Raw genomic sequence first — 263,106 nt, 5'->3', positions numbered from 1 at the left:
AATTATGAAAATAAACTTTTCACAAAGATATACCACAGATTTACACAACCCAAGAATGCTAATCTCTGCAACATAAAAATCTGTCTCTTACAAGGGAAACCCAAAATTTGATTAGATCATCTCAAATCTGTTACTGTACACATGGCTGCATTCACCCAACTAATCACTTGAACACCAGCCAAGAAAGACTTCCAGTAAATCTGAGCTGTAATGCTATTCAATAGAAACCAGAACAATTATATCACTCATGAGAGTGGAGGGAGGATACATGACCAGTTGGTGGGTTTGAGTGGCCTGTTGGATCCTTGCCCAGAACTGAAAGATCATTCTCCTAAAAGCTTTCTTTTGTCTGTGGGAATCATAGAACACCAATCAATAGTTTGAGAGCTTGGTTGGATTACCATAATAGAGCAGGCATGACTGTAACCAGCCAATGTACATGAAATTGGGATACAATTAGACAAATCAGAGTGCTGCCTGGTGGTGCCGGGTGAGATGACATTACAGGAAATGTGTGAACTTTCTGCTAATTTGTTCCTACTGCTGATAACTGGATTTCTGGAATGTAAAAATACAGTAGTCAGATATGCAGGGCAAGGCTTCTTATCTAATCATTGACCAGGAGACTTCCTACTTGTTGAACTCAGTAAAAGTGACACATTGAAGACTACAACTCCAACCTATGAAAGCAATTTAGTATTAGACAAATTTGTTTGGATCCAATGGTTGGAAAGGGTACAATTACATGCTCTATTGACCACAAGACCAAGAGGCCTTTATTATTGCAATGATGTCAATTGAATTTGGTGGTTTGTTATATGGAGCTGTGCTGTCCCCTTGTGGTCAGCATAATGACATTAAAGAGATGGCCTATTCTGAAAACAAATACTGTCAAAAGATAAACACCTCTAAGTTTGTTTTCTATTCCAATAATCAGAAGATACAAGAGTGCATCTGTCTTCTTCATTTTTTCAGAATTTTATAATAAAATACACTATGATCACATTGCTGATGGTATACCGCAAATGATCATATTTATTGATTATGTCCCTTTCACAAAAAAAAGGCATAGGATATTGGAATGAAATCTTTAAATCAGATCACTATTGCTTTAACTTTTTAACATTTCAGCAAACAACAAATGTGTAGGACACATACAATTAAAATGATTGAATACATACATACAGATTTCACATGTCCCCTCATGTTATTTTCAAAATAGACATCACACGTTAAAACCGACTTACAATACATCAAAATAACAATAATAATATGATAAATTCCTTTTTACCTTCTGACACCAAACACATGTAAATGTCTGAAACACATCACACCTCATCACATGAAAATAAATCACCTTTACACATCCAACTTCATATCAAAATATCATCTGTATTTATTCCACATCTGGGATACAAATTACACTTTCCCTCACAAATGTCATGCAATTATCATAGAAATCACTTACATTAAGGTTATAGTAGCAGCACCATAATAATGACTATTGTAGAAGTTAAGTAGAATTGATTGTATAAAGAGGTTAGGTAGCATCAAGAAGTTCTGTGATTGTATTTTAAGGCCAAGCTCACTAGCTTATTGGTTGTTACAACTCGATTGTAAGTATAATAGATACAACATAAAGATTCACAGGTTGTACATTATCATTTTGATATCTTATAAAATTGTCCAACTTCCTGAGCGGTTATTTACAATACAGTATTAAGAACAGTGCTTAAGTTCTGTGGCACTTCTGGGGAGTGCTGTACTTCGTATTTCTCAACTAAATTGATACACTTACTTTCCTTGCACTTCACAAAACATTGTTGGCTTTATAAATTTTAGAAAAAAATGACATTGAATATATACCGTAGAGTCCTCTGCTCTTGTCCTTCTAGACCTGTCTGCTGCCTTTGATACTGTGAACCATCAGATCCTCCTCTCCACCCTCTCCGAGCTGGGCATCTCCGGCGCGGCTCACTCTTGGATTGCGTCCTACCTGACCGGTCGCTCCTACCAAGTGGCGTGGTGAGAAGCTGTCTCCGCACCACGTGCTCTCACCACTGGTGTCCCCCAGGGCTCAGTTCTAGGCCCTCTCCTATTCTCCCTATACACCAAGTCACTTGGCTCTGTCATATCCTCACATGGCCTCTCCTATCATTGCTACGCTGATGACACACAACTAATCTTCTCCTTTCCCCCTTCTGATAACCAGGTGGCGAATCGCATCTCTGCATGTCTGGCAGACATATCAGTATGGATGACGGATCACCACCTCAAGCTGAACCTTGGCAAGACGGAGCTGCTCTTCCTCCCGGGGAAGGACTGCCTGTTCCATGATCTCGCCATCACGGTTGACAACTCCGTTGTGTCCTCCTCCCAGAGTGCGAAGAGCCTTGGCGTGACCCTGGACAACACCCTGTCGTTCTCCGCTAACATCAAGGCGGTGACCCGATCCTGCAGGTTCATGCTCTACAACATTCGGAGAGTACGACCCTGCCTTACACAGGAAGCGGCACAGGTCCTAATCCAGGCACTTGTCATCTCCTGTCTGGATTACTGCAACTCGCTGTTGGCTGGGCTCCCTGCCTGTGCCATTAATCCCCTACAACTCATCCAGAATGCCGCAGCCCGTCTGGTGTTCAACCTTCCCAAGTTCTCTCACGTCACCCTGCTCCTCCGCACACTCCACTGGCTTCCAGTTGAAGCTCGCATCTGCTACAAGACCATGGTGCTTGCCTAAGGAGCTGTGAGGGGAACGGCACCTCCGTACCTTCAGGCTCTGATCAGTCCCTACACCCAAACGAGGGCATTGCGTTCATCCACCTCTGGCCTGCTGGCTCCCCTACCTCTGCGGAAGCATAGTTCCCGCTCAGCCCAGTCAAAACTGTTTGCTGCTCTGGCACCCCAATGGTGGAACAAGCTCCCTCACGACGCCAGGACAGCGGAGTCACTCACCACCTTCCGGAGACATTTGAAACCCCACCTCTTTAAGGAATACCTGGGATAGGATAAAGTAATCATTCTACCCCCCCTTACCCCAACCCAAACCCCAACCCAAAAACAAAACAAAACAAAAAAAAACATTGTAAAGTGGTGATCCCACTGGCTATAAGGTGAATGCACCTATTTGTAAGTCGCTCTGGATAAGAGCGTCTGCTAAATGACGTAAATGTAAACGTAAATGAGTACCAGTCAAAGGTTTGGACACACCTACTCATTCAAGGGCTTTTCTTTATTTTTACTATTTTCTACATTGTAGAATAATAGTGAAGACATCAAAACTATGAAATAACACATATGGAATCATGTAGTAACCAAAAAAATTGTTAAACGGCAGGTAGCTTAGTGGTTAAGAGCGTTGTGCCAGTAACCGAAAGGTCGCTGGTTCTAATCCCTGAGCCGAATAGGTGAAAAATCTGTTGATGTGCCTTAATTGCTCCTGTAAGTCGCTCTGGATAAGAGTGTCTGCTAAATGACTGAAATGTAAACAAATCTAAATATATTTGAGATTCTTCAAAGTAGCCACCCTTTGCTTTGATGACAGCTTTGCACACTCTTGGCATTCTCTCAACCAGCTTCATGAGGTAGTCACCTGGAATGCATTTCAATTAACAGGTGTGCCTTCTTTAAAGTTAATTTGTGGAATTTCTTTCACTCTTAATGCATTTGAGCCAATCAGTTGTGTTGACAAGGTAAGGGGGGTATACAGAAGATAGCCCCATTTTTATGTATAATACATTTGCAATACATTTGCAAACATTACTAAAAACCTGTTTTCACTTTGTCATTGTAGGGTATTGTGTGTAGATTGATGAGGATTTGTATTTATTGAATAAATTTTGGAATAAGGCTGTAACGTAACAAAATGGTAACAAAATGTGGAAAAACTCAAGGGGTCTGAATACTTTCCGAATGCACTGTAGCTGAAAGGTACAAAATAGTTACAATGAGTAAATAACAATAGACATTTAAAAACAGTTTTAGCAGTTAATAGCCCCGTTTTGTACCTGTAGATTGGGGTACACCATTGCAATGATGTTGCCAATGGTGTCTCTGGGGTAGTCCATATTCTCTGAGACTCTGAACACATCCAATGTACAGGGGGGGAACTCCAAGCCTACACAATACAAACAACACAACACATTGTCCTCACTTGCACTGAAGTAACTTTCTTGCACACAAATAAAAGAATCCTCAACAGATGAAAAATATCAATAATTATGTAGCCTATGTACAGTATGTATGGCTGATGTTATTTTGTAAAGAAGTTTGACTAATTGTGTGCATTACTTTTTATTTCCTCATCGATTAATCCTCATCTCCATCTGTATTGGCAAATTGATCAATCATATACAAAAAGGCCCGTAGTTCAAATTGTTGCTTTGGAGGGTCTCACACACAGTTTAATTTCTCAGAGCAGAAAACACAATTCAGAACCAAGGCACATGGTATTCATCAGGCCCAACGTGGCCCCTGGAGCCAGGCCCCTGGACACCAGATTACAAAACCCTGCTGGCTCCTAATCACATGGAAATTAACCAACTTCCAACAAGTGTGCCATTCTGCAGCCTAGCGGGTCTAGTAAGGGGAACAAATGAGCAGACAGCAGACTCAATTCAATCTTGGCACCTACTGCTTGTTTACAGAAAATGGGGAGGTAAGATTGTTGCAGTGGTTGCAGTTTTGAGGTATCATGCAGCTTTTAAACATGTATATTTGTATTTGTTTTCAAGCATAATTGTACATACAAGTTGCATGATACCTCAACGTTGAAGGAACTGTAAGGTGTTCTTATGAAACAGCTGAAGAGCAAGGATGCTTTAAATCATTTCTGGGTAATAATTAAGTACCTCACTGTGATTGATTACGATTAAAATGGTCAAAAAGAGACAAATAGCTTCTTAGCGAAGAGCAATTTCTCAAGCATGAATTTTGCTAGGACTGTCTGGGAGTGGTCTGAGCGAGGATGGGAAACTGAAAACTAGCTGTTATTGGCAGAGAGGTTTGGAACTCTCTTTCTTATTGGTCTGTTAACTACACTGAACAAAAATATAAACGCAACATGTAAAGTGTTGGTCCCTTGTCTCATGAGCTGAAATAAAAGATCCCAGAAATGTTTCATATGCGCAAAAAGCATATTTCTCTAAAATGTTGTGCACAAATGTGTTTACATCCCTAGTGAGCCTTTATCCTTTGCCAAGATAATCCATCCACCTGACAGGTGTGACAAATCAAGAAGCTGATTAAACAGCATGATCATTACACAGGTGCACCTTGTGCTGGGGACAATAAAAGGCCACTCTAAAATGTGCAGTTTTGTCACACATCACAATGCCACAGACGTCTCAAGTTTTGAGGGAGCGTGCAATTGGCGTGCTGACTGCAGGAATGTCCACCAGAGCTGTTGCCAGATAATTTAATGTTAATTTCTCTTCCATAAGCCGCCTCCAACGTCGTTTGAGAGAATTTGGCAATACGTCCAACTGGCCTCACAACCACAGACTACATGTATGGCGTCGTGTGGGCGAGCGGTTTGCTGATGTCATCGTTGTGAACAGAGTGCCCCATGGTGGCAGTGGGGTTATGGTATGGGCAGGCATAAGCTACGGACAATGAACACAATTGTATTTTATCGATGGCAATTTGAATGCACAGATATACCGTGACGAGATTCTGAGGCCCATTGTCGTGCCATTCATCCGCTGCCATCACCTTATGTTTCAGCATGACAATGCACGGCCCCATATCGCAAGGATCTGTAAACAATTCCTGGAAGCTGAAAATGTCCCAGTTCTTTCATGGCTTGCATACTCACCAGACATGTCACCCATTGAGCAAGTTTGGGATGTTCTGGATTGACGTGTATGACAGCGTGTTCCAGTTCCCGCCTACATCCAGCAACTTTGTACAGCCATTGAAGAGGAGTGGGACAACATTCCACAGGCCTCAATCAACAGCCTGATCAACTCTATGCAAAGGAGATGTGTCGCACTACATGGGGAAAATAGTGGTCACACCATATACTGACTGGTTTTCTGATTGACGCCCCTACCTTTTTTTAAAGGCATCTGTATCAAAACTGGTAAACTGTATCTGTGACCAACAGATGCATATCTGTATTCCCAGTCATGTGAAATCCATAGATTAGGGCGTTATTTATTTATTTCAAATGACTGATTTCCTTATATGAACTCTAAGTCAGTAAAATCTTTTGAAATTGTTGCATGTTGTGTTTATATTTTGGTTCAGTATAATTTACTGCCTGGTGATGTCACCAGGCAGGCCAAAACGCCATCCCACCAAAACAGGCTGAAATTTCAGGCGGTCTTTTAAAACAGCTCTTACATTAAAGAGCATTATCATATTTTTTCACAATTTCACAGTATTATTCCAACCATTATTTCCAAGTGTGGAAATTTAAAACACAGGAAAATCCTTGAAATATATCCTTTAAATATCACTTATTCTGGTGTTGACTTCTTTAAGGACAAATTCAATCAATTTAAACTTTGCTTATTTTTGACTAGTTTAATTAAATGGAAAGTGTCATAGTATTACCGGATTAAAATTAATATTACATTACATTACATTACATAATGTTACCAGAGAAAAAAAGTGAAAAGGCCACCAATGCGGTACATTCACATTTTACATTTTAGTCATTTAGCAGACCAGTACAACATCTTAACATGCGCTAGAGTGAAATAATACTTGTCTTAAGCTACAGTATTTGCCAGAAAATTTTCCAAGGGCATTAAGACTGGACTTTGAACTCACTGATGGGGTGATTGGCCAGGAGACATAGGATGAGCAGTAGAGGGCGTTGCAGGAGCAGATGTGACAGTACCCCCCCTCTACGGGCGCCACCTGGCACCTGACCAGGCTTATCTGGGTGTGAGGTATAGAAATCCCGTAAGAGGGAGGGGTCCAGAATGTGACGGCGGGGCACCCAGTAGCGCTCCTCAGGCCCGTATCCCTCCCAGTCCACCAGGTACTGTCAGCCAAGACCCTGACGGCGCACGTCCAGAAGCCGCCGGACGGTACAGGCAGGATTGTCATCGATGAGCCGAGGGGGTGGAGGAGCTGCTGCAGGAGGAGACAGGGGACTGGAGCAGACAGGTTTAATCAGGGATATGTGGACGGTAGGATGTATCCTGACAGAAGCTGGGAGTTTCAGGCGCCCGCAGAAGGGTTAATGACACGGTCAATTTCAAAGGGACCAATTAATCGGGGGTTTATTCAATGCCACCTTCAATGGCAGGTCCTCTGATGAGAGCCATACCTTTTGACCTGGGGTGTAGACTGGAGCTGAGGCCCGGCAACGGTTGGCTTGGGACTGGGTCCTGTCGGAGGCATGAAGAAGGACAGCCCGGTTCTTCCTCCAGGTACGGTGACAACGGCGCAGATGGTCCTGGACAGAGGGAACCGCAACCTCAACCTCTTGGGCGGGGAACAAGAGGGGTTGGTAACCCAGAGCACACTCGAAGGGTGACATACATGATGAGGCGTTGGTGAGGGTGTTGTGGGCATATTCAACCCAGGGTAGCTGAGCACTCCAGGAGGAAGGGTTAGCAGAAGTCACGCAGAGTAGGGCAGTCTCCATCTCTTGGTTGGCCCGTTCGGTCTGGCCGTTGGTCTGGGGGTGATATCCAGAAGAAAGACTGAAATTGATACCAAGAGCTGAACAGAAGGATCACCATACCTGGGAGGTAAACTGGGGTCCTCTGTCGGAAACAATGTCAGTGGGGATGCCATGGAGACGAAACACATGGGATACTAACTGGTCCACAGTCTCCCTGGAGGACGGGAGCTTGGAGAGGGGAATGAAGTGAGCCATTTTGGAAAACTTGTCAATAATGGTGAGGATGACAGAGTTACCATTAGATGGGGGAAGGCCAGTGACGAAGTCCAGAGCTATGTGTGACCAGGGGCAACTGGGTATGGGAAGAGGGTGGAGCAGACCGGAAGTGGGTTTGGTGGAGGTTTTGTTCCGGGCACAAACCGAACAGGCTGAGACAAACTCCCGGACATCTCTCTCCATGGTGGGCCACCAAAAGCGCTGACGCAGGAAGGTGAGGGTCCGGTTCATACCAGGGTGACAGGTGAGGTGGGTAGAAAGGCCACACTGAAGAACATCAGAGCGAACACAATCTGGGACAAACAGAGCATTACTAGGACCATTACCCGGGTCAGGCTGGTTCTGCTGAGCCTGGCGGATACGCGACTCGATCTCCCAGGTGACGGCGGCAACGATGCAGGTGGATGGCACAATGGCTTCTGGCTCGGTACCAGTTTTGTCGGTGGTGAACTGGCAAGAGAGGACATCAGGCTTGGTATTCTTCGAACCGGGGCGATAAGTGAGTGTGAAATTGAATCTACCGAAGAACAAGGCCCACCTGGCTTGCCGGGAGTTCAGACGTTTGGCGGTCTGGATGTAGGACAAGTTTTTATGGTCAGTCCACACAGTGAAGGGGGTTACAGAACCCTCCAGCCAGTGACGCCATTCCTCCAGGGCCAGCTTAACTGCCAGGAGTTCCCGGTTTCCTATGTCAAAATTCCTCTCTACAGGTGAGAGCTTACGGGAAAAGAATGCACATGGGTGGACCTTCTGATCAGAGGGGGAACTTTGAGACAGAACAGCACCTACCCCGGTGTGAGGCGTCCACCTCCACGATGAACTGGAGTTCTGGGTCAGGCTGAGTAAGGACTGGAGCAGAGGTGAAGCGATGCTTGAGTTCCAGGAATGCTGCCTCTGCCGCAGGAGTCCAGTGGAACGGAGTGGAGGTGGAGGTGAGAGTGGTGAGAGGTGCTGCCAGACGGCTGTAGTGGCGGATGAAACGTCTGTAAAAATGTGCAAACCCCAGGAAACGCTGTAGCTGCTTCAGGTTGGAGGGCGCAGGCCACTCTGTGACTGCCATGACCTTGGAGGTGTCCATACGTAACTGTCCCTGTGCAATAATATAACCCAGGAAAGACACTGTGGCAGCATGGAACTCACATTTTTCAGCTTTAATAAAAAGCTTATTCTCCAACAGCCGTTGAAGAACTTGGCGTATGTGTTGCTGGTGAGCCTCAGGATCCTTGGAAAAACCAGGATGTCATCTAAATCGTCAAAAACGAAGCATCCAATCACATCCCTTAGCACGTCATTGACTAGGTTCTGGAAAACAGCAGGGGCGTTAGTAAGACCAAAAGGCATGACCAAATACTCAAAGTGACCAAGTGGTGTGTTGAACGCAGTCTTCCAATCGTCCCCCTCTCTTATGTGGACAAGGTGGTAGGTATTCCGGAGGTCGAGTTTGGTAAACACTGTGGCACCATGGAGGGGGGCAAAAGCAGAGCTGATGAGTGGCAAGGGGTACTTGTTCTTAACAGTGATATTATTCAGCCCACGGAAGTCTATGCACGGCCTCAGTGACCCATCCTTCTTCACAAAGAAAAACCCAGCACCCACCCGGGAGGAAGATGGCTTGATAAGTCCTGCAGCCAGAGAATCCTGGATGTACCTCTCCATAGCCTCTTGCTCGGGACGAGAGAGGTTAAACAACCGGCTACTGGGGAGAGGAGCTCCAGGCTGGAGGTCAATGGCGCAGTCGTACGGCCGATGAGGCGGCAGCAACAGGGCGTGGTGCTTGCTGAACACAGGAGCTAGATCATGATACTCGGGAGGAACTGATGACAGGTCCGGAGGTTCTGGAATGAACTGGGGCACAGACAAGGCAGGGGGAAGGGCAGAATGTAAACAATTAGAGGGACAAAATGAACTCCAAGTGGTTACCTTTCCGGCGGTCCAGTCAATCTGTGGGTTGTGTAGCTTTAACCATGGATGGTCAAGAACCAGGGGAGAGTAAGGACAGTCGATTATGTGGAAACTGATACCACTCCTCTTCAATGGCAGTGTGAAGTTGCTGGATATTGGCGGGAACTGGAACACTCTGTCGTACACGTCGATCCAGAGCATCCCAAACATGCTCAATGGGTGACGAGTCTGGTGAGTATGTAGGCTATGGAAGAACTGAGGCATTATCAGCTTCCAGGAATTGTGTACAGATCCTTGCGACATGGGGCTGTGCATTATCATGCTGAAACATGAGGTGATGGCGCCGGATGAATGGCACGACAACGGGCCTCAGGATCTCGTCACGATATCTCTGTGCATTCAAATTGCCATCAATAAAATGGAATTATGTTCATTGTCCATAGTTTATGCCTGCCCATACCATAACCCCACCGCCACCATGGGACACTCTTTTCACAACATTGACATCAGCAAACTGCTCGCCCACACAACGTCTGCCATCTGCCAGGTACATTTGAAACCAGAATTCATCCATGGAGAGCCCATTTCTCCAGCGTGCCAGTGGCCATCGAAGGTGAGCAATTGCCCACTGAAGTCGGTTACGACGCCGAACTGCAGTCAGGTCAAGACCCTGGTGAGGATGACAAGCATGCAGATGAGCTTCCCTGAGACGGTTTCTGACAGTTTGTACAGAAATTCTTCGGTTGTGCAAACCCACAGTTTCATCAGCTGTCCGGGTGGCTGGTCTCAGACGATCCCACAGGTGAAGAAGCCGGATGTGGGGATCCTGGACTGGCGTGGTTACACGTGGTCTGCGGTTGTGAGGCCGGTTGGACATAATACCAAATTCTCTAAAACGATGTTGGAGGTGGCTTATGGTAGAGAAATGTACATTTAAATCTCTGGCAACAGCTCTGGTGGATATTCCTGCAGTCAGCATGCCAATTGCACGCTCCCTCACAACTTGAGACATCTGTGGTATCGTGTTGTGTGACAAAACTGCACATTTTAGAGTGGCCTTTTATTGCCCCCAGCACAATGTGCACCTGTCTAATGATCATACTGTTTAATCCGCTTCTTGATATGCCACACCTGTCAGGTGGATGGATTATCTTGGCAAAGGAGAAATGCTCACTAACAGGGATGTAAACAAATTTTTGCACAAAATATGAGAGAAATTGTCACATCTGCTCCTGCAACGCCCTCTACTGCTCATCTTGTGTCTCCTTTGACCTGCCGCCACTCCCCCAGTACTCTCTCCCTCTCCCTCTTTCTCTCTCTGTGTGTGTGTGTGTGTGTGTGTGATTGTGTGGTCGGAGACAGGTGTGCTGGAGTCAGAGCAGATCCCCACCAGCTGCAACCTGTTCCAAATACTCAGTCCTGCCACTTCCACACTGCCAGATCGTGATCTCTGCTCAGTCAGTCTACGGTTCTAGCCTTTGTTACTACAGTAATCCCTCGTTTATCGCGGGGGTTACGTTCCGAAAATGACCCGCGATAAGTGAAATCCGCGAAATAGAAAACTTTTTTTTTTTTACAATTAGCAACTATTACATGTATACAAATACAGTGACTCACGTGTAGGCCGTTTCACTGCTCTTCAGACTGGGCCGCTGCATCCTGACTGCGCTCTGCAGTGTTCTCTTCTTCTGAAGCCCGCGGTGCAGGTGTGTTTGTTCGGGAGAAGAACATAGTGATAGGCAGCTGTTGTCGCTCTTTTTTCTTCTTTGCAAAAAGATCCTTGTACACCGACATGCCACCATCGATTACGTTGGAGAACTGTAACGAACGGCTCATCAAAGGGTCCCATTCCTCAGCTACTCGCTTAAGTTCAGTGGCCATTCGCACCATGGTTGCTAAGCAACCAAGCGTTAGTCCTTCCTCCTCATCTCTCGTGTCCTCTTCTCCCTCTTCTCTTTCATCGTCGCTTTGTGGCTTTGTCATTTCTGCCAGCTCTGCATCGGTCAGCGGCTGTGCGTCTCCATCAATCAGGGCGTTTATGTCATCCGGACTCATGTCATTAAAGCCGTCTCCTCCAATCTGTTTAGCCAGATTCACAGCTGTTTCTACGGCAGAGTGGTGGACCTCGTCAAGCGAGCCTCCGGTTGCGTTTTTGCACTGCCTCTGGCCATAGTTTTTTCCAGCAGGCCTTCAGAGTTTCCGTTTTCATTTCCTGAATGGCCCTCTGAATGTTTTGGAGACACGATGCGATGGTGTATCCACGCCAGTAGTCCTTCAGTGAGAAATCTTGATCCGAGTCCATAGCGTCAACAAGATGTTGCAGGGTGTTGCGCGTATAGAGAGCCTTGAAAGCACGGATGACTCCTTGGTCCATGGGCTGAATCAGGGATGTAGTGTTTGGCGGCAGAAATTCGATTTGCACACCATCATATGCCAAATCATTACCGTGACCTCCGGCGTTGTCAAGGAGCAGAAGCACTTTAAAGTCCAGTCCCTTTCCTCTCAAATAACACTTGACCTCCGGGATGAAACAGTTTTTGAACCAATCCAGATTGAGCGCTTTTGTCATCCAAGCCTTTGCATTGTACATCCAGTAAACAGGCAAATCATCCTTATTTTTGTTTTTCAGCGCCCTGGGATTTTTAGACCTGTAAATCAGCCCCGGTTTAATCATGAAACCTGCGGCATTTCCGCACATAGCCAGGGTCAAACGGTCTTTGTGAACTTTAAATCCTGGGGCTTTGGCTTCTTCCTGCATGATGAAGGTGCGGGAGGGCATTCGTTTCCAAAATAAGGCAGTCTCATCCATGTTAAAAACTTGTTCGGGCTTATATCCCCCCTCCTCAATGATCGCCTTGAATTTATTGTTCACGAAGGCTTCTGCCTCAGCGGTATCCGCAGACGCCATCTCACCGTGCAGACAAACATTTTTAAGTCCAAAGCGTTTCTTAAACTTTTCAAACCAGCCCTTGCTTGCATTAAATGCGCTTGGCACTTTGTCAGCAGCACTTGCTGGGGGCCTGGCATCCTCTCCCACTGTGTCAGCAGCACTTGCTGAGGGCCCGGCATCCTCTCCCTCTTCCCCGTCACTGACAGCAAAGTTTTCATACAGCATTCTCGCTTTTGTGCAGATAACGTTTGTATCCAGGGTTATGTTTTTTTCCTGCAGTCATTAGTCCACAGAGCTAATGCCGTCTCCATCCGTACCATGGTCTTGTTGCGGACAGTTACAACCCTTTTTGCATTCGTATTAAAATTGACTGCTGCTGTCGTCCTTATGTTTTTTTCCTCCTTCTTTATGTAACGAACGGAAGATTCATTGATTCCGTAATGGCGAGCAACGGCTGCATAGCTTTTACCTTCCCTTAGCATGTCCAGAAGTTTAACTTTATCTGAGATAGGTAGCATCTTCCGCCCGTTTGGGCCCATCCGGCAGGTGCTTTTGTCGGTCCAGGCCGTTTCGTCGACATTATGGGTTTAGGAGATGTTCGAAATTACAAGATAATTTGGCCAACTTAATGTAAATTTGCCAAGCTGTTTTATGTACGTACACATAACTGCACGAGACGACAAAATGATAGCACAATTCGTAGCATGTTTTGATACAAGAAGCGGGAGTGAGTTTTTAGCGAATCAGAATGCAGAGCACAATGCACCAAAAAAAAAAAAATGCATTATGAAAATCCGCGAAATAGCGAATCCGCGATAAGTGAACCGCGAAGTGGCGAGGGATCACTGTATTCAGATCCTGTTGTGCCTGAGTTCCTTGCCTGACGCTGTTTTCCTCTCCGCTACAGTTCTGTCCGCTCTGACTCTGGTCCCTGTTTCCAGTCCCACGTCTCGTCATCCTGCTACTCTGTCCTGGATTCCCCACTCTACTACTCCCTTGGATTCCCCTCCGGACCTGCTCACCCTGTCTCAACCCCCCTCGCTCCAGCCGCAGCCTCCGCACCTGGTTTCCAGCAGTTTCCCCTGACCTGCACTCCATCTCCCCCTGTGTCTCAATAATAATATTATAATAATAATATGCCATTTAGCAGATGCTTTTATCCCAGTCTTCTCGTCTGAGTCTGCTCTTGGGTTCCCCTGTTCCACTCCGCGTAACAGAAATAAGCTTTTTGTGCGTATGGAACATTTCTGGGAACTTTTATTTCAGCTCATGAAACATGGGACCAACACTTTACATGTTGCGTTTATATTTTTGTTCAGTGTAGTTTTGGAAACCAAGGAAAGAGTTTGTTTGACACAAGGGAGGTGTTGTGTTTTCTTTGTGCTCTGTTTCTTTGTCTTGGTGGTGGAGTCTTTGCTTACAGATGAAGACTTTCTGCATTGCTTTGCAGCTTCAGATAATGGATAACGCCAAGTTTGTCTATTTTTCATTTTCAGAAATGGCGTTAAAAGGTAATTTTCCTGTAAGAAATAAATGTTTTGATGAATGCACTGCCTGACATTAAATGCCAAATAATTTCCTCGTAATAAGACTAGATAGGTGTTTACATCTGTAAACGCTCCCCAGGAAGGGAAATGAGTACTTTTTCAGGCCATGCTTCTCTGCTTTCCACTTGGGATGTTTCACTCTAGGTAAGACCTGCTGCTTCCTTTGGGGAGTGGCAGGTCCCCTCTCTCCTCCTCTGATTCTATGAGACATATGAACTCTCCTTTGAGTGACATCTTCTCACAGACCTCACTGCCTCGGACACTGGAGCTTGAGTTATGAACAGGCTGTCTGTCCCCTGGATCACTGCTGAAACATGAATATGGGTGAGCAAAGGCATGCATTGCAATATTCACACTTTTTCAATTTCTCTGACATTGTTGTAATAAGCTAGCTATAGGAATATATTCTAAAAGCTTTACACATTTATTTAGAAGCATTGCTGAGGGCACAGCTGTCACGCCCTGGCTCTGGGGACACTGTTATGTTGAGCCAGGGTGTGTAGATCAATGTGTTTTGTTTCTATGGGTGCTATTTCTATGTTGGCCAGAGTGGCTCCCAATCAGAGGCAACGAGTGTCAGGTGTTGCTGGTTGTCTCTGATTGGGAGCCATATTTAAACAGTCTGTTTTTCATTCGTGTTTGTGGGATTTTGTTTCTAGTTTGGTTTGTGTTAGACCGTGAACTGTCACGTTATCGTTTTGTTTATTTTGTCAATATATCGCCTAATAAAGAGTATGTTTGCCTGCAACGCTGCGCCTTGGTCCTCATCTGTTCCTGACGATCGTGACAGAAAATCCCACCAGAACTGGACCAAGCAGCGAGTCGAGGAGCCATCGCCAGGGAAATCCCTAGCAGATCTCCGTGGCAGCCTCGACTGGGTCAAGCCGAGTGAAGAGCAGAGAGGGTGGACATGGGAACAGTGGAGGAAGAGTCTCGACTGGGTCAAGCCTAATGAAGAGCAGAATGGCTGGAGTTGGAGGCAGAAGAGCGAGAGTTGGGCGAGAACTATAGAGGCCTGGCCCACGGGGAGGAGAGACCCCCAGAAATTTTTTAGGGGGGGGCTCACGCCGGGGACGACGGGGCAGCAGGAGGCCGCGATGGAGCGGTCCAGCGGGTGTGCAAGGGAGGCCGCCAGGTTAAGGGGGCCACTGGTCACAGAGGAGAGGGAAGGTGTGGAGGCACGGCGAGAGGTACTGGTGTGTGTTACCAGTCCGGTCCGGCCCGTTCCTGATCCCTGCATAGGGCCAGTGATGTGTGTCCCCAGTCCGGCACGGCCTGTGCCCGTTCCCCACGCCAAGCCAGTGGTGTGCGTCGTCAGTCCGGCACGGCCCGTGCCTGTTCCCCACACCAAGCCAGTGGTGTGCGTCGCCAGCCCGGTCCGGCCCGCTCCTGCTCCCCACACCAAGCCAGTGGTGTGCGTCGCCAGTCCGGTCCGGCCTGTTCCTGCTCCCCGCACCAAGTCAGTGGTGCGCTTCGTCAGCCCGGCTCGGCCCATTCCTGCTCCCCGCACCAAGTCAGTGGTGCGTTTCGTCAGCCCGGTTCGGCCCGCTCCTGCTTCCCGCACCAAGTCAGTGGTGCGCTTCGTCAGCCCGGCTCGGCCCGTTCCTGCTCCCCGCACCAAGTCAGTGGTGCGTTTCGTCAGCCCGGTTCGGCCCGCTCCTGCTCCCCGCACCAAGTCAGGGGTGCGTTTCGTCAGCCCGGCTCGGGCCGTTCCTGCTCCCCACACCAAGCCAGTGGTGTGCGTCGTCAGTCCGGCACAGCCCGTGCCTGTTCCACTGGTGCCTGGTTCAGCACGGGTCAGCTGCTTCACGCCGGAGCTAGCGCAATCCGCTCCACCAGTGTGCAGTCCAGCTCCGGCCAGCGGGGCCAGACCGGACCAGGGTACTTTTGGGGGGGTTGGAGAGGAGCGGGGATCAGGCCCGAGCCGGATCCACCGCCTAGGCGGAGTGCCCACCCGGTCCCTCCCCTGTGAGTATTTGGTTGACGCGGTCGGAGTCCGCGCCTTTAGGGGGGGGTACTGTCACGCCCTGGCTCTGGGGACACTGTTATGTTGAGCCAGGGTGTGTAGATCAATGTGTTTTGTTTCTATGGGTGCTATTTCTATGTTGGCCAGAGTGGCTCCCAATCAGAGGCAACGAGTGTCAGGTGTTGCTGGTTGTCTCTGATTGGGAGCCATATTTAAACAGTCTGTTTTTCATTCGTGTTTGTGGGATTTTGTTTCTAGTTTGGTTTGTGTTAGACCGTGAACTGTCACGTTATCGTTTTGTTTATTTTGTCAATATATCGCCTAATAAAGAGTATGTTTGCCTGCAACGCTGCGCCTTGGTCCTCATCTGTTCCTGACGATCGTGACAACAGCACTGACTTAACCAATTTATCAGGCGTCATTTTTCCATGTGTGCTTACCTGTCTGCTGAAGACTCTATGCCATGGTCTGTGACGACGGGATAGGATAACACATTTTTCTGTCCACAGAGAGCAGCATCAAAATACTGTGAGATTGTTTTGATGATATCAGGATCGGGGGTCTCCAGAATAATCTGGGATGAATTATCATCTGATGCTGGTTCATAATTGCCTTCTGAGTCCAACAGCAAGCTTTTATTTTTTTTGTCATGTCATCCTGCTTGCAGATCACTGACAGAAGCCATGAGATATTTAAAAAAGGTATCTCTTGTATCTCTTCAACCTGTACACACAGCACATGCGGGTATGTTTGGTTGTCACTAGTTACCACAGCCACAAAGTCGAAATTGGCTATATCATAAATATTCATGAAAACAAAAATGTGCTTTTTGGTCTTAATTTAAGGTTAGGTTAGGCATAAGGTTAGCAGTGTGGTTAAGGTTAGGTTTAAAATCACATTTTAATGCTGTAATATGTAACTTTTTGGGCAACCCTACAAAGTTTACATAGAAATGTGAGTTATAGATCTGTCATTCTCATTGAAAGCAAGTCTAAGAAGCTGTAGATCTGTTCTATGTGCGCTTTTTCTTTGCTTCCCATTCTTACGTTTAGTTTTTGCGTTTTTTAAGTTCGGTTTTGTACACCACCTTCAAACAGCTGAAAATCCAATATTTTTGGTTATGGAAAACTTATTTCACAGCGGTTTAGATGGTACAATGATTCTCTACACTATACTTGCTTGTTTTGCCAAATAAACTGAAATCAAGCGAATTATTAGAATATTTGCAACCAGGAAATGTGTAACTTTTTCTGCATAGTGCACCATTAAGAAATTGTAGAAATAGGCGGGGTTTATGACGTTGTGGCTGTGGTAAGTAGTGATGACAGGCAGTGTTGCCAACTTAGCGACTTTGTCGCTATATTTAGCGAGTATTCAGACCCCTCTAGCGACACATTTTCAAAAGATTGACTAGCGACAAATCTAGCGACTTTTTCTGGTGTTATTGGAGACTTTTGGAGACTCTGACATGAAAGCACGTATCATTCTTACTCTTCTCAACAAGCAGCGGGTGCTGCCGTGGGCCCCGCCCCCTCAACAAGCAGCGGGTGCTGCCGTGGGCCCCTTCCCCGTCCCAAAGCACTCACAGGTGGCCCAGTCCTCGCGCAGCAGTCCCTCCCAGCTGCAGTCAGAGCAGGAGATGTTCACCCCTCAGCGTCCAGACTGAAAATGAATCGCGCATGCGGGAAGCCGCCGCTGGCTGATCCCGCCCTGGCTTACATTCAGGGCGGGATGTAAATGTAAAATGTTCTTTGTCTAAAATAGATCACTGCATTTGACTCACACAGCCTCAGTCACTTACTCACCTCATCCACTGTGTGTGTGCCTCTCTGTGACATAAGCTAAACATCTAGCTGGCTAGCTCATCATGTCTCAGTCTAAACTGTACACTCAAAAATACAGAAAGGAGTGGGAATCAAACCCTGAATTCAAAGGCTGGTTGAAGCCGTTTATTGGAGATGATACACAGTCATACTGCCTGTATTGTAAGGCTGATTTCTACGCCAAACAACTCAAAAACATACTCAAAAGGCAAAGCCTAATAACAGTCCACCCAAAACAAGCTGCCATTTATGGTAAAAAAAATTGACTCTGCAAAAAAGGCTGAGGCCACCATGGCATTCGCTATCGCTGAACACTGTTCCGTGCTGGCATGTGATCACATTGGAGAAGCATGTAGAGCTGCTTTCTTACTTGGCACTAGAGACTTATAACTGGTTTTCAGTGTCTCCAAAGCGCAGGGAGGCCTACAAGGCCATATATGAGACCATCAACTGTGGGGAGAAACCTTTACAGATAACCAAGGTGTGTGCCACACGTTGGCTCTCCATTGAACCCGCGGTTTCACGCATTTTGGACCAGTGGGAGGAGCTTAGGCTGCATTTCACAGTCACCATGTCCAGTGAACACTGCTACATGGCTGAGGTTTTATACTTCATGTACAGTGATCCTCAAAACATATTGTATCTGACTTTTTTGAAGTCAGTGCTGGGTGAGATACAGTTGGCCATCAAGGCTTTTGAGGGAGAGCAAATAGATCCTCTTAAGCTACTTGACAGCTTGGTTAGACTGATCAAGTCTGTGAGCAGCAGGGTGCTGAATCCACTGGCAAATGTTGATGTGCTCAAAGGGCCAACAGATGGATACATTAGTCCCAAACCGTACCTTGGTTACCTTTTAGAGTCAAAGGCAGCTGAGCTCCACCTTGCGCCTGAGGATGAAAACAATGTCCAAAAGCGGTGTAGCCTTCACCATCTCTCTCAATAATGAGTTGAGGGTGAGACTGCCGGACAACATCGAAGCATTGCAGTACATGTCAGTTTTCAATGTGGAGGAAACTCTAAAGCACAATAAGAGCCCTGGAGAAATATAAAAAATTGCCAAGCTCCTTGGCTACTCCCCTGCAGCGATAGACAAGATTGTCCTGTAATGGTGTGCCATCCATCTCAGTAAATGGAATGAGACAAAAAACACACTGGGCTTCTGGAGTGAGATTTGGAAGTTCAGGGATGCAGCTGATATCAACCTGTTTCAAGAGCTTGCCATGGCTGCTGTGTCTGTGTTGTCCTTGCCACACTCGAATGCTGAAGTCGAGAGAGTATTCAGCCAGATGAGTGTGGTAAAAAGCAAACTTAGAAATCGGATGTCCTTGCAGACCCTTAACTCCATCCTGTACATTCGATATGGACTGAAGCTGTCTGGTGAGGCTTGCTATAAGCACCAGCTGCCTGATAATGTTTTGCAGCTTTTTGGTACATCAGCTGCTTACTCATTTAAGTCAGCTCCCTCAGATGCTGAACCTTCCATAGAGAGTCTTGACCAAAATGACGATGACCCACTCTTTCTGTGAGCCAGCACAGCCTGTGTGTGTGTGGAGGGGGGTCTGAAAAACAACAACAATTAAACTAGGGCCAGACTAGTTACCATCATTTTCTCACATTGCCATTGACTGTTTTTTCTATTCTCTCTTTTTGGTCCATTTAGATTGTTAATGTAGATTTTGTATACAATTTTTTTATTTTTATGTTATGGTTAAAAATGTTCATGTTTTACTGTGACTTGTTGAAGGCTCCTAAGTGGACCATAAGGTTAAAAACCAAACCAAACTTAAGAAAACTAAACAAAAAAACAAAAAATAAAAAAAACTAAGTAACTCCGCCAGAGTGTCTCTTTTGGGTCACTTTTGCCGGTCCCAAGCCCGGATAAAGGAGGAGGGTTGGAATTGTGACATAAAAAAACCAGAGAATTGACAGAAGAAAGTTCATTTGTAGTTCTAAACATATTTAGGGTGTTTTTAACTTACTTTTTGTCTCTCCCACGACGTTATTCCTCTCTCCTACAGCATCCATCACAATTACATGCACATGGCAAATTATGCAAATTAGGTGATGACGTCATTTAGAGACTTTTAGGACAGCCAATAGCTACTTTCCTGACAGGCATGTTTGGACAAATTCACTATAGTGATCTTATTAAATTAGTAGAGGGGCTATGTCATAAACCCTCAAAGTTCTATAATGGGGCCAAAATGGCAGCCATCTTGGTCAGGGAGAAATCCAAAACCAGTCTAATTGGAATGAATGGCAGTAGAGGCGGCATCGGTAAAAATCTAATCAAACTTTATTTGTCATATGCACCGAATACAACAGGTGTAGACCTTACCGTGAAATGCTTACTTACAAGCCCTTAACCAACAATGCAGTTCAAGAAATAAACTAAAGTAAAAAATAAAATAAAAAGTAACACAATAAAATAACAATAACGAGGCTATATACAGGGGGTACCGGTACCGAGTCAATGTGAGGGGTACAGGTTAGTCGAGGTAATTTGTACATGTAGGTAGGGGTAAAGTGACTATGCATAGATAATAAACAGCGAGTAGGGGGGTGTCAATGTAAATAGTCCGGGTGGCCATTTGATTAAGTGATGATTGATAGGTGCTTTTACTTACGCAGGAAAATAAAAGTAAGGCATGTGATGTATCAGAAATTGTGTAATGGAATTATAATCAACCTAAAATATTGTCATATAATTATAAATACAGTTTATATGGGCTTGACACAAATTTTCTGTATAAATAGCCTCTAAAATATATGTCAAGAGTCCATAAATGTCTCAGATTTTGTTTTCTTGGAAAGCTGTGAGTGCTATTATATGATACCATATCAGTACTTGTTGCATTTACAACTTGTCTAAGTCCTATCATCAACTGATTTGAGCAAGTGTTTGGCTGTGGATTGACTGCATTGTTTGAATGGAATATTGGCAGTTAATTAGAAAAATGTATGGAATCATTCTTGTAAAACTGGCTGGCTAGCTAGCTAACACACCTACAGTGCAGATAAATTATTCACATTCATTGTTTTACACAATATCTTATCACAGCACTGGCAACTCATGGTTGACCAACTCCCTGACCAACATGGCTGACATTTGGACCATCATAAGGTTCATGGCCGTTCTAGTATTCTCCTATCTTTATAAATGCACACAGTCAACCATTTTTATTTATTTGTATTATTATTAACAACAAATCAATGCAAAAAGTACATGGGGGAATACAAGTATATATAAAGAATATACAAAGGACAATTGGGCTAGGGGGTACAATATCACATTACACAAGGACCTTATGGGGCACACACTTATAATTCGAACAGCTTTTTTGTTGGTAGAGTATTTAATTGTCTTAAACTATAGTTCAATTTGCGCACTGTCAACCAGGAATTGAGAAGAGCAGACGTCGTTACGTCACGTCAGAGAATATTAGTTGGCCAACCAAGAGTTTTCTAGGAGTTCTTCGGCACGCTGAACAATCAGGTGATCTTCAGTCGCTCGAGGCTTGTGATACTTACAGGATACAGAATGGCAGACATGAGAAAGACTGAAAAGTTCCAGTTACATGTCCCGAAATTGGAGGAATTATGTGAAGGTAAAACATATTTGGGAAATTGCGACCTAGTGTTATGCATGGATTTGCTGAACACTTGATTTAAAATTATATTTAACTGTCTGGTTCATATCTTCCTTTCCTCCACTTGCGACTACAGTGTTGCAGAGAGGGCTGAAGAACAATTTTGCTGACGCGCAAGTTTGTGTTGTCGACTGTCCAGACCTCACTCAAGACCCGTTTAAGTTTCCCGTCAAGGGTAACACATTGCAACTTCTTGCAACATTGTATCGTTTTGCATTTTCTTAATTTTTATGCAGTGATACTTTGTTACCATCTCTTTTACCTATCGACAGGGTTGTGTGGAAAACCTCGCATTACAGATGTGGGGGGAGTGCCATATTTGGTCCCCCTGGTCAAAGTGGACAAGGTACAGTGAATGAAAGCCATAGCGATAAACTAATGTGAGATAAATGCTATAACAATTGGTCCAATATAAATTCTTATTTCTCTCAAGGAGTACAACATGAACACTGTGTCAAAGGAATTGGAGCTACCTGGAGCATTTATTATTGGTGCAGGAGCTGTATCCTCCAAAAATGTTGGAATGAATGCAGAGGTTTGTTAGCTGTCAAAATTATCTTCCCATTGTCTTGATATATTAATGGAGTGTTTTGTCAGACTTATTATGATTACAAGAATAGAAAGACTTCCTAAAGCTGACAATTTCGATTACAAACGTTGGGAGGATAGGATACATTATGGCAGAGTGGTTAGGTTAAATGCGCAAGAGACATTTCAGTTGAATGCATTCAGTTGTGCAACTGACTAGGTGTCCCCTTTTCCCTTTAAATTAGACATGACTTAGTTGAAGATGTTTGTTTTATTAATCAATAAGTTGAGTCTTATCTCATTTTGATTATCATCACCCCAGATGATGCCTCTGGTGCTCACTGAAGCTGAGGGAAGGCCTGCAGTGAATAGCAGCTGGTTTTCCTCCATCAATCCAGCTGATGACCAGTGTCTACTGGAGAAATACAGCGATAAATTCTCAGACTGTGACTTTGGACTGCTGGCGAACTTGTATGCATGTGAGGGAAAGTCTGGAAAGGTAAGACATGGATGGTTTGGATGGTAAGAGAATGGTGCGTGTGATTAAAACTATATTGATGTTTTTGATTTTTGGAATTATAACTATTATAACTATAATGCTCGTAACAAGTTAAAAACCAAGTGAGATTTTAGGTCTGAGTATCATTTAAATTATGCTTAATCATTGTGTATTACTCATTATTTGTCTTCCTTTTGAATAATACCCTCATCTGGTTATGCATTTGCATAAACAAAGTGCCCTTTAGATTCATGATTTAAATCATGTTTTAAACAGACTAAGACCTCCCTGTCTGTGTTTGCTCCAAAGGTTTACTTTAGGTCAACAAATATTAACAGGAGAAAAGGGACTCTGAACTGGTTGTGTAATCAGTGCTGAAAATGTAGTTTTTCTCCTTGTCACTGTCAGGTCATAGAGGTGAGAGCCAAAAGGAGAATAGGAGAAGAGAGCCTTGTGGGTGCTCTGAGGAAGACCATGGAGGAGCACTACCCTGATAAAAGCCTGGCTCTGGGGGGCACCTTCCTCATCCAGAAAGGGAAGGCCAAGATACATATCATGGTAAAAACATAAAATATGCAGATATTTGTGTTGACAGGATTCTGTGACATGGTGTTGTGGTTCCAAGGCTCAATGCATGCTTATCGCTTAAAGGGGCAATCTGAAGTTGAAAAAACAACAAAGCAGACTCCCTGCCACTGTTTTGGTAAAAAGCAGAGGGACGGGGCTGGAGAAATGTAACCACTCTCAATTCTTAGACATAGATTTGGATGCAAGGACTGACCATCCATGATATCAAAATTATAGTTTTAACCATGTTTTGAGGCTACACAGTGTGTTTACATGTACTTTGTTTACAAACATCATATATTTTGGGTTCTGATGGGGTACGACAGTTGACCTAAGCACATGAGGCATTTATAAGTTATATTCTTCAAGAGTCAATGGGTACATACAGTGCATTCAGAAAGTATTCAGACCCCTTCCTTTTTTCCACATTTTGTTACTTTACAGCCTTATTCTAAAATGGATTAAATAAATAAAAATCTCATAAATCTACACACAATATCCCATAATGCCAAAGTGAAAACAAGTTTAGACATTTTTGCAAATGTATAAAAAATTAAAAATAAAACTGTATTTACATAACTATTCAGACCCTTTGCTATGAGACTCGAAATTGAGCTCAGGTGCATCCTGTTTCCATTGATCGTCCTTGAGATGTTTCTGCAACTTGATTGGAGTCCATTGGTGGTAAATTCAATTGATTGGACATGATTTGGAAAGGCACACACCTGTCTATATAAGGTCCCACAGTTGACAGTGCATGTCAGAGCAAAAGCCATGAGGTTGAAGGAATTATTCGTAGAGCTCAGAGACAGGATTGTGTCGAGGCACAGATCTGGGGAAGGGTACCAAAAAATGTCTGCAGCATTAAAGGTCCCCAAGAACACAGTGGCCTCCATCATTCTTAAATGGAAGTTTGGAACCACCGAGACCTTTCCTAGATCTGGCCGCCTGGTTAAACTGAGCAATCGGGGGAGAAGGGCCTTGGACAGGGAGGTGACCAAGAACCCGATTGTCACTCTGACAGAGCTGCAGAGTTCCTCTGTGGAGATGGGAGAAGCTTCCAGAAGGACAACCATCTCTGCAGCACTCCACCAATCAGGCCTTTATGGTAGAGTGGCCAGACGGAAGCCACTCCTCAGTAAAAGGCACATGACAGCCCGCTTGGAGTTTGCCAAAAGGCACCTAAAGGACTCTGACCATGAGAAACAAGATTCTCTGGTCTGATGAAACCAAGATTGAACTCTTTAGCCTGAATGCCAAGCGTCACGTATGGAGGAAACCTGGAACCATTCCTACGGTGAAGCATGGTGGTGGCAGCATCATGTTGTGGGGATGTTTTTCAGGGACTGGGAGACTAGTCAGTATCGAGGGAAAGATGAACGAGCAAAGTACAAAGATATCCTTGATGAAAACCTGCTCCGGAGTGCTCAGGACCTCAGACTGGGGCGAAGGTTCACCTTCCAACGGGACAACAACCCTAAGCACACAGCCAAGACAACGCAGGAGTGACTTCGGCACAAGTGTCTGAATGTCCTTGAGTGGCCCAGCCAGAGCCCGGGCTTGAACATGATCGAACATCTCTGGAGAGACCTGAAAATAGCTGCAGCGACGCTCCCCATCCAACCTGACAGAGTTTGAGAAGATCTGCAGAGAAGAATGGGAGAAACTCCCCAAATACAAGTGTACCAAGCTTGTACATTTTACATTTTAGTCATTTAGCAGACGCTCTTATCCAGAGCGGCTTACAGTTAGTGAGTGCATACATTATTTTCTATTTTTTCATACTGGCCCCCTGTGGGAATCGAACCCACAACCCTGGCGTTGCAAACGCCATGCTCTACCAACTGAGCTACATCCCTGCCGGCCATTCCCTCCCCTACCCTGGACGACGCTGGGCCAATTGTGCGCCGTCCCATGGGTCTCCCGGTCGCGGCCGGGAGTGTCATACCCAAGAAGACTTGAGGATGTAATCGCTGCCAAAGGTGCTTCAACAAAGTACTGAGTAAAGGGTCTGAATACTTATGTAAATGTGATATTTCCGTTTTCTATTTTTAATACATTTGCAAAAAAATCAAAAAATTAGTTTTTGCTTTGTCATTATGGGGTATTGTGTGTAGATTGATGAGGGGAAAAAAGGCTGTAACGTAACAAAATGTGGAAAAAGTCAAGGGGTCTGAATGCTTTCCGAATGCACTGTATCATTAATTTATATGTCCAAAAAGGATGTAGCAACTGCAGTTGCCCCTTTAACTTATCTAATTGCCATGACTTAAAATGTTTGTCGTCAAACCACAGCAAAGGACACCAACAGTGTCAGAACTTATGTAGCCCTTTTTACTGAGGCCTCAAAGAGAGCATTACCAAATCCCATGTGTTGTCTTTCTGGTGACCCTGTGCATAGCCAAGGGAGTTCTCAGCCTGCCCACTCAACTCCAACGATGATGTGAACAAGTGGCTGAAACATTTTGAGGTCAGCGCCCCACTGATCTGCCAGTCTGTGATGGTCTCCAGAGACCCCGTAAGTATAGACTTAATCTACTATCCCTAACGTGACTTTTTGTTTTCGCTTTTTGCACTTTTTACTAACTGGCTTTTTTTGCTATTCAGGGTTTAGACCTACGTTTGGAGCACACTCACTGCTTCAGCCACCATGGAGAGGGTGGTCACTACTACATAGACACCACTCCTGACACTGTGGAATACCTGGGTTACTTCATGCCTGCCGAGTTCGTCTACCGCATTGACCGACCCAGTGAGACCCACAAAGTTGGGCAAGACTGAAACATGACAAGAGACTTGACAGTCAAATCAATGTTAGAAACTCTGACCTTTTGATCTGGATTATCTAACTGAATCAATTATTAATGATCATCTACAATCTATCTTACATTATGCATTTTTCAAAAGGCCTTTGATTTGATGATTTTTCAACAAAGTCCACATTTGTTTTAGTCAAGACAATATTGTGCAATTAAAACTCAACGTTTTCAATAACTCAGAAACATTTCAAGAATCGTGTGATAAACATGCATTTGATTCAAATAATTGTAACATTTCATTATGTTGTACTTTTGGGAATAAACACAGTGTGTGAAAATGAATGAAAAAATAACTGTAATGAAAGATAAATACACATTTCATTTAGTCATTTTTGTTTTTTCTGGATAATAAAATAGATTTTTGAACAACTTACTTTGCAAATGTGCGATAATATGGTACAAAATGCGCAAGGAGGCCAGGGGAAAGGCAGCCTTGCTGTGTGCCTTTCTCCAGCCCATCAAACTCGATGCAAGCACTGGCTGCTTTCGAGTGCATCAAAACAACTGCAGGCGACTGCTGACTGACTGATCTACAAATCACCTTGCATCATAAATAACACTCATTATTATTTGTAGATCAGTCAGTCAGTCACAATTTACCCATGATACATTGCTGTTTTGATCCTCTCAAACACGGCCACTGACGTGACATGCGCATGTTTGTTTCTACCTTATACTGCCAGGTAACGGATGCCGAAAGGTAGGCAGAGAGCTTTGCTGCCTTTCATGGTTGTCACTAGTTACCACAACCACAAAGTAAAAAGTGGCTATATCATAAATATTAATGAACATTTCTTCATTTAAGGTTAGCAGTGTGATTAAGGTTAGGTTTATAATCAGATTTTGAGAAGAAATTGTAGAAATAGGCGGGATTTAGCCACAATTAGGACTTTGTGGTAGTGGTAACTAGTGATGACTGCCTATCATGTGTCAATGGCCGTGTTCGAGAGCATCAAAACTGTGATGTATCATGGGTAAATTCTGACTGACTGACTGATCTATAAATAATAATGAGTAGTTATTTATGATGCAAGGTGATTTGTAGATCCGTCAGTCGGCAGTCGCCTGCAGTCGTTTTGATGCTCCCGAACGCAGCCAATATGTCCCATTCATTTTCATTGCACTCAAATAATAAATGTGCATGCGTATTGCTGTGAAAAAAGTAATGGGATAGGCAGAGCTCGCTCCTGCCTGTGGACATCACACGTCATCTGCCGCCTGTTGGCGGTTACATTTGTTTTACTGCTAGCTAAAGAAAGTAAGCTGATCGGGATGGCTAACAAATTGCATCTGAAACAGTTTTCAAAGTTGGATTTTCTAGCGAAACAGAGAGTGATACAGGATAGAAGACCAACACCTGAGCTTAGGGACCTACATCAAATAAAAGGGACCGAAAATAACATGATCATTTCAGTCTGAGTGGTATAAAAGGAAAGACTGGCTATGTGGAACTATTACTTGCCTTTGCTGAATTTTCTTTACAGTTAGCAACCCATTTAGAGAACGCCACCTTGTTTGCTTCTTGCTCATGGCCTATAGTGGAATTTTCAATGAAACTGACACGCTCTTCCGTGTTCTGCAGAACAAAGTGATGGATATGGGTTTCTGCCTTACCCGTGTCAGCGACACAATGAAATCACTGGAACAGCAGCGACAAGATTTTGATAGTTTCTATGAGCGATTCGAGCAGAACTGCAATGAACTGGGCCTGGAAAGAAAGCGAAACTTGTAGTAAACAGCCGATCAAAGTAGAGAGGGGGCGAATATACTACAACATACTGGACAATATTAATGTTCAGATGAGAGGCAAGTTTGATGCGCGACCCACGTGACTACACAGCGAGCTGTGACTCAAGTGAAGGGGCGCGTTCGATCAGATCACTTTTGTCAAGACGTTGACCAATGTTGGTCACCGCCTTTCAAAGTGTGTTGCATTATGGCTACAACAATTGTCCGACTTGGGACTACATGTCGACTGCTGCATGACCTTTACAAGAACCATGTGATCAAGGGTCATGAAATTTCTGCAGTTGCCCCTCACCAACTGCAACTTGAAGTCGGAACCAAAGCACTGTGGGAGACAAACTTCTGTTTTTTTTGGAAGCAAAAGGCACTACATGCTCATAAATGGTTGATGGCGCCACCTATCATTGGTATTATCAATGCATGTTTACTGTTTTGGGTGGATGACTATTTAGAGCTTAAATACATCTTTATCCTTACATCCTTAAATACGTATTTATCTAATCTAATTACATAGGCCTGCATGTGATCCACATTTCTAACATAAATAAATTAAATATACTACTTGCAACAATATAGCTAATGTATTTATCTAGATGTTACTGTAATGTTGTGTCCCATGTTATAGCCTACAATTAGTCTTGTCTGTAATATTGTTGTCACCAAACAAATTCAAATCTGTTAATTGTCTATTAAATGTGAATAACATTGTATACATATTGTAGGCTACACATGGGTTATTGTAGGGAATTTCTACACTGGCAATATTAGAGGCTGTCTGGGAAACCGGACCTTAATGAGCAAGTACCCCAGACACCAGTCGTGGGGTCAATACCAAGTGCATTTGAATGCTTGGCATATTGCTTGGCATATTGTTTACCCAGTAACTTATGTGAACTGATGTACATGTATAGTCTAATCATTTTCTGTACAGTGAGTGTTTTGTCCTTCATGTGATTTAATCCAATTCTGTTCTTTACATGCTTACTGACAAAAACAACATAAAGGTTGAGAATTAAAGAAATACACTGCAGGCTGTAATGATGCTGACATGCAATCAATTACCATACAGTAAGAATCTTTGTGGACTCCATTTAATCACATCTGTTACAATTCTACAGTGCATTCTGAAACATTTTGTTACGTTACAGCCTTATTCTAAAATTGATTAAATTGTTATCCCCCCTCATCAATCTACACACAATACCCCATAATGACGAAACAAAAACAATTTTTTAGACATTTTTGCAAATGTATAAAAAATAAAAAACTGAAATATCACAATTACATAATTATTCAGACCCTGTCGTGGAAATTCTTACACAGGGACACTCGAAGTCAATCTTAAATGAATCATTGTTTATTAACAGTTAACTGGAGAGGTTCCAACAAACTTGATGCACCATAGTGAACGACTGTCATGAGCTCTACCGGGGCAGTCCCGTTAGTTCCCTTATATACAGACAAGTTGTATTTGCATGATTTAGCTTATTCATTCATAATTAATTCATCATTAATGTTTGCTTCATTCACGTGACCGACCAATACTGGGTTATGCATGTGACAGACCAATACCTCACGAGGCTTCTTCTCTCTAAGCTGAGATATCTTTCGTTCTCAAAACAAGGGTCTGGGCGTACTGCAAATTGCAGATACTGATAGTGAGGGTTCGTTTAATCAGTCACTTGCATGAACACAGAAAACGGTTATTAGAAAAGCACAAACATAGAAAAACAGAAATTGGTAAATAGAAAAGCACCAACATAACAGTTTCCATCACAACCCTTTACTCAGTACTTTGTTGAAGTACCTTTGGCAGTGATTACAGGCTCGATTATTCTTGGGTATGACGCTACAGCTTGGCACACCTGTATTTGGGGAGTTTCTCTCATTCTTCTCTGCAGATCCTCTCAAGCTATGTCAGGTTGGATGGGAAGCGTCGCTGCACAGCTATTTTCAGGTCTCTCCAGAGATGTTCGATTGGGTTCAAGTCCGGACTCTGGCTGGACCACTCAAGGACATTGGGTTCAAGTCTGGGCTCTGGCTGGACCAATCGAACATCTCTGGAGAGACCTGAAAATAGCTGTACAGCGACGCTCCCCATCCAACCTGACAGAGCTTGAGAGGATCGAGCCTGTAATCACTGCCAAAGGTACTTCAACAAAGTACTGAGTAAAGGCTCCCGAGTGGCGCAGTGGTCTAAGGCACTGCATCTCAGTGCTTGAGGCGTCACTACAGACTCCCTGGTTCGATTCCAGGCTGTATCACAACTGGCCGTGATTGGGAGTCCCATAGGGCGGCGCACAATTGGCCCAGCGTCATCCGGGTAAAATAAAAATCAGAGACTTGTCCCAAAGCCACTCCTTCGTTGTCTTGGCTGTGTGCTTAGGGTTGTTGTCCTGTTGGAAGGTGAACCTTTGACCCAGTCTGTGGTCCTGAGCGCTCTGGAGCAGGTTTTCATCAAGGATCTCTCTGTACTTTGCTCCGTTCATCTTTCCCTCGATCCTGACTAGTTTCCCAGTCCCTGCCGCTGAAAAACATCCCCACAGCATGATGCTGCCACCACAATGCTTCACCGTAGGGATGGTGCCAGGTTTCCTCCAGACGTGACGCTTGGCATTCAGGCCAAAGAGTTCAATCTTGGTTTCATCAGACCAGAGAATCTTGTTTCCATGGTCTGAGAGTCTTTACGTGCCTTTTGGCAAACTCCAAGCTGGCTGTCATGTGCCTTTTACTGAGCAGTGGCTTCCGTCTGGCCACTCTACCATAAAGGCCTGATTGGTGGAGTGCTGCAGAGATGGTTGTCCTTCTGGAAGCTTCTCCCACCTCCACAGAGGAACTCTGGAGCTCTGTCAGGTTCTTGGTCACCTCCCTGACCAAGGCCCTTCTCCTCCGATTGCTGTTTGGCCGGGCGGACAGATCTAGGAAGAGTCTTGGTGGTTCCAAACTTCTTCCATTTAATAATGATGGAGGCCACTGTGTTCTTGGGGACCTTCAATGCTGCAGACATTTTTTGGTACCCTTCCCCAGATCTGTGCCTCGACACAATCCTGTTTCGGAGCACTATGGACAATTCCTTCGACCTCATGGCTTGGTTTTTGCTCTGACATGCACTGTCAACTATGGGACCTTATATAGACACGTGTGTGCCTTTCCAAATCATGTCCAATCAGTTGAATTGACCACAGGTGGACTCCAATCAAGTTGTAGAAACATCTCAAGGATGATAAATGGAAACAGGATGCACCTGAGCTCAATATCGAGTCTCATAGCAAAGGGTCTGAATACTTATGTAAATAAGGTATCTGTTTTTATTTTTAATACATTTGCACACAAAAAAAATGTAATTATGTTTTTATTATGTAGATTGATGAGGAAATTGATGTATTTAATCCATTTTAGAATAAGGCTGTAACTTAACAAAATGTGGAAAAAGTCAAGGGGTCTGAATACTTTCACTGCACTGTATCCCGAAAGCATAATTGTGTACTTACTACATGCACATGCTAAAAGAAAGAAATTAGGTGGGTAGATAACTCGCTCATCAACTCATCCTTGACCGCTGGCTATGTCCCTTCCAAGTTCATCAATGAGCTTGACGCGTTGATAAGTTCCTTTCCTGAGGATGGCTCACTCCTCACAGTTCTGGGTGACTTCAACCTCCCTACGTCTACCTTTGACTAATTTCTCTCTGCCTCCTTCTTTCCACTTGTTATGGGAATTATTTAACAAACTATTTCAGTGTCTCTGTACGTCTCCCAAAAGGTTGTAAGTCTTTTGGGATTTAAGTGACGGACAGAGTCCCGGTCTGCATAGTCAGAGATTTATTCATTGAGAATTCTGCCATCACAATTTCAGAGTCCATCTTTTATACTCATACGTCATACAAAAAAATCCCTCCCCTCTGTAGACGGGCTGTAGTTTTCCACTCTAAAACTGCTCTCCTGACCATCAGTTCACACACACACACACATATACACACATACATACACACACACACACACACACACACATGCATACACACAATTTCTTATCATAGCCTACTCCCTGCATTACTCAGTTATTGCCGTTCTCACAATATTCTGCACCATGTTTTCATAACAGTTTCTCCCCTCCCTAAATTGGGAGGCCTCTTTATCTTGGTTTCTCAGTTGTCTGTAGACAGTTCTCCTTGTCCTTTGTCTGGCCTAACTCTTACTCACAATGCTGAGTCTTTACTGGTCCTACACTCACACATTTCTAACACATTACACACAGTTTCAGGGTGTAATAATTAGTCATTAATAATTAATCTATCACCACTCCTCTCCTCTTTTGACCTCACCCTCTCACCGTCCCCCACTACTCACAAGGCAGGCAATACGCTTGACCTCATCTTTACTAGATGCTGTTCTTCTACTAATCTCACTGCAACTCCCCTCCATGTCTCCGACCACTACTTTGTATCCTTTTCTCTCTCGCTCTCCTCCAACACTACTTACTCTGCCCCTACTCAGATGGTAATGCGCCGTCGTAACCTTCACTCTCTCTCTCCCGCTACTCTCTCCTCTTCCATCCTATCATCTCTTCCCTCTGCTCAATCCTTCTCCCTCCAGTCTCCTGATTCTGCCTCCTCAACCTTCCTCTCCTCCCTTTCTGCATCCTTTGACTCTCTATGTCCCCTATCCTCCCGGCCGGCTCGGTCCTCCCCTCCTGCTCCGTGGCTTGACTACTCATTGCGAGCTCACAGAACATGGCTCCGGGCAGCCGAGCGGAAATGGACGAAAACTAGACTCCCTGCGGACCTGGCATCTTTTCACTCCCTCCTCTCTACATTTTCTTCATCTGTTTCTGCTGCTAAAGCCACTTTCTACCACTCTAAATTTCAAGCCTCTGCCTCTAACCCTAGGAAGCTCTTTGCCACCTTCTCCTCCCTGCTGAATCCTCCTCCCCCTCCCCCCCTCCCCCTCCTCCCTCTCTGTGGATGACTTCGTCAACCATTTCGAAAAGAAGGTTGACGACATCCGATCCTCGTTTGTTAAGTCAAATGACACTGCTGGTCCTGCTCACACTGCCCTACCCTATGCTTTGACTTATTTCTCCCCTCTCTCTCCAGATGAAATCTTGCGACTTGTGACGGCCGGCCGCCCAACAACCTGCCCGCTTGACCCTATCCCCTCCCCTCCTCTCTTCTCCAGACCATCTCCGGTGACCTTCTCCCTTACCTCACCTCGCTCATCAACTCATCCTTGACCGCTGGCTATGTCCCTTCCGTCTTCAAGAGAGCGAGAGTTGCACCCCTTCTCAAAAAACCTACACTCGATCCCTCCGATGTCAACAACTACAGACCAGTATCCCTTCTTTCTTATCTCTCCAAAACTCTTGAGCGTGCCATCTTTAGCCAACTCTCTTGCTATCTCTCTCTCAGAATGACCTTCTTGATCCAAACCAGTCAGGTTTCAAGACTGGTCATTCAACTGAGACTGCTCTTCTCTGTGTCACGGAGGCTCTCCGCACTGCTAAAGCTAACTCTCTCTCCTCTGCTCTTGTCCTTCTAGACCTGTCTGCTGCCTTTGATACTGTGAACCATCAGATCCTCCTCTCCACCCTCTCCGAGTTGGGCATCTCCAGCGCGGCTCACTCTTGGATTGCGTCCTACCTGACTGGTCGCTCCTACCAAGTGGCGTGGCGAGAATCTGTCTCCGCACCACGTGCTCTCACCACTGGTGTCCCCCAGGGCTCAGTTCTAGGCCCTCTCCTATTCTCGCTATACACCAAGTCACTTGGCTCTGTCATATCCTCACATGGCCTCTCCTATCATTGCTACGCAGACGACACACAACTAATCTTCTCCTTTCCCCCTTCTGATAATCAGGTGGCGAATCGCATCTCTGCATGTCTGGCAGACATATCAGTGTGGATGACGGATCACCATCTCAAGCTGAACCTCGGCAAGACGGAGCTGCTCTTCCTCCCGGGGAAGGACTGCCCGCTCCATGATCTCGCCATCACGGTTGACAACTCCATTGTATCCTCCTCCCAGAGTGCGAAGAGCCTTGGCGTGACCCTGGACAACACCCTGTCGTTCTCCGCTAACATCAAAGCGGTGACCCGATCCTGCAGGTTCATGCTCTACAACATTCGGAGAGTACGACCCTGCCTTACACAGGAAGCGGCACAGGTCCTAATCCAGGCACTTGTCATCTCCCGTCTGGATTACTGTAACTCGCTGTTGGCTGGGCTCCCTGCCTGTGCCATTAAACCCATACAACTCATCCAGAATGCCGCAGCCCGTCTGGTGTTCAACCTTCCCAAGTTCTCTCACGTCAACCCACTCCTCCGCACACTCCACTGGCTTCCAGTTGAAGCTTGCATCTGCTACAAGACCATGGTGCATGCCTACGGAGCTGTGAGGGGAACGGCACCTCCGTACCTTCAGGCTCTGATCAGTCCCTACACCCAAACGAGGGCATTGCGTTCATCCACCTCTGGCCTGCTGGCCCCCCTACCTCTGCGGAAGCACAGTTCCCGCTCAGCCCAGTCAAAACTGTTCGCTGCTCTGGCACCCCAATGGTGGAACAAGCTCCCTCACGACGCAAGAACAGCGGGATAGGATCAAGTAATCCTTCTACCCCCCCCTTACCCCACCCCAAAGAAAGAAAAAAAACATATTGTAAAGTGGTTATCCCACTGGCTATAAGGTGAATGCACCAATTTGTAAGTCGCTCTGGATAAGAGCGTCTGCTAAATGACGTAAATGTAAAAATGTAGTAAAGTATTTATAAACAAAAATTCAGATCTCTTAAAAGTTTCGTTAATTTTTTTCTATTATCTATGCAATAGGCCATGATTGATTTTGGCCCAATAGGCCTGGCATATTCCCACTTTCAAGGAGCTTTCCATTTAGAAAAATAAAAAAACTACTCTGCATCTCTGCCCAGCATGGCAAGTGGCCAAATGAGTGTTTATCATCCCCAGTGGCTCTGCAAGTACGGAGAGGATATTCTCCATTCTCCATTGCATGAGCCTGAAGCCACAGACTGGCCAAAGTCGTGGTTCTAAAAATGAATTCACAGCCACTGTAGACTGAGCCTAATAAGGCATTTTTCGTTTAATTTGTATTTAATTCTAAGTAAGTCACAGCCTATATGAGCAATATATATACTATACTGATGTAATACCTACAATGAAATGTTGTTTAAATGCTGAGCACCTTATGTCCCTACCAGCCTATTGTGTCGTGCTCGCAAATGCTTCACAATGTATTTCTTTGTAGGCTATAGGCTTGAAATAATATAGCCTAAATAATTAATTTTCGTTCCTTCTTAGGCTCCCTGTCTGGCTCCTGACTCTTTACCGCAATAGCCGTTTACTTTCCAAACAGTTTTTCTGAGATTGTATTTTTTAATATTGCGATATGCCTTCCTGTGTCTCTCTGCTTTTCACTGACAGTTGCAACTCAACAATCATCTATTTGGTGTTTGCAGCGCACGCTTCCCAAATTGCGGGCCCTTCCGACTATAGGCTATGTGATTTAAAACAATCCACAGTAAATAAATAAATAAAGAAGCTAATGATCCTCTGTGGCCAAATCATGCTTTCTGGTGTAGTAGCCTATTTTGCAGGGGTGCAACGTTCACTGGGGATGGGGATCATGTCCCCCCCACATTCTAAAATTGCATTTTTGTCCCCCACAGTTTTATCATTGCAATGTGATACAAAAAGTGGAAAAGGTGTGCTTTAGGAACGTGCGGACGCCTCTGAGCGGTTGGGTAAACCATCTGGATTTAGGACTCACCCCATAGCGGGCTGACAGGCTGTGTGAAGGCAAACTTCTGGAAGGCTGGCTGGACCAGTACGGGAGAGTTGAGCATAGTTCAGTGTGTATGTGTTGCACTCTTTGACCAAGTTGTAAAAGCAAGCAGAGCAGAAACTGGCTACTATTTAGTTGACTGATGTACAGTGGGGAAAAAAAGTATTTAGTCAGCCACCAATTGTGCAAGTTCTCCCACTTAAAAAGATGAGAGAGGCCTGTAATTTTCATCATAGGTACACGTCAACTATGACAGACAAATTGAGGAAAGAAAATCCAGAAAATCACATTGTAGGATTTTTAATGAATTTATTTGCAAATTATGCTGGAAAATAAGTATTTGGTCACCTACAAACAAGCAAGATTTCTGGCTCTCACAGACCTGTAACTTCTTCTTTAAGAGGCTCCTCTGTCCTCCACTCGTTACCTGTATTAATGGCACCTGTTTGAACTTGTTATCAGTATAAAAGACACCTGTCCACAACCTCAAACAGTCACACTCCAAACTCCACTATGGCCAAGACCAAAGAGCTGTCAAAGGACACCAGAAACTAAATTGTAGACCTGCACCAGGCTGGGAAGACTGAATCTGCAATTATTAGGAAATGGAAGACATACAAGACCACTGATAATCTCCCTCGATCTGGGGCTCCACGCAAGATCTCACCCCGTGGGGTCAAAATGATCACAAGAACGGTGAGCAAAAATCCCAGAACCACACGGGGGGACCTAGTGAATGACCTGCAGAGAGCTGGGACCAAAGTAACAAAGCCTACCATCAGTAACACACTACGCCGCCAGGGACTCAAATCCTGCAGTGCCAGACGTGTCCCCCTGCTTAAGCCAGTACATGTCCAGGCCCGTCTGAAGTTTACTAGAGTGCATTTGGATGATCCAGAAGAGGATTGGGAGAATGTCATATGGTCAGATGAAACCAAAATAGAACTTTTTGGTAAAAACTCAACTCGTCGTGTTTGGAGGACAAAGAATGCTGAGTTGCATCCAAAGAACACCATACCTACTGTGAAGCATGGGGGTGGAAACATCATGCTTTGGGGCTGTTTTTCTGCAAAGGGACCAGGACGACTGATCCGTGTAAAGGAAAGAATGAATGGGGCCATGTATCGTGAGATTTTGAGTGAAAACCTCCTTCCATCAGCAAGGGCATTGAAGATGAAACGTGACTGGGTCTTTCAGCATGACAATGATCCCAAACACACCGCCCGGGCAACGAAGGAGTGGCTTCGTAAGAAGCATTTCAAGGTCCTGGAGTGGCCTAGCCAGTCTCCAGATCTCAACCCCATAGAAAATCTTTGGAGGGAGTTGAAAGTCCGTGTTGCCCAGCGACAGCCCCCAAACATCACTGCTCTAGAGGAGATCTGCATGGAGGAATGGGCCAAAATACCAGCAACAGTGTGTGAAAACCTTGTGAAGACTTACAGAAAACGTTTGACCTGTGTCATTGCCAACAAAGGGTATATAACAAAGTATTGAGAAACTTTTGTTATTGACCAAATACTTATTTTCCACCATAATTTGCAAATAAATTCATTAAAAATCCTACAATGTGATATTCTGGAATTTATTTCTCTCATTTTGTCTGTCATAGTTGATGTGTACCTATGATGAAAATGATAGGCCTCTCTCATCTTTTTAAGTGGGAGAACTTGCACAATTGGTGGCTGACTAAATACATTTTTTCCCCACTGTAGCTGGCAAGGTAACTGCTGTTTAACTTAACAGAAAAAAACTAAACTAGTGTTTATTCACAGTGCTGAGCTAGTATTGTAACTGACATGTAACATTAGCTAATGTTTCATCCCCTCTCAACTGAGGTTACTTAATAAGCTAGGCTAGCTAGTAGCTACCACAGCCAGGTCAGCCTCTAGTTATCTGTCAAATAGCGACATGAGGTGGCTATTATTACTATCTAACAGCTGTTATTTGTATGGAAATGTTTTGTAGGCTTTGTTTTGTCCCGTTTCAGAAGTAAATTAACTTGGTTAGCGTTCGCCTGTTGATGTACCTTTAGAGAGAGAGCTGGCCAAAATCAAATCAAATGTTATTTGACTCATGAATACAACAGGTGTAGACCTTACAGTGAAATGCTTACTTACAAGCCCTTAACCAACAATGCAGTTTTGAGAAAAATAAGTGTCAAGTAAAAATAGATAAGTAAAAAATAAAAATAAAAAGAAAAAACAAATAATTAAAGAGCAGCAGTAGAATAACAGTAGCGAGGCTATACCCAGGGTGTACCGGTACAGAGTCAATGTGCGGGGGCACAGGTTAGTCGAGGTAATTGAGGTAATATGTACATGTAGGTAGAGTTAAAGTGACTATGCATAGATAATAAACACAGAGTGGTAGCAGCGTGGGGGGGTGACAATGCAAATAGTCCGGGTAGCCATTTGATTAGATGTTCAGGAGTCTTATGGCTTGGGGGTAGAAGCTGTTAAGAAGCCTTTTGGACCTAGACCTGGCGCTCCGGTACTGCTTGCCGTGCGGTAGCAGAGAGAACAGTCTATGACTAGGGTGGCTGGAGTCTTTGACAATTGTTAGGGCTTTACTCTGACACCGCCTGGTATAGAGGTCCTGGATGGCAGGAAGCTTGGCCCCAGTGATGTACTGGGCCGTACGCACTACCCTCTGTAGTGCCTTACGGTCGGAGGCCGAGCAGTTGCCATACCAGGCAGTGATGCAACCAGTCAGGATGCTCTCGATGGTGCAGCTGTGGAACTTTTTGAGGATCTGAGGACCCATGCCAAATCTTTTCAGTCTCCTGAGGGGGAATAGGCTTTGTCGTGCCCTCTTCACGACTGTCTTGATGTGTTTGGACTATGATAGTTTGTTGGTGATGTGGACACCAAGGAACTTGAAGCTCTCAACCTGCTCCACTACAGCTCCGTCGATGAGAATGGGGGTGTGCTCGGTCGTCCTTTTCCTGTAGTCCACAATCATCTCCTTTGTCTTCATCACATTGATGGAGAGGCACCACACGGCCAGGTCTCTGACCTCCTCCCTATAGGCTGTCTCATTGTTGTCGGTGATCAGGCCTACCACTGTTGTGTCGTCGGCAAAGTTAATGATGGTGTTGGAGTCATGCCTGGCCATGCAGTCATGGGTGAACAGGGAGTACAGGAGGGGACTGAGCACACAACCCTGAGGGGCCCCCGTGTTGAGGATCAGCGTGGCAGATGTGTTGTTACCTACCCTTACCACCTGGGGGTGGCCCGTCAGGAAGTGGAGTGCAATAGAGATTGCATCATCTGTGGATCTGTTGGAGTGGTATGCAAATTGGAGTGGGTCTAGGGTTTCTGGGATAATGGTGTTGATGTGAGCCATGACCAGCCTTTCAAAGCACTTCATGGCTACAGACGTGAGTGCTACGGGTCTGTAGTCATTTAGGCAGGTTACCTTAGTGTTCTTGGGCACAGGGACTATGGTGGTCTGCTTGAAACATGTTGGTATTACTGACTCAGTTAGGGACAGGTTGAAAATGTCAGTGAAGACACTTGCAAGTTGGTCAGCGCATGCTCAGAGTACATGTTCTGGTAATCTGTCTGGCCCTGCGGCCTTGTGAATGTTGACCTGTTTAAAGGTCTTACTCACATCGGCTACAGAGAGCGTGATCACACAGTCGTCCGGAACAGCTGATGCTCTCATGCATGCTTCAGTGTTGCTTGCCTCGAAGCGAGCATAGAAGTAATTTAGCTCATCTGGTAGGCTCGTGTCACTGGGCAGCTCGCGGCTGTGCTTCCCTTTGTAGTCTGTAATAGTTTGCAAGCCCTGCCACATCCGACGAGCGTCGGAGCCGGTGTAGTACGATTCAATCTTAGTCCTGTATTGACGCTTTGCCTGTTTGATGGTTCGTCTGAGGGCATAGCGGGATTTCTTATAAGCGTCCGGGTTAGAGTCATGCTCCTTGAAAGCGGCAGCTCTACCCTTTAGCTCAGTGCGGATGTTGCCTGTAATGGCTTCTGGTTGGGGTACGTACGGTCACTGTGGGGACGACGTCATCGATGCACTTATTGATGAAGCCAGTGACTGATGTGGTGTACTCCTTAATGCCATCGGAAGAATCCCAGAACATATTCCAGTCTGTGCTAGCAAATCAGTCCTGTAGCTTAGCATCTGTGTCATCTGACCACTTCTTTATTGACCGAGTCACTGGTGCTTCCTGCTTTAGTTTTTGCTTGTAAGCAGGAATCAGGAGGATAGAATTATGGTCAGATTTGCCAAATGGAGGGCGAGGAAGAGCTTTGTACGCGTCTCTGTGTGTGGAGTAAAGGTGGTCTAGATTTTTTCCCCCTCTGTTTGCACATTTAACATGCTGGTAGATATTAGGTAAAACAGATTTAAGTTTCCCTGCATTAAAATCCCCGGCCACTAGGAGTGCCACCTCTGGATGAGTGTTTTCCTGTTTGCGTATGGCCTTATACAGCTCATTGAGTGCGGTCTTAGTGCCAGCATCGGTTTGTGGTGGTAAATAGACAGCTACGAAAAATATAGATGAAAAATCTCTTGGTAAATAGTGTGGTCTACAGCTTATCCTGAGATTCTCTTCCTCAGGCGAGCAAAACCTAGAGACTTCCTTAATATTAGATTTTGTGCACCAGCTGTTGTTTACAAATATACACAGACCGCCACCCCTTGTGTTACCGGAGGCGGCTGTTCTATTTTGCCGATGCAGCATAAACCCCGCCAGCTATATGTTATCCATGTCGTCGTTCATCCACGACTCAGTGAAACATAAGATATCACAGTTTTTTATGTCCCGTTGGTAGGATATTCATCATCGTAGCTTGTCTATTTTGTTATCCAATGAATGTACATTTGCTAATAGGACTGATGGTAGAGGCAGATTACCCACTCGCCGTCAGATCTTTACAAGGCACTTCCCTACTTTTCACACTGACACAGTAATAAACAGCTCTAACGTTACAGGCTTCACAGCAATTTTGCACCCTATAGGCAATATCAAATGTGCAAAAATGTGGTTAAATTACCAGAGATTCTCACATGGCCCTTACAGTGGGGGAAAAAAGTATTTAGTCAGCCACCAATTGTGCAAGTTCTCCCACTTAAAAAGATGAGAGAGGCCTGTCATTTTCATCATAGGTACACGTCAACTATGACAGACAAAATGAGATTTTTTTTCTCCAGAAAATCACATTGTAGGATTTTTTATGAATTTATTTGCAAATTATGGTGGAAAATAAGTATTTGGTCAATAACAAAAGTTTCTCAATACTTTGTTATATACCCTTTGTTGGCAATGACACAGGTCAAACGTTTTCTGTAAGTCTTCACAAGGTTTTCACACACTGTTGCTGGTATTTTGGCCCATTCCTCCATGCAGATCTCCTCTAGAGCAGTGATGTTTTGGGGCTGTCGCTGGGCAACACAGACTTTCAACTCCCTCCAAAGATTTTCTATGGGGTTGAGATCTTGAGACTGGCTAGGCCACTCCAGGACCTTGAAATGCTTCTTACGAAGCCACTCCTTCGTTGCTCGGGCGGTGTATTTGGGATCATTGTCATGCTGAAAGACCCAGCCACGTTTCATCTTCAATGCCCTTGCTGATGGAAGGAGGTTTTCACTCAAAATCTCACGATACATGGCCCCATTCATTCTTTCCTTTACACGGATCAGTCGTCCTGGTCCCTTTGCAGAAAAACAGCCCCAAAGCATGATGTTTCCACCCCCATGCTTCACAGTAGGTATGGTGTTCTTTGGATGCAACTCAGCATTCTTTGTCCTCCAAACACGATCGAGTTGAGTTTTTACCAAAAAGTTCTATTTTGGTTTCATCTGACCATATGACATTCTCCCAATCCTCTTCTGGATCATCCAAATGCACTCTAGTAAACTTCAGACGGGCCTGGACATGTACTGGCTTAAGCAGGGGGACACGTCTGGCACTGCAGGATTTGAGTCCCTGGCGGCGTAGTGTGTTACTGATGGTAGGCTTTGTTACTTTGGTCCCAGCTCTCTGCAGGTCATTCACTAGGTCCCCCCGTGTGGTTCTGGGATTTTTGCTCACCTTTCTTGTGATAATTTTGACCCCAAGGGGTGAGATCTTGCGTGGAGCCCCAGATCGAGGGAGATTATCAGTGGTCTTGTATGTCTTCCATTTCCTAATAATTGCTCCCACAGTTGATTTCTTCAAACCAAGCTGCTTACCTATTGCAGATTCAGTCTTCCCAGCCTGGTGCAGGTCTACAATGTTGTTTCTGGTGTCCTTTGACAGCTCTTTGGTCTTGGCCATAGTGGAGTTTGGAGTGTGACTGTTTGAGGTTGTGGACAGGTGTCTTTTATACTGATAACAAGTTCAAACAGGTGCCATTAATACAGGTAACGAGTGGAGGACAGAGGAGCCTCTTAAAGAAGAAGTTACAGGTCTGTGAGAGCCAGAAATCTTGCTTGTTTGTAGGTGACCAAATACTTATTTTCCACCATAATTTGCAAATAAATTCATTAAAAATCCTACAATCTGATTTTCTGGATTTTTCTTCTTCTCAATTTGTCTGTCATAGTTGACGTGTACCTATGATGAAAATTACAGGCCTCTCTCATCTTTTTAAGTGGGAGAACTTGCACAATTGGTGGCTGACTAAATACTGTATATTGTATTACTGGGCTATATCAGCCAATATGCTAGATGTAGTTTGAAGAGAGCAGAGTTGGAGAGACTTGCACTTTCTCTTGAGCTATTTTTATAACCTACCTTTTAGGAGTGGAAGTTTTTCAGACAGAGAAATATGGGTGATCAATATTTAGGCCTATTTCTAGGCAATGTAGTAAACTATAGCCTAATCATAGGCCTATTTAGGAAGCACATTTCCTTGGAAAGATAACTGCCCCGTACTATAACCTACTCTATTTAATTGAGACCACATGCACACCTGATCTCGCAGGTATGGCTACTGGAAGCAGCAAGAATGATGACAGCAACACTTGCTACGTTTTGCATAGGCCTATAGGATATAGCCTACCTTTTAGGAGGACGATTTGCAGGCAGAGACAAATAAATGGGCAATCAATACTTATTGAAAATGAAATGGCGCAATGCTCGCTCACCATAGTAGCCTAACCTACAGTGGGGAGAACAAGTATTTGATACACTGCTGATTTTGAAGGTTTTCCTACTTACAAAGCATGTAGAGGTCTGTAATTTTTATCATAGGTACACTTCAACTGTGAGAGACGGAATCTAAAACAAAAATCCAGAAAATCACATTGTATGATTTTTAAGTAATTAATTTGCATTTTATTGCATGACATAAGTATTTGATCACCTACCAACCAGTAAGAATTCCGGCTCTCACAAACCTGTTAGTTTTTCTTTAAGAAGCCCTCCTGTTCTCCACTCATTCCCTGTATTAACTGCACCTGTTTGAACTCGTTACCTGTATAAAAGACACCTGTCCACACACTCAATCAAACAGACTCCAACCTCTCCACAATGCCCAAGACCAGAGAGCTGTGTAAGGACATCAGGGATAAAATTGTAGACCTGCACAAGGCTGGGATGGGCTACAGGACAATATGCAAGCAGCTTGGTGAGAAGGCAACAACTGTTGGTGCAATTATTAGAAAATGGAAGAAGTTCAAGATGACGGTCAATCACCCTCGGTCTGGGGCTCCATGCAAGATCTCACCTCGTGGGGCATCAATGATCATGAGGAAGGTGAGGGATCAGCCCAGAACTACACGGCAGGACCTGGTCAATGACCTGAAGAGAGCTGGGACCACATGCTCAAAGAAAACCATTAGTAACACACTACGCCGTCATGGATTAAAATCCTGCAGCGCACGCAAGGTCCCCCTGCTCAAGCCAGCGCATGTCCAGGCCCGTCTGAAGTTTGCCAATGACCATCTGGATGATCCAGAGGAGGAATGGGAGAAGGTCATGTGGTCTGATGAGACATAAATAGAGCTTTTTGGTCTAAACTCCACTCGCCGTGTTTGGAGGAAGAAGAAGGATGAGTACAACCCCAAGAACACCATCCCAACCATGAAGCATGGAGGTGGAAACATCATTCTTTGGGGATGCTTTTCTGCAAAGGGGACAGGACGACTGCACCGTATTGAGGGGAGGATGGATGGGGCCATGTATCGCGAGATCTTGGCCAAGAACCTCCTTCCCTCAGTAAGAGCATTGAAGATGGGTCGTGGCTGGGTCTTCCAGCATGACAACGACCCGAAACACACAGCCAGGGCAACTAAGGAGTGGCTCCGTAAGAAGCATCTCAAGATCCTTGAGTGGCCTAGCCAGTCTCCAGACCTGAACCCAATAGAAAATCTTTGGAGGGAGCTGAAAGTCCGTATTTCCCAGCGACAGCCCCGAAACCTGAAGGATCTGGAGAAGGTCTGTATGGAGGAGTGGGCCAAAATCCCTGCTGCAGTGTGTGCAAACCTGGTCAAGACCTACAGGAAACGTATGATCTCTGTAATTGCAAACAAAGGTTTCTGTACCAAATATTAAGTTCTGCTTTTCTGATGTATCAAAGACTTGTGTCATGCAATAAAATGCAAATGAATTACTTAAAAATCATACAATGTGATTTTCTGGATTTTTGTTTTAGATTCCGTCTCTCACAGTTGAAGTGTACCTATGATAAAAATTACAGACCTCTACATGCTTTGTAAGTAGGGAAACCTGCAAAATCGGCAGTGTATCAAATACTTGTTCTTCCCACTGTATGTGGGCGTTGTGCCTTTTACTTTTCAATGATTATTACATTTTTTGATTGTACTTCAACTTACGTTGGTTGAGCGCCCTCCACTTCTTTCCATTATCAATATTTATTTACAGACACTGTTGTAAACTACAGTCTAATCATATTTAAGTTAATTTCATATTCTAGTTAACTGCCACGTGATTCTCCGCCCATTTAGGCAGCCTACTCTATTTCAATGAGACCACACATACTAGGCGCACTTGAACTCTCATGCCCAACTAGGAGAGGTAGGCATAATAAAGCACATAATAAAAAATATGTGCTTTAAGCACAATAGGTAGGCTAACACATTCAAAGCAGAAAGCTTCCAAATAATCTGTGGGACAACAAAAATATTTTCATCCCAAAGTCGTCTGTCTGACCGCTCGCTCCCGCTGGCAACATGAAAAATGCAGACCGGGCCGCAATGATCCTGCAGGCATCCCACGGGAATGTAGCCCTCTAGTGCAGTCAGTACACAACACTATGCTCATCATGTCTTAGCAGGATCAGATGGTGACAGAGGTCCTAGTAGGGTGACAGCCAGGGATGACCAGTCTACGGAGCTCAGGTGAATCTTGCAGTATATTGTCACACCAGCCTTTGCTTTGGCTCCCCCCCGTCCAGCTCAGGTGTTGGGCGTCGCCAGCCTTCTAGCTGCTGCCGAAACTACTGCTGGCAAACGCCCTTCACTCATCAACCCCGGACTTGTCTCGTCATCATTACACACACCTGGTTCCAATCCCCACTCTATCACTGTATATATACTCCCTCTGCCATTTGTCTTTGTCAGTCATTGTAAATGTTACTCTATTTCCTGATTACTTTATATTTTGCACTTTGGGTTCGCCCTGTGCCTTTTGTTTATGAAGATATATTTTGAGTACAACAGCGTTTGGGTTTCGTCCCACTTTGATCTATGGTGCTTAAATAAATTCAGTAGTTCTAAACCTGTGACTGCCTCCTGCCTACTCCTTTCTACACCAGTGACAGAATGATCAACCCAAGAAAACAGGAAGCAGCAGGACATCCCGACCTCTCCGCTGTAGGAGCGAAGCTCCACCACCACGACTCGTGCCTGGAGCGCCTCGGGACTGCCATGGACAAGGTTTTCCGAGCCGTACGCCAACTGCAGGCTACACCACCACCTTCCCAGCTCCCCGCGGTCGTTCCAGCCACCCCACCACCATCTACATCACCCGGTCCGATCAGCAACGTCCACCTGCCCCTCCCGGAGCGGTTTGACGGCACCCCAGCTCACTGTAGGGGGTTTCTCCTGCAGTGTGACCTCCACCTTGCCCGTCATGCCGGGATGGCCTCCTACAGGGATAAGGTGGCCTTGGTGATCTCGGTGCTGACAGGCCGGGCTCTGGAGTGGCCGCACGCCGTCTGGGAGAGGGACGGTCCAGAAGTGCAGTCCTATGAGCGCTTCACACAACTATTCCTTGCCGTCTTCGACCACCCAACAGTGGGCCGAGAGGGAGGTGAGCGTCTACTCCATCTATGCCAGGGGTCCAGGACAGCGTCCGAGTACGCTCTGGATTTCCAGACGGTGGCTGCGTCCACTGGCTGGAACGACCAGGCCCTGTTGACGGTTTTCCGCAGCGGGCTACAGGTGGACGTCCAGACCGAGCTGGCCTGGCTCATCGCCATGGCCATCCGCCTGGATAATCTCCTGCGTGCCCGTCTTCGCCCATCCCGGGGGTTCGGGTCTCTCCCAGGAACCTCCAGCGAGACTGAGCCCATGGAGGTGGGCACGACGCACCTTCCCCCTGCGGAACGTCAATGCAGCCGTCAACATGGTCTCTGCTCCTACTGCGGGGAGTCGGACCACCCCTGGAACACCTGTCCCAGAAGGAGAACCAGGCGAGGAAGCAACAGGCTGAGGTGCGCTCCTGCACCTACCCAGGTAGGCGTGGACGTGCCTTGCTCCTCTCTGTCCACCCAGCCCATCCTCCTCCCTGTCACCTTCCCTGACTATCCTGGTCCCCCACTGAGTCCTGCCTTAGTGGACTCAGGTGCTACAGGCAATTTCCTAGACCGGTCAGTGGCCTTATCATTACACATTCCTCTAGTCCCTTTACAACCCCCTATCCCAGTCCATGCCCTAGACAACCGTCCCCTAGGAACCAGACTGGTGCGCCAGACCACGATTCCCATTTCCCTCACAGTTAATCACAACCACCATGAATGCATCACTTTCCTCATCTTAGACTCTCCTGCACACCCCGTAGTTTTAGGTTTCCCCTCGCTACAGTTGCATAACCCGAGTAGATTGGGGACAGAGAGGAGGTTGTTGGGTTGGTCGCAGGAGTGTCAGGGTAGGTGTCTCTCTGTATCAATCTGTGCCACCTCCGTGGAAAGTCCGGACCAGGCCACCCACGTCCCTATCCCAGAGGAATACCGGGACCTACAGGTGCCCTTTTCGAAGACTCGTGCCACGTGCCTGCCCCCTCATCGCCCATGGGACTGCACTATTGACCTACTGCCTGGTTCTACCCTCTCCTACCGGCCGGGATCAAAGAACGTTAAGGCCGATGCGTTGTCCCAGGTGCATGACACTGAGGATCATAGGGAGAAAGTTACACCCATTATTCCCCTGTCCCGCATTGTGGCTCCTATCGTGTGGAATGTGGACGCGGACATCCGTTTGAGCCCTGCGACAGGAGCCCTCACCTGCCCAATGTCCCGAGGGACGTATCTACGTGACCTCTGATGTGCGGGACCGTCTCCTCGCCTGGGCACACACAGGACATGTATCGGGGCACCCGGGTATAGCCCCTCCTATCGACTGTCTCTCCGCCAAGTACTGGTGGCCCACCTTGGCCCGGGACATCCGGGTTTACGTCTCTTCCTGCGCCACCTGCGCAGAGAGCAAGACACCTCCCCTATGGCAAACTCCACCCGCTGCCGGTTCCACAACGATCCTGGTCCCATCTCTCCATGGACTTTGTCACAGACCTTCCCCCCTCGGAGGGGCACATCACCATCCTGGTCGCTGTGGACCGGTTTTCCAAAGCCTGTCGTTCGATTCCTCTGCCTAGTCTCCCTATAGCCCTGCAGACCGCGGAGGCTCTCTTCTCTCACGTCTTCCGGCACTACAGGATCCCGGAGGACATTGTGTCTGACCGTGGTCCTCAGTTCACCTCCTCAGAAGGCCTTCATGGAACGACTGGGGGTCACGGTCAGCCTCACCTCTGGGTATCATCCCCAATCTAATGGGTAGGTGGAAAGGGTAAATCAGGAACTGGGTAGGTACCTTTGTAGTTACTGTCAGGACCGGCTGGGGGAGTGGGCTGCATTTCTGCCTTGGGCAGAATACGCACAAAACTCCCTCCATCACTCCTCCACTAACCTCACACCCTTTCAGTGTGTTCTAGGCTATCAGCCGGCCCTAGCACCCTGGCACCGGAGTTAGATCAAGGCTCCTGCGGTGGGTTCCGGCGTGCTGAGGAGGTATGGAACACAGCACACACCCATCTCCAGCGCGATGTCCTCCGGCAGAAGGCGCAGGCTGATCGTCACCGCAGTGTGGCCCCGGTCTTTCACCCTGGTGACAGAGTCTGGCTTTCTACAAAGGACCTGCCCCTTTGCCTGCCCTGCCGGAAGCTGAGCCCGCGGTTTGTGGGGCCGTTCAAAGTCCTGAGGAGAGTCAATGAGGTGACATACAGATTACGTTGAGGGGGCCCCGGCGTACTCCGTCCACAGCCTGTTGGACTCACGGCACCGTGGGGGGCTTCTCCAGTACCAGCAGTGCTGGGTTCCGGTGTGGGATGTCCTGGATCGTTCTCTCATTTGGGACTTCCAAAGGCGTCGTCCCGACCGACCCGCACCGTGTCTCCGGGGTCGTCCCCAAGGTTGGGGCGCCGGGGCTGGGCTAGCTGCTGCCGAACCTACTGCTGGCAAACGCCCTTCACTCATCAACCCCGGACTTGTCTCGTCATCATTACACACACCTGGTTCCAATTCCCACTATCACTGTATATATACTCCCTCTGCCATTTGTCTTTGTCGGTCATTGTAAATGTTACTACTATTTCCTGAATACTTTATATTTTGCACTTTGGGTTCGCCCTGTGCCTTTTGTTTATGAAGATATATTTTGAGTACAACAGCATTTGGGTTTTGACCCGCTTTGATCTATGGTGCTTAAATAGATTCAGTAGTTCTAAACCTGCGACTGCCTCCTGCCTACTCCTCTCTACACCAGTGACATATATTAACTATATCAGTGAATGATACAAAGTTCCATTTTGAATTGATGGCTAGATCTACAGTAGCTACAGGACAGCATCTTAAGCTTAAACCTACAGTCTGGGATATGGGAATAATGGTCATTTCAATAATTGAAACATTGATTCTACTCTCGGATAATATAATGTATAAATGTTAACCAAGGTAATTATTTGTCATGCCTCATCTTATGAGGATCAGATGGTGACAGGGGTCTCAGCAGGGTCAGGCAACCAGGGAAGACCAGTCTGTGACGGACGTGAGGTGAATTTTTGCAGATACAACACTTTATTTTCCCTGTGCAGCAAACACTGGACAAGCCAGATGCTATTTTAAGGCAGTCTGACAAACCTCAAGTTGATTTCCAAACTGTATCAAGGCTTTTCCCAATGACACAAAAATATGAGGAAGACCTGGTAGAAGCTATTGATGATAAATGGATACAGATATGTTTGAATGCCCAGTCATGTTCATATCATCTCAGACATAAATTACTGCAGTTTAAGACCATCCATAGAACATACTATATGCAAGTGAAACTTAATTACATGCACTCAGAAATGTCATTCCTCTGCTGGAGGTGTAAAACACAAAAGGGGACATATTTGCATATGTTATTGTCTTGTGAAGGCTGGCTGAATTCTGGCAAAGAGTATATGTTCTTTTATCTCAGCATGTCTAAAGATTCTCAATTCTCCCCGTTTTTGTTTGCTTGGAAATGTTGATACTGGAGACTGTTATCTGAAGAAACTGTGTAACTAAGCATTTATAGCTGCTCAGAAATGCATTGCCATTAATTGCAAGGTTGGTTATCCTCCCACAATGTCAAGTTATGTACAGTGAGGGAAAAAAGTATTAGATCCCCTGCTGATTTTGTACATTTGTCCACTGACAAAGACATGATCAGTCTATAATTTTAATGGTAGGTTTATTTGAACAGTGAGAGACAGAATAACAACAAAAAAATCCAGAAAAACGCATGTCAAAATTGTTATGAATTGATTTGCATTTTAATGAGGGAAATAAGTATTTGACCTCTCTGCAAAACATGACTTAGTACTTGGTGGCAAAACCCTTGTTGGCAATCACAGAGGTCAGACGTTTCTTGTAGTTGGCCACCAGGTTTGCACACATCTCAGGAGGGATTTTGTCCAACTCCTCTTTGCAGATCTTCTCCAAGTCATTAAGGTTTCGAGGCTGACGTTTGGCAACTCCAACCTTCAGCTCCCTCCACAGATTTTCTATGGGATTAAGGTCTGGAGACTGGCTAGGCCACTCCAGGACCTTAATGTGCTTCTTCTTGAGCCACTCCTTTGTTGCCTTGGCCGTGTGTTTTGGGTCATTGTCATGCTGGAATACCCATCCACGACCCATTTTCAATGCCCTGGCTGAGGGAAGGAGGTTCTCACCCAAGATTTGACGGTACATGGCCCCGTCCATCATCCCTTTGATGTGGTGAAGTTGTCCTGTCCCCTTAGCAGAAAAACACCCCCAAAGCATAATGTTTCCACCTCCATGTTTGACGGTGGGGATGGTGTTCTTGGGGTCATAGGCAGCATTCCTCCTCCTCCAAACACGGCGAGTTGAGTTGATGCCAAAGAGCTCGATTTTGGTCTCATCTGACCACAACACTTTCACCCAGTTCTCCTCTGAATCATTCAGATGTTCATTGGCAAACTTCAGACAGGCCTGTATATGTGCTTTCTTGAGCAGGGGGACCTTGCTGGCACTGCAGGATTTCAGTCCTTCACGGCGTAGTGTGTTATCAATTGTTTTCTTGGTGACTATGGTCCCAGCTGCCTTGAGATCATTGACAAGATCCTCCCGTGTAGTTCTGGGCTGATTCCTCACCGTTCTCATGATCATTTCAACTCCACGAGGTGAGATCTTGCATGGAGCCCCAGGCTGAGGAAGATTGACAGTTCTTTTGTGTTTCTTCCATTTGCGAATAATCGCACCAACTGTTATCACCTTCTCACCAAGCTGCTTGGCGATGGTCTTGTAGCCCATTCCAGCCTTGTGTAGGTCTACAATCTTGTCCCTGACATCATTGGAGAGTAATATAGTAATAGTAATATGCCATTTAGCAGACGCTTTTATCCAAAGCGACTTACAGTCATGCGTGCATAATTTTTTTTTTTTGTGTATGGGTGGTCCCGGGGATCGAACCCACTACCTTGGCGTTACAAGCGCCGTGCTCTACCAGCTGAGCTACAGAGGACCACATCTGAGAGCTCTTTGGTCTTGGCCATGGTGGAGAGTTTGGAATCTGATTGATTGATTGCTTCTGTGGACAGATGTCTTTTATACAGGTAACAAACTGAGATTAGGAGCACTCCCTTTAAGAGTGTGCTCCTAATCTCAGCTCGTTACCTGTATAAAAGACACCTGGGAGCCAGAAATCTTTCTGATTGAGAGGGGGTCAAATACTTATTTCCCTCATTAAAATGCAAATCAATTCATAACATTTTTGACATGCGTTTTTCTGGATTGTTATGTTGTTATTCTGTCTCTCACTGTTCAAAAAACCTAACATTAAAATTATAGACTGATCATTTCTTTGTCAGTGGGCAAACGTACAAAATCAGCAGGGGATCAAATACTTTTTTCCCTCACTGTATCACTAGATTTGATTTATTACAAGATTAACGGTATACTGGGCAACTTTCATAAGGTCTGGATGCCTTATACGGAATACAGTATAACTAAAGGAGTCAAATCAAATTGTATTTGCCACATGCGCCGAATACAACAGGTGTAGATCTTACAGTGAAATGCTTACTTACAAGCCCTTAACCAACAACGCAGTTTTAAGTTTTAGGGTCCCCTGTAGCTCAGTTGGTAGAGCATGGCGCTTGCAACGCCAGGGTTGTGGATTCGTTTCCCACGGGGGGCCAGTAAGAAAATGTATGCACTCACTAACTGTAAGTCGCTCTGGATAAGAGCGTCTGCTAAATGACAAAAATGTAAAATTTAAGAAAAATAGAAAGAAAAAAAAAGTTGAGGTAATTGATGTAATATGTACATGTGGGTAGAGTTAAAGTGACTATGCATAGATAATAAACAGAGAGTAGCAGCAGCGTAAAGGAGGGGAGGGGGGGTGGACAACGCAAATAGTCTGGGTAGCCATGATTAGCTGTCCAGGAGTCTTATGGCTTGGGGGTAGAATCTGTTAAGAAGCCTTTTGGACCTAGACTTGGCACTCCGATACCGCTTGCCGTGCGGTAGCAAAGAGAACAGTCTATGACTAGGGTGGCTGGAGTCTTTGACAATTTTTAGGGCCTTACTCTGACACCGCCTGGTATAGAGGTCCTGGATGGCAGGAAGCTTGGCCCCAGTGATGTACTGGGCCGTACGCACTACCCTCTGTAGGCCGAGCAGTTACCATACCAGGCAGTGATGCAACCAGTCCGGATGCTCTCGATGGTGCAGCTGTAGAACTTTTTGAGGATCTGAGGACCCATGCCAAATCTTTTCAGTCTCTTGAGGGGGAATAGGCTTTGTCGTGCCCTCTTCACGACTGTCTTGGTGTGTTTGGACAATGATAGTTTGTTGGTGATGTGGACACCAAGGAACTTGAAGCTCTCAATCTGTTCCACTACAGCCCCGTCGATGAGAATGGGGGCGTTCTCCGTCCTCTTTTTTTCCCTGTAGTCCACAATCATCTCCTTTGTCTTGATCACGTTGAGGGAGAGGTTGTTATCCTGGCACCACACGGCCAGGTCTCTGACCTCCTCCCTATAGGCTGTCTCATCGTTGTCGTGATCAGGCCTACCACTGTTGTGTCATCTGCAAACTTAATGATGGTGTTGGAGTTGTGCCTGGCCATGCAGTCATGGGTGAACAGGGAGTACACAGGAGGGAACTGAGCACGCACCCCTGAGGAGACCCTGTGTTGAGGATCAGCGTGGCAGTTGTGTTGTTACCTACCCTTACCACCTGGGGGCGGCCCGTCAGGAAGTCCAGGATCCAGTTGCAGAGGGAGTGTTTAGTCCCAGGGTCCTTAGCTTAGTGATGAGCTTTGAGGGCACTATGGTGTTGAACGCTGAGCTGTAGTCAATGAATAGCATTCTCACGTAGGTGTTCCTTTTGTCCAGGTGGGAAAGGGCAGTGTGTAGTGCAATAGAGATTGCATCATCTGTGGATCTGTTGGGGCGGTATGCAAATTGTGTCTAGGGTTTCTGAGATAATGGTGTTGATGTGAGCCATGACCAGGCTTTCAAAGCACTTCATGGCTACAGATGTGAGTGCTACGGTCAGTAGTCATTTAGGCAGGTTATCTTAGTGTTCTTGGGCACAGGGACTATGGTGGTCTGCTTGAAACATGTTGGTATTACAGACATGTTGAAAATGTCAGTGAAGACACTTACCAGTTGGTCAGTGCATGCTCGGAGTACACGTCCTGGTAATCTGTCAGGCCCTGCGGCCTTGTGAATGTTGACTGGTTTAAAAGTCTTACTCACTTCAGCTACGGAGAGCGTGATCACATAGTCATCTGGAACAGCTGATGCTCTCATGCATGCTTCAGTGTTGCTTGCCTCGAAGCGAGCATAGAAGTGATTTAGCTCGTCTGGTAGGCTCGTGTCACTGGGCAGCTCGCGGCTGTGCTTCCCTTTGTAGTCTGTAATAGTTTGCAAGCCCTGCCACATCCGACAAGTGTCGGAGCCGGTGTATTGAGTCTGTATTGAAAACATGCACACATCAGGGGAGATACCTGTCCCATGTAGCTCAGTTGGTAGAGCATGGCATTTGCATGCCAGGGTTGTGGGTTCGATTCCCACGGGGGGCCAGTATGGAAAAAAAAAAAAAAAAAAAAAAAAAAATATGCACTCACTAACTCTAAGTCGCTCTGGATAAGAGCGTCTGCTAAATGACTAAGATGTAAATGTAATACCTATTTAGGCAATCCCTAGCTGCTGGGCTGCTCAGTCCTGGCCCTGGGGGTCTGCCGTCCTGTGGGTTGTCACTCTGGCCTTGGCCTAACACACACCGAAACCAAAAATGAATGTTTCACTAAGATCCTAAAGGTGAGTGGGGTGTGTTGGGTTGGGGCACTGCAGGGTGGTAGACCCCTAGGGACAGGACGGGGCGACCCAGCTATATTGTGTGCAAGTAAAAATAGCTCTACAGTACTATTAGTGTTATGAGATTAATTATATGAAGGATTTGCTGTTAATGTATATTTGAGGTGCATGTGTTTTATAAAAAAATTAAAATAAATACCCTTTGCTTGGGAATTTAAAAAATGAAGAGGTGTGAACTGGGAAGGAAATTGTGTTGGGAGAGAGTTGAGTTATTGACTAGACTGGTGGGGGTCGGGCGTGCAGGCGGCTCGGGCTGGCTGGTCGGTCTGGCTGAAATTTGATAATTAATCTAATCAAATCAAATGTTATTTATCACATACACGTGTTAAGCAGATGTTATTGCGGGTGTAGCAAAATGCTTGTGTTTCTAGCTCCGACAGTGCAGTAATATCTAACAAGTAATATCTAACAATTTCACAACATATACCTAATACACACAAATCTAAGTAAGGAATGGAATTTAAGAATATATACAAGCAATGACAGAGCGGCATGGACTAAGATACAGTATAATATTATAGAATAGAATACAGTATATACATATGAGATGAGTAGTGCAAGTAATGTAAACATTATTAAAGTGACTAGTGTTCCATTTCTTAAAGTGGCCAGTGATTTCAATAGGCAGCAGCAGCCTCTAATGTGCTAGTGATGGCTATTTAACAGTCTGATGGCCTTGAGATAGAAGCTGTTTTTCATTCTCTTGGCCCCAGCTTTGATGCACCTGTACTGACCTCGCCTTCTGGATGATAGCAGGGTGAACAGGCAGTGGCTCAGGTGGTTGATATCCTTGATTATCTTTTTGGCCTTCCTGTGACATCGGGTGCTGTAGGTGTCCTGGAGGGCGGGAAGTTTGCCCCCGTTAATGCGTTCGGCAGACCGCACCACCCTCTGGAGAGCCCTGCGGTTGCGAGAGGTTTAGTTGCCGTACCAGGCGGTGATACAGCCCAACAGGATGCTCTCAATTGTGCATCTGTAAAAGTTTGTGAGGGTTTTAGGTGCCAAGCCACATTTCTTCAGCCTCCTGAGGTTGAAGAGGCTCTGTTGTGCCTTCTTCACCACACTGTCTGCGTGGGTGGACCTTTTCAGTTTGATAATAAAGACAATCAAATGTCTTAGTATTTTTTCAAGAGTTGTTCATTTGTTAGGCTATTGTTTAAAGGTGCAACACAATATTTATGATTGAATTACCTTTGATCTAGTAACACTGATCTCTTTCCTAGCTTGATGACTGTGGGCATTTTTGCATACTTTTTGTTCTAAATAGAGACGGCATATTAGATTGTGTAAAGATGCAGGAAATGAGCTTTAAATGCCCCAAAAAAATCTGTGGGAGGACCCCCAGACCCCCTGCCAGGGTATGTCCCCCCCCACTTCTAAAACCAAAGTTGCGCCCCTGCTATTTAGAATGATTGTATTTATTTCTGTATAGACAGGAGTAAGCTAATTTGGCTATAGGCCTATAATTTTGGCAATTTCATTTACTTTAGGGAAAGCATTACTCCCCCTAGCATTATGGACACGCTGGCTATGCCTTTTAATGTGGCATAAACACAACCAGTTGTGATGTTTTCATCTGATTGTCAAACAATTACTTAACAAAGGCGATCCAGTAGGCTACCTGCGCACATTCGTCCACTCACAAAATAATTTTAGCATCCAAACCCCAACAGTGCACTGTGCACCTGCAATTTGATGAATGGAAAGAGATGTTACAAAACACCTACGTGTATTTTAATGACGTTCTGCGATTGTCATTAGGCCTACACTTGTAGCCTGAATTGACGCATCCACTGTTGTCCACGCACGCTTCGGTCTCCGCCACTCACCTCACCTCCACCCTGTCCACCAACATCTCGCCCACTCATCTCAGGCTTGACAAAATGTAAGTGTTCTCTTAATTTGGAGTTTATGCCACCCGGTTTCCAGTCAATTGGCAAATGTTGCATGTGGCTGACATGCAGTAATGTTAAATAATGGTGTAATAGCCGATAGGTTTTTGGGAATGTTATTTTAATTGTGATAGGCTCACTTTTTACCGGTATAGCATACCCCAACTATTTATTTTGCCAGGACGCCGTACCGGACCGTACCACCTTACTTTCACCCCTGATAATATCTCCCTTGTGGCTATTGCCCTCTACTGTCACTAGCAAACAATTAAAGATTCCCACAATGCTGCTGCAGCATCAGTCCGGAAGTGAGACGTATATTGACAATATGGCCACTGATTTCAGAAGAGGGACATGTTTGATTTAACAGTCCAGTCGGTTGCAAACAAACCCATTACAATCGTCTAGATTCGATGCATGTGAATGAAGGGACTCGGGAATCCACAGGATGTTGTCATTGAGCTGAGGATACATTCAGAGCGTGAAAATCGTCATGTCGTTTTTCAGGAGGAAAGGTAAGGAAGTATGCTAGCCGAGCCAGCTAGCGCAAGCCGAAGGGTGTAAAGAAGAGGCTCGCCCGAGGGGTTGAGGAATGCGCGATGGCTAATAACTGAGATGAGAATGCGCTTGACAGGTCTGTGTCAAGTCAAGGCCTTAGACAAATATCCGTTGGATAATTGAGGAAATACATTTGTTTAAAATCTGAAGAAATAGAACTAGCAGCCACATGATCTCAAATCTGTGTTAGCAAGCTAACGTTTGCTAATGCAGCTTTCCTTCTCAATAACTTTGGCCACTTAAGTAGCTAGCTGATGTTCAGAGCTAACTAGCATCCATGATCGATCTCAATTCATTCTTGGACAATGCAGACTAGGTTGGGTATTATCTATATAATAATTAACTAACCACAACGTCGCCTTGAACTTGGTGATTTGCTAGCTAATAATGTCGCGCTAATGTTTCTTTGCCATGGATAGCCAATATTGGACTAAAGGAGCCTAACTCCTTAGTCCAAGGACCTTACATGTTCTGGTTAAAGCAATATAGTGTGCAACTGCAGCCCACAATTCAGGGCATTCCTGTATTTGCAGGAACACCGCCCCTCGAGCATCCCATTGGTTCCTGTATGAACGCCCCACCCCCTCGAGCATGACATATTCATGCTTGTGACACTTTTGAATGTGGGTCAAAAGGGAAATAAAAGTATTATCTGAGCTTTTTTTGCCCCTCCAGGAGTCATCCTTGCCTGCTAGCGGGACAGTGGACAGTGTCCTTCGCTCCCGCCTGCCCTCACCGTCATTAACAGAACTGCGGGTAAACGGTACCCGACAGGCGGGGGTGAAGGACACTGTCTACTGGTCGCCCCTGCTAGCACAGCGGGCGGGAGGTGGGGGTGACACCATGTGCTAGCTAGCTTGTTAGCGACACCGTATGCTAGTTTGTTAGTATGCTAGCACACGGTGTCACCCCCGCCTCCTGTATACCGTTCGCCACGCTAGCACAGCAGGCGGGAGGCTGGGGCGACACCGTGTGTTAGCTAGCTTGCTAGTTAGGGACACAGTGTGCTAGCTAACATGCTAGTTAGCTAGCTAGTACACTGTCGCCCCCGCCTGCTGTGTATCGGACTAGCTGGCAAAGCTAGCACACAGTGTATGTAGGAACGAAGGACACTGTCTACCGGTGTACGGCTAGCTAGCTACCATTGTCGCCCCTGCCCCTTCTTCTGTGGGGTTTATTGGCGGCTGGCATCAAACGTTATTGTGCATTAATGCCAAATACTGTACTGGAGCGCCCCTGCTTCCCGCCTGTCCTTGCTTAAAAATGGACCAATATAAGTATAAAGAGGGGCTCCTGCAGATGCAGGAATGCCCACATGCAGGAATGGCTTGTTTTAAAGGGCGATTTGGCTCTGGAAGCCAAAAGAGCCAAATACTCCATCTAAACATGAATCGATTCTCAATTGTGGTACGTTTCTAGAAACATAAATCCCTCTACTTTCATATCACATAAAAATAATTTCACAAATACAAAATGCACACTTACTGTACACTGTTTTAAGCAACAGTATTTTTCAGTGACAACACTTTGTGGTGTCAGTCTTCCGTTTACACACAGGTGTTCGGAGACGCAGATAGCTAATTAGCACTGGTAGTCCACTCTGTTTTCAATAAACAAGCGCTGTAAGATGGAAATGTGGTTGTGTAGGAACCCTAACCCTATAAGGGTGTGTATCAATTTAAACTGATTTCTCACCGATATGAAAGATGATGTCCATATGCTTTCAAAACTGTACTGCAAGCAATGTGTGCAGTGTTGCCAACTCCTCAGTAAGGAAAGTAGCTATTGGCTGTCCTAAAAGTCGCTAGAAGTCACAAAATGACGTCATCACCTAATTTGCATAATTGGCCATGTGCATGTAATTGTGATGGATGCTGTAGGAGAGAGGAATAACATAGTGGGAGAGACAAAGTGAGGAAAAAACACCCTACATTTACATCCCGCCCTCAATGTAAGCCAGGGCGGGATCAGCCAGCGGCGGCTTCCCGCATGCGCGATTCATTTGCAGTCTGGACGCGGAGGGGTGAACATCTCCTGCGCTGACTGCAGCTGGGAGGGACTGCTGCGCGAGGACTGGGCTGCCTGTGAGTGATTTGGGACGAGGGTAACAAAGCACCTGCTGCTCGTTGAGAAGAGTAAGAACGATACGTGCTTTCACGTCAGAGTCTCCAATAACATCAGAAAAAGTCGCTAGATTTGTCGCTAGTCGCTTTTTTGAAAATGTCACTAGAGGGGTCTGAGAACTCGCTAAATATAGCGACAAAGTCGCTAAATTGGCAACACTGAATGCGTGTTAATGTTCAGACCGAGTGCCGCGGCTCTTAACAAAACTCCCCCATACAGAAGACGCCTTCGTCCAGTGACTTATGTGTCATGGAACTGAGAGTCATGATCAAGGGCTATGCCATGGATAGCTCACCATACAAGTAGCCTAGGCTAGACATTCTTCATTGTCATTGGCATGTTGGAACATCTGGGGTGGGAATAGCAGGACTTAATGATGCACCTTACTGCAACTTACCTTTCAAGGTGCATTAAAGATGTACTATGCAGAAATCGCTCCGCCATTTCCTGGTTGCTAAAATTCTAATAGCTCGCCTAATTTCAGTTTGTGACAAAACAAGCAACTATAGGGTAGAGAATCATTATACCAACTAAACCGCTGTGAAATATATTTTCCATAACCAAAAATATTGTATTTTCAGCTATTTGAAGCTGGTGTACTAAACCGAAAGTAAAAGATGCAAAAACAAAACTTAAGACCGGGAGGCATAGAAAAAGCATACATAGAACAGATCTACTGCTTCTTAGACTTGCTTTCAATGAGTGACAGATTTCTATGTGAATATGGTCGGGTCGCCCAAAAAGTTACATATTGCAGCTTTAAGGGATTAATTTAAGCTAATTGTGTTAAATGTCTCTAGGCTGCTCAGTATTTACCTTGGAATTGTGGTCTGAAGAGAATCAAGCAAATATTATTGCATGTACAGTACCAGTCAAATGTTTGGACACACCTACTCATTCAAGGGTTTTTCTTTATTTTTTACTATTTTCTACATTGTAGATTAATAGTGAAGACATTAAAACTATGAAATAACACAAATGGAATCATGTAGTAACCAAAAAAGTGTTAAACAAATCAATGACCCAACACACCTCCAGGCTGTGTAAGGGCTATTTTACCAAGAAGGAGAGTGATGGAGTGCTGCATCAGATGACCTGGCCTCCACAATCCCCCGACCTCAACCCAATTGAGATGGTTAGAGATGGGTCGGAAGGCAGAGTCAAGGAAAAGAAGCCAACAAGTGCTCAGCATATGTGGGAACTCCTTCAAGACTGTTGGAAAAGCATTCCAGGTGAAGCTGGTTGAGAGAATGCCAAGACTGTGCAAAGCTGTCATCAAGGCAAAGGGTGGCTATTTGAAGAATCTCAAAAATAAAATATATATTGATTTGTTTAACACTTTTTTTTGTTACTACATGATTCCATATGTGTTATTTCATAGTTTTGATGTCTTCGCTATTATTCTACAATGTAAAAATAAAGAAAAACCCTTGAATGAGTAGGTGTGTCCAAACTTTTGACTGGTAGTGTACATCAGTAGGCCAAACTATAGACCTCGATTCCTGGGCTAGTAAAACACACACTTGTCTTGACAGCTACTGTAAAGTATTAGGCCTACAGTGCTGCAAACCATGGATAATATGAAATTTATGGCGCTAACAATCATATGCAGAGACCAATTTATATACCAAATGAAATTATAAATGCTCACCATATGATTCCTCTAATGAAAAAGAGGTTTCCATCCTTCCCCCTGAGGGGCTGGTCTGTGTAGGGCAGGCTTATCTGCTGACCCACTCCTCTACTGCACTGACAGCTGAAAGAGCCTCAGAAAGACTCCTTGTGTCATGCGCAAAAGGTTCAGTTTCACCACACTATTGTAACCAGGTGTATTCTGTTACTTTATGTAACAGGAGGAGGATTTAAATGGGTAGAAAAACAGGACTTTGCGTCCAGACGGTTCACTATGGTGATGAGGGTATTTTGCAGTAACAGCATGACATGAAGTGGGGAAAATGCCTCTGCTGTGACACTCAAGCTGATAGACCAAAGCCACTGCAGTCAATAAACACGCCTTGTAAGATGGCAGCCATGCTTCAATGTAAAGAATAACTATGTTGTATTCCTATTAGGAGCCACACACAAGTAGCTTGTGTCTCTCCCCGTATCTTATCTGTGCATGACAGTGAGGATCTGTGCATGAGTGTTTGCTAAACAGACGTGTTAAATTGCGTCAATTCAAATCTGGTATAGGAACAAAAAGAGGTCAATACACGTCTTCTAAAATAGACTAGTATTTTAATTAATGCAAACACTTGAATGGTAAATATGATGTTCGTATATACGGGCCCACTGAAACACCACGCAGGGCAGACAGAGAACTGAGCTATTGTTATAAGTTCTTCTTTAAATACTCTGACAAAGAGAGTTCCCGCTCCCTGCTGGGCCTGTCAGAATAGAGGCTGGGTGTGGTTTAAACTTACCCAACCTATCGTTGGCGCTCAGGCTGGTCCCAGACCCTTCGCGCTTCACTGTTGCCGGGCATTAGTTGTTATCTTTACAACTTGTCTCGAGTCAGCAACCTCAGACATAGTTTGTTCTTCTTCATTGTAGCAGTACACATGTCCTTGAGCAGTTTAACAAAGAGGCAGTGTGTGTGTGAGTCACAAGCCTATCTCAGCCTACCCCCTAACGGTTCCTCACATTAATCACAGCTTGTTATGTTAAACAATCTATATCAGTACAGCACAAACCTATTATGTTTAATCATTAATGTATTCTTTCTAAGCCAGGCATCACATCTAGTTGTAAGAGAATAGATCCCAACACATGGTTATCACAGTCAGAGGCGTATCTGTTTCCCGACCAGGCCTAGACCGTTATGTAACTGAATAGTTAAGTTAGTGCTTTTTCAGTGACACTGCATCATCCCTATTGCTTTACCCTACAATGACACCAGGCCCACTATTCCAGTCGCTGATCTCCCCCTGCAATGTGAATCAAATGTTAGACTGCTCTAATTACAGTGCTATGTAATTCCTTTTTGACCCACAGCAAAAGGAAAGGAACCTGAGCGACCAGTTGATGCTAAAGTCAATAGAGGTGGGTACCACACTACTTCTTCCCTGAAATGATGAATTTCAGTGATCTGCTGCTGCTGCCTGACGTTTCATTTTTGAGAAGACCTGAAAATAGAGGAAGCCCCTTGTTGGATGTTCTTTGAAAGCAGTCAAGTGCCTCTTTAGTTACAGTGTTCTGTTTACTCACACTTTTTTGTGGGTACCGGTATTTCCCTCTGAGCTTTCCCTTTTGAATCATTCTTCCTAATTGTATTTGTATTTATCTCTGTAAATATTCAGAGAGAATGTATTGATTTAGGTAATAAGATGCATGCACTGAGTTTAGAAAACATTAAGAACACCTGCTCTTTCCATGACATAGACTGACCAGGTGAATCCAGGTGAAAGCTATGATCCCTTATTGATGTCACTTGTTAAATCCACTTCAATCAGTGTAGCTGAAGGGGAGGAGACAGGTAAAGTAGGATTTATAAGCCCTGAGACAATTGAGACATGGATTGTGTATGTGTGCCATTCAGAGGGTGAATGGGAAAGACACAAAATTGAAGTGTCTTTGAATGGGGTATGGTAGTAGGTGCCTGGTGCACCGGTTTGTGTCAAGAACTGTAATGCTGCTGTGTTCTTCACGCGCAACAGTTTCCCGTGTGTATCAAGAATGGTCCACAAAGAACATCCCAAAGAACATCCAGCCAACTTGACACAACTGTGGGAAGCATTGGAGTCGACATGGGCCAGCATCCCTGTGGAACGCTTTCGAAACCTTGTAGAGTCAATTCAATATTAGGAAGGTGTTCCTAATGTTTGGTATACTCAGTGTACAGTGAGGGAAAAAAGTGTTTGATCCCCTGCTGATTTTGTACGTTTGCCCACTGACAAAGACATGATCAGTCTATAATTTTAATGGTAGGTTTATTTGAACAGTGAGAGACAGAATAACAACAACAAAATCCAGAAAAACGCATGTCAAAAATGTTATAAATTGATTTGCATTTTAATGAGGTAAATAAGTATTTAACCCCTCGGCAAAACATGACTTAGTACTTGGTGGCAAAACCCTTGTTGGCAATCACAGAGGTCAGACGTTTCTTGTAGTTGGCCACCAGGTTTGCACACATCTCAGGAGGAATTTTGTTCCAATCCTCTTTGCAGATCTTCTCCAAGTCATTAAGGTTTGGAAGCTGACGTTTGGCAACTCGAACCTTCAGCTCCCTCCACAGATTTTCTATGGGATTAAGGTCTGGAGACTGGCTAGGCCACTCCAGGTCCTTAATGTGCTTCTTCTTGAGCCACTCCTTTGTTGCCTTGGCCGTGTGTTTTGGGTCATTGTCATTATGGAATACCCATCCACGACCCATTTTCACCCAATATTTGACAGTACATTGCCCCGTCCATCGTCCCTTTGATGCGGTGAAGTTGTCCTGTCCCCTTAGCAGAAAAACACCCCCAAAGCATAATGTTTCCACCTCCATGTTTGACGGTGGGGATGGTGTTCTTGGGGTCATAGGCAGCATTCCTCCTCCTCCAAACACAGCGAGTTGAGTTGATGCCAAAGAGCTCGATTTTGGTCTCATCTGACCACAATACTTTCACCCAGTTCTCCTCTGAATCATTCAGATGTTCATTGGGAAACTTCAGACGGGCATGTATATGTGCTTTCTTGAGCAGGGGGACCTTGCGGGCGCTGCAGGATTTCAGTCCTTTACGGCGTAGTGTGTTACCAATTGTTTTCTTGGTGACTATTACATTTACATTTTTGTCATTTAGCAGACGCTCTTATCCAGAGCGACTTACAGTTAGTGAGTGCATACATTATTATTTGTATTTATTTTTCATACTGGCCTCCCGTGGGAATCGAACCCACAACCCTGGCGTTGTAAACGCCATGCTCTACAAACTGAACTACATCCCTGCCGGCCATTCTCTCCCCTACCCTGGGCCAATTGAGCGCCGCCCCATGGGTCTCCCGGTCGCGGCCGGCTACGACAGAGCCTGGATTCGAACCAGGATCTCTAGTGGCACAGCTAGCACTGTGATGCAGTGCCTTAGATCACTGCGCCACTCGGGAGACTATGGTCCCAGCTGCCTTGAGATCATTGACAAGATCCTCCCGTGTAGTTCTGGGCTGATTCCTCACCGTTCTCATGATCATTGCAACTCCACGAGGTGAGATCTTGCATGGAGCCCCAGGCCGAGGGAGATTGACAGGTCTTTTGTTTCTTCCATTTGCGAATAATCGCACCAACTGTTGTCACCTTCTCACCAAGCTGCTTGGCGATGGTCTTGTAGCCCATTCCAGCCTTGTGTAGGTCTACAATTTTGTCCCTGACATCCTTGGAGAGCTCTTTGGTCTTGGCCATGGTGGAGAGTTTGGAATCTGATTGATTGCTTCTGTGGACAGGTGTCTTTTATACAGGTAACAAGCTGAGATTAGGAGCACTCCCTTTAAGAGTGTGCTCCTAATCTCAGCTCGTTAACTGTATAAAAGACACCTGGGAGAAAGAAATCTTTCTGATTTGAGAGGGGGTCAAATACTTATTTCCCTCATTAAAATGCAAATCAATTTATAAAATGTTTGACATGTGTTTTTCTGGATTTTTCTTGTCTCTCACTGTTCAAATAAACCTACCATTAAAATTATAGACTGATCATGTCTTTGTCAGTGGGCAAACGTACAAAATCAGCAGGGGATCAAATACTTTTTTCCCTCACTGTATATCAGGCAGTAATTGTATCCGAAGTTGAGACTTTAAAGTGTTGGGTTTAAGAGTTGTTAGCAGTGAAGCAGTGACCTTTTTAGTAAGTTTAAACTCCCACTCTCCACACCCCAGTGTTAAAAAAAAAAAAAAAAAGGTCACAGCACCCTCTGTTCTTTAACTGGACACATTCATGTACTGGATCACTACAGACTTCAGTTAAAGTGTCGTTTTTCAGGCCCTTAACATAGGTTGTTGATGTTGTGAGTTTCTGTCATCTAGAAAGTTAAGCCTACATTGAATGTATTGATCAAAGGCATTAAGATACCTCTTTTTTTTTTTTTCAAACATCCTCCTCTCCTCCTCCCCTGTAGCCCCAGCCCCGGTAGCCCCAGCGAGCCCCCAGTCCCCATCTCTGAGCCTCTGGAACCACCATGCCATCCTGGAGGCAGCGGGGCCCAGCCATGTGGCTATCAATGCCATCTCTGCCAACATGGACTCCTTCGCCCGCGGACGCACAGCAATCCTCAAGAAACAGCCCATCCACATGGAGGCTGCACACTTTGGGGATCTGGGTATGTACCTCCAGTCCTCCACTGATTTGTCTTTGTTTTCAGGGCCCGTATTAACAAGCGTTTCAGAGTAGGAGTGCTGATCTAGGATTAGGTCATCCCTCTTATTCATTATGATTGAAAAGGCAAAACTGGTGATTTAGAGTGATTTGAATGGATGAGCTCTTATACTTTAAGTTCTCTCCTTTTGACTGGATCGTGTGTGCCCATCTTTGAGTGAGTTGATACAATGTGATAATGGTGGCTAGTGGACATGGTGCTGGTGTGTTTAACTGCCAACGGGCAAGGCTAATCCTGCGAAGCACTCGCTCCAGCTTCATGCATGGGTTAGCCTTTTGACCAACCAGCACGCTACCAGAAAGCTTTTTAGTATGATGCGTAAGTATGGCCCAGAGTTTTTCCTGAGTGAACACATGGCCTGGTAAAACTCCTGGTCCTACTTATAATTAGTGTGTGGTACTGAGAAGCATGCTGTGCCCTAAGTATGATACATACGAACTCCCTAAATCTTCTTCCCTCTGAAGATGTAGGCTATTTAAATCAAGCATTTCATTAGTGGGTGGATATCAGGTGCTAGTTTTTATAGTGCTACAGCAGCCATCTACACCAGTATTGTTTATGATAATGGTGAGTGACAACACCTGCTGGGACAGATCCTTTAGTTACCGGTGACGGTGAGTCAGAGGGAGGGGGTGGTAGAACCAGTGGTGCATCATTGAGCCCTGGCTTGGGAATGCAGTAGAGTAGGGTGACTATACTACAGTGCATTCTGAAAGTATTCAGACCCCTTGACCTTTTCCACATTTCGTTACGTTACAGCCTTATTCTAAAATGGATTAAATTTAAAAAAATGTCCTTCTCAATCTACACACAATACCCCATAATGACTAAGGGCAACATAACATTTTTGGGGTGTGCAAATTTATTAAAAATAAAATACAAATAAATACAAATACAAGTATTCAGACCCTTTGCTATGACACTCGAAATTGAGCTCAGGAGCATCCTGTTTCTATTGATCATCCTTGAGATGTTTCTACAACTTGTTTGGAGTCCATCTGTTGTAAATTCAATTGATTGGACATGATTTGTGCTAAATGACTAAAATGTAAATTTGTAAAGGTGCACACCAGTTTATATAAGGTCCCACAGTTGACAGTGCATGTCAGAGCAAAAATCAAGCCATGAGGTCGAAGGAATTGTCCGTAGAGCTCCGAAACAGGATTGTATCTCGGCACAGCTATGGGGAAGGGTACCAAAACATTTCTGCAGCATTGAAGGTCCCCAACAACACAGTAGCCACTATCATTCTTAAATGGAAGTAGTTTGGAACCACCAAGACTCTTCCTAGAGCTGGCCGCCCAGCCAAACTGAGCAATCGGGGGAGAAGGGCCTTGGTCAGGGAGGTGACCAAGAACCCGATGGTCACTCTGATAGAGCTCCAGAGTTCCTCTGTGGAAATAGGAGAACCTTCCAGAAGGACAACCATCTCTGCAGCACTCCAGATGGAACCCACTCCTCAGTAAAAGGCACAAGACAGCCCGCTTGGAGTTTGCCAAAAGGCACCTAAAGGACTCTGACCATGAGAAACAAGATTCTCTGGTCTGATGAAACCAAGATTTAATGCTAAGCGTCACGTCTGGCGGGAACCTGGCACCATCCCTATGGTGAAGCGTGGCGGCAGCAGCATTCTGTGGGGATGTTTTTCAGCGGCAGGGACTGGGAGACTAGTCAGGATCAAGGGAAAGATGAACGGAGCAAAGTACAGAGAGATCGTTGATGAAAACCTGCTCCAGAGCGCTCAGGACCTCAGACTGGGGCAAAGGTTCACCTTCCAACAGGACTACAACCCTTTGCACACAGCCAAGACAACGCAGGAGTGGCTTCGGGACAAGTCTCTGAATGTCCTTGAGTGGTCCAGCCAGAGCCCAGACTTGAACCCAATCGAACATCTCTGGAGAGACCTGAAAATAGCTGTGCAGCGACGCTCCCCATCCAACCTGACAGAGCGTGAGAGGATTTGCAGAGAAGAATGGGAGAAACTCCCCAAATACAGGTGTGCCAAGCTTGTAGCGTCACGCCCAAGAAGACTTGAGGCTGTAATTGCTGCCAAAGGCTCACTGTTTAGTGCTCCTACTTTAGTCCATTGTGTAATGGAGGCCTCCAGCCAAGCTTCAGTCATTCATTGATATCGCCTCTCTGATCATGTGACCCAGGAACTGTGCCGTAGTTGAATAGGTTTTTTAAATAGATTTTTTTATAAGTATTCTCTTTTGTTATTAATGATTGTGTATGGTGTTAGTGGTTTTATTCAGAATGCTGTGGTTGTTTAGGCCGGGTTACTTTTAAAGACTTTGTGAGAACTGCTGATGTAAAAAGGGCTTTATAATGATTTGATGGTTTGATTAATTGGTTGATTGTGTCTTTCAGGGCGGTCCAGTGTTATCATACTGTATGGTTGTGTAGTGGTTTTATTCAGTGTTGTGTGTTTCAGGGCGCTCTAGTGTGAACTACCTGGCCTCTGAGACGCGTTCGCGCCTGTCTAAGACTGTGGATCAGATTCTGCGGGACAATGTGGCCATGCCATACTACATCCAGTTCCAGGAGGCCCGCGGGGCTGACCACCTGGTCCGCTTCTGGCTGGAGGCCGAGAGCTTTCGCTCCACCAGCTGGTCTCGGGTCCGGGCCCACAGCCTCAACTCCGTCAAACACAGCTCCCTGGCCGAGCCCGCCTCCACCCCAGTCTCCCCCGACCCCTCCTCCCCTTCAGACATGGACCTACCCTCCATCCCCAGGCCTACCTCCTCACACCCCCTTACCCCCAGCCCTCAGGACACTAACAGTAACAGTACTGAAGGCCCCACGGCGCAGCTCGTCCACAGGGACTCCTTCAGCTCTGTGGTGGACCAGAGGCCTGGCACCCCCAGCAGGGCAGACACCCCCACTAGACAGTCCTCTTACATTACAGGGACCTCCTTCAAGCTGCAGTCCACCAACGCCCTCAAGGAGCTCTCAGACAAGCTCATGAAGAGTATGTTTGACTGGTCGTAATTGTAAATAAGAATCTGTTCATAATTTACTTGTATAGATAAAGGTTAAGTAAGTAGCCTGGAGTCTCTTAGAGCTGACTGGTGGTGCATGTTTCAGAGAGACGCTATGGCTGTACTTACAATCCTTTTGTGTGTTGGGCTTGTCTTTATCATAATTTATCTATAGGCCTGCATAACACACTGACTAGAGAAGGCTAGTATATTCGCTATATTTGTTCTTATCTCCACCGTGTGAAACAACTGGCTGTCAGAATAACAACGTTAATATGTTTTAATTGCACATTGGAGGTAACAATATTTGAGTTGTACACAGTTTATGACACGTGTGACTGACTGTTAAACGTCTTCTCCTCCTCTGTTGTAGGTATAGAGAGAGATGCAGTGAACATCTTCACCAAGTACATCTCTCCAGACGCTACTAGGCCCGTCCCCATAACAGAACAGCTCAGAAACGACATAGTCGGTAAGAAATGAGTCCTGATTGCCACTTATTTGCCATTAGTATGAGACTTTGACTGTAAGACACTGCAGTCACTGTATGAGTACTGAATCAGACTGTATGAGTATTGTATCAGAACTTTGTGAGTACTGTATGCATTCCTATGAATGTTAGACCTAGTACGAATGTTGCAACCAACGTTAAAGATCAAATCAGCCGTAATCATCTCAGTATATTTAACTAGGTTTCAGGATAACTATTTTGTGGATGATTAATAATCAGTTGTGTGATTTGTGACCGTTTTTGTCCTTTTCTCCATTTTGCCAGCTAAAATCTGTGGGGAGGATGGAATGGTGGACCCAAACTGCTTCGTCATTGCACAGTCTGTTGTCTTCTCCATCATGGAACAACAGTATGTTTTTTTTGTTTTTCCAATCTTCCTGTTCTAGTATCCATTGAAAGATTGATTATTTATCATATGAGTTAATGTTAAAGTGCCAGTGTTTTTCTTTAAGGGTCTCATGATTTTTCTCCTAGGATTAAAGTTTTACCGCTGTTCTGTTATACACTAATCCACTCCTATATCATAAATGTAAATGTGACCATATATAATCTATATTTCCCAGGCACTTTAGTGAATTCTTGCGCAGCCATCATTTCTGTAAATACCAGATCGAAGTGTTGACCAGTGGCTCTGTGTTCCTGGCAGACATCTTGTTCTGTGAGTCGGCCCTCTTCTACTTCTCTGAGGTAAGAGCAACAGCTGGACCCCACAATTTATGTTACTGTTGTTCACTATTAAATATACACAACCACAGTTTATCAACTTCATTCATAGGTGTTTTACTCATTAGTGGTACTGGTGTTATTTGTTTCTATTCTGTTCTTCTCTATTATATTCTACATTAGTGTCATATGGTAGGTGTTAATAGAAGTGTCATTGGTGATAAAGCTAATATGGTGTCTGTCTGTGTGTCTCACCAGTACATGGAGAAGGAGGACGCTGTGAATGTCCTGCAGTTCTGGCTGGCAGCAGATAACTTCCAGGACCAGCTGGCTGCTAAGGCTGGCCAGTACGACGGCCTGGAGGCCCAGAACGACGCCATGATCCTTTACGACAAGTAACGGCTCACACACATCGCACCGAATAGGGATCTAGCGTTCGTCTGCCGATCGTTCAGCGCGCTGTGTTTTAGGGACCACCCGCTATAGACGTCTGACTTACGACATTTTCACGCTATTCTACATGTAAAATCGATGCACTCTCGGTTCGCAAATTTCGGCCGGCACTCTGTTCAGAGGTATTAAGTACTCTAGGCCCGCAAACGCTATTAATAATAATAAATAATATGCCATTTAGCAGACGCTTTTATCCAAAGCGACTTACAGTCATGCGTGCATACATTTCTTGTGTATGGGTGGTCTCGGGGATCGAACCCACTACCCTGGCGTTACAAGCGCCATGCTCTACCAACTGAGCTACAGAGGACCGCTATTGGTGTGCCTAAGACATCTGTCTCTTTAAACTATATTTGTCTTAACACTATCTTTGCCTCAACACTATCTTTGCCTCAACACTATCTTTGCCTCAACACTATCTTTGCCTCAACACTATCTTTGCCTCAACACTATCTTTGCCTCAACACTATCTTTGTCTTTACACTATCTTTGAAAAGGAACAGTTTGGAGTTTATAGGGTAATTATTAGACCAAAGGTGAGAACACAACAGTTCACCTGACACAAGACTGAATCCAAACAGTACACTGTTGATTTTATGTGCATTTTAAATGTATTGTACTTTTCGTCACATTTGTTGATAATGAAATCTGAAAATACTCTGGATACATTCAGTAACATAAGAATATTCCTGGAAAACGTGGGGTAGGTGCAACGTAAGACAAACAAAGGGTTTGAGTGAGAGGTCAAACTGGTGTCTCCAAGTGGCCATACCTCTCCAAAGTTTGCACAGTTCCTAAATCATTTCAATGCACTTTTATGACTCAAAGTAGAGTCTTCAACTATAAGGTGATTTTTTTCTTTTTTGCTCTCCTAGCTGTGCCGTTGAGGAACTAGAGCAAGCACACTTGTAGTTGTTTTGTTTGGAACATAAACCTGCATCCCCACCATCACACAATTACTGTTGTTGTTTACGCTATCCAAAAATGGTCCATTATAAATCAGGTGGGCATCATTTGAAAGCCTGTTCTATTGCTAGCATGACTAGCTAAGTTATAAAATACTATATTACAGTGTTAGGCTTTCACAATGTAAGTCAGAGAAACAGATAATAATTTTGTTGCACATAGAAAGGAGTAATGAGTGCATTTAGGTGCGTGTGCCGTGGCGAAGTTTCTTCACAATATACAAACAGGCTCATTCTGTTCAGAACAACCCAGGGTATGACAACATTTCATCTTGTAACTGTACATAAACATTGACACTATACGGCATGAGGTTTATGATATGGAAATGTCAAGTGCACATTTGGACTTAAAGGTGTTTGGCTTGCTTGTATGACATCAAAGTGGTAGTTATTATAATCCTCAACGTCTCATCTTTCAAAATACATAGTCCTCTTAATTTACAGAATTTCCCTCACTAAGACAACAAACAATTCTCAAAAGTTGCCCAGTGAGCGAGAGGTATTGGGGCAACTTCTTGTTCAGAATGGCTGTCAGTCAAAACCCATACAGTGCTGTGAAGCACAGAGCCAAAGTTCTGACATCATGTATAGCAAAACTTTGACAGCCACTGCGTTCCAATGTAGGTGTTTATCAGTGCCCAAATCTGCAATTTTCAACCCGTATATGGGTACGAGTGTAAAGGGCTACCACCTCCACATTACATTTACATTTTAGTCATTTAGCAGACGCTCTTATCCAGAGCGTCTTACAGTTAGTGAGTGCATACATTTTTCATACTGGCCCCCGTGGGAAACGAACCCACAACCCTGGCGTTGCAAGCGCCATGCTCTACCAACTGAGCTACAGGGGACATTACTCAGCCTGGCTTGTTTATTTGGGCACCAGTTTAATAATGATCTCATCTGTTTCCTCCCCAGGTATTTCTCACTCCAAGCCACCAACCCGCTGGGTTTCGATGACTCTGTACGGATGGAGATAGAGTCTAATATCTGCCGGGAGGGAGGGCCTTTACCTTACTGCTTCACCACTCCTCTCAGACAGGCGTGGACCACCATGGAAAAGGTGAGAGGTCGTAGGTCACCCAGTTACCTGGGTCAAATACATTATGTGAATATATAGGAAACACACAGGGGTCACTCACCACTGTAAAATCCACTGGAATTCAGCTAGAAAAACTAAACAAAAATTACATTTAAGTCATTACATGTCGTAATTATTTACCTTTAGATTGAAACCATGAGGCTTAGATGACCAGTTTGGGGTTATTGAAGGTAGGGGTACCAGAGCCATAGATATGTTTCAGTGGTACGATGTTGCCAAAGGCTAGGATGATGATGAAACACTTCGTCAGGCTCTGGAAAAAACGGAAGACCTTTGTGACAGAAAGGCATGACCCACTTGCATTTTAAAGTTTAGCTTTGCTAATATGAAGTTCATGTCATTTTTCTTCCCGCAGGTCTACATGCCAGGCTTCCTGTCGAGTAATCTTTACTACAAATATCTGAGTGACCTTATCAACTCTGTCCGAGCGGATGAGTTTGTGCTCGCCAGCGCTTCTGGTCAAGGCGTGGCCTCGGACGGTGACCGCAGCACCAATGCCACTGAGGGGTCTCAAGCCCAGGTAGATAACCCCACACCTAACCTGCTCACAGCCTGTACTTTCTCTTTACCTCTACTGGCATTTTTCTCTTCTCATCAGATATTTAGAGAAGTTTGTCTAAGTACACTCAAATCAATTATGTTCAACAGCAGTAGCACTCATACCTTTGTTCAATAGTCTGTGGGTATTAATTTGTTTACAAAACGTAAATATATTCATTAATGGATTGATATTCCCTCTAGTTCTGCTCTAAATGTGCAAATTATTTTATATTTTTTCGTTTACAGCAAGGTGCCAAAAAGGAGGCAGCAATAAAAATCCTGAAAAACTTTGACGAGGCGATAACAGTGGACATAGCCAGCTTGGACCCAGAGTCCCTCTACCAGCGCCCCTACGCTGGGTGAGTCTCTGCATAGCAGCCTCAGGCCTTCTTAGTTATATATTCTCACCACTCCAAGTACAGTCACCTCAAATGGCTCTGTAAACGACATTACTATTTCAAATATTTGATTTGGTGTTTTCATGTTTCTCTACTGGACAAAATGAGTGAAAATTGTTTTTATAATTGTGCAAAATTTCCCCCATAGCTACCCATCAACTGTCCTGAATTTACTACTGTAATTTTCCCAAGAGAGTTCTTTGATGCTAGCTAAGTAGGCCAGTATGTAATGACCATTGATGTGTGACTAAACCGCTCCAAATACATATTTTCAAAGACTACCATGTAGTCCTCAGTGTGACATGGCAGATTTGTAGGTCATCCCCATTACATTACAATCAGCTCTGATAGAAGTCTAATGGCCCAACACAGGCTCATGTAGGAGATGTGTGTGGCCTTAGGCAGCCCGGGTAGTGTCCTAGTTGCAGTAAGAGATTAGCTTGGTCCCAGATCTGTTTGTGCTGGGACCAAATGACATTGACTATTAGGAGTTGGCTATACAGCACAAACTGATCTGGGACCAGGCTTGTAACAGGGTTTCTGTCTCCATAAACATCCTATATGTATGACTTCATTGGCTATGTCCCCTCACTGTTCAGAAGAATGACGTTTGGGAAAGTCAACGAGCTGGGCCAGTTTATCAGGGAGGCCGAACCAGAACCGGATGTGAAGAAATCCAAAGGTAACAGACAAACACTACGTAGCAATTCTATATAGGCTATACAGTGCCTTCAGCAAGTATTCATAACCCTTGACTTATTCTACATTCTGTTGTGTTACAGCCTGAATTCAAAATGTATTAAATATTTTTTTCTCACCCATCAACACACAATAAAATACTCCATAATGACCAAGTGAAAACATGTTTTTAGAAATGTTTGCAAATGTATTGAAAATGAAATACAGAAATATCTAATTTACGTAAGTATTCATATCCCTTTGCTATGACACTCAACTTGATTGGAGTCCACCTGTGGCCAATTCAATTCTTTGGACATGATTTAGAAAGAAACACACCTGTCTATATAAGGTTCCACAGTTGACAGTGAATGTCAGAGCAGAAACTATACCATGAAGTCCAAGGAACTGTCCATAGATCTCCGAGATAGAATTGTGATGAGGGATATATCTGGGGAAGGGTATAAAACAATTTCTAGAGTGTTGAAAGTTTCCAAGAGCACAGTGGTCTCCATGATTGGGAAATGGAAAAATATGGAACTACCCAGACTCTGCCTAGAGCTGGCCGTCCGACCAAATTGAGCAACCGGGCAAGAAGACCTTGGTCAGGGAGGTGACCAAGAACCCAAAGACCACTCTGACAGAACTACAGAGTTCCTTGGCTGAGCTGGGAGAACCTGCCAGACGGACAACAGTCTCTACAGCACTTCACCAATCTAGGCTTTATGGGAGAGTGACCAGACAGAAGCCACTCCTGAGAAAAAGGCACATGACAGCTCACCTGGAGTTTGCAAAAAGGCACGTGAAAGACTGAGAGCATAAGGCAAAATATTATGTGGTCTGATGAGACAAAAATGTAACTCTTTGGCCTGAATGCAAAGTGCTATGTCTGGAGAAAACCAGGCACAGCTCATCACCCTACCGTGAAGTATGGTGGAGGCAGTATCATGCTATGGGGATATTTTTCAGTGGCAGGGACTGGGAGACTGGTAAGGATAGAGGGAACAATGAATGGAGCCAAATACAGGCAAATCCTTGATGAGAACCTGCTTCAGATTGCAAACGACCTTAGACAGTGAAGAGGTGACTCCGGGATGCTGACCTTCTAGGCAGAGTTGCAAAGAAAAAGCCATATCTCAGACTGGCCAATAAAAATAAAATAAGATGAGTCTGAGATATGGCTTTTTCTTTGCAACTCTGCCTAGAAGGTCAGCATCCCAGAGTCGCCTCTTCACTGTTGACGTTGAGACTGGTGTTTTGCGGTTACTATTTAATGAAGCTGCCAGTTGAGGACCTGTGAGGCGTCTGTTTCTCAAACTAGACACTCTAATGTATTTGTCCTCTTGCTCACTTGTGCACCGGGGGCCTCCCACTCCTCTTTCTATTCTGGTTAGAGCCAGTTTGCGCTGTTCTGTGAAGGGAGTAGTACACAGCGTTGTACGAGATCTTCAGTTTCTTGGCAATTTCTCGCATTGAATAGCCTTCATTTCTCAGAACAAGAATGGACTGACGAGTTTCAGAAGAAAGTTATTTGTTTCTGGCCATTTTGAGCCTGTAATCGAACCCACAATTGCTGATGCTCCAGATACTCAACTAGTCTCAAGAAGGCCAGTTTTATTGCTTATTTAATCAGCACAACAGTTTTCAGCTATGCTAACATAATTGCAAAAGGGTTTTCTAATGATCAATTAGCCTTTTAAAATGATAAACTTGGATTAGCAAACACAACGTGCCATTGGAACACAGGACTGATGGTTGCTGATAATGGTCCTCTGTACGCCTATGAAGATATTCCATTAAAAATCAGCCGTTTCCAGCTACAATAGCCATTTACAACATTAACAATGTCTACACTGTATTTCTGATCAATTCGATGTTATTTTAATGGACATTTCTAAGTGACCCCAAACCTTTGAACAGAAGTGTGTATGTATATATATATATATATATATATACAGTGGGGAAAAAAAGTATTTAGTCAGCCACCAATTGTGCAAGTTCTCCCACTTAAAAAGATGAGAGAGGCCTGTCATTTTCATCATAGGTACACGTCAACTATGACAGACAAAATTAGAAAAGAAATTCCAGAAAATCACATTGTAGGATTTTTAATGAATTTATTGGCATATGATGGTGGAAAATAAGTATTTGGTCAATAACAAAAGTTTCTCAATACTTTGTTATATACCCTTTGTTGGCAATGACACAGGTCAAACGTTTTCTGTAAGTCTTCACAAGGTTTTCACACACTGTTGCTGGTATTTTGGCCCATTCCTCCATGCAGATCTCCTCTAGAGCAGTGATGTTTTGGGGCTGTCGCTGGGCAACACAGACTTTCAACTCCCTCCAAAGATTTTCTATGGGGTTGAGATCTGGAGACTGGCTAGGCCACTCCAGGACCTTGAAATGCTTCTTACGAAGCCACTCCTTCGTTGCCCGGGCGGTGTGTTTGGGATCATTGTCATGCTGAAAGACCCAGCCACGTTTCATCTTCAATGCCCTTGCTGATGGAAGGAGGGTTTCACTCAAAATCTCACGATACATGGCCCCATTCATTCTTTCCTTTACACGGATCAGTCGTCCTGGTCCCTTTGCAGAAAAACAGACCCAAAGCATGATGTTTCCAACCCCATGCTTCACAGTAGGTATGGTGTTCTTTGGATGCAACTCAGCATTCTTTGTCCTCCAAACATGACGAGTTGAGTTTTTACCAAAAAGTTATATTTTGGTTTCATCTGACCATATGACATTCTCCCAATCCTCTTCTGGATCATCCAAATGCACTTCAGACGGGCCTGGACATGTACTGGCTTAAGCAGGGGGACACGTCTCGCACTACAGGATTTGAGTCCCTGGCGGCGTAGTGTGTTACTGATGGTTGGCTTTGTTACTTTGGTCCCAGCTCTCAGCAGGTCATTCACTAGGTCCCCCCGTGTGGTTCTGGGATTTTTGCTCACCGTTCTTGTGATCATTTTGACCCCACGGGGTGAGATCTTGCATGGAGCCCCAGATCGAGGGAGATTATCAGTGGTCTTGTATGTCTTCCATTTCCTAATAATTGCTCCCACAGTTGATTTCTTCAAACCAAGCTGCTTACCTGTTGCAGATTCAGTCTTCCCAGCCTGGTGCAGGTCTACAATTTTGTTTTTGGTGTCCTTTGAAAGCTCTTTGGTCTTGGCCATTGTGAAGTTTGGAGTGTGACTGTTTGAGGTTGTGGACAGGTGTCTTTTATACTGATAACAAGTTCAAACAGGTGCCATTAATACAGGTAACGAGTGGAGGACAGAGGAGCCTCTTAAAGAAGAAGTTACAGGTCTGTGAGAGCCAGAAATCTTGCTTGTTTGTAGGTGACCAAATACTTATTTTCCACCATAATTTGCAAATAAATTCATTAAAAATCCTACAATGGGATTTTCTGGATTTTTTTTTCTCAATTTGTCTGTCATAGTTGACGTGTACCTATGATGAAAATTACAGGCCTCTCTCATCTTTTTAAGTGGGAGAACTTGCACAATTGGTGGCTGACTAAATACTTTTTTGCCCCACTGTATATATATTATTTCCTAATATTGAGTTGCCCCCCCCCTTGATACACACGGAAACTGTTGAGCGTGAAAAACCCATTAGCGTTGCAGTTCTTGACACAAACCGGTGCGCCTGGCACCTACTACAATACCCTGTTCAAAGGCACTTAAGTATTTTGCCTTGCCCATTCAGCCTCTGAATGCTTATTTAACCTGTCTCCTCCCCTTCATCTACACTGATTGAAGTGGATTTAACAAGTGACATCAAAAAGCGATCATAGCTTTCACCTGGTCAGTCTGTGTCATGGAAAGAGCAGGTGTCCTTAATGTTTTGTACACTCAGTGTATATACAGTGAGGGAAAAAAGTATTTGATCCCCTGCTGATTTTGTATGTTTGCCCACTGATAAAGAAATTATCAGTCTATAATTTTAATGGTAGGTTTATTTGAACAATGAGAGACAGAATAACAACAACAAAATCCAGAAAAACACATGTCAAAAATGTTATAAATTGATTTGCATTTTAATGAGGGAAATAAGTATTTGACCCCCTCTCAGAGAGATTTCTGGCTCCCAGGTGTCTTTTATACAGTTAACGAGCTGAGATTAGGAGCACACTCTTAAAGGGAGTGCTCCTAATCTCAGTTTGTTACCTGTATAAAAGACACCTGTCCACAGAAGCAATCAATCAAGCAGATTCCAAACTCTCCACCATGGCCAAGACCAAAGAGCTCTCCAAGGATGTCAGGGACAAGATTGTAGACCTACACAAGGCTGGAATGGGCTACAAGACCAATCGCCAAGCAGCTTGGTGAGAAGGTTACAACAGTTGGTGTGATTATTCGCAAATGGAAGAAACACAAAAGAACGGTCAATCTCCCTCGGCCTGGGGCTCCATGCAAGATCTCACCTCGTGGAGTTGCAATGATCATGAGAACGGTGAGGAATCAGCCCAGAACTACACGGGAGGATCTTGTCAATGATCTCAAGGCAGCTGGGACCATAGTCACCAAGAAAACAATCGGTAACACACTACGCCGTGAAGGACTGAAATCCTGCAGCGCCCGTAAGGTCCCCCTGCTCAAGAAAGCACATATACAGGCCCGTCTGAAGTTTGCCAATGAACATCTGAATGATTCAGAGAACTGGGTGAAAGTGTTGTGGTCAGATGAGACCAAAATCGAGCTCTTTGGCATCAACTCAACTCGCCGTGTTTGGAGGTGGAGGAATGCTGCCTATGACCCCAAGAACACCATCCTCACCGTCAAACATGGAGGTGGAAACATTATGCTTTGGGGGTGCTTTTCTGCTAAGGGGACAGGACAACTTCACCGCATCAAAGGGACGATGGACGGGGCCATGTACTGTCAAATCTTGGGTGAGAACCTCCTTCCCTCAGCCAGGGCATTGAAAATGGGTCGTGGATGGGTATTCCAGCATGCCAATGACCCAAAACACACGGCCAAGGCAACAAAGGAGTGGCTCAAGAAGTAGCACATTAAGGTCCTGGAGTGGCCTAGCCAGTCTCCAGACCTTAATCCCATAGAAAATCTGTGGAGGGAGCTGAAGGTTCGAGTTGCCTAACGTCAGCCTCGAAACCTTAATGACTTGGAGAAGATCTGCAAAGAGGAATGGGACAAAATCCCTCCTGAGATGTGTGCAAACCTGGTGGCCAACTACAAGAAACGTCTGACCTCTGTGATTGCCAACAAGGGTTTTGCCACCAAGTACTAAGTCATGTTTTGCAGAGGGGTCAAATACTTATTTCCCTCATTAAAATGCAAATCAATTTATAACATTTTTGACATGCTTTTTTCTGGATTTTTTTGTTGTTATTCTGTCTCTCACTGTTCAAAAAAACCTACCATTTAAAATTATAGACTGATCATGTCTTTGTCAGTGGGCAAACGTACAAAATCAGCAGGGGATCAAATACTTTTTTCCCTCACTGTATGTCTGTCCCTGTCCTGTCTGTCTCTCTCTCACTCTTAGCTCTTTCTCTCTACTGTTCATTGTTGCTTGTATGGGTTTAGTGCCATGTCACTCAGGCATGAATGGTGGGGGTATTGCCTTCTATTCTTATCCTAACCCCAACCAGAAAGTGGGTTGAAAAATGTGAGGCACCCCAAATACAACCCAAGGTGCTTCTAGATCTTATAAAAGACTACACAGTATAACATTAATCTATTATTTAGGATTTCTTAGAAGAGAACATTCTCTGATCCATATAAGTCCTGGACTAAACATTTTTTTACTAGATTTCATGGCTCAAATCACAAACCAGCTATTCCAGGCCTTGGTTTCCACCAAATGCATACATCGCATTCTAAGATAATTCTGTTCTGTGATATATTTTTCATGTATCTCATATGTCCAGTAGCTTACAGAGGAGCAATAGATAAGAGGCTCGTCCTCTGACTATTGCCCTATTTCTCTCTCTCTTCTCCTCTCACAGGTTCCATGCTCTCTCTAGCCATGAAGAAACTTGTTCAAGGCAACTCTGATGAGGTGTGTAAACCAACAAAACAAACTCCTCTTGTGTTGAATCTGTTTGAACTAACAAACAATAGGATTGATGAACACTTTGAATCGTAACGTGTGTGTTTAGGCCCAGGAGGAGATGGCCTGGAAGATCGCTAAGATGATCGTCAATGACGTCGTACACCAGGCGCACCACGACAGTCCTGGCAAATCCACCAAGGTAAGTCAGTCTGCCTCAATCTACAACATGGTGGACCCTTGATAAGTACACTGCACATCGGATAAGTACAAACTCTGTTTTAGTGCATTGCAGACAATTCACCAGGCCCAATTTCAATGACTGCCTTGTAATTGTTCCGGATATCTGTATGCTCTGGTTACCTATTCATGACAGTTCAAAGCCATTGCATTTGTCTGGCACTGTAGTCAACTATATATAATAACTCCTGACCCGTGACAAGTTTACTGTTGTTTGATGATGCCTCCCGAGTGGCGCAGTGGTCTAAGGCACTGCATCGCAGTGCTAGCTGAGCCACTAGAGATCCTGGTTCGAATCCAGGCTCTGTCGTAGCCGGCCGCGACCGGGAGACCCATGGGGCGGCGCACAATTGGCCCAGCGTCGTCCAGGGTAGGGGAGGGAATGGCCGGCAGGGATGTAGGTCAGTTGGTAGAGCATGGCGTTTGCAACACCAGGGTTGTGGGTTCGATTCCCACGGGGGGGGTATACAAAATAAATAATGTATGCACTCACTAACTGTAAGTCGCTCTGGATAAGAGCGTCTGCTAAATGACTAAAATGTAAATGATTGTCCATGTTTCATTGTCAATCTCTCTCCCCAGTTATGAGCCTCCTGTGGAGAACCAAATGATTGTCACTCCCCTTGTCCTTCACCCTATCCAGACAGACTGACAGACAAACGCATCACCTAGTCCAGTGATTAACTGTACTCTGGATTTACCTTACGATGAAACGCATCAATGGAGATCGAAGAACAAAGGCATTCCATGATCTCCTGCATCAACTTGTACCGGTGTTTGTGTCTGTGCGTGTGTGAGTATATGTGCGTGAGCGAAAAACTTGAAGTATATCATCCATCCATCCTTCCAACTGGTCGTAACACTTTGAAGGCATCTATGAACAAATGATGAGGAAAAAGTAAAACAAAGAGCACCAGAGGACCAGACTTCCTTCCAGAACAAATTCCCTAGGGAAGGAGAGCTGGCAAACGACAAACTATGACACAAAATGGTGCTGAACGGGAGCTGTCAGAAGAAGCAGCACTTCAGAAAGCATCGGTACTGCCGTGGTCACCTCTGTTACCATGCCATCCAAGAGGGGGCCTGCAGGGACCTGAAGCATCCTTCACAAAGCGATCACTAAGATGATTAGGTTGTCCACTCCCCTCTCTTGATTCCTGCACATTGTCTCTCCTTACACCACCACCACCACCCATTGCCCTTATGCCCATTCCTTATTTCTGGTTTTTTAATGAAATCTCTTTGAAAGGGTTCAGAGTGACTCTTACAATTTTAACAGATGGAATTCATCAGTTGGTGCTTTGTACAGTTTTTATTTGCGACTTTTATTTGGGCCCTCCTGGAGTATTGTCAGTGGGGTGGGTTACTATGATGATATGATGAGTCGGGTTGAGTTGTCCTGCCCTCCTGGCTGTGCCCTAATGTACTGTAGAGGGCTGGTCAGACATGTTACAGTCAAACTGGAATGGACCATATTGATTTCCCGGTCTAGCTTAACCGCCTGTAGCTCTAGCGCTGGCCCCTTGTCCATATCATTACAGAGCATAGACAAATGCATAAATACTCCTTATTGTGGACTGAGGAAGTGCTACAGTTGCAATGAAAGAACAACTCCATGCCACTCCATATAATTTTATACATATGTAGAGTTCTCTTTAACCCCTATATATTCATGTTAGTTATTTTTTATGGTGATTGTTGACGTTTTCTTTTTTTGTATGTACTGTCAAAAGCAATGTCTAAGCAAATATCAATGACAAATGTTCCATTGGAAAGTCTTTGAATATAATGTTAATATTGTTATGATTTGAACCTCATTGAGATGGGTGGAAAAGGACCAGAAAGACTCTTGGTACTATGTACCACTAATATTGTTTTTGTGACATATGTGTACTTAATCTATAATATATTTAAATTGTGTTGGATTTATATACTGTGTGTGTGTGGTATGTATGTATGTATGTATGTTTTTTATTTTTATTTAGCAGAGTACTAGAAGGAACAGAAGTGCTGCCACTGATGGAAAATGATAGAATTCCTCTTTGCACGAAATGCAGTCTTGTCTGCCACCAAACATAGGGATGTATTTGGCTCCATATCAGTCATCATTAGCTTGTTGGCTGGTCTTAGTTTGTGGCAAACACGTTCTTAATTGCACTTGGGTATTTAACCTCTAGCATTGCCAGATAATGATGCAACCTGTAATTCAGCAAATTAGTGCTCATCCCAGTGCAGTGTTTCAAATGTGTGGTTGGCTTTTGAATAAGTTCAGAGAGATGCTGCAGTTTTATGCATCAAAATTATGTTTTATCCCCATTTTATGTTGTACAGTATGAAAGACTGTTGTAAATATTTTATGGCTATAGTACAATAACTTTTCTGCCTATATTGTAGCTAAAGTAGGTTTAAAACAACAAAATTCGATTTATCTTGTTGCAATGCCGTTTAACCAGTGGGGGGCAATGTGGACTGTATTGTAACGTTAATGAGCAAGATAAATGTTTATCTAACTACGAATGATCAGCAATAATCAAGTATGTAATATTCAGTGATTTTGATTTTGTTTAAACGAAGAAAAAAAAGACGTATTTTCCAATAATTAAGTACTGTATTATACTGTACATATTCTTTCCTCTTGTTTCCAATAGACAATTGCAGTAAAATATGGGCACATTTGCTTATTTTTGGTAATGTGTAATCGTGATGGTTTAATATCACTTTCATTTAAAATTGATATCCTAAGCAACATGAGGACACAAGGGAAGGTTTACAACATTTCTCATGATGGGGATACGCCCACTTGGGTATTCTCAGCGCGCAATAACGCGCGCGCCAATGTGGAGACTTTTGTTGTATTGCCTACTGGTTATCACGCTTAACAAAAACCACGGCTTCTCCTGCTGAGCAAAAAGCGCGGCGACTCAAATACCGGACCTATAAAGAGAAAGTGCAACACTAACCATATGTTTCCTTTTTCATCTCGTGCGTAAAATTCGATTTAAGATCATTTTTGATAGTTCCAGACGGCGACCATCTACGGACTGACAGTTGCGTATCTGTGTCTCGGCTGCGTGTGACAAACATATCTAATGTCCTGCGGTGACTCACATTTCTATGTTCTCAAGTATAGTCGCGGATAGCCTATTTAAAGTAGACATTACTTCTTGTTGAGGTGGCAGCTTGTTTACCTAGACGTGCTCATGTTTGACTCTTTTATGAAATCCCGAGCCGATGTTTAGGTCACTGGAATATCCCTTTAAATAATCATCTTTACGGATAAGAAATTGTTAACTATTTCTGTTGGTGTAATATTTGTTGGGGGAGAGCTTCAGCTGATCTCTTCGGGGTGTGTGAGCTCCAAATGCATTCATTGCTGGATCGGAAGAAGAAAGAAGCCGGGGTTGGGATCGATCTGTCTCCGAGCTACTCGTTGCCCCAAGCTGCGAGGATGTTCAGCTGTGTGGGCTGCTTTTGGGTCCTCCTGTCCTCTGCTCTGGTAGCTATCTGTAGTTTCAGTTTTATATCTCCTGCGTGGATTGTCAAGGACCATCTGAAAAACAAGGACTCGGTGAGCTTCGGTTTACTTTGGCACTGCTCGGAGTCCCTGGACCATATGTACAGATGCTACACCTTCGGAGGACTCGGAAAATTCGCGGAGATCCCGTCCAGCTCGTGGCAGGTATGGAATTCACTGACCATACATGCAATAGGCTTCTTGAATGGATGTGTTATGGTAACAATTTAGTAAATAGTGTTGCATACAATCGTAACACTGTTTATTACATTGCTATTACATCTCAATTACATCCAAAATCCTCAGTGGAATACATGTTCATGATGTATGTGATGTGCACAATCAATGATACACCTTTGCCTTATAAGGCCGTTCATAATTGAGGGAGGACTTGAAGTAGATTCATGACAGCTCCTGCATCGCTGTCTTGAGTGTTTTCAGTGACATTAGTGTTGTGGATGATGGACATGGCAGCATGCACAATCAATAAGATTGAACTAAAGTCATTAGGTGTTGTTTAAAGCTGATAAGGTCAACCGGTTTTATTGAATTAGTTATGTTAGGATGAAAGGTCCAGGCTCCTTGCCCCACTCAGGTGAGAACTTGACAAAGCTGAGGTTGTGGATTAAAAGAATGCTTAGGGATTTTGGCAATGAGGCCCCTTTGAAGTAAGTTTCTAACTAGTGTTAGCGCAACGGCTAACTAGCGTTAGCCCAATGACTGCTTGTCTATGCTAGCAAATAAACTCCTGAGTGGCGCAGTGGTCTAAGGCACTGCATCGCAGTGCAAACTGTGCCACTAGAGATCCTGGTTCGAATCCAGGCTCTGTCGCAGCCGGCCGCGACCGGGAGACCCATGGGGCGGCGCACAATTGGCCCAGCGTCGTCCAGGGTAGGGGAGGGAATGGCCGGCAGGGATGTAGCTCAGTTGATAGAGCATGGCGTTTGCAACGCCGGGTTGTGGGTTCGTTTCCCACGGGGGGCCAGTATAAAAAAAAAAAAATTGTTCACTAACTCTGGATAAGAGCGTCTGCTAAATGACTAAAATGTAAATGTAAATACCCATAGACTTCCAGTTATTGTGCTAATGCTGGTTATCATTGGCTCGCAAAACTACCTCTAACTTCCTTCATACTGGACACAGACACATAAAAATGGTATCCACGAGTTCATCTGATTCTGGGGATGATAAAGGGCCTCATTGCCAAAATCCCGAAGTATCCCATTAACCTTCCTCAACAACATGGATGGAGAGGGGTCTTGTGCCATCAGTGTTTACCCAGACGGGTTAATGTGGGCAAGTGTTTGGCACCATATCTGGCCAATATTTGGGTTTCTGTTCTGCCACTATTAGGTACTACTTTACTAAACAGAGGAAGTACAGTACACTCAGGGAGGGGTAGCTATGATCGTGATGAACCATAATACTGGCAATAAGGACCTTGTCATTTCTTATGTTACTTATCACTATTTATTATGAGCTAAGGTGTTTGTTGGCGCTAAGGGGGACTGGGCCAGGGTTAGCATGGCTGTTGAGTGAGAATACATTATTGTGTGACTAATGTGCTCTCACATCACATATTCTTCCACCTACAGTCAGTAGGCTTGTTTCTTTATCTCATAGGATAAATGGTCACAGAACTACTGCCATGCGTAGACCCAGAAACTGCAGGCTTCATTACTGGATACAATTTCCTAGGATTTCAGTTTTTCCTATTCAGAATATGAATGCTTTGATTTGACAAAGCATAGCGTAGTGCTTTATTTAATACTGTCATTAATGGGTCACAAACTGTGAGGGCGATAGAGGCTCTCGCTCCTCTTGTTAAAGAGCTTATGCCAATCTTAATTTAACTTAACAGTTATGCACTTTTGAAAACGCTTCAACAATCATAAACCTTCAGTCTATAAACACCCAAAATCTGTCAGAAAAAGCATTATTATTCAACATTTTAAAGTCCATTCAATGCAGAAGAAGGGCATGTACTAAGAAAAGACTGGGGTACATTAATGACAGCGAGCTATGGGACCATGTGTCAAATGAAATCAACAAGAGATTTCACTGAGGCTGGCTAAGTGACTATGTTGGATAAGTCCCCGGCAAATTGAATTAGTGATTATGTAAGTTATCTCATTTGCAACTCTGAGACTGGGGCAGCCAGAAGAATGGGGCCCCCCAGGAGTCCAGTTGCATCGCTCCAGCATTCCTGTAGAGCTGTCCAGTGCTTCTTTTCATTCTAGATTAGAAAGAGCAGACTAGACCTCCTACCATGCTGTAAAACCCCCTAGCTGCAATACCCCACCAGCTACCTCAGGATTTATGATTATGTATGAGGAGGAGAAATTAACATTTGAAAGGGAGATAGATACACTATATATACAAAAGTATCCACATGTATGTGGACACCTCTTCAAATGAGTGGCTTCGGCTATTTCAGCCACACACAAACATTGTCAGTAGAATGGCCCGTACTGAAGAGCTCAGTGACTTTCAACGTGGCACCGTCATAGAATGCCACCTTTCCAACAAGTCAGTTCGTCAAATTTCAGCTCTAGCAGGGCAGAGATTTGACGAACTGACTTGTTGGAAAAGTGGCATCCTATGACGGTGCCACGTTGAAAGTCACTGAGCTCTACAGTATGTGCCATTCTACTGACAATGTTGGTCTATGGAGATTGCATGGCTGTGTGCTCAATTTTATACACCTGTCAGCAACAGATGTGGCTGAAATAGCCGAATCCACACATTTTAAGGTGTGTCCACATACTTGTAGTGTACATACACACCCCAACACACACACACACTTTTTTGCACCAACTCTCCTGCACTGACTCTATGCACACACATTGGACTATACCCACACACTCACGCATACTTACACCCCAACACACACACTACATACGCCCATACACACACAACATGTGCACACATGCATATTGACGCCACACACACACACTCACACTCACACACACTCACCACATACACTGCTTCTACTGTCTATCTATCCTGTTGCCTAGCCACTTTACCCCTACGGTATGTACATAGCTACCTCAATTACCTCGTAGCCCTGCAGATCGACTCGGTACTGGTACTCCCTGTATACAGCCATGTTATTTGTTACTCGTTATTGTTATTCATTATTCACTGTGTATTTATTTTTTAATCTTTATTTTTAACCTTTATTTTTAACATTGTTGGAAAAGGACCTATAAGTAAGCATTTCACTGTTAGTTTACACCTGTTGTTAACTAAGCATGTGACAAATAACATTTGATTTGATTTTGATTTGATCTTCCCTTTATTTTGACTCATTTCTGAGGAGTCTCACCTGTTCTGTCTTCCTGCCAGGCAGTAATACCCAGGGAGGTGTTGACTGAGTGAAGTACTTCTTGTACATGGATGCATCTGTGATCAAGGTGGCCCACGCATCACAGCATCCCAGCATCATGCCCCCATGGCCATTAATAAAGGTTAAGCGGCCATTAACGTTTCATCAGGCACATGTTACGGCCCCCGCTTCACCCCCGCCAGGCAGACACCCATCATTGGTGTGCAGATTATTCCACTGATGCTCTTGCCCTCCATAAAAATAAAAAGAACTCCACCTCTTGCTCACACACACAAATATACATACACATACTGTGCGTATGCATGTACGCACATACCTTGCGTATGTACACACTAACTGCCCCCCCCCCCCCAAACACACACAGACACACACACTACCACCCAAAATCACTACCTCCTGTTCCCCTCTGACAAAAAAAGGAATAAGGCCCCCTATCTCAGAAAGCCATGAGTCCAGCAATGAGGGGCCCTGTGTGTGTGTGTATTTGTGTGCACGCGCTAAGAGCTCCCACAGAGCCCAGTAGAGGGGACTGAACGACGGAGGAGAAGGAGGAGGGCTGCGGCTCTCTCAAACTCCCTCTGTGCCTGGTCTAGATGTGCTCTTGTTAGCGTGGTGAATTTCTGTTCTCCCTCCATGTTTTAAAGCCCTGGTTGGTCTGCTCTGCCATCCCAGAGATATGCTAGGCTGCAGCCCTGACTGGCAGGCCTGATAGTGTCTGCTGATGTGGCAGCTCTGCTGCTAGGGAGGAATGAGTATGTTTAACATATGGGTTAAAAATACATTTGCATATGTACAGATGTAAGACCTGATCTCTTAGAATAGAACATAGATGTGATTCAATAGAATTATACAACAATTATACACTATCACAGTATTTTTTTTTGTTTTATTTAACCAGGTAAGCCAGTTGAGAACAAGTTCTCATTTACAACTGTGACCTGGCCAAGATAAAGCAAAGCAGTGTGATAAAAACAACAACAACACAGAGTTACATATGGGATAAACAAAACGTACAGTCAATAACACAATAGAAAATATATATACAGTGTGTGCAAATGTAGTAATGGAGGTAAGGCAATAAATAGGCCATAGTGCAAAATAATTACAATTTAGTATTAACACTAGAGTGATAGATGTGCAGAAGGAGTGTTGTATGGCATTGAAGCTCATTTGGAGGTTTGTTAACACAGTGTCCAATGAAGGGCCAGATGTATACAAAATGGTGTCGTCTGCGTAGAGGTGGATCTGAGAGTCACCAGCAGCAAGAGCGACATCATTGATATACACAGAGAATAGAGTCAACCCCCGAGAATTGAACCCTGTGGCACCCCTATAGAGACTGCCAGAGGTCCAGACAACAGGCCCTCCGATTTGACACATTGAACTCTATCTGAGAAGTAGTTGGTGAACCAGGCGAGGCAGTCATTTGAGAAACCAAGGCAATATGAGCAGTCAATATAATACATTTCATTAACAGAATAGTTTGCTATGGTTTTACCATACGCAAAATAACAGAAGGGATCATCTGAATCAATCCTCTGATTCTCTCAGGTTATTTCTCCTTATCATAACACTGACTGGGTTGTGTTTTTGTTATCATCCCTCAGAGCAGCCTGAGCCTGCCTGCGTGTCCCCGGGCTGCAGGCAGAGGTTGCCAGATGAGTGTGTACAGTCAGTCCAGGTGTTAGCGGTTGCCAGGTTGGAGGAGGTGTTAGCCAGGGACTTGTACTGTGACCTGCTGCTAGGGAAAGTGTGAAGGAGGAGGAGGTGGTGGTGCTCGCCTCAACTGCCAGAAGAATTGAGAGTTAACAGCTTAATATGCTTCCAGCAGCTGAGGGCTGGTATTATCTGGGCTGTACACTGGCACTACTGGATTAACCTGGCCATGTAGCACGCTGGATAACAGCTCTGTCTTGACACATCCAACTGCTGTGTGAATGGTGTGTGTGTGTGTGTGGTGTGTGTGTGTGTGTGTGTACACCTACAAAGATTGTCATGGTTGCGATGTAGATGAGTCATGGCCAGCCTCCAGAAACAGTGATTGGAAAATGTGGAAGTCAATCCTCATCTTTTGTTTGTCTCTTCAGAAAATGGCAGGTTGACAAGCTTGAGAGTCTCACGGTTCAGAGGGACCGGTTGTCTAGCAATCAAATTAATGCACAACACAATCATTTCCTCAGACTCCCATACATAGCTGCCAAAACGATGAGTCACACATTGTCCTTTCAGACATCTTGTTTTAAATACTTAATCTGAGTCTGTAAAAACACTTCATTCCTTATAACAGTATATAAACCCCCCCAAAGCTTCAAAATGCAATTTTGACTTTCAGACTCCATAGTGACAGAACAGAACTGTCTCTGAGTGGAAGTGGAATGCTCTTCAAATAGAACTGACTGAACTTTTAGAGGGTGGTAGACAGTCCAGGCAATTCCCATTTTCTTTTTGCTCTGTACCTACAGTACATTTTTACATTTTACATTTTACTCATTTAGCAGACGATCTTATCCACAGTGACTTACAGTGAGTGCATACATTTTCATACTTTTTTCATACTGTACAGTACCAGTCAAAAGTTTGGACACACCTACTCATTCAAGGTTTTTTCTTTATTTTTACTATCTTTTACATTGTAGAATAATAGTGAAGACATCAAAACTATGAAATAACACATATGGAATCATGTAGTAACCAAACAAGTGTTAAACAAATCAAAATATATTTTATATTTGAGATTCTTCAAATAGCCACCCTTTGCCTTGATGACAGCTTTGCACACTCTCATTCTCTCAACCAGCTTCATGAGGTAGTCACCTGGATTGCATTTCAATTAACAGGTGTGCCTTTTTAAAAGTGCATTTATGGTGGATGTGTGTGTTGGCCTCTACTCTGTATCTCCCCCGTTCTGGAACCTATCCCCGTTTTGAGAGAGGAGATTAGAAGCGTGGCGGTTTGCAGGTCGGGCCGAGCCAAGAGCCAAGGTCCCAGAAGGGCCCACATATTACAATGGCACGGGAGTCAAAGGATTCCCTGTCACTCCCCGAGATATACACCAGTTATGTCCATGCACTTTCAGAATGAAGAGTTGCAAAGTCTCTCCAAATCGAAAGCACTCACTGTGTCTGTCCCTCCCTGGTGCAGGCTGAGGTTGAGGTTTTCCTCCCTGTAGATGTACTGTTAGCGCTCACTGTTTCAGTAGGAGAAGGCCTCCAATTCATGGCTAATGGGATAGCTAGCTCTGAGCTGTGCTGAAAGCTATTTGTCCAGGAATGTGTATCTCTACTATAGATTATGTTATGTGGCCTAATGTAAGTGTCTCGTATCTCTGTGGCCCATGGGGACAGGGCTGCCTTGGTGTGGAACAGCAGTGAGAGACAAAAGCAGACTGCCCCATTACAAAAAACGGCAGAGAGATTTATCTGTGTGGATTCTCCTGACCTGATTCTATTTCTATCTCTCTGTCTTAGACAGAGAGAAATCACAGGATGCCTACTCACACGCATGCACACACATACGCGTGCACACACACACACACACATAGCTATGTCTTATTATACTTGTGAGGACTTTTTGGGGACCAACAATTGATTCCCATTCAAAATCCTATTTTCCCTGACCCTTACCTTAACCTTAACCCTAAACCTAACCCCTAACCCTAAAATAGCCTTTTTACATTTACATTTTAGTCATTTAGCAGACGCTCTTATCCAGAGCTACTTACAGTTAGTGAGTGTATACATTTTTCTTTTTTTTTTTTTACAAGTGAAAACCGGCAAAATGTTCTCACTTCTCCGAATTTTTGTTGGTTTACTATTCTTATGAGGACTTTTGGTACTCACAAATATAGTAAAACATGTCCAAACACTAAAGCATAACTGTGATCAGAAGCAACATAGTGATGTGATTGATAGTGGCTGTCCATGTCAATGCTTATACAGTAATTAGGAGTCCAGGGAATGCTAGTCAGGGGTGCTGAGACAGGACCCAGGGGCTAGAGAGAGGAGGATGAAGAGGAGGAGGGTAACATGGAGGAACGAAAGTGAATTTGGATGAGAGAGAAGAAGGAAGTGAGTTTGATGAAAGGGAGAGAGGGAGAAAGACAGGGAGTATTTGGTATGTTATTAGGATCCCCATTAGCTGTTGTGATAGCAGCAGCTGCTCTTCCTGGGGTCCACACAAAACATGAAACAGCTCAAGGTCAGAACTACATACATTTTAAATGTCAGACATAGCCTACATATCAGTACATACACAAAATTCTAGGTCAAATAGGGGAAAGGCTTTGTGCCGTGAGGTGTTGCTTTATCTGTTTTTTGTCTTTCTTTTAATTAGTTGGATTTATAAAAACAAAACAAACAGAAACAACACAAAAATAACACAGCCACCACACCCGATACACACCACAACATGCCCACACCTGTCCATGAGCGCACAAAAACGCACAGTAGCCTCCCCTTTCAATACACATATACAGTGCATTCGGAAAGTATTCAGACCACTTGACTTTTTCCACATTTTGTTACGTTACAGCCTTATTCTAAAATTGATTTAAAACATTTTAATGTCCACATCAATCTAAACAAAATACCCCATAATTACAAAGCGAAAACAGGTTTTTACAAATGTATTAAAAATAAAAAACAGATATTTACGTAAGTATTCAGACCCTTTGCTATGAGACTCGAAATTGAGCTCAGGTGCATCCTGTTTCCATTGATCATCCTTGAGATGTTTCTACAACTTGATTGGAGTCCACCTGTGGTAAATTCAATTGATTGGACATGATTTGGAAAGGCACACACCTGTCTGTATAAGGTCCCACAGTTGACAGTGCATGTCAGAGCAACAACCAAGCCATGAGGTTGAAGGAATTGTCCATAGAGCTCAGAGACAGGATTGTGTCAAGGCACAGATCTGGGGAAGGGTACCAAAGGTCCCCAAGAACACAGTGGCCTCCATCATTCATAAATGGAAGAAGTTTGGAACCACCAAGACTCTTTCTAGAGCTGGCCGCCCGGCCAAACTGAGCAATCGGGGGAGAATGGCCTTGGTCCGGGAGGTGACCAAGAACCCGATGGCCACTCTGACAGAGCTCCAGAGTTCCTCTGTGAAGATGGGAGAACCTTCCAGAAGGATAACCATCTCTGCAATACTCCACCAATCAGGTCTTTATGGTAGAGTAGCCAGACGGAAGCCACTCCTCAGTGAAAGGCACATGATAGCCCGCTTGGAGTTTGCCAAAAGGCACCTAAAGGATTCAGACCATGAGAAACAAGATTCTCTGGCCTGATGAAACCAAGATTGAACTCTTTGGCCTGAATGCCAAGCGTCACGTCTGGAGGAAACCTGGCACCATCCCTATGGTAAAGCATGGTGGTGGCAGCATCATGCTGTGGGGATGTTTTTCAGCGGCAGGGACTGGGAGACTAGTCAAGATCAAGGGAAAGATGACCGGAGCAAGGTACAGAGCGATCCTTGATGAAAACCTGCTCCAGAGCGCTCAGGACCTCAGACTAGGGCGAAGGTTCACCTTCCAACAGGACAACGACCCTAAGCACACAGCCAATACAATGCAGGAGTGGCTTCGGGACAAGTCTCTGAATGTCCTTGAGTGGCCCAGCCAGAGCCCGGACCTAAACCCAATCGAACATCTCTGGAGAGACCTGAAAATAGCTGTGCAGTGACGCTCCCCATCCAACCTGACAGAGTGTAAGAGCATCTACGGAGAAGAATGGGAGAAACTCCCCAAATACAGGTGTGGCAAGCCTGTAGCGTCTTACCCAAGAAGACTCAAGGCTGTAATCGCTGCCAAAGGTGCTTCAACAAAGTACTGAGTAAAGGGCCTGAATACTTATGTAAATGTGATATTTCCGTTTTTTTATTTTTTATAAATGTGCAAGATTTTCTAAAAACCTGTTTTTGCTTTGTCATTATGGGGTATTGTGTGTAGATTGATGAGGGAAAAAAACAATTGAATCAATTTTTAGAATAAGGCTGTAACGTAACAAAATGTGGAAAATGTCAAGGGGTCTGAATACTTTCTGAATGCACTGTACATTTCAAATTCAAACACTTATGTATGTAAATTACCATATTTTATCAAACGTCTTTTTTTTTGCTTAATTTGATCAAACACAGACTCTAATGGAATGTAACTACATAGTTCAGCCCTCCAGCTCATTATTGATGGTGAGTATGTGTCACGATCGTCTAAGGAGGAGGACCAAGGCGCAGCGTTGAATGCGTACATATTTATTAATAGAATGATCACACGATCAAAACAACGGACGATAACGTGATGTCTACGGTTTAACACAAACCAAACAAGAACAAGAAACCACAAACACAAAGTGAAAGACAGACAGTTAAATATGGCTCCCAATCAGAGACAACCAGCTGACACTCGTTGCCTCTGATTGGGAGTCACTCAGGCCAACATAGAAATACAAACTAGACCCACAACCTACAACACAAAACATAGAAACTAACACCCTGGCTCAACATACGAGAGTCCCCCGAGCCAGGGCGTGACAGGGTGGGCACTCCGCCTAGGCGGCGGATCCGGCTCCGGGCATGATCCCCACTCGCTCTCTAACCCCCCAAAGTACCCCTGGTCCGGTCTGGCCCTGCTGACCGGAGCTGGACTGCACACTGGTGGAGCGGATTGCTCTAGCTCCGGCGTGAAGCAGCTGACCCGTGCCGAACCAGGCACCAGTGGAACAGGCACGGGCTGTGACTGGCCGGACTGACGACGCACACCACTGGCTTGGTGTGGGGAGCAGGGACGGCCCGAGCCGGGCTGACGAAACGCACCCCTGACTTGGTGCGGGGAGCAGGAGAGGGCCAAACCGGGCTGACGAAACGCCCCACTGACTTGGTGCGGGGAGCAGGAACGGGCCGAACCGGGCTGACGAAACGCACCACTGACTTGGTGCGGGGAGCAGGAATGGGCCGGACTGGGCTGGCGACGCGCACCACAGACTTGGTGCGGGGAGCAGGAATGGGCCGGACTGGGCTGGCGACGCGCACCACAGACTTGGTGCGGAGAGCAGGAACGGGCCGGACCGTACTGGGAACACACACCACTGGCCCTACGTGGGGATCAGGAACAGGCCGGACCGGACTGGCAACACACGCCAGTACCTCTCGCCGTGCCTCTACATCTTCCACCCCCTCTTCGACCAGTGGCCCCCGTAACCTGGCGGCCTCCTCTGCCAATCCGCTGGGCCGCTCTGCCGCGGTCTCCTGCTGGCCTGTCGTCCACGGCGTTAGCCCCCCCCTAAAAATTTTCTGGGCTTCACTCCTACCCGTGGCCAAGGTCTCCATGTCCCTCGCCAGCCGTTCGCCCTTCTGCCACAATGTCAAGCCCTTCTCTTCCTCACTCGGCTTGACCCAGTCGAGGAGGCGAAGGAGATCTGTTAGGGATCTCCCTGGCGATGGCTCCTGGACACGCTGCTTGGTCACATCTTGGTGGTTTCTTCTGTCGTGTGTTTGCTGGTAGGATTTACTTGTTCGCTCGGTTGAGCTTTACTCCACTGTGTTGGAGCGTTTTACGCACCTGTGTAGTGCGCCTTTTGTTTTGTCGCCTACGTGCGTAGTTTCGCCTTCGGGCAAGTTTGTTCTATTTTCCTTGTTGGAGATTACACTAAAGTCTTTTGGACTATACTTCGGTGTCCTGCGCTTGATTCCACCACTACACCCACCTACAGCATTACTGACAGTATGATGCTTTCCAATTGACAGCTATCATTTTTTTTTGCAGCAATTAGACCTAAGTTACAAAATGTTATTGGATATTGGACACCAATATTTACATTTCTCAACAGTCATAATTGTGGAGATGGATGGATATAAATTCCTAGATAGCAAATATATTATCCCAAAATGGTGTCAGTTTGTCACAGGACCACAGCGTATGTAGTATAATAATATAATATGCCATTTAGCAGACACTTTTATCCAAAGCGACTTAGTCATGTGTGCATACATTTTTACGTAGGGTAGGGTTCCTTTTAGTTTTTTTGCATCTCCAACAGAGATATGACATTTCTGGGTGCATTACATGCGTTCTGGCAGGAGTGTAGTAAATCCTATGGATTATCTTGAATTGCAATAATTTATCAAATCAAATTTTATTTGTCACATGCTTTGTAAACAACAGGTGTAGATTAACAGTGAAATGCTTGCTTGCGGGCCCTTCCCAATAATGCAGAGAGAAATGATCAATAATAGAAAAATAATAACACAAGGAATAAATACACAATGAGTAACGATAACTTGGCTATATACACGGGGTACCAATACCGAGTCGATGTGCAGGGGTACGAGGTAATTGAGGTTGATATGTATATACAGTGAGGGAAAAAAGTATTTGATCCCCTGCTGATTTTGTACGTTTGCCCACTGACAAAGACATGATCAGTCTATAATTTTTATGGTAGGTTTATTTGAACAGTGAGAGACAGAATAACAACAAAACAATCCAGAAAAACGCATGTCAAAAATGTTATAAATTGATTTGCATTTTAATGAGGGAAATAAGTATTTGACCCCTCTGCAAAACACGACTTAGTACTTGGTGGCAAAACCCTTGTTGGCAAATCACAGAGGTCAGATGTTTCTTTTAGTTGGCCACCAGGTTTGCACACATCTCAGGAGGGATTTTGTCCCACTCCTCTTTGCAGATCTTCTCCAAGTCATTAAGGTTTCGAGGCTGACGTTTGGCAACTCGAAGCTTCAACTCCCTCCACAGATTTTCTATGGGATTAAGGTCTGGAGACTGGCTAGGCCACTCCAGGACCTTAATGTGCCTCTTCTTGAGCCACTCCTTTGTTGCCTTGGCCGTGTGTTTTGGGTCATTGTCATGCTGGAATACCCATCCACGACCCATTTTCAATGCCATGGCTGAGGGAAGGAGGTTCTCACCCAAGATTTGACGGTACATGGCCCTGTCCATCGTCCCTTTCATGCGGTGAAGTTGTCCTGTCCCCTTAGCAGAAAAACACCCTCAAAGCATAATGTTTCCACCTCCATGTTTGACGGTGGGGATGGTGTTCTTGGGGTCATAGGCAGCATTCCTCCTCCTCCAAACACGGCGAGTTGAGTTAATGCCAAAGAGCTCGATTTTGGTCTCATCTGACCACAACACTTTCACCCAGTTCTCCTCTCAATCATTCAGATGTTCATTGGCAAACTTCAGACGGGCCTGTATATGTGCTTTCTTGAGCAGGGGGACCTTGTGGGCGCTGCAGGATTTCAGTCCTTCACAGCGTAGTGTGTTATCAATTGTTTTCTTGGTGACTATGGTCCCAGCTGCCTTGAGATCATTGACAAGATCCTCCCGTGTAGTTCTGGGCTGATTCCTCACCGTTCTCTTGATCATTCAACTCCACGAGGTGAGATCTTGCATGGAGCCCCAGGCCGAGGGAGATTGACAGTTCTTTTGTGTTTCTTCCATTTGCGAATAATCGCACCAACTGTTGTCACCTTCTCACCAAGCTGCTTGGCGATGGTCTTGTAGCCCATTCCAGCGTTCTGTAGGTCTACAATCTTGTCTCTGACATCCTTGGAGAGCTCTTTGGTCTTGGCCATGGTGGAGTGTTTGGAATCTGATTGATTGATTGCTTCTATGGACAGGTGTCTTTTATACAGGTAACAAGCTGTGATTAGGAGCACTCCCTTTAAGAGTGTGCTCCTAATCTCAGCTCGTTACCTGTATAAAAGACACCTGGGAGCCAGAAATCTTTCTGATTGAGAGGGGGTCAAATACTTGTTTCCCTCATTAAAATGCAAATCAATTTATAACATTTTTGACATGCGTTTTTCTGGATTTTTTTGTTGTTATTCTGTCTCTCACTGTTCAAATAAACCTACCATTAAAATTATAGACTGATCATTTCTTTGTCAGTGGGCAAACGTACAAAATCAGCAGAGGATCAAATACTTTTTTCCCTCACTGTATGTGACCGACCGGCTCGATTCGGTCTTATGTAACAAAATGTGAAATTGTGTTTTTTACGTTGGATAAAAAGAGAGACTCAGAGCTAGAAAATGGTATATCATACACTACAGTTGAAGAACAATGGGAAAGTAATTCTGCTTTGAAAGTTGATCAACTTGTAATCCCACTTTTGAGAAAATGGCCCTTGAATGTTTTGGTAAACCTACTGGAGAGCTCTTCTTTGTCTACACACATTCAGCATCGTTCACACCCTCTTAAGCCTTAGCCCCACCCATCTCCTTACAATAAGGAAAAACTCCAGGCAAAAATACAACTAGTTAAGTGGATGGGTCACTTGTCTAGGCATGTACACATGTTCATGAAATAAAATAGATGGCCGTAATCACCCCCAGAGACACCTGGCTAACTTGATGTCATTTTGTTTAGACATGTGGCCAGCTAGCTAGCTAAACAATTAACCATAATCCCAACCCATAGCTACAGTACAAATAGTACAAAAAGCCTTAGCCCTACCCATCTTTTTAAGGATTCACATGTGAGGCCATGTGCTAAACAGAGTGAGTACAGTAATGTACTAAACTACCAAAGATTTCAAGACTAATGGCTGGTTTATGCTATGTCTATTGAGATGTCTCTAGACAGTTGTCGCAGTGACATCATGAACATTCTATTGTCGTCCGACATCAAATTTATCGTTGTCATTTTGAAAAAGTATAAACACAAACACTACAGGCTACATGACATCAGCAGCCTGGTGGCCCAAAATAGCATAACTGGTGTATTTTAACACTAATAAACCCATCCGTTTAAAAATAAATTGGGTTAAGGGGGGGCGCTAGTGAGCAAGCCATGGAGTAGGTCACGTTTTTCCGAGCTACTGCTGAAATTGCATTTATTTAATAATTGCTTTGACCCAAAAAGAACTAGGAAACACAACCTTTGCTTTACTTTGTTCAACTTTTATTTTTGTTTTAATGCATAAATGGAGCATAACTTGCGTCATGGAGTCACTGACAAAATAGAAAACACTAGGCCCAAGACGATGAGCTCGAGTTCAACAAGTGGGAGTAGCGGCTCCTCCCCTCGGCTTGGCAAACAAATTAACACTTAGGATTTGAAGGCCGAGATTCTTGCTGCCCTCAGAGCGGACATTTGATCAATACTCAAGTCGGAACTCAAGGAGGTGCTCAGTGAGGACTTTAATTTTATTAAGTCGGCGTTACAAGCAGTCAAGAATGAACTCGCAAAGCATACAGCAATGGTTCGTACTGAACTGGATACAGTAAAGAAAACCGTCTCCGACATGGTAAAAGGCTTGTCAACATGCTCAGATGACATGACTATGCTACAAACCACGGTTAATAAGCTAGAAACTGATGTGACTAGCCTTAAGGAACAATGCATACATTTACAAGGTCATATGCGAAGATCCAATATCAGGATCATGGGGGTGGCTGAGGACCCGGGCTCAAGTTCTACTTCATCGGTGTTAAAGTTATTGAAGGAAGCCCTCAAAATGGATAAAGACGTCCTTGTAGACCGCTTACATCGGCGCTCTCAAATAAGAAAGCCTGGCGGAAAACCTTGCTTCATTGTGGCTAAACTACACTACTATTAGGATTGTATTGATGTTCTTTGGCATGCCAGAGAATTTGGCACACTTCGATGCAACGGAGCACCCATCTCTATCTTCCCAGACTATGCCCCCAGCGTTGCTCGTGACTGTGCTGCTTTCAACGATGTCAACAGTCTGCTCAGTGGACGGACCAATGTTAGGTATGGTGTGGCTTTTCATGCCCGACTCCGTATAACATACAATGGCACCGAGAAGGAGTTCCAAGACCCCCATAAGGCGATGGCCTTCGTAAAGGCGAACATTCTACCGATGTCGGACGAAGCAAACGAATGTGTCTAGCACTGCAGACTCTCTCTTTTTTAGATACTGTATATCATTGCCAATGGCATCAGTTGATATTGTTATTATTAGGTAACGTTAGTGAATGTTGCCGGTACCATCAGTTGATATTGTTATTATTAGGTAACGTTAGTGAATGTTGCCGGTACCATCAGTTGATATTGTTATTATTAGGTAACGTTAGTGAATGTTGCCGGTACCATCAGTTGATATTGTTATTATTAGGTAACGTTAGTGAATGTTGCCGGTACCATCAGTTGATGTTGTTATTATTATGTAACGTTAGTGCCTTAGTTCTGGTGAGTCAATTCTCCTTTTGTTTTATTTTATTACCATGAAGCTGCTCATTTTAATTTCTCGATGGTACCCGTATCCAGGGTAGATAAAGCACAGTTCTAATATTAGGCTATGTCATTTCTTTAAATCGTTGCTGCTAGTGGTATTGCTGTAAGATTTGATTTATAAAATGTTTTATACTTTCTTTTAAAACTAGTTTTGGGTTGTAAATAAGTATTTCTTATTTATTTGTTATGCACAACTTGTTTAAATCCTTCACTATTTCAGCAGGGCTCTCTACTAGTTAGGTTTAGTGTTCCCCACTACAAGCACATCATGTGTGGATATCTTTGTGTGGGGATTAGCGGTTACCTTGTTCTATTAGGTGACCAGGGTGGGTTTTCTTTTTCACACCAGACTTCAGAGTATTGTTTCTTTATGTTTTTTATTCTTCTTCAACTTTTGGGTTTTGTATTTGCTATTTTTTGAAAAATGTTTAATGGATCAGTTGTTATTGTGTAATCTAGCATCTATCCTTTTCCCATCTAACTTTACATGGCTAGGCCTAATATCATGAGAGGGACAGCTGGTTGTTCGGTCACTTTTGCTAGTTGGAATGTTAAATCTTTAAATCACCCAGTGAAACTTAAAAGGGTTCTTTATAATTTAAATCACCTTAAAGTAGATATCGCCTTTCTTCAGGAGACACATCTCCGCACTTTCGACCACTCTCGTTTAAAAGGAGGGTGGATCGGTCAATCATATCATTCCAATTTTCATTCTAAAACTAGAGGAGCAGCCATTTTAATTAGTAAAAACATACTGTTCGCAATGTCAAGACTCAGTAGGCCGTTTCATTATTGTAGTAGGAAGACTGTATAATACACCTGTTATCTAAGCTAACATTTATGCATCAAATTGGGATAATTCTTCACAAATGTATTTTCTCAATTACCAAATATGGACACACACCACCTAATACTAGGTGGTGATATGAATTGTGTACTGTTGCCCAATCTGGATCGTAGCTCTCCTAGGTTATCATCTTCATCAAAGACAGTATCTGCAATTCAGCTATTTCTTAAGATATATGGTGTATCTGATGCGTGGCGTTTCCGCAATCTCACAGCTAGGGAGTATTATTTTTTCTCGCCAGTTCATAAGACCTTCTCACGTATAGACTACTTTTTCCTAGACAATAGATTTCTGCCACTTATCACTGAGTGTGATTACCAAGCTATAGTCATTTCGGATCATTCTCCCCTTACTATGAAACTACTTATACCAAATACACAGCCTAATTATCGATCTTGGCGGCTTAACTCACTACTGCTATCAGAAGAAACCTTTGTTGCTTTTATATAATCTCAAATTGAGCTATTTCTCGAGCTTATTCAAACCCATGGAATGTCTCCTACAACAGTATGGGAATCAATGAAGTCTTATCTAAGGGGCCAAATTATTTCGTGAAGTGCAATATTCAACACTTAGGGGAACTTACAAATAACATCTTGGATTTGGATATGGCATATTCACACTCTTCATCCGCAGATTTACTAAAACAACATTTGACACTTCAGACAGAGTTTGGTCTTTTTTCAACTCAACAAGCTGAAATATCTAATTAGTAAATCTCAATACCAAAATTATGAACATGGAGAGAAATAAGGGAAAATGCTAGCACACCAGCTGCGTCAGAGAACCGCAAATCAAACCATACCTGAGATAACTGACGAGCTGGGTAACAAATGTATTGATCATTTAGAGATCAATTCAGGCTTTCATAACTTTTACTCACAATTATACACTTCTTAATCCGCTGGTAATGCTATCTTACTCGACACCTTTTTTGAGAACTTAGATATTCCTACAGTTGAACCTGAGATAGCTGCTGAATTGTGTTGGCAATTACATCTATGCAGTGTGGTAAATCCCCTGGACCTGATGGATTTCTGAGCAAGTTCTTAAAATTATCAGATCAACTTGCTTTCTGTATTTGAGGACTCATTCTCCTCAAACTCTTTACCCTCAACAATGAGACAGGCATGTATTTCACTTATTCTGAAAAAGGAACGCGAGTGTGGTTCAAATAGGCCAATTTCTTTAGAAAAAGATGCTTGCCTGCTATTTGGAGTCAGTCCTTCCCTCCATTAAGTGAACCGTTATATCAAAGGGGGATAAGCTTGATCTATACATTATTAAACTCGCACAATCTGGATTCCCTGAACTCTCTTAAGAACCAATGGGAAAAGGATTTAGGTGAACAACTTTCAGATGAAATTTGGCAGAGTATGCTTCAGAGAATACATTCTTCATCTGTTTGTATAAGACATGCTGTAATTCAATTTAAAATAGTTCATCGGCTGCATTGGTCAAAGGCAAAATTATCTAAGATCAGACCAGGAATAGATCTCACTTGTGACCGATTGTAAGCAGGCTCCTGCTACTTTATTGCACATGTCTTGGACATGGCCGAAATTATCCGATTTCTGGATATTAATTAGAGACGTTATCTAAGATACTGGAGAGACCTATAAAACCTTCTGCCTTTATTGCATTATTTGGAGTGGCACCACAGGAGGCCCCTCTAAAAAGTTATATGGGCAACATGCTGGCATTTACTACTCTTCTAGCTAGACGTCTTATACTATTTAAGTGGAAGGATCGGTTTCCTCCTACTTTTAGCCATTGGATAAAGGAAGTTATGCAACATCTCAAGCTAGGGAAATACACTACTCCGTTAGGGGATCTGCAATTACATTTGATAATATCTGGCAACCTGTCCTATCCTCTGTAGAAGACATGGACCCAGCTAATTTCAGAACTCCATAAACCAACCCAAAATTAGAATTTGTGTAACTATTTTTTACAATTTTTTACTTTTTTGTTTTTTATTATATATATATATATATATATATATATATATATATATATATATATATATATATATATATATTTTAACAATTTGATTATATTTAAGCAATAAGGCCCGAGGGGGTGTGGTATATGGCCAATATACCACGGCTAAGGGCTGTTCTTAGGCACGACGCAACACAGAGATATATATTGGCCATATATCACAAAACCCAGAGGTGCCTTATTGCTATTATAAACTGGTTACCAACATAATTAGAGCAGTAAAAATAACTGTTTTGTCATACCCGTGGTATACGATCTGATGTACCACGGCTGTCAGCCAATCAGCATTCAGGGCTCGAACCACCCAGTTTATTATACTCATTGTATATCATGCCTGTTTCATGTCTGGTTTTGGGGTGGGGCTCTGTTAGAGCATGGGTTGGTTGGGGGGGGGGGTTGATTTGGTAGGGGATCCTTGTGTGTTTTGCCCTCTACCTGTTCTGTCTGTGTTATCTGTATAATCATAAAAAATGGCAAATTAAAAACATTTGAGAAAAAAAAATATATATAGTGCCTTCGGAAAGTATTCAGCCCCCTTGACTTTTTCCACATTTTGTTACGTTACAGCCATATTGTAAAAACAATTTTTTTAAAGAATCCTCAGTAGATCCTCTCAAGCTCTGTCAGGTTGGATGGGGAGCGTTGCTGCACAGCTATTTTCAGGTCTCTCCAGAGATGTTCAAGTCCAGGCTCTGGCTGGGCCACTCAAGGACATTCAAAGACTTGTCCTGAAGCCACTCTTGCGTTGTCTTGGCTGTGTGCTTAGGGTCGTTGTCCTGTTGGAAGGTGAACCTTTGCCCCTCGGTCCTGACTAGTCTCCCAGTCCCTGCCGATGAAAAACATCCACACAGTATGATGCTGCCACCACCATGCTTCACCGTAGGGATAGTGCCAGGGGTCCTCCAGACGTGACACTTGGCATTCAGGTTCAATCTTAGTTTCATCAGTCCAGAGAATCTTGTTTCTCATGGTCTGAGTCCTTTAGGTGCCTTTTGGCAAACTCCAAGCAGGCTGTCATGTGCCTTTTACTGAGGAGTGGCTTCCGTCTGGCCACTCTACCATAAAGGCCTGATTGGGGTGGAGGCGGGCTCGGCCAGGGAGCTGTGTTTGACGGAGTTGAGGCTGTGGGCCCGGACCCGAGACCAGCTGGTGGAGCGAAAGCTCTCGGCCTCCAGCCAGAAGCGGACCAGGTGGTCAGCCCCGCGGGCCTCCTGGAACTGGATGTAGTATGGCATGGCCACATTGTCCCGCAGAATCTGATCCACCGTCTTAGACAGGCGCGAACGCGTCTGAGGCCAGGTAGTTCACACTAGAGCGCCCTGAAACACACAACACTGAATAAAACCACTACACAACCATACAGTATGATAACACTGGACCGCCCTGAAAGACACAATCAACCAATCAATCAAATGTCATTATAAAGCCCTTTTTACATCAGCAGTTCTCACAAAGTCTTTAAAAGTAACCCGGCCTAAACAACCACAGCATTCTGAATAAAACCACTAACACCATACACAATCAATAATAACAAAAGAGAATACTTATAAAAAAATCTATTTAAAAAACCTATTCAACTACGGCACAGTTCCTGGGTCACATGATCAGAGAGGCGATATCAATGAATGACTGAAGCCTGGCTGGAGGCCTCCATTACATAATGGACTACAGTAGGAGCACTAAATAGTGAGCCTTTGGCAGCAATTACAGCCTCAAGTCTTCTTGGGTGTGACGCTACAAGCTTGGCACACCTGTATTTGGGGAGTTTCTCCCATTCTTCTCTGCAAATCCTCTCACGCTCTGTCAGGTTGGATGGGGAGCGTCGCTGCACAGCTATTTTCAGGTCTCTCCAGAGATGTTCGATTGGGTTCAAGTCTGGGCTCTGGCTGGACCACTCAAGGACATTCAGAGACTTGTCCCGAAGCCACTCCTGCGTTGTCTTGGCTGTGTGCAAAGGGTCGTAGTCCTGTTGGAAGGTGAACCTTAGCCCCAGTCTGAGGTTCTGAGCACTCTGGAGCAGGTTTTCATCAACGATCTCTCTGTACTTTGCTACGTTCATCTTTCCCTTGATCCTGACTAGTCTCCCAGTCCCTGCCGCTGAAAAACATCCCCACAGAATGCTGCTGCCGCCACGCTTCACCATAGGGATGGTGCCAGGTTCCCGCCAGACGTGACGCTTAGCATTCAGGTCAAAGAGTTTAATCTTGGTTTCATCAGACCAGAGAATCTTGTTTCTCATGGTCTGAGAGTCCTTTAGGTGCCTTTTGGCAAACTCCAAGCGGGCTGTCATGTGCCTTTTACTGAGGAGTGGGTTCCATCTGGAGTGCTGCAGAGATGGTTGTCATTCTGGAAGGTTCTCCCATCTCTACAGAGGAACTCTATAGTTTTAGAATAAGGCTGTAACGTAACAAAATGTGAAAAAAGTCAAGGGGTCTGAATACTTTCCGCACTGTATGTTTTTAGTATATGTCAATCTAGCAAACCAGGCAACTAAAAGCATAGCTAGCTAATGTTAAGTGAGCTGGCTAACCAGTTCAGATAATGACCATATCATGTAGCTGACAACGTCTTAACTTTAGCTCATTTGTATTAATTATTACAGGAAAATAAACTCACAACAAGATCATTATTTACAAGTTAATGACAAGCTAATGACAGAAAATATATTACGGTTGTGTGTGACAAAATAAAAGCAGGGCATTCTACCGGATAATTTTATAACTTGGACACTGTCTCATTGGCCTAACGTTATATCCTAATTTGACTGTGGTGCAGGTCATGTGGTTCTTCACATTACTGTCTCTGGTAAACACACACTATATCAAATAAAGTCAACATTTATTTGTCACATGCATAGGATACAGAAGATGTAAACTTATTTTTGTTTAGACATCTAGCTAGCTAGCTAAACAATTAACCAAAATCCCAACTCATAACGTTACTACCCTGCATGAATCTGCAGGTAACTAACCAACTAGGTTCAATGTTAGCTAGCTAGCTAACATTAGGCTATAACTAGCAATGCAAATGGCCCTGAGAAACAAATAATATTACTACACATCATACGCATAACGTTAGCTAGTGAGCCAGCCAGTACTCTTTAACTTGCAATGAAAACAACTTTCTGACAAAATAAGAAACATATAATATCTGAAAAAATATCTTACCCATATACATGGATGAACGAAATAAATACCAGACCAAAACCAAACTTTTATAAGACAGGCACCAAATATGCCCATTCCACCCTATCGAACGCTTTTTCAGCATCCAATGATACTGCCACTTTTGGTACTTTCGAGTTCCTGGTATGATTGATTATATTGAAAAATCGGCGGAGATTGTTTGAAGACATCCTGTTTCATATGAACCCTGTTTGATCTAAGTGAATCAATTTTGTATTACTATTTCTACACGAAAAGCCAATACCTTAGCAATGATTTTATAATCCACATTCAAAAGAGATATTGGGCGGAAGGATCCGCATGACAATGGACCCTTATCTTTAAGTAATTTTACATTTTAGCAAACACTCTTGTCCAGAGCGATTTACAGTAGTGAGTGGATACATTTTCATACTTTTTCCCATGCTGGTCCACCGTGGGAATCAAACCCACTACCCTGGCGTTGCAAGCACCATGCTCTACCAACTTAGCCACTCAGGAGTAGGGTAATTTTAGTCATATTGATTTGTGAAGTTAATTTTTTCTCTAGAGCTGCTGTGAGCATAAGTAACATGGTGTTTAGTCATTTGAGACAAATGTGTGTGTGAAATTCCACTGGGAATCCATCATTACCAGGAGATTTCGCATTTTGTAGACTATTAATGGCCTCCACCAGCTCACCTAGGGAAATGTTTCTGTCCATAATATTTTCTCTGGCTAATTAAGGAAATTGTCTATCTTTCATTTAACTTTTGTTTTTGGATTTATACAGTTTGTGATAAAATGTTTTAAAGACTGAGTCCATTGTTATGCTACCATCTGGGGTTTTAATGCTGTGGATGGTACATTCCTCCTCCTCTTTCTTAATTTGCCAAGCAAGCATTTTCCCCACACTTTCACCTTGCTCAACACATTGTTGTTTGGATTTCAGGGCAGCAATCTCTGCAGAGTGGGTGTTTATTGTGTTGTATTCAAGCTTCAAAGTGTTCAACTGTTAAAGGGTGTCAACATTTCTATCTAAGCTGTGTTTTCGTTCTAAGTCGTGGATTTTCTGTTCTAGTATTTCTAAGTCTTTATTGGTCTTATTTTTCTTATGTGAAGAGTAAGACATGATACAACCTCTCATACAGTTGAAGTCGGAAGTTTACATACACCTTAGCCAAATACATTTAAACTCAGTTTTAAACCATTCCTGACATTTAATCCTAGTAAAAATTTCCTGTCTTAGGTCAGTTAGGATCACCACTTTATTTTAAGAATGTGAAATGTCAGAATAATAGTAGAGAGAATGATTTATTTCAGCTTTAATTTCTTTCATCACATTCCCAGTGGGAATGTATTTGGTAGCATTGCCTTTAAATTGTTTAACTTGGGTCAAACGTTTCGGGTAGCCAATAAGTTGGGTGAATTTTGGGCCATTCCTCCTGACAAGGCTGGTGTAACTGAGTCAGGTTTGTAGGCCTCCTTGCTCGCACACGCTTTTTCTGTTCTGCCCACACATTTTCTATAGGATTGAGGTCAGGGCTTTGTGATGGCCACTCCAATACCTTGACTTTGTTGTCTTTAAGCCATTTGCCACAACTTTGGAAGTATGCGTGGGGTCATTGTCCATTTGGAAGACTAATTTGCGACCAAGCTTTAACTTCCTGACTGATGTCTTGAGATGTTGCTTCAATATATCTACATAATTTTTCTTCCTCATGATGCCATCTATTTTGTGAAGTGCACCAGTCCCTCCTGCAGCAAAGCACTCCCACAGCTTGATGCTGCCACCCCCGTGCTTCACAGTTGGGATGGGGTTCTTCGGCTTGCAAGCTACCTCCTTTTTCCTCCAAACATAACAATGGTCATTATGGCCAAACAGTTCTATTTTTGTTTCATCAGACCAGAGTACATTTCTCCAAAAAGTACGATATTTGTCCCCATGTGCAGTTGCAAACCGTAGTCTGGCTTTTTTATGGCGGTTTTGGAGCAGTGGCTTCTTCCTTGCTGAGCGGCCTTTCAGGTTATGTTTATATAGGACTCGTTTTACTGTGGATATAGATACTTTTGTACCTGTTTCCTCCAGCATCTTCACAAGGTCCTTTGCTGTTGTTCTGGGATTGAACACACCAAAGTACGTTCATCTCTAGGAGACAGAACGCGTCTCCTTCCTGAGCGGTATGACGGCTGCGTGGTCCCATGGTGTTTATACTTGCGTACTATTGTTTGTACAGATGAACGTGGTACCTTCAGGCGTTTGGAGATTGCTCCCAAGGATGAACCAGACTTACGGAGTTCTACAATTTTTCTTCTGAGGTCTTGGCTGATTTCTTTTGATTTCCCCATGATGTCAAGAAAAGAGGCACTGAGTTTGAAGGTAGGCCTTGAAATACATCCACAGGTACACCTCCAATTGACTCAAATGATGTCAATTAGCCTATCAGAAGCTTCTAAAGCCATGACATCATTTTCTGGAATTTTCCAAGCTGTTTAAAGGCACAGTGAACTTAGTGTATCTAGTGTATGTGATACAGTGAATTATAAGTGAAATAATCTGTCTGTAAACAATTGTTGGAAAAATTACTTGTGTCATGCACAAAGTAGATGTCCTAACCGACTTGCCAAAACTATAGTTTGTTAACAAGACATTTGTGGAGTGGTTTAAAAATGAGTTTTAATGACTCAAACCTAACTGTATGTAAACTTCCGACTTCAACTGTATATGCTTTAAGAGCTTCCCAGACAACAGGTGGGCATACTTCATTATCTACATTTAATTCCAAAAACATGTCTATCTGTGTGTTGAGATATGAGGTAACCTCCTTATCTCCAAGTAACATTGTGTTGAATCGCCATGCCTTTGTTATTGGCATAGGAGGTTTAAGCATAAATGTGAAGGACAATGGTCTATGGTCCGTAATTATTCTTGGAAGGTATTTACATTCAGAAACACAGTCAATTAAAGAAAAGTTTACAATAAAAAAGTCAATTCTTGAATATGATTTGTGGACATGAGAGTAATAGGAGTATTCTTTTTCAGTTGGATTTTATATCTCCACAGTTCACATAGACCCATCTCTTTTGATGTTGTGGTTTAATACCTTAGACATGTTAGGAAGAGGATATAGTTTAGTTGATGACTTGTATAAAGTTGCATCCTGCTTTTTTTTTGGGGGGGGGGGGGTAAATCAGCTTAATATTGCAGATAGATTGTAACTTATATCAATGTAATTGTCTGCATCACTTCCAATCCCCCATGTTTTTTATATATATACTCCCCTTTATTACTTTTCAACCCCGCCATCCTTTCCCTACTTGGGGTAAATTAGTGAACATCAATGCCCAGGCCTCTACTTCCAGCCTATACTTACTATCTACACCTTATGGACACAGTCAATTTTACAATCATTCTATTTTACTTGTTTTTGCTCCTGAACTACTTCTACTCTCAACCTCTCCGATCATTTTCATGATGTCCGTCCGGTTTGCTTCTATATGCCATATCTTTCTAACTGTGCTCTTTCCCAAAAGCTCCCAACATACAACCTATATACTTATTATGGACACAGTATGCTTACATTATTAGTTATCTTGTTATTATTTGTTGTTATTTGTTATTAGTCCCATCCTTCAACTCCATTCAATACCTCCCATCTATCTCTTAACACCATCCATATAGGATTTCTATTTGCCATATATATTTCAACCGTACTGTGATGTTTTACAAAAGTTCTGAACCTTTCTATTCTCATTGCTTCTACAGATTGTGAATTAAAAAATAACATTTTTGCTAAAAGTATTATTATATTATTGATCGATTGACTATTACTTTACAGATCACCCAGTAATGCTATCTGCAAGGTTAGCTCCAGGTAAATATTGCAATCCTTTAGCCATTCCTGGACCTGTGTCCAAAAACAAGCTACAAATGAACAGAACCAAAACAAATGATCTAATGATTCTGTCTCTTCACAGCAAAATCTGCAGAGCTGGGAAGATTGTATCCCCCATATAAATAACATTCTATTGGTAGCAAGAATTTTATATAATAATTTAAATTGAAAGATTCTAATTTTTGAATCCGGTGTCGTTTTGCGTGTCAGTTCATAAACACTATGCCATGGGATCGGTATGTCAAAAATCTCTTCCCAACTATTTTGCAATCTATATGGGACGGCTGTCAATCCTTTGGTCCTTAAGTGAAACTGTTATTTACTTACTTTCTCCCCCTTCCACTTTCCTCTTCCACTTTTGCGGTAAGGCTGCAATTATTTGGTTGTAATTTTGGGTAGAGCAGACATTTCCATATGTTTTTGTTAGCTGCATGTGCGACATAACTCCACCAGTCCTACCGATGATATCATTTACGAAGATTATACCTTTTTTAAACATTCTGTCAAAAAATAAAGGTTTTTTGTTAATTAGTATATTTGAATTTAACCACAGTATTTGTTGCATTATTTCTTCTGTCGTTTCTGGAGGTTTAAATTGAAATTGCAACCAACTTTCTATGGCTTGTTTTAGAAATAGTGATATTTGGGAGATGATTTCCTTTTCAAATAACTGAAAATGAGTTGTTGTAATCTGAATAAAAGGAAAAAGGCCATTCTTGAACATTGGGTGAGACAATCTTACTAATTTGCTTGAGAACCAGTTCGGATTTAAGTATAACTTTTATATGACTGAATCTTTTAGTGATACAGTGAGGGGAAAAAGCATTTGATCCCCTGCTGATTTTGTACGTTTGCCCACTGACAAAGACATGATCAGTCTATAATTTTAATGGTAGGTTTATTTGAACAGTGAAAGACAGAATAACAACAAAAAAATCCAGAAAAATGCATGTCAGAAATGTTATAAATTGATTTGCATTTTAACGAGGGAAATAAGTATTTGACCCCTCTGCAAAACATGACTTAGTACTTGGTGGCAAAACCCTTGTTGGCAATCACAGAGGTCAGACGTTTCTTGTAGTTGGCCACCAGGTTTGCACACATCTCAGGAGGGATTTTGTCCCACTCCTCTTTGCTGATCTTCTCCAAGTCATTAAGGTTTCGAGGCTGACGTTTGGCAACTCAAACCTTCAGCTCCCTCCACAGATTTTCTATGGGATTAAGGTCTGGAGACTGGCTAGGCCACTCCAGGACCTTAATGTGCTTCTTCTTGAGCCACTCCTTTGTTGCCTTGGCCGTGTGTTTTGGGTCATTGTCATGCTGGAATACCCATCCACGACCCATTTTCAATGCCCTGGCTGAGGGAAGGAGTTTCTCACCCAAGATTTGACAGTACATGTCCCCGTCCATCGTTCCTTTGATGCGGTGAAGTTGTCCTGTCCCCTTAGCAGAAAAACACCCCCAAAGCATAATGTTTCCACCTCCATGTTTGACGGTGGGGATGGTGTTCTTGGGGTCATAGGCAGCATTCCTCCTCCTCCAAACACGGCGAGTTGAGTTGATGGCATAGAGCTCGATTTTGGTCTCATCTGACCACAACACTTTCACCCAGTTCTCCTCTGAATCATTCAGACGTTCATTGGCAAACTTCAGACGGGCCTGTATATGTGCTTTCTTGAGCAGGGGGACCTTGCGGGCGCTGCAGGATTTCAGTCCTTCACGGCGTAGTGTGTTACCAATTGTTTTCTTGGTGACTATGGTCCCAGCTGCCTTGAGATCATTGACAAGATCCTCCCGTGTAGTTCTGGGCTGATTCCTCACTGTTCTCATGATCATTGCAACTCCACGAGGTGAGATCTTGCATGGAGCCCCAGGCCGAGGGAGATTGACAGTTCTTTTGTGTTTCTTCCATTTGCGAATAATCGCACCAACTGTTGTCACCTTCTCACCAAGCTGCTTGGCGATGGTCTTGTAGCCCATTCCAGCCTTGTGTAGGTCTACAATCTTGTCCCTGACATCCTTGGAGAGCTCTTTGGTTTTGGCCATGGTGGAGAGTTTGGAATCTGATTGATTGATTGCTTCTGTGGACAGGTGTCTTTTATACAGGTAACAAACTGAGATTAGGAGCACTCCCTTTACGAGTGTGCTCCTAATCTCAGCTCGTTACCTGTATAAAAGACACCTGGGAGCCAGAAATCTTTCTGATTGAGAGGGGGTCAAATACTTATTTCCCTCATTGAAATGAACATTCAATTTATAACATTTTTGACATGCGTTTTTCTGGATTTTTTTGTTGTTATTCTGTCTCTCACTGTTCAAATAAACCTACCATTAAAATTATAGACTGATCATGTCTTTGTCAGTGGGCAAACTTACAAAATCAGCAGGGGATCAAACACTTTTTTCCCTCACTGTAGGTCTAATGCTTTAATATTTAATTTCTGTCCTCCGAATTCATATTCATTATATAAATAGGCCCTTTTAATTTTGTCTGGCTTGCCGTTCCAAATAAAATTGATTTATTTTTTTCTCATATAATTTAAAACACTGTTCGCTAGGCGTAGGCAAGACCATAAGCAAATAGGTAAACTGGGATAATACTAAAGAGTTAATCAGGGTGATTTTTCCACAAATTGACAGGTATTTACCTTTCCATGGTAGTAAGATTTTATCTATTTTTGCTAACTTTCTATTAAAATGTATTGAAGTGAGATCATTTATTTCCTTTGGGATATGTATTCCGAGTATATCCACATCACCATCAGACCATTTTATTGGTAAACTACATGGTAATGTAAAAATTTTATTTTTTAGTGATCCAATACGTAATATAGTACATTTGTCATAATTTGGTTGTAATCCAGAGAGGTTAGAAAATGTATCTAGATCCTCTATGAGGCTGTGGAGGGATTCTAGTTGTGGATTTAAAAGAAAACATGAATCATCAGCGTACAATGACACCTTTGTTTTTAAGCCCTGGATTTCTAATCCTCTGATATTATTACTGGATCTGATTTTAATAGCTAACATCTCGATGGCCACAATAAATAGATATGCCGATAGTGGACAACCTTGTTTCACTCCTCTTGACAGTTTAAAACTTTCTGAGAAATAGCCATTATTTACTATTTTACACCTAGGGTTACTATACATGATTTTGACCCATTTTATAAGAGATTCTCCAAAATTGAAATGCTCCAGGCATTTATATATAATCCCCAGTCGTACTTTATCAAATGCCTTTTCGAAGTCTGCTATGAATAGCAGGCCTGGTTTCCCATATTTTCCATAGTGTTCTATTGTTTCCAATACTTGCCTTATATTATCTCCAATGTATCTTCCATGTAAAAAACCTGTCTGATTAGAATTAATAATATCCAACAATACCTTTTTAATTCTATGCGCTATACATTTTGCTAGAATTTTTGCATCACAACACTGAAGTGTAAGGGGCCTCCAATTTTTTTAATGGACTGGATCTTTATATTTTCCACTTGTATCCTGTTTCAGTAATAATGAGATCAGACCTTCTTCTTGAGTGTCAGATAATCTACCATTTACATTGAGAATTTTTGTAAAATATCGTTATTTAACTTTGGGTTGTCTTCATTTGGGCAATAGCAATTCAGGAAAGTTACTTTTTATTGTGCCAGGTCTCATTTTACCATGATAAAACTTCCATTTGGGTCTGTAGTAATTTCTGTAGACTTAAATGGGACTTTTTTATCAATGACAATTGATTTTCCTTTGCATCTTGAGGAGTAGGTGAAGGAGATTGCCAACACATCCCAAGCTCGCCCAAACCTTTAACTTTTTATTGCTGATAGGTGAGTTTCTTGTACAAAACAGATGTTGGTGTTATTATTTTTCAAAAAAGGAAATACCTTAATTATTTTGGCTGGCTGCACAATTCCATTGACATTCAATGTCACACATGTTAATGTATTCATACAGTATCGTAAGTATTATCCACAACGCGTGATATTGAGATGGATCTTTACATATTTGTTGTCTCATATTGACTCCATACATTGTAAGGTGTTGATACGCTACATAAACAGCTCCAATGAAAATAGTGTTGAACAATCCTCAAGCTTCTTAGTGGGCATTTATTCACAATAAATAGAAAAGAAAACAATAAATCCCTCATGTTCCTCTTTCCCGCCCTCCCCTTTCCCCTTTGATGCTTTCCGCATTAATCTGTCCTGTACTGTTGCACAGGTGAGAGAGTGACCTTATTGGTGCCTCCATAGTGGCTATTCCCTTTAATGCAGGTTATTTGTCAGTTACTAAGTCACTATGCAATACAGACTTACAGTGCCTTCAGAAAGTATTCATACCCCTTGACTTATTCCACATTTGTGACCCGTTTCAAGAAGCAAGGTGTATGTCGCACGTCACTACTTCACAGGAGAGGCATTTTAACGTTTTATTTTATTTATTTATTTGGCAGAAATGCCTTCTGGAACATGTGAACTTTCATGTGCCTTAATAACAAACTTGTATGTCATCTGTAAATACTAATACAATTGTTAAATTACGAGCCTAGTTTGTTTAGCCACGGAAAAAGACAGGAACCTTCCCGCTTGCCATGATTGGCTGAGATAATGGATGGGCTGCACATGCCCAGAGATGAGTTCAGATTGGTCTGCCGTGTGTGACGACCCTCCCACTCTGTCTGCCGAATTCTTTCTTTGTTCTTGTTTTCCTTAATAGGATGTCGGTGGGCGGAGCTGGGAGGGCTCGGGTGTGTCCCAGGGATAAATACACCTTTCCCCCGTTCATTGTGGAGACTCTCCATGCAGACGCACTGTTGGATTTTGGTTGTGGCATTATTATTATTATTATTATATTTGTTTGTTTGCTTGCTTTGGTGCCTTTCAACACTCCTCATTATCACATCTATGCACGCATCCACTCACTTACACTACTGATTACTGACCACACACACACACCATTGTTAATTGTATATAGTTTGCTTTAGTTAATAAATATATTTTGTTATTTCTTATCTCCAAGTTGTCTCCCTATTTGTTACGGGCTACGAGCCGGTTCGTGACAAGTGGGGGTTCGTCCGGGAACATCATCATAAGGTTGGTTCCTAGACATTTTGGTGTATAGTATTTTGTTGCATTATGATTGGTTAATGTTACTTGGGATGCGCTTTGGTTGGTATTCACTGCATAGTCTAATAAGTGTTTGGTATTGTGCCTTAAAGACGTATCAGTGATTTTGGTTGTCCGGTGATGTTATCAAACGGTGCGCTACCTGGTAAAGTATGCTAGTAGGCCTAATACTAGTGTTTGGGTAACTGGTATGAGTATTTTGTTTGGGAGGAAACGTGGAGTTAGTGTTCGATAAACTCTTTAGGTGCTTTGTTTGCATCTTTTGGTAAATGTTTTTGTTGTTGTGATGTTTGGTAGGCCCAGTGTTGGTTGCCTTTTGTTTGTTAAACTAGCCACTGCAGTGGATAGTTTTGTGTGCTGCGTTGGAGAGAGTACATTGGTTCGTTTCCAGGCCCCTGCCCAGGCTGGAAACTCTTGCTCTACTCACTGTTGGGACATCGGTCCGAGGAGGTGAGTACAATCGGCTGTGTACCTCAGTGGGAGATTTGGGTAGGGTAGTGCTATTTGCTACCTGGAGCTATAGCCTTTCTTTTCCCCTGTTAGGCTTAGCGATTTGTTCCACTTTGGAATACGTTGGGCATAGTTATTTTGTTTGTTTTTGTGTGGTGTACGTGGATGGAGCAGTTGTCTCGGGGGCACATCCGTGGCTTGGGTGGAATCCGCCAGTGTGCTGTTTTTTCCCCCCATGCCAGTGGGCTACAGTGTGTAATTACCCACTGCGAATCTGCACGAAGACCAGGGTTGAGTTATTGTAGGATTTGGGGAAGCTCCTTATATATCTCATCTCTCGCCTGTGGTGTCCAGTGTGATTGGCTCTTCTCTTGTTGTGGTCTGGTGTGCTCAGCAGAGGGGAAGAGCGAGATTCTTTTTAGAAGTTATTTGTGACTTTGGCGTCTAATATAGACTAGTTAATTCGCTTTCCATCAGAGGAACTGTTAGAATTATGTACTAAAGAATAGCTGTTGAAGATTGCTGAACACTACCGGGTTGAAATTAGTGATAAATGTCTAAAGAAATTCTGTAAAGTTGATATTCAAGGCCAATCTGATGGAGAGTGATATACTGGAAGTTACCACTGGGGCAGTCTCTGGTTTTGTTACAATGGCCGCTCCGTTTGTTAGCCCTAGTGGTGGTTATTTTGAACAGCAGAAATAACTGCTTCTGTTACAGTTAGAGCATGATCGTGTTAAGTATGAAAAGGAATTGGAATTTAAACAGGATTTGGAGCGTGCTAAAATCAAGCTGCAACGAGCGGTTAGAATTGGTTAGGGAAGGAAAGCTCTCGAGGGAGAATTTGCTTTGGGAACGTGACCCTGATTTACCTAGGGGTCGCTCCTCTCTCAGTCGTGCCCCGGACACATTTTATATTGTTGGAAACTTACGGCTGTTGCCAAAATTAATGAGAAGGACCCTGAGACGTTATTTTCGTTGTTTGAGCATGTTGCTGACGCTAGGAGTTGGCCTGACTCTGATCGCACTTTAATGTTGCAGTGTGTTGACTGGTAAAGCGCAGGAAGCATATTCATCTCTTGCTGTAGCTGACAGTGTCAGCTATGATAAGGTTAAAATGGTTGTGTTACAGATTTACTAATTGGTTCCTGAGGCTTACCGCCAACAATTTAGAATTTTAAAAAGGGCTGACAAACACTCATGTTGAGTTTGCGCAAGAGTTATCTTCACAGTTTAATCGCTGGTGTTCCGCCTCCGCGGTTACGACTTTCCAGGGGCTGTGTGATCTGATTATGCTAGAGCAATTTAAGGACACAATCCCTGATCGAATAGCCACATACATTAACAAACGAAAAGTGAAGACAGTCTCTGAAGCTGCGGTTTTGGTGGACGAGTATGTTTTGACTCTCAAAACTGGCTTTGCAGATCCCCGTATTCGGAGTGAGTGGGGACGTTCTGAAAGATTTGGGTCTCGCCCACCGAGATACTCTGGTTCACGGGCAGAGCTTCATTCGTCTAGGGCTGAGCCTGGCTCCCGTGGTAAAGCTAACTTCGGTCAAGTGTGTCACTACTATCAGGGTTCAGGTCATTGGAAAAATTAATGTCCTGTTCTCAGGGCTAACGTTAAACCTAGGCCTACGGCGTTAGCAGTGCCTGTCCCACATCAGTTCACTCCTGTCAAGGTGCATGTGAAAGTTCCAATTGACCCAGATAATTTACCTTTCATTACGGACGGTTTTGTGTCTGTTAGGAAGTAATGACCTAGTGCCAGTGAAGATCCTAAGGGACACAGGTGCCTCTGAGTCATTTGTGTTAGTCTGTGTTACCCTTCTCTGCTGAGACTGATTCAGGGAATCATTTTTTAATTAGGGGAATCAGTTTGAATACTGTCTGTTCCATTGCATAAACTGATGTTGGATTCTGAACTGTTGAAAGGCGAGGTAGTTGTAGGGGTGTGTCCTTCGTTGCCTATTGAGGGTATCGACATTATCCTTGGGAATAACTTGGCTGGTGAGAGTGTATGGCCTGTCGTGTCTCCATCTCTAGTGGTTTCCTGTAAGCCGCCATTTGTACGGATTCCTGATGAGAGCGTGTAGAGTTACCCAGAGGTGTTCTCTGCGTGCGTGGAGATGCGTTCCATGAGCCGTGAAGACCTGGTCACAGCGCCGGCTAATGATAATGGTACAAAGAAATCTGTCACTACTTTCCCTGTTATCCCGTTATCTGTGCCCTGCTCTGATCTAATCAAAGAGCAACGGGTTGACCCAACATTAGAAGAGTTGCGTGACAAAATTGTGCCTGGGGAACAGTTGTGAGATGTCACCCATGGCTATTTTCTCCAGGATGTCCTGATGAGAAAATGGGTGCCTCATGGTAGTGGTTTTGTGGGGGAGGCAATTATTCAGGTTGTGGTACCAGCTAAGGTTCGTGAGTTTGTGCTGAACATTTCCCACGACAATGTTGCTGGCCATGCGTGACAACCTACAATCGCATACTGAGACATTTATTTTGGCCTAGGTTAAAGAGGGATGTTTCTGCCTTCATCAAAACCTGTCACACCTGTCAATTAACGGGTAAACCTAATCAAGCTATTAAGCCGGTACCGCTGTTTCCTATTCCCATACTCAGCCAACCTTTTGCCTATCTGATTATACACTGTGCTGGCCCTCTTCCTTGCTCTAAGAATGGTAGTAGTTACCTGTTCACTGTGATGTGTCAGACCACTAGGTTTCCTGCTGCCTATCCTCTCAGGTAGCTTAGTGGTTAAGAGCGTTGTGCCAGTAACCGAAAGGTCGCTGGTTCTAATCCCCGAGCCGACTAGGTGAAAAATCTGTCGATGTGCCCTTGAGCAAGGCACTTAACCCTAATTGCTCATGTAAGTCGCTCTGGATAAGAGTGTCTGCTAAATGACTAAACAAAATACAAAAATATGACTAAGTCTGTGCTAAAAGCTTTGACTCAGTTTATCACCATACACGCTCACCCTAAGGTCATTCAGCGTGATCAAGGCTCTAATTTCACCTCTAATCTGTTTGGTCAGGTTCTCCAACAGCTCCATATTAAACATAATTTGGCTAGCTCCTATCATGCGCAAAGTCAAGGTGCGCTGGAACGTTTCCATCAAACACTTAAGTCTTTGTTGAGAGCTTATTGTACGGAGATGGATAAGGATTGGGAGGAGGGGTTGCCTTGGTTACTGTTAGCCACCAGGGAAGTTTCACAGGAGAGCACAGGTTTCAGTCCAAATTACCTTGTGTTCGGACATAGTGTTCATGGACTTCTAACGGTGCTCCAGGATGACTGGAAGTCTCCTGATCTACCCCAGTCTCTGTATCTTATGTATGTGATTTCCTGCGATGCCTGTACGCTGCTGGTGAGATGGCTGAAGAGAAGCTATCATCTTCACAAGGGAGGATGAAAGGCATATTTGATCGGCGAGCTGAGCCTCGTCACTTTAGTTCAGGTGACCAGGTTCTTGCTCTGCTGCCAATTGTTGGTTCTCCTTTTTACGCCAAGTTTCAAGGTCCATATACGGTTGTGTGCCAGTGCACTGAGCAAAACTATCTAGTTGCCACTCCGGAATGGAGGAAAGCGCACCAACTGTGCCATGTAAATCTGTTAAAACCCTATTACGCACGTTCCTCTGGGGCCGAAGAGTGTGAGTCCGCAGAGGACGGTAAACCTGTTCTTTTGGCCGGTACTGTTACATTGCTGGGTTCTTATTTTTGTCATGCTGTGTCTGTGCATTGTGAGGATGTCCCTGGTCCCGACAATTGCATACTGCAGGGTAGATTGAAAAATTCAAAGACACTGGATGTTTTGGATAACCTTCTCACTCATCTACCTGCTGATAGGCCAGATGAGTTGGTTGGATTGATTCGGTGTTTTCCAGTTTTGTTTTCTGATACACCTACTCGTACAAACTTAATAGAAGATGATATTGACGTTGGGGATGCTGACCCCATCCGTCAGCGGTTCTATAGAGTTTATCAGAGAAACGGCATTGTCTGGATGCTGAGGTAAGGTACATGCTGGTAAGGTACAACCTTCTTTCTCTAGCTGGGCTTCTCCCTATGTCTTGGTCAGTAAACCGGATGGGACCAACATATTTTGTACGGACTACCTTAAGGTAAACAGTGTCACTAAGCCAGATTCATTTCCTCTTCCTCGGATGGAGGACTGCGTTGATCAGGTCGTAGCAGCTAAGTTTGTGAGCAAGTTAAAGGGCTATTGGCAGGTGCCACTGATGTGTAGGGCATGTGAAATCTCTGCCTTTATTACATCCTCTGGTCTCTACTCGTATTCGGTAATGAGTTTCGGCATGCGTAATACACCTGCCACTTTTCAGTGCCTTATGAATAGGGTTGTCTCCGGTCTGGTCGGGTGCGCTGTTTATCTGGACGATGTAGTGGTTTATGCAGATACTTGGGAGGAGCATCTGTCCCGTATTCAAGCCTTGTTCGACCGCCTTGTGGTGGGTCGCCTCACTATCAATCTGGCTAAGTGTGAGTTTGCTCAGGCAACCGTTACGTACCTTGGTAAGGTGGTTGTGCAGGGTCAAGTGCATCCTGTTCGGGCTAAAGTGGTAGCTATTGATGCTTTTCCACCCCCAACTACTAAAAAGGAACTGATGCGTTTCTTGGGAAAGATTGGTTATTACCGTGGTTTCTGTAGGAACTTCTCTACCGTAGTCTCTTCCCTGACAGATTTGCTGAAAGCTAAGGCGGTTTACATCTGGTCTCCTCTCTGTCAACAGGCTTTTGAAGATGCAAAGAGGTTGCTCACCTCAACTCCAGTGCTGGCTGCTCCTTGCGTGGATTTGTCATTCACCTTGCAGGTGGATGCGAGTCATGTGGGGGCAGTTGCAGTCCTGCTGCAAGCAGATGTGTCCGGTGTTGAGGCCTGTTAGTTTATTTTCCAATAAATGTAACCGTTATCAGTTGAACTACTCTGTGGTGGAAAAAGAAGCGCTAGCACTCATATGGGGCTACAACACTTCGAGGTGTATGTCTGGGCGGGTGTACCTATTGTGGTCTACACTGACCATAACCCTTTCACCTTCTTGAGGTCTGTGTCCCAACCAGAGGATAATGAGATGGTGTTTGTTTTTACAGGCCTTCCATCTCGATGTGCGGCACATCAGGGGGACTGATAATGTTGTTGCTGTCTCGTACGCCATGGTCCTGAACGAATCTGGTCTTATTGATCGGTGGACACGTGTTTTCTCATATGCGTGGTCCCCGAGTGTATGCGTGTCGTCCACGTGACTGACTACTGTTTATTTTGTGTTGTCCTGTTGCTCCTGTTTTCTGTTCCCTGCTGTTCTCGTTTTCTGCTTTCCTCTTAAAGGTTGCTTCCTGTGCGCGAAGGTTGCTGAGGTCTGGGGAGGACGAGGTTGGCTGGGGCAGTATTTCATTTGTGTGTGTGTATGTATGGTTGGTGTGGTGTTCCGGGGTCCTTGGTGGTCCCTGGTTTCATGGGGGGTGGGGGGAGACCCTCCCACTCTGTCTGCCGAAGTCTCTCTTTGTTCTTGTTTTCCTTAATAGGATATCGGTGGGCGGAACCGGGAGGGTCGTCAGAGAAATGGGACACGGTGTGTCCCAGAGATAAATACACCTTTCCCCCAGACACACTGTTGGATTTTGGTTGTGGCAGTTTTGTTTGTTTGCTTTGGCACCTTTCAACAGTCATTATCACATCTATGCACGCATCCACTCACTTACACTACTGTTTACTGACTACATACACCATTGTTAATTGTATATAAACTCAGCAAAAAAAGAAACGTCCCTTTTTCAGGACCCTGTCTTTCAAAGATAATTCGTAAAAATCCAAATAACTTCACAGATCTTCATAGTAAAGAGTTTAAACACTGTTTCCCATGCTTGTTCAATGAACCATAAACAATTAATGAACATGCACCTGTGGAACGGTCGTTAAGACACTAACAGCTTACAGATGGTAGGCAATTAAGGACACAGTTATGAAAACTTAGGACACTAAAGAGGACTTTCTACTGACTCTGAAAAACATCAAAGGAAAGATGCCCAGGGTCCCTGCTCATCTGCGTGAACGTGCCTTAGGCATGCTGCAATGAGTCATGAGGACTGCAGATGTGGCCGGGGCAATAAATTGCAATGTCTGTACTGTGAGACGCCTAAGACAGCGCTACAGGGAGACAGGATGGACAGCTGATCATCCTCGCAGTGGCAGACCACGTGTAACAACATCTGCACAGGATCGGTACATCCGAACATCACACCTGCGGGACAGGTACAGGATGGCAACGACTGCCCGAGTTACACCAGGAATGCACAATCCCTCCATCAGTGCTCAGACTGTCCGCAATAGGCTGAGAGAGACTGGACTGAGGGCTTGTAGGCCTGTTGTAAGGCAGATCCTCACCAGACATCACCGGCAACAACGTCGCCTGTGGGCACAAACCCACCGTCGCTGGACCAGACAGGACTGGCAAAAAGTGCTCTTCACTGACGAGTCGTGGTTTTGTCTCACCAGGGGTGATGGTCGGATTCACGTTTATCGTTGAAGGAATGAGCATTACACCGAGGCCTGTACTCTGGAGCGGGATCGATTTGGAGGTGGAGGGTCCGTCATGGTCTGGGCGGTGTGTCACAGCATCATCGGACTGAGCTTGTTGTCATTGCAGGCAATCTCAACGCTGTGCGTTACAGGGAAGACATCCTCCTCCCTCATGTGGTACCCTTCCTGCAGGCACATCCTGATATGACCCTCCAGCATGACAATGCCACCAGCCATACTGCTCGTTCTGTGCGTGATTTCCTGCAAGACAGGAATGTCAGTGTTCTGCCATGGCCAGTGACGAGCACGGATCTCAATCCCATTGAGCACGTCTGGGACCTGTTGGATCGGAGGCTGAGGGCTAGGGTCATTCCCCCCAGAAATGTCTGGGAACTTGCTGGTGCCTTGGTGGAAGAGTGGGGTAACATCTCACAGCAAGAACTGGCAAATCTGGTGAAGTCCATGAGGAGGAGATGCACTGTAGTACTTAATGCAGCTGGTGGCCACACCAGATACTGACTGTTACTTTTGATTTTGCCCCCCGAGTTTAGTTTGCTTTAGTTAATAAATATATTTTGTTATTCCTTATCTCCAAGTTGTCTCCCTATTTGTTACGGGCGACGAGCCGGTTCGTGACATGTAGGACGCTTCTGTCTGTAGCATGAGCTGCTCAATATGTGTAGATAATACCTGCTACTGCAGCTTTTTTGAAAGATATAACGTTAGCCATGGAGCTCTGAAAAAGTGTTGCTACTGCTCTCAACAACATTGCTGCCCAGAATTTAGCATGCACTATAGACAGATCAGTTGGAAAATGTTTTGGTGGACTACGTTCACACCCACTTATGCCTTAGCCCCACCCATCTCTTTACAATAAAAACTCCAGGCTAAAATACATCTAGCAAAGTGGATGGGTCTCTATTGTCTAGACATGTACACATGTTCATGAAATACAATAGATGGCCATAATCACCCCCAGACACACCTGGCTAACTTGATGGGACATGTAATCATTCTCATGGTTTTAAGGTGCGTTTTAAAAATGAAATATATACAGTCGTGGTCAAAAGTTTTGAGAATGACACAAATACTAACTTTCACAAAGTCTGCTGCCTCAGTTTTGATGATGGCAATTTGCATATACTCCAGAATGTCATGAAGAGTGATCAGATGAATTGCAATTAATAGCAAAGTCCCTCTTTGCCATGAAAATGAACTTAATCCCCCAAAAACATTTCCACTGCATTTCAGCCCTGCCACAAAAGGACCAGCTGCCATCATGTCAGTGATTCTCTCGTCAACACAGGTGAGAGTGTTGACGAGGACAAGGCTGGAGATCACTCTGTCATGCTGATTGAGTTAGAATAACAGACTGGAAGCTTTAAAAGGAGGATGGTGCTTGAAATCATTGTTCTTCCTCTGTTAACCATGGTTACCTGCAAGGAAACACGTGCCGTCATTGCTTTGCACAAAAAGGGCTTCACAGGCAGGAATATTGCTGCTAGTAAGATTGCACCTGGTGGGTACGCCCACCCAGGTAGTGGCAGTGCTGGCAACACTGGCTGCAGTAACCCATGGGGAGGGGGTCACACTCGGACAATCAGAGAGGGGGTTTATCATTGTGGCCCAGGTGGCACAAAATAATCAAAGGTCTGACCGCATGGAGATGCTTGGGAAAATGGTTACAACAGGGGATCAGAGTGTTTGTGTCTCAGGTGAAGAGGGTGGATCTGATCTCCATCACCTAGGACTTGACATAGATTAAGTAGATTAATCAAATCTCACATTGTTATCAATTTCTGCTCAATCTGCATGCTTTCTCAATCAGCTTTAACTGTATGTGCACTCGTAGATCAAGTTATTTCTCGAGTTGGGCTCTGGGATATAACAGCCGTTGAGTATCGGATTTTATGGTGGATTGTGGAGGAGGGGGGTTGAGTGTGTTGGAGTATGTGAGTATGTGCGTGTGTGCTTGTCTGGCATCTGTTGTGGGGGGTGGGGATGTTGGGGGGGTATGGGATGGACCGCGGGAATTATTTGCTAGGATAATAATTGCTTGTCAATGAATTAAATGTAATACAATGGCAATCCTGGTTATATGTTAGAATCCTATGCGTGAACTGCCGACATTATTACGCATATTAATTGATAATGATGGAAAATAGGATATGCATAATAAAAATAATAAAAAAAGTTATATAGATATATATATATAGAGGTGAAAGCATTGGAAATGCTTTTGGCGGTTAACCTGCTTCTGTTTTGTGGGTGGCACTGTGTGCTGTTTTCGATGGATGGGTCCTGGCCTCTCGGGGCCTTAGGGATACGGAGGGACGTGGGTGGGATGCTGATCACTGGGATGACGGCTCAACTTGGGATGGGGAGGGGCTTTAGCGGGGAATTAGTGGAGAACAATTGAAGGGTTACTCCGTAGCAATGCAAATATCACGGTACAGCTATATGGACACTCAATCATTACGCTATTTTTTATTGGTAAATTTACAAACATATATAATGATAAATAGACTTGAAACTTGTATCTCATTATGGTGTATGGTGAAATAAGTATAGCCAGTTATAATTGTAATGGCTTAGCTGATAATAACAAAAGAAGAACAATATTTACATGGCTCAAAGAGAAGGAATATAATATCTATTGTATACAGGAAACTCATTCAACAATTCGAGATGAAGTAGCGTGGAAAAAGAATGGGGGGAAATATACTTCTCCCATGGGCAAAGAAATTCAAAAGGGGTGATGATATTAATTAATAGTAATTTCGATCCGAATGTGCAAATTGTCCAAATAGATACGCAAGGTAGATGGATTATTTTAAATATGGTATTGGACCATAAACAGATATGGCTCATTAACCTTTACGGACCAAATAATGATGATCCACAATTCTTTGACAATATATATAATAAATTATCAAGCCTGCAAGCAACTCAAGACAATATTATTATGGTGGGGGATTATAATACTGTTTTAAATTGTGACACTCTGGCTCCATGGACTTTGATATTTGAGCCAGGGTTGTTCACTTTCATTTGTTTGGGTGTATTTCATTTGGTGGTGTTGGGGATGGGTGAGTTTCATTTTGTTTGTGTCTATGGTGATTGGTCTATGACTCCCAATCGGAGGTAACGAGTGTCAGCTGTCGGCTCGTTATCTCTGATTGGGAGCCATATATATTCTGTGTGTTTTCTCCTTTGTTTTGTGGGTTATTGTTTCCGTGTTCCTGTTTAGTCTATGTACTGTTGGACTTCACGTTTCGTCATTTTGTTTTGTAGTTACGTGCTTTGATTATTAAAGTCATCATGTTCACTCGCAACGCTGCGCATTGGTCTCCTCCTTCAGACGATCGTGACAGAATAACCCACCACAAGAGGACCAAGCGGCGTAACAAGCGGCAACAGGACCTACCTACACAGGATGTATGGACGCCTCCAAAAGATTCATGGACATGGGAGGAGATACGGGCTGGAAAGGGTCCTTGGGCACAACCGGAGGAATATCACCGCCCTCGTGAAGAGCTGGAGGCAGCTGCAGCCGAGAGGAGGTGGTATGAGGAGGAATATCACCGCCCTCGTGAAGAGCTGGAGGCAGCTGCAGCCGAGAGGAGGTGGTATGAAGAGGAAGCGCGGAGTCGAGGCTGGAAGCCCGTGGTTACTCCCCAAAAAATTTTTTGGGGGCACATGGCTTGGGCGCCTGGGCAGCAGGAGGCTGCCACAGGGAGAGCTGGAGAGAAGGCTATCGGATTACGGGAGCCATTGGCGCAGTAGAGGAGGGAAGTTGTTGTGGCACGGCATGAGAGACTGAAGTGTGTTACCAGTCCGGTCCGGCCCGTTCCTGATCCCCCAGTTAAGGCCAGTGGTGTGTGTTCCCGGTGCACGGACCGGCCTGTTCCTGCTCCAAGCACGTATCCTACGGGGTGCGTCACCAGCCCAGCCCGGCCTGTTCCTTCAGAGCCGTCCGCCAGACCGGAGCCGCTAGAGCCTTCCGCCAGACAGAATCATACACCTGCTATGGAATCAGCAGGAGCCGACGCAGCCTATGCTGGACTGGAGGCTCGGGTTCGTGACGGGCAGGAGCGGCTCATGCGGATGGGAGCCGCCCTGCTGGAGGTGATGACTGCAATCCGAGGCTGGGGTCCGCCTCCACCGCTAGCCGCCCAGCCAGCACCATCAGCCAGCCATGAGCAGCCAGACCCGTCAGCCAGCCACGAGCAGCCAGATCCGTCAGCCAGCCATGAGCAGCCAGATCCGTCAACCAGCCATGAGCAGCCAGATCCGTCAGCCAGCCATGAGCAGCCAGATCCGTCAGCCAGCCATGAGCAGCCAGATCCGTCAGCCAGCCATGAGCAGCCAGATCCGTCAGCCAGCCATGAGCAGCCAGATCCGTCAGCCAGCCATGAGCAGCCAGATCCGTCAGCCAGCCATGAGCAGCCAGACCCGTCAGCCAGCCATGAGCAGCCAGATCCGTCAGCCAGCCATGAGCCGTCCAGCCAGGATCCGCCAGAGCCGTCCAGCCAGGATCCGCCAGAGCCGTCCAGCCAGGATCCGCCAGAGCCGTCCAGCCAGGATCCGCCAGAGCCAGCCAGCCAGGATCCGCCAGAGCCGTCCAGCCGGGATCCGCCAGAGCCGTCCAGCCGGGATCCGCCAGAGCCGTCCAGCCGGGATCCGCCAGAGCCGTCCAGCCGGGATCCGCCAGAGCCGTCCAGCCGGGATCCGCCAGAGCCGTCCAGCCGGGATCCGCCAGAGCCGTCCCAGCCGGGATCCGCCAGAGCCGTCCAGCCGGGATCCGCCAGAGCCGTCCAGCCGGGGATCCGCCAGAGCCGTCCAGCCGGGATCCGCCAGAGCCGTCCAGCCGGGACCCGCCAGAGCCGTCCAGCGGGACCCGCCAGTGCCGTCCAGCCGGGACCCGCCAGAGCCGTCCAGCCGGGGATCCGCCAGAGCCGTCCAGCCGGGATCCGCCAGAGCCGTCCAGCCGGGATCCGCCAGAGCCGTCCAGCCGGGGATCCGCCAGAGCCGTCCAGCCGGGATCCGCCAGAGCCGTCCAGCCGGGATCCGCCAGAGCCGTCCAGCCGGGATCCGCCAGAGCCGTCCAGCCGGGATCCGCCAGAGTCGTCCAGCCTGGTACTGCCCCTTAGTCCGGTACTGCCCCTTAGTCCGGTACTGCCCCTTAGTCCGGTACTGCCCCTTAGCCCGGTGCTGCTCCTTAGCCCGGTGCTGCCCCTTAGCCCGGTGCTGCCCCTTAGTCCGGTGCTGCCCCTGAGGCCGGTGCTGCCCCTTAGTCCGGTGCTGCCCCTTAGCCCGGTGCTGCCCCTTAGCCCGGTGCTGTCCCTTAGCCCGGTGCTGCCCCTTATCCCGGTGCTGCCCCTTATCCCGGTGCTGCCCCTTAGGCCGATGCTGCCCCTTAGTCCGGTGTTGCCCCTTAGTCCAGGTGGGGTTAGTTGGAGGGTGGTCATTGGGAGGAGGCTACCGAAGCAGGTTGTGACTGTGGTGGGGTGGGGATCACGACCGGGGCCAGAGCCGCCACCGTGGACAGACGCCCACCCAGACCCTCCCCTAGTCCTGATGTTGGTGCGCCCGGAGTTCGCACCTTTAGGGGGTACTGTGACACTCTGGCTCCATGGACTTTGATATTTGAGCCAGGGTTGTTCACTTTCATTTGTTTGGGTGTATTTCATTTGGTGGTGTTGGGGATGGGTGAGTTTCATTTTGTTTGTGTCTATGGTGATTGGTCTATGACTCCCAATCGGAGGTAACGAGTGTCAGCTGTCGGCTCGTTATCTCTGATTGGGAGCCATATATATTCTGTGTGTTTTCTCCTTTGTTTTGTGGGTTATTGTTTCCGTGTTCCTGTTTAGTCTATGTACTGTTGGACTTCACGTTTCGTCATTTTGTTTTGTAGTTACGTGCTTTGATTATTAAAGTCATCATGTTCACTCGCAACGCTGCGCATTGGTCTCCTCCTTCAGACGATCGTGACATAAATAGCTCAATGGACCGAAAAGGAAATCACACCACAAACAATCACCCACATGCTCTTAAGGAAATTGTGAATGTCATGGATACATTAGAACTAGTAGATATATGGAGGCTTAAATATGCTGATCTAGTGAGATATACATGGCGGAGACTGAATCAAGCTAGTCGTCTTGACTTCTTTCTTATCTCATTCTCGTTGGCACCAAAAGTAAAAAAAGTGTTGATAGGGGACAGAATGCGGTCGGACCATCATATAATAGGCATATACATTACTCTGACTGAATTTCCACGTGGGCGAGGATATTGGAAATTTAATCAAAGCCTATTAGATGATAATTTATTTATAATTAGAACAAAGGAATTTATAACTGACTTTTTCCAACATAACATAGGTACAGCGAATCCCCTTATTTTATGGGACACCTTTAAATGTGCCTTTAGAGGCCATGCAATTCAGTACTCATCTCGAAAACAAAAGCAATTTAGGTCAAAAGAGTTTATACTAAGAAAGGAAATAGAAAGTCTAACAGAACAGATAGATGGCAATAAAAACTGTAACATAGAGGCTCAGAATAAATTAGAGGAAAAACAAAAGAAATGGAAAAACTTATTCAAGAAAGATCAAGTGTAATATATTATAAAAATAAAGCAAACTGGATGGAATATGGGGAAAAATGCACAAAATTCTTTTTTAATCTTCAACATAGGAATGCTACCAAAAAGAACTTAATGAAACTGGTTACAATTGACGGAGTCACCCATAATTCACCTAATGATATTTTGAAGGAAGAAACAAAGTATTTTAAGCATATGTTTTCTTTTCAGTCGCCTCCATCTCCTCTAACTGAAGCTAATTGTAGAGATTTTTTTCTATTGATAATGTCAAATTAACAGCCACACAGAAAGACTCATGTGAAGGTGAAATTACAGAGGAGGAACTTCTGGATGCAATTAAAGACTTTAAGTCCGGGGAAAACTCCAGGGTTGGATGGCATACCAATCGAGGTATACCAAACCTTTTTGATATACTAAGAGGACCGTTATTAGCATGTTTTAACCACTCCTATGTAAATGGTAGATTATCTGACACTCAAGAAGAAGGTCTGATCTCATTATTACTGAAACAGGATACAAGTGGAAAATATAAAGATCCAGTCCATTTACAAAATTGGAGGCCCCTTACACTTCAGTGTTGTGATGCAAAAATCCTAGCAAAATGTATAGCGCATAGAATTAAAAAGGTATTGTCGGATATTATTCATTCTAATCAGACAGGTTTTTTACATGGAAGATACATTGGAGATAATATAAGGCAAGTATTGGAAACAATAGAACACTATGGAAAATATGGGAAACCAGGCCTGCTATTCATAGCAGACTTCGAAAAGGCATTTGATAAAGTTCGACTGGAATTTATATATAAATGCCTGGAGCATTTCAATTTTGGAGAATCTCTTATAAAATGGGTCAAAATCATGTATAGTAACCCTAGGTGTAAAATAGTAAATAATGGCTATTTCTCAGAAAGTTTTAAACTGTCAAGAGGAGTGAAACAAGGTTGTCCACTATCGGCATATCTATTTATTGTGGCCATCGAGATGTTAGCTATTAAAATCAGATCCAATAATAATATCAGAGGATTAGAAATACAGGGCTTAAAAACAAAGGTGTCATTGTACGCAGATGATTCATGTTTTCTTTTAGATCCACAACTAGAATCCCTCCACAGCCTCATAGAGGATCTAGATACATTTTCTAACCTCTCTGGATTAAAACCAAATTATGATAAATGTACTATATTACGTATTGGATCACTAAAAAATAAAATTTTTACATTACCATGTAGTTTACCAATAAAATGGTCTGATGGTGATGTGGATATACTCGGAATACATATCCCAAAGGAAATAAATGATCTCACTTCAATCAATTTTAATAGAAAGTTAGCAAAAATAGATAAGATCTTACTACCATGGAAAGGAAAATACCTGTCAATTTGTGGAAAAATCACCCTGATTAACTCTTTAGTATTATCCCAGTTTACCTATTTGCTTATGGTCTTGCCTACGCCTAGCAAACAGTTTTTTAAATTATATGAGAAAAAAATATTCAATTTTATTTGGAACGGCAAGCCAGACAAAATTAAAAGAGCATATTTATATAATGAATATGAATTCGGAGGACAGAAATTATTAAATATTAAAGCATTAGACCTATCACTAAAATCTTCAGTCATCCAAAAGTTATACTTAAATCCGAACTGGTTCTCAAGCAAATTAGTAAGATTGTCTCACCCACTGTTCAAGAAAGGCCTTTTTCCCTTTATTCAGATTACAACCTCTCACTTTCAGTTATTTGAAAAGGAAATAATCTCCCAAATGTCACTATTTCTAAAACAAGCCATAGAAAGTTGGTTGCAATTTCAATTTAATCCTCCAGAAACGACAGAACAAATAATGCAACAAATATTGTGGTTAAATTCAAATATACTAATTGACAAAAAACCTTTATTTTCTGACAGAATGTTTAAAAAAAGGTATAATCTTCGTAAATGATATCATCGGTAGGACTGGTGGAGTTATGTCGCACATGCAGCTAACAAAAACATATGGAAATGTCTGCTCTATCCAAAATTACAACCAAATAATTGCAGCCTTACCGCAAAAGTGGAAGAGGAAAGTTGAAGGGGGAGAAAGTAAGGAACTTGTCTGTCGGCCTTGCATTAAAGAACATAATTGGTTAAGGAAAACTGTGATAAATAAAAAAGTATATCAGTTTCACTTAAGGACCAAAGGATTGACAGCCGTCCCATATAGATTGCAAAATAGTTGGGAAGAGATCTTTGACGTACCGATCCCATGGCATAGTGTTTATGAACTGACACGCAAAACGACACCGGATTCAAAAATTAGAATCTTTCAATTTAAATTATTATATAAAATTCTTGCTACCAATAGAATGTTAATTATATGGGGGATACAATCTTCCCAGCTCTGCAGATTTTGCTGTGAAGAGATAGAATCATTAGATCATTTGTTTTGGTTCTGTCCATTTGTAGCTTGTTTTTGGACACAGGTCCAGGAATGGCTAAAGGATTGCAATATTTACCTGGAACTAACCTTGCAGATAGCATTACTGGGTGATCTGAAAAGTCATAGTCAATCAATCAATAATATAATAATACTTTTAGCAAAAATGTTTATTTTTAATTCACAATCTGTAGAAGCAATGAGAATAGAAAGGTTCAGAACTTTTGTAAAACATCACAGTACGGTTGAAATATATATGGCAAATAGAAATCCTATATGGATGGTGTTGGGAGATAGATGGGAGGTATTGAATAGAGTTGAAGGATGGGACTAATAACAAATAACAACAAATAATAACAAAGATAGCTAATAATGTAAGCATACTGTGTCCATAATAAGTATATAGGTTGTATGTTGGGAGCTTTTGGGAAAGAGCACAGTTAGAAAGATATGGCATTTAGAGGCGAACCGGATGGACATCATGGAGATGATCGGAGAGGTTGAGAGTAGAAGAGGTTCAGGAGCAAAAAAATAAATATATATATATATATATATATATATATATATATGTATATATATATATATATATATATATATATATATATATATGTGTATATATATATATATATATATATATATATATATATATATATATATATAGAATTATTGTAAAATTAACTCTGTCCATAAGGTGTAGATAGTAAGTATAGACCGGAAGTAGAGGCCTGGGCGTTGTTGTTCACTAATTTACTCCAAGTAGGGAAAGGATGGTGGGGTTGAAAAGTAATAAAGGGGAATATATATATAAAAAAAAAAAAAAACATGGGGGATTGGAAGTGATGCAGACAATTACATTGATAGAAGATACAATCTATCTGCAATATTAAGCTGATCCATCCCCCCCCACAAAAAAAAAAAAAAAAAAATAAAAAAAAGATTGCACCTAAATCAACCATTTATCGGATCATCAAGAACTTAAAGGAGAGAGGTTCAATTGTTGTGAAGAAGGCGTCAGGGCGCCCAAGAAAGTCCAGCAAGCGCCAGGACCGTCTCCTAAAGTTGATTCAGCTGCGGGATCGGGGCACCACCAGTGCAGAGCTTGCTCAGGAATAGCAGCAGGCAGGTGTGAGTGCATCTGCACGCACAGTGAGGCGAAGACTTTTGGAGGATGGCCTGGTGTCAAGAAGGAGAGCAAAGAAGCCACTTCTCTCCAGGACAAACATCAGGGACAGACTGATATTCTGCAAAAGGTACAGAGATTCGACTGCTGAGTACTGGGGTAAAGTCATTTTCTCTGATGAATCCCCTTTCCGATTGTTTGGGGCATCCGGAAAACACCTTGTCCGGAGAAGAAAAGGTGAGTGCTACCATCAGTCCTGTGTCATGCCAACAGTAAGCATCCTGAGACCATTCATGTGTGGGGTTGCTTCTCAGCCAAGGGAGTGGGCTCACTCACATTTTTGCCTAAGAACACAGCCATGAATAAAGAATGGTACCAACACATCCTCCGAGAGCAACTTCTCCCAACCATCCAAGAACAGTTTGGTGATGACCAATGCCTTTTCCAGCATGATGGAGCACCTTGCCATAAGGCAAAAGTGATAACTAAGTGGCTCGGGGAACAAAACATCGACATTTTGGGTCCATGGCCAGGAAACTCCCCAGACCTTAATCCCATTGAGAACTTGTGGTCGATCCTCAAGAGGCGGATGGACCAACAAAAACCCACAAATTCTGACAAACTCCAAGCATTGATTATGCAAGAATGGGCTGCCATCAGTCAGGATGTGGCCCAGAAGTTAATTGACAGCATGCCAGGGCGGATTGCAGAGGTCTTGAAAAAGAAGGGTCAACACTGCAAATATTGACTCTTTGCATAAACTTAATGTAATTGTCAATAAAAGCCTTTGACACTTATGGAATGCTTGTAATTATACTTCAGTATACCATAGTAACATCTGACAAAAATATCTCATAACACTGAAGCAGCGAACTTTGTGAAGTCCATTACTTGTGTCATTCTCAAAACCTTTGACCACGACTGTACACAGTGGACAAAACATTATGAACTTATGCTCTTTCCAATGACGTAGACTGACCAGGTGAATCCAGGTGAAAGCTATGATCCCTTATTGATGGGGTGCACTCGTCTTGACCCTTTACCTGTTTTTTGAAATCAGGTTTGCCGTTCACTTAAGTAATCTGAGATGGAAGGGAGTTCCATGCAATCGTGGCTCTATATAATACGCTCTCTTAATTTGTTGTGGATTTGGGGACTGTGAAAATACCCCTGGTATGTCTGGTGGGGTAAGTGTGTGTCAGCGCTGTGTTTAAGTTGACTGCAAACAATTTGTAATTTTCAACGCATTAATGTTTCTTACAAACACAAGAAGTGATTCAGTCAGTCTCTCCTATACTTTTAGCCAAGAGAGACTAGCATGCATAGTATTGATATTAGCCCTCTGATTACAGTGAAGAGCAAGATGTGAAAGTGAGTTTGGATGAGAGAGAGGGCGAAAGGGAGAGTTTGTGTTTTACGGGATGTTCTCCACAGAGTTGTGTTTCATGAGACTGTTAGAAACACACAGGGCATTTTTCATTTGTAGTTTTGGCACGCTGCCTAGCAAAGCGTCTTAGAACTTCTGTTAAACTAATATCACACACAAATATATATCCCTTGCCCAAGGCTCAGTGAAGAATGTGTATTGGCATTTTGTGTAGTCGGTCGCCCTCACTAAGCATCAGTGGAAGTACACCCATCCCAAAATGCACTGGGTGTAATACAGCCCACTGGGCAGACCACGTAATTTCAACGTGGAAATGTGGGTAATTTTTGGTTGAGACTTGATCAATGAGATGTTTTATTCACCCACTCAAAAAGAGAGGCAAAGATGTGTTGAATTCCCAATGTGTTATCACTATGCTTTCAAAGAACAAGAAGGCCACTGTTAAAGCTCCCAATTCACTGCTTTATTGACAACGTTTCAATCCGAAATGGATCTTCGTCAGGTCAAACAAACTGAGTGCTCACATCCCAAAATAAACACATTTCAACTCACATGACGCATGGTGGGTGCAAAAAACATTTGTGTATCTTTAATAATTTGATAACAATTAGATGTTTTATTCACCCACTCAAAAAGAGAGCCAAAAGTTTGTTGAATTCCCAATGTGTTATCACTATGCTTTCAACCATCTAAAAGCACAACCAAATTCCAATGGAAAATAAATGTCTGCTTTTTGATTGAGTTATCATCTAAATGTGTTATCACTGCACTTCATCTATGATTACATAAGACTTTTATAGTTACAGTGTCCTCTTGCTCAGTTGTGCACCGGGGCCTCCCACTCCTCTTTATATTCTGGTTAGAGCCAGTTTGCGCTGTTCTGTGAAGGGAGTAGTACACAGCGTTGTACGAGATCTTCAGTTTCTTGGCAATTTCTCGCATTGGAATAGCCTTCATTTCTCAGAACAAGAATAGACTGACGAGTTTCTGGCCTTTGTTTCTGGCCTTTTTGATTCTGTAATCAAACCCACAATTGCTGATGCTCCAGATACTCAACTAGTCTCAAGAAGGCCAGTTTTATTGCTTCTTTAATCAGCACAACAGTTTTCAGCTGTGCTAACATAATTGCAAAATGGATTTCTAATGATCAATTAGCCTTTTAAAATGATAAACTTGGATTAGCAAACACAACGTGCCATTGGAACACAGGACTGATGGTTGCTGATAATGGTCCTCTGTACGCCTATGTAGATATTCCATTAAACATCAGCCGTTTCCAGCTACAATAGCCATTTACAACATTAACAATGTTTTATTTCTGATCAATTTGATGTTATTTTAATGGACAAAAAAAATGCTTTTCTTTCGAAAACAAGGACATTTCTAAGTGACCCCAAACTTTTGAATAGTAGTGTATATTTTGTGCCACTTACTTAGTCTGACTTTAATTCCAGTTTGTCTACAAATTTTACAGAGATAGTGCACATTAATCAACATCAATATTACAGTAATGCAACATCCATGTAAATGTGCCGAGGTTTGCCAAGAGCCAATACAAATACATTATATCCAATACAATATGATTATAACAACAACCTATGCATAATAAATAACACTGTAATCAGCTGTCGTCTTACATATGAGGAGCCACAGATAACTCATGTGTATGTTGGATTCACGTCTCCATCTCAACCAAAAATCAGAGTTAAAGAATAGGACTAAATAAAATCAAACTGTAAATGCACTTTAAATAAAATTTGATTTGATTTAGACCTATTCTTTAACTTCGATTTTTGGTTGAAATGGAGACATGAATCCAACATATTCATTATTAACTTCAAGATGAAATTTGGCATCAACCAAAGCTTGAAACCCTAGGCCTATATATGTCTATGTTTTGTTGAACACTGGGTTGAATTGAAACAATAGCTGTTGATGACTTCGCAAATGCTATATAAGCCTAAATAGTATAATTGATATATACACTGAGTATTTCACGCTCAACAGTTTCCCGTGTGTATCAAGACTGGTCCACCACCCAAAGGACATCCAGCCAACTTGAAACAACTGTGGGAAGCATTATAGAGTATGGTTACATTTAATTTGTTCTGTTAAACCTACCCTTTCAAATCAAATCAAATCCAATTTTATTGGTCACATGCGCCGAATACAACAGGTGCAGTCATTACAGTGAAATGCTTACTTACAGCCCTTAACCAACAGTGCATTTAACCAACAGTGCATTAAAAATAAAACAACAACAAAAAAAGTGTTGAGAAAAAAAAGAGCAGAAGTAAAATAAAGTAACAGTAGGGAGGCTATATATACAGGGGGGTACCGTTGCAGAGTCAATGTGCGGGGGCACCGGCTAGTTGAGGTAGTTGAGGTAATATGTACATGTGGGTAGAGTTAAAGTGACTATGCATAAATAATTAACAGAGTAGCAGCAGCGTAAAAAGGATGGGGTGGGGGGGCAGTGCAAATAGTCTGGGTAGCCATGATTAGCTGTTCAGGAGTCTTATGGCTTGGGGGGTAGAAGCTGTTGAGAAGTCTTTTGGACCTAGACTTGGCACTCCGGTACCGCTTGCCGTGCGGTAGCAGAGATAACAGTCTATGACTAGGGTGGCTGGAGTCTTTGACAATTTTGAGGGCCTTCCTCTGACACTGCCTGGTATAGAGGTCCTGGATGGCAGGAAGCTTGGCCCCAGTGATGTACTGGGCCGTACAGCACTACCCTCTGTAGTGCCTTGCGGTCGGAGGCCAAGCAGTTGCCATACCAGGCGGTGATGCAACCAGTCAGGATGCTCTCGATGGTGCAGCTGTAGAAATTTTTTGAGGATCTGAGGACCCATGCCAAATCTTTTCAGTCTCCTGAGGGGGGAATAGGCTTTGTCGTGCCCTCTTCACGACTGTCTTGGTGTGTTTGGACCATGATAGTTCGTTGGTGATGTGGACACCAAGGAACTTGAAGCTCTCAACCTGTTCCACTACAGCCCCGTCGATGAGAATGGGGGCGTGCTCAGTCCTCTTTTTTTTCCTGTAGTCCACAATCATCTCCTTTGTCTTGGTCACGTTGAGGGAGAGGTTGTAGTTTGGAATGACTTTGATAGCAACAGTGAATCTATTTAGTTATTAAAAGATCTATCGGCTCCCGAGTGGCGCAGCGGTCTAAGGGACTGCATCTCAGTGCTTGAGGCGTCACTACAGACCCCCTGGTTCGATTCCAGGCTGTATCACAACCGGCCGTGATTGGGAGTCCTGTAGGGCGGTGCACAATTAGCCCAGCATCGTCCGGGTTTGACCGGTGTAGGCCGTCATTGTAAATAAGAATTTGTTCTTAACTGACTTGCCTAGTTAAATAAAGGTAAAAAAAAACAAACATCAATAATCATTCTCATGGTAGGACATTGGTAATAGTCAGTGACAAATATCTAAGCAGGGCTGGGCTTGGTTAAAACCCTGGATGGGAGACCAAATGTATAGCTGTAAATAAGTCAACTATCCTGTAGAAGGTGCTGCCCAGCCTATTTTTTTTTTCTGATAGTGGCTATACCGTTGAAGATCTGACGTTGTTTCAAAGGTACAAATTCAACATATTTTATACATGGTTTGCCTATGTTGAAAATTGGTTACCATGATGACATAATTCTGTGGTTGAAATTTCAGTTGACTTTTTGCACATCCGTTGTATTTTCCATGTACATTCCACGTCACAATACATTGACAAATTACGTTGAAACAACGTTGATTCAACCAGTTTGTGCCCAGTGGGAGCTATCTAGGAGGAGATGGAAAAGGAGTAGGAAATTATTTGGACAGTAGATGATGTGTCCTTTGACAGCTAACCTTATGAGAAATCAGGTGTGTGTGGGGAGATGCTTCTTTCTCTCTCTCACATTATCTTGCATGCCCCGAGGCCAGGCTCTGACCGGTGCCAAAACGAATGGCTACCATTTACATCCATCATTTGTGGATGGACTATTCTGATTGCAGCTAAAACTGTTGTGACACTTCTGAACAAACTAGCCTTGACATCATTTCACTCCAACCGCTCCACCCTCTGCGTGTGTATGTGTGTCTTTCAGCAGGGTTGGGATAAAGCAGAACACAAATTTCCCTTGTACATTCGTGTACATGGGAGAGTAAAGTAATCTTATTTTGCTGACAAGGGCCATTTGATCATAATCAAAGGAGTGCAAGGTGAACAAGTTGACCTGTAAGCAAAGCCCCAGTTCCTCATAGCCCATTCATTCCCAATTGAGTAGCCTAAATCACATCTACAGTGTGTGTCAGTAGCTTAGAGCTTCCCTTCCCAGTGGTCTGGATCTTGCTGATGTTGAGCCAGTTCAGAGGGCAATCCAATTTCAAACCAATTTAGCTCATGTGATTGAGAGAAGCTCAGGCATTTGTCAGTGGGGTTAACCTGTTACAGGCCTGGGATTTGGGATTTGGGGTTGGGATTCGTCCTGAGTCAGGCTTTCGGTGAGTGTGTTGGTAGAGGCAGGTATGGGTGATGAAGGGGGGTCATGAGGATTAACACAGGGTACTGAGATACCTACAGTGTGATGGATGAAACGGGTGGGCCTGAAGGACGGAGAAAGGAATGGAGAGATGGGAAGAGAAAGAGACTAAGAGAGACATGCAGGTGATCTCTTATTGGGCATACCACCAAGCGATCATGATGGATGTACAGTATGTATCCCTATGTGGCTATTACATCGTATACTGTACTGACAAATCTCAACTCCCTGTTCATTTAATGTTATTTGAAAATGCGGATGAGAAGTGGGATTCATTTTTTTTGCTTTATGTAACTTATATTTCTCTGACTAAAAACTCAGTCTCTCGTGTCCTCAAACGAGGATATGCCTCTGCTGAATTTATATATGCTTTTGTGATATTTAAGACCCTCTGATCAGCAATTCCCATGTAGAAACAGATATGTGGGTTACTAATAAAGAGCAGGGATGGAGGGATCGAGGAAAGAAGGGAGAGAGAGCGGGATAGAGGGAGGGAGGAGAGAGAGGAGAGAGAGGAATAGATATGGAGAGAGAGGGAGACAGAGAAGAAGAGAGAGCGAGTTGGAAAGAGAGAGAGGCTCAGGAGTCAGGCTGTTTTGGGCGTCTGCTGTCCATTTGTCTACCACCCTGTCACCCCACTGCCTGCCTCCATTGTAGACCCAGAGGGCAGTTTACATATGTATTGATTTAACAGGCAATGCGCGATTATATTTATTTTTTACATAAATGATAGCTCACTTGGCTTGATGCATGGAGCCAGGTTGAGGTTGTAGCCATGAGCTGGTCTCCATCAGTAGTCACTGCGCAGAAGCCAGGGATAATGGAGGAACGCAAGAGGGGAAAAGAACACTTCACCATCTGCGCTAATGCTGTAAATCACCCAACAAAATACAGAGAGAGAAAGAGAAATGTACTGTAGCCAGCAAGAGAAAGATGTACTGTAGCCAGCATCTAAAAGACAAGAACATATTTTATTTTTTATTATAGAATAATGAATTATAGATGATTTAGGGACCCCTTCATGGCTACGTCTCTCTAGACATTTTCTTTCTCTCTCTCTTTCTCTCCCTGATGAAAAAGATCAAACATTATTTTTGAGGTACTCTTCTCAAGCTCTCAAGTTATTCAAAGCCTTTTTAAACCTCAGTCAGGCAAGTCATGCAGATTGAGAGTAAACATAGTAGAGGTCTTCTAGGAGTAGAGTTCTATAGAGTTAAATAAGCAAGCACTTAATTTACTGTAAGTAAAGGGGACACAACCTCTAGCTGATATTTGAAAAATATGCAGCTAAATGTACAGCATGTCTAACAACTATTGTTAGATCAACTCTGGAAGTCTCCGATATGAGACGTTTAAAAATAAGTATGTATTTGATTTGCAGGAGGCGTTTCTGTAATCCATTCTTGCTAGTTTGTTATCATGACACGTTCCGGTAATAACCATAAGTGTAGCACTTAAACTAACAGTCCACTCTAGTCATTTCTGAGGTATGCTATGGGAATGAGTTTATTTGCAATCTATTCCATTTGTGGTACAAAATACTTTGTGAACAACTTAAATAAGACAGCCACTAATGACCAACTCTAAGACACAATTGCATGTTTTGTCACACATAAAATGTGTTCCCAATTATGTTTATTTTAGACTAATGTGTGTTGTACTCAGACAAAAACCACTACAAATTCACCCATTACAGTGAGGGAAAAAAGTATTTGATCCCCTGCTGATTTTGTATGTTTGCCCACTGACAAAGACATGATCAGTCTATAATTTTAATGGTAGGTTTATTTGAACAGTGAGAGACAGAATAACAACAACAAAATCCAGAAAAACGCATGTCAAAAATGTTATAAATTGATTTGCATTTTAATGAGGGAAATAAGTATTTGACCCCTCTGCAAAACATGACTTAGTACTTGGTGGCAAAACCCTTGTTGGCAATCACAGAGGTCAGATGTTTCTTGTAGTTGGCCACCAGGTTTACACACATCTCAGGAGGGATTTTGTCCCACTCCTCTTTGCAGATCTTCTCCAAGTCATTAAGGTTTCGAGGCTGACGTTTGGCAACTCGAACCTTCAGCTCCCTCCACAGATTTTCTATGGGATTAAGGTCTGGAGACTGGCTAGGCCACTCCAGGACCATAATGTGCCTCTTCTTGAGCCACTCCTTTGTTGCCTTGGCCGTGTATTTTGGGTCTTTGTCATGCTGGAATACCCATTGGTCTCATCTGACCACAACACTTTCACCCAGTTCTCCTCTGAATCATTCAGATGTTAATTGGCAAACTTCAGACGGGCCTGTATATGTGCTTTCTTGAGCAGGGGGACCTTGCGGGCACTGCAGGATTTCAGTCCTTCACGGTGTAGTGTGTTACCAATTGTTTTCTTGGTGACTATGGTCCCAGCTGCCTTGAGAACATTGACAAGATCCTCCCGTGTAGTTCTGGGCTGATTCCTCACCGTTCTCATGATCATTGCAACTCCACGAGGTGAGATCTTGCATGGAGCCCCAGGCCGAGGGAGATTGACAGTTATTTTGTGTTTCTTCCATTTGCGAATAACCTTCTCACCAAGCTGCTTGGCGATGGTCTTGTAGCCCATTCCAGCCTTGTGTAGGTCTACAATCTTGTCCCTGACATCCTTGGAGAGCTCTTTGGTCTTGGCCATGGTGGAGAGTTTGGAATCTGCTTGATTGATTGCGTCTGTGGACAGGTGTCTTTTATACAGGTAACAAGCTGAGTTTAGGAGCACTCCCTTTAAGAGTGTGCTCCTAATCTCAGCTCGTTACCTGTATAAAAGACACCTGAGAGCCAGAAATCTTTCTGATTGAGAGGGGGTCAAATACTTATTTCCCTCACTGTATGTATAGGTCACAAGAGACGATAGTGTTTATAGTCAGTCAAGTACCCATTATATTGTATAACTGCTAGATAAGCTTATTTTATTCACAGTCTAACCCAGGCCTCTGAACACAGGAAGTGAATAGTGATTAATAAGGCCCACACCACTGTGACAAACTCCTCCTTTAGATGAAGTTAAGTTCTACAGCGTATTGTTGTTCAGTTGCATCATTTCCAATGAACGGCTCATTGGGACCGATTCTGAGCTATTTAACAGTCTGATGCAACTCTGTTTCAAACACAGCAATTCAGTTAATTTACCTCTGTGTAAAGCATCCCACATTGAAACATGTCAAAGCATATCTTCTCAATCTCTCTCAAGGTGAATGTCTGAAAGGGATGAGGGACTCCAACGTTTTCTTTGTCATTTTTAATGATTTTTCTCTTATTTTGTAAAAGGTAAGCAGTTGTCTGAAACTTTACTCTTTATCCTGGACTAATAGGAAGGATCCATTACATTGATTTGGGTGATTTTGGTTAGAGAGTTGGTTGTCATTGAACATGTTGTTGTGTGGATGATAGCGTTTAGGCCTAACCATTCATCAGCAGTAGGAGAGTTGTGTAGCCAAGGCTGATATGGTACAGTGGAAGCTGGTGACTTGACAAATTTGAGGAGGATGGGAGACCCACAGTATAGGCGCGAACCGCATAGAGACGACAAAGCATGTTTCAAAAATCGTCAAAGACTAATTATTTTAACCTAAAGTATTTAATAAATACATTTATAGTACTATATTATGGGGAATGAGAGTACTTACTTACACAGTGTTGGGAAGGGATCACAACAGTGATTGAATGAGGGTATGAGGCATGAGTTGAGGTATTTGTATTTGTATTTATTAGGGATCCGCATTGGCAGCAGCTACTCTTCCTGGGGTCCAAACACATTAAGTCACCTACATTACATATAAAACAAAAGATAAAACAGTACATCATATAACATTGTTACACCACTACATATCTACAACACAAAATGTATGATACCACCATACAACAATATTACAATATATGTGTGTGTAAAGTGCGTATGCTAGCGCCTGTGTGCGTATGCACCTGTGTGTGTGTGTGTCTCTTCACAGTCCCCACTGTTCCATAAGGTGTATTTTTATCTGTTTTTTAAAATCTGATTCTGCTGCTTGCATCAGTTACCTGATGTGGAATAGAGTTCCATGTAGTCATGGCTCTTTGTAGTACTGTGCGCCTCCCATAGTCTGTTCTGGACTTGGGGATTGTAAAGAGACCTCTGGTGGCATGTCTTGTGGGATATGCATGGGTGTCCAAGCTGTGTGCTAGTAGTTTAAACAGACAGCTCGGTACATTCAGCTTGTCAACACTTCTTACAAAAACAAGTAGTGATGAAGTCAATCTCTCCTCCACTTTGAGCCATGAGAGATTGACATGCATATCATTAATGTTAGCTCTCCCCGTGTACATTTAAGTGCCAGCCGTGGTGCCCTGTTCTGAGCCAATTGTAATTTTCCTCTTTGTGGCACCTGACCACACGACTGAACAGTAGTCCAGGTGCGACAAAACTAGGGCCTGTAGGACCTGCCTTGTTCATAGTTTTATTAAGAAGGCAGAGCAGTGCTTTATTATGGACAGACCTCTCCCCATCTTAACTACGGTTGTATCAACATGTTTTGATCATGACAGTTTACAATCCAGGGTTACTCCAAGCGGTCTAGTCAACTCAACTTGCTCAATTTCCACATTATTAATTACAAGATTTAGTTGAGGCTTAGGGTTTAATGAATGATTTGTCCCAAATACAATGCTTTTAGTTTATGAAATATTTAGGACTAATTTATTCCTTGCCACCCATTCTGAAACTAATTGCAGTCTTTGTTAAGTGTTGCAGACATTTCAGTTGCTGTAGTAGCTGACGTGTATAGTGTTGGGTCATCCGCATACATAACCACACTGGCTTTACTCAATGCCAGTGGCATGTCGTTTGTAAAGATTGAAAAAAGTAAGGGGCCTAGACAGCTGCCCTGGGGAATTCCTGATTCTACCTGGATTATGTTGGAGAGGCTTCCATTAAAGAACATCTTCTGTGTTCTGTTAGACAGGGAGCTCTTTATCCACAATATAGCAGGGGGTGTAAAGCCATAACACATACATTTTTCCAGCAGCAGACTATGATCGATAATGTCAAAGCTGCACTGAAGTCTAACAAAACAGCCCCCACAATCTTTTTATCATCAATTTGTTTCAGCCAATCTTCAGTCATTTGTGTAAGTACTGTGCTTGTTGAATGTCCTTCCCTATAAGCATGCTGAAAGTCTGTTGTCAATTTGATTACTGTAAAATAGCATTGTATCTGGTGAAAAAAAATTTTCCCCAAAAGTTTTGGTTAACAGGCTGATTGGTCGGCTAATTGAGTCAGTAAAGGGGGCTTTAATATTCTTAGGTAGCGGAATGACTTTTGCTTCCCTCCAGGCCTGAGGGCACACACTTTCTAGTAGGCTTATATTGAAGATATGGCAAATAGGAGTGGGAATATCGTCCGCTATTATCCTCAGTAATTTTCCATCCGATTTGTCAGACCCCGGTGGCTTGTCATTGTTGCAGGCCTATGCAAATGTGGGCCTAATTAAAAATGAACTACAGTATGTCATCAATATTATGTTGATTGATTAATTCCAGTTAATAATTTTGGATTGAAAAGGTATAGGCAGCCTAGCCAACCCAAGTTTGAATATAAACCAAATTTGACCACATTCACATTTTCTCCTGACAAACAAATGGACTATAAATACCATAACGTTACCAATTTGTTTACCCTGACCAGATGGACAGGACGCATAGGCTGTATGCAGTTGCTATTATTAGTAGCTTACAGTTAGTTGATCAGGCTGAAGAATTGGCTCGTTTTCATCCCATACAGCATGTCAGATCTCTAATGTTTAGGTGTAGCCTAGACTGCTGCAACTCCACTCAAAAATAACATTCTAAAACAAAGAAAACAATATATAATTTACTTCCTCCGTCTCCTGTAGTTTGAAGAAACTAATTTGAATTGAATAATATCAAAAAAATGCTCAACTATCACTCTCCACTCTCAATCTCTATCCAATATGTCACCAACTCACCAAGCTTCTCAACACATAGAACCCCCATAATGCTCTGTGGCACAACCCCAATACACCACACTAGGTTTGTTCTCTGATCTTAATCCTATGATTGGATGGACAACATGTCAGTTCATATTGCAAAATCTTTAATTGGTTTGAGGACATCCTCCGGAAGGGGTCATAATTACCATGTAGGTCTATGGAAGGGGGTAAGGCCTACGAGCCTCATAGTTTTTGTATTGAAGTCAATGTAGCCAGAGGAGGACAGGAAATAGCTAGCCTAGAGTGTGTTGTTCAAAATACTGTAGACCATTGCAAAACAGTGTGTTTTAATCAGGTATTTGGTGACGTGAATATATTTAGTATAGTTTTATCTAAATAGGATAACTTTTTTAATGTTTCATACTTTTTTTTAAAATCTGAAATTCACTGAGTATGATGGTCCTCTCCTTCCTCCTCTGATGAGCCTCCACTGGTATGGTACAGTGTGCATGAATTATGAAATGTGCGCTGGGGACTAGTCGTAGGCCATGTCATGCATAAATGCAGTAGCTGCCTCGCTGTGTGAGTTTGGGCAGGCAGAGAGAGCGTGAGAGGTACACTCAAGGACAGCCTCAACTCTCCACAATTCACCACACACTCTCTAACCCCTCTCCACCATACACTCTCTAACCCCTCTCCACCACACACTCTCTAACCCCTCTCCACCACACACTCTCTAACCCCTCTCCACCACACACTCTCTAACCCCTCTCCACCACACACTCTCTAACCCCTCTCCACCACACATTCTCTAACCCCTCTCCACCATACACTCTCTAACCCCTCTCCACCACACACTCTCTAACCCCTCTCCACCACACACTCTCTAACCCCTCTCCACCACACACTCTCTAACCCCTCTCCACCACACACTCTCTAACCCCTCTCCACCATACACTCTCTAACCCCTCTCCACCACACACTCTCTAACCCCTCTCCACCATACACTCTCTAACCCCTCTCCACCACACACTTTCTAACCCCTCTATGTCTCTATACTAGGCTGTGAACTCTCTGTTTTGACAGGTTGACAGTAAGTATTCTCATCGGTTTTCTCTCATAAATTAAACATTTTCTCCAGAGTTTTGTTCTGACTCACTCAGAGACCTGTTTGATGTTTGACTCTTACCTCAGAAACCAGAACACTCTGAACACTCCTCAGAGGATTTGTTATCATACATTCTGTCATTATAATCTTTGTAGTAACTATTACAAAGTTATGTTTCTCAGAGAGAAAAGCCTTCATGTTTAAAAAATAAATAAAAATTAAAATTAAATTAAATTAAAAAAATACAATAAAATATAAAAACATAAATAAAAATAAAAATAAAATAAAAAATAATAATTGTAAAGTGGTTATCCCACTGGCTATAAGGTGAATGCACCTATTTGTAAGTCGCTCTGGATAAGAGCGTCTGCTAAATGACGTAAATGTAAATGTTAAAGGATGTATGGATGGAGATGGACCCTTTTTTAACGTTTTTGATAATGCACTTAATTCATTTTTAAAGAAAGGGGGAAAAGTAATGTGCTGTTTACCATAACTAACAGGGCTGGTACAGTAAGGTGAGATCATGCATATCTAATCAGGGTTTTGGTAAATAAAACACCCACAGTGAAAGCAAATGTTCTTGCTATCAGAATCTCCAGAGCAAGGGAACATTATGTTTATAAGTGTGTGGGTTTGTACAGTATTACAGAGACAACTGATGTGGCTTGGGAAATAATTATAATATAGTATCTTCCATTCCATTACTTTGAACTCAAACTTACCCCCTCTCATCTTTCTCTCTCTCTGTATCTATCACTCTTCCTCTCATCTCATGCCCTTCCCTCTGCTCTCCTTTTTCTTCGTACAGCTCAGTGCTGCTCAGAGTAAGAAATAAATTGAACATAATTGTAGGATAGGATTCTGCCTCTTTGCATTCCACTTGCTGTTTGTCAGTGTGCCAGACATAGCTACATAGGTTGATTATAATTAGCACAATCACGCATAGTTGGCTTTGATTTATAGTTGGCTTGTTTATCAGGCATATTTCTTTAATTTCCACCCTCAACTTCATGCAAAAATGCCATTCTGAATGACTACAGTTTGTATAGCTGCTTGCTTTTTCTGTACTGCTATATTCCCATGTGTTTTTCTCTGTTCTCTTTTAAGCATGAACCTCAAAGCAAAAAGGAAAACAAATGCTGTGTTTGTTTGTTATTAAGAGAATTAGAGCGGGAGTAACAGTCAATTCAATTCAATTAGTCCTCCATTGAAATAGATAAAGAAAGAAACTGTGCTTGTGGTTCCTCTTTTCTCTCTCTTTGACAGCCCCGTACTGCCCTGATATAAAAGAGGCCTTTTCAGAGGCCCTCACCCAATCCCCTGGCTGGTCTGGCACTGGGACTGGGATGTCATCATTAACACAGCCCTGTGAAGGCTTCCATACAGTTCAAACCATCCATTTGATCCCTGATCAGATCTGACTGCCATTGTGATGTATTATTTACCACAGTCCAATGGAATGGGTAGGAGGGAAGGAAAAGAGTTAGAAGAAATGAGGGAGGGAGGGAAAGTGGGCGCTAGGCAGGGGAGGGGAAGGGTGGTTATTTTATCGACTGTACCTGACCCTGTGTCTGCTTCCCATTGAGACATTAGCATCCATTTAATTGAGATTGGGGGGAGAGGGGTGGAGAGATACAGGGGAGAAGGGGCTTTTGTGCGTGATGAGGCGGCTAATGGGGTGTAAGCCCCGGGTGAAGTAACACTCCTCCTTTAGAGAGCAGGCATCATAGTTACTGGGAGGGAGGGAGTGTGATGGTTAGGGAGAGAACACTGTAGGCTACATCAAACCATCTTACAACTACAGAGCCACAGCTATAGAACTTACAACAATAGAGCCACAACCACTGTATAGAGGGGATGGTTGTTTAGCAACAAACCGACGTTTGCGCAAGTTTATATATTTTTTATTTTACCTTTATTTAACTAGGCAAGTCAGTTAAGAACAAATTCTTATTTACAATGACGGCCTACAACGGCCAAACCTGGACGACGCTGGGCCAATTGTGCGCCGCCCTATGGGACTCCCAATCACGGCCAGTTGTGATACAGCCTGGAATCAAACCAGGGGGTCTGTAGTGACACCTCAAGCACTGAGATGCAGTGCCTTATACCGCTGCGCCACTCGGGAGGCCAAGTAGGCATTTCATGATAAAGTCTACACCTGTTGTATTCAGCACATGACAAATACAATTTGATTTCATTGATTTGAAGAAAGAACTAGATGAAACGAGCCACCTATGATTCCCCACATGGCAGCTTCTTGTCATTGTTGCTAGCTATCTGGCCATCCAGAATCACAACAACACACAGACTTCGGCCCCATCTAAGCATGAGTATCATTTTCGTGACATTGTCAGCTAACCTGTCTATGATACAGCTGTTCTCTCTGAGCCTTTGTGTGAGGGTTAGGGTGGGGTTGGCTTAGATTATTGACAACATGTAAACTATATTTCATCTCCAATGTTTATTGAAAACATAAATACATTTGCACAATGAGCACTTGTAGTCTCTGAAATAACTACATTGTTGGTTAGCTAGCTTGCGAATTTCTGCCATATTAGCATAGACGTCACATCTGTCAAAACACCTCAAAACAAGACATACAGTGAGGGAAAAATGTATTTGATCCCCTGCTGATTTTGTACGTTTGCCCACTGACAAAGAAATGATCAGTCTATAATTTTAATGGTAGGTTTATTTGAACAGTGAGAGACAGAATAACAACAAAAAAATCCAGAAAAACGCATGTCAAAAATGTTATAAATTGATTTGCATTTTAATGAGGGAAATAAGTATTTGACCCCTCTGCAAAACATGACTTAGTACTTGGTGGCAAAACCCTTGTTGGCAATCACAGAGGTCAGACGTTTCTTGTAGTTGGCCACCAGGTTTGCACACATCTCAGGAGGGATTTTGTCTTCTACTCTGTCTTTTACTTCTTCTACTCTCAACCTCTCCGATCATTTTCATGATGTCCATCCGGTTTGCCATATCTTTCTAACTGTGCTCTTTCCCAAAAGCTCCCAACATACAACCTATATACTTATTATGGACACAGTATGCTTACATTATTAGCTATCTTTGTTATTGTTTGTTATTAGTTGTTATTAGTCCCATCCTTCAATTCCATTCAACACCTCCCATCTATCTCTTAACACCATCCATATAGGATTTCTATTTGCCATATATATTTCAACCGTACTGTGATGTTTTACAAAAGTTCTGAACCTTTCTAATCTCATTGCTTCTACAAATTGTGAATTAAAAATAAACATTTTTGCTAAAAGTATTATTATATTATTGATCGATTGACTATGACTTTTCAGATCACCCAGTAATGCTATCTGCAAGGTTAGCTCCAGGTAAATATTGCAATCCTTTAGCCATTCCTGGACCTGTGTCCAAAAACAAGCTACAAATGGACAGAACCAAAACAAATGATCTAATGATTCTGTCTCTTCACAGCAAAATCTGCAGAGCTGGGAAGATTGTATCCCCCATATAAATAACATTGTATTGGTAGCAAGAATTGTATATAATAATTTAAATAGAAAGATTCAAATGTTTGAATCCGGTGTCGTTTTGCGTGTCAGTTCGTAAACACTATGCCATGGGATCGGTACGTCAAAGATCTCTTCCCAACTATTTTGCAATCTATATGGGACGGCTGTTAATCCTTTGGTCCTTAAGTGAAACTGATATACTTTTTTATTTATCACAGTTTTCCTTAACCAATTATGTTCTTTAATGCAAGGCCGACAGACAAGTTCCTTACTTTCTCCCCCTTCCACTTTCCTCTTCCACTTTTGCGGTAAGGCTGCAATTATTTGGTTGTAATTTTGGGTAGAGCAGACATTTCCATATGTTTTTGTTAGCTGCATGTGCAACATAACTCCACCAGTCCTACCGATGATATCATTTACGGAGATTATACCTTTTTTTAAACATTTTGTCAAAAAAAAAAGTTTTTTTGTCAATTAGTATATTTGAATTTAACCACAATATTTGTTGCATTATTTGTTCTGACGTTTCTGGAGGATTAAATTGAAATTGCAACCAACGTTCTATGGCTTGTTTTAGAAATAGTGATATTTGGGAGATTATTTCCTTTTCAAATAACTGCAAATGAGTTGTTGTAATCTGAATAAAGGGAAAAAGGCCTTTCTTGAACATTGGGTGAGACAATCTTACTAATTTGCTTGAGAACCAGTTCGGATTTAAGTATAACTTTTGTATGACTGAAGCTTTTAGTGATAGGTCTAATGCTTTAATATTTAATAATTTCTGTCCTCCGAATTCATATTCATTATATAAATATGCCCTTTTAATTTTGTCTGGCTTGCCGTTCCAAATAAAATTGAATATTTTTTTCTCATATAATTTAAAAAACTGTTCGCTAGGCGTAGGCAAGACCATAAGCAAATAGGTAAACTGGGATAATACTAAAGAGTTAATCAGGGTGATTTTTCCACAAATTGACAGGTATTTTCCTTTCCATGGTAGTAAGATCTTATCTATTTTTGCTAACTTTCTATTAAAATGTATTGAAGTGAGATCATTTATTTCCTTTGGGATATGTATTCCGAGTATATCCACATCACCATCAGACCATTTTATTGGTAAACTACATGGTAATGTAAATTTTTTATTTTTTAGTGATCCAATACGTAATATAGTACATTTGTCATAATTTGGTTGTACAGTTAGTGAGTGCATACATTTTCATACTGGCCCCCCGTGGGAAACGAACCCACAACCCTGGCGTTGCAAGCGCCATGCTCTACCAACTGAGCTACAGGGGACTAAATCTAAATCTTCTGGCGTCTCTTCATTATGTTCTTCAGACATCTTCATATTTGAAAATGAATTGCCCATGACAATGTCACAACTTCAATGTCTCATCCGAGTCACCACCATCTCTACACTCCATTGTGTCTTGTCCATTTTGCAAACCAGTATGCCAACAACATGAGAAATGTTGTATTTGAACAGATATTTCTCCATTCTCACTCAATGGTGGACTTCTGTCCCACTCCCTCGATATAAAAACATGAGAGAAAATCCGTTGATAGCTTGAATTGGCTGTTGTAGACCAGTTGCATGTAGAAGTGGTGCTTTACAGGAACGTTTTCAACACCTCTGATATTCATTTTCAGCCGGGTCAGAGGTTGTTTCTTTTTTTTTAGGTTCACACCATTCTAAGCCAAATTATCCCTGCTATGCATCACGACACCATCTGTATTTACCTCACTAGAAGACAAAACATAACAGTTTAGTTGAGTTTATTTCTAATCCAATTTCTAATCCATATAAGCATTGACTATATTACAAATTATTATGTTTTACCAATTATTCTTAATACCAATTTCTAATATACTCCCCAATTTCTATTAGGGAAACCCTCCACAGACATAGAAATTAATGGTGTGAAAGTCAGGTGATTCTTGAAATTCTAGTAGATCTTGAAGTTCTTGAAGGTCTGTAGGTCTGTCCCTCCATCGAGGGAATCAGCTAGAACACGTAGCTCATCAGTAGGATTCCCCTTGCCATCGTCTCCCATCACCTGATCCTTGTCAGCTCCAGCATCCTCATCTCCCTTATCTCTAGATCGTCGTTTCCTCGTAGTACACTGTTGCAGTGGTTAAGATGATACCAGATCGATATCCCCTCTATCCATACATCCGTTGGTGTAGACTGGGTGACGATGTATGGTCCCTTTTAGCTCTGATCCTTCATCCGTCACTAGGGTCTAGGATCATGCAGAGTCCTTCTCCCTTTATCAACATCGCTCTGTGTAGTGTGTCCTTCTGTCAGCGTACTAATAGGGAAGTTGAGAGTCTTCCTCCTCTGGGTTTGAACACTCCTACAGTGGGACACATAGATCTAGGTATCTCTTTCTGCTACTTTCCCCTCCATCGAGGTAGCCAGCAACACCTAGTACTGACCTCCCCACTTGGATTCTGTCCAGCTCTTTCTTCTGTTATCCTTTACTGCCACAAAGCCTCCAAGGCACATACAATGCCCAGATTCTCCTGTTAGGTCTGGCAGAGAAGCCTTCACCCTTTGGAAGAAAGTCTTAGCATCATTGTTAGGTGAGACACCATATGATACCATACCCTGTCTTCTCATCAATCATGAGAAGCCTTGATATTATGAAGTGTACATTTTTGCATCTTGTTATAGGTCACTAGTTTAATAGTCAGGCCTCCTCTACATCCTGCCTTATACCACACATACATTTTCACCTAAAACATTTAATCTAACCCATAACACATTAATTACTACTGCTCATATTCTTAATACAATTAGCATATTTACCAAAAATCCTCATGCGAGCTGTACTTCCCCCCTTTGGACACATGACTCACATCGTGATTAATGCGTTAAAAAACAAAACAACGACATTGTTTGTTAAACCAAAATAATAAATGACATTAAAATGACAACCTTTGCTAATACCTTAACTTAATTGTATCCCATAAGGTAATTCAAGAATAGTAAAATTGGGATAGCGCTCCCTCTCTATCCTTGTCATGGTCCCAATCTATTGCCAAATTATAAACTTCTTCATAATTATCATTATTATAAATGACCCTCAACTCGGTAAAATAAATTACCTTAAATTCCTCATCCTATGTATCTCGGTTTTCCAGTGTGGGTGATCAATTGACACTAGAAAGTCAGGACAGAGTTCAGAGGTCATTAAACCCTTCAAAGAAGTGTTCCATTCTATAGTAAACTAATCATTAACAACAGTCAAAACATTTCATAAATGTTATGTATCCCAAGCATACAGTAAGTCCTCATGACATTTCTTCTCAAAAGAAATCACGTTTTTACCCAGAACTCACTCATAAAAGAAAAAGAAAAAAACACAATAAAGCTCCAAGTGTGTGCTCCTTTAAGACTTATCACCTTTGACCTGTTAAAACCCCCTAAAATCAAAATAACAACCCTATATTACCATTATTTTAGGTGGGTTGTGTGTGGTTATTTGAAAAACCCTATTGGAAAACAACAAACATAATAGCCAGTCCTTATTTAATTTGGTAGCTCCCTCTTATGACTTAATTATATAATCGAGAATTTCAACAAGCATTTTGCTACGGCTGGCCATGCTTTCCACCTGGCTACCACTACCCCGGCCACCAGCTCTATACCCTCCGCTGCAACTTGCCCATGCCCCCCCCCCCCTCCCGCTTCTCCTTCACACAAATTCAGACAGCTGATGTTCTGAAAGAGCTGAAAAATCTGGACCCCTACAAATCAGCTGGGCTAGACAATCTGGACCCTTTCTTTCTAAAATTAGCCACCGAAATTGTCGCAACCCCTATTACTAGCCTGTTCAACCTCTCTTTCGTAACGTCTGAGATCCCCAGAGATTGGAAAGCTGCTGCAGTCATCCCCCTCTTCAAAGGGGGTGACACTCTAGATCCAAACTGTTAGTGACCAATATCCATCCTGCCCTGCCTTTTCGAAAGTATTTGAAAGCCAAGTTAACAAACAGATCACCGACCATTTCGAATCCCACCGTACCTTCTCCGCTATGCAATCCGGTTTCCGAGCTGGTCATGGGTGCATCTCAGCCACGCTCAAGGTCCTAAACGATATTATAACCGCGATCGATAAAAGACAGTACTGTGCAGCCATCTTCATCGACCTGGCCAAGGCTTTCGACTCTGTCAACCACTGCATTCTTATTGGCAGACTAAATAGCCTTGGTTTCTCAAATGACTGCCTCGCCTGGTTCACCAACTACTTCTCAGATAGAGTTCAATGTGTCAAATCGGAGGGCCTGTTGTATGGACCTCTGGCAGTCTCTATGGGGGTGCCACAGGGTTCAATTCTCGGGGGTTGACTCTATTCTCTGTGTATATCAATGATGTCGCTCTTGCTGCTGGTGACGCTCGGATCCACCTCTATGCGAACGACACCATTTTGTATACATCTGGCTCTTCATTGGACACTGTGTTAACAAACCTCCAAACGAGCTTCAACGCCATACAACACTCCTTCCATAGCCTCCAACTGCTTTTAAACACTAGTAAAACTAAATGCATGCTCTTCAACCGAACGCTGCTTGCACCCGCCCACTAGAATCACTACTCTCGGCAGGTCTGACCTAGAGTATGTGGACAACTACAAATACCTAGGTGTCTGGTTAGACTGTAAACCTCCTTCCAGACTCACATTAAGCATCTCCAATCAAAAGTTAGATCTAGAATCGGCTTCCTATTTCGCAGCAAAGCCTCCTTCACTCATGCTGCCAAACATGCCCTCATAAAACTGACTATCCTACCGATCCTTGACTTTGGCGATGTCATTTACAAAATAGCCTCCAACACTCTACTCAGCAAGTTGGATGTAGTCTATCACAGTGCCATTCGTTTTGTCACCAAAGCCCCATATACTACTCACCATTGTGACCTGTACGCTCTTGTTGGCTGGCCCTCACTACATATTCGTCGCCAAACCCACTGGCTCCAGGTCATCTATAAATCACTGCTAGGCAAATCCCCGCCTTATCTTAGCTCACTGGTCACCATAGCAACACCTCCTTTGGCCGCCATTCCTTCCAGTTCTCTGCTGCCAATGACTGGAACGAACTGCAAAAATCTCTGAAGCTGGAGACACTTATCTCCCTCACTAACTTTAAGCATCAGTTGTCAGAGCAGCTTACCGATCACAGCCATTCTGAAATTAGCCCACCCAACTACCTCATCCCCATATTGTTATTTATTTTGCTAATTTGCACCCCAGTATCTCTATTTGCACATCATCTTTTGCACATCTATCGTTCCAGTGTTAATACGAAATTGTAACTATTTTGCACAATGGCCTATTTATTGCCTTACCTCCATAATTTACTACATTCGCACACACTGTATATATATTTTCTGTTGTATTTTTGACTTTGTTTTGTTTACCCCATATGTAACTCTGTGTTGTTGTTTTTATCACACTGCTTTGCTTTATCTTGGCCAGGTCGCAGTTGTAAATGAGAACTTGTTCTCAACTGGCTTACCTGGTTAAATAAAGGTAAAATAAAATAAAATAAATAAAAAACTGCCGAATTTTACTAACTGCTCCCCCCAGCCCACAGACTTGGGAAACATTCCAATGAGAGATAAGGAAATCCCCATTCTCCTGGAAGAGAAAGTATACATTTCGTTAACATTCAATTATAACCAGCAATCCAAAAATATTAATTACACTCCAAAACATGATGCAGATATACCCTGTCCTACCTCACATCAATAATCGTTTGTTTTAATCTAATTCCTCATAACTACTCCAGAAGATGACATACAATCTCTCAAAAGATTAAAACCACTCAAGTTTCTCTGAGTTTACAATGAGTATTTTTTATTGATTACCCTTCAGACTTCATCCTCTGTAATTCTCACAATGATTATTCAACCCCTAAATCTGCTCCATTTGATCCCATATCAAATTATCCTAGTATCGTTACTTGATCAACAACATAGGAAATATCTGTTTCCCCTTATATTGTTCCTGTCACCCCTCTAAATGTCATATTTTATTCATTCGCCAATATAATCAATTACTCCGCGTAAGGAAGCCGTGATATTTTATCCCAGGCATCTATTAAAAAAGTTGTTTGAGATGTTATCTCCTACTTTCCCTTAATATATACTGTAGGGGACTTCCATCAATTCTGGAAAAAAAACTCCCACTCAAAACACATCAGATAATACCACGTTTCATTAAGTTTACTACACCTACTAATATAAACCTTAACCCCTTTTCAGTAACGTAATCTTCTCCACTTGTTGCATTGAACAACAACAAAAATGTATTGTTTAATAAATTCAGAACTTATAAAAAAAATGTTTACTTCTTCATCAGCTAAATAGTAAAAACTACCTCCCATTGTTCAACGTACCAGAAACAGATTATCGTTTTTAGAATTAATGAACTGTCTGCATAACTCACTGTTGTTTAAACAAACTATAGAATTTAATAATAATAATTAAAAATAGTCAAAGAACGTTCCATATTCAACTATTCAGACATCTGCTTCACATCACCCTCTGCGTCCTTTACATCCCAATATAGCCCAACGAGCACGACTCTCTTTCACCCTCTTACTAAATTATGGCATTAGTAAATTCTATCCACAAACCACTACTACTTACTAACATATTTGCATTCACATAACTAGAAAGCATTATTTTAATAGCAGTCTACTCAAACAATCCAATTCAACATTTCTCATCTCCCAATTAACCTACTTTCCTTTTAATACAGAAAACCCTCTACAATCTCTATTATCCTCTACAGCTGACTTTCCATCTAACGGTACTTTAGCAGGTGACAAATTATTGTGAAGTTATAGTCAAAACAAACAAAACATCTATTCACAGGGATGCAACTTGAATTACTATGTTATCCTATCCGCCATGGGTTGGTAAGACAATCTCTTTCCTATAATCTTATCAATTCAACCAGTGATTCAGATCAACAGCATCAATGTAACAGTTTTGCTTCATTCCCTACATGGGCTTGAACCAGGGACCCTCTGCACACATCGACAACAGTCCCCCTCGAAGCACCGTTATCCATCGGTCCACAAAATCCGCAACCCTTGCAGAGCTAGTTAAACAACTACTTCAAGGTCTCAGAGCAAGTTACGTCACCAATCGAAACGCTACTAGTTCGCACCACTAACTAGCTAGCCCTTTCACACCGGTAACATTCACCCCCCTTTCACCTCCTCCTTTTCCGCATCAACCAGTGATCCGCGTACACCATATTTAACCCATTATGACACTTACAGCTCTCTCACGTGCAGCGAGCCCCAGTTGCTAACACCTGCAGATCAACACCTAGAAATTCTCCAGACAACAAATAAAAACCATTCTCAAAAAGCGATCTGCATTTACCTCTATCATAGGGTTTAAAAACTAACTTAACAACATTAACAATCAATTGCTATAGTAGCTTCATGTTTGGTTCAGTTTATCTGTTACGATATTGTGTCAGTAATATTTCTGTAGTGACCTCAGCTACAAGTTCCTATATTCCTCAGTTGATGTTATCTTTCATACTCTGCTCCCTTCCAATACTGCTTCATTATCCCTGGTGTTTTTTTAATACTCTATTTATTCTCTTTGTCCCCTTGCTTCACTTTCCATTAAGATAAGACACTCGCTTCCCTGTGCGTCGTCCCTATGCTATACTATTATTATCCCCTTTATCAACGAAGATAATACCAATCCGCCATTACTAGAAGTCATCAGATCTGGTAGCTGTCCTTTCTAAGTAGGCTACAAGTAACAAACCAAACACTTGCTGTAGTTGACAAGCATATTGAATTTATATCCATAGTATCAATATCCAATTTATGGATTGACATTATGCCACCATTCTCAATCGTTTAATCTAGCAAACCCGTAGGCAACGCAAAAAAAATGACTACCACGAAATCGTCTCGCTATTCCTGTTAAATAAGTGAGTCTTTCCATTTGAACCAAGCACGCTACAAACCTTCCATTCTACATCACCAAACCAAATACTGTAGTATCTGTCTAAGCAACACATACCAACAGTTGAATTACACTCAGAAACCCAGATTTTACTCTATGCCATTGAAATTACAAATAAATCCCACAAATAGCCCAATTACACTGGTTTATCATCTTATCATCTGATACAAAATGAAGTTCCTTCACTTCACCACCTTAGCTCCGCAATGATAATTAGTTTAATGGAAACCCTAAATTGGCTTTGTACTATATTATTTACATTTACATCATTTAGCAGACGCTCTTGTCCAGAGCGACTTACAAATTGGTGCATTCAACTTATGATAGCCAGTGGGACAACCACTTTTAAAAAAAAAAATTGTGGGGGAGGGAGGGGTAGAAGGATTACTTTTATACTATTCCAGGTATTCCTTAAAGAGGTAGGGTTTCAAGTGTCTCCGGAAGGTGGTCAGTGACTCCGCTGTCCTGGCGTCGTGGGGGAGCTTGTTCCACCATTGGGGTGCCAGAACAGCGAATAGCTTTGACTGGGCTGAGCGGGAACTGTGCTTCCGTAGAGGTAGGGGGGCTAGCAGGCCAGAGGTGGATGAACGTAGTGCCCTCGTTTGGGTGTAGGGTCTGATCAGAGCCTGAAGGTAAGGAGGTGCCGTTCCCCTCACAGCTCCGTAGGCAAGCACCATGGTCTTGTAGTAGATGCAAGCCTCAACTGGAAGCCAGTGGAGTGTGCGGAGGAGCGGGGTGACATGAGAGAACTTGGGAAGGTCGAACACCAGACGGGCTGCAGCGTTTTGGATAAGTTGAAGGGGTTTAATGGCACAGGCAGGGAGCCCAGCCAACAGTGAGTTGCAGTAATCCAGATGGGAGATGACAAGTGCCTGGATTAGGACCTGTGCCGCTTTCTGTGTGAGGTAGGGTCGTACTCTGCGAATGTTGTAGAGCATGAACCTGCAGGATCGGGTCACCGCTTTGATGTTAGCGGAGAACGACAGGGTGTTGTCCAGGGTCACGCCAAGGTTCTTTGCACTCTGGGAGGAGGACACAATGGAGTTGTCAACCATGATGGCGAGATCATGGAGTGGGCAGTCCTTCCCCGGGAGGAAGAGCAGCTCCGTCTTGCCGAGGTTCAGCTTGAGGTGGTGATCCGACATCCACACTGATATGTCTGCCAGACATTCAGAGATGCGATTCGCCACCTGGTTATCAGAAGGGGGAAAGGAGAAAATTAATTGTGTGTTGTCTGCGTAGCAATGATAGGAGAGACCATGTGAGGATATGACAGAGCCAAGTGACTTGGTGTATAGAGAGAATAGGAGAGGGCCTAGAACTAAGCCCTGGGGGACACCAGTGGTGAGAGCACGTGGTGCGGAGATAGATTCTCGCCACGCCACTTGGTAGGAGCGACCGGTCAGGTAGGATGCAATCCAAGAGGTGAGCAGCGCCGGAGATGCCCAACTCGGAGAGGGTGGAGAGGAGGATCTGATGGTTCACAGTATCAAAGGCAGCAGATAGGTCTAGAAGGATAAGAGCAGAGGGAAGAGATGATAGGATGGAAGAGGAGAGAGTTACGTCTATAAATTCCACTCCTTATGGGCAGTTAATTTCTTAAACCTTATCTCTATCACATGATCCATAAACGGCACCAACTCCGAAAACTTTTATTTATCGCTTCCCACCCCTGACGTACGTCTACGTTTTGGGGTTAACATATTGTATACTAATAATCTTCCAATTATTACTTTATCAAATCTCTAGTAAACGCTTAACACACATAAAATTCATCATATTTTCCTATAGTCACATACTCCATATAGAACTTTAGAAACACCTAGGTACTCACATCAAACAATCCCTTCATGTTTTTAACGATCCTCAATCGACACAAATCAACTTCTACAAACATACTCCCAGCGGACCCAAAAAACTGTCGTTTCCAGGACACTGCCCTGCCTGTCATGGGATCCTCCCAGAAAATACAGACTTTTCCACTACTCTCTAAAACAGGGTTCTTCAATTCCGGTCCTGGAGGGCCGAAACACTTCTGTTTTTTATTTCTACCTGGTAGTTAATTGCACTCACCTGGTGTCCCAGGTCTGAATTAGCCCCTGATTAGAAGGAGAGGATGAAAAACAGAGGTGCTCTAAAACAACATCACGCTCTCCATACCACTCCTTGATATTCTATGACCTAATTCTGTTGACTACCCTTTGTTTTTATTAGTTCATGCAATGTTAGTAATTAAATATTTGAATCAAATCCCCAACTTGATCCTATTTTGTCATTGGTGCCATGATTCAACATGCTCATTGTATCTGCTCTCTCTCCTGGCCGTTTTGAGTAATTCACAAAGGAGTAATTATCCCGTCACCAAGGTACTATAACTCTCAGAGGACTGAACATAGGCCTCAAACCCATTCTTTATGATGTTTATAAACACCACAGGATTCAAACCTCTAACAGAATGACTACAACTTTTAACAAATGTTGTTGAGGACTTGAACCTCATGTCAAATCTAACACTTTATGATGATTCTTACACACCACAGGACTCAAACCTCACAACCTCTATCTTTATAATCTTGTCTCGTTAAGGACTTGAACCTCAACAACTTTATAATGATTTTTCAAATTAAAGGACTCAAACCTCTATCTTTATAATGTTGTACACATTAAAAGACCCTACGCCCAATCTTGTTAAACCCATTCTCCTTCTCCTCTGTTGTTTTTAGTCATTACTCTAAACAAACCCTTCTTAGAATCATAGCACCATGTTATTGTCTAATTTGATCATTCTCCTTACATCCCTTCTACTCAACATCAACTCATCGTCTCCCTTTAAAAATATTGAATTTTAAACCTTTGTTACAGCTCAGCTTTACCACAGATAAGCAGAATTTGACATAATCAACAAAAAATAAAATCTATAAAAGTCTGCTTACCTGTTAGTTCGGCTATAAACTGCATCCTGTTCGTTTAGACGCCAATCTGTTATGATGAGTTTCTCTGGTGTCAAGTAATTCAGGATGAAAGAATATACTTAAACAATTATATGGAGAGTTAATACAAAATATTTAATAGATACGGTACCGGGTTCGTCTAACAAATGGCACATGCTTTGCCTCTTGTCATCCGAACTCCTGAACAAAGGAAATCTCTCAGTTAATATACTTCACGTTACACGTTTCTTCAACAACATCTGGTAACCATCAGTTGGCACTCCCTTCTTTGATGTTATTACCTTGTACCCCAAGTCAATATATTACATCTATCAATCATTCTAAGATAAACCCCAGTAAGCTCCCTCGACATACTGGAATCCTTGGTATTCAGACTCTGCGGCACCAAGAGTCACCTATCTAATAGATTTACCCTTCTTCCCACAACACTTATGAAAAGACATCATAACAATGAGTTTACCACATCAGTCACCGGTTTCATTAAGAAGTGCATTGACGACGACGTCCGCACAGTGACCATACATACATATCCCAACCAGAAGCCATGGATTACAGGCAACATCCGCACTGAGCTAAAGGCTAGAGCTGCCGCTTTCAAGGAGCAGGACACTAATCCGGATGCTTATAAGAAATCCTGCTACGCCCTCCGACAAAACATCAAACATGAAAAGTGTCAATACAGGACTGAGATCGAAATCCTACTACACCAACTGTGACGCTTGTTGGATGTGGCAGGGCTTGCAAACTATCACGGATAGCCTTTGTGTGAGGGTTGGAGTTTTGAGGTGGTGATGTGACTAGATTTTTGTGAACTTAGTGGTTCTTTACTGTTTTATTCAGTGTATTCTACGGTATTATCCAATGGCAGTGCAAATGTGATGTGTAGTGTGTGACAGATGGGCGTTTGATCACAATCATATTGTCCTTGATTGGCCAATATATAATGTGAGGATGCTATTTTATTACGCCTTATGGATAAATGAGAAGTTATATATTATATCCTCCAAAAAAGTAGGCCAGTTTCTTAACGTTTTGTAGTGTAGATATGATGATGCGTCTAAGGAAATGTAGCTCTTGATCTAGTACAAACTGTAATTGATTGAATAAAGACTGCAGGGGCTGCAATGCTTCCTGTATTTATGAGGAGGCTGATGAGACTGAAGAAATGTTTTGAAGAAAAATATATTTCTAAAATAGCAGCTGAAGTTAGCGCTATGAAGCTCTGTAATGTGGCCCATAGCCATCCTTTCCACAGCCTTACATGACAGCGATTCAATAGGTTTCTATAGCTCTGGCATCTGCATAAAGACATCACGTCTCCTGTGGGATGCTGGTGTTGTATGCACACTCAGTTCTTGCTGCTGCTGCTTCTGTCATCCACCCACAACAACAGATATTATGGAAATGTTTTCAGGATATGCATCTCTCCAATGTGATTGGGACTTCTCAGGGGGAATCCAATACTTTATTTTCGCATCTTTAAAATCCTTGATCAGACATTGCTGTCACGCCCTGTCTCTGGGGACTCTTATATGTTGAGCCAGGGTGTTAGTTTCTATGTTTAGTGTTCCATGTTCATGTTCTAGTTCATGTGTTTCTATGTTGGCCGGGGTGGTTGCCAATCAGAGGCAGCTGTGGCTTGTTGTCTCTGATTGGGAACCATACTTAGGCAGCCTGTTTTGCACTTGTCATTTGTGGGATCTTGTTCCGGAGAGGTTTGTGTTTGTTAACCTTAGGACTTCACGTATCGTTTTGTTGTTTTGTTGTATTGTTATATAAGTACTCATTAAAAGATGTACGCATATCACGCTGCGCCTTGGTCCGTTGCTTACGACGATCGTGACAGAAGATCCCACCAAATAAGGACCAAGCAGCGTGTCCAGGAGCAAACGCCGGAGGTAACACTAGTGGATGTCCTCCTCGGTTGGGGGAAGATCACCGAGGAGGAGGCCGTCCGCTACCGGGGGGCGATGAGGGAGGATGCCCAGGCAGGAGAGGAGAAGCGGCGCCAACCGGGCCGTCGTCGGACAGGCGAGAGGCAACCCCAAGAAAACATTTTTGGGGGGCACACGGCATGGACGACGGGGCTGCTGGAGGCAGCTACAGGGCGAGTTTGTGGACTAGGAGAGGAGGCCACCAGGTTACGGGGGCCATTGGTCATGAGGGAGAAGGAGAGTGTGGAGTCACGGCGAGAGGAACCAAGGCCAGTGGTGTGTGTTCCCAGTAAGGTCAGGCCCGTTCCTGCTCCCTGCACTAAGTTAGTGGTGCGTGTTCCCAGTACGGCCCAACCCGTTCCTGCTCCCCGCACTAAGTTAGTGGTGCGTGTTCCCAGTCCGGCCCGACCCGTTCCCGCTCCCCGCACTAAGTTAGTGGTGCATGTTCCCAGTACGGCCCAACCCGTTCCTGCTCCCCGCACTAAGTTAGTGGCGCGTGTTCACAGTACTGCCCAACCCGTTCCTGCTCCCGCACTAAGTTAGTGGTGCGTGTTCCCAGTCCGGCCCGGCCTGTTCCTGCCCCTCGCACCAAGCCTGTGGTGCGCGTCGCCAGCCCGGCCCGGCCTGTTCCTGCCCCTCGCACCAAGCCAGTGGTGCGCGTCGCCAGCCCGGTCCGGCCTGTTCCTGCCCCTCGCACCAAGCCTGTGGTGCGCGTCGCCAGCTTTGCCCGGCCTGTTCCTGCTCCTCGCACCAAGCCTGTGGTGCGCGTCGCCAGCCCGGCCCGGCCTGTTCCTGCTCCTCGCACCAAGCCAGTGGTGCGCGTCGCCAGCCCGGTCCGGCCTGTTCCTGCTCCCCACACCAAGCCAGTGGTGCGCGTCGCCAGCCCGGCCCGGCCTGTTCCTGCTCCCCGCACCAAGCCAGTGGTGCGCGTCGCCAGCCCGGTCCGGCCGGTTAATGCTCCCCGCACCAAGCCAGTGGTGCGCGTCGTCAGTCCGGCACAGCCCGTGCCTGTTCCACCGGTGCCTGGTCAGGTACCGGTCAGCTGCTCCACACCGGAGCCTAAGCAATCCGCTCCACCGATGTCCAGTCCAGCTCCAGCCAGCGGGGCCAGACCTGACCAGGGGCGCTACGGGGGGGTAGCTAGAGAGTGGTGGTCACGCCCGGAGCCGGATCCGCCTCCGAGGCGGAATGCCCTCCCGGCCCCTCCCCTGTTGGGTTTAGTTGGCGCGGTCGCAGTCCGCGCCTTTGGGGGGGGGGGGGGTACTGTCACGCCCTGGCTCTGGGGACTCTTATATGTTGAGCCAGGGTGTTAGTTTCTATGTTTAGTGTTCCATGTTCATGTTCTAGTTCATGTGTTTCTATGTTGGCCGGGGTGGTTCCCAATCAGAGGCAGCTGTGGCTTGTTGTCTCTGATTGGGAACCATACTTAGGCAGCCTGTTTTGCACTTGTCATTTGTGGGATCTTGTTCCGGAGAGGTTTGTGTTTGTTAACCTTAGGACTTCACGTATCGTTTTGTTGTTTTGTTGTATTGTTATATAAGTACTCATTAAAAGATGTACGCATATCACGCTGCGCCTTGGTCCGTTGCTTACGACGATCGTGACAATTGCCCAAGTTTTACGGCACATTCAGCTAATTCAAATAAAATAGAATTGAATTTGTCACCTGCTTTCGTAAACAACAGGTGTAGACTAGCACTGAAATGCTTACTTACGGGTCCTTTTCCAACAATGCAGAGTTACAGATAAAGATAGAAAATATGAAATAGAAATAGTGACACAAGGAATAAATACACAGTGAAAAATGAATAAAAATAAAAATAACATAGCTATATACAGGGAGTACCAGTACCGAGTCGATGTGCAGAGGTAGAGGTAGCTATGTACATAATACAGTGCCTTCAGAAAGTATTCATACCCCTTGACTTATTCCACATTTTGTTGTTACAGCCTGAATTAAACATTTATTAAATTCTTTTTTCTCACCAATCTACACACAATACCCAATAATAACGAAGTGAAAACATGTTTTTAGACATTTTTGCAAATGTGTTGGAACTGAAATACAGAAATATCAAATTTACATAAGTATTCACACCCCTGCGTCAATACTTTGTAGAAGCACCTTTGGTAGCGATTACAGCTATGAGTCTTTCTGGTTAAGTCTCTAAGAGCTTTCCTAACCTGGATTGTGCAAAATGTGCCTATTATTCTTTTCAAAATTCTTCAAGCTCTGTCAAATTAGTTGATGATCATTGCTAGACAACCATTTTCAGGTCTTGCCATAGATCAAAACTGTAACTCGGCCACTCAGGAACCAGATTTGGCCTTGGGTTTTAGGTTATTGTCCTGCTAAAAGGTGAATTAATCTCCCAGTGTCTGGTGGAAAGCAGACTGAACCAGGTATTCCTCTAGGATTTTGCCTGTGCTTAGCTTCATTCCATTTATTTTGTATCCTGAAAAACTCCCCAGTCCTTAACGATAACAAGCATACCCACAACATGATCCATCCACCACTATGCTTGAAAATATGGAGAGTGGTACTCAGTAATGTGTTGTATTGGATTTGCCCCAAACATAACACTTTGTATTCAGGACAAAAAGTTAATTGCTTTGCCACATTTTAATTAATAACAATTTAGTGCCTTGTTGCAAACAGGATGCACGTTTAGGAATATTTTTGTTCTGTACAGGCTTCCTTCTTTTGACTCTGTCAATTAGGTTAGTATTGTGGAGTAAGTATAATGTTGTTGGTCCATCCTCACAGCCATTAAACTCTAACTGTTTTAAAGTCACCATTGGCCTCATGGTGAAATCCCTGAGCGGTTTCCTTCCTCACCGGCAACTGAGTTAGGAAAGACGCCTGTATCTTTGTAGTGACTGGGTGTATTGATACACCATCCAAACTGTAATTAATAACTTCACAATGTTCAAAGGGATATTCTAAGCGAGCATAGAAGGCATTTAGCTTGTCTGGTGGGCTCGTTCCGCTGGGCAGCTCGTGGCTGGGTTTCCCTTTGTAATCCGTGATTGTTTGCAAGCCCTGCCACATCCGTTGAGCGGAAGAGCCGGCATAGTAGGATTCGATCTTAGTCCTGTATTGACACTTTTCATGTTTGATAGCTCGTTGGAGGTCGTAGCGGGATTTCTTTTAAGCATCCGGATTGTAGTATTTTAGTAGTATTTATGGGGATCCCCAAGGCAGCGGCTACTGTAGTCTGGCTTTTTTATGGCGGTTTTGGAGCAGTGGCTTCTTCCTTGCTGAGCGGCCTTTCAGGTTATGTCGATATAGGACTCGTTTTACTGTGGATATAGATACTTTTGTACCTGTTTCCTCCAGCATCTTCACAAGGTCCTTTGCTGTTGTTCTGGGATTGATTTGCACTTTTCGCACCAAAGTACGTTCATCTCTAGGAGACAGAACGCGTCTCCTTCCTGAGCGGTATGACGGCTGTGTGGTCCCATGGTGTTTATACTTGCGTACTATTGTTTGTACAGATGAACGTGGTACGTTCAGGCTTTTGGAAATTGCTCCCAAGGATGAACCAGACTTGTGGAAGTCTACAATCTTTTTTCTGAGGTCTTGGCTGATTTCTTTTGATTTTCCCATGATGTCAAGCAAAGAGGCACTGAATTTGAAGTTAGGCCTGGAAATACATCCACAGGTACACCTCCAATTGACTCAAATGATGTCAATTAGCCTATCAGAAGCTTCTAAAGCCATGACATCATTTTCTGGAATTTTCCAAGCTGTTTAAAGGCACAGTCAACTTAGTGTACAGTGGGGGAAAAAAGTATTTAGTCAGCCACCAATTGTGCAAATTCTCCCACTTAAAAAGATGAGAGAGGCCTGTAATTTTCATCATAGGTACACGTCAACTATGACAGACAAATTGAGATTTTTTTCTCTCCAGAAAATCACATTGTAGGATTTTTAATGAATTTATTTGCAAATTATGGTGGAAAATAAGTATTTGGTCAATAACAAAAGTTTCTCAATACTTTGTTATATACCCTTTGTTGGCAATGACACAGGTCAAACGTTTTCTGTAAGTCTTCACAAGGTTTTCACACACTGTTGCTGGTATTTTGGCCCATTCCTCCATGCAGATCTCCTCTAGAGCAGTGATGTTTTGGGGCTGTCGCTGGGCAACACGGACTTTCAACTCCCTCCAAAGATTTTCTACGGGTTTGAGATCTGGAGATTGGCTAGGCCACTCCAGGACCTTGAAATGCTTCTTACGAAGCCACTCCTTTGTTGCCCGGGCGGTGTGTTTGGGATCATTGTCATGCTGAAAGACCCAGCCACGTTTCATCTTCAATGCCCTTGCTGATGGAAGGAGGTTTTCACTCAAAATCTCACGATACATGGCCCCATTCATTCTTTCCTTTACACGGATCAGTCGTCCTGGTCCCTTTGCAGAAAAACAGCCCCAAAGCATGATGTTTCCACCCCCATGCTTCACAGTAGGTATGGTGTTCTTTGGATGCAACACAGCATTCTTTGTCCTCCAAACACGACGAGTTGAGTTTTTACCAAAAAGTTCTATTTTGGTTTCATCTGACCATATGACTGTCACGATCGTCTGAAGAAGCGGACCAATACGCAGCGCGTGGAGTGAACATGATGACTTTATTTAATAAAGCAACCACGAAAAACAACAAATGACGATAGTGAAGTCCTCTGTAACACTGACAGAAACATGGAACAAAAACCCACAAACCAAGGAGAAACCACACAGTTTAAATATGGCTCCCAATCAGAGATAACGAGCCGAACAGCTGACACTCGTTACCTCCGATTGGGAGTCATATGACTAATCAAACACAAATCACCCAACATAGAAATGAACAACTAGAATCCCCAACATAGAAATACACCCAAATGAAAATGAACAACCCTGGCTCCATAAATCAGAGTCCCTGGAGCCAGAGTGTCACAGTACCCCCCCCTAAAGGTGCGAACTCCGGGCGCACCAGCATACAGTCTAGGGGAGGGTCTGGGTGGGCGTCTGTCCATGGTGGCGGCTCTGGCACTGGTCGTGGTCCCCACCCCACCATAGTCACTACCCGCTTACGTAGCCTCCCCCAAATAACCACCCCCCAACTAAACCCCACAGGATTAAGGGGCAGCACTGGACTAAGAGGCATCACCGGACTCAGGGGCAGCACCGGACTAAGGGGCAGCACCGGGCTAAGGGGCAGCACCGGGCTAAGGGGCAGCACCGGACTAAGGGGCAGCACCGGACTGAATGGCGGATCCTGGCTGGCTGGCTCTGGCGGATCCTGGCTGGACGGCTCTGGCGGATCCTTGCTGGACGGCTCTGGCGGATCCTGGCTGGACGGCTCTGGCGGATCCTGGCTGGACGGCTCATGGCTGGCTGACGGATCTGGCTGCTCATGGCTGGCTGACGGATCTGGCTGCTCATGGCTGGCTGACGGACCTGGCTGCTCATGGCTGGCTGACGGATCTGGCTGCTCATGGCTGGCTGACGGATCTGGCTGATCCTGTCTGGCGGAAGGCTGATCCTGTCTGGCGGAAGGCTCTGGCTGATCCTGTCTGGCGGAAGGCTCTGGCTGATCCTGTCTGGCGGAAGGCTCTGGCTGATCCTGTCTGGCGGAAGGCTCTAGCGGCTCCTGTCTGGCGGAAGGCTCTAGCGGCTCCGGTCTGGCGGACGGCTCTGAAGGCTCATGGCAGACGGGCGGCTTTGCAGGTTCAGTACAGACGGGCGGCTTTAGCGCCGTTGGGCAGACGGGCAGTTCAAGCGCCGTTGGGCAGACGGGCAGTTCAGGCGCCGTTGGGCAGACGGGCAGTTCAGGCGCCGTTGGGCAGACGGGCAGTTCAGGCGCCGTTGGGCAGACGGGCAGTTCAGACGCCATAGGGCAGACGGGCAGTTCAAGCGCCGTTGGGCAGACGGCAGACTCTGGCCGTCTGAGGCGCACCTTAGGCCTGGCGCGTAGTGCCGGAACTGGAGGTACCGGGCTGAGGACACGCATCTCAGGGCTAGTGCGGGGAGAAGGAACAGGCCGGACTGGGCTGGCGACGCACCCCGTAGGTTCTGTGCGTGGAGCAGGAACAGGCCGGGCTGGGCTGGCGACGCACACCGTGGGCTTGGTGCGTGGAGCAGGAACAGGCCGGGCAGGGCTGTCGACGCACACCGTATCCTTGGTGCGTGGAGCAGGAACAGGCCGGGCTGGGCTGGCGACGCCCACCGTAGGTTCTGTGCGTGGAGCAGGAACAGGCCGGGCAGGGCTGTCGACGCACACCGTATCCTTGGTGCGTGGAGCAGGAACAGGCCGGGCTGGGCTGGCGACGCACACCGTAGGTTCTGTGCGTGGAGCAGGAACAGGCCGGGCTGGGCTGGCGACGCACACCGTGGGCTTGATGCGTGAGTAGGAACAGGCCGGTCCGTACTGGGAACACACACCACTGGCTTTAACTGGGGATCAGGAACGGGCCGGGCCGGACTGGTAACACACATCAGTCTCTCACGCCGTGCCGCAACAACTTCCCTTCCTCTACTCGCCAATGGCTCCCGTAATCCGATAGCCTTCTCTCCACGTCTCCCTGTGGCAGCCTCCTGCTGCCCAGCCGCCCAAGCCATGTGCCCCCCCCAAAAAACTTTTTGGGGTTGCCTCTCGTCCTTCCAACGATGATGGCCCTGCTGACGCCGTTGCTCCTCTCTCGCCAGGGCCTTGATCTTCCCCCAAGGTCCCTTGCCCCCGAGCATGTCCTCCCAGGACCACGATTTGCCCACCTGGGCCATCGCCAGCCTCTCGATCTCCTTGCCAGGCGCCTCCTCCCATGTCCAGTCTCTTTGCTCCTGGACACGCTGCTTGGTCCTTTTATGGTGGGTTTTTCTGTCACGATCGTCTGAAGAAGCGGACCAATACGCAGCGCGTGGAGTGAACATGATGACTTTATTTAATAAAGCAACCACGAAAAACAACAAATGACGATAGTGAAGTCCTCTGTAACACTGACAGAAACATGGAACAAAAACCCACAAACCAAGGAGAAACCACACAGTTTAAATATGGCTCCCAATCAGAGATAACGAGCCGAACAGCTGACACTCGTTACCTCCGATTGGGAGTCATATGACTAATCAAACACAAATCACCCAACATAGAAATGAACAACTAGAATCCCCAACATAGAAATACACCCAAATGAAAATGAACAACCCTGGCTCCATAAATCAGAGTCCCTGGAGCCAGAGTGTCACAATGACATTCTCCCAATCCTCTTCTGGATCATCCAAATGCACTCTAGCAAACTTCAGACGGGCCTGGACATGTACTGGCTTAAGCAGGGGGACACGTCTGGCACTGCAGGATTTGAGTCCCTGGCGGCGTAGTGTGTTACTGATGGTAGGCTTTGTTACTTTGGTCCCAGCTCTCTGCAGGTCATTCACTAGGTCCCCCCGTGTGGTTCTGGGATTTTTGCTCACCGTTCTTGTGATCATTTTGACCCCACGGGGTGAGATCTTGCGTGGAGCCCCAGATCGAGGGAGATTAGCAGTGGTCTTGTATGTCTTCCATTTCCTAATAATTGCTCCCACAGTTGATTTCTTCAAACCAAGCTGCTTACCTATTGCAGATTCAGTCTTCCCAGCCTGGTGCAGGTCTACCATTTTGTTTCTGGTGTCCTTTGACAGCTTGGTTGGTCTTGGCCATAGTGGAGTTTGGAGTGTGACTGTTTGAGGTTGTGGACAGGTGTCTTTTATACTGATAACAAGTTCAAACAGGTGCCATTAATACAGTTAACGAGTGGAGGACAGAGGAGCCTCTTAAAGAAGAAGTTACAGGTCTGTGAGAGCCAGAAATCTTGCTTGTTTGTAGGTGACCAAATACTTATTTTCCACCATAATTTGCAAATAAATTCATAAAAAATCCTACAATGTGATTTTCTGGATTTTTTTCCCTCAATTTGTCTGTCATAGTTGACGTGTACCTATGATGAAAATTACAGGCCTCTCTCATCTTTTTAAGTGGGAGAACTTGCACAATTGGTGGCTGACTAAATACTTTTTTTCCCCACTGTATGTAAACTTCTGACCCACTGGAATTGTGATACAGTGAATTATAAGTGAAATAATCTGTCTATAAACAATTGTTAGAAAAATTACTTGTGTATGTAAACTTCCGACTTCAACTGTATATATTTATATACAGTACCAGTTAAAAGTTTGGACACACCTACTCATTCAAGGGTTTTTCTTTATTTTTACTATTTTCTACATTGTAGAATAATAGCGAAGACATCAAAACTATGAAATAACACATATGGAATTATGTAGTAACCAAAAAGGTGCTAAACAAATCAAAATATATTGAGCTTTGCACACTCTTGGCATTCTCTCAACCAGATTCATGGGGTAGTCACCTGTAATGCATTTCAATTAACAGGTGTGTCTTCTTGAAAGTTAATTTGTGGAATTTCTTTCCTTCTTAATGCGTTTGAGCCAATCAGTTGTGTTGTGACAAGGTAGGGGGTGGGTATACAGAAGATAGCCCTATTTGGTAAAAGACCAAGTCCATATTATGGCAAGAACAGCTCAAATAAGCAAAGAGAAACGACGGTCCATCATTACTTTAAGACATGAAAGTCAGTCAATACGAACATTTTAAAGTTTCTTCAAGTGCAGTTGCAAAAACCATCAAGCGCTATGATGAAACTGTCTCTCATGAGGACCACCACAGGAAAGGAAGACCCAGAGTTACCTCTGCTGTAGACGATAAGCCCAAATAAATGCTTCACAGAGTTCAAGTCACAGACACATCTAAACATCAACTGTTCAGAGGGGACTGTGTGAATCAGGCCTTCATGGTTGAATTGTTACAAAGAAACCACTACTAAAGGACACCAATAAGAAGAAGAGACCTGCTTGGGCCAAGAAACACAAGCAATGGATATTAGAGCGGTGAAAATGTGTCCTTTGGTCTGGAGTCCAAATTGGAGATTTTTGGTTCCAACCGCTGTGTCTTTGTGAGACGCGATGTGGGTGAACGGATGATCTCCGCATGTGTAGTTCCCACCGTAAAGCATGGAGGAGGTGGTGTTATGGTGTGGGGGTGCTTTGCTGGTGACACTGTCTGTGATTTATTTAGAATTCAAGGCACACTTAACCAGCATAGCTACCACAGCATTCTGCAGCAATACGCCATCCCATCTGGTTTGGGCTTAGTGGGACTATCATTTGTTTTTCAACAGGATCATGACCCAACACACCTCCACGCTGTGTAAGGGCTATTTTACCAAGAAGGAGAGTGATGGAGTGCTGCATCAGAAGACCTGGCCTCCACAATCCCCCGACCTCAACCCAATTGAGATGGTTTGGGATGAGTCTGACGGCAGAGTGAAGGAAAAGTAGCCAAAAAGTGCTAAGCATATGTGGGAACTCCTTCAAGACAGTTGGAAAAGCATTCTAGGTGAAGCTGGTTGAGAGAATGCCAAGAGTGTGCAAAGCTGTCATCAAGGCAAAGGGTGGCTATTTGAAGAATCTCAAATATAAAATATATTTTGATTTGTTTAACACTTTTTTGGTTACTACATGATTCCATATCCATAGTTTTGATGTCTTCACTATTATTCTACAATGTAGAAAATAGAAAAATTAAGAAAACCCTTGAATGAGTAGGTGTGTCCAAGCTTTTGACTGGTAGTGTATATATATTTACAACAAAATATATGGGAGATTGGAAATGATGCAGACAATGACATTGATGGAAGCTACAATCTATCTGCAATATTAAAGCTGATTGACCCCCCCCCGAAAAGGCAACAAAACTCTAGATCACCTTTACTCCACACACAGAAACACAAACAAGGCTCGCCCTCCCTTTTGCAAATCAGACCATAACTACAGTATATCCTCCTGCTTCCTGCTTACCGGCTTCAATAATAAGTGTGTTGACGACGTTGTCCCCACAGTGACCGTACGTACGTATATACCCCAATCAGATGCAATGGATTAGAGGCAACATCCGCACTGAGCTGCCTCTATCAAGGAGCGGGACACTAATTACAGTTGAAGTCGGAGGTTTACATACACTTAGGTTGGAATCATTAAAACTTGTTTTTCAACCATTCCACAAATTTCTTGTTAACAAACTATAGTTTTGGGAAGTCGGTTAGGACATCTACTTTGTGCATGACACAAGTAATATTTCCAACAATTGTTTACAGACAGATTATTTCACTTATAATTCACTGTATCACAATTCCAGTGGGTCAGAAGTTTACATACACTAAGTTGACTGTGCCTTTAAACAGCTTGGAAAATTCCAGAAAATGATGTCATGGCTTTAGAAGCTTCTGATAGGCTAATTGTCATAATTTGAGTCAATTGGAGGTGTACCTGTGGATGTATTTCAAGGCCTACCTTCAAACTCAGTGCCTCTTTGCTTGACATCATAGGAAAATCAAAAGAAATCAGCCAAGACCTCCGAAAAAAAATTGCTTCATCCAAACGCCTGAAGGTACCACGTTCATCTGTACAAACAATAGTAAGCAAGTATAAACACCATGGGACCATGCAGCCGTAATACCGCTCAGGAAGGAGACGCGTTCTTTCTCCTAGAGATGAACGTACTTTGGTGCGAAAAGTGCAAATCAATCCCAGAACAACAGCAAAGGACCTTGTGAAGATGCTGGAGGAAACAGGTACAAAAGTATCAATATCCACAGTAAAATGAGTCCTATATCGACATAACCTGAAAGGCCGCTCAGCAAGGAAGAAGCCACTGCTCCAAAACCGCCATAAAAAAGCCAGACTACGGTTTGCAACTGCACATGGGGACAAAGTTCGTACTTTTTGGAGAAATGTCCTCTGGTCTGATTAAACAAAAATATAACTGTTTGGCCATAATGACCATTGTTATGTTTGAAGGAAAAAGGGGGTACTTGCAAGCCGAAAACACCATCCCAACCGTGAAGCACATGGGTGGCAGCATCATGTTGTGGGGGTGCTTTGCTGCAGGAGGGACTGGTGCACTTCACAAAATAGATGGCATCAAGAGGAAGGAAAATTATCTGGTTATATTGAAGCAACATCTCAAGACATCAGTCAGAAAGTTAAAGCTTGGTCGCAAATGGGTCTTCCAAATACCCAAGGATACTTCCAAAGTCTTGCAAAATGGCTTAAGGACAACAAAGTCCAGTTGTCCGAGTGTGACCCCCTCCCCATGGGTTACTGCAGCCAGTGTTGCCAGCACTGCCACTACCTGGGTGGGGGTAACCCACCGGAATCCCCACCGGCTAGGTACAATGTCGTCAATGTTCTCATTAGCAGCTTTGAGAATTTCCTTGTATATAATGCTCTCCCATCAGGGGGCTCTGTCTTTGTAGGACCAACCCTGCCAGGCAGGCTCAGAATCTTGAGGGGGCGGTGCTGCTCAAGTAGGTCTCTGACCGCATTTATTTCTCTGTTTAGGCTGCATACTCACAGCAGGTCCATAAAACAGATGGGATCTTCTCTTTGGTGTATGGGTTGCTCAGGTGGGTGTCCAGGATATAGGGTTGGGGATCTTTCCATCATGATAGGACAATAAAAAATTAGATTAGATGTATACTATATTTAAAAATGTATATCCCTCATCTACACAAAATTGAAAGCTCTCTCTCACTACCCCTGCTCATAGACACCCGTCGGCTCTGGGATATGCAACCATTTCCCCTAACGCCGCACCTTTCCAAACACAAAAATGCACACCACATGGTTGACTGCGGAGGAAATGGGGCGAGCGCACAAACGCACCCGCATCCCACACCTGCCGCAAGGGGGAAAGGACGCCAGGGAGAACACAGGACCAACCACAACAACCGTCCGCCAAAACAACAATTGCCCGCCAAAAAAGCCATGTTCTAATTAGTTGTATTTTAAGATGTATTATTCTGCTTGTTATCTTTTCTTGTTATATCGTTTTATCCTTTTTTATAATACTATACTTACTATAAATGTTCATTAATATTACAATACCTATCATTGCTAGTATTGGGTGTTCCATTATTCGACTCCTCTATTACAACTTTTAGAATAGCCATGGAGTAGTCTTTGTGTCTCTGAACATTTGGTTGTCAATATACAGTTTATCGACCACAAGTGCAAGACGTTTCCCTTTTAATCTATTTTCCTTGAAGATTGGATACAGAACTTTGCGCCTTTCTGCAATCTCCCTCGGGAACTGATAATTCATGCCTATTTTCGTGCCAGCAAGTCTTTTACCTAGGCTTTTAACCATTGCTTTATCCTTAAAAAATGCAAATTTGGCAACGATTGGGCTATCAGATTTCTGTCCTCTTTGTCCGAAACGGTGTACACGTTCGAGTTGGATTTTATCGACAGCCTCGAGTGGGATTTGAAGCGCTGTAAGCAGGAAATCTTTCATAATATTCTCGGTTATTTATCCCTCCTTTTCCTGAATACCCGTAAGTACTAGATTTTCTCTCATCGATCTAGTTTGGATGTCTAGTAAGGCTTCTCTCAGAAGGTTGTTCTCCATTTTAAGTTCCCTAACGTCCATTTCCATCTTAGTGACTGTCACTTTTAATTTTGGGGTTTCTTTCTCCATTATCGCAGCTTTTTCGTCACTCATTTCAAGACTCGCTTTCAACTCTTTTACGTCCTTACTGACCAATTCTAGTATGCCCAATTTGTCATTTATCGACTTCAACAGGTCGCTTTCCACACTTACCAGACCCAGTGGTGAAAAGCATATATCATCTGTATCAGTCGATGAGTCACGTTTTCTCTTGGAGATTGGTTCTCCTCGTTTATCTTCCGCCATGTTTGGGTGTTGCGTGTTTTTGTAATATTTGTTGATATATTTCTCTAGCCTTATGATTTGTTTTGTGTTATTATCCAGATTGAATTTTATTAACTGCGAATATATGAAATTTAATATTTAGTCTAACTTACTGATTTTGAATATTATGTTTTTATCTTGAGGTGGTTTGTACCGCTTTCTATTCAATACGCCATCTTGTCTAATGCACGCGCACCAGGTGTCTCTGGTGAATAATAGCTCTTGGTAAATAGTATGGTCTGCAGCTTATCATTAGGTATTCTAACTCAGGCGAGGAAAAACTTGAGACTTCCTTAACATTAGAGATCGCTCACCAGTTGTTGTTAACAAAGAGACTCACCCCTCCTCCCTTCGTCCTACCCGAGTAAGCCGTCCAGTCTTGACGATGCACAGAAACACCAGCGAGATGTATATCCATGTCCTCGCTCTATATCCATGTCCTCGTTCTGCCACGACTCTGAGAAACATAAGATATTACAGTTTTTCAGGTCCCATTGATAGGATAGTCTCGAACGGAGCTCATCCAGTGATTGCACGTTCGCCAATAGAACAGATGGCAATGGTGGTCTATTTACTCGCTAACGTAGTCTCGTCAGGTTGCCGGCTCGCCTGCCTTGGTTTCTCCACTGCTTCCTCTTTCGAGTCCCGGGCATTAGGGCCTGGTCCGGAGTAAGCAGAACATCCGGAGCTGCTGACTCGTTGAAGTAAAAATGTTAGTCCAAATCTAGGTTAGTGATCACTGTTCTGATGTCCAGAAGCTGTTTTCTGGCATAGGAAATTATGGCGGAGACATTATGTACCAAAAAATTCAGATCAGTGTAAAAATACACAAAATAGCAGAATTGGACAGGAGCCCGTAAGACGGCTGCTATCCACTGCAGCACAATCTTATCCAGTTGCTGAGGTGGTCGAGTTCCTGACCTTGTATTTCAATTTTTTATAATAACATTTTTGTACACTAAAGGCCTGTTAGCTCAGAGAAGGTACTGAATACCGGTTCTGTGATTTGCTGCCAAGTGAACAAACCCATGCTTCAGCATTAGGGGATAGAGACAGTATCGAGAGCAACTAGAGCCACCCACCTAGGAGGCCATGTTTGTCCTTCACCCATTCCAATGCACACATACAGTGGCGTTCATTGGGGTTCCAGGTAGGGCAGCAGGTGGTGGTATGTGGCCCTGACAGGAAGACAGCTGCCTGGGTGTGAGGCCAGAATGGAGCCAGGCCAGGAAAACTGGGACTAGAACTCTGGAATGCAGCTCTGGATGCAGTCCTGAAGTGGGCCTCTGTTCCTCTGTCAGTGGCTCTGCCCTCCTGCTGTCCTGTCCTGTACAGCTGTTGATTCAGGAAAAGGATAGGGCAACGTGTATGGGCAGGCTTTGAGAGGCTCCACATGCCTGACTGGGGTTACACATGCATGCACACATGTAGACACACACACACACATCTTTGTCAGTGGTAAATACAGGCAGTTAGAAGGCAGGGAAGTTGGAACATCGGTCTCCCCACAGTGATGATGGCAGGCGAAGCAGGCAACAATGGGCTCTGTCGTGCATGTGGCCTGCTGACTCCGGTCACTCTGGCCTGGGGGCTGGGGGTGGCTCTGCTCTGTGGGTTGTACTTGTCTTTTTGCCCACTCTACCAACACCCTCACCTGGTTATGGCTCTCACTGTCTGCTAAGGAGAGGGACTGACCGGGGGCAATTTGCTGGGAAAACAATGAGAAGAAATCAAAAGAGAGAGACAGAGTGTGTGTGTGTGTGTGTGTGTGTGTGTGTGTGTGTGTGTGTGTGTGTGTGTGTGTGTGTGTGTGTGTATGTGTGTGAGAGAGTGAGTGTGAGTGAGAGAAGTTTGCCCCAGTTCATTCAGCCAGGCTCAATTGTAAGGCTGACTTTAGATTCCCGCTGTGTGTTTTCATTAAAGCGTGTCACCTTACCTGACACCACATTAAAGCATACTTTTACAGCAGGGCCTTATTTGATGCACAAATATATGGATTCCTTATGACAATGACAGGCCATTTAGTGTTACCCCCTCTGACTTCTCCAGAATGGGAGAGTTAGTTTCCCCCTTATGGGGGAGATTATGGGAAACTCCACTCCGCTCGACTCTATAGGAACCCAAGCCCTACTGCTAAACTATTCCTGGAAACCCAATTTACAGATTACCATCCAATCAGCATTCACCATCAACATGTTATGGGATAGGGTAATTACTCTAGAACAGGATCTAAGGGGAGAGGCTATATCAAATTAATGATTACATTTCTCAACCATCAGCCATCCTATGTTGACTTCACCAGTTATTATTAAATGAGGTCAATAAACATTTACAGACACACCCATTTGCTGAGGTGAGTTTTAGGAATTTGCCTGTTGTTTCCGTGTCTGGTGTCAAGGGAAACTGAAGAACATTCCCATGTCTTCTTCATATGTCCTTTCTGGGGCCTGGCTGTCCTCAACATAAAATTGACACTCCATCCACTTGTCAGGTCATTCATCTCCTCTCCATCTTGTATTCTCTCAGCGTGGGCCCTTGGTGCTGGGCTTTGTCAGACATTCAGGGGACTGTCTGACACGACACACACAGTTTCACACAATCCTCTGTCTCTACTAAGCGACTGTACCCCAGTAAAGATCAATGAGGAGATGGATGTATTATTCAACACATTAATTTAGGGGATGGGCGGCATTTATGTGACTGTTTTGGCAGAGTTATAAGGATTGTTCGGAAAAAGAGGAAGTTACAAGATAGAGTACCAGGGAAGAAAAACAACTGATTAAAGCAGAGAGAATGAGAGCGAGAGAGAGAGGAGAGGGTAGGGGCCCCTCCCAGCTGGTTCCCTGTGTGTGTGTGTGTGTGCACGCATTTGTGGGTGTCAGCTACAGGGCAATATCCAGGCCTCATTCAGCCTCTCTCAGGGTAAAGTGATGTTTGTGGAAGCGTGTGTGTGTTGGTGTATGTGCGTGTGATGTTACTCAGTGTAAAGTGATGTCTTTGGAGGTGTGTGTGTGACATAGCTAATGGGCTCAGAGCGACAGGACATTATTGCACAGCCGAGGCTCGGCAGACACGGAGAGATGTCAAGGCTGACACTTACTGTGATCGCTAGCTACGCTGTTACATCACTGAATGCTGATGAGCCCAGAGTCGAGCTAGCTAAGTGGAGGGTCGCCGCTAAAAGAGAGAGAGAGAGAGAGAGAGAGAGAGAGAGAGAGAGACACTTTATGGAACACAAAGCCTTCACTATTTCATCCTGGAATATCCAAGGCCTGAGGTCATCTGCCTTTGGCCTAAAGAGCAGGAACCTGAAACTGGTAGTCCCATCCACCAAACTACCAGGTGTGAAACAGGGAAGGGACTCAAGGGGGATGCTAATTTGGTATAGAGCTGACCTAACTTACTCTATTAAATTTATCAAAACAGGAACATTTTACATTTGGCTAGAAATTCAAAAGGAAATGATCTCAATAGAGAAAAATGTCCTCCTGTGTGCTACCTATATCCCCCCACTAGAATCACCATACTTTTATGAAGACAGCTTCTCCATTCTGGAGGGGGAAATCAATCATTTCCAGACCCAGGGACATGTACTAGTCTGTGGTGACCTAAATGCCAGAACTGGACAAGAACCTGACACCCTCAGCACACAGGGGGACAAACATATACCTGGAGGTGACAGCATTCCCTCCCCCATATGCCCCCCCTAGGCACAATTACGACAACATAACCAACAAAAACGGGTCACAACTCCTGCAGCTCTGTCGCACACTGGGAATGTACATAGTCAATGGTAGGCTTCGAGGGGACTCCTATGGTAGGTACACCTATAGCTCATCTCTTGGCAGTAGTACTGTAGACTACTTTATCACTGACCTCAACCCAGAGTCTCTTAGAGTGTTCACAGTCAGCCCACTGACACCCCTATCAGACCACAGCAAAATTACAGTCTACTTGAACAGAGCAATACTCAATCATGAGGCATCAAAGCCAAAGGAACTGAATAATATTAAGAAATGCTATAGATGGAAGGAAAGTAGTGTCGAAACCTACTAAAAAACAATTAGGCAACAACAAATTAAATCCCTTTTAGACAACTTCCTGGACACAATGTTCCACTGTAATAGTGAAGGTGTAAACTTGGCAGTAGAAAATCTAAACAGTATATTTGACCTCTCAGTTTCCCTATCAAATCTAAAAATCTCTAACAGAAAACCGAAGAAAAGTTACAACAGTGACAAATGGTTTGATGAAGAATGCAAAAACCTAAGAAAGAAATTGAGAAACGTATCTAACCAAAAACATAGAGACCCAGAAAACCTGAGCCTACGCCTTCACTATGGTGAATCACTAAAACAATACAGAAATACACTACGGAAAAAGAAGGAACAGCACGTCAGAAATCAGCTCAATGTAATTGAAGAATCCATAGACTCTAACCACTTCTGGGAAAATTGGAAAATACTAAACAAACAACAAAACAAAGAGCTATCTATCCAAAACGGAGATGTATGGGTAAACCACTTCTCCAATCTTTTTGGCCCTATAACAAAGAACAAACAGCAAAAAAATATACATGATCAAATGCAAATCTTAGAATCAACTATTAAAGACTACCAGAACCCACTGTATTCTCCAATTACATTGAATGAACTACAGGACAAAATACAAACCCTCCAACCCAAAAAGGCCTGTGGTGTTGATGGTATCCTCAATGAAATGATAAAATATACAGACCACAAATTCCAATTGGCTATACTTAAACTCTTTAACATCATCCTTAGCTCTGGCATCTACCCCAATATTTGGAACCAAAGACTGATCACCCCAATCCACAAAAGTGGAGACAAATTTGACCCCAATAACTACTGTGGGATATGCGTCAACAGCAACCTTGGGAAAACTCTCTGCATTATCATTAACAGCAGACTAGTTCATTTCCTCAGTGAAAACAATGTACTGAGCAAATGTCAAATTGACTTTTTACCAAATTACCGTACGACAGACCACGTATTCACCCTGCACACCCTAATTGACAAACAAACAAACCAAAACAAAGGGAAAGTCTTCTCATGCATTGTTGATTTCAAAAAAGCTTTTCACTCAATTTGGCATGAGGGTCTGCTATACAAATTGATGGAAAGTGGGATTGGGGGAAAAACATACAACATTATAAAATCCATGTAAACAAACAAGTGTGCGGTTAAAATGGGCAAAAAACACACACATTTCTTTCCACAGGGCCGTGGGGTGAGACAGGGATGCAGTTTAAGCCCCACCCTCTTCAATATATATCAACGAATTGGCGAGGGCACTAGAACAGTTTGCAGCACCCGGCCTCACACTACTAGAATCTGAAGTCAAATGTCTACTGTTTGCTGATGATCTGGTGTTTCTGTCATCAACTAAGGAGGGCCTACAGCAGCACCTAGATCTTCTGCACAGATTCTGTCAGACCTGGGCCCTGACAGTAAATCTCAGTAAGTTGCCAGGACCACAAATACAAATTCCATCTAGACACCGTTGCCCTAGAGCACACAAAAAACTATACATACCTCGGCATAAACATCAGCACCACAGGTAAGGGAAAAAAGTATTTGATCCCCTGCTGATTTTGTACGTTTGCCCACTGACAAAGAAATGATCAGTCTATTATTTTAATGGTAGGTTTATTTGAACAGTGAGAGACAGAATAACAACCAAAAAATCCAGAAAAACGCATGTCAAAAATGTTATACAGTGGGGAGAACAAGTATTTGATATGCTGCCGATTTTGCAGGTTTTCCTACTTACAAAGCATGTAGAGGTCTGTAATTTTTTATCATAGGTACACTTCAACTGTGAGAGACGGAATCTAAAACAAAAATCCAGAAAATCACATTGTATGATTTTTTTATAATTAATTTGTATTTTATTGCATGACATAAGTATTTGATCACTTACCAACCAGTAAGAATTCCGGCTCTCACAGACCTGTTAGTTTTTCTTTAAGAAGCCCTCTTGTTCTCCACTCATTACCTGTATTAACTGCACCTGTTTGAACTCGTTACCTGTATAAAAGACACCTGTCCACACACTCAATCAAACAGACTCCAACCTCTCCACAATGGCCAAGACCAGAGAGCTGTGTAAGGACATCAGGGATAAAATTGAAGACCTGCACAAGGCTGGGATGGGCTACAGGACAATAGACAAGCAGCGTGGTGAGAAGGCAACAACTGTTGGCGCAATTATTAGAAAATGGAAGAAGTTCAAGATGACGGTCAATCAGCCTTGGTCTGGGGCTCCATGCAAGATCTCACCTCGTGGGGCATCAATGATCATGAGGAAGGTGAGGGATCAGCCCAGAACTACACGGCAGGACCTGGTCAATGACCTGAAGAGAGCTGGGACCACAGTCTCAAAGAAAACCATTAGTAACACACTACGCCGTCATGGATTAAAATCCTGCAGCGCACACAAGGTCCCCCTGCTCAAGCCAGCGCATGTCTAGGCCCGTCTGAAGTTTGCCAATGACCATCTGGATGATCCAGAGGAGGAATGGGAGAAGGTCATGTGGTCTGATGAGACAAAAATAGAGCTTTTTGGTCTAAACTCCACTCGCCGTGTTTGGAGGAAGAAGAAGGATGAGTACAATCCCAAGAACACCATCCCAACCGTGAAGCATGGAGGTGGAAACATCATTCTTTGGGGATGCTTTTCTGCAAAGGGGACAGGACGACTGCACTGTATTGAGGGGAGGATGGATGGGGCCATGTATCGCGAGATCTTGGCCAACAACCTCCTTCCCTCAGTAAGAGCATTGAAGATAGGTCGTGGCTGGGTCTTCCAGCATGACAACGACCCGAAACACACAGCCAGGGCAACTAAGGAGTGGCTCCGTAAGAAGCATCTCAAGGTCCTGGAGTGGCCTAGCCAGTCTCCAGATCTGAACCCAATAGAAAATCTTTGGAGGGAGCTGAAAGTCCGTATTGCCAAGCGACAGCCCCGAAACCTGAAGGATCTGGAGAAGGTCTGTATGGAGGTGTGGGCCAAAATCCCTGCTGCAGTGTGTGCAAACCTGGTCAAGAACTACAGGAAACGTATGATCTCTGTAATTGCAAACAAAGGTTTCTGTACCAAATATTAAGTTCTGCTTTTCTGATGTATCAAATACTTATGTCATGCAATAAAATGCAAATTAATGATTTAAAAATCATACAATGTGATTTTCAGACCACATGACCTTCATGACCTTCTCCCATTCCTCCTCTGGATCATCCAGATGGTCATTGGCAAACTTCAGACGGGCCTGGACATGCGCTGGCTTGAGCAGGGGGACCTTGTGTGCGCTGCAGGATTTTTATCCATGACGGCGTAGTGTGTTACTAATGGTTTTCTTTGAGACTGTGGTCCCAGCTCTCTTCAGGACATTGACCAGGTCCTGCCATGTAGTTCTGGGCTGATCCCTCACCTTCCTCATGATCATTGATGCCCCACGAGGTGAGATCTTGCATGGAGCCCCAGACCGAGGGTGATTGACCGTCATCTTGAACTTCTTCCATTTTCTAATAATTGAGCCAACAGTTGTTGCCTTCTCACCAAGCTTGCCTATTGTCCTGTAGCCCATCCCAGCCTTGTGCAGGTCTACAATTTTATCCCTGATGTCCTTACACAGCTCTCTGGTCTTAGCCATTGTGGAGAGGTTGGAGTCTGTTTGATTGAGTGTGTGGACAGGTGTCTTTTATACAGGTAACGAGTTCAAACAGGTGCAGTTAATACAGGTAATGAGTGGAGAACAGGAGGGCTTCTTAAAGAAAAACTAACAGGTCTGTGAGAGCCGGAATTCTTACTGGTTGGTAGGTGATCAAATACTTATGTCATGCAATAAAATGAAAATGAATTACTTAAAAATCATACAATGTGATTTTCTGGATTTTTGTTTTAGATTCCGTCTCTCATAGTTGAAGTGTACCTATGATAAAAATTACAGACCTCTGCATGCTTTGTAAGTAGGAAAACCTGCAATATCGGCAGTGTATCAAATACTTGTTCTCCCCACTGTATATGTGCTTTCTTGAGCAGGGGGACCTTGCGGGCGCTGCAGGATTTCAGTCCTTCACGGCGTAGTGTGTTACCAATTGTTTTCTTGGTGACTATGGTCCCAGCTGCCTTGAGATCATTGACAAGATCCTCCCGTGTAGTTCTGGGCTGATTCCTCACCGTTATCATTATTATTTCAACTCCACGAGGTGAGATCTTGCTTGGAGCCCCAGGCCGAGGGAGACTGACAGTTCTTTTGTGTTTCGAATAATCGCACCAACTGTTGTCACCTTCTCACCAAGCTGCTTGGCGATGGTCTTGTAGCCCATTCCTGCCTTGTGTAGGTCTACAATCTTGTCCCTGACATCCTTGGAGAGCTCTTTGGTCTTGGCGATGGTGGAGATTTTGGAATCTGATTGATTGATTGCTTCTGTGGACAGGTGTCTTTTATACAGGTAACAAACTGAGATTAGGAGCACTCCCTTTAAGAGTGTGCTCCTAATCTCAGCTCGTTACCTGTATAAAGGACACCTGGGAGCCAGAAATCTTTCTGATTGAGAGGGGGTCAAATACTTATTTCCCTCATTAAAATGCAAATCAATTTATAAAAATGTTGACATGCGTTTTTCTGGATTTTGTTGTTGTTATTCTGTCTCTCACTGTTCAAATAAACCTACCATTAAAATTATAGACTGATAATTTCTTTGTCAGTGGGCAAACGTACAAAATCAGCAGGGGATCAAATACTTTTTTCCCTCACTGTACATACAACAGCACCCACTCGTCGTTCCAGTTATATAGCAAACGAATCACTTCTGCAATGTATGATTATCAGTTAGGCTGAGGCGGGTATGTATTCACTTCACCCTGAGTCCTCTATACAGGCAAGGCTTTAGATTGTCAATTGCCTGGGTTGTTTGTGTCAAGGGTATGCATAGAGCACTAATGGGCTGGTCTTTATACTGCTGTTCCAACAGCGATGAGAGATTAGAATGTGGGCAATTCCATGGTAATGGATTACGCTTTGACTCAGTTTTCTTCACTTTAAAATGTATGCCAAAGAAAAATATTTAATTTTTAATTTTTACAAATCATACAATTCTATGCACAAGGACTAACAATTTACACTCAAACATTTACTAAAATCAATTTAGTGGCAGAACTGTGCAGATGCAAACTTTTGGTAACGGAATGATGGTAAAACCTCCCTCAGGTTTTTATGCGACCACGTTTTCAAAAAGGTTTTAAAGATAGAGTTATAGAACTACAGTAAATTAAGTGGATTTATACCCGGTAACGGAATTACATCATTGGTCCCTGATCTGTACTACATAGAAATGCATAATTATGGATATGAATGTAATTCTCCTCGTGTTTCACAAGTTTGGACATCACAGCGCAGCACAGCAGAGCACAGAAGAGTACAGTGCAGTACAATACAGCACAGCACAGCATAGTATGGTAGAGTAGAATTTAGTACAGTAAAGTAGAGTATAGTTCAGTACTGTGCAGTAATGTAGAGTATAGTTCAGCACAGTACAGTACAATATACTGTACTCTGATCTACTCCACTATACTCTACTTTTCTTTGCTGTACTGAACTGTATTGTTCTGTACTACTGTTTGTATTGGACTGTACTATACTGTGCTCTACTCACAATAATGTACTGTACTGTGCTATCCAAACTTGTGAAACATATGTCTATAATAGGTTCAGATTCGGTCCTGTCCGGTCCGTCTGTGGACTTTAACATCAAGGCCAGGGTGGACTGACCAAATTTCAACTACTTTCAACGTCCATGGATGTCCGGTGTTGGTCGGTACTCAGTGGGTGAGAATGCTGGTTACAATAAATTAAAACAGAGGGGGCTCATGGGTAGGTGTAAGTAAGAGCTGGGAGAGGTGACATTAACTGGAGATGGAGAGAGAGAGAGGGGGATGGGTTGTCCAGACTCATCCTCAGACAACAGAAAGACAAAGAAAAAAGTTATGATCTGAACATAACAGTAAGCCAGTGGAAAGGAGGACAGTAGCAGGTGACCCAATTGTGGTTTTGACAATTATGTTTTCCCATTGTACACAATTCAGTAGCAGTAATTCTGTTACTGATTTTTTGGTAATTCCATTACCAATTTGGTAACAGAATTACGAGTTTTAACGACTTAATAATTCATAAACAAAATTGATATCAGTAAAATCACTATAACTAATTGGTAGGTCTACCATTACTTGTTACTTTTGTGAACTTTCATTATCCTCCCTCCTAGTCAGGGACAGACATTAGAAAATATCTTAAAGGTGCTACACAGGATTCTTTTGAATTTTTGCATTGTAATTTCAGAAAATTTCCATATAATACAGTGCATTCGGAAAGTATTCAGACCCCTTGACTTTTTCCACATTTTGTTACATTACAGCCTTATTCTAAATTTGATTAAATTGTTTTTCCCCCCTCATCAATCTACACACAATAACCCATAATGACAAACTGAAAACAGGTTTTTAGACATTTTTACAAATGTGGAAAAAGTCAAGGGGTGAAATACTTTCCGAATGCACTGTCTCTGGTGCTAATAGTGGAATAATAGTGTTTCATAGTATTACTTACCCGCCAGTGTGATTGGCTGTGATATTCGCCTATTGATTTCTCCCGCCGGAGCGGCATCTGTTGTCAAACTGTGAAAGCCACCTCGTGGCTGTGTTATCTAGTGGAAATAGTTCTGTCATTTCCTGGTTGTTAAAAATCCACACTGTTCGCTCAATTTCAGTTTCTGTGAGAAAACTAGCACTAAATAGTGTATGGAATCATTGTCCCATCTAAATCGCTGTGAAATATATTTTCAATAACAAAAAACATTGCTTTTACAGCTGTTTGAAGCTGGTGGACCACAACCGAAAGTTACCAGAAAATGAGTGATTTCCACTAGATAACATAGACACCAAGTCAGAACAGCTTTTCCAGTTTGACAACAGATGCTGCTCCGGTGGAAGAAATCAGTAGGCGAAAATCACAGCTAATCACAACACTGGCGGGTAAGTAATGCTGTGAAACACTATCATTCCACTATTAGCGGCAGATATATTATGGACATTTTCTGAAATTATAATACAAAAATAAATAAAAATCCTGTGTAGCACCTTTAAAGATATGTGGGTTTTTGGTAACGGAATTACAAGGCACAAGGCAATATTTCTTAAACTTACAGAAGGTTAACAATTTTTACAAAACTAAATATAAGTATTGATATTAGTTGGCTGGGGTCTTTACGTCAACATTATTGTGTTTTGATGTATTTCTGATACCTTTTAAGACTTTTTCTGGTAGATGTTTTCTAAGACATCTTTTCCATCTGTTTATCCAGGAATCAAAACCTTTACTTATGCCTACTTTTTAAGATGGAAAATCGTTAAAAATATGTATCTATGCCTTCATTTCCTAAAGATATAGACTCTTAGCTCTCATTTAACACCCAATTTGATATGCTCTTATGAACTTCACATGTTGGTGCTCATGGGTCCTTTTCGATGGAAATGCCCATGTGTACTTTCACAAGCTCCAAATGAAAATACTGAGGACAGTTTTTTATGGCTGCAGCAGCACTTATGCTCAGCACTTTCCAAACCACCGATTGTATAACTCCGAATTGTGCATAAAATGAAATGTATAGGGCAGCGGAGCACAATTGGCCCAGCATCGTCCGGGTTTGGCCGGGGTAGGCCGTCATTGTAAATAAGAATTTGTTCATAACTGACTTGCCTAGTTAAATAAAGGTTAAATAATAAATAAAATAATATGTATATATATTGGCCTTTAGTGTGTAATCCTTGACTTCCTTGACTTCATTGGAAAAGGTAACCCATGGAACCTCCACCTGAATGTTACTTTATTACTCAATACTCTTAGTCTATTTAGGGCATTTCTGCATCAGTGCTGTAACTGTTATTGCTCTCCAATACAGGCATTGTGTGTGATATTAGATTGGTTTGGAGTAGGAAACCAATAATGACTGAGCCCCAGCCCTGACCATGGGTCATTGTGGGACTGTGTGCTTTCGTGTTAGTGTTTAAGGATGTGTGTATGTGTGTGTGTGCGTGTCTGCATGGTTTAACATTGCTGTTGTCTTATACCACAAGACGGACCACCCTGGGCAAGTGTTTACTATAGACCTACTTTAGATGCTGAACAGCCAAAGTAATAATAATGACCTCATTTAACAGAACCTAGGGCGCTGTCTATTTCTTCTCCTTATCATCTCCACCAAAATTAACTTTTTGTTTTTACAATTTCACTCTTCAATGTAACTTCAAATTGACTTTCTCTATCTCCAGCTTGTTGTGTTGTTTCAGTGCTCTGCGTAGTTATTCATATATAATTACAATCAATTTAGGAAGCATCTCTGAAAGTGCCAGTGCTTTTAGAACCCAATTTTCTACTAAATTAACTCTGGCTCTAAGCATCGCTTAGCACAACACAACACCGTAGCGGAAAACGGCCTCACATTTCTTTCTGTCTCGTCTGTAAGTAAACGTTGTGATCATAATGAGTTCATTATAAAGTGTTTGTATCATCAACAGCCGAAGACACTAAACACAATATCGCTGACAAACGCTGTAAAGACTTAATGTTGGCCGCATTAATTGAAATGTAGGTTTCGTTTTATAGATGGAGACGGGGCAACAACTGCGATAGGCTTTATTAAATAGTCTCTGGAGTTGTTTTAAATGGCAAGTGTAAAATGTCATGTGAATACATCTATTACTACTTCCCAGTTAATTAGCTGAATGAAAGGACAGAAACACACAAACAAGTTGTTATTCTGCTAGTGGAGAAATATTGCTGTTACCTGCCAGTGTGAAGTGAGTGTCATGATTTAACTGGATAGAACCCAAATGCAGACAAGTACACCAAGCCAGAGAAGGTTTAACAGGTTTATTTACAATGTTCAAAAAGGTCCAGGTTTCCAATAATAGGGGAAGAGCAAGTCCAGGTTACAGGGAGGGTAACAGATCCAGGTCAGGGCAGGTGTGGTACCGTAATGTCCTAGTGTCCGTGGTGAGTCCAAAAGGGAGGTCCGGTAGTGGGGAGCAGGATGGTGGTGGCAGGAGTGAAGCGGAGGCAGAAGTCAGGTTCCCATAATCTGTGGCACAGGAGAAAAGTAAATAGAACAGGCCAAAAACACAAAGAGCGAAAACAAACAGGTTGAGTCGGCAGCGAGACTAACATGGTCGTCTTGACTATGATCTGACGATGAGTGGAAAGTTTGACCGGGTCTTAAAGGCTGAGGTGATTATGGTGAATGAGCTGCAGCTGGAACCCTGACTCCCGCACACCAGACTTCACTCCTGCAATCAAGGACAGACAGAGGGGAGGGGGAGAGCAGAGAGAGAGCTACCTAGCAGCAGTAGGCCTAACAGTGAGAGGATGTTACCTGCTTCATTTATATTACTAACCTTGAATTTGTACACTAAATTGTGCTTAGGGACAGTTAAAAGTAAACTATTGCAGTCGTACATATTATGTTTTTACTTTATGAATTGATGTATTATTTGGAGATTGTGTTGCCTATTGAAACTGATGCAGCTGCAGTAACCTGTAGTTCCATACAGTAAATGAGTGCTTCTGTTAAGTGGGTATGTATTGTGGGGACTAATATAATACTGTGGTGAATAGACGGCCTTCCCCACTCCAGCCTTGCCCTGTCCTCTTCCCTCCCCTCCGATCCCCTCCCATCCCCTCCCCTCTATGAGGCCCAGCATACAGTGAGGGGAAAAAGTATTTGATCCCCTGCTGATTTTGTACGTTTTCCCACTGACAAAGACATGGTCAGTCTATAATTTGAATGGTAGGTTTATTTGAACAGTGAGAGACAGAATAACAACAACAAAATCCAGAAAAACGCATGTCAAAAATGTTATAAATTGATTTGCATTTTAATGAGGGAAATAAGTATTTGACCCCTCTGCAAAACATTACTTAGTACTTGGTGGCAAAACACTTGTTGGCAATCACAAGAGGTCAGACGTTTCTTGTAGTTGGCCACCAGGTTTGCACACATCTCAGGAGGGATTTTGTCCCACTCCTCTTTGCAGATCTTCTCCAAGTCATTAAGGTTTCGAGGCTGACGTTTGGCAACTCGAACCTTCAGCTCCCTCCACAGATTTTCTATGGGATTAAGGTCTGGAGACTGGCTAGGCCACTCCAGGACCTTAATGTGCTGCTTCTTGAGCCACTCCTTTGTTGCCTTGGCCGTGTGTTTTGAGTCATTGTCATGCTGGAATACCCATCCACGACCCATTTTCAATGCCCTGGCTGAGGGAAGGAGGTTCTCACCCAAGATTTGACGGTACATGGCCCCGTCCATCGTCGCTTTGATGCGGTGAAGTTGTCCTGTCCCCTTAGCAGAAAAACACCCCCAAAGCATAATGTTTCCACCTCCATGTTTGACGGTGGGGATGGTGTTCTTGGGGTCATAGGCAGCATTCCTCCTCCTCCAAACACGGCGAGTTGAGTTGATGCCAAAGAGCTCGATTTTGGTCTCATCTGACCACAACACTTTCACCCAGTTCTCTGAATCATTCAGATGTTCATTGGCAAACTTCAGACGGGCCTGTATATGTGCTTTCTTGAGCAGGGGGACCTTGCGGGCGCTGCAGGATTTCAGTCCTTCACGGCGTAGTGTGTTACCAATTGTTTTCTTGGTGACTATGGTCTCAGCTGCCTTGAGATCATTGACAAGATCCTCCCGTGTAGTTCTGAGCTGATTCCTCACAGTTCTCATGATCATTGCAACTCCACGAGGTGAGATCTTGCATGGAGCCCCAGGCCGAGGGAGATTGACAGTTATTTTGTGTTTCTTCCATTTGTGAATAATCGCACCAACTATTGTCACCTTCTCACCAAGCTGCTTGGCGATGCGTTTTTGACATGCGTTTTTCTGGATTTTTTTGTTGTTATTCTGTCTCTCACTGTTCAAATAAACCTACCATTAAAATTATAGACTGATAATTTCTTTGTCAGTGGGCAAACGTACAAAATCAGCAGGGGATCAAATACTTTTTTCCCTCACTGTACCTTTAATGTATCACTGAATGTAAAATAGGCATGGCAGGGAGGCAGCTAGGCGCTACACCAGGAGGCTGTGAGACAAGCCAAGATCAAGCAATGAGGGAAAGAACCAGACATTCCCATGCATACATGAATATCATTTTAGTGAGAGAGGAAAAGAGAACAAAGAACATCATATTTAATGGCTTTTCTATATCCGTAAGCCTACTCTGTATACCTTCCTCTCACCTCTCATGTGATCATCAATGCAGCAGAAGCACCTTCATCGTCACCTTCTCTCCAAGATGGCGTAGCAGTGCGGTCGTGGTTTTTTTCTGTGTCCTAGTGTAAATAGCCAGTTTCTTGTTTTTTTTGGTCTATTTTGTATATATTTCTCAATTTTACTTTTCATTCTTTAACTAAATATACTTTCCTGCAACCCGCCTCACCCAACGTGGAAAGGATTCTATTATTTCTTTATAACTTTCATCAAGAACCTTAAGCTGAAACTAGTCTAGCTGCAACTGAATGGCTACTTGCTATTAGCCACCGTTAGCGTCTTCACCATTGTCCTTGGCCTACACTATCCACCAGCCAGCTCTAGCTCTAGCCTGGACAATTCGTCGGCCAGTCTGCACAGCGTGCTATCGACCCAGAGCATATCGGACTTTCTGCCGGAATCACTGGACCCTAGCGCCGGATCATCGCAACCAGCTAGCTGCAACCTGTTGTTGGCTAATTACCATTGTCCCATAGCAAGCACCAGTTAGCCTTGAGCTAGCCTCAGGCCCATCTCCCGGCTATCTACCTCTCTGTCAACCGGACGGGACCTCCTAGTGTTGACACTGAGCCCCGCCGATCCAACACGACTGGTTTGCCGACGAAATCGTCTGATGTGGTTTCAACAGGCTTCCCGTTGCGACGACCACGAAGATCCATCTGCTAGCCACGGCCCGCTAGCACACGCAAACTACAACTGTGCTTCCTGCTAGCTGTGCTGAAGCACCAATTTGAACTGCTCTTGGACTCACATATTGCTGTTCACTGGATCTTATGATCACTCAGCTGCACAGCTGATGCCTGCTGGACTGTTCCTTTACACGGTACCCTGTCCTGTTTATTCTGTTTAGCCTCAGCCCAAACTTTATCGCTATTACCAGTTGTTGTCTTAGCTCTCTCTAATAACACCTGTGATTGCTTTATGCCTCTCTCCCATGTCAATATGCTTTGCCTATTGCTGTTTGGGTTATTTCTTATTATACAATTTCACTGTAGAACCCCAAGTCCCTCTCAAACTGCCTCAAATAGTTCCTTTGTTCCACCCCCATACACGCCGAGACCGGCTCAATCGGTGCCTCCAGTGATGCTATCTCTTTCATTGTTACCCAACGCTTAGGTTTACCTCAACTGTACTCATATCCTTCCATATCCTTTTCTGTACATAATGCCCTGAATCTTTTCTACAACGCCCGGAAATCTGCCCCCTTTATAGCTTACCGATCACTGCACCTGTACACAGCCCATCTGAAATTAGCCCGCCCAACTACCTCATCCCTATATTGTTATTTATTTTGCTCATTTGCACCCCAGTATCTCTATTTGCACATCATCTCTTGCACATCTATCATTCCAGTGTTAATACTAATTGTAATTATTTTGCACTATAGCCTATTTATTGCCTTACCTCCATAACTTGCTACATTTGCACACACTGTATATATATTTTCTGTTGTATTTTTGACTTTATGTTTTGTTTTACCCCATATGTAACTCTGTGTTGTTGTTTTTATCGCACTGCTTTGCTTTATCTTGGCCAGGTCGCAGTTGTAAATGAGAACTTCTCAACTGGCTTACCTGGTTAAATAAAGGTTAAATAAAAAAAATAATAAAAAAATCGTGACCATCATCAACATCATCATCAACATAATCATAATTGTTATTGTTCACTTTTGATTATTGCTTTGATTATGATCCGATAATAAAAGGCATGTTGATATATCCCAGTATAACAGCACATATCTCCTCCCTCTTTTTCTTTCTTACACTCCTAGAAAAAAGGTTCCAAAAGGGTTATTTTTGGTTCCAGGTAGAACCCTTTTTGGTTCCATGTAGAACTGTCTGTGGAAAGGGTTGTACATGGAATCCAAAAGGGTTCTACTTGGAACCAAAAGTGTTTTACTGGAACCAAAAAGGGGTCTTCAAAGGGTTCTCCTATGGGGACAGCCTAAGAACCCTTTAAGGTTCTAGATTTTTCTAAGAGTGAACACTTCCCTCTTTCCAACTGACTCCTTTGTCTTGATAGAGCTATTCAGCTACAGACAATGTACAAATACATTCACTTTTGTTTAGAACTGTTATTCTTTTGTTGAAAGACAATGCCACATATGACTTACAATTCTAAAAAGGTTGCATGTGAATTTCTTTACACAATCACCAAAAGCACTAGTGAAGGACACTCACTATTGTGACTGTGAGTGCTTTGAGTGCAATGTATGAATATAGCTTTATACTGTAAATAACATTGTTTGGGAGAGATGGCATTGACGCATACTGTATATGAGGAGAGGAGATGGATAGAGAGAACTCCTTGAATCTTAACCAAGTTATTCTGTTCTAGTTATTCAATCTCTGCTCTAAAGAGAGTATAGAGTAGCTCAGGCAAATTTGGGCCGCGGGTGGTTTTATTTGGCCCCCCAAGTTGTCTGAGCAAAAATAAATATATATATACACTGAGTAGAGAAAACATTAAGAACAACTGCTCTTTCCATAACATAGACCTTTGGTCACCAACCGGTCGATCGCGATCGACTGGTTGATCTTCAAGGCATTCCTAGTCGATCACCAAACATTTCTGTAGAAAAACCAACAATAAAGGCTTGTGCTCCTTTTTTATTGTGTTGCGCTGTTTAGCGGTAGGTGCACTGTATTCAGAAGCCCTGCACACCGGGTAGGCAAAGTGTTCCCATTTTGAATCATTTTATTTGTCTGAAAATACAAACTCTACCTACCCGGCTGTCCGGGAGATCTGTGGCTAAATCGAGTGTGCCTACTGCGCTGGCCAATCGGATAGCTCAAATCACTGTGCCTACAGCTTCCATTACCCCAGACACAGCAAAGTTTGATACTAACCTACCTGAGATTTCATAACTTTTAAAACCAAGACCAGAGAGAGACTGTCAAAGAATACAGCAAAGAGATTGTGTTTTTATGAGTGAGGTCATACTTAAGTTTTTATTCAACACTGTCAACACTGTTTTTATTCAACACTATTACAAAACATACAAACGTGCTGCTGCCTACTTCCACTCGCGCTGCAATGAATGAGTAGCCAAGTGTATCAACAAGCCCTGCGTTTTTATTGTTATTAGCAGCTTGTCGTGTCTATTTTAATATTGAGGAGTATTTCACTTTCTCTGGTCATAGGAACAACCGCATTTCGAGTTTTCAGGTGGAAGATGGTGTCCCCTCTCCAGAGTGCGAATTACACCATGACACTTGGGGGTTCTCTAACAAAAACATTTTATGGGCATAATAATAAAGATGTAATTGAATGGTAAAAATGTATTACCTTTTAATGTGGAATGAAATGGGGTTGAAACTGTCCTGGTGAAAACGCAGTGGTGGAAAAAGTACCAAATTGTCATACTTGAGTAAAAGTAAAGATACCTTAATAGAAAATGACTCAAGTAAAAGTTAAAGTCACACAGTAAAATACTACTTGAGTAAAAGTCTAAAAGTATTTGGTTTTAAATATACTTAAGTATCAAAAGTAAATGTAATTGCTAAAATATACTCAAGTATCAAAATTATAAGTATCATTTCAAATTCCTTATATTAAACAAACCAGATGGCACCATTTTCTTGTTTTTTATTTATTTACGGATAGCCAGGGGCACACTCCAACACTCAGACATCATTTACAAACAAAGCATGTGTGTTTAGTGAGTCCGCCAGATCAGAGGCAGCAGGGATGACCAGGGATGTTCTCTTTATACGTGTGTGAATGGACCATTTTCCTGTCCTGCTAAGCATACACCACTGGAAAAACGGGATGGTCACCCTAACACACATGGTCAATTTACTAGACTAGGCTACAATGTGTAGGCCTATTAGCATGAACTTCAAATAGGCCTACCGGTAGCCAGTGATGTAGTGGTAAAACAATAGGTGAGTAAACTCTGATTACCAGTCGCGGTGAAAAAAGTAATGCTCCCTATACTTTCAATGCATTTTTCTGAAAAAGGTGGGTACACTGTGTTTAGTTGCCTTTACCCTCCACTAGGCCTACACCACCGCCGGTAGTCTACCCTCTCAGCCGAGGACATTTTACACACATGAACACACGCAGAACAGGTAGCCTACATTCAATATAATACACGAGTTTAATCAAAACATATTTACACCCTAGTTCATGAATTGTCCATAATTCCTGAGTTGAATGCTTGGAGTCTTCACAGAACGTATGATATAAAACACTACCTTTCTTTCCTCACATTAATGACATTTATGACAGTAATATTTCTAAATACTAAGCATTTAACAATTGAATTAGAATATTGAACTTAAACCCTCTACAATTCCTGGATCTTGTAGATCTCAGAAAATGCACTGTAAGTGTAACTATTCCTACGTAACATTTCATTATGTTTCGCCATGAAAATAGTTCTCATGGGCACACATATCCAAAATAATGTAGGCCTACGCCATTGCAAAATCGAATGCTTCTAACCAAAAGAGTCAATTAAAGGTCTACTGTCATTAATGTTGGATGGATTGGATGCACATTGGTGTCTAGCTGTAAGCTAGTTGTCTAGTGATATTGCCAACCATCATCAGCTGATCCAGGAAAGAAAACAAATATTGATATAAAATAATAAAGCATAATAAAATAAATGGTCTACTTCTTCTGGCCACGGACAGCACAGAGAGCCTCAATAACCAGGCGAACCTGACAAACTGTCACGCCCTGACCGATAGAACTCTAGTTAGTTTGGTCAGGGTGTGAATATCATGTGAGTTTAGATTCTATGTTTGTATTTCTATGTTTGGCTGGGTGTGGTTCCCAATCAGAGGCAGCTGTCGCTTGTTGTCTCTGATTGGGGATCATACTTAGGCAGCCAGTTTTCCTGCCTGTGTTGTGGGATCTTGTTGTGTTCCTGTTTAGGCTTGTGTGTTAGCCCTTTGGACCGTCACGGTTAAGTTTGTTATTTTGGTTACTGTGTCATGTGTTTATTAGTTTAATAAACATGTACGCCTTTCACGCTGCACCTTGGTTCGACCCGTCTCTTAACGTACGTGACACAAACAAAACAATGAGTGCTCTAAACAGCTGACTGACAAAAGCAAACAATTATAAATCAACAGATAAATCAAATGCATTGGAATAAAGGCTATTTCAAACAGGCAATAATCAAACAAGCAAAACGTCAGTATAGGGACAAAAGATGAGTCGCAATTCAATGGCTCAGACACGAGACGTATGTGGCAGGGTCTACAGACAATCACGGACTACAAAAGGAAAACCAGCCACGTCGCGGACAAGGACTGTGGCCTCTCCTTCTCTGTGGCCGACGTGAGTAAGACATTTAAGCGTATTAACCCTCGCAAGGCTGCCGGCCCAGATGGCATCCCTAGCCGCATCCTCAGAGCATGCGCAGACCAGCTGGCTGGGGTGTTTACAGACATATTCAATCTCTCCCTCAAGATGGCCACCATTGTCCCTGTACCCAAGAAAGCAAAGGTAACTGAACTAAATGACTATCACCCTGTAGCTTTGAAGTGCTTTGAGAGACTAGTCAAGGATCATATCACCTCTACCTTACCTGCCACCCTAGACCCACTTCAATTTGCTTACCGCCCCAATAGATCCACAACAACAACCATTCGCCAATGCCTGTTCACCCCGCTATCATCCAGAAGGCGAGGTCAGTACAGGTGCATCAAAACTGGTGGTCCTCTGTAGCTCAACTGGTAGAGCATGGCGCTTGTAACGCCAAGGTAGTGGGTTCGATCCCCGGGACCACCCATACACAAAAATGTATGCACACATGACTGTAAGTCGCTTTGGATAAAAGCGTCTGCTAAATGGCATATTATTATTATATTATAAAACTGGGACCGAGAGCCTGAAAAACAGCTTCCATCTAAAATAGCCTTCACTAGCACATTAGAGGCCACTTTAATAAATGGAACACTAGTCACTTTAATAATGTTTACTGTGCCTTGCAAAAGTATTCACCCCCCTTGGCATTTGTCCTATTTTGTTGCATTACAACCTGTAATTTAAATGGATTTTTATTTGGATTTCATGTAATGAACATACACAAAATAGTCCAAATTGGTGAAGTGAAATAAAAAAAATTACTTGTTTCAAAAAATTATACAAAATAAATAACGGAAGAGTGGTGCGTGCATATGTGTACCCCCTTTGCTATGAAGCCCCTAAATAAGATTTGGTGCAACCAATTACCTTCAGAAGTCACATAATTAGTTAAATAAAGTCCACCTGTGTGCAATCTAAGTGTCACATGATCTGTCACATGATCTCAGTATATATACATCTGTTCTGAAAGGCCCCAGAGTCTGCAACACCACTAAGCTAGGGGCACCACCAAGAAAGCGGCACCATGAAGACCAAGGAGCTCTCCAAACAGGTCAGGGACAAAGTTGTGGAGAAGTACAGATCAGGGTTGGGTTATAAAAAAATATCAGAAACTTTGAACATTCCATGGAGCACCATTAAATCCATTATTAAAAAATGGAAAGAATATGGCACCACAACAAACCTACCAAGAGAGGGCCGCCCACCAAAACTGACGGACCAGGCAAGGAGGGCGTTAATCAGAGAGGCAACAAAGAGACCAAAGATAACCCTGAAGGAGCTGCAAAGCTCCACAGTGGAGATTGGAGTATCTGTCCATATGACCACTTTAAGCCGTACACTCCACAGAGCTGGGCTTTACGGAAGAGTGGCCAGAAAAAAGCCATTGCTTAAAGAAAAAAATAAGCAAACACGTTTGGTGTTCACCAAAAGCCATGTGGGAGACTCCCCAAACATATGGAAGAAGGTACTCTGGTCAGATGAGACTAAAATTGAGCTTTTTGGCCATCAAGGAAAACGCTATGTCTGGCGCAAACCCAACACCTCTCATCACCCGAGAACACCATACCCACAGTGAAGCATGGTGGTGGCAGCATCATGCTGTGGGGATGTTTTTCATCGGCAGGGACTGGGAAACTGATCAGCATTGAAGGAATGATGGATGGCGCTAAATACAGGGAAATTCTTGAGGGAAACCTGTTTCAGTTTTCCAGAGATTTGATACTGGGACGGAGGTTCACCTTCCAGCAGGACAATGACCCTAAGCATACTGCTAAAGCAACACTCGAGTGGTTTAAGGGGAAACATTTAAATGTCTTGGAATGGTCTAGTCAAAGCCCAGACCTCAATCCAATTGAGAATCTGTGGTATGACTTAAAGATTTCTGTACACCAGCGGAACCCATCCAACTTGAAGGAGCTGGAGCAGTTTTGCCTTGAAGAATGGGCACAAATCCCAGTAGCTAGATGTGCCAAGCTTATAGAGACATACCCCAAGAGACTTGCAGCTGTAATTGCTGCAAAAGGTGGCTCTACAAAGTATTGACTTTTGGGGGGTGAATAGTTATGCATGCTCAAGTTTTCAGTTTTTTTGTCTTATTTCTTGTTTGTTTCACAATAAAAAATATTTTGCATCTTCAAAGTGGTAGGCATGTTGTGTAAATCAAATGATACAAACCCCCCCAAAAATCAATTTTAATTCCAGGTTGTAAGGCAACAAAATAGGACAAATGCCAAAGGGGGTGAATACTTTCGCAAGCCACTGTACATATCTTGCATTACTCATCTCATATATATATATATATACTGTATTCTATACTATTCTACTGTATCTTAGTCTATGTCGCTCTGACATTGCTCGTCCATATATTTATTTATATATTCTTAATTACATTGCTTTACTTAGATTTGTTTATATTAAATCTAGAATCGGCTTCCTATTTCGCAGCAAAGCCTCCTTCACTCATGCTGCCAAACATGCCCTCGTAAAACTGACTATCCTACCGATCCTTGACTTCGGCGATGTCATTTACAAAATAGCCTACAACACTCTACTCAGCAAATTGGATGTTGTCTATCACAGTGCCATCCGTTTTGTCACCAAAGCCCCATATACTACCCACCACTGTGACCTGTACACTCTTGTTGGCTGGTCCTCACTACATATTCGTCGCCAAACCCACTGGCTCCAGGCCATCTATAAATCACTGCTAGGCAATCCCCGCCTTATCTTAGCTCATTGGTCACCATAGCAACACCCACCCGTAGTATGCGCTCCAGCAGGTATATCTCACTGGTCATCCCCAAAGCCAACACCTCCTTTGGCCGCCATTCCTTCCAGTTCTCTGCTGCCAATGACTGGAACGAATTGCAAAAATCTCTGAAGCTGGAGACTCTTATCTCCCTCACTAACTTTAAGCATCAGTTGTCAGAGCATCTTACCGATCACTGCACCTGTACACAGCCCATCTGAAATTAGCCCACCCAACTACCTCATCCCCATATTGTTATTTATTTTGCTCATTTGCACCCCAGTATCTCTATTTGCGCATCATCTCTTGCACATCTATCATTCCAGTGTTAATACTAATTGTAATGATTTTGCACTATGGCCTATTTATTGCCTTACCTCCATAACTTGCTACATTTGAACACACTGTATATATATTTTCTGTTGTATTTTTGACTTTATGTTTTGTTTTACCCCATATGTAACTCTGTGTTGTTGTTTTTATCGCACTGCTTTGCTTTATCTTGGCCAGGTCGCAGCTGTAAATGAGAACTTGTTCTCAACTGGCTTACCTGGTTAAATAAAGGTGAAATAAAAAAATCTAATAAAAATATTGAGGATATGTTGTGAAATTGTTGGAGCTAGAAACACAAGCATTTCGCTACACCCGCAATAACATCTGCTAAACACGTGTATGTGACCAATATAATTTGATTTGATTTGATTTATTTTCATCAAAGAAGCATGGCAAACAAATGTCGAAAATGAGCAAGGACAAAGGAACATTAATGCGTTTAAAGGAGCTCAGCTGAGGCTGAAATTCAGCACTACTGAGTAGACAGCGTCGTGGACAGGGAGACTGTTTGTGCAGCCAAGTAGAAATAAATGGTTTAAACCATGCTAGAGAGGCGGGGGTGTTCGTTTCATTTGGAGAGAGCAGAGACCGTGAGAGGCGGACCCTCTGCTGCTCTCTCCTTCCCCCCGCTGAGACTAATGCCGTGTTCAAAATAACTGGGGACTGGGAACTCGGAAATCTCAGACTTCCGACTTCGGTGCGTTCAAGACAACTGGGAACTCTGAAAAAACTAGATCTGACTGGGAGAAATATTTTTGAACGGTCATCCAACTCGGAATTCCAAGTCGGAAACTCTGGTATCTTTCTAGAGCTCTGACTTTCCGACTTGAAGAACACCAACGTTTTTTTTACGAGTTCCCAGTCGTCTTGAAAGCACCATGACAGATGCAGGTACCATCAGTCCAGTAAAATAATATTTCAATTAATGCTCAGCTGTGCCTCACAAGTGCTACTGATCTATTTTGTTATCAAAGCTCAAGTTTTGAATTATAATATGGTCTGAGAATAACAATATTGGGAGCCAGGCATGTATGCCAATACACTGTAATAATGTATTAGGCCTACTGCACAAACGTCAAACCTACAGAACTGTTTTTACTAGGTTAATGTTACATTTTTTATGTAATGTTTAAAAAATACAAATCTGATCGGTAGATCTCGGCTTACTTTTTGACTGCGAAAAGTGATCTTGACTCAGAAAAGGTTGGTGACCACTGACATAGACTGACCAGGTAAACTAAGGTGAAAGCTATGATCCCTTGTTGATGTCACTTGTTAAATCCACTTCAATCAGTGTAGTTAATGAGGAGGAGACAGGTTAAGAATGATTTTTAAGCCTTATCACAACTGAGACATGGATTGTGTATGTGTGCCATTCAGAGGATGAACGGGCAACACAAAATATTTAAGTGCCTTTGAACGGGGTGTGGTAGTAGGTGCCAGGCGCACCGGTTTGTGTCAAGAACTGCAACGCTGCTGGGTTTTTCATGCTCAACAGTTTCCCGTGTGTATCAAGAATGGCCCACCACCCAAAGGACATCCAGCCAACTTGACACAACTGTGGGAAGCATTGGAGTCAACATGTCCCAGCATTCCTGTGGAACGCTTTCGAACCTTGTAGAGTCCATGTTTGGTATACTCAGTGTATATATACAGTGCATTCGGAAAGTATTCAGACTTTTTCCACATTTTGTTACGTTACAGCCTTATTCTAAAATGGATTAAACAAAAAATTTTCCTCATCAATCTACACACAATAGCCCATACTGACAAAGCGAAAACAAGTTTTTAGAAATTTTTGCAAATGTATAAAAAATAAAAAACGTATTTACATAAGTATTCAGACCCTTTGCTATGAGACTCAAAATTGAGCTCAGGTGCATCCTGTTTCCATTGATCATTCTTGAGATGTTTTTACAACTTGATTGGTGTCCACCTGTGGTAAATTCAATTGATTGGACATGATTTGGAAAGGCACACACCTGTCTATAAGGTCCCACAATTGACAGTGTATGTCAGAGCAAAAACCAAGCCATGAGGTCGAAGGAATTGTCCGTAGAGCTCCGAGACAGGATTGTGTCGAGGCACAGATCTGGGGAAAGGTACCAAAAAAAATGTCTGCAGCATTCTTAAATGGAAGAAGTTTGGAACCACCAAGACGCTTCCTAGAGCTGGCCACCCAGCCAAACTGAGCAATCGGGGCATTGGTCAGGGAGGTGACCAAGAACCTGATGGTCACTCTGACAGAGCTCCAGAGTTCCTCTGTGGAGATGGGAGAACCTTCCAGAGGACAACCATCTCTGCAGCACTCCACCAATCAGGCCTTTATGGTAGAGTGGCCAGACGGAAGTCACTCCCAGTAAAAGGCACATGACAGCCCGCTTGGAGTTTGCAAAAAGGCACCTAAAGACTCTCAGACCATGAGAAACAAAATTCTCTGGTCTGATGAAACCAATATTGAACTCTTTGGCCTGAATGCCAAGCATCACGTCTGGAGGAAACTTGGCACCATCCCTAAGGTGAAGCATGGTGGTGGCAGCAGTACAGAGTGAGATCCTTGATAAAAACCTGCTCCAGAGCGCTCAGGACCTCAGACTGGGGCGAAGTTTCACCTTCCAACAGGACAACGACCCTAAGCACATAGCCTAGACAACGCAGGAGTGAAAATAGCTGTGCAGCGACACTCCCCATCCAACCTGACAGAGCTTGAGAGGATCTGCAGAGAAACTCTCCAAATACAGGTGTGCCAAGCTTGTAGCCTCATACCCAAGAAGACTCGAGGCTGCCAAAGATGCTTCAACAAAGTACTGAGTAAAGGGTCTGAATACTTATGTAAATAATGATAATTCCGTTTTTTATTGTTAATACATTTACAACAATTTCTACAAACCTGTTTTTGCTTTGTCATTATGGGGTATTGTGTGTAGATTGATGAGGAAAAAAACGATTTAATCAATTTTAGAATAACGTTGTAACGTAACAAAATGTGGAAAAAGTGAAGGTGTCTGAATACTTTCCGAAATCACTGTATGTATAAAAACAAATGGGGGGGAGGTATTCCCACACATAACAGAGAAACACGTGATCGTATACAAATGTTAGCAAGGTTTGAAATTATTATGTTATAGTCAATTATTTTATCTGTATGGGCTTCTTGCAGTCAATTTGCAGACTACAAATTATTTGTAATTATGTTACGGCCCCCGACCATTCGCTCAAGAAAAACTAGCCCGCGGCTAAATCTAGTTGATGATCCCTGGAGTAGCTCATCTCAGAACAGCAGGGGTTGCTTTATCATCTATCGCTCTCTTTTTTCTTACCTTCATCAAAAAATGAAGGCGACCTTCCTCATTTTCTCTGCCCGAAACTTGCAAGAACAATTTAATTACATCTTCTGTCAGGCATGGAGATTCTTGCTGTCTTTTTTCTCCCTCCGTGTCAGTCAGAACAGTGAAACACATCAGGTACATGACTAATGACACTTGTATTAGTGGTGTAATTCCCTCATGCATGTTATACAGTTTTCTGTGATCGTCGTGGCTTGAATGCTAATCACTCACAGGACTTGTTCCAACGACTCCACTGTGTGTTTGTTTGTGTGTGTGTGTGTATGTGTGTGTCCGGGAGGTAGGAAAGTAGGATGTGCAGCAGCTTTATCAAAGCCAGTGTGAGACAGGGTGAAGGGCTAATGAATGAAGAGACTGCCAGGCAGATCAAACAGCAGGAATCAGGATGAGGAAGGAGGTTGTCTGTCTGGGGGAATTCACCTGGACCCCCCACTCACCTGACACACAGCTCTTTCATTTCCCTACCTAGAACATTTTTACATTTTTACATTTTAGTCATTTAGCAGACGCTCTTATCCAGAGCGACTTACAGGAGCAATTAGGGTTACGTTCCTTGCTCAAGGGCACATCGGCAGATTTTTCACCTATTCGGCTCTAGGATTAGAACCAGCGACCTTTCGGTTACTGGCACAACGCTCTTAACCACTAACGCATTGGGCGCATAGCACCTACATACCAGGACCTCACCTAGCCCACAGCTTGTGTGTGTGCGTGTTAGTGGATTGTGTGAGCACAGTTGTCTGTTCGCGTGGGTTATGTGTTGTGCTTGCCCGGTGTCCTCCTCAGCCTCTCTCTGTCTGTGTGACCAGTGTATGATTAAACATAGTGTAATGAATGAGGACAGTCAGGGTCACTCCTTTGTTGTTCTGATTTAAGGCACTGTATCAGGAAACAGAAACCCATTAACCAATGTGTGTGTGTGTGTGTGTGTGAGTAAGAGACATGTTTAATTATGTTTCTAGCTTTCAAACTATCACACATTCTATTTAGAATGGTTCAACCTGTCGAAGTTTCTTCCTTGATTTGTACTGGTTGCTGATTAGCAAGCTGATATCCAAATATGCGTTAAGAGTGTATTAATGTTTAACGTCAATAACGAGTGATCAAACCTTGAACTTACCCTTTCTCTGGTGTTTGTGTGTGTTTGTGTGTGTGTGTGTTTGTGTTTCAGACGAGTGCGGTGCTGTGTTCTGGAGGATGTTCTCTCCTGGCAGTCAGCTCTCTGTTGGCCATCATCACCATCTTCCTGCCCAGCGGAGGCTGTGAGAGGAGGATCTGTACACTGGCTGGATACATGCAGATGGCTGCGCGTGAGTACAGAACACACACAGAAACAGACACACACACACACACCTGTCAAAAACAACACACACCTGTCAACAACAACACACACACTTTCTATTACCTAGACCAGGGCTGACCAAACTGGGGCCGCGACGCCGTTTGGTTTGGCCCGACAGAAGGTTCCAAAAATATATATATATATTTTTTTTTTACTTAGTCTGGGTTTCAACTTAGAGTTAGAAAAGTTGAATGCACAACGTATCTCCGTCACTTTAACTCTACCCACATGTACATATTACCTCAACTAGCCGGTGCCCCCGCACATTGACTCTGCACCGGTACCCCCTGTATATAGCCTCCCTACTGTTATTTTATTTAAGTCATTTAGCAGACACTCTTACCCAGAGCGACTAGGGTTAAGTGCCTTGCTCAAGGGCACATCGGCAGATTTTTCACCTAGTCAGCTCGGGGATTAGAACCAGCAACCTTTCGGTTACTGGCACAACGCTCTTAACCACTAAGCTACCTGCTGCCACAGGTACTTCTGCTCTTTTTTTCTCAACACTTTTTTGTTGGTTAAGGGCTGTAAGTAAGCATTTCACGGTAATGTCTCTATACCTGTTGTATTTGGCGCATGTGGCAAATAAAATTTGATTTGCTGAGGTTTGGGGTAAAGTCATTTTCTCTGATGAATCCCCTTTCTGATTGTTTGGGGCATCCGGAAAAAAGCTTGTCCGGAGAAGACAAGGTGAGCGCTACCATCAGTCCTGTGTCATGCCAACAGTAAAGCATCCTGAGACCATTCATGTGTGGGGTTGCTTCTCAGCCAAGGGAGTGGGCTCACTCACGATTTTGCCTAAGAACACAGCCATGAATAAAGAATGGTACCAACACATCCTCCGAGAGCAACTTCTCCCAACCATCCAAGAACAGTTTGGTGACGACCAATGCCTTTTCCAGCATGATGGAGCACCTTGCCATAAGGCAAAAGTGATAACTAAGTGGCTCGGGGAACAAAACATCGACATTTTGGGTCCATGGCCAGGAAACTCCCCAGACCTTAATCCCATTGAGAACTTGTGGTCAATCCTCAAGAGGCGGGTGGACAAACAAAAACCCACAAATTCTAACAAACTCCAAGCATTGATTATGCAAGAATGGGCTGCCATCAGTCAGGATGTGGCCCAGAAGTTAATTGACAGCATGCCAGGGCGGATTGCAGAGGTCTTGAAAAATAAGTGTCAACACTGCTAATATTGACTCTTTGCATAAACTTAATGTAATTGTTAATAAAAGCCTTTGACACTTATGGAATGCTTGTAATTATACTTCAGTATACCATAGTAACATCTGACAAAAATATCTAAAAACACTGAAGCAGCAAACTTTGTGAAGACCAATACTTGTGTCATTCTCAAAACTTTTGACCACGACTGTACTTTTCAACGTCCATGTACGTCCGGTGTCGGCCGGTGCTTAGTGGGTGAGAGGGCTGGTTATAGTAAATGGAACGAGAGGGGGTTCATGGGTAGTTGTCAGTAAAATCTGGGAGAGTTGACATTAACTTGAGAGAGAGAGTGAGGGGTTGTCCAGACTGTTTTCACACTCTTGCTTTGACCACCACGTGACAGAAAAAGAAAGAAAACAGTTATGAGCTGAACATAACAGTATGCCAGTGGAAGGGAGGACAGTAGCAAGTGAGCTCCCATTGTAGCCAATACAGTTGCAGTCATTCTGTTACAGATTTTTTGGTCATTCTGTTTCCGATTTGATAACAGAATGACGTTTTAATCACTTAATAAATCATAAACCAAATTGATTTCAGTAAAAACACTATAACTAATTGGTAGGTCTACCTTTACTTGTTACTTCTGTGAACTTTCACTATCCTCCCGCCTCATGAGGGAGAGAAATAAAAATATATCTTAAAGATATGTGGATTTTTGGTAACAAAATGACAAGACACTAGGCAATATTTCTTAAAATTACAGAAAGCAAATAATTTCTGCAAAACTAAATATAAGTGTTCATATTAGTTGGCAGGTGTCTTTACATCAACATTATTGTGCTTTGATGCATTTCTAATACCTTTTTAGACTTTTTCTGCTAGATGTTTTCTAAGACTCCTTTTCTAGCTGTTTGACCAGAAATCAAAGCCTTTGCTTATTCCTAATTTGTAGGCTGGAAAATGGTTTAAAAATGTGTATATGTGCCTTAATTTCTAAAAAATATAGACTCTTAGTTTTCATTTGATACCAAATCTGATGTGTTCCTATGAACTTCACGTTAGTGCTCATGGGGCTTTTTACATGGAAATGCCCTGTAGTGTTCTCTATAGGTATTAATCCATAAGAGACGGCTCAGTATACAGATACTTACGAGCTACATGCAGATAAAGCTGCCTATCATCTGAAGTGAAGAGGAGCTCACTTTGTTGCCAAGGCACATCACTCACACAAAACCAAACGGAAGCTGCTGCTCTTCAGGCCTTCAGCAGGCCGTTGCTAGGTTACGGGTTGCGGTGCGGTGGTGGAGTGAAGTGTTGCGCTGGCGTAGTGATATGAGGAGGGCACCGGGGAGATTTAAAGGCGGCCATAAAAGACAATTACAGCCCCTTAACACAGGCCATTGGTTCAGGGAGACTATCAGGACCCTGCTTTCATTCAAACAGGGAAGTAGCCCCATAAACTAAGCATGAGTGTTGCTGGTGATATGACGCTAGAGTTTAATGTGATGTATACACACAACGCCAGCCAGGTAAACTAACCAGACCTAGCTGCTGCCCACCACCCTGGTGCATAGGCCCTCCACACACTGTATAGAGTGTGCATATGTGTACATGTTTGTCTGTTCCTGTGTGTTTGTGTGTAGTTATGTGCTTGTCAAAGTGTGTGATGTTTAGATATCTGAAGGACACAAACTGCTCTAACTAACAACTCTGACACTCCCACAACACTCCCACAACATCCAGTAAACTATAAAGGATATCCTGTAGAATGAGAGAGGAGAAAGGACTGACTAGTGAAGTACTGCTTTTATTTCCTGCACTGAAAACTTTCCTATCCTGAAACATATCCAACTCTGAGAAAAACAACCCTGAAACAACAACAACACACTTTTGCAGACTGGGCTTTTCAGACACTTTCTTTGGAAATGTTCCTGGATTTCCTGCCAAAAGCCCTTTTGAAAACCTCAGTTCTTTTTTAGCCACACCGTATAGTTCAGAAAGTTTAGAAATGAACAAGTCTCACAACTCTCACAGTTTTAGCACTTATTTCCCCCCTGTTTATCTCACTAAGATTAGATCTACTTCTAGTTTGAAATTATGAGAAAATGTTTGTTTACTTCTCATTTACTTAGCGTCAGCACAACAACATTGATTTTAGCCAATGACCCATTGGATTATCGACTTATAGCTTGACGTATAGCCAGGGAAGTGGTATTTAACACAGGCTAATTAGTAGCTGGTTAGATTGCAACCTCAATCTATATTGACAAAGTCGAGAGCTTAGTTCCTAGACAGGGCTAATGGTCTGTTTAAAAGGCCTGCCTCCCACCTCTTTGAACACTTCATACTGCTCCAGCCTCGACATGGGCTGTGTCCACCCAGACTCCAGGCCAGATCTGTGGCAGAGCTTGACAAAGAGTAGGCTATAAAAAATGAAGAGAGTCGCACACTATAATGTAAGCTTCCAGTAATTTATTGGGTAAATCCACTATTTCGACAAAGAGCCCAGGCAGTAGGCAGGCAGTCTAGGCCAGTCAGCCTCTGTCTGTGTAATCCTATAGTGTGATATAGCTCTCACTGTCTAGTGTATCATTTATGCAATGCATCATAACAATGCAGAAGCTTTGGTTTCTTTGTTCAGTCTCCAGGTTGTCTCGTCTTGATAAACAGAGTTTTTTGGAGAGTGTACGAAGCCAAAGAACAACTGAGATCAGAATAGTGTGTCTGTTTGTTTTCTCAGGCCTGCTGCATGTGCGCGTGCGTGTGTGTGTGCGTGTGTGTGTGTTTGTGTGTGTGTGTGTGTTGGGAGAACGATATCAAAGGCACCAATGGACTGATAACACTACAGTGGGAACAATGGCTTCATTATCACTGTTTTAAAAAGGCGTTTGTTTTGTAGACTGTTAATAAGAAACAATTGAACAATAACTTTCAAGACAATGCTAGCCTAGTGTGTTCGTGCATTTGCGTGTGTGCATGTGTGAGAGGATTTAGCTCCCCTCACTCGCTAAAGCCTTGATTCCTCCAGAGTGTGTGTGCTCCCATCCTCACACACACACACACACACACATGCAGCAGAACCAGAAAAGGCTTTTTAGACATAAAAACAGCCCTGCTCTTTTTCCTTTACCCAGCTCTGAACTCCCATGGGTGAAGTCCAGGATTAGACTTTGAACTCGCTCAACCTTCGCTGGCTCAGCGCAGCACAGCGCTTCCATTCGGTGCTGCTGAGGTTCAGGGTCTTTCTTTCCCCCCTGTGCCGCTACATGGTGGAGTATATAATGTAGCACGTGGCTAGCAGTCTCCATGAATGTTTTAACGTAACAGGGAGGGGCATATTTTATTTGCGAGGGCGCATATTTTATTGGGCTGTTTTTCTTAGTGGGCTAGGTCTACTGGTCTTCACAGTAAGGCAGTGGAAAGCTGGGTAAACTGAGGATGCCACCTGCCCTTATACATACACTCGCACATTCTCAGGAATGTTTGTTCACAATCACTATACGGGTCTCTTATCTTTGCCTGTCACGCTCTTGCTTTTTAGACCTCCTCATTATTCTAATCAGTCATTTCAATGCAGCTCTATGGGAAAGAAAAGCTAATGTCAGGTGAAGAGAGTATTGTGACACCTGTGGTTTAAAGCTGAGCTGCACCTGTGCTTGATGATGTTGTCGTTACCGCTGCCTTCATCGGTGCCAATGTGTATAATGAACATGTGCCAGCTGTCAATCATCACAGTGGTGTTTCAGTTAGAATGTACAACAGAAAAGATGGAATGCACTGTTCACCACCTTAGGGATGGTTGGAATCGAAGATAGCGATAGTAATGAAAATACCTTATAGTAAAACCTGTCCCTCCTAACTGTAGCACACATAATATTGGTTGAGGACCTGTCTGTTGAGCTTATGTTCTGCATCTCTTTGGAATATATCTACCATACTATTTTCAGCATGTCTTTGGAGTACTACAGTTTATCTACCCAGGAGGAAGCCCAGGGTGGTGACAGAGATCTGAATGCTGTTCTCCTTCTTGAACGCTCTCTTGTTCTATCTCTTTCTCTCCCACTCCCTCCCTCTCTCTCTTTCTCCTGCTCTTTCTCTCTCTCATCTTTTCATTATAAGGAGAACACAACATTCTCTACATTCCCTTACCAGAGGAGACCGGGATAAAAAATATTTCATTACCAGAGGCCTTTACAACATAAATGCAATTTTAGAGACTAACAATTTGCTTTATTCTGAAACCAAGAAGTCAGCCAGCAAGATGCTTAGTTAAGCAGTTTAACTTTTTATATTATATTAATAAGCATAATAACTTCAGAGAGCATATCAAACCAGTTAGCGCAGGGTCCAAAGTTCATTCCCACAGGCAAAGCAAATCTTTTTTGCAGCTGTAGCTAGTATTGGGGCCAGGAGGTTTTCCAGACCACGTAACCTGACCAGGACCCTGGCACCCAAGTTATAGGTTATAATAACTGCCAATCAGAGGAGGCTGGTGGAAGGAGCTAGAGGAGGACAGGCTCATTGTAATGGCTGGAATGGAATAAATGGAATTGTATAAAAAACATAAAACATATGGAAACCACGTTTGACACGGTTCCATTTATCCCATTCCAGCTATTACAATGAGCCCGTCCTCCATTAGCTCCTCCCACCAGCCTCCTCTGCTGCCAATATCTAAATAAATTGTCAACTCCCTCCAATGCGGGGCATACTGCTTTTCAAATCAAACATACTTCTGAAATGGAGTGTGGAAAACACTGCTATCTGCAACGACTGAACTGCAGCCCCAGTCCAATAGTGGTTTTTCCATCTGTGTTCCCATTTGTTTTCCTCTGCAAGTTGGCAGAACTTGAACCAGTTTAGCTGCTTTGTGTGATGCTGACACAATAACCTTTCACCTGTGACTCACAGCATACTGTGACAGGAGACATCAATCATGGATGTGTGTCCTCCAGAGTTATGAGGGTGTGTGTGTGTGTGTGTGTTTGTGTGTGTTTCCCACGGGGGGCCAGTATGAAGAAAAAAAAAAAAATGTATGCACTCACTAACTGTAAGTCGCTCTGGATAAGAGCGTCTGCTAAATGACTAAAATGTAAATGTATGTGTGTGTGTGTCTTTGTATGTCTCTTCCTAGCATGTGTAACTCTGTATAATCAGAGCTCCGTTTGCGTTGGCTGTTGATGGTAATATGGTTGGTCCCCTGTCACGTCTCTCCACTGGTGCCCCAGAGCTTCTACTCCTCACAGTGAAAGATGCTTCAAATGGATTCTCTCTCTTTGGAAACATGGATATTTGGTTGTGTATGAGAAAATGTCTGTTTCTCCCCTCAGTGGCTGGACTGCTCCTGTACAGTATGTGTTTGATGTTGGGTATTGATGGACACTGGTTGGTCTAATTGGTCTGCCAGCCAATTAAAGCTGCACAGTCATTAAGAATGTGCTGTCATGCCTCCTGATTAATCTGTGTTTAATCCACTCGAGAGCACTAGCTTTGTGAAGAGATATGAACATCTTGGCTTCAACCACTGTTCAATATGTTTCATCTTTACATTACTTTAATGTTGTTTTTTGAGAGATACCATCATTTTCAACCTGGACTCAGGGGTAGACGTAAAAGAGTAAACGTAAAGCCAATTAGTTTGATATGTGACATTTCGTATGGTATGTATTAATTTGTGGATGTCCATCATCCATTTCGTATGATATGTTACGAATTACAATTAGTCTGATATGTTACGAATTTCGATTCGTATGATATGTTACGAATTGCAATTTGTACAATATGTTAATATGTTACGAATTCCAATTTGTTGTGGCTAACGTTAACGTTAGCTAGGTGGCTAATGTTAGCTAAGCTAGGGGTTAGGTTTAGGGGTTAAGGTTAGGGTTAGGATTAAGGTTAAGATTAGGGTTAGGAGTTAGGTTGAAGGGTTAAGGTTAGGGTTAGGGGAAGGGTTAGCTAACATGCTAAGGAATTGCAAAGTAGCTAAAACGTAGTAAGTCGTTGCTAATTAGCTGAAATGCAAAAGTTTTCTGTGCTGAAATTCAAACACGCAACCTTTGGGTTGCTAGACGTTCGCGTTATACAGCTACCCATCTACCCCGACCAACCACCCTACTTTTGTTTTTGCCTTAAGTAACCTTCTGTCTTATGTAACCATACCAAATGTAACAAATCATACTAATTTGAGTGTCTCGTATTTATGTTTACTATGCTACGTCTAGTCTGTGAGACCAGGCTCTCATTATCTCTTTATTTTACTGAGAAATGCAGTTCTGTGTTGGTGGGGAAAAAATCTATATGTTCATCTGTTGACTGTTTCTCTTTGACTGAGTCATTCTAGTCACTCTGTTTCTATATGCAGCTCAATGTGCTTCAAATGAAACAGACACACACGCACACACACACACACACACAAACTATCAAAGTGGGGGAAGCAGCACATTGCTGAGTCGTGTCATTGCACAGACTTATGAATATCAGATGGAGTCGCAGACAGGGGTTGGGGGAGAGCGGGAGTGAGAGGGAGAGAGAGGGGTGGGGGGAGAGGGGGCGTGAGAGGGAGAGAGAGGGGTGGGGGAGAGGGGGGGAGAGGGGGCATGAGAGAGAGAGGGAGGGGTGAGGGGGCGTGAGAAGGAGAGAGAGGGGGAATGGGAGGGGGAATGGGAGGGGGAGAGTGGTGGAGAGTGCGCGAGAGAGGGAGCAAGCTTTAAATCTTTCATGTCCTCTTGGAATCAGCGGATATTTCTAAGGATGCTCTGCTTCATTTTTCTATCTCTTCTTCTTTCATTTTAAATGTGGTGGCTGGGTTGAATTGTTTTACTTGATTAAAAGTGGAGATGTTTAAAGCAGAGAGGTGTAAGGTGCAAAAAAGTGTTATTGTTTCTTATCTCCTCTCACTCTCTTCCTTTTCTTCCTTCTCCTCAACCTCTCATCCGACTATGAAAGCCCTCTTACACACACACACGCACACACACACACACACGCACACACACACATACACACGCGCACACACACACACACACACACACACGCAGCCCGTTACCCATGCATATTACATGAGTGCTTCATCTCTGAGGGCCTCTCGGCTTTTTCATTTTGCCAAGCTACAGTCAGGCCTCAATGCTGATTGGCTGGAGACAATGTCCGCCCACTCAACTTCTCAAAGATGACATAGACAAACCCAGCTTCCTACAATGTAGTCCCGCCCCATCAGGCCTGTCAGTCATCCTGATTGACATTTCTTCCATCTGCATCAACATAATATCTGTGTGTGTGTTTGTGTGTGTACGTTCGTATGTGTGTGTGCTTGTGCGTTTGTGTCTGTGTGTGTGTATGTGTGTGTGTGTGTGTGTGTGTGTGTGAGTTTAAGCTGTGGTCTGGTTCCCATCAGTTCCCTGAAGTGGGCTGTGAGTGGTAGATGAGAACATACAGTAGACATGACTCATCAGTGGGACTGTGTGATTGGACATGTCAAACTTTGTTAGGTCTCTGTTTAGCGCTTCCCATTGGTCACCCAGCCATGAAAGAGCAGTTGGTGATGTACGTTTTAGGTGTTGCTTTGTACACTTCATTCTTTGCTTTTGTTTTCCTCTTGTGGTTAATTCCATATGCACACATCAACAAATACACACACACACACACACACACACACAGACAGACCCCCACACACACACCCAGAGTGATGGATCGCCCAGGCTCTCTCCATCAGTGTCCTATTGGTAGGTCTCCTGAGCATCTCATTACCATGAGCTAAATTGATGTGTTCTCTCTGCTAAGTGAATTAAAAACAGTGCTCCAGGAAGACAGCCCAGGGGAAGGCAGCCAGAATGACTGTCTAACTGACTGACTGACTTCCTGCATTGAAAGATGTCTGGCAGGTAATGGCAGGTATTGATAAAAGCTATGGGGTGGTCTCTGGTGGCCACTGGTGGAGGCTGCATGTGTGTGTGTTTTATTTTTAAAGGAATGAGTAGGCCTCTGTGTGGTAGGTGTTTGCTTCTGAGGCGTTCTAATGGGGTGTTTTTGTGTGTGTGTGTGTGTGAGAGAGAGAGAGAGAGAGAGAGAGAGAGAGAGAGAGAGAGAGAGAGAGAGAGAGAGAGAGAGAGAGAGAGAGAGAGAGAGAGAGAGAGAGGAGAGAGAGAGAGAGAGAGAGAGAGAGAGAGAGAGAGAGAGAGAGAGAGAGAGAGAGAGAGAGAGAGAGAGAGAGAGAGAGAGAGAGAGAGAGAGCGTGTGTGTGAGTCTCTGCAGGATATTGTATTGATGCAGCGCTCCGCTGTGCTCTGAGACAGACTCAGAGATAGAGCTCTGTCTTTGACAAGAAAAAGACGGTGCACACACAGGTGCACGCTACAACCTCCGTCTCTACATTCCTGTCTCTGTCTCCCCTAAGCACCACACACACTCGGCATGGGGCTTCTACCTTCACATTATAACACACATTTCATCATAACACACCCACACTGATATGTTCACATTCTGTACACACAAAAAACAAATGCAGACAGATTGCACATACTCAGGAACACCTGCGCACACGCATGCATGTACCTTTATGAACAATAAACACAAGCTCTCACACAAGTGCAGCTCTTTGTTTAAAGCCACAGTGATATCTATCCATCTATGTACAGAAGAGGATATGAATGATCTTGAGGTTGTTTATAAGCAGGTATAACATCATATTTTAGTCACTCAGAATGAGTTGATATTCCATTGCTGGCCGCTCTCCATTACAGCAGCCCTTTTGTAAACCCACTCAACTGTGGACAATACCTCAGTTCCACATCACAACCCTATAGCATGTTGTTCTAGTTAACTCACCCAACAACTCTCACCTCCTCCCAATGGGATGATCCCTTGGTTTAATCAATCTTCTACTGTGATCTCTTCCATCAACCTGGTAATGGAATCTGTCCTCAGACGATTGATGCTTTCACTGGGGAACCCTCTTCTTCCATGCCACTTGAACCAACGTGGACATAATGTAGACTATGTCTCTGTTGACAACTAGCTCTCACAGTCTCACGTCAGAATTAGACGTTCATCCATCTTTCTCAAATGTCAAATTTCTAAGTTGTTGCAAACTTCACATTTCAAAGTGTTTAAGGTTAAGTTTAGGCATTAACTCTGGATTTTTAAGGTTAGGGTTAAGTTTAGGCATTAAATGCAAATCTTAAGGTAAGGTTTAAGGTTTGGGATAGGTTTAAAACAAAAATCAAAAAGCAACTTTCTATCGCTGGATTCAAACTTGCAACCTTTGGAATCAGAGGCTTACGCCCATGCGCCATCCCCGTCCACAACACCCTAGCAAAACAGAAACCTACTTGAAAGTAATAGCGCTCACTGTTGCCCCTAGTGGCCAGTTTCCACGTCATCTGCCATTGTCCTCAGACATGGATAGACCTCGAATATTGACTTGTATCACGGGTGACCTGGCTGCTGTTGAAGTGTTGGTTTGTTTGTGAAGTGTATGTAGACTACGACATTAGAGCTGAGGGATGGAGGAGCAGTTTATAGTGAACCCAATCAGGTCTGCAATGGCTTATCATGGTCAACCATGTTCTTCATGGTCATACAGTGAAAGTGTGGACTATGTTTGTTTGGACGTCTTGATGTGGCATACTCCACTCTAGCGCTCTCTCTCACACACACTAACATGTTGGGAGTAATCAGCCAACACAGTGTCATCAAATACCACACTGATACAACCTGCAGCCACCCCCCAGACACACACACACAAAGACACACACACACACTGCGATTCGTAATCTACCACACTGTTAAAATGCAGGTTGACCTTTATTGTCATGAGTCTTGCCCTGGAGGCAGAATTGAGCGGTTTCCGCTAGATGGTCAAAATTGGCTATAATGTAAGGTTAGGCATTAGGGTTAGCAGTGAGGTTACGGTTAAAATCAGATTTTATGAATTTGTGGCTGTGCCAGCTAGTGACCACTCTACAGAGCTGCCTTCAGTACATGCTGTTCATACTGATTGATCTGCTGATGGGGTTGATGCTTTTACTGATGCCTGTGATCAGGTCTACAACCAGGTCTACAACCATAAATGACCAGGAGTCTGGGAGGATGACTGCACTGCACACTCTGATGAAAGGAATGAAGGTGTGTCATCTCTCGTCTTCTTTTCCTCTCTCGGTGTGCATGGTGCTCTCTCTATGACAGCAACAGTACATAAGTACTGTTCCATTCCTAGTTGGTTCATACCCTGTCAGAACCAAACAGGGTTACTGCCTGAAACGTCTACCACAGGTCAAACATGTTGAACAAGAGTGAGGAGAGAGACCGAGACAAAAAGAGGGAGGGGGGGGGGGAAGCAAAGGAGGATAGGATAGAGAGACTGTCCTGGGATAACCTGCAGACTTGATAGAGCACTGTAGGAGAATAAACTGACTTAGTGCGCCAACTCCCCCTGTCATCTTTCCCTGCACCCCTGTTCCCCTCCCTGCACCCCTGTTCCCCTCTCTGCCCCCTTGTCTTTGTGAGTGATTGTTCTATGTGAGAGGAGAGTAGCTCGGTTGAGATCCTCTCTCATTTATTTTGCCAGGGTTGATTTTCCCCTGTGTCATTACATTTATTGTATTTTCTGAGACTGTGTTTGGTCAGGGAGGATTGTTTCGATTGCCGTTGTAGGCGCATTGTATGTCTGGAAGGAATACATCTGTATCCGGTTATTTTACTCCTGCGCCTGACTCCGTCCATCATTCACCACACAAGTTGAATGCACCAATTTGTAAGTCGCTCTGGATAAGAGCGTCTGCTAAATGACTTAAATGTAAATGAGAAAATATTTTAAAATCTGCGCATTTTCCCACCAGAGATGTGTTTCCATCAAATTGACTTGTTGCCGATAAAAGGCTGTCTGTGATGACGTAGTGCACATAGTTACTTTTGCAGTTAAATGTACAGAATAAAAAAAAAAGTGAAATGGGTTTCCATCGCAATCTTTTTTTGTCACAACAAATGTTACATTTTATAGCGAATGTGCCCACTCTGCTTTTGGCACGTGTGCTCTAGCCAACAGCTCGCATCTACAGTGCGGGTATAGCCTTAATGAGATTATTAAGGACAAAATAATATTTTTATTTGTCAAACGACAGCCAAGCATCGATCATGTCACCAGAATATGTCCCTTGTGCGTCGTATGGGCTTGAGTAAATGTGTGTGTGTGTGTTTGTGCACTTTTATGTCTATTCTTCTTCTCGAAAACATGAAGAGATGTGGGCTGGGTGGTAGCCTAGCGGTTAAGAGGTTGGGCCAGTAACTGAAAGGTTACTGGTTCGAATCCCCGAGCTGACTAGATGAAATCTGTAGATGTGCCTTTGAGCAAGGCACCCTAATTGCTCCTGTAAGTGGCTCTGGATGAGAGTGTCTGCTAAATGACTAAAATGTAAAAATTTAGATGTGAATGAGATGCAGAGAGATGTGTGATATATGGAGGGTTACTGCTGTCACTGGGGACCCATGTGGCTGCACTCAGTGTACTAATGGACTGGTTAGGAGGGTGATGATCACTGCTCTTGGTGTAAGAGATGAACAACCTGGGAATGTGACGAGAAATGGTCACACTCATGATGATGATGATGGTGGTGGTGACAGTAGTAGTAGTGATGTAGGAGGGTGGGTGGGACACAGAGGAGGTTTGCAACTGCAATGTTGTCACTACTGTAAGATTAAATGACCAAATCTAACATGCTTTTTTGCCCATCCCTCAGAGCTTGAGTCTCTGTAGCACGTTCAAGTTCAGTACCGATTAGGGCTAATGGTGTGTCAAGCTTGCTGGAACATCAGTCCTGGCGTGCTTGCCTTATCCAGTGTTGAGAATGTTTTTGAATCCCTGTGCTTTTGACAACCCTTCACATGTACGAAAGCGCGCACACACACACACACACACACACACACAAACACACACACACACACCTTTATGAACCCTTGTGCTTTTTTGACAACCCTTGATGCAGTAATGATTTACTTTAGTCTCTTGAGTTTAGTTCATTCCCTGTTGTTTACAGAAGTTTAGCTGTGGTTGCTAGCTTCTTTCATCATGTCTGGGATTCCCCTGGTTTGGACCTAGACCTGTCAGTATGAATAGAGCAGGGCCTCACAGACTACAGACTACACATAGAAGAGAAAAACAGGCTGTCAAACGTATTCAGCACATATATCTAGTTTGACTGTACTACTCAACTGATCTTATGAGCTCAGGTTTGTTTTGTAGTTTGTTTGGAGAGAAAACCCTTTCAGGAGAAGTGAATGAGATCAGAATGGGAGAACATTCCAGAATGGGAAAGCAAAGATCTATGTGTATTGTGACGTCACGAGAGGCTACACAGCTTTCAGCGGGATTGCTCAAGTAGTGCAAGGAGACAAGGTTCAAACAAAACAAGGATTTTATTATAGGTCTTGGGAAATTAACGAAAATATAACAAAATTCTGTTCTCTTGTGGCTCTTTAAGGGTTAACAGTTCAGGGATGTCTCTTCCACATCCAAAATCATAATTCTCACTCGCTCAGATAACTTTTCCCCAGCCTTACTGTAGTCCACGTTGCAGCTAGTGGCCAACCCAGCAAAAAGTCCTTCCAAATGTCTCTCACGTATTTCCACAGGTGCATATATCCAAAGGTGAGTATTTCCCAAAGGTAAGTATCTCCAAATCCTTATATTCCTCATGGAAGTGGACGTGCAGCACTCTTGTCCTCCAGAGAGCCCAGGTTGGAGACTGTCTCTTCACCCCCCACACACTCCCTCAGTGTGTCTCTTCCCTTCCCAAACCTTCAGCTCATCAGCTCCTCATTTGTTTCAGCTGCGTGGGAAGATTGGCCATAGAGGGGTGGAGTTCCCGACCATACCAGCAGATGGAGCCATAGCTGTCTGGGTTTGCAGCCACCTCAGGGGATGTAACGTCCCTCCAGGACACAGCCTCTCGTGACATCACACATCCCCCTCCTCGGGACCGACGTCCTCGTCGGGGTAAAGGCAGCGAAGAAGGCATCACGCCGGGAGAGGGCGTCCGCATTGCCGTGGTGCTTGCCAGCCTGCTCTCTCTTCAACTCCTCCACCTCTAGGACCAGGGACTCAGCCTCCTGTTGTCTCTCCTTGAGTTTCTTACTGAACGCATCAGCCTTGGTTTTAGCAGAGTTTAGCTTCTGTTGAGCAGCTTTCAGTTCCTTCTCTCTCTCTGCCTCCGCATTCTTCATCTTGTTCTCCAACACCTTGTACTTCTCCTCTGCCTTCTTCTGGACCTCCTTACTACTGCGCAGGGTCTCCTCACACTCCTCGATGGTCCTGCGCAGCCTCTCCAGCTCCTCCTGTTGCTTATGGAAGGAGCTCTGTTGGAGTTTAGCCTGGAGGATATCTAACTCTTCTGTCTTCATGTCTAACTGTTGCTTTAACAAACGATACCTCTCAGCGGTCCCCTTCAGACCAGACAGTTCTTTGTCCAGATTCTGTAGCTCCGTCTCTGTGTCGGTCTGGGCACCTGCCATCCCTATCAGAGCCCGGGCGGGAGTGAGTAACTCGGAGGATTGCACCGGAGCCTTCCCAGGATGAGTCTTGCCTCTCCGTTTCCGAGGTACTCGGGTTATCCTCTCCTGAGACTCTCTCCAGAGTGGGTAAAAGGCTGGGCAGTCTCGTCCAATTAGGACAGGGACGGGGAGGGAATCAACCACCCCCGCCGTCGTGTGTATGGTTCCCCGTGTGCTGGTCATTGTAAGTTCAGTAATGGGGTATTCTCTGGTGTCCCCATGGACACAGGAAACTGGGAGGACTTTCCCCGGGGTCAGACACGTTGGGCCCACCAAATCCTTACGCACCAGGGTGGCCCGGCTACCAGAATCCAGTAAGGCCTCCACATCATGGTGATTCACATTTACCGGGCAGGTGGGGGGTCGATCTGGGCCGCCATCTACGACTCCCAAGAGCGAGGCAAAACGGTGTGTGGGTGCTGAGCTGGAGGACTCCGCAGTGGGCATAGGTTCATCGGCTGGTTTCCCCACACTGCCAGGAGATATGTCCCATCTCCCCACACCGGTAACACTGTCGAGTTTCCCCCTCCTGGTGTACTCTTCTTGGACCCGCCTGGTTTCTGGCTCCCCCTGGAGCCGGGATAAGTCCTGACGTGGCTGGGTTCGAGACCTTGGGGTCCTTTGGACGGGTTCTTCCCATTTGTGGTGGGGCCGCACTCCTGGGGTCTTTCCGGGAAGCATTCAGCATCTCCGCTGTGGCCTGGTACTTTTCCACAGCTTCCACGGTCAGATCAGCCGTGGTCAAGGCCTGTTGACTGATGCACCGTTTTGCCTCATAAGGCAGGGCGCGTAGGTAACGATCCACCACAACGGCCTCCACCACCGCCGCTGCTGTATTCCTCTGCGGATCCAGCCATTTCCTTGCGATTCGGACAAGTTCATGCATCTGCGCCCGAGGAGGTTGGTCTGGTTGGAAGGTCCAGCCGTGAAAGCGCTGGGCCATACCAAACTTTGTGAGTCCATATCTGCTGAGGATCTCAGACTTCAGGGCATCATAGTCAGTAACCTGGTCAGGGCCCAGGTCCCGGACAGCATTCAGCGATTCCCCGGTTAGAAAGGGGGCTAACAGACCAACCCACTGTTGCTTGGGCCAGGCTTCCCTAGTGGCCGTGGCCTCAAATGCATGCAGGTATGCCTCAATGTCATCGGTAGCTCCCATCTTAGATATAAAGTCACTTGCCTTTATTGGGCGGGTATTTTGGACAACCCTCTGTCTCTGCAACTGCAATTCCTCTGCCTTCAGAAGGTTGGCTTTCTTTTGCTCCTCCAAGAGAGCCACGTTTGCTTGCATCTGGGCTTGCTGGCCAGCAACAAGGGCTTTCAATATGTCCTCCATTTCAGTCGGCGGGGAGCCTACGGCCAACTTGGAAAACTGGGTGATCAAACCTTCGGTATCCTCCTCTGACATGCACTATTAACGCTTGAGCGTGCCTGTATTCTCCACCATCTGTGACGTCACGAGAGGCTACACAGCTTTCAGCGGGATTGCTCAAGTAGTGCAAGGAGACAAGGTTCAAACAAAACAAGGATTTTATTATAGGTCTTGGGAAATTAACGAAAATATAACAAAATTCTGTTCTCTTGTGGCTCTTTAAGGGTTAACAGTTCAGGGATGTCTCTTCCACATCCAAAATCATAATTCTCACTCGCTCAGATAACTTTTCCCCAGCCTTACTGTAGTCCACGTTGCAGCTAGTGGCCAACCCAGCAAAAAGTCCTTCCAAATGTCTCTCACGTATTTCCACAGGTGCATATATCCAAAGGTGAGTATTTCCCAAAGGTAAGTATCTCCAAATCCTTATATTCCTCATGGAAGTGGACGTGCAGCACTCTTGTCCTCCAGAGAGCCCAGGTTGGAGACTGTCTCTTCACCCCCCACACACTCCCTCAGTGTGTCTCTTCCCTTCCCAAACCTTCAGCTCATCAGCTCCTCATTTGTTTCAGCTGCGTGGGAAGATTGGCCATAGAGGGGTGGAGTTCCCGACCATACCAGCAGATGGAGCCATAGCTGTCTGGGTTTGCAGCCACCTCAGGGGGATGTAACGTCCCTCCAGGACACAGCCTCTCGTGACATCACAGTATAGAGGAGCTTAATCCGTACTTTCTCATTAATTTTTCATTTGGGCTTCTTCTGGTGATACTGTTCTCTGAGGACATCTGAATAGAGCTGTCCCTCTGATGAGTCAATAAGGCCTTTGAAACTGAAATTGTTGGAAGAGTTTACTCTAGTATCAAGGGGTGCTGAAGGTGGGTGTGGTGCATGAATCAAGCGCAGGACGCAGAAGCTCAGTCCAAAAGACTTTAGTGCAATATTCACGTAGAAAATAAGCACAATAAGCCAGAAGGCGAAATAACGGCGCACACAGTCGTCAAACAAACGGCGCACTAACATGTGCGAAAAACCTCTCCAAAACACTGGAGGGAAGTACGTAGCTCCAACACAAAACAGAAGAGCAATCACACACAAAGACAAACACACACAACGAGAACTAAATAGGACACTAACGAGGACTAACAAGACACAGGTGTACAACATCAAGACAAAACCAAACGAACATGAAACATAGATCGGTGGCAGCTAGTACTCCGGGGACAACGACCGCCGAAGCCTGCCCGAACCAGGAGGAGGAGCAGCCTCGGGCGAAACCGTGACAGTACCCCCCCCTTGACGCGCGGCTCCAGCCGTGCGCCGACCCCGGCCTCGGGGACGACCAGGAGGACGCGGAGCAGGGCGCGCGGGATGGTCCCGGTGGAACTCCGACAGGAGAGATGGGTCTAGGATGTCCCTCCGCGGCACCCAGCACCGCTCCTCCGGGCCGTACCCCTCCCACTCCACGAGATACTGGAGACCCACAATCCGGCGTCTTGAGTCCAAGATGGACCGAACGGTGTACGCCGGAGCCCCCTCGATGTCCAGTGGGGGCGGAGGAGTCTCCCCTATCTCATTGTCCTGGAGTGGACCAGCTACCACCGGCCTGAGAAGAGACACATGGAACGAGGGGTTAATATTCTTATACTCAACAGGTAGATGTAACCTATAACACACCTCGTTCAATCTTCTCAGGACTTTAAAGGGCCCCCACAAACCGCCGACCCAGCTTCCGGCAGGGCAGGCGGAGGGGTAGGTTTCTGGTAGAGAGCCAGACTCGATCTCCGGGTGCGTACACCGGCCCCTCACTGCGGTGGAGATCGGCGCTCGCCTTGTGACGAAGGACGGCCCGCTGCAGGTGGACGTGGGCAGCGTTCCACGTCTCTTCCGAGCGCCTCATCCAATCATCCACCGCAGGGGCCTCGATCTGGCTCTGCTGCCAAGGTGCCAGAACCGGCTGGTAACCTAACACACATTGGAAGGGGGTTAGGTTGGTAGAGGAGTGGCGGAGAGAGTTCTGGGCCATCTCGGCCCAGGGAATGTACCGTGCCCACTCCTCCGGCCGGCCCTGGCAATACGACCTCAGAAACCTACCCACATCCTGGTTGACACGTTCTAACCTGCCCGTTACTCTCCGGGTGGTACCCTGAGGTAAGGCTAACCGAGACCCCCAAACGCTCCATGAACGCTCTCCAAACACGGGAGGTAAACTGGGGGCCTCGATCAGACACTATATCCTCGGGCACCCCGTAATGCCGGAAGACGTGGGTAAATAGGGCCTCAGCGGTCTGTAGGGCAGTAGGAAGACCCGACATAGGGAGAAGACGACAGGCCTTAGAGAACCGGTCCACAACGACCAGGATGGTGGTATTCCCCTGAGAGAGGGGAAGGTCTGTCACAAAATCCACCGAGAGGTGGGACCATGGTCGTTGTGGAACGGGCAGGGGTTGTAACTTACCCCTGGGCAGATGTCGGGCGCCTTACACTGGGCGCACACCGAGCAGGAGGAGACATAAACCCTCACATCCCTAGCCAAAGTGGGCCACCAGTATTTAGTGCTAAGGCAATGCACTGTCCGGCCAATACCCGGATGTCCAGAGGAGGGTGACGTGTGAGCCCAGTAAATGAGTCGATCTCGAATCTCGAGCGGAACGTACTTCCGACCCTCAGGACACTGTGGAGGGCTGGGGTCGGTACGCAACGCTCGCTCGATTTCGGCATCGACCTCCCACACCACCGGTGCCACAAGGCAAGACTCCGGTAGTATGGGAGTAGGCTCAACGGACCTCTCCTCCGTGTCATACCGCCCGGGACAGCGCATCTGCCTTACCATTCTGGGACCCAGGGATGTACGTGATTTTAAATACGAACCTGGTGAGAAACATACTCCATCGAGCCTGGCGAGGGTTCAGTCTCCTCGCTGCCCGGATGTACTCCAGGTTCCGATGGTCAGTCAAAATGAGGAAAGGGTGTTGAGCCCCCTCAAGCCAATGCCTCCACACCTTAAGGGCTTGAACTACAGCTAACAGCTCCCTGTCCCCAACGTCATAGTTACGCTCCGCCGGGCTGAGCTTTTTTGAGTAAAAAGCACAGGGGCGGAGTTTAGGTGGCGTGCCGGACCGTTGAGAGAGAACGGCCCCTATACCAGCCTCAGACGCGTCTACCTCAACCTGAAAGGGTAATGCGGGATCCAGATGCGCCAGCACCGGAGCCGACGTAAACAGGTCCTTCAGTCTCCTAAAGGCCCTGTCCGCATCAGCTGACCACTGCAGGCGCACCGGACCCCCTTTCAGAAGGGACGTGATGGGAGCTGCCACCTGTCCAAAACCCTGGATAAACCTCCGGTAGTAATTCGCAAAGCCCAAGAACTGCTGCACCTCTTTTACAGTGGTTGGAGTTTGCCAATTACGCACAGCGGACACACGATCCACCTCCATTCTCACCCCTGACGCGGACAACCGATAACCCAAAAAGGAGACCGACTCCTGGAAGAACAGACATTTCTCTGCCTTGACATATAGGTCGTGCTCCAACAGCCTCCTCAATACACGACGCACCAGGGTTATATGCTCGGCTCGGGTAGACGAGTACACCAGAATGTCATCAATGTACACGACCACCCCTTTCCCTGCATATCCCGGAAAATGTCATCTACGAAGGATTGGAAGACTGATGGAGCATTCATCAACCCATATGGCATGACGAGATATTCGAAATGACCTGACGTGGTACTAAACGCTGTCTTCCATTCGTCCGCCCTCCCTAATGCGCACCAAGTTATACGCGCTCCTGAGATCCAATTTTGTGAAAACCGTGCTCCATGCAATGACTCTGTCATGGTCGCAATCAGAGGGAGTGGATAGCTGTATTTCACAGTAATCTGATTGAGACCACGGTAATCAATGCACGGGCGCAACCCTCCATCTTTCTTCTTCACAAAAAAGAAACTCGAGGAGGCGGGAGAAGTGGAGGGCCGAATGTATCCCTGTCTCAAAGATTCGGCTATGTAAGTCTCCATAGCTTTTCTCTCCTCTTGAGACAAAGGATACACGTGGCTCTGTGGGAGCGCTGCTCCTGCCTGGAGATCAATCGCACAATCCCCCTGTCTATGAGGAGGCAACTGCGTCGCCCTAGTTTTACTAAACACGAGAGCTAAATCCCCATATTCAGGCGGAATGTGCAGTTCGGGCACTTGGTTTGGACTTTCCACCGAAGTCGGCCCACGGAAACACCCAGACATCGCCCCTCGCACTGAGCAGACCACCCATCGAGAGCCCTCTGTTGCCACGAAATAGCAGGGTTATGGGTGCTTAACCAGGGAATTCCCAGCACCACTGGGTACGCAGGAGAGTCGATCAGATACAGCTGTATAGTCTCTTCATGACCCCCCTGCGCACACATCCTAAGTGGTGCTGTGATCTCCCTAATCAACCCCGACCCCAACGGGCGGCTATCTAAGGCATGAATGGGAAAAGGTTTGTCAACAGGTAGGAGAGGGATCCCTAAATCTAAACAAAACTTCCGATCAACAAAATTCCCAGCTGCGCCTGAATCTACTAGCGCCTTATGCTGGGAATGAGGTGCAACCTGTGGAAAACACACAAGTATACAAAAGTGCGCAACAGAAAGCTCTGGGTAAGTGGGACGTCTACTCACCTGGGAGGCCCCCCCCAGTGCGTGGCCTGTTGTCTTCTCCCCCGGAAAACCCTCCCCAGCACCTGGCCGCAGTGTGCCCTCCACGACCGCACTTGGTGCAGGAGACAGGCCCCCTCGGGCTCCTCCTCCTCCTTTCTCTAGCGCGGCACCCCGAGCTCCATAGGGCTCGGCTCGGAGGTGCCGGAGGGCGGAATGGACGGACCCCCTCGGGACGTCCACGGGTGGCCAGCAGGGTGTCCAGACGGATGGACATATCGACCAACTGGTCGAAGGTGAGATGGGTATCCCTGCAGGCCAACTCACATTGAACGTCCTCCCGTAGGCTACATCGAAAATGGTCGATGAGGGCCCGTTCATTCCACCCTGCGTCCGCCGCTAGAGTCCGGAACTCTAGAGCAAACGCCTGTGCGCTCCTCCTCCCCTGTCTCAGGTGGACTAGACGCTCCCCGCCGCTTTGCCCTCAGGTGGATGGTCAAACACGGCCTTGAAGCGGCGGGGAGAACTCGGCGTAGGAGATGGTGTTGGCGTCCATCTTCCTCCACTCGGCGTTAGCCCACTCCAACGCCTTGCCCGTGAGACAGGAGATGAGGGCGGAAACGCTCTCGTGTCCCGAGGGCACCGGGTGTACAGTGGCCAGGTAGAGCTCCACTTGCAAGAGGAACCCCTGACACCCGGCAGCTGTTCCGTCATACGCCCTCGGGAGCGAGAGCCGAATCCCCCTGGGTTCCGGACCTGGGACTGGTGGACCGGCCGATGGGGTTGGCAGGGTAGGTGGAGGTGTGGGTACCCCGCTGGCCTCCCATCGGTGCAGGGTGTTGATGACGTCCTGTAGAGCGGTCCCCAGTTGTCGTATCTGGTCATCTTGGCCGCGAACATGCTCCTCGAGCGACTCAGGCGTAACTGCAGATCCTGCTGATTCCATTTTGGTGTGTGATTCTGTCAAGGGGTGCTGAAGGTGGGTGTGGTGCATGAATCAAGCGCAGGACGCAGAAGCTCAGTCCAAAAGACTTTAGTGCAATATTCACGTAGAAAATAAGCACAATAAGCCCGAAGGCGAAATAACGGCGCACACAGGCGTCAAACAAACGGCGCACTAACATGTGCGAAAAACCTCTCCAAAACACTGGAGGGAAGTACGTAGCTCCAACACAAAACAGAAGAGCAATCACACACAAAGACAAACACACACAACGAGAACTAAATAGGACACTAACGAGGACTAACAAGACACAGGTGTACAACATCAAGACAAAACCAAACGAACATGAAACATAGATCGGTGGCAGCTAGTACTCCGGGGACGACGACCGCCGAAGCCTGCCCGAACCAGGAGGAGGAGCAGCCTCGGCCGAAACCGTGACATCTAGCAGTCAGGTCAGAGCACTAAAGTCGACATTCAATCAAAAACGTTCCCTTTTTTACACAGAATACAGAAAGAGGAAATGTGAATATGCAACACATACAGTACCAGTCAAAAGTTTGGACACACCTACTCACTCCAGGGTTTTTCTTTATGTTTACTATTTTCTATATTGTAGAATAATAGTGAAGACATCAACACTATGAAATAACATATATGGAATCATGTAGTATCCAAAAAAGTGTTAAACAAATCAAAATATATAATATATTTGAGATTCTTCAAAGTAGCCACCCTTTGCCTTGATGACAGCTTTGTACACTCTTGGCATTCTCTCAACCAGCTTCACCTGGAATGCTTTTCCAACAGTCTTGAAGGAGTTCCCACATATGCTGTGCACTTGTTGGCTGCTTTTCCTTCACTCTGTTGTCCAACTCATCCCAAACCATCTCAATTGGGTTGAGGTCAGGTGATTGTGGAGGCCAGGTCATCTGATGCAGCATTCCATCACTCTCCTTCTTGGTCAAATAGCCCTTACACAGCCTGGAGGTGTGTTGGGTCATTGTCCTGTTGAAAAACAAATGATAGTCCCACTAAGCGCAAACCAGATGGGATGGCGTATCGTTGCAGAATGTTGTGGTAGCCATGCTGGTTAAGTGTGCCTTGAATTCTAAATAAATCACAGACAGTGTCACCAGCAAAGCACCCCCACACCATCACACCTCCTCCTCCATGCTTTACGGTGGGAACCACACATGCAGAGATCATCCGTTCACCTACTCTGCTTCTTACAAAGACACGGCGGCTGGAACCAAAAATCTCAAATTTGGACTCATCAGACCAAAGGACAGATTTCCACCGGTGTAATGTCCGTTGCTCGTGTTTCTTGGCCCAAGCAAGTCTCTTATTATTATTGGTGTCCTTTAGTTATGGTTTCTTTGCAGCAATTCAACCATGAAGGCCTGATTCACGCAGTCTCCACTGAACAGTTGATGTTGAGATGTGTCTGTTACTTAAACTCTGTGAAGCATTTATTTGGGCTGCAATCTGCGGTGCAGTTAACTGTAATGAATTTATCGTCTACAGCAGAGGTAACTCTGGGTCTTCCTTTCCTGTGGCAGTCCTCATGTGAGCCAGTTTCATCATAGCGCTTGATGGTTTTTGCGACTGCACTTGAAGAAACTTTCAAAGTTCTTGAAATGTTCCAGATTGACTGACCTTCATGGCTTAAAGTAATGATGGACTGTCATTTCTCTTTGCTTATTTGAGCTGTTCTTGCCAAAAATATGGACTTGGTCTTTTATCAAATAGGGCTATCTTCTGTATACCACCCCTACCTTGTCACAACACAACTGATTGGCTCAAACGAATTAAGAAGGAAAGAAATTCCACAAATTAACTTTTAACAAGGCACATCTGTTAATTGAAATGCATTCCAGGTGACTACCTCATGAAGCTGGTTGAAAGAATGCCAAGAGTGTGCAAAGCTGTCATCAAGGCAAAGGGTGGCTACTTTCAAGAATCTCAAATATAAAATATATTTTGATTTGTTTAACACCTTTCTGGTTACTACATGATTACATATGTGTTATTTAATAGTTTTGATTTCTTCACTATTATTCTACAGTGTAGAAAATAGTAAAAATAAAGAGAAACCCTGGAATGAGTAGGTGTGTCCAAACTTTTGACTGGTACTGTAGTTCAATGTGAATATGCAACACATAGATCAATGTAAATATGCAACACATAGATCAATGTGAATATGCAACACATAGTTCAATATGAATATGCAACACATAGTTCAATATGAATATGCAACACATAGTTCAATGTAAATATGCAACACATGGTTTTGAAGATTCAATGTTTTTTGAATCAGGAGCAGTAGACTATTATGATTGGAATAAGAGAAAAAAACGACTCTAGCTTTTCAAACAGAATTGCACATCTCTGAACAAAGTTATGCTTGTTGTCGTTGAGTTCAGTCGTCCCCATAGAGGGATGTTGTTAGTATGTGTTGAAATTGGCTGTAAATTGCCTCTCTTTCTCTCTGTCACACAACCAATTTAATAGTGGAAGTTTTGCAGGCAGAGAACATCTATTTGCATTTACATTTACATTTTACATTTGAGTCATTTTAGTCATTCATACTGGCCCCCCGTGGATAATCAAACCCACAACCCTGGCATTGCAAACGCCATGCTCTACCAACTGAACTGATGCAAATCCTCTATTGTGCAAACAAAGACAAACAAACGGGTAAAAACAGAGTGTGTGTGATATATATGTTTTAATCTCTCTGTATCTCTCTGTTTTTGCCTGGGGCTGTGTGTGTGTGTGTGTGTGTGTGTGTGTGTGTGTGTGTGTGTGTGTGTGTGTGTGTGTGTGTGTGTGTGTGTGTGTGCGAGTGCGTGTGCGTGTGCGTGTGTGCCGTCTGATGCTGGTGTGTGTGTGTTTGATGCTGAACTCCCACTCTGCTGAAGCAACAGGAGTGGCGCTGAGAGTCATCAGCCACCACAGTGGCTTAGCAGTCTCAATCTGTCACAGCCCGCAGCCACACACACACACATTTTATAATCCCTCATACCGTCCATCTGGATGCACACACCACACCCGCGCACACTCACATATGTACACAATTTTTCCAAAACAACATTTGAAAGCACATTTAAAAAGGAGAAAAGTGAAATAAAGTGGGGAAAACCCAAGTGGTGAGCTGGTTACCATAGTACACATTGTTTCCACACCTAGTATCTTCCCCCAGCATTGTGACTGAGTGGTGGACCTGAGTTATGATAATCCTCATTATTCTCTAATCTATGATTGGACTGACAGACATCTTGTTTCTAATCCTAATCCCCCATCACAACTCTGCCCCGGGGAACTCTAATAGCCCTGCTGTCAACGACAACCTTGATGGGACAAAGCTGGTGTTTAGAGAGCCGTGATGTGCCATGGCTGAAAGGTCATCTGTTAGAGGTCACCAGAGATCAAATGGACACTTTGTATGACCGAGTGATGTGTTATTGTGTTATTATATTGATCCATAGCAATCATGGGTATTATCCCGGACCCACACAATTAGATTAATGATCTAAAAAGGACTTTAAATTGACTATCCATTTTTTTTTAGGCATATACCATTATACTGGTTTATTACTACACGTTACATTGGTTTTCTTAGAAAGCATATTCACTTTCAAAAAGATGTGTAGCAAAAAGTTTTGTTGAAATGTTTGTTGTTTGGTGGGCTGAAGGAGGTGGTGGTTGGAAAATGACTGGCTCTACTTTGTGAAGTGCAATGATAACCTGTCACAGCCTCAGATTGAGCAGCAGTCCTATAGAGCTTCTGCTGCAGAGACGTTTTTATTTCTGAGAACCAACCATCAATGTATTTATTATGCTGGAAAGGATTGAACACAATGGCAACATGTCGACCTGTAAAGTTGTTTGAAAGGCTGTAGCTGAAAAGCTTTTGAAAAGGCCATTAACACACAGAGAGAGAGAGGCTTCATTATTTCACTTCACTGTCAATTCATAAAAGCACATGTAGCATGGCTGCAATTATCTGGACAATACTTTATATGTGGCTCAAACAAGATGGTTACAAGAAAATGAGTTTTTAAAGAATGTATTCCCACTTTCTCTGTTCCTCAGCTCCCTCCTCTTTCTTATTATTTCTCCCCTTTGCTCCTTCTTTTCCTCACTCTTTTTCTCTCTCTTTCTTTCTCTTTGTCTGTGTTTTTCTATATTTTTCCCATCCTCTCTCAATGCCCAAGAGAACTGCTGAAATTATGGGTGTTTTGTGCTCTACTGATGGCTCAGTGAAGGATGGACTGACTACAGGGAGAATCAGTGTAATTTATGGCATTCTGATTTGAGGAGATGCCATGTTGTGAATGGTAATGTAAAAGTGTTGAATGAAGACTTCTCTTCCCCCTCCATCCCAATTTTCTCCTGGACCCAAGACATCATTATTGTTTGGCTAGCTACAGTACTCCTCACCTGTGTTTTGAAAAGACTGTGATATGTGTTGTTAAAGGGATAGTTCACTCGGATTACAAATATACTTACTGTGGCTGTTGTTGATTGGCATACTTAGCACCTACAGTGGGGAAAAAAAGTATTTAGTCAGCCACCAATTGTGCAAGTTCTCCCACTTAAAAAGATGAGAGAGGCTTGTAATTTTCATCATAGGTACACGTCAACTATGACAGACAAAATGAGATTTTTTTTTCCTGAAAATCACATTGTAGGATTTTTAATGAATTTATTTGCAAATTATGGTGGAAAATAAGTATTTGGTCAATAACAAAAGTTTCTCAATATCTTGCTTGTTTGTAGGTGACCAAATACTTATTTTCCACCATCATTTGCAAATATATTCATAAAAAATCCTACAATGTGATTTTCTGGATTTTCTTTTCTCAATTTGTCTGTCATAGTTGATGTGTACCTATGATGAAAATTACAGGCCTCTCTCATCTTTTTAAGTGGGAGAACTTGCACAATTGGTGGCTGACTAAATACTTTTTTCCCCCACTGTATGTGGGTTATTTAGGTCATTTCAGAAGCCTCTGGCTAGCATTAGCCTCCTTGTTTTTAGATACCTTTGAGTATACCATGTGAATATAGGGCTTATACTGTCACGGTTTCGGCCGAGGCTGCTCCTCCTCCTTGTTCGGGCAGGCTTCGGCGGTCGTCGTCCCCGGAGTACTAGCTGCCACCGTTCGATGTTTCATGTTTGTTTGGTTTTGTCTGTTTGTACACCTGTCCCTTGTTAGTGTTTGATTTGGTTGCCTATTTAGTTTTCGTGTGTGGGGGCAGGTGTTATGTGGTATTGTTTATTTGTCAAGCTGTTGCTCTTTGGTATTTACTCTCTGGATTGTTGTTTTCCGAGAGTCCGCACTGTGTGCGCTATCGTCATTTTTACGCACTGTGTGTTGTGCATACTTTGTATTTTGCCTCCCAGTTGGGTTGGCTGTTCGCCTGTTTGGTGCTGTATTTTTGTTACTAAAGTCTGTTGACGAACGCCCGTGTTTCCTGCGCTTGATTCCTCACCGCATCTACACTCAGCTACTGACATATACAGTATGTGTATATATGCATCTATGTTGGTGTGAGAGCTGCCTTCCAATAATCTTCTGTCCCGTTGGGAATTATGTTTTTGTCTGGTTTTACATCCTGTAATTGGTGCAGTATGATTAGTAGGATCCCCTCTAATTATCCTTTCCTCTGCTCTGGTTGTGTGTGTGTGTGCGTGTGTGTGTGTGTGTGTGTGTGTGTGTGTGTGTGTGTGTGTTCCTATCCACCATGCCATTTGGATGGGAAACAAGAAGAGGGTGTATGTAGTGACTGAGGCAGCCAAGACAATTCCTCCATGACATATCTAATTATTCAATGGGCCGCTGATCATGGAGTAATGCCACCCCATCATAGTAACGTCTAATTGAAAGGAATGTGTAAGTCAGTAGAATAATGAATTGTCTTTGTTAGTGTCATGGTTTGTAGCTACAGTATAATTGTGATGAATGTGATCCCTTTAGATGTGTCATACTGTATTGATAGTTAGCTGCTTTTTTCAACCCATGTCCGAAATTATTGACACCCTTGATAAAGATGAGCAAAAATGACTGTATAAAATAAATAATTTAAATACTGAGCTATATTGTATGCTCCAACAAATTGGAAAATTATATAACTCTATACTAATACAATTGCTCAGAAAAATAGATTTTGTTTAACAAGTAATCATTTATTTTCTCAAAAAGGTAGGGGTCAAAATGATTGACACCCCTGTTATCAATACCTTTCAATATCTCACCTTGCGAGGATAATGGCACTGAGCCTTTTTCTAAAATGTTTCATGATTCGGAGAACACATTGGGAGGGATCTTAGACCATTCTTCCATAGAGAATTCTTCCAGATCCTTGATATCCTTCATCTGCGCTTATGGACTGCCCTCAAACCACAGGTTTTCAATGGGTTTCAAGTCCGGAGACAGAGATGGCCATTGCAAAATGTTGATTTTGTCGCCAATTAACAATTTATTTGTGGATTTTGATGTGTGCTTGGGGTTATTGTCTTGCTGGAAGATCCACTTGCGGCCAAGTTTCAGCCTCCTGGCAGAGGCAACCAGGTTTTGGGCTAAAATGTCCTGATACTGGGTAAAGTTCATGATATTTTACAGTAGGTATGAGGTTATTTTCTGCTTATACATTCTCATTTCAATGCCAAACCCACCACTGGTGTACGTGGCCAAAGAGCTCTATTTTTATGTTGTGTGTGTGCGGCCATGCATATTGCTTATGTGTGTGTTTGCGTCTGTGTGTGTGCATGCATGTGTGCGTGTGTATGTATACAGATGTAGGATCTTAATTTGATCACTCTTTTGTTGCTGAGAATTTTCCTGTACCGCACTAACACACGGTTATATTAACAGTATTCCACTTTTGTAGCTCAGTTGGTAGAGCATGGCTTATGCACTCGCTAACTGTAAGTCGCTCTGGACAGGAGCGTTTGCTAAATGACTAAAATGTAAATGTAAATGTAGCCTCATTTTGACCAGCTAATAGCCTAACCACCGAACAAGCAACAATATGGACTAAACCTTCAAATCCTGTTGCTGCAGGATAATTTCTCTGCGACAATACAGGTCAAATTAAGATCCTGTTCAGCTAGAGAGAAGAGCTTGAGGTGGATAAGCTCCTTTCATGTCTTGACAGTGGACAGGGTCCCAGAGAATTGTAGTTCTGATATTGCATTCACCATCTTTCTATCATAATGTGACTACTCCAATAGGTAAGGTGACTCTCTCCAACTTGCTATGGAGTGTATTTCTGGGGAGTGTGACATGTGCCTCTGCATGGCTGAATGTGTGTTTGTGTTTGTGTGTGTGTGTTTGTGTATTGTCAGGCTGCCAGCACCCCTCCATCCTGCATGATAAAGATGACAGTGTGAGACTTGTATGTTTGAAGCTGTGTACCACTCGCTAGGAGACGACTGTCGCTGCTCTAACAGAGGCCCATGCTGTGCCATGTGTCACACACACACACACGCACACACTTAGAGGCATATCAGAGACACACACACACAGTATGCTATGTGGATATCAATACTTCCTCTCCTTGTGTGGTGGGGGGGGGGGGGCTCATATCATCTCTCTCGCTCTCTCTCTGATTCAGAGGGGTTGGGTTAAATGTGTAAGACACATTTCAGTTGAATGCATTCAGTTCTATAAATGACTAGGTATCTCACTTTCTCTCTCTCTCTCTCTCTCTCCATTGGTCTCGCTCTCTCTCTTTCTCTCTTTCTCTCTCTCCCCCTCTCCCCCCCTTTCTCTTCTGATTCAGAGTGGTTGGGTTAAATGTGGAAGACACATTTCAGTTGAATGCATTGTTGTACAACTGACTAGGTAGAGAGAGAGAGAGAGAGAGAGAGAGAGAGAGAGAGAGAGAGAGAGAGAGAGAGAGAGAGAGAGAGAGAGAGAGAGAGAGAGAGAGAGAGAGAGAGAGAGAGAGAGAGAGAGAGAGAGAGAGAGAGAGAGAGAGAGAGAGAAAGTGAGAGAGCGAGAGAAAGGGAAAGTGGGATACCTAGTCATTTGTACAACTGAATGCATTCAACAGAAATGTGTCTTCCGCATTTAACCCAACCCCTCTGAATCAGAGAGAGAGAGCGAGAGAGATGATATGAGCCACCCTGGAGCTCTGGGTGATACTGTATACAGCTGAGTAACCCCCCCCCCACTCTCTCCTGATTCAGAGTGGTTGGGTTAAATGTGGAAGACACATTTCAGTTGAATGCATTGTTGTACAACTGACTAGGTATCCCCCCCTTTCTCTCTCTCTCTCTCTCTCTCTCTCTCGCTCTCTCGCCCTCTCTCTCTCTCTCTCTCTCTCTCTCTCTCTCTCTCTCTCTCTCTCTCTCTCTCGCTCGCTCTCTCTGTGATGATCATGTGAACAACAAGGCTGGCACAGTAATGCCAATGATGTCACCCCCAGAGTGGGTCATATCATGCCACCAGCCTGGAACCTAAACCTCCCTGATCTGCCCATACCACACCTTGGGGAGGGAGGGAGAGAGTGGGAGAGGGGACCGTAAAAAGGGAGAGGAAGGGAGGCACAGAGTGAGCGAGACATCGAGATGGAAGGAGAGAGGGAGAAAGACCCAGAAAGGGAGATGAAGGGGACAGAGACGTGAACCCTCTCCTAGATGGATGTCACTGGATATCCCACCTGAGGAGTGTCTCAGTGTGTCGTGCCTTCTACAGCAGACGATAAGTCATTCAGATCACTTTTCTTTTCCTATTTTTCCCTCAATTAACCTCATCCAAGGGGACTTCCATAGATCTAACCCCTCTCTACTCTCACAATAGAAGATTGACTGTATTTACTTTTCAGGAAGACTTCTGGTGTTGGAGTGGTTATTGACTTTTCACTCTTACCTTGGCAGCTTAGCAGTTCTGAAACCTCTCTGCAGGTTTAAAATATTGATAAAAAATGTGGTTTTATTTATAATGTTTTGGACTTATATTCATCTATTCATCTCAACATATTTTAGCTAGCTATAAATGACCTGTCTAACATAGTACACAGCTACCAAAAAAACATTCAGATTTCGGACTCTGAGGATTCTGAGGAGACACACACACACCCATATGCATACATACACACACATTTGTGCACACATTAGCGGAACAATTTTTATGCAGAACAAGATCAGATTGTACTTGTTGATGTGGGCCTTGTGTTTGCCTGATTAGTGTTTACCTTACAGGACGTTCATTCATAAGTGTGTAATGTACATTGTTTCAGGATGAGTGTGTGTGTGATGTCAGGTATTGCAGGTATTCTCTCTCTCCTTCCTTCCATCCCTCTCTCCGTCCCTCTCTCTCTCTCTCTATCTCTGTATGTTTGAGTTCCTGTTATCTCCAGTTAATCTGATACCACTCCTCAGTCTCTCCTCTCGCTCTGTCTGTGGCTTCTCCTCTCATAGCTGTGGTTCTAGTTCTAACCTCCTACACAACCATAGAGCTACCCTCTGTTGTTGTGAGTCTGTCAGCAGATGGATTCAATGGGGCCTCTCTGGGTAAGCAGTGTTTCAAAGGTGATTTCTCTATGGGGGGTCCTGTGGTGAGTGAGAAGATACTCAGCATGCTCTACTCAAACCTAATGGTCCGAAACTAAATCAACGCATAACAACACTGGACACTATGGAACACAAAGCTTTTACCATCTCATGCTGAGGTCATCTGCCTTTGGCCTAAAGATCAGGAACCCAGACTTGACCAAATAAATCGAAATACAGACATTGTTATCCTACAAGAAACATAGTATAGAGGAGATTGACCCACTGGTTGCCCTCTAGGTTACAGAGACCTGGTAGTCCCATCCACCAAACTACAATGTGTGAAACAGGGAAGAGACTCAGGGGTTATGCTAATTTGGTATAGATAGAACCCACTCTATTGAATTAAAACAGGAGCATTTCACATCTGTTTAGAAATAAATAGGGGAATTATCTCAACAGAGAAAAATGTCCTCCTGTGTGCTATGTACAGTTGAAGTCGGAAGTTTACATACACTTTGGTTGGAGTCTTTAAAACTCGTTTTTCAACCACTCCACAAATTTCTTGTTAACAAACTATAGTTTTGGCAAGTCGGTTAGGACATCTACTTTGTGCATGACACAAGTAATTTTTCCAACAATTGTTTACAGACAGATTATTTCATGTATAATTCACTGTATCACAATTCCAGTGGGTCAGAGGTTTACATACACTAAGTTGACTGTGCCTTTAAACAGCTTGGAAAATTCCAGAAAATGATGTCATGGCTTTAGAAGCTTGTGATAGGCTAATTGACATAATTTGAGTCAATTGGAGGTGTACCTGTGGATGTATTTCAAGGCCTACCTTCAAACGCAGTGCCTCTTTGCTTGACATCATAGGGAAATCAAAAGAAATCAGCCAAGACCTCAGAAAATGTATTGTAGACCTCCACAAGTCTGGTTCATCCTTGGGAGCAATTTCCAAACGCCTGAAGGTACCACGTTCATCTGTACAAACAATAGTAAGCAAGTATAAACACCATGGGACCACGCAGCCGTCATTCCGCTCAGGAAGGAGACACGTTCTGTCTCCTAGAGATGAACGTACTTTGGTGCGAAAAGTGCAAATCAATCCCAGAACAACAGCAAAAGACCTTGTGAAGATACTGGAGGTAACAGGTACAAAAGTATCTATATCCACAGTAAAACGAGTCATATATCGACATAACCTGAAAGGCCACTTGGCAAGGAAGAAGCCACTGCTCCAAAACCGCCATAAAAAAGCCAGACTACGGTTTGCAACTGCACATGGGGACAAAGATCTTACTTTTTGGAGAAATGTCCTCTGGTCTGATGAAACAAAAATAGAACTGTTTGGCCATAATGACCATCGTTATGTTTGGAGACATCAGTCAGGAAGTTAAAGCTTGGTCGCAAATGGGTCTTCCAAATGGACAATGACCCCAAGCATACTTCCAAAGTTGTGGCAAAATGGCTTAAGGACAACAAAGTCAAGGTATTGGAGTGGCCATCACAAAGCCCTGACCTCAATTCTATAGAACGTTTGTGGGCAGAACTGAAAAAGCGTGTGCGAGCAAGGAGGCCTACAAACCTGACTCAGTTACACCAGCTCTGTCAGGAGGAATGGGCCAAAATTTACCCAACTTATTGTGGGAAGTTTGTGGAAGGCTACCCGAAACGTTTGACCCAAGTTAAACAATTTAAAGGCAATGCTACCAAATACTAATTGAGTGTATGTAATCTTCTGACCCACTGGGAATGTGATGAAAGAAATAAAAGCTTAAATAAATCATTCTCTCTACTATTATTCTGACATTTCACATTCTTAAAATAAAGTGGTGATCCTAACTGACCTAAGACAGGGAATTTTTTACTAGGATTACATTTCAGGAATTGTGAAAAACTGAGTTTAAATGTATTTGGCTAAGGTGTATGTAAACTTTTGACTTCAACTGTATATACCCCAACTAGAATCCCCATACTTTAATGAAGACAGTTTCTCCATCCTAGAGGGGGAGATCAAACATTTCAATGCCCAGGGACATGTACTAGTTTGTGGCGACCTAAATGCCAGAACTGAACAAGAACCTGACACCCTCAGCAGACAGGGAGACAAACACCTACCTGGAGGTGACATCCCCAATATGCCCCCCTAGACACAACTACGACAAAATAACCAACAAAAACAGGTCACAACTCCTGCAGCTCTGTCGCACACTGGGTCTGTACATAGTCAATGGTAGGCTTTGAGGGGACTCCTACGGTAGGTACACCTATAGCTCATCTCTTGGCAGTAGTACTGTAGACTACTTTATCACCGACCTCAACCGAGTCTCTCAGAGCGTTCACAGTCAGCCCACTGACACCCCTATCAGATCACAGCAAAATCACAATCTACTTGAACAGAGCAATACTCAACCATGAGGCATCGAAGCAGAACAAATTGCATGCTATTAAGAAATGCTATAGATGGAAGGAGGGTAATGTAGAAACCTACCAAAAAACAATTGGCCAACAACAAATCCAATCCATCCTTGACAACATCCTAGACAAAATGTTTCCCTGCAAAAGTGAAGGTGTAAACTTAGCAGTAGGAAGCCTGAACAGTATATTTAGCCTATAAGCTAAGATATCAAATTTAAATTCAGGCAGAAAACCTAACAAAACTAACAGCAATGAGAAATGGTTTTATGAAGAATGCAACAACCTAATAAATAAATAATGAAACCTATCCAACCAAAAACACAGAGACGCAGAAAACCTTAGCTTACTCCTCCACTATGGTGAAACACAAAAACAATACAGAAATACATTAAGAAAAAACAAGGAACAGCATGTCAGAAAACAGCTCATTGTGATTGAAGAATCCATAGAATCAAATCGCTTCTGGGAAAATTGGAAAACACTAAACAAACAACAACACAAAGAGCTATCTATCCAAAATGAAGATGGATGGATAAACCACTTCTCCATCCTTTTTGGCCATAAAACAAAGAACCAAAAGCAAAAACATATACATGATAATTTACAAAACATAGAATCAGCTATTAAAGACTACCAGAATCCACTGGATTCTCCAATTACATTGAATGAGCTACAGGACTAAATACAAACCCTACAACCCAAAAAGGCCTGTGGTGTTGATGGTATACTAAACGAAATGATAAAATGTACAGACCACAAATTAAAATGGGCTATTCTTAAACTCTTCAACATTATCCTCAGCTCTGGCATCTTCCCCAATATTTGGAACCATGGTCTGATCATCCCAATCCACAAAAGTGGAAACAAATTTGACCCCAATAATTATAGTGGCATCTGCGTCAACAGAAATCTCTGCAAAATCATCAACAGCAGACTCCAACATTTCCTCAGTGAAAACAATGTCCTGAGCAAATGTCAAATTGGCTTCTTACCAAAATACTGTACGACAGACCCCGTATACACCCTGCACACCCTTATTGACAAACTAAATAAAAGCAAAGTCTTCTCATGCTTTGTTGCTTTCAAAAAAGCTTTTGACTCAATTTGGTATGAGGGTCTGCTATACAAATTGATGGAAAGTGGTGTTGGGGGAAAAACATATAACATTATAAAATCAATGTGCTGTACACAAACAACAAGTGTGCAGTTAAAATTGGCAATAAACACACAGATTTCTTTCGTCGGGGCCGTGGGGTGAGATAGGGATGCAGCTTGAGCCTCACCCTCTTCAACATAAATATAAATGAATTGGCGAGGGCACTAGAACAGTCTGCAGCACCCGGCCTCCCCTACTGGACTTGGAAATCAAATGTCTACTGTTTGCAAATGATCTGATGCTTCTCTCCCCAACCAATGAGGGCCTACAGCAGCACCTAGATCTTCTGCACAGATTCTGTCAGACTTGGGCCCTGACAGTGAATCTCAGTAAGAATAATGGTGTTCCAAAAAAGGTCCAGTTGCCAGGACAACAAATACAAATTCTATCTCGACACCGTTGCCCTAGAGCACACAAAGAATTACACCTACCTCGGCCTAAACATCAACACCACATGTAACTTCCACAAGGCTGTGAATGATCTAAGAGACAAGGCAAGAAGGACCATCTACGCCATCAAAAATAACATAAAATTCAACATCACAATTAGGATCTGGCTAAAGCACTTCAATCAGTTATAGAACCCATTGCCCTCTATGGTTGTGAGGTCTGGGGTCCACTCACCAACCAATAATTCACAAAATAGGACAAACACCCAACTGAGACTCTGCATACAGAATTCTGCAAAAATATACTTTGTGTACAACACAAAACCCCAGACAATGCATGCAGAGCAGAATTAGGACTATAATGCTAGTTATCAATATCCAGAAAAGAGCTGTTAAATTTTACAAACACCTAAAAGGAAGCAATGTTCACACATTCCACCACAAAGCCCTCACCTACAGAGAGATGAACCTAGAAAAGAGTCACCTCAGCCAGCTGGTTCTGGGGCTCTGTTCACAAACACAAACAGACCCCCAGAATGGCAACACAATTAGACACAACCAAATTATGAGAAAGCCAAAAGATAACTATTTGACACACTGGAAAGAATCGGAATTGGAATGCTATCTGGCCCTAAAAGAGAGTACACGGTGGCAGAATTCTTGACCACTGTGACTGACCCAAAATTAAGATAATCCTTGACTATTTACAGACTCAGTGAGCATAGCCTTGCTATTGAGCGAGGCTGCCATAGGCAGACCTGTAAATACCACCAATATCTGTTATTTATCTTCCTCCACTATTCGTACTACAACTATTTGTACATTGCTAAAACATTGTACGTACTGTAGCTGATAATATAACACTTGAAATGTCTTTATCATTTTTGTGAGTGCAATGTTTACTGTTAATTTCTAATCATTTTTTGTTGATGTTGTTTTGTTTCTTCCCACTTTTGTTTGTTTATTTAACTTGCTTTGGCAATGTAAACACGTCTCCCATGCCAATAAAGCCCCATTGAATTGAGAAGTAGTGGTTGTGTGTCAATAGATGGGATCTGATATGTGGTTTGGTCCTGTTTGAAGTGGGGCCAGGAGGTTGGAGGTATGTGGTGCCGTGGTGGGAAAGCCCCACTAACCTTGGCTCTGTTAGGATCCCATCATGTTCCCGTCCCAGTTCTCACACCCCTGTAGAATGTGGGGATGTGTGTGTGTGTGTGTGTGCAATCTGTTGGGGATAAACAGCCCTGCTTTGTTGGGCGGATGTATCAGCAGCACACCACCCACCCTGCAGAAACTCACACACCTATTACCCTGAAACACACACACACACACACACACACACACACACACACTCAGTTCTCTCATCATCCCCCTGAAATTTTCCCAGACTCTGCATGGCGCACGTCGGCCTTGAAAAACAACATGTTTAGCGCACGGCCATTACAAATCACAGTCATCACCAAGCCATGAGAGGACGAAGAATTAGCAGTGGAAAAAGAAGAAAAGAGATGTTAAAGAAACTTCATTTTCTTTAATTGGAGGCTGAGTACAGGGCGGCAGGTAGCCTAGCGTTTAGAGCATTGGGCCAGTAACCGAAAGGTCAATGGTTCGAATAACCGAGCCAACAAGGTCAAACAAAAATCTGCTGATGTGCCCTTGAGCAAGGCACTTTACCCTAATTTGCTCCAGGGACGCCGGACTACTATAGCTGACCCTGTAAAACAACACATTGACAATAAAACATCAAGGAGTGCATGCATGTTGTCTCACCATCATTTAGTCAGTGTAAACGTGCAGGGCCTGATAGGCTGATGACCAGTGATTCATAAATTAAAGGATCAAAGCTGAGCTGCTGTGTCGACAACTTCACTAATTACTCAGTGGGTTGGGGGTGGTTGTGTGTGTGGGGCGGGGTTATGGTGTGTGTAAGTGGGTTGGGGGTGGTTGTGTGTGTGGGGCGGGGTTATGGTGTGTGTAAGTGGGTTGGGGGTGGTTGTGTGTGTGGGGGCGGGGTTATGGTGTGTGTAAGTGGGTTGGGGGTGGTTGTGTGTGTGGGGGCGGGGTTATGGTGTGTGTAAGTGGGTTGGGGGTGGTTGTGTGTGTGGGGCGGGGTTATGGTGTGTGTAAGTGGGTTGGGGGTGGTTGTGTGTGTGGGGCGGGGTTATGGTGTGTGTAAGTGGGTTGGGGGTGGTTGTGTGTGTGGGGCGGGGTTATGGTGTGTGTGTTTCTGTGTGTCTTTGGCTCTTTTATCATAAAATCTGCATGTAAATCGACACATGCAAATCAAAGGAATGTATCCAGGAGTTTGCATGATTGTGATTGATTATGTGCCAAATGGGATGTTGTGTTCAGGTTATTGCCAAGCCATCCTATTAGGGAAACCTCTCATTGTTGCACAACCACTGGATGGGGATTGTTTATGTCCACACCTTATAATATGAGTAATGCAGTCGTTCATTACGGACAGATGGAGATGCTACTCACAGTAGATATGATGTTTTGGTACAGGATATGTCATGACAGCTCTAGTGTGTGCTCCTCTCTCTCTCTTCAGGACCGAGAGATGACAGGAGAAAGCAGGAACTCACACACTTGATATCAGACCAAGTGTTGAATCATTATCCTGATGGGGTACAGTGAGGTGGACGAGCCCTCAATCTGGCCCTGTCAAACTGACGAGCCATTTGGGGGAAACATACACATACACTCACACACATACACATCTCCCATTCAGTGTATTCCCACAGAACATCTCAGACCAGACTCTAGTTGTGTATTTTAGACAACATGTTGTATATGTACCAACATGAGGGACACATATGCTCCGAATAGAAACACAAATAACCACAGGCCATGTCTGTCTGTGTGGATTCAGCTGGGTCCCTGTCTGTCTGTGTGGATTCAGCTGGGTCCCTGTCTGTCTGTGTGAATTCAGCTGGGTCCCTGTCTGTGTGGATTCAGCTGGGTCCCTGTCTGTCTGTGTGGATTCAGCTGGGTCTCTGTCTGTCTGTGTGGATTCAGCTGGGTCCCTGTCTGTCTGTGTGGATTCAGCTGGGTCCCTGTCTGTCTGTGTGGATTCAGCTGGGTCCCTGTCTGTCTGTGTGGATTCAGCTGGGTCCCTGTCTGTCTGTGTGGATTCAGCTGGGTCTCTGTCTGTCTGTGTGGATTCAGCTGGGTCCCTGTCTGTCTGTGTGGATTCAGCTGGGTCCCTGTCTGTCTGTGTGGATTCAGCTGGGTCCCTGTCTGTGTGGATTCAGCTGGGTCCTTGTCTGTCTGTGTAGATTCAGCTGGGTCCCTGTCTGTCTGTGTAGATTCAGCTGGGTCCCTGTCTGTCTGTGTAGATTCAGCTGGGTCTCTGTCTGTCTGTGTGGATTCAGCTGGGTCCCTGTCTGTCTGTGTGGATTCAGCTGGGTCCCTGTCTGTCTGTGTGGATTCAGCTGGGTCCCTGTCTGTCTATGTGGATTAAGCTGGGTCCCTGTCTGTCTGTGTAGATTCAGCTGGGTCTCTGTCTGTCTGTGTGGATTCAGCTGGGTCCCTGTCTGTCTGTGTGGATTCAGCTGGGTCCCTGTTTGTCTGTGTAGATTCAGCTGGGTCCCTGTCTGTCTGTGTGGATTCAGCTGGGTCCCTGTCTGTCTGTGTGGATTCAGCTGGGTCCCTGTCTGTCTGTGTGGATTCAGCTGGGTCCCTGTCTATCTGTGTGGATTCAGCTGGGTCCCTGTCTGTCTGTGTGGATTCAGCTGGGTCCCTGTCTGTCTGTGTGGATTCAGCTGGGTCCCTGTCTGTCTGTGTGGATTCAGCTGGGACCCTGTCTGTCTGTGTGGATTCAGCTGGGTCCCTGTCTGTCTGTGTGGATTCAGCTGGGACCCTGTCTGTCTGTGTGGATTCAGCTGGGTCCCTGTCTGTCTGTGTGGATTCAGCTGGGTCCCTGTCTGTCTGTGTGGATTCAGCTGGGTCCCTGTCTGTCTGTGTGGATTCAGCTGGGTCCCTGTCTGTGTGGATTCAGCTGGATCCCTGTCTGTCTGTGTGGATTCAGCTGTGTCCCTGTCTGTCTGTGTGAATTCAGCTGGGTCCCTGTCTGTCTGTGTGGATTCAGCTGGGACCCTGTCTGTCTGTGTGGATTCAGCTGGGTCCCTGTCTGTCTGTGTGGATTCAGCTGGGACCCTGTCTGTCTGTGTGGATTCAGCTGGGTCCCTGTCTGTCTGTGTGGATTCAGCTGGGTCCCTGTCTGTCTGTGTGGATTCAGCTGGGTCCCTGTCTGTCTGTGTGGATTCAGCTGGGTCCCTGTCTGTCTGTGTGGATTCAGCTGGGTCCCTGTGCACTAACTTCTCCACCATGGGAGAGCGGAGAGAAGAGAACTAACAAGGCTAGAACTAAAACACTGTGTGTGTGTGTGTGTGTGTGTGTGTGTGTGTGTGTGTGTGTGTGTGTGTACCAAGGCTGGGTCTGGTAGACTCATGTCTCGTTATTCAGTCTTTTAGCTCAGCAGGTAGGAAATAACCTTATTTACAGTTACACAGCATGGCTGCATCCAAATCCATTTACCATCCATTTACCCTGTCTCAAAACATCTGAGGGCCATCATACAGGCATGAGCAGTCAGGGATCTGATTAAGCCCAGGGTCTTGATTTGTAGTTCACACTAGTACTGCTCTCTCTTTCTTTCATGTTGGTCTCTCTCTCTCTAGATCTTTTTCTATTTCTTTTTTACTGGTCTCTGTCTCCCTCTCACCTCTCTGTCTTTCTCCCTCTCTCTCTTTCTCTTCCTTTCTCCCTCTCTATTGGTTCGCTCACACCTCTCTCTCAGTGCCCCCTAGCTTTAGGCAGCGGGAGGTGGTCTGGGGGATGGAATGAGGGAGATGGGTAAGATAGGCTGGGGGTTGGGGGAGGTAACTCAGGCCTGTATTGATGAGGAGATAAGCGCAGGTCCAGAGGTGAGGAGACTTATAGGCCCTGTCGGCCCCCACTGTCATGGCCACTTGTTTTATTCCACAGAGCAGAGCACAGGGGAGAGATGGGTAATTGGATTCAGGTGTCCCCACTCCGCTCCTAGAGATGTCTCACTTACTGCCTGTTAGTGTTACCATCATGGCTCAGTGTGTGTGTTAGTGTGTGTGTGTTTGTGTTTGTGAGCGCACGTGCGTGCGTGTGCACGTGTGCGCGTGCGTGTGTGTGCGCGTGTTTACCCAATAGCTCTCTCTTAATAGCTGCCCTCCAGTCACTGATGCAATCTCAGTGGTTTCCCTGAAAATGTGGAACTGGGCTCCTTTTGATACGGTAGTGATGGTCACAGCTCAAAGAGAAAGCAGAAATAAAAGGAGAAATTATCAAAACAACAGCTTGCTACGGTCTTTAACATCTCAGAGTGTAGGTAGGGGGGTGAAAGCAGGTGTGTGTGTGCGTGTGTGGAACAAAAGGGCTGTGGAACATCTGGATGCCAGTGATTGCTACGCTCAGTTGCGTTACGAGCCAAATTAATCAAACCTGGTCAAACATGGTCCTCTCACACCAGAATAGTCATGAAGAAGGTACAGCAGTGCCTCTTCTCCCTCAGGAGGTTGAAACTATTTGGCATGGCCCTTCAGATCCTCAGGAGCTTTTAAAGCAGCACCATCGAGAGCATCCTGACTGGTTGTATCACCATCTGGTATGGCAACTGCACCGCCCTCGACCGGAAGGCCCTACAGAGGGTGGTGCGGACGGCCCAGCGCATCACTGGGGGTGAGCTCCCAGCCATCCAGGATGTACATGCCAAGCGGTGTCTGAGAAAGTCCCGAAAAATTGCCAAAGACTACAGCCACCCAAGACATGGACTGTTCTCCATGCTCCCATCCCTCAGGCGGTACCGGTGCATCAAGGCTCAGACCAACAGACTCCTAAACAGCTTCTATCCCCTGGCCATAAGACTGTTAAATGGCTAACAACTACTGCTCTCCCTCTCCCACAGACCATCCACACTGACTCTATGACCATCCACAGTTCTCTACCCACTCAGACACACACACCTTCACTGTCACTGTCACTCTTACTCACACACACTCACTTACACCCAGAAAGTGACAAAGCGAAAACATGTGTTTAGAAAGTTTTGCAGATTTATTGAAAAAGAAATATCACATTTACATAAGTATTCACACCCCTGAGTCAATACTTTGTAGAAGCACATTTGGCGGCGATTACAGCTTTGAGCCGGCTTGGGTATGTCTGTATCAGCTTTCCACAACTGGATTTGGGGATTTTCTCCCATTCTTCCTTGCAGATTTTCTCAAGCTCTGTTAAGTTAGATGGGGAGCGGCGGTGAACAGCAATCTTCAAGTCTTTCCACAGATTTTCAATAGGATTCAAGTCTGGGCTTTGGCTGGGCCACTTAAGGACTTTCACATTCTTGTTCTGAAGCCATTCCAGCGTTATTTTGGCTGTATGCTCTGGGTCATTGTCCTGTTGGAATGGAAATATTCGCCCCAGTCTAAGGCCGTTTGCACTCTGAAGCAGGTTCTCAACTATTTGCCTGTATTTGGCTCCATTCATTGTTCCCTCTATCCTTACCAGTCTCCCAGTCCCTGCCACTGAAAAGCATCCACATAGCATGATGCTGCCTCCACCATGCTTTACAGTAGGGATGGTATTAGACGGGTGATGAGTTGTGCCTGGTTTTCTCCAGACATAGCGCTTTGCATTCAGGCCAAAGAGTAAAATGTTTGTCTCATCAGACCACAGAATATTTTGCCTTATGATCTCAGAGTCTTTCACGTGCCTTTTTGCAATTCTCCCATTTCAGCCAAGGAACTCTGTAGTTCTGTCAGAGTGGTCATTGTGTTCTTGGTCACCTCCCTGACCAAGGTCCTTTTTACCCGGTTGCTCAGTTTGGTCAGATGGCAAGCTTTAGGCAGAGTCTGGGTAGTTTCATATTTTTTCCATTTCCCAATGATGGAGACCACTGTGCTCTTGGAAACTTCCAACCCTAGAATTTGTTTTATACTCTTCCCCAGATACATGCCTCATCACAATTAAATCTCGGAGATCTATGGACAGTTCCTTGGACTTCATGGTATAGTTTCTGCTCGGACATGCACTGTCAACTGTGGGACCTTATATTGACAGGTCTGTTTCTTTCTAAATCATGTCCAAATAATTGAATTGGCCACAGGTGGACTCCAATCAAGTTGTAGTGACATCTCAAGGATGATCAAAGTACATTGGATGCACCTGAGCTCAATTTGGAGTGTCATAGCAAAGGGGTGTGAATATTTATGTCAATTAGACATTTCTGTATTTCATTTTCAATAAATTTCTAAAAACATGTTTTCACTTTGTCATTATGGGGTATTGTGTGTAGATGGCAGAGAAACATATTAAATCAATTTTGAATTCAGGCTGTAACACAACAAAATGTGGAGTGGGTATGAATACTTTCTGAAGGCACTGTATATACAGTGCATTCGGAAAGTACTCAGACCCCTAGACTTTTTCCACGTTTTGTTACGTTACAGCCTTATTCTGAAATGGATTAAATACACTGCTCAAAAAAATTAAGGGAACACTTAAACAACACAATGTAACTCCAAGTCAATCACACTTCTGTGAAATCAAACTGTCCACTTAGGAAGCAACACTGATTGACAATACATTTCACATGCTGTTGTGCAAATGGAATAGACAACAGGTGGAAATTATAGGCAATTAGCAAGACACCCCCAATAAAGGACTGGTTTTGCAGGTGGTCACCACATACCACTTCTCAGTTCCTATGCTTCCTGGCTGATGTTTTGGTCACTTTTGAATGCTGGCGGTGCTTTCACTCTAGTGGTAGCATGAGACGGAGTCTACAACCCACACAAGTGGCTCAGGTAGTGCAGCTCATCCAGGATGGCACATCAATGTGAGCTGTGGCAAGAAGGTTTGCTGTGTCTGTCAGCGTAGTGTCCAGAGCATGGAGGCGCTACCAGGAGACAGGCCAGTACATCAGGAGACGTGGAGGAGGCCGTAGGAGGGCAACAACCCAGCAGCAGGACTGCTACCTCTGCCTTTGTGCAAGGAGGAGCAGGAGGAGCACTGCCAGAGCCCTGCAAAATGACCTCCAGCAGGCCACAAATGCTCAAACGGTCAGAAACAGACTCCATGAGGGTGGTATGAGGGCCCGACGTCCACAGGTGGGGGTTGTGCTTACAGCCCAACACCGTGCAGGACGTTTGGCATTTGCCAGAGAACACCAAGATTGGCAAATTCGCCACTGGCGCCCTGTGCTCTTCACAGATGAAAGCAGGTTCACACTGAGCACATGTGACAGACGTGACAGAGTCTGGAGACGCCGTGGAGAACGTTCTGCTGCCTGCAACATCCTCCAGCATGACCGGTTTGGCGGTGGGTCAGTCATGGTGTGGGGTGGCATTTCTTTGGGGGGCCACACTGCCCTCCATGTGCTCGCCAGAGGTAGCTTGACTGCCATTAGGTACCGAGATGAGATCCTCAGACCCCTTGTGAGACCATATGCTGGTGCGGTTGGCCCTGGGTTCCTCCTAATGCAAGACAATGCTAGACCTCATGTGGCTGGAGTGTGTCAGCAGTTCCTGCAAGAGGAAGGCATTGATGCTATGGACTGGCCCGCCCGTTCCCCAGACCTGAATCCAATTGAGCACATCTGGGACATCATGTCTCGCTCCATCCACCAACGCCACGTTGCACCACAGACTGTCCAGGAGTTGGCGGATGCTTTAATCCAGGTCTGGGAGGAGATCCCTCAGGAGACCATCCGCCACCTCATCAGGAGCATGCCCAGGCGTTGTAGGGAGGTCATACAGGCACGTGGAGGCCATACACACTACTGAGCCTTATTTTGACTTGTTTTAAGGACATTACATCAAAGTTGGATCAGCCTGTAGTGTGGTTTTCCACTTTAATTTTGAGGGTGACTCCAAATCCAGACCTCCATGGGTTGATAAATTTGATTTCCATTGATAATTTTTGTGTGATTTTGTTGTCAGCACATTCAACTATGTAAAGAAAAAAGTATTTAATAAGATTATTTCATTCATTCAGATCTAGGATGTGTTGTTTAAGTGTTCCCTTTATTTTTTTTAGCAGTGTATATACATACATATCCTTTAAAAATATATATATTTCCCTTTATTACTTTCCAACCCCACCATCCCCTCCCTAATTGGAGTAAACTAGTGAACAACAATGCTTAGGCCTCTACTTCATGCTTATACATACTATATACATTTTATGGACACAGTCAATAATTATATTTTGTTTGTTTTAACTCCTGAACTTCCTCCAATCATTTTCATATAATGTCCATCTGGTATGCTTCTATATGCCATATCTTTCTAACTGTGCTCTTTCACAAAAGCTCACAATATATAACCTATGTACTTATTATGGACACAGCATGTCTTACACTAGTTATCTTGTTGTTGTTATTAGTCCCATCTTTCAGCTCCATTCAACACCTCCCATCGATCTCTTAACACCATCCATATTGGATTTCTATTTGCCATATATTTTTCAACTGTACTGTGATGTTTTACAAAAGTTCTGAACCTTTCTATTCTCATAGTTTCTACAGTTTGTGAATTGAAAATAAACATCTTTGCTAAAAGTATTATTATATTATTGATCGATTGACTATGACTTTTCAGATCACCCAGTAGTGCTATCTGCAGGGTCAGCTCCATGCAAATATTGCAATCCTTCAGCCATTCCTGGACCTGTGTCCAGAAACAAGCTACAAATGGACAGTACCAAAACAAATGATCTAATGATTCTGTCTCTTCACAGCCAAATCTGCAGAGCTGGGAAGATTGTATCCCCCATACAAATAACATTCTATTGGTAGCAAGAATTTTATATAATAATTTAAATTGAAAAATTCTAAGTTTTGAATCCGGCGTCGTTTTGCGTATCAGTTCATAAACACTATGCCATGGAATCGGTATGTCAAAAATCTCTTCCCAACTATTTTGCAATCTATATGGGACGGCTGTCAATCTTTTGGTCCTTAAATGAAACTGGTAAACGTTTTTATTTATCACAATTTTCTTTAACCAATTATGTTCTTTAATACAAGGCCGACATACAAGTTCTGTCACGGACGTTGAAGGACGGGTCAGACCAAGGCGCAGCGTGAAATGCATACATGTTTATTTACCAAAATAAACACACGAACAAAACAACGTAACGTGAAGTCCTCAGGCTAAACACAATACAAGCCTATACACGGAACAAGATCCCACAACTAATGATTGCCAACAGGCTACTTAAGTATGATCCCCAATCAGAGACAACGAGCGACAGCTGCCTCTGATTGGGAATCACACCCGGCCAAACATAGAAACACAATACCTAGAATGTAAACATAGAAATAACAACATACACTGCTCAAAAAAATTAAGGGAACACTTAAACAACACATCCTAGATCTGAATGAATGAAATAATCTTATTAAATACTTTTTTCTTTACATAGTTGAATGTGCTGACAACAAAATCACACAAAAATTATCAATGGAAATCAAATGTATCAACCCATGGAGGTCTGGATTTGGAGTCACCCTCAAAATTAATGAGGAAAACCACACTACAGGCTGATCCAACTTTGATGTAATGTCCTTAAAACAAGTCAAAATGAGGCTCAGTAGTGTGTGTGGCCTCCACGTGCCTGTATGACCTCCCTACAACGCCTGGGCATGCTCCTGATGAGGTGGCGGATGGTCTCCTGAGGGATCTCCTCCCAGACCTGGACTAAAGCATCCACCAACTCCTGGACAGTCTGTGGTGCAACGTGGCGTTGGTGGATGGAGCGAGACATGATGTCCCAGATGTGCTCAATTGGATTCAGGTCTGGGGAACGGGCGGGCCAGTCCATAGCATCAATGCCTTCCTCTTGCAGGAACTGCTGACACACTCCAGCCACATGAGGTCTAGCATTGTCTTGCATTAGGAGGAACCCAGGGCCAACCGCACCAGCATATGGTCTCACAAGGGGTCTGAGGATCTCATCTCGGTACCTAATGGCAGTCAGGCTACCTCTGGCGAGCACATGGAGGGCTGTGCGGCCCCCCAAAGAAATGCCACCCCACACCATGACTGACCCACCGCCAAACCGGTCATGCTGGAGGACGTTGCAGGCAGCAGAACGTTCTCCACGGCGTCTCCAGACTCTGTCACGTCTGTCACATGTGCTCAGTGTGAACCTGCTTTCATCTGTGAAGAGCACAGGGCGCCAGTGGCGAATTTGCCAATCTTGGTGTTCTCTGGCAAATGCCAAACGTCCTGCACGGTGTTGGGCTGTAAGCACAACCCCCACCTGTGGACGTCGGGCCCTCATACCAACCTCATGGAGTCTGTTTCTGACCGTTTGAGCAGACACATGCACATTTGTGGCCTGCTGGAGGTCATTTTGTAGGGCTCTGGCAGTGCTCCTCCTGCTCCTCCTTGCACAAAGGCGGAGGTAGCGGTCCTGCTGCTGGGTTGTTGCCCTCCTACGGCCTCCACCACGTCTCCTGATGTACTGGCCTGTCTCCTGGTAGCGCCTCCATGCTCTGGACACTACGCTGACAGACACAGCAAACCTTCTTACCACAGCTCGCATTGATGTGCCATCCTGGATGAGCTGCACTAGCTGAGCCACTTGTGTGGGTTGTAGACTCCGTCTCATGCTACCACTAGAGTGAAAGCACCGCCAGCATTCAAAAGTGACCAAAACATCAGCCAGGAAGCATAGGAACTGAGAAGTGGTCTGTGGTCACCACCTGCAGAACCACTTCTTTATTATCCCTTTATTTTTTTGAGCAGTGTAGATCTCCACACCCTGACTCAACATACAAGAGTTCCATCAGTCAGGGCGTGACAAGTTCCTTACTTTTTCCTCCTTCCACTTTCCTCTTCCATTTTTGCGGTAATGCTGCAATTATTTGGTTGTAATTTTGGGTAGAGCAGACATTTCCATATGTTTTTGTTAGCTGCATGTGCGACATAACTCCACCATTCCTACCGATAATATCATTTACGAAGATAACACCTTTTTTAAACATTTTCTCAAAAAAGAACGTTTTTTTATCAATTAGTATATTTGAGTTTAACCACAATATTTGTTGCAATATTTGTTCTGTCATTTCTGGAGGATTAAATTGAAATTGCAACCAACTTTCTATGGCTTGTTTTAGAAATTGTGATATTTGGGAGATTATTTCCTTTTCAAATAACTGAAAGTGAGGGGTTGTAATCTGAATAAAGGGAAAAAGTCCCTTCTTGAACATTGGGTGAGACAATCTTCCTAGTTTGCTAGAGAACCAGTTCGGATTTAAGTATAATTTTTGTATGACTGAAGCTTTTAGTGATAGGTCTAATACTTCTTATTAACATTACACAATGTCTTAATATCAGAGGCTGTTATAGTACAGTAGCACGTTATTCCCCTAACATGCTATCTGAGGAAGACGGTAGTGTTCTTCAGCATGGTAGGCTTTGCTCTGTTCTTTCACCATGTAAATAGTACAGTACATGCATTGATTTTCTCCGCTGCATGGCTGTTATCGACAGTTTCATACATCATGTTAAATGCTGAAACAGGATGGTCAGGCTTTTACAGCGTGGTCAGTGCTGAGGTCAGGAGCCTCGGAAAGAACCATACAGTATAGCAGCATGGTGCAGGACTGGATTGGACCCGATCGGACTAGACTGCAGCACTACTCTCTGAAGGATAAGTTGTTTCTGTTTGGAGGACTGATATTGACTATGGAATCATTTGCTTCCTCAGCTAGTCTCCTGACCATCCCCAACCTAATCTACTTATTGTTGTCATTATCACCAATCATTACAACAGCCCCCACGTGTAAATACCCATTAATGATGGGAGTGGACATACAGTGGGGAAAAAAAGTATTTAGTCAACCACCAATTGTGCAAGTTCTCCCACTTAAAAAGATGAGAGAGGCCTGTAATTTTCATCATAGGTACACGTCAACTATGACAGACAAATTGAGAAATTTTTTTCCAGAAAATCACATTGTAGGATTTTTAATGAATTTATTTGCAAATTATGGTGGAAAATAAGTATTTGGTCACCTACAAACAAGCAAGATTTCTGGCTCTCACAGACCTGTAACTTCTTCTTTAAGAGGCTCCTCTGTCCCTCCACTCGTTACCTGTATTAATGGGACCTGTTTGAACTTGTTATCAGTATAAAAGACACCTGTCCACAACCTCAAACAGTCACACTCCAAACTCCACTATGGCCAAGACCAAAGAGCTGTCAAAGGACACCAGAAACAAAATTGTAGACCTGCACCAGGCTGGGAAGACTGAATCTGCAATAGGTAAGCAGCTTGGTTTGAAGAAATCAACTGTGGGAGCAATTATTAGGAAATGGAAGACATACAAGAACACTGATAATCTCCCTCGATCTGGGGCTCCACGCAAGATCTCACCCCGTGGGGTCAAAATGATCACAAGGACGGTGAGCAAAAATCCCAGAACCACACGGGGGGACCTAGTGAATGTCCTGCACTGAGCTGGGACCAAAGTAACAAAGCCTACCATCAGTAACACACTACGCCGCCAGGGACTCAAATCCTGCAGTGCAGACGTGTCCCCCTGCTTAAGCCAGTACATGTCCAGGCCCGTCTGAAGTTTGCTAGAGTGCATTTGGATGATCCAGAAGAGGATTGGGAGAATGTCATATGGTCAGATGAAACCAAAATAGAACTTTTTGGTAAAAAACTCAACTCGTCGTGTTTGGAGGACAAAGAATGCTGAGTTGCATCCAAAGAACACCATACCTACTGTGAAGCATGGGGGTAGAAACATCATGCTTTGGGGCTGTTTTTCTGCAAAGGGACCAGGACGACTGATCCGTGTAAAGGAAAGAATGAATGGGGCCATGCATCGTGAGATTTTGAGTGAAAACCTCCTTCCATCAGCAAGGGCATTGAAGATGAAACGTGGCTGGGTCTTTCAGCATGACAATGATCCCAAACACACCGCCCGGGCAACGAAGGAGTGGCTTCGTAAGAAGCATTTCAAGGTCCTGGAGTGGCCTAGCCAGTCTCCAGATCTCAACCCCATAGAAAATCTTTGGAGGGAGTTGAAAGTCTGTGTTGCCCAGCGATAGCCCCAAAACATCACTGCTCTAGAGGAGATCTGCATGGAGGAATGGGCCAAAATACCAGCAACAGTGTGTGAAAACCTTGTGAAGACTTACAGAAAACGTTTGACCTGTGTCATTGCCAACAAAGGGTACATAACAAAGTATTGAGAAACTTTGGTTATTGACCAAATACTTATTTTGCACTATAATTTGCAAATAAATCCATTAAAAATCCTACAATGTGATTTTCTGGATATTTTTTTCTCATTTTGTCTGTCATAGTTGACGTGTACCTATGATGAAAATTACAGGCCTCTCTCATCTTTTTAAGTGGGAGAACGTGCACAATTGGTGGCTGACTAAATACTTTTTTTCCCCACTGTACTGTAGTGGACGTAACATATCCAGATAGCATTGGAGCAGGTCTTGTCTGGAGAGAGGAGGGGTATATGGTAGGGTGTGGTGGTATTGGCCCTTTATTCAGAGAGACATTCAGACAGTAGACACTATCTCGTTCTCCCTTTCTCCCTTTCTCTCTCTCTCTCTCTCTGCGTGTGTGAGTGCAGGCAGGTGCCCGCTGCTGTAAAATTGAATTAAGCGTGCACCCCTCCACCTCTCCATCCCTCCACCCCATCCCTCTTCCAACATGCAAAGGTTTTAATGATCATGAACCTGGGAACCGTTCCAAATGGGAAAAGCTTAATTGAGAAAAATGAAAGGGAAAGAGAGACAATTCATTCATCTAAGGGAAGGAAGGAGGGGGAGCATCTTCTCTTAATTTTTTCCCTTTCAACTCGCTGAAGTGAACAAGTGAAAATTGCATTAGGTGACAACATGAGGATAAATCAACAAGACTAATTTCGCAGCTCCTTAATTGTGTTTCGTTCAGTAGAAAGTCAAAGATGGTTTATGGTTGGTGGTTTGGCTTTGGGAGCGTGGATAGAGGTACGTGGGTATATGAATTGGGTGTGGGTTTAGGGTGAATTAGGTGTAGGTTTAGGGAGTATGGAAGTACAGTATGTTCTGTGTGTGCGTGTGTGTCTCTATGTGTGCATGCATGCATGCATGCATGTGTGTGTGCTGGTGTTTAAGCATCAAATCGCGTACACAGATTTGCAGATGTTATCGCAGGTGCAGTGAAATGTTTGTGTTTCTAGCTCCGTCAGGGCAATAATAATAAAAAACAATATACACATAATCCATAAAAAAAGTACAATATAAATGAGCAATGTCAGAGAACAGAATATAAATATACAGTGAGTGTACAAAACAGTAAGAACACCTTCCTAATATTGAGTTGCACACCTTCCCCCTTTTCCCCTCAGAACAGCCTCAATTCGTCGGGGCAAGTACTCTACAAGGTGTCGAAAGCGTTCCACATGGATGTTGGCCCATGTTGACTCCAATGCTTCCCACAGTTGTCAAGTTGGCTGGATGTCCTTTGGGTTGCATGCGTGTTTGTTTGAAATGTAAGATTGTTGAATGAAGGTAACCATGGGGTAAATTGTGCATTTTGGTGAGTGTTTTTAGCCTGACTGACGTTACTGAGACTTGCGATGTAAGGTTAGTTTTAACAAAGAGAAGACACCTCAGGATGATGACACATGGCCCAGATCAAAGGGTTGCCACGGTAATGAAAACCTTATTAGTGACATCATTAGGAAGCGCGTAGCCTCTCATGGTCAGGATCACACCTCAGGGAAATCCCATGTAACATATCTATTTAAATCACTTTAACACACACACACACACACACACACACACAGATCTATTTAAATCATCCCCCTATTACACAATGTCTTCCTCCCTGCCCCTGACTGAGCCAGGTGGGCCTGTCCTGGTTCTCCAGACAGCCAGGGGTTAATGTGAGTTCACCCCCCACACAGTGTAGCAGACGGGTCTAACTCATCATTCTCAGGCAGCCTGAGCCCTAATCTGTGAGTATATGTCAAGCAGGAGGCCATTTATTCCAGATTCATTTATGAATTCTTCCTAGTGTAGGGGATTGATGGTGCAATATATCTGCTGTGAGAGAGAGAGAGAGAGAGAGAGAGAGAGAGAGAGAGAGAGAGAGAGAGAGAGAGAGAGAGAGAGAGAGAGAGAGAGAGAGAGAGAGAGAGAGAGAGAGAGAGAGAGAGAGAGAGAGAGAGAGAGAGAGAGAGAGAGAGAGAGAGAGAGAGAGAGAGAGAGAGAGAGAGAGAGAGAGAGAGAGAGAGAGAGAGATATCAACCACTGACTTCTGTCCTCAACTCAGGGCAAGGCATGAGCAATAGCGACTTCTCAAGTTCTTGTCGGAAACATGTAGCCCCTAACTCCTTCAACACACACACACATGCACACGCATGCACGCACACACACATTCTAACACACACACACACAGACATTCCCCTGACTGGCCATCAGCAAGGCTATGTAATGACAGACAATTAACTCAGCCAATTAAGTAACAACTGTCATATTATTAGCTGCGGTCCATTCCCCTACACTATATCTTAATAATCTGTCTACTTGGCGTTAATTCTGCCTTTCAGGACAGGCTATGATTCATTCGCTCTTACATTTTCATCTTTATTTCTTTCTTTTTTTCATATACTGTAGTGAATTATTATTTCGATTGCGACTGCAATCCTTCGCCCTGAGGATGTTGAGGAGGTCTCCTATCCAAGCATTCCTTTCTCAGCTCTCTTCTTCTGCAGTCAGGATGATAAGCCAATCACCAGGACTTCCTGTTGTCACTCCTCCACATACTGTACACTCAGAGCAGAGAGGAAATAATGTCTCCCTGGTCACGCGCCATCACAGTGGTTTGAGGGGCAGTAAGCAGTCAACCTCCTAGTAATGTCCAGAGACTGCTAAGCAGAGATGTTGGTTGACTGAATACTAAATACTGGGCTGGGCTGCGTTGTGTTGGGTGATGGTTGTGGTGATGGGATCCACAAATCCCCAGCAGGCAGCTATGTCTTGGAGCACATCCACCCAGAGCCTTTGCACACACACAAAGAAAGGGTGTGTGGCTTTGAACACCAAGAGAAGGGTAGGGAAGCTGCTGTAGCTGGTACCGGATTTATCAGCTCTACTCCTCGAAGACATTCGGTGCCCCTCTCTCTCTCGCTCTCTCTCTCTCTCTCTGTCGCTCCCTCTCTCTCAATATCTTCCCCTCTCTCTGTCTTTTCCCTGGCTAATTTTCTCAGGTCTGTCTCCTTCCTCCCAGATGTGCCACATTAATTCCACAGCTGCTCTCCCTATTAATGTTCACCGTCACAGCTTGCACACCCTCATTTCCAGCTTTTTTCAACCTCTCCTCTCCTGTGTGTGTGTGTGTGTGTGTGTACAACAGTGTGCGTGTGTGCTCGCAGTGTTGGTGCGTGTGTGTATACTTATATCGGTGTGTCTGAGACGGAGCAGCTGTTCCACAGTAAAACTATAGTTGAAGTGGTGTCAGGACGAGATATTGCTGAATTACTCAGTCATGGAGGTGTCATCAGCGTCTCCTCTCATGCTTGGCTGTGCCCCCCCCCAGTTACCTCCCCCCACCCCCTACCACTCCACTCTTCCATTTAAAGAAACCCACCTCGCCTGAGAACATTTCAATAATCCACTCTCCACAGGGATGGTTTTCCAGCACATTGCCCAGGCAAGCTCCCCTCTCCACCTTCCACCCCCAGGAAGGGTGGCGCCCCTGTCAGCGTAGGCTCAGTGAGGCTTCCCTGGGGAGAGGGCGCCTTGTTCCCCACCCCCCCTATCCATGGACCGAAGGAAGGCCTCCACTAAACCACGACACTGCATCTCCAATATGAATCCAATTTGAAATCTGCATTGATGAATTGTATGTGATTTTCATCAGGCATCACGTATACAGGTCATACATTATTTATTATTTTATTTTACAGCTGAGGCTTCTGTATTATAATGATACATTTCTAGTTAATTTATACGAAGGGCATAAAGTGTATTTATGTTCTTCTCATTAAGCAGCGCTGTGAATATTAATGCGGCAGGTAATCTGATTTGTCTCATTTAGGCCCGTCGTACATCAGCCGAGCACAGTGCGTCTCTCTCTCTTTCTCTCACTCACTCTGTCCCTCTCACTCGCTCGCTCTCTCTCAATCTCTCCCTCTCTCTACCTCCTCTCTTTCATCTCCATCTCTCTCTCTCTCTCTCTCTCTCTCTCTCTCAATATATCTGTGATGGAGAGGATGTGAAGGTCATACCTTTCTGTGTTCGCTGCGTAACTTAATGAAGGTGGAGGAGAGACAATCTGGAGGCAAACAACGTTGCACGCTCATACACACACACACACACACACAGCCTCATGTCACGCTGGTGGCTGATAACAGAATTAGAGCTGGCACACTCTGCCATGCTATTGTGGTGCTACTTGGCCATTTGGCGGCTGGAGGGGGTAGTGAGTGGTGGTGGGGGGTGATTTTGGCATTGGAGGCAGGAATGACATTGCCACCCAATCTCTCTGTATGTGTCATTATGAAGACTGTATCAGTCATTTATCCTCTGATTTCATGCATCCTGCCTGTAATGTTAGACAGACACTGTTAGACAGCCCTACACTACACATTTTCTTTAGGGGCAAGGCCACGGCTGATTGTGTCCTATTCAGGGGGTTATTTCCCCCCTTTGATATTATTGACCATCATTTGTTATTGAAAAAATGAATGTGTTATGGCATTCATCATCCGCCATATCATGGATAGAGAGCTATATACAGTGGGGAGAACAAGTATTTGATACACTGCCGATTTTGCAGGTTTTCCTACTTACAAAGCATGTAGAGGTCTGTCATTTTTATCATAGGTACACTTCAACTGTGAGAGACGGAATCTAAAACAAAAATCCAGAAAATCACATTGTATGATTTTAACCCTCCCGTTGTCCTAGGGTCAAAATGACCCGCCACTGTGTTGAACCAACTTTATTTAATTTTTATATTTTTTGGATCATTTGTGAGAAGGAGGCAGTGATACTTTCTTTAAAGTCTCACTGCCTCCTTCTCACAAATGATCCAAAAAATATAAAACTTAAATAAAGTTGGTTCAACACAGTGGCGGGTCATTTTGACCCTAGGACAACGGGAGGGTTAAAGTAATTAATATGCATTTTATTGCATGACATAAGTATTTGATACATCAGAAAAGCAGAACTTAATATTTGGTACAGAAACCTTTGTTTGCAATTACAGACATCATACGTTTCCTGTAAGTCTTGACCAGGTTTGCACACACTGCAGCAGGGATTTTGGCCCACTGCTCCATAAAGACCTTCTTCAGATCCTTCAGTTTTCGGGGCTGTCACTGGGCAATACGGACTTTCAGCTTCCTCCAAAGATTTTCTATTGGGTTCAGGTCTGGAGACTGGCTAGGCCACTCCAGGACCTTGAGATGCTTCTTACGGAGCCACTCTTTAGTTGCCCTGGCTGTGTGTTTCGGGTCGTTGTCATGCTGGAAGATCCAGCCACGACCCATCTTCAATGCTCTTACTGAGGGAAGGAGGTTGTTGGCCAAGATCTCGCGATACATGGCCCCATCCATCCTCCCCTCAATACGGTGCAGTCGTCCTGTCCCCTTTGCAGAAAAGCATCCTCAAAGAATGATGTTTCCACCTCCATGCTTCACGGTTGGGATGGTGTTCTTGGGGTTGTACTCATCATTCTTCTTCCTCCAAACACGGCGAGTGGAGTTTAGACCAAAAAGCTCTATTTTTGTCTCATCAGACCACATGACTTTCTCCCATTCCTCCTCTGGATCATCCAGATGGTCATTGGCAAACTTCAGACGGGCCTGGACATGCGCTGGCTTGAGCAGGGGGAGCTTGCGTGCGCTGCAGTATTTTTATCCATGACGGCATAGTGTGTTACTAATGGTTTTCTTTGAGACTGTGGTCCCAGCTCTCTTCAGGTCATTGACCAGGTCCTGCCGTGTAGTTCTGGGCTGATCCCTCACCTTCCTCATGATCATTGATGCCCCACGAGGTGAGATCTTGCATGGAGCCCCAGACCGAGGGTGATTGACCGTCATCTTGAACTTCTTCCATTTTCTAATAATTGCGCAAACAGTTGTTGCCTTCTCACCATGCTGCTTGCCTATTGTCCTGTAGCCCATCCCAGCCTTGTGCAGGTCTACAATTTTATCCCTGATGTCCTTACACAGCTCTCTGGTCTTCGCCATTGTGGAGAGGTTGGAGTCTGCTTGATTGAGTGTCTGGACAGGTGTCTTTTATACAGGTAACGAGTTCAAACTGGTGCAGTTAATACAGGTAATGAGTGGAGAACAGGAGGGCATCTTAAAGAAAAACTAACAGGTCTTTGAGAGCCGGAATTCTTACTGGTTGGTAGGTGATCAAATACTTATGTAATGCAATAAAATGCAAATGAATTACTTTAAAATCATACAATGTGATTTTCTGGATTTTTGTTTTAGATTCCGTCTCTCACAGTTGAAGTGTACCTATGATAACAATTACAGACCTCTACATGCTTTGTAAGTAGGAAAACCTGCAAAATCGGCAGTGTATCAAATACTTGTTCTCCCCACTGTATCTAACAGTGGAGGCTGCTGAGGGGAGGATGGCTTATAATAATGGTCCGAACAGAGCAAATGGAATGGCATCAAACACCTGGAAACCATGTGTTTTATGTATTTGATACCATTCCACTGATTCCGCTCCAGCCATTACCATGAGCCCGTCCTCCCCAATTACGATGCCACCAACCTCCTGTGATATCTAATAGTACACAGAGGGTTTTCTTTAATGGAAGCTTCTCTAGTATAAAACATGTAAAGTGTGGTATTCCACAAGGGAGTTGTCTTGGCCCTCTACTGTTATCTATTTTTACTACCACTAGTATTAAACAAAGCCTGTGTGTCTATTTATACAGATGATTCAACATAATACATGTCAGCACCCACAGCTAGTTAAATCACTGCAACCCTAAACAAAGAGTTGCAGTCAGTTTTGGAATGGGTGGCTAGTAATAAACTAGTCCTGAACATATCTAAAACTAAAAGCATTGTATTTGGTACAAATCACTCCCTTGGTACTGGATGGACCTCAGCTGAATCTGGTCATTAATAATGTGGCTGTTGAGCAAGTAGAAGAGACTAAACTTCTTGGTGTTATATTAGATTGTAAACTGTCATGGTCAAAGCATATTGATTCTATTGTTGTAAAGATGGGGAGAAGTCTGTCTGTGGTAAAGAGAAGCTCTGCTTTTTTAACATGCATGTCATTCTCTCTTGGTTCAGAGTGAAGGAGAGATTGACTGCTGAAAGTACATAATTGTCTGTTCAGCCAGTTAACACACAGCCCATACATACCCCACAAGACACGCAATCAGGGGTTTCTTCAGTCCAGAACAGAGGCTGGGAGACGCACAGTACTGTATAGAGCAGTGACTACATGGAATTCTCTTCCACCTCAGGTAACTCAGGCAAACAATAAAATCAGATAAAAAAAAACCAGATTAAACAACAATTAAAGGAACCACATGGAATATATTTATTTTCTTTATTTTCTCTTTCTTCTTGTTCTTATTTTTTAAATAGCCATATTGTTATTTTATGTATATATAAAAAGTATTAACATATATATATATATATATATATATATATATATATATATATATAATTTTTTTAAATACTTTTTTGGGGGACAATAAATAAAAACATACATAGACAAAAACAACAAACAACTTAACATTTACATACACTACATGACCAAAGGTATGTGGACACCTGATCTTCGAATATCTCATTCCAAAATCATTAATATGGAGTTGGTCCCCCCTTTGCTTCTATAACAGCCTCCACGCTTCTGGGAAGGCTTTCCACTAGATGTTGGAACATTGCTTTGGGGGCTTGCTTCCATTCAGCCACAAGAGCATTAGTGAAGTCAGGCACTGATGTTAGGTGATTAGGCCTGGCTCGCAGTCTGCGTTCCAATTTATCACAAAGGTGTATAATGTTGTTGAGGTCAGGGCTCTGTGCAGGCCAGTCAAGTTCTTCCACACCGATCTCGACAAAACATTTCTGTATGGACCTCACTTTGTGCAGCACGGGGGAATTGTCATGCTGAAATGGGAAAGCTGTTGCCACAAATTTGGAAGCACAGAATCGTATAGAACGTCATTGTATGCTGTAGCGTTAAGATTTCCCTTCACTGGAACTAAGGGGCCTAGCCCGAACCATGAAAAACAGCCCCATACCATTATTCGTCCTCCACCACACTTTACAGTTGGCACTATGCATTCGGGCAGGTAGCGTTCTCCTGGCATCCACCAAACCCAGATTCATCCGTCGGACTGCCAGATGGTGAAGCGTGATTCATCACTCCAGATAATGCATTTCCACTGCTCCAGAGTCCAATGGTGGAAAGCTTTACACCACTCCAGCCGATGCTTTGCATTGCACATGGTGATCTTAGGCTTGTGTGGGGCTGCTCGGCCATGGAAACCCATTTCATGAAGCTCCCGACAAACAGTTATTGTGCTGACGTTGCTTCCAGAGGCAGTTTGGAACTCGTAGTGAGTGTTGCAACCGAGGTCGGATGAATTTCAGCACTTGGCGGTCCCGTTCTGTGAGCTTGTGTAGCCTACCTCTTCGCGGCTGAGCTGTTGTTGCTCCTAGACGTTTCCACTTCACTTACAGTTGACCGGGGCAGCTCTAGCAGGGCAGAAATTTTACGAACTGACTTGTTGGAAAGGTGGCATCCTATGACGGTGTCACATTGAAAGTCACTGAGCTCTTCAATAAGGCCATTCTACTGCCAATGTTTGTCTATTTATTTTTATTTTTTATTTTTTATTTTACCTTTATTTAACTAGGCAAGTCAGTTAAGAACAAATTCTTATTTACAATGATGGCCTACACCGGCCAAACCCGGACGACGCTGGGCCAATTGTGCGCCGCCCTATGGGACTCCCAATCACGGCCGGTTGTGGTACAGCCTGGAATCAAACCAGGGGGTCTGTAGTGACGCCTCAAGCACTGAGATGCAGTGCCCTAGACCACTGCGCCACTCGGGAGTCTATGGAGATTGCATGGCCATGTGCTCGATTTGATACACCTGTCAGCAACGGGTGTGGCTGAAATAGCCGAATCCACTAATTTGAAGGGGTGTCCACATACTTTTGTATATATAGTGTACATACACTTCCACAAACATTAATGACATCACACTTGGTCAGACCCACCGTATCCACACCCAATGTTGTTTCTAATGCTTGTAACTGTAGTTTTGTTCATTATGTTCCAACATTCCCTCCATCTTGTGACAATATTGGTTATTTTAAAGTCTTGGTTCCAATAGTTTAATTTTTTTTCTAAGAGATTGTCAGTTGGATAGACTCTCTGCACAGTTTTGTATATCAAGACTTATAATATGAGTATATTTTTCTGACTCAAATAGGATTCACTCAACATTGCTCTGATGTCCAAAAGCTTTCAAGTCGAAATTTCGTCGAAAACGTTTAAGTTGCATATATTTGAAATTGTCTACATTGGTCAGTCCAAAATTGCTTTTTAATTCTGTCATGGAAATAATTGTATTTCCTGTTACCAAGTCATTTACAGTTTCTATGCCTTTAGTTTTCCATGTGGGCCAATTTATCGGTAAATTCTGAAAAGCTATCCAAGGATTGTTCCATAGGGGTGTGTTTTTAGGGAGTGATATTGGTTCTTGTAGAATACATTTCATTTTCTTCCATATTGTTATAGTGTTCTTAACTATGAAGTTGTTAATGTTCTTAGCTCCATCCTTTAAAAACAGAAACGTGAAAAGATTCTGGGGATGAGCATGTGCATCTTCAATATGTACCCATTGTTACTCTTTAGTGCAATATGTCTCAAGTAAAAGCCTTGGGTGGTGAGTTGATACAATTCCAAATCTGCAAGTTTAAAACCACCCTCAGATTTAGGGACATGTAAAACTTTCCTATTTATTCTATGAGTTTTATTTGCCCATATGAAGTCTGTTATGGCCGAGTATACTTTTTTAAAGAATGTTAATGTGGGGTAATTGGTATTACCGAAAATAAATATAAAAACTTTGGGAGCTATGAAACCAAGATTGAACTCTTTGGCCTGTCATGTCTGGAGGAAACATGGCACCATCCCTACGGTAAAGCATGGTGGATGCAGCATCATGCTGTGGGGATGTTTTTCAGCGGCAGGGACTGGGAGACTAGTCAGGATCGAGGGAAGATGAACGGAGCTAAGTACAGAGAGATCCTTGATGAAAACCTGCTCCAGAGCGCTCAGGACCTCAGACTGAGGTGAAGGTTCACCTTCCAACAGGACAACGACCCTAAGCACACAGCCAAGACAACGCAGGAGTGGCTTCGGGACAAGTCTCTGAATGTCCTTGAGTGGCCCAGCCAGAGACCGGACTTGAACCCGATTTAACATCTCTGGAGAGACCTGAAAAGAGCTGTGCAGCGACGCTCCCCATCCAACCTGACAGAGCTTGAGAGAATCTGCAGAGAAGAATGGGAGAAACTCCCCAAATACAGGTGTGCCATAGCCTGTAGCGTCATACCCAAGAAGACTTAAGGCTGTAATCACTGCCAAAGGTTTTTCAACAAAGTACTGATTAAAGGGTCTGAATACTTATTTAAATGTTATATTTCCTGGTTTTTTTGGAAACATTTCTAAAAACCTGTTTTTGCTTTGTCAATATGGGGTATTGTTTGTAGATTGATGAGAAAATAAAAACTATTTAATCCATTTTAGAATAAGACTGTGACGTAACAAAATGTGGAAAATGTCAAGGGGTCTGAATACTTTCCGAATGCACTGAATACTTTCCCCCTTTGTATTGTCTTTTCAGTGTCCATGGAGACCATTGGCATCGTCTACTTCTATCGTTACTTCATAGAGAAGAATAGTTACTTGGAGAAAGTAGAGTATAGATTGTATTGGGGGGAGGGGGAAATAATATTGTCGTATTGTTCTTTAATCGTAGTGTTCTTAGTTCAAATTTGTATTGCTGTTCTTGTCCATTAGTGATCTGTATTTTGTCATGTTTTATGTTTTGTGTGGACCCCAGGAAGAATAGCTGCTACTTCTTCAACAGCTAATCCCCCCAAAAAGAAGAAAAAATATCTATTAGAATAAAGCAGGGCTTGCACACTCAGATACCCGAAGTACACCTTCATTCGTTCTCAATCCAATTGGACCAAGTCTTCCCCCTCAGCAAAAGTCCCTAGCCCGTATTATCTCTGTACTATATTATACAGTTGGAGCATGTACTCCTATATAGCAGCCAGTAACAGTGAGAGCACTGCTGGGGCTCCCTAAAGCTAATGGCAGTCACATGTCACACCGCTGCCATACTACTGGTCCATCTGAGGCCTTTCACACACACACGCACATGCACGCTCGCACACACGCACACACACACACTGCTGCCATGTTACTGTCACTGAGGCCTTTAGGATTACTGCACTTGAGGGTTTATCCTCAGACTGAGAGAACCACAGACAGACACAAACAAAAACAACCAGAGATGAAGGGGTGGGTGGGTGTGCTGTAAAGAAGTAAGCCTGGCAGAGAAGGGCCTCTCTGAGGCTGGGGACGGAGGGGGATGGAGGGAGACTGGGGGAGACTAGCTAAATCTGGAGCCGTGGCCGAGCGCGTCCTGCCTCAACAGATAACAGTAATTCTGCAAATTGAAGTTTTAAGATTTTCTCTGGGTGCTCCTCTTTCCCCTCTCCTTCTCCCCTCTCATTCTCTCCGTGTAACCATGGATTCTACCACCACTGCTCGCTCTCCCCGAGACTTAAGGCTTCTGGTGAAATTATTCTCTCTGGTTCTGTATAGCCTACTGGCCTTCAGAAAGATAGAGGGAGGGAGAGAGGGAGAGAGAGGGAAGTGGAGAGGTGGAGAGAGAGAGCGGGATAGAGAGGGAGGGAAGTGGAAAGGTGGCAAGAGAGGTGGCGAGAGATTTACATTTACATTTTTGTCATTTAGCAGACGCTCTTATCCAGAGCGACTTACAGTTAGTGAGTGCATACATTTTCATACTGGCCCTCTGTGGGAAAGGAACCCACAACCCTGGCGTTGCAAGCGCCATGCTCTACCAACTGAGCTACACTGGGCCCCATGGAGAGAGAGTTGGAGAGAGAGAGGGGAGAGAGATGGAGGTGGAGAGAGGGAAAGAGAGAGGGATGGAGGTGGAGGGAGATTGAAGGGAGTGGTGGAGAGAGGGGAGAGCTGGAGATGGAGAGAGGTGGAGAGACAGACAGACAGATGGAAAGAGAGAAAGAGAGAAAGACAGATGGGTTTGGGTGGGACTAAGACTGAGAGTCAGAGAGATAAATAGCAGGAGAAAGAGACAAATAGAGAATAAAAAAAGGAGGGTTAGGGAGAGTGATGTGGTTGGAATGAAACAGAAAGAGAGGTATTTAGACAGAGAGAGAGATTGGGATAGAGACAGAGACAGATGAAGATTGTGGGGTTAAGAGCCAGGGGTGGATTGAGAGTGGGAGAAAATGATGGAGAAAGAAAGATATTGAGTCAGGGGTAAGAAGACTCCAGGGAAGACTCCTCCTCACACCTCTGCCTTGAGAACCACAACATTAACTGTGGTTAGAGGTGGATCAACCTCTAGATAATGATTGAACCTACAAACACTGGAATTATAGGGTTAATTTATCACCAAAGACCCGTCATGCCTGAGCAGTACCCATAACAATAAATGTTAACCTGGAAAGATTCTTTATTGTGAACAGTGAATAGAAAAAAAAGCTTTTGACTGTGATCCAGTGTAAAAGGAGAGGAAAATGTTGGGAACCACGGCTGTTTACAGTTCAGCCACACTTGACCAGCTCAAACTTCATTTTTCTCAACATCTCAAAACAAGCAATGGCCTTGGATTTTATGATGTGCAGTGATTGCTTTCAGTATTCTTAGGATGTAATGCAGA

The 263,106-nt window shown here is 44.0% G+C and overlaps 3 protein-coding genes across 4 annotated transcripts; all 3 read left to right on the top strand.

Annotated features, from left to right (window-relative positions):
- Positions 1-21,457: 21,457 nt before the first annotated feature.
- Positions 21,458-26,422, top strand: LOC121573555 (ester hydrolase C11orf54 homolog). Its single transcript, XM_041885633.2, has 8 exons — positions 21,458-21,594; positions 21,713-21,811; positions 21,909-21,982; positions 22,070-22,171; positions 22,487-22,663; positions 23,072-23,221; positions 25,632-25,748; positions 25,838-26,422. Exons 1-8 carry the CDS (start codon positions 21,528-21,530, stop codon positions 26,009-26,011), a joined length of 960 nt encoding a protein of 319 aa, XP_041741567.1. The 5' UTR covers positions 21,458-21,527; the 3' UTR covers positions 26,012-26,422.
- A 29,411-nt stretch (positions 26,423-55,833) lies between these two features.
- LOC121573556 (A-kinase anchor protein 10, mitochondrial) lies at positions 55,834-81,792 on the top strand. 2 transcript variants are annotated; one of them, XM_041885635.2, is made up of 15 exons: positions 55,834-56,034; positions 61,196-61,243; positions 64,289-64,489; positions 66,981-67,517; positions 67,901-67,999; positions 68,303-68,387; positions 68,602-68,725; positions 68,960-69,096; positions 71,038-71,182; positions 71,577-71,741; positions 72,008-72,120; positions 72,762-72,841; positions 78,818-78,870; positions 78,971-79,063; positions 79,684-81,792. In XM_041885635.2, the coding sequence occupies exons 1-15, from the start codon at positions 56,013-56,015 to the stop codon at positions 79,687-79,689; spliced, it is 1,908 nt and encodes a 635-aa protein (XP_041741569.1). In that variant the 5' UTR covers positions 55,834-56,012; the 3' UTR covers positions 79,690-81,792. The 2 variants fall into 2 exon arrangements, with proteins under 2 accessions (XP_041741569.1, XP_041741568.1); XM_041885634.2 differs by having other exon boundaries at positions 72,759-72,841.
- Positions 81,793-81,947: 155 nt separating this feature from the next.
- Positions 81,948-261,259, top strand: LOC121573557 (transmembrane protein 211). Its single transcript, XM_045222691.1, has 4 exons — positions 81,948-82,780; positions 200,782-200,920; positions 261,010-261,085; positions 261,229-261,259. The coding sequence occupies exons 1-4, from the start codon at positions 82,463-82,465 to the stop codon at positions 261,257-261,259; spliced, it is 564 nt and encodes a 187-aa protein (XP_045078626.1). The 5' UTR covers positions 81,948-82,462.
- Positions 261,260-263,106: the final 1,847 nt, after the last annotated feature.

The sequence above is a fragment of the Coregonus clupeaformis genome, chromosome 9, assembly GCF_020615455.1.
Source record: "Coregonus clupeaformis isolate EN_2021a chromosome 9, ASM2061545v1, whole genome shotgun sequence".
Lineage (NCBI taxonomy): Eukaryota > Metazoa > Chordata > Actinopteri > Salmoniformes > Salmonidae > Coregonus > Coregonus clupeaformis.
This window is presented reverse-complemented; position numbering and strand designations above follow the sequence as displayed.

Coding starts and splice junctions, on each gene's coding strand:
- LOC121573556 (XM_041885634.2), top strand. CDS start 56,013: ATGTCGTTTTTCAGGAGGAAAG. Junction 61,244..64,288: donor TGATGCTAAAGTCAATAGAG/GTGGGTACCACA, acceptor CCTCCCCTGTAG/CCCCAGCCCCGGTAGCCCCA. Junction 67,518..67,900: donor CTCAGACAAGCTCATGAAGA/GTATGTTTGACT, acceptor CCTCTGTTGTAG/GTATAGAGAGAGATGCAGTG.
- LOC121573555 (XM_041885633.2), top strand. CDS start 21,528: ATGGCAGACATGAGAAAGACTGAAAAGTTCCAGTTACATGTCCCGAAA. Junction 21,812..21,908: donor GTTTAAGTTTCCCGTCAAGG/GTAACACATTGC, acceptor ACCTATCGACAG/GGTTGTGTGGAAAACCTCGC. Junction 25,749..25,837: donor TGATGGTCTCCAGAGACCCC/GTAAGTATAGAC, acceptor TTTGCTATTCAG/GGTTTAGACCTACGTTTGGA.
- LOC121573557 (XM_045222691.1), top strand. CDS start 82,463: ATGCATTCATTGCTGGATCGGAAGAAGAAAGAAGCCGGGGTTGGGATC. Junction 82,781..200,781: donor TCCCGTCCAGCTCGTGGCAG/GTATGGAATTCA, acceptor TTTGTGTTTCAG/ACGAGTGCGGTGCTGTGTTC. Junction 200,921..261,009: donor ATACATGCAGATGGCTGCGC/GTGAGTACAGAA, acceptor TTGTCTTTTCAG/TGTCCATGGAGACCATTGGC.